The sequence below is a fragment of the Chlorocebus sabaeus genome, chromosome 11 (genome assembly GCF_047675955.1).
Source record: "Chlorocebus sabaeus isolate Y175 chromosome 11, mChlSab1.0.hap1, whole genome shotgun sequence".
In the NCBI taxonomy this organism is placed as follows: domain Eukaryota; kingdom Metazoa; phylum Chordata; class Mammalia; order Primates; family Cercopithecidae; genus Chlorocebus; species Chlorocebus sabaeus.
The window spans coordinates 44,642,147-44,930,504 of NC_132914.1; the positions used below are offsets into that span (position 1 = coordinate 44,642,147).

General features: G+C 40.3%; 3 protein-coding genes and 1 pseudogene across 7 annotated transcripts; 2 read left to right on the plus strand and 2 right to left on the minus strand.

The window, feature by feature from the left end:
* Positions 1-44,323: 44,323 nt before the first annotated feature.
* Positions 44,324-48,796, minus strand: AMIGO2 (adhesion molecule with Ig like domain 2). 3 transcript variants are annotated; one of them, XM_008002988.3, is made up of 3 exons: positions 47,318-48,796; positions 47,016-47,122; positions 44,324-46,939 (listed from the first exon to the last, which is right to left on the minus strand). In XM_008002988.3, the coding sequence occupies exon 3, from the start codon at positions 46,874-46,876 to the stop codon at positions 45,311-45,313; it is 1,566 nt and encodes a 521-aa protein (XP_008001179.1). In that variant the 5' UTR covers positions 46,877-46,939; positions 47,016-47,122; positions 47,318-48,796; the 3' UTR covers positions 44,324-45,310. The 3 variants fall into 3 exon arrangements, with proteins under 3 accessions (XP_008001179.1, XP_072876752.1, XP_008001178.1); XM_073020651.1 differs by lacking the exon at positions 47,016-47,122 and having other exon boundaries at positions 47,318-47,811; positions 48,613-48,795; XM_008002987.3 differs by lacking the exon at positions 47,016-47,122 and having other exon boundaries at positions 47,318-48,795.
* On the plus strand, positions 47,487-213,539 carry PCED1B (PC-esterase domain containing 1B). Of its 3 annotated transcripts, XM_073020652.1 has the most exons (5): positions 71,248-71,509; positions 71,827-71,909; positions 182,347-182,403; positions 186,412-193,220; positions 205,271-213,539. In XM_073020652.1, exon 5 carries the CDS (start codon positions 205,328-205,330, stop codon positions 206,624-206,626), a length of 1,299 nt encoding a protein of 432 aa, XP_072876753.1. In that variant the 5' UTR covers positions 71,248-71,509; positions 71,827-71,909; positions 182,347-182,403; positions 186,412-193,220; positions 205,271-205,327; the 3' UTR covers positions 206,627-213,539. The 3 variants fall into 3 exon arrangements, with proteins under 3 accessions (XP_008001175.3, XP_072876753.1, XP_037853155.2); XM_008002984.3 differs by lacking the exons at positions 71,248-71,509; positions 71,827-71,909 and adding an exon at positions 47,487-47,581 and having other exon boundaries at positions 186,495-193,220; XM_037997227.2 differs by lacking the exons at positions 71,248-71,509; positions 71,827-71,909; positions 182,347-182,403 and having other exon boundaries at positions 186,277-186,615.
* LOC119618197 (interferon-induced transmembrane protein 3 pseudogene) lies at positions 94,152-179,372 on the minus strand (annotated as a pseudogene).
* A 60,620-nt stretch (positions 213,540-274,159) lies between the features above and the next one.
* On the plus strand, positions 274,160-274,761 carry LOC103238201 (small ribosomal subunit protein eS10-like). Its single transcript, XM_037997223.2, has one exon. It carries the CDS (start codon positions 274,207-274,209, stop codon positions 274,720-274,722), a length of 516 nt encoding a protein of 171 aa, XP_037853151.2. The 5' UTR covers positions 274,160-274,206; the 3' UTR covers positions 274,723-274,761.
* The last annotated feature ends 13,597 nt before the right edge of the window (positions 274,762-288,358 follow it).

A 288,358-nucleotide genomic window follows, 5' to 3' on the forward strand; every position in this document is an offset into this window, starting at 1 on the left:
GAGGGAGGAAGTTCATCTTTTTGAGGATTTACCCTGTTAACATTCAGTCTTTCCATGTTGAACTAGAAATTCAAAGAGGAGGAGGCATCATGTCTCCTTACATATATATCCTTCCCCTCTCTGGAGATCAGGATCTGTTTTAGACTGTGGGGAATTCAGTAGCCCCAACACTTGTTTTCAGATGAGGTGACTGAAACCTCCCTGCTTCAGCAGTGGGATTCCCACTACCTGTTTATAGGAGAACTGAATATCCCCTCCCCCAGTGATCCTCTGCTGCAACTCCGATACCCAGTAAGTTGCTGTTAAATCAGTGAATGGCATTCATTAGGCATACATCATGTGATAAGCACTGCGTCAACTGCCTCTGATTCTTCAACAACAACTTTATGTGCGAGGTACTAACGTCATCTATTTACCCATGAGGAAGTCAAAGCACCCAGAAGTCATTTGTCCAAGGTCACATGGCTAGTATGTAGTAAGGCAGGGATTCAAACCCAGGCAGTTGGCTTCTTACAGAGCATTGGGCAAGGGATCTTAGTACTAAATCACCTAACCTCATCTAGTGGAAATGACATTCTCAAGAGCTCTTCAGGCTGCAGATACCAGGCTTCTGTAACCAGCTATAGGTCAGTTTGGAAAGATGTATGGTTAACACTAATAATTCAGGAATATAAGGCAGCTTAAGATTTTAATTCATTCATTCTTCAATAAATATTTGTTGAACCCATGAAATGTCCTATGTACTACTCTATGGCCTGGGGATTCAACTATGGGCAAGAAAGCATGGTCCCTCACCTAAAAGTTTACTGTTTCTAGGGAAGACAAGGGATTAAGTGAAATTTGATGAGTAATATACTGAGAAAAAATCAACATACTATGAAAGTGTATTACAGAGGACATTCCTATTTTGGGGGTGGAGGTGGAGAGCTTATCAGGGAGTGCTTTTTTTTTCTTTTTTTTTTTTTAGGCAGAATCTCACTCTGTCGCCCAGGCTGGAGTACAGTGGTGCGATCTTGGCTCACTGCAGCCTCCATCTCCTTGGTTCAAGCGATTCTCTTGCCTCAGCCTCTGAAGTAGCTGCAATTACAAGCGCGCACCACCATGCCTATTTAATATTTTGTATTTTTAGTAGAGATGGGGTTTCACCATGTTAGCCAGGCTGGTCTCGAATTCCTGACCCCAAGTGATCTGCCCGCTTCGGCCTCCCAAAGTGCTGAGATTACACGCATAAGCCACCGCACAGGACCATCAGGGAGTACTTCTAGGAGGAACTAACATTTAAGTTATCTGATATGTTGAAGTTAGCTAGACAAAGATCCTGACTGGAAAGAATGTTCCAGGTGGAAGAGGTATGTGTGTTGGTGTCGTTCTAGAGCCAGGAAAACCTAGTTTGTTGAACTGGAATTAATTGCATAACCTGAGGCAAAACATACCTGAAGAGGTGGGCAGAAGTGGAGTCATGAAGAGCTCTGTGACCTTCTAAGCCAACTTAAGGTCAAGTATTTTGTTTATGGATTTAATTTTTTTTATATATACGGAGTCTCTCTCTGTCACCCAGGCTGGAGTGCAGTGGCGCGATCTCGGTTCACTGCAAGCTCCGCCCCCCGGTTCACGCCATTCTCCTGCCTCAGCCTCCTGAGTAGCTGGTACTACAGGTGCCCGCCACCATGCCCGGCTAATTTTTTGTAATTTTAGTAGAGACGGGGTTTCACCGTATTAACCATGATGGTCTCGATCTCCTGACCTCATGATCTGCCCGCCTCAGCCTCCCGAAGTGCTGGGATTACAGGTGTAAGCCACTTGTCCTGCATATTTAATTTTTTTTTTGCAGTTAGAATCACAATCTCCCCAGTAAAGAAACCATAATATAGCTCATGTCGTTTTTGTTCTTAATTAGCTTGTTAACTTCATGGTACACTGACCACTTAAAAATGAGATTTATTTTTCTCATTAACTTTAAAATGTTTGGAAATGAATTGCTTAAAATCAGAAAACACTTCTTATGCTTTTTCAGAGAGGAAAATAGACGAGCGTCTATTTATCATCTGGTGATGTCTATGTGCTGGGGTCTTGGTTCTTCCTATTTCATGATTCCTGATTTAGAGACTTTTGCCTCGGTTCTTGTAGCCCATTCAGAGACCAGGTTCAAGAGTGAGTGCCACAAAACAAATTAGAGTTCTTGCCAGTGTATGGAATTCCAAGTCTTATTTTCAGGCCCCTAGGCATCTATGCCAATTGTGTGAGTTGCACCAGAGACTAGCAAGTGAGTGGTCATTTCTCTGCTAAATTTTGGAAATACAAATTTAGGGGGTCTCAACACATGAACAGGGTGGGAAACAGGCAGAGAGGCAAAGCTGTGTTTGTGAGAAACCAAGAGAGGAAAAGGCTTGATTCCTAGTTGTTTAGACACATGCTGTCCATGAAGTGGGGTTAATATAGCACCCCATCCTGAGGAGATGTAGAGTTCTGTGAAGCGAAATGGCCCCATTACAGGTAACTAGAAGCTCAGGGCTCTCTATTCACAGCCAGAATAGAGGCTGTCAAACCCTTGGGAAAATTTGTTTATTTCTTTATTCATTCATCCAATAAATATGCCAGAGCCAGGGCAGTAAAACACACAACAAAACAGACAAAAATCTCTGCCTTCATGAAACTTATACTCTAGTGATGCTGATAGAACCCACTAATATTTAGTGAAAAAAAAAATCCATGATCACATTGGGTTTACTCCAATTTTGTTATTTTGGTCTTACGTGAAAAAATCAGTAAATAGAATGAAAGAGAGTAATTACATGTCAACTCAATAGTTGCACAAAAAATTTTTGGTAAAAGTCAATACCCATGCATGATTTAAAAAACACACTCTTAGCAAACACGATCTATAAGGGAATTTTCTTAACCTAATTAGGAATATTTACAAAAGAACCTTTGATAAATGTCGTGTCAGCAATGGGTGGGTCCTTGGTCTTGCTGGTTTTGCGCACCCTGGCGGTAAGTGTTAGCGCTCATAAAGATGGCACGTCCGGAGTTGTTCCTTCCTTTCAGCGAGTTCGTGGTCTCACTGGCTTCAGAAGGGAAGCTGCAGATCTTTGCGGTGAGTGTTACAGCTCACAAAAATGATGCAAACCCAAACAGTGAGCAATAGCAAAACTCACTGTGAAGACCTAAAGAACGAACCTTGCACATCACACAAAGTGACCCAAGTGGGTTGCCACTGGTGGCTCAGGGCAGCCTGCTTTTATTCCCTTATTTAACCCCACCCACATCCTGCTGATTGGTCCATTTTACAGAGAACTGATTGACCCATTTTACAGAGAGCTGATTGGTCTGTTTTGACAGGGTGCTGATTGGTACGTTTACGAACCTTGAGCTAGACACAGGGTGCTGATTGGTACATTTATAAACGTTTAGCTAGACGTAAAAGTTCTCCACTTACCCACTGGACTCAGGAGTCCAGCTGGTTTAGCTTAGTGGATCTCGCCCTGGGGCCGTGGGCAGAGGTGCCAGCCTGTCAGGCACAGGGTGACCGCACTCCTCAGCCCTTGGACACTGAGCCGCAGGGGAAGGGGCGGCTTGGGCATGGCAGAGTGCTGCAGGCGGGGAGGTGGCTGAGGTCTGGCAAGAATTGGAGCACAGCGTGGCTGGGACAGCAGTGCTGGGGGACCCAGTGCACCCTCCGCAGCTGCTGGCCTGAGGGCTAAACCCCTCACTGCCCGGGGCTGGCAGTGCCGGCCGGCCACTCTGAGTGCGGGGACCTGCCGATCCTGTGCCCACCCTGAACTCCCGCTAGCCTGGGAGCACCTGGGGCAACCCTGGTTCCCGCCCACGCCTCTCCCTCCACACCTCCCGGCAAGCAGAGGGAGCTGGCTCCGGCCTCGGCCAGCCCAGAGAGGGTCTCCCACAGTGCAGCTTTAGAAGGGCTGAAGGGCTCCTCAAGCGCGGCCAGAGTGGATGCAGAGGCCAAGGAGGCACCCAGAGGGAGGGAGGGCTGCTAGCACGTTGTCACCTCTCAATGTCATACTTAATAGTAAAATGTTGAAAGCTTTCTTTTTAGGATTTATAGCAAGACAAGCATTGTCTTTTATTACTACTTTTATTCAATGTGCAACATTGAAGGACACTGAAGGCTCTAGGCAGTGTAGTATGAAAGAAAAATAAATGACAAAGTTATTGGAAATTAAAAAAAAAAAAAAATGTCAAGCTGGTCGCGGTGGCTCAAGTCTGTAATCCCAACACTTTGGGAGGCCAAGGCGGGCGGATCACGAGGTCAGGAGATCCAGACCATCCTGGCTAACATGGTGAAATCCCGTCTCTACTAAAAGTACAAAAAGAATTAGCTGGGCGTCGTGGCGGGCGCCTGTAGTCCCAGCTACTTGGGAGGCTGAGGCAGGAGAATGGTGTGAAGCCGGGAGGCGGAACTTGCAGTGAGCCGAGATGGCGCCACTGCTCTCCAGCCTGGGTGACAGAGCGAGACTCCATCTCAATAAAAATAAAAATTAAAAAAAAGTCATTATTCACAAATATGATTATATCTGTGGGAAATAGTGTGAAAATAAATAAAATTTAAAAGCTCTTAGAACCCTGAGAATATCTTAGGCTTTGAGAGAGATGTGACTGTGATCTGAAACACATGTAGTTACAACTTCTATTCTCAGATTATAGATTAACCTGCTTTCTTGTTTTTCTTGTTCTGTACAATGACTAGAGAAAATTAAACAACGTCAGAGACAAAACCTCCTGCTTTCTTCATTAATGACCCTTGTTATAGATTAACATCCCCATTTTTGTCTTGATTTGCTAGATGACAGAAAACTCATGACTATGACTATTACTCTCCCTGAAAAAAAAAAAAAAAGAAGAAAGAAAAAGTTAAATGTACACTTCCCGAAACAAACACAGCCTATAACCAATCAAATTGCTGTAACTATGCACCAACCTTATATGGAGAAAAGGTTGTAATCCTGCTAAAAACTCCTCTGTCTCTGCCTACATAAATGAAACCTTAAGTTCCCTACTTCGGAATAGTTACTCTATTCCTCTGGAGTTGGTGTTTCCAGGTGGGCTATCTTCAAATGTTGCTCTTGAATCGAGTATCTTTAAATTAGATTCTGACCATTTTATTATTTTAGGCTGACAGTTGAAAAGAACCTACAGCCAAATCAAAAGAATTCATAAGTGAGTTTAGCAAAGTTACTGGAAACAACATTTGAAAATGTATTTGAATTTCTATATACTAGCAATAAAAAATAAAAAGATGTTATTTATAATAGCTTCAAAAATATCAAACACCTAAAAATAAGTCTTAACAAAAGATATGCAAGGTCACCATGCCAAAAACTGTAAGGCACTATTAAATAAAAACAAGACCTAAATACTCTAACTGATAGAAAAGACTATATTCATGGATTGGAAAAATCAAATTATAAAGGATAATTCTTCCCAGGTGGATCTATACATTCAATGCAAACACCTTTGATTGTTTTTTTTTTAAATGAAACTTGACAAGTGAATCTACATTTAACTAGAAATTCCAAGGGTCAATAGCTAAAAAATGTTTTACACGAATAACAATGGATTGTTGATTATCAAGACTACAACACTTCAGTACTAATACACTGGCACAAGTTAAGAGATTGGACGAGGATTATAGGGATAGACAAACCAATGAAATAGAAAGAGAGCCAAAAACAGACTTAATCACACATGGGTGCTTGATTTATGAGAAAGGTGGTATCATAGAACAGTGGGGAGAAAGGGATCTTGTTGATAAATAATATTGGGACAATTAAATATCCATATTAAGAAAAAATTTGACCCCTGCCTGACACAATAGATATTAATTTTAAATTTTTAGGCATAAATACAAAAGAAGAAAGCAAAAAACATTAAGATGTTTTCCTAAGATAGTAGGAGAATAGTTTCATGATTTTACAGTAAGGAAAGAATTAAAATAGGACATAAGAAATGCTAACTATAAAGGAACCAAACCACATATTTAAGTACATTGAAATTATTAACTTCTGTTTGCCAAGACACCTTTAAGAATGAAAAGCAACAGCAGAGTGGAAGAAAATATTAAACACAAACAAAAGTTAGAAGTCTCTTACCTCAAATATGTAAATAACTTCTACAAATTAATAAGAAAAGATAAACAATTCAGTAGAACAATGAGTCAGAGCAAATCACAAAAGTGGCTATTCAAATGGCCAATAAATTCAATGATGTTAAAATTCCTCAAAAACAATCAAAAAGTGAAAAACAACTGAACCCAGAAGAGCAGAAGCCTGTGGTTGAAAGGAAAACAGAGAATAGGGAGAGAAGGAAGCTCAGGACGGCATTGAGAGGGTATATCAGCACTGGGTTAAAACAATCTAGGTGACGTTCAGTAAAGCTCCACTGTTTTTAACTGGGATTGTTGGGACCAGCCACTGAACAGGAAGGTTTATCCCTTTCCTGTGGGTCTTTGGATTTTTATTAAATCTTTCCCTATTCCCTTAAACCAATTTTGCCCTTCTGTCCTCTAGTCCAATTCCTCTCTGTTGGTGGCTAAATGGGACCATCCTGGAGGAAGCTTAAGGCTATTTCATTTCCCATTGTAAGTGCCTTTTGGGGCTGAACAGAGATCTGCAGTTGAATTGTTAGCTGGCAGAAGTGTGGACAGTGAAAATCGCAAATTGATTTTTTCTTGAAGGGTCAGCTATTGGCTCACATCTTCAGGTAATCAGTTATGATGCTATTAAATAAAGCCACTTGCAATAGTGGCCATCTAATAATAGCAAATGTAGATTACCCCACATATTGTTTAACTCTCTAAAACACTAGCTTGTGGCTGCAGGTACAAAACTCCAGTGAAAAAATCTTGCAAAAAGATTTGGTGCAAAATCAATGATAAAATCTTTCACAGCTTTTTAAGAGTAACTGTAAGAAGAAAGAAATTATAGTTATTCATTTAATCACTTTTCTAAATAGAGTCTACACATAAGCTGAACTCTTCATTTGGAATGAAATAATCCATTTGGAAATTTTACTCTGCAATAGATTTTATCCCAAGTATCCCACGAAACACTATCTAATATGACTAGCAACCACACATCTAGAACTAGTACAACTCCAACTATAACTTTGTAGGACCTATTGAAGTGGTTGCCTTATGCCTATTAAAATATTAAATAAGTGTGAAACCAATCATTCTTTGGAAGATTCCAAATAATGTTGTAGAAACTTCTATTCATTTATATATTTCAAGATAGCTTCCATAAAGTGGATAAGATTTTTAAAAAGACGTATAAAGACCAATTTTGAGTGTGGCTCAACTGAACTCAATTCTGGAAATCAATTCTTACACATTATCAATTATTCACATTAATATATCATAATATATATAACTTTTGACACTGATTTATTTTACTTGACACTATAAAATAAAGCAACCTAAAACAAAGTCAGTATTGCCTTGGAGAAATATTCTGTTAATTTTTCCATTTTGAAAATGAATGCCACAGGAGAATGACGAACAATAGAAAATTTATTAGGGTAATGAAAGAAAATTTAAAGTACTCCCCTAAGTGCTTAGAACTAGACTATGCCCTGAAACTGTTTTTGAGTAGACATTTTCTGGATATTGAGTTACAATGGTGCATTTGAGCTAACAAAAAAGAAGAAAATATAAATAATTAATTGTCTCAATTCCAGAGAATATTGTGTATAGTTGTGAATAAAAACACCAACTGGGTAGCACTTTTTTCATATTAGTTCATATTCACAAAGTTCATAACAATACAATATGACTCATAGTCGTTCATGTATGAATAACTTTGCATTAATACATGAATCTTAAGCTTGGAAAGTCAGCTGAGCACAGTGGCTCACACCTGTAATTCCAGTACTTTGAGAAGCAAAAGTGGGCAAATCATCTGAGGTCAGGAGTTCAAGACCAGCCTGGTCAACATGGTGAAACCCCATCTCTACTAAAAATACAAAAATTAGCCAGGCATGATGGTGTGTGCCTATAATCACAGCTATTCAGGAGGCTGAGGCAGGAGAATCACTTGAACCTGGGAGGTGGAAGTTGCAGTGAACCAAGATTGTGCCACTGCACTCTAGCCTGAGTGACAGAGCAAGACCCTGTCTAGAAAGAAAGAAAAAGAAAGAAAGGGAGGGAGGGAAGAAGGAAGGAAGGAAGGAAGGAAGGAAGGAAGGAAGGAAGGAAGGAAGGAAGGAAAAGGAGACCCTGCAGTATGAAAACTAAACTGTGATTTATTCATATGTTATGTCCCTCTATTTCATAAATATTAAGAAAAATCATTTTGACTGTGACTAAATGTATATATACAGAGCCAAATATTTTTCTTTCAACTATTTTCCCTTCCTTCCCCCTTCTTCCTTGGATTTTTTTTCTCCTTAACATTGACTATGGTCTATATATATGTGTGTATGTAGGCCTAGTACTGAGCTCTCTATGATGTTCCATTTACTTTTCCTTGTGCCATATGCAATGTTTTAGTCTCTATAGCTTTATAATATAGTTTGATATTTGATCATACAAATTCCCATCTTGTTCTTTAGAACTGTCTTTGTTATTTTTGGTCCTTTGCTAGTCTATATAAATTTTAAAATCAACTTGCGATGTTGGGATTCTAGGAGTGTTAATCAATTCATGATAATTGACATCAATACAATATTAAATCTGACTATCCATGAATATGGTATATCTCTTCATTTGATTAGAGATGTCTTTTCATAAAGCTTTATAATTTTTACCAGATAGGGGCTTACACATCTCCCACTAGATTTTTTTTCTCTTGGATAAAATATATATTTTTATTGTAATTTAAAATAGTACAAATATTTTTAAACTTTTTTACTTTTTAAATATTTGTTTACAGTTCATTTTTGAGGTGAAATATATATACAGTAAAATAGACAAATACAAGTGCAAAATTTGTTGAATTTTGACAAATGCTAACAACCGTATAGCTCATACCTCTGTAGAGGTAAGAATGTTTTACATAGTATAATTTTTTAATAACATTTTAGCTGATCATTGCTGGTGTATAAAAATGCAATTATCTTTTTATTTTTGTAGACAATTATACTACCCTTAAATAATGACAGTTTATTTTGTTTCATTCTAACTCCTAATTCCTTTTATTTTACTTTTTTTTCACATTACTATACCATCTAGGCCATTTAAAATGTTAAACAAATGTAGTAATAATAAACACCTTTACCTATTTTATATTGAACTTAAAAATTTTCACCACTGAGTATAATATTACTGTGAAGTTTTTTGATAATATTTACATGATTAAGAAATTTTTCTTCCATTATTAGTTTGCTTAAGATTTTCTAAACCATAAACACATATTAAATTTTATCCAATACAGTGTGTCTACTTAGCTCATTATATAGCTTTCATTCTTTAATATGTTAATGGGGTGATGTTGTACAATGGCTCACGCCTGTAAACCCAGCCCTTTGGGAGGCTCAGGTGGGTGGATCACTAGGTCAGGAATTCCAGACCAGCCTGCCCAACATGGTGAAACCCTATCTGTACTAAAAATACAAAAATTAGCAGGCGTCTGCAATCCCAGCTACTCGGGAGGCCAAGACAGGTGAATCACTTGAACCTGGGAGGCAGAGTTTGCAGTGATCCCAGATCGTGCCACTGCACTCTAGCCTGGGCAATGGAGTGAGACTCCATCTAAAAACAAAAAAAAGAAAGAAAGAAAGAAAGAAAGAAAGAAAGAAAGAAAGAAAGAAAGAAAGAAAGAAAGAAAGAAAGAAAGAAAGAAAGAAAGAAAGAAAGAAAGAAAGAAAGAAAGAAAGGAAGGAAGGAAGAGAAATATGTTAATGAAGCATAAGAAGTTTAGCCAACTGCATAGTTTGAGAGGGCATAGTCCATGCAAGACTGTCCTCACTTTTGACAGCAATTGCAAGTTTAGGGGCTTCCTAAAACCACCCTCAGATTAGCTAATCCACAAGGACTCCTGGAACTCACTAAAAGTTGTTATAATACAGGTTAGAGTGTATGACAGGAAAGATGCAGATTAAAGTCAGTCAAGGAAGGGCACCTAGAGCAGAGTCCAGGAAAAGTACCAAACAAGTGTCTTCTGTTTTTCTTTCTCCGTGGAGTCCTGGACACATTACTTCTCAAATATCAATGTATGACAATGTGTACAAAATATTGCTAATGAAGAAAGCTCAGCAGAGCCAGGTGTTCCAACTTTTTATTGGGGTTCCATGATGCAGACAGGGGTGATTGTCCATGAGGCTGATTTCAATCTTCAGCCTCCAACCCCTACAGACATGACACAAATCGCCCATGCTAAATAACATTTCTCATCTTTCTGGTGTAGCCATTCTCCATCTTAAATCATATTTTTTGACAATCTGGTGACCCAAGGCTCACAGCCAAACAAAGACAATCCTATCAACCATGATATTCTAACGATCTACCCATTACCTCTCAGAAGCCAAGGACAAAGACCAGACTTCTTTTTGGACAAAGTTGAATTCTTTACTATGTGTGGGGTGAATAACATAATTTAACTTTCTAATATTAAATCAACTTTGTATTCCTGAAATGAATTCAACTTGATAATAAAATGTTTACTTTTTTATACATTATATAATTTGGTTTTATAAGATTTTGTTTAGGATTTTTATATCTATGTTCATGAATAAGACTGGTCTGTAAGTTTTCTACTTTATGCTGTCCTTGCCTAGTTTTGCTATCAAGATTATGCTAACCTTATAAAATAAGTTTGGGGATGTTTCCTCCTCTTCTATAATCTAAAAGAGTTTTTGTAAAATTGAAATTATTATTTATTAAGTATTTGGTTGAACTTGTCCTTTAGTAATTGGTAGTATATATTAAGGAAACAGGCACGTTAATGGACATGTTCAGGAAAAATTAGTGTTGAATTTTATCTCTATTTTTTTTTACATCTTTTAAGATTACCTTATACTTTTTTTCTTTACAATATTAATGTCATATATTCATAGGTTTTAAATGTTGAACCATGTACTGTTTTTTTGTTTTGTATGTTGCTGGACTTGATTTGCAAATATCTTTATGAAATAATATTTATAAGTATAATTGACCTACTATTTTTATCTTGTATTACTCTTATTTTATCAAAATTATACTAAATGTATAAATAAACTAAATAATTTTTTTCTTTTTTTCTATAGTAGTTCATATAAAATAAAGATTTGTTTCTTAAAGATTTAGTACTGCCATAACCAATTATTACAAACTAGGTGACTTAAAATGCTAGAAATTTATTCTCTCACACATTTGGAGGCCAGACTTCCAAAATCAGGGTGTCAGTAGGGTTAGGTTAATTCCATCTGGAAGCTTTAAGGGAAAAACATTCCATGCTTCTCTACTAGTTTCTGGGGTTGCTGGCATGTCTTGGAGTTTTTTGGCTTGTGGTAGCAGAGTTCCAACCTCTGCCTCCAGTTTCCTATCACCTTCTTTCCTGTGTGTCTCTCCATGTCATCTCTTCTTACAAGGACAACAGTCATTGGATTTAAAATTCAACCTAAATCCAGGATGATTTCTTCTTAAGATCCTTAACAAATTATATCTACAAAAACCTTACTGCCAAAAACATGACATTTTAAAGTTTGGGTGCACATTACTTTTTATGGAATATTATTCAATCCCTTCCAATTGCCTGAAATACAAAAATATGCCAGGTATAATTCCAAAGTATAAAGGAAAAACAGTCTTGCTAAATGAGATTTCTGAATTACTTGATACTTCATCTTGGATCTGAGGAAAGAAGTATATTTGAGGTGTAATTGCTTTAAAAAGTACCCCATTGGATAAAAGTAGATGAATAGAGGAGAAAGAGTGTTAACAGCCATTAGTGGTGGCTTCTGGAAAGGACAATTACTGATCAGACCATCTATTAAGGCTACCAGATAGTTTAATGTGAAATGTAAATAAAACTAATAACATCTCCATGGAACATTAAAAAATGCTTAATCAACATTGATTTGATATTGAGAGTCTTCGTCTGTTTTGTGCTGCTGTAACAGAATACCCAAGACTAGGTAATTTGTACATGACAGAAATTTATTTCTCACAGTTCTGGAGGCTGGAAAGTATAAGATCAAGGTACCAATAGGTTTGGTGTCTGAGGAAGGTCCAGTCTCCACTCCCAAGATGAAGCCTTGAATGCTGCATCCTCCAGAGGGGAGAAACTCTGTTCTTTACGTGACAGAAGAACAGAAGAGAGAGAACCCATTCTTGAAAGTTATTTTGGGAGTTGCATCAATCATTCATAAAGGTAGCGTCCTCACAGCCTAAACAGCTCTCATTAAGCCCCACCTCTCAACACCATTGCATTGGGGATTAAGGTTCCAGTACATGAATTAGGAGAGGCCAAAACATTCAAACAAAAATACTGAATTTCTGCTGGAACTAATAACTTTGTTAGATGAATAATAGAAAGTAAATCAGTACCAATAAGTATTTCACTCAAGTCAGCCCCAACCCCTTTCAGTTGCAAGTAATTTAGAGTGATTTATTGGCATGATTTAACTTTAATCAGAAATTGAGAAGTGAGTAGCTATATTGTAATATTTAATAATATATTTAAAGATATAATTATACCAACCTCCTAGATTATTGTCTCTCATTACTATGTTTCTTTGGAAACAATTTTCTTGGATTTCATAAAAGGTTCTCTAGAAAAGAAAGTAGTCTAGAGAACAAACTTAAAACAATTTGCAATTGTTTAAAAGCAACATTTCACAAATTCTAGTTATAAGAACTTCCAATCAAAATCACTGTCAGAAAAAAATATATGGGCATCCTCTGGGGCCTCTATGGGATGGAGATTGTTGGGATCCCTTTCATCTCTAAAATTCTGTGAAGTCCCTGAGTTATGGAAGAGTGAGCTGAGAATCTCAGCATTCCCAAGTGAAGGGAACTAAGGCAGGTGCTTTAGCAATGTAGAGGGTCATGCTTCAAGATCTTGTTGGAAACCCATATCCCAAGGCAAAAGGTGGCCCAGGTAACAATAACACCAAACGATGCAATAGAAAGGTACCAATTTTGCAGGCAGGTTGATCAGTCTTTGAATCCTAGCTCCTCCATCTCTGTGTCTCTGTTCTGTCATATACCTTAATTAAAATTCAAATGAGATAAAATATGCAAAGTACCTGAACATTAAGTGCACAAAAAATGGTAGGCAGTATTTTTGTGACTAGGAAAGAGAAACAAAATTGCTGCATAAATGGCAAAAATTTTAGTCATCAATTAAAACTACTTACAGAGAATGTATATACCTTTAAGATTTATGATAATTTTTCTCATCATAAAGAGGACTGTATCAGTCTAAAATTATCACAATATGGAAGTTGTTTGCACATGTCAACATGGCAACACCCCTAGCTGTGGGCTGTTCATGAAAATACATGCTGTTCATGCTGCTTCTGAGAAATGGAGTTATTATTGGTCTTTCCCTCTCCATTTCACTTCCCAAACAAAAGAATATTTCACATACATTTGTATTTTTTGTTTTTGTTTTTGTTTGTTTGTTTGTTTTGAGATGGAGTCTCCTTCTGTTGCCCCAGCTGGAGTGCAGTGATGTAATCACAGCTCACTGCAGCTTCGACCTCCCAGGCTTAAGCAATCCTTCCACCTCAGCTTCCCAATTAGCTGGGACCACAGGCACATGCCAACATGCTCAGTTTTTTACTTTTTGTAGGAATGGGGTCTCACTATGTTGCCTCTGGAGCAAAGGACAACCATGTATGCTCTCTAGTATAATAAGTATTTTTCTCATTGGAGCAAAAAATAGCCCATTATAAAATAGGTCAGAGTTCTTCTCCTTTAACATAACCCACTGCTTGTGCAGATATCATCTAGCCTTTTTTCTGATGCCCTCCAGAAGTTGGGACTTGAGGAACTGATACAAAATGCTAATAATCTGGCTACCACTGTTGCTGTGAATAATAAACTATCCTTTGTCTCTGACCCAGGAATCTTCTGCTTTCTACCAGCATCCATGAGACTGTGGCAGAATAACTAGCTTGCAGATAGGGTAAAAATATCAGACGCTTTGAAGTTCTTGACAAATATCTGAACATTTATCTGATCACTGTATTAGTCTGTTCTCATGCTGCTGATAAAGGCATAACCAAGACTGGGTAATTTATAAAGGAAAGAGGTTTAATGGTCTCACATTTCTACATGCGAGGGGAGGCCACACAATCATGGCAGAAGGCAAAGGAGGAGCAAAAGCACATCTTACATGGTGGCAACCAAGACAGCGGGTGTAGGGGAACTCCCATTTGTAAAACCATCAGATCTCATGAGACTTACTACCATGAGAACAGTATGGGGGAAACTGCCTCCATGATTCACTTATCTCCACCTGGCCCCTGCCCTTGGCATACGGGGATTATTACAATTCAAGGTGAGATTTGGGTTGGGACACAGCCAAACCATATCAATCACTAACAAAAGAAACTAAGGGAAGTCTTAAGAAAGTGAGTGAGGACCTTGGGAAGCTCTTTTCTCTATTTCGCTAAGTTCACATTGAAAGAAATGTATCAATTGTTTCCATCTCTTTAATACTGAAAGCCCTGGAAGACGGCTAGGAAGAAAGAAATGTACTGTAAAGTGGGAAAAGCCTTACTATTAAGAAGTCTGCATTAGGATCTAGGAATTTCAGGACCTTGTATCAAATTCTAACTCTATTAGTGGAGCCTTGGCCGAGTCACTTAGCCACTCAGAGGTTGAGTGATGTCATTTTTACGGTCCTTTTCAAGTTCTAAAGTCTATGATTATCTACTCTTGAAGCTGTCATGATTCCCTTAAAAGGAATTTTGGTTACACAATCTCTTTGTGAAAGGTTATGTCTCAATTAGTTACAGTTATAGTACTTAAGTTTTTAGTGTCTATGTTTTATATCAGACTTTGTTACTTAGACAATGCCAATCACTAGGAACCCCTTTGGTGATTTAAAAATAATCCATGCCTTCAGTACAAAGCTATGTACAGATTTAGGTCCAAAACTGTCCAAGCAATCTAGCTGAAATTAAACGTCAAGAAACAGGCCCTGGTACAAAGTAATTTCTGGATCAGTGTTAGTAATTTGCATGAGATCACGTCAGAGAAGATAATTAGTTCTAACTGTTAAAAGAAACAAAGGCACAAAACAATAATTCTGTCATAGTAGACCATTGATCCCCCAATTGCTTCTCAAAAGCTGATTAGCCTAAGATGATGAAGAGACGCTTTCTGCAACTCTGTCTGTAGCTGGGGGGTGGGGTACATGAGACTCTGGTGTGACCCAAGTCTGACCACTTCCTTTCCCACTTTCTCAGCCACCTTAAATAGTAAAGGCAATGTTAAATCTGGGTAATCTTACTAAGTACCCAAAACAAAACCCCTTTAATGAGCTTTGGATGAATCAAGAGATTCAGCAAATGCCTTTCCCTTCCCATCTAAAATATTTATATTTTTTAAGTACAAAAGGTAACAGAACTACTTGAAAAATAATGCACCAATTTCATATTGTTCCAATGAAGTCTTACAGCAAGAAAGCTGATGTTTGACCTACTTGAGCAAAAATAACTCAATATGAATGACAGCATTATAATTTGTAAAAAATAATGGGTCTTACCAGACATGGTGGTTCACGCCTGTAATCCCAGCAATTTGGGAGGCCAAGGTGGGTCACTTGAGGTCAGGAGTTCGAGACCAGTCTGGCAACATGGTGAAACTCCATCTCTACTAAAAATACAAAAATTAACCAAGTATGGTGGTGGGCACCTGTAATCCCAACTACTCAAGAGACTGAGGCAGGAGAATCACTTGAACCTGGGAGGCGAAGGTTGAAGTGAATTGAGATCGCGCCACTGCACTCCAGCCTGGGTGACAAAGCAAGAGTCTGTCTTAAAGAAAAGTTGGGGGAGGGGGAGAGGGGTGCAGTCTACACTTTTCTGAAGGACTTCTTCCAAAACACGATTTTCCAGGGAAGTGGAGTTGGGCTGCTGCCCTCTTGTGGTTCTGATGACCATTATGCCTTAGGATCATGCAGAATAAGGACCCACCTCCCATACCTCACTACGATGTGATAAAAATAACAGCAGTGATAACTAGCATGGCAGTTTGCAAAGCTCTTTCATGTTTCTCATTTGAGTTTCAAAACAACACAGTGAGGACATAAGGTAGGAAGAATACATGATTTAAAATAAGAATTTAATTGTTTGGTAACTTACCAAAAGGGTCCAAAGTTCCCACCATATTCTAGGCACTATAATAGGTGATGGAGGTTCCACGGCAACCAAGACAGACAGTCCTTTCCTTGCCTCTGCAATTTTCTTGCTGTGTGATGTGGGGCTAGGCAACCAAACTCTCTGTGGTCATTACTTATGCACAAGACTAATACAAGCAACAAATGGGAGACAGGAGGTAAAAACTAGTTACAAATCATAAAGCATTAGAAAAATTATGGTTTGTATTAGCTATGGAGGCACAGGATTAAGCACTTTATGTTATTTCATTTAACCCTCACCAAAGTGACTATCATGATTTACATTCTTCAGGAAAAGAATCCTGAGTAACTTGCACATGACTTGCACTGATGTGTGGTATTGCTGAGGCCTGAATCACGTCTTGTGGACTCCACATTCCATGCTCTTCATTACTTCAGGACATTTATACCTTGAGGGACCTCATCAATTGATAAATATCCCTAATGAGGAAATATCCAAGGGAAGAGTGATGTCCCTGTAACTACTTATGGAATATTCAAACCAAGGCCTTTTTATTCAAAAACCCAGATATCCTGGTAGCCTCAGCTTTTTGGCCCTTAGTCAAGCCTCTTTTTTGGCTAAAAACATTGGTTGGGGTAGGTGAGAATTGAATGCCTATAAACACAGTGGGACTGGGGGTTTCTTTGGCATTCTGATTATGATCTTTTCCTTCTGGCCTTTTATATTAGCAGTCTAAGCAGGCAAAAATGCGTAACCCCATGACTAATTCACATTCTAGCATATCTAGAGCAAAGCAGCAAAGGGCAAATGTGACAATTTTTAAAGTTGTAAGTATGTGTGTATGTGTATGTACAGCCAATTGTATACTTTTAGAAGCCAGGAGACTATTTAACACTTCCTAGAATCTGGGATTTTTCTGAAACAAAGAATCAGGTTCATATTTTATATCATCTTTTAAAAATTCAAAGAAATCAAAACCATACTACACAGTATATACACTAATGATAATGAGATTATGCCTAAAAACACATGAGACAAAAATAATTATAAGCAATAAATAATTTTGAGTCATTCTAATATGGAAGATTGGCTATAAAATCAGCTTATAAAGTAAAAATTACATATAGTAAAATAGTATATTGAAAATGCCTTTAATCACCCATAGAGTATACTGACCATACAGATTTTTTAAAACAAATAATGCATTTAATTTCTTTGTCAATGGCTATGAAAACTTTAAAACCATTCACATGTTCTTTCCATAGGTTTTGGAACTTCTGCAGCTGATTTTCTGACTTAACTGTAGCTCCTGCACAAGTCATAGCTTTGGTGGTGCAGAGAAATGTCTACTCAAGATGTATTGTTAATTTAACAAACTTTAAATGTATGCATGACATGACTTCATTTTATCCTTAAATATTTTCATTATTAAACAAGAGAAGATGAAAAATAAGCCAACATATTGAATTTTAAAAACAACCATTAAACAAACTTAACAAGAAACAAACAAAAAAAAAAACAAAACAAAATTAAAGACAGATATTAGTGAATCAGAAAAAAAAAAATGGTTGAATTAACCAACTCAAAAGCAGGTTTCAGAAGATGATAAAACAAAATGGAAAGGTTTTGAAAGCTCACCAAACAACTACAGTATAAGCCCTATGAAGGCACAGTACCTGGCCTATAAGTACACAATAAATATTATTTAAATGAATGAATTTTATGTCCTTCTCACTTTGCAAAATATAATCATGCCTTCCCAACAGTCCCCCAAAGTCTTAACTCATTCCAATATTAACTCAAAAGTTCAAAGTCTCATCTGAGACAAGCCTAGTCCCTTCCACCTATGAGCCTGTAAAATCAAGAACTAATTACTCCCAAGGTCCAATGTGTGGGTGGGTGGAGGGTGTGTATAGGCATTGGGTAAATAGTCCCATTCCAGAAGGGAGAAATTGGACAAAAGAAAGGGGCTACAGTCCCTGTGCAAGTCCAGAACCCAGCAGGGCATTCATTAAATCTTAAAGTTCCAAAATGATCTCCTTTGACTCCATTTCTCACATCCAGGGCACACTGGTGCAAGGGGTGGACTCCTAGAGCCTTGGGCAGCTCTTCCCCTGTGGCTCTGCAGCTGTACCTGTGGGTTTTCCGGGTTCACGATGCAAGTGGTTGGTGGCTCTACCATTCTGGGTTCTGAAGGACAGTGGCCCTCTTCTTACAGCTTCACTAGGTGGTACCCCAGTGGAGACCCTATGTGGTGGCTAAAACCCACATTTTCCCTCCACACTGCCCTAGTAGAGGTTCTCCATGAGGGCTCCACCCCTGTAGCAGGCCTCTGCCTGGACAGCAAGGTTTTTCCATACATCCTCTGAAATCTAGGTGGAGGTTCCCAAGCCTCAACTCTTGCACTCTGTGCACCTGCAGGCTTAACACCATATGGAATCCACCAAGGCTTACAGCTTGCACCTTCTGAAGCAGTGGCCTGAGTACCTGGGTCCCTTTGAGTCATAGCTGGAGCAGGAGAAGATAGGACATAGGAAGCAGTGTCTTGAGGCTGCACAGGTCAGCGGGGCCCTGGGCCTGGCCCACAAAACCATTCTTCACTCCTAGGCCTTTGGGCCTGTGATGAGAGAGGCTGCCATGAAGGTCTCTGAAATCCCTTGGAAGCCTTTTTCGATTGTCTTGGCTATCAGCATTTGGCTCCTTTTTACTTATGCAAATTTCTGCAGCCTGCTTGAATTCCTCCCCTAAAAATGGTCTCTTCTTTTCTATCACATGGCCAGGCTGCAAATTTTCTAAACTTTTATGCTCTGCTGCCCTTTTAAATATAAGTTCCAATTTTGGGTCATTTCTTCCCTCATGCATAGGAACATATGCTGTTAGAAGCAGCCAGGTCAAGCTTGAATGCTTTGCTGCTTAGTAATTTCTTCTACAAGGTTGCAGTGAGGCAAGATTACACCATTGCACTCTGGCCTGGGCAACAAGAGCGAAATTCCATCTCAAAAAAAATAAAAATTTCTTCCACCAGATACCACAAATCATCACTCTCAAGTTCAAAGTTACACAGATTTCTAGAGCAGGGGCACAATGCTGCCAAGTTCTTTGCTAATGCATAACAAAAGTGACCTTTGTTACAGTTCCCAACAAGTTCCTCATCTCCATCTGAGACCTCATCAGCTTGTACTTTATTGTCCCTGTCCCTATCAGCATTTCAGTCACAAGTCAAGCAGTCCCTAAGGAGTTCCGAATTTTCCCTCATTTTCCTGTCTTCTTCTGAGCCCTCCACACTATTCCAACCTCGGCCCATTACCCAGTTCCACAGTCGTTTTCAGATTTTCAGGTATTTTATAGCAATGCCCCACTCTTCAGTACCCATTTTCTGTGCTAGTCCATTCTGTCACTACTATAAAGAAATACCAGAGACTGGGTAACTTATAAAGAAAAGAAGTTTAATTGGCTCAGAGTTCCACAGGCTGTACAGGAAACATTATAGCTTCTAGGGATCTAAACACTCTAAACCTGGATCAGTTTCCCCTCAGGAAACTTTCAATCATGGTAGAAGGTGAAGGAGAAGCAGACACGTCTTACATGGCCAGAGAAGGAGGAAGAGAGAGACAGGAGAGATGCCACACACTTTTAAACAACCTGATCTCAGCAGTATTCACCCACTATCACGAAATCAGCACCAAGTGGGAAACCCACCCCCATGATCCGGTCACTTCCGACCAATCCCCACTGGGGATTACAATTGACATGAGATTGGGGTGAGGACAGATAATTCAAACCACATCATTTCCCTTTCACCTCTAATCGTGTTCCTTGTCTGTAGCGCTGTTAGGTCTTTACCACTTGAGATTGTGTGCATTTTTTCACAGCTTATCTTTCCCAACCAGATGGTAAGGTCCATGAGAAGAGAAATCATGTCATGACCTAAATTTCTTGTCATAAACAACACCCAGCATGGGGCTCTGTGTGCTCAAAAACTGCTCACTCCTACAGAGTGCATTTCAATTTACAGAGTGTCTTCACAGATTTATCTCGTTGTTGATTTCTGAAGTGGAAGACCAGTATTTCTGACTTTATGATATACGAATGTTTGGATGAGCTGCAGAAGGTTGAGCAAAGCAAATGTTTCCATTCCATCTAGTTCAGTCACATAGACATAACATTTTTCTTTCTCTCTAAAATAAACTCAACTGACTCATGCTGCATTTTTCTTTTATTACTGCTGGCATTTTATTTAAATGTTTGCATCCGTATTCCTAAGTGAGATGATATCTCCTTTCTTTGTGCGATATTTTCTATGTTTTGTATCAGAGTTATCTTAGTTAGAAAGTAATAACTCCAAGATGGCAGAGTCATGCACAGAAGGAGCCCCAATCTCTGAGTCTTTTTTATTATTATTATTATACTTTAAATTCTAGGGTACATGTGCACAACGTGCAGGTTTGTTACATATATATACATGTGCCATGTCGGTGTGCTGCACCCATTAATTCGTCATTTACTTTAGGTATATCTCCTGATGCTATCCCTCCCCTCTACCCCCTCCCCATGATAGAACCCTGTGTGTGATGTTCCCCTTCCTGTGTCCAAGTGATCTCATTGTTCAGTTCCCACCTAAGAGTGAGAATATGCGGTATTTGGTTTTCTGTTCTTGGGATAGTTTGCTGAGAATGATGGTTTCCAGCTGCATCCATGTCCCTACAAAGGACATGAACTCATCCTTTTTTATGGTTGCATAGTATTCCATGGTGTATATGTGCCACATTTTCTTAATCCAGTCTGTCACTGATGGACATTTGGGTTGATTCCAAGTCTTTGCTATTGTGAATAGTGCTGCAATAAACATACGTGTGCATGTGTCTTTATAGCAGCATGACTTATAATCCTTTGAGTATATGCCCAGTAATGGGCTGGCTGGGTCAAATGGTATTTCTAGTTCTAGATCCTTGAGGAATCGCCACATTGTTTTCCACAATGGTTGAACTGTTTACAGTCCCACCAACAGTGTAAAAGTGTTCCTATTTCTCCACATCCTCTCCAGCACCTGTTGTTTCCTGAATTTTTTAATGATTGCCATTCTAACTGGTGTGAGATGGTATCTCATTGTGGTTTTGATTTGCATGTCTCTGATGGTGAGTGATGATGAGCATTTTTTCATGTGTCTGTTGGCTATATGAATGTGTTCTTTTGAGAAGTGTCTGTTCATATCCTTTGCCCACTTTTTGATGGGGTTGTTTGTTTTTTTCTTGTAAATTTGTTTGGGTTCTTTGTAGGTTCTGGATATTAGCCCTTTGTCAGATGAGTAGATTGCAAAAATTTTCTCCCATTCTGTAGGTTGCCTGTTCACTCTGATGGTAGTTTCTTTTGCTGTGAAGAAGCCCTTTAGTTTAATTAGATCCCATTTGTCAATTTTGGCTTTTGTTGCCGTTGCTTTTGGTGTTTTAGACATGAAGTCCTTGCTCATGCCTATGTCCTGAATGGTATTATTTAGGTTTTCTTCTAGGGTTTTTATGGTTTTAGGTCTAACATTTAAGCCTCTAATCCATCTTGAATGAATTTTCACATAAGGAGTAAGGAAAGGATCCAATTTCAGCTTTCTACTTATGGCTAGCCAATTTTCCCAGCACCATTTATTAAACAGGGAATCCTTTCCCCATTTCTTGTTTTTCTCAGGTTTGTCAAAGATCAGATAGCTGTAGATGTGTGGTATTTTTTCTGAGGGCTCTGTTCTGTTCCATCGGTCTATATCTCTGTTTTGGTACCAGTACTATGCTGTTTTGGTTACTGTAGCCTTGTAGTATAGTTTGAAGTCAGGTATATGATGCCTCCAGCTTTGCTCTTTTGGCTTAGGATTGTCTTGGCAATGCGGGGTCTTTTTTGCTTCCATATGAACTTTAAAGCAGTTTTTTCCAATTCTGTGAAGAAAGTCATTGGTAGTTTAATGGGGATGGCATTGAATCTATAAATTACCTTGGGCAGTAAGGCCATTTTCACAATATTGATTCTTCCCATCCATGAACATGGTATGTTCTTCCATTTGTTTGTGTCCTCTTTGATTTCACTGAGCAGTGGTTTGTAGTTCTTCTTGAAGAGGTCCTTTACATCCCTTTTAAGTTGGATTCCTGGGTATTTAATTCTCTTTGAAGCTATTGTGAATGGGAGTTCATTCATGATTTGGCTCTCTGTTTGTCTGTTACTGGTGTGTAAGAATGCTTGTGATTTTTACACATTGATTTTATATCCTGAGACTTTGCTGAAGTTGTTTATCAGCTTAAGGAGATTTTGGGCTGAGACAATTGGGTTTTCTAAATATACAATCACGTCATCTGCAAACAGGGACAATTTGACCTCTTCTTTTCCTAACTGAATCCCCTTGATTTCTTTCTCTTGCCTGATTGCCCTAGCCAGAACTTCCAACACTATGTTGAATAGGACTGGTGAGAGAGGGCATCCCTGTCTTGTGCCAGTTTTCAAAGGGAATTTTTCCAGTTTTTGCCCATTCAGTATGATATTGGCTGTGGGTTTGTCATAAATAGCTCTTGTTATTTTGAGATACGTTCCATCAATACCGAATTTATTGAGAGTTTTTAGCATGAAGGCTGTTGAATTTTGTCAAAGGCCTTTTCTGCATCTATTGAGATAATCATGTGGTTTTTGTTTTTGGTTCTGTTTATATGCTGGATTACGTTTATTGATTTGCGTATGTTGAACCAGCCTTGCATCCCAGGGATGAAGCCCACTTGATCATGGTGGATAAGCTTTTTGACGTGCTGCTGGACCCGGTTTGCCAGTATTTTATTGAGGATTTTTGCATCGATGTTCATCAGGGATATTGGTCTAAAATTCTCTTTTTTTGTTGTATCTCTGCCAGGCTTTGGTATCAGGATGATGTTGGCCTCATAAAATGAGTTATGGAGGATTCCCTCTTTTTATATTGATTGGAAAAGTTTCAGAAGGAATGGTACCAACCCCTCCTCGTACCTCTGGTAGAATTCGGCTGTGAATCCGTCTAGTTCTGGCCTTTTTTGGTTGGTGGGCTATTAATTATTACCTCAATTTCAGAGCCTACTATTGGCCTATTCAGGGATTCAACTTCTTCCTGGTTTAGTCTTGGGAGAGTGTAAGTGTCCAGGAAATTATCCATTTCTTCTAGGTTTTCTAGTTTATTTGCATAGAGGTGTTTATAGTATTCTATGATGGTAGTTTGTATTTCTGTGGGGTTGGTGGTGATATCCCCTTTATCATGTTTTATTGTGTCTGTTTGATTCTTCTCTGTTTTCTTCTTTATTAGTCTTGCTAGCAGTCTATCAATTTTGTTGATTTTTTCAAAAAACCAGCTCCTGGATTCACTGATTTTTTGGAGGGTTTTTTGTGTCTCTATCTCCTTCAGTTCTGCTCTGATCTTAATTATTTCTTGCCTTCTGCTAGCTTTTGAATGTGTTTGCTCTTGCTTCTCTAGTTCTTTTAATTGTGATGTTAGGGTGTCAATTTTAGATCTTTCCTGCTTTCTCTTGTGGACATTTAGTGCCCAGAAGAGAAAAAATTTATAATTTCGTAATTTATAATTTAATTACTAAATAATAATTATAGTAAACTTATATTTTAGTAATTATAAAAAAATTTATAATTTAGTAATTATAGATTACCCTCTGCACACTGTTTTAAATGTGTCCCAGAGATCCTGTTATGTTGTATCTTTGTTCTCATTGGTTTCAAAGAACATCTTTATTTCTGCCTTCATTTTGTTATGTACCCAGTAGTCATTCAGGAGCAGGTTGTTCAGTTTCCATGTAGTTGAGCGGTTTTGATTGAGTTTCTTAGTCCTGAGTTCTAGTTTGATTGCACTGTGGTCTGAGAGAGAGTTTGTTATAATTTCTGCTCTTTTACATTTGCCGAGGAGTGCTTTACTTCCAACTATGTGGTCAATTTTGGAATAAGTGCAATATGGTGCTGAGAAGAATGTATATTCTGTTGATTTGGGGTGGAGAGTTCTGTAGATGTCTATTAGGTCCACTTGGTGCAGAGTTGAGTTCAATTCCTGGATATCCTTGTTAACTTTCTGTCTCGTTGATCTGTCTAATGTTGACAGTGGGGTGTTAAAGTCTCTCATTATCATTTTATGGGAATCTAAGTCTCTTTGTATGTCTCTAAGGACTTGCTTTATGAATCTGGGTGCTCCTGTATTGAGTGCATATATATTTAGGATAGTTAGTTATTCCTGATGAATTGATCCCTTTACAATTATGTAATGGCCTGCTTTGTCTCTTTTGATCTTTGATAGTTTAAGGTCTGTTTCATCAGAGACTAGGATTGCAACCCCTGCTTTTTTTGTTTTCCATTTGCTTGGTAGATCTTCCTCCATCCCTTTATTTTGAGCCTATGTATGTCTCTGCATGTGAGATGGGTCTCCTGAATACTGCAAACTGATGGGTCTAGACTCTATCCAATTTGCCAGTCTGTGTCTTTTAATTGGACCATTTAGTCCATTTACATTTAAGGTTAATATTGTTATGTGTGAACTTGATCCCGTCATTATGATATTAGCTGATTATTTTGCTCATTAGTTGATGCAGTTTCTTCCTAGCATCGATGGACTTTACATTTTGGCATGTTTTTGCAATGGCTGGTACCTGTTATTCCTTTCCATGTTTAGTGCTTCCTTCAGGATCTCTTGTAGGGCAGGCCTGGTGGTGACAAAATCTCTCAGCATTTGCTTGTCTGTAAAGGATTTTATTTCTCCTTCACTTATGAAACTTAGTTTGGCTGGATATGAACTTCTGGGTTTAAAATTCTTTTCTTTAAAAATGTTGAATATTGGCCCCTACTCTGGCTGCCCTTAACATTTTTTCCTTCATTTCTACTTTGGTGAATCTGACAATTATGTGTCTTGGAGTTGCTCTTCTCGAGGAGTATCTTTGTGATGTTCTCTGTATTTCCTGAATTTGAATGTTGGCCTGCCTTACTAGGTTGGGGAAGTTCTCCTGAATGATATCCTGAAGAGAGTTTTCCAACTTGGTTCCATTTTCCCTGTCACTTTCAGGCACACCCATCAGACGTAGATTTGGTGTTTTCACATAATCCCATATTTCTTGGAGGCTTTGTTCATTTCTTTTTACTCTTTTTTCTCTACACTTATCTTCTTTCATTTCATTTATTTGATCTTCAATCGCTGATACTCTTTCTTCCAGTTGATTGAGTCGGTTACTGAAGCTTGTGCATTTGTCATGTAGTTTTCATGTTATGGTTTTCATCTCTATCAGTTCTTTTAAGGACTTCTGTACATTGGTTATTCTAGTTAGCCATTCATCAAATCTTTTTTCAAGGTTTTTAGGTTCTTTGCACTGGTTACATAGTTTCTCCTTTAGCTCTGAGAAGTTTGATTGACTGAAGCCTTTCTCTCAACTTGTCAAAGTCATTCTCCATCCAGCTTTGTTCCGTTGCTGGAGATGAAGTGTGTTCTTTTGGAGGGGGAGATGCACTCTGATTTTTTTGAATTTCCAGCTTTTCTGCACTGCTTTTTCCCCATCTTTGTGGTTTTATCTGCCTTTGATCTTTCATGATGGTGACATACTGATGGGGTTTTGGTGTGGGTGTCCTTTCTCTTTGTTAGTTTTCCTTCTATCAGTCAGGACCCTCAGCTGCAAGTATGTTGGAGTTTGCTTGAGGTCCACTCCAGACCCTGTTTGCCTGGGTATCAGCATTGGAGGCTGCAGAAGATAGAATATTGCTGAACAGCGAGTGTTGCTGTCTGATTCTTGCTCTGGAAGCTTCGTCTCAGGGGTGTACCCAGCCACGTGAGGTGTGAGGTGTAGGTCTGCACCTAGTAGGGGATGACTCCCAGTTAGGCTACTCAGGGATCAGGGACCCATTTGAGCAGGCAGTCTGTCCGTTCTCAGATCTCAACCTCCGTGCTGGAAGATCCACTGCTCTCTTCAAAGCTGTCAGACAGGGACATTTACCTCTGCCGAGGTTTCTGCTGCTTTTTGTTTAGCTATGCCCTGTCCCCAGAGGAGGAGTCTACAGAGGCAGGCAGGCCTCCTTGAGCTGTGTTGGGCTCCACCCAATTCGAGCTTCCCAACAGCTTTTTTCACCTACTTAAGCCTCAGCAATGGCGGGTGCCCCTCCCCCAGCCTCACTGCCACCTTGCAGTTAGATCTCAGACTGTTGTGCTAGCAATGAGGGAGGCTCCGTGGGCGTGGGACCCTCTGGGCCAGGTGTGGGATATAATCTCCTGGTGTGCCGTTTGTGAAGACCCCTTGGTAAAGTGCATTATTAGGGTGGGAGTTACCCGATTTTCCAGGTGTTGTGTCTCCAATTTCCTTTGGCCAGGAAAAGGAATTCCCTTCCCCCTTGTGCTTCCCAGGTGAGGAGATGCCTCACCCTACTTCGGCACTCGTTGGTCAGGCTGCACCCATGAACCAGCACCAACTTTCTGACACACCCTAGTGAGGTCAACCCAGTACCTCAGTTGAAAATGCAGAAATCACTGGTCTTCTGTGTCACTCACACTAGGAGCTGGAGGCTGGAGCTGTTCCTATTCAGCCATCTTGGGTGCACCCCCAGCAGTTTTTTGTTTTTTGTTTTTTGTTTTTTTTCCCCTGAGTCTTTTCTTGACAGACAATTGCCAGGAGAGCTGTCTGGCTCAAATTGGATTGTGACAGGAGTGACTTTATTATGATAAGTCATATTGTGGTAAATTTGTCTTGTCATCTCAGGTCCTGCCATCATCATAGGTGACTTCTGTGTCCACATCAATGGCCTTTCCAAAACCTTAGCCATTCCTCTTAACCTCATTAACCTTTGTAACTTCATTTCCTCTACTGCCATTTAGACACCATCCTAGAGCTTGTCATCCCCTAGAGCTTCCCAATCACATCTATTCTTCACCCTCATGTGGTTCTCTTATCTGCTTTTCTGTTAGGCCTTTCCTGCCCTCAATTCCTTCCCACCCATCTTATTCTCAATGGCCATTAGCTCACTTATTCTTGGGCTAATCTATCACTTCCCCTTCCCTCTCATTAAATGACCTTCTCTATTTCACAAAGAAGATGTGATCTTCAGGCAAAGAGTTCCCTCACTCCCTACATAGTCCTCCAAATCTTGTTTGTGTCCACACCGATCCTCTTCTCCATTCCTCTTCTCTGAAAAAAAGAGCTGTTCCTCCTCCCTTCCGATGTACTCACTGCCTTCCTTCCTGCTGTGTCATGACTTTGCTCCACTCTTTGTGCCCTGTCTCAGCTAGATCTTCGTTCTCCCCTCTACTGGCTTCTCCACCCTGGCCTTTAGATATGCGCAAACTTGAACTTCACAGCTCTCTTTTTATTCTGCATCCTTCTGCATAGTCAAGGCTCTACTTTTTGTTTACCATCTTCCTATCCAAACTTCCTGAAAGAGATGCCTGCACTTTCTTATTTTTCATGCATTCCTCAACTCCCCACTGCCATTTGTCTCCCTCCTCCACTTAATGATTTGTGCCATGATCATCTGTTTCTAAATCTAGTGGATATTTACAGGCTTTCTCTCCCTTGACCTCTGAAGTATTTGGCCCTACTGAACACTGTCTCTCTTTCTCCTCATTTGGCTTTAGTGATACTATCTTATCCTCTGGATTTACTCTCATCTCTTTGGTCCCTCCTTTTCTGGCTCCTGCTCTTCCAACTGCTTAAACATTGCTGTCTCCACTATTCCATCCACTTCTGTTCTCTTGTCACATATTCTCTGATTTATTTCATCCACTCCCATGTCTTGAATGCCTAACTAAATGCTGATGACCAGAATCTAAATCTCTGGCTCAGCTTTATCTTCTGAGCTCTAGGCATCTTCATCCATCTTTATATTAATCTTTCTTTTTTGATGCCCTACAGGCTGCTTAAACTCAACATGACCAAAACAAAACAAACTTTCTTCTCCTTCAAACATCTTAGAGAATTGCATCTTTTTCTGAACCACCTAAGCCATGAATCATAAAGTCAGGCTCTATGCTCTCTTTTACCCTCTTCCATCTAATTACTCACTGATCTTGTCCAATCCTAGGGTCGAAATAACTCTCAAATATATCCCCCTCTCCATCTCCATCACTCCTTCTCAATTAGGCCTGCATAATTTTTTCCCAATTAGTTTTGTAATGCCTTAACTCGTCTGCCTCTTCCTCTTTATTGCAGTCAGAAAGCTCTTACTAAATTACAAACCTACTCATATCACTCCAGCTGCTAACATCTGTTCAAAGAAAAATTAGACAAATTTAATTTAATAGAGTCTAACTGAGCAAAGAAGGATTCAAGAATCAGGCAGCCTCCTGAACCAGAATAGGCTGAAAGAGTCTCCAGCACTGCTTTGTGATAGAAAAAGAGAAAGGAAAGTGTTGCACAGAAACAGAAGTGAGGTACGGAAATGGCTGGATTGGTTACAGCTTGACATTTCCCTTATTTGAATATAATTTGAGCAGTTGGCCACCTTTGATTAGCCAAAACTTGGGGATTGGCACAATTATAGGTTACAGCCTGTTTATATATTCGGTTAGGTTACAGCTCACTATGTAGGAGAAATCTTTAGGCTGAACTTAAAATACGCAAGGAGGGAGCTTTAGATGAAGTTTAATTTAACAAACCCTTCACAGGCTGACCCCATAGCTTTCAGAACAAGGTGGAAATGATGGGCATGGCACCTTTCATATTGACATCTGCCTACTTTCCAGGCTTCTCCTCTGCAGAGCCCCTGCCTCTGCCCATCTTCAACTGTGGTCTGGCAAAAGCAAACTATTTTCAATTTCCTGAATGCACTTCATTCTCTCCAGTCCCATAGCCTTTAACCATACCATTCTCTCAGACTGGACTGATATCCCCATCTTCCCATGCCACTTCACATTACAAACTGTTTCTTCAGGGCTTGCCCTGGGATATTATATCCTTAGGAAGGCTTCTCTAGACATTCAGTACCACCACCCTTCTTTGTTCTCCTTTAGCACCTTGCGCATACTTTATTAGTGCAGTCATGTGATTATGAAATGATTTGTCTAATTTCAATCAATTATGAAGTCCTAAAAGTTGTGCCTCTTCAATATCTCCAAAATCCTGCCTTCTTCTTGAAACTGGGCCAGTGTAAAGGTCCTCTACCTGGTTTTCCTGCTTTCATTTCTGTCCCCCAGCCATTTCAAAATTAGCAACAGAAGGGTCTGTTTCAAATGCAAAGCTAATATCCCTTCCTTGCTTCAAAAGGATCCTTTAAGGAGGGTTGAAATCAGAACCAGTAGATATTTGGAAAATGTTGCTTTAACATGTGAATATGTGAATGAGGTCAAAAATGGCTTCATGGAAGTGGAATTTGTTAGGTCTTTTAGGATTAATAAACTATTGGTCAATGGAAAATGCTGAGGAGTACATTCTTTAAGGATTTGGAATAGGAATTAAAACAAATTAAAGAGTGTGTAAGCAGAAACTCAGTTGTATGTTAAGAAAACCCAGTTTCCCCTGAGAAAGAGAAAGAGCTGGAGTCCTTTAAAAATTAACTACCTATTTTTCTGTCCTCCCTTCCCAGGCACTGTGAATATCCTGCTTCTCTAGCTGTGGAGCTGCAAGGTCACTAGACAGATAAACTCAAGTCGCAAAACATGTTTTTCCTTAAAATGTAAGAAGTGATGTAATGCCTGTCTCAACTGAATAACTGCCTTTGTTTCTCACTTCTGTAGTATGCTTCTCCCTGCACAGACCTCTGGCCCCCCAACACCCCTACCCCATGAAATGCTTAAAAGGTCACCTAACTCTTTGTTCAGTCCTTTGGATGTTAATCCAACTGGGTTGGTGCACCAAAATAATTAATAAATATCTTCCTGAAGCCCATCAGTCTCACTGATTCCTTAAAAATCCTGCTACATTTTCTTTAAGGAATCTGAGTAGGCCAGATTAGAATGGGTTGCTTAGATGGAGGAATTATGGGACATAACACTGCAAATGCTGCCCAAAGCTGCAAGGAGAATTTTGATTGCAATCCTGAAGAGTTGCACCATTATAAGTGCTTTATGCAAGACAAAATTTAGTTCTGCATCTAATTTCCCTACTTGGAACTAACATAGCTGAAGAACATTAAATAGGAAATGAATGTTTATTAGGTGGCAGGTCATATTCAGGGTCTCAAAAGACACTCTATGTCACAGCAATGTCAGAAGAATATAGGAGAGCTGTTGGGAGACACCTGAGGGGGCAGAGAGATAAAATTTAAGAGTTACAATTTGAATGTCTTGATGTGAAAATAACTAAGACGTATACTGACCTAGAAAAAAAAATTTCAAAGAAAATTATTACTTACTGTAGTATTTGACCAAAGCCAGTATTTGTTTAAATACTAATACTTAAATCTATATTAATGTTATTTTATTTTTTAAAAAACTTTAGTTAAAACAAATTTAATAGAGTTCATGTGAGCAAAGGACAATTCCCAAATCAAAGCAGCCCTCAGAATCAGAAGAGTTCCTAGAACTCCACTTGGCAACCTGGCAGTATTTCAGACAGAAAAAGGCTGAAGAAAACAGAAAGAAGGAACAAAAAGCAGATAGGTTGTTTCAAAGCTACTTTCCTTGTAAAGGTTAGACCAGAGGGGACTTCCCTATTATGCTGCTAAAACTGGCCTGTTTGGGAATTGGGCTATTATTGCTCTCTCTTGGAAGATCAGAAAAACAACTTAGTTTTTGCTTGGTGGTATGGAACTTTAGCATTAGTGATTCCATTTTGGTTTGGTCTGTTGGGGCCTGGTGAAGAAGCTCAGTCCAAAGCAATGGCTTCCCATTGTTTAATTTAACACATTGTAGGGGATGAAAAATATCTTTTCCTTATCCATCCCTAGGTTCATGGCAGAAGTCCCTAAAACAAAACACAGATTAACAAGAGAAGAGTATATACATTACTTAATATTTTTTTTGTGACACAGGAGCCTTCAGAAATTAAGACAAAAAGAAACAGGTAAACTTGCGTATTTTTACGCTTAGGTTTAATGAAGAGGTAGATAGTCATAGAGAGGTATGATTAGACAAAGAGAGTATGATCTAATGGCAATAAAGGGGGGAATTTGGCAAGGTCTGTTTGTTCACATTCTTTCCTGTGAACCTCTCTTCAGAGATAAGAATGTTCCTTCCCTCCAGGTATAGGAAGGATGCTTCTTGAATGAGGATATTTTCTCAAGAGAGAAGGGTTGGGGAAGGTTGAGCATGGCCTCTGCTTCCTCTGTTTTCTCAAATTCCAAGCTTCCATGTTTTGGGATAGCATGTTCTGAAGCCCATGGCTATTCTAAAATAATCAATTCTTGTGACAACAATCTAATCAGTGAGAATAGGCAACAACTACAATAAAATTAGAAAAAAGGGTGCCATAATTTAAAAAGAAAAAACACTACAAAAATTATTTGTCTCCAGAGAAAGTGATAGGTTGTTTAAGATTATGCTCTGGTGTGTAGAAGCTTGGTTATCAAATTCAAGTGCTCAGAGGAAGATGTTTTATTCTCTGTTTATAAAAAATAAATAGTTCTGCATTAGGAAAAGTTTCTGCTTAATGATATGAGCCATCTTTAACTAGCTAAGAGTGAAACCATTGATTTTTGACCTGTTAATCTGCTTGAAGACTAGGAAAGGGTGAATTAATGTAGTTTCAGTTATTATTATAACTATTATTTTTGTTTTCAGATGAAGTTTCACTCTTGTCCCCCAGGCTGGGGTGCAATGGTGCAATCTCAGCTCACTGCAACCTCGGCCTCCCAGATTCAAGCGATTTTCCTGCCTCAGCCTCCTGAGTAGCTGGGATTACTGACATGAGCCAATACGCCCAGCTAATTTTTGTATTTTTAGTAGAGACAGGGTTTCACCATGTTGGCTAGGCTGGACTCGAACTCCTGACCTCAAGCAATTCACTCGCCTTGGCCTCCCAAACTGCTAGGATTTCAGGTATGAGCCACCGCACCCAGCCTTCTGTTATTATTTTCAAAGGCTTTTAAAAAATAGATTGATAATAGAAACACCTGAATTAAATTATTTGACCTGCAATGATTCTAGAGCTTTATGTTGCCCCATTTTGTCAACAAATTTGCCTTATCATTAAAAAGAAATCTGGACATTAATGAGATACCTATTTTGCAAACTTAAAGTTACGTATTTCTCAGAAACATATTAGTTATCACGATTCAGAATGTCAGTTTTGATAATATTATGGGGTATTTTATGACATCTTAAAGTAACATTTAAGAGTAGGTGAAATGGAGTCATGGTGGATTGCATATGGTTATCCCCCTCCCTCCATTAACCTGGCATTTACTGAAATGGCAACAGCTTTAGGAGTAACACAGAAGGGTAATCTCTCCTGGTTACATACCATTTAAGAAATACTGGTGATAGCAATGATTTAAACCTAATGTTAGAAATTGAGCTGAATGATAAAACATAATGTGTTTTTAGACTGCAAATGGCATATATTAGCAGACTCCAAATTGTGAGATTCTGAAAAATATACTAGCCTGGGAGAGGAGGACTAGACTTTTTTAGACTAGAACTAAATTATTTTGAAACTAGTATTTTAATAAAAAAAGAAAGAAAAGAGAGAGAGGAAAAAGACAGAGAGAGAGAAAGAAACAGAGAGAGGGAGAGAAAGAGAGAGAGAAAGGAAGGGAGGAAGGAGAAAAGAAGGAAGGAAGAGAGGGAGGGAGGGACGGAGGAAGGAAGGAAGGAGGGAAGGAAGGAAGGAAAGAAGGAAGGAAGGAAGGAAGGAAGGAAGGAAGGAAGGAAGGAAGGAAGGAAGGAAGGAAGGAAGGAAGGAAGGAAGGACAGATACAGAAGGAGAAGAGAGAAAATTAAATAGAACAAACAATACTTGGTGCCAAATTCAGTGGACATTTTTCCACGAGAATAAAAACAATCATAAGACTACAAACATGAATAATGCAAAGGAACATAAATTTTGTGGCTGCTGTCAAAATGATAATGCTGCTCCTATTTTTAGAAATATTTTTACTGTATACATTAGTTAATTTTATCCAGCTGTCAGTATGCATTCTGGAAGTTGCCAGAAAGTGAATGAATGTGAACATTTAAAAAAGTGAATAAAATAATCTTAACATGTCTGTGAGTGTAAAATAGAGCTCGTGCACCAAATGGCTTCACTGTCTACTTTTTGGCACAGGTATCAAGGTGGTACACGTAGGATATGCTCTTGGAATTGTTTTTCCAACAGAAATGTTAGATTTGCAATGAGTATTTTCAATCTTAAAGGGTCTTTCTCATGGCCAATAGCAGCATTCTTTCCTGAGATGGCTGGTGGGGACCACAGAACCAGTCTGCTGTGTGTGATAAACTGATTCAGACAAGCTCAGGTAAGGATTTGGCTCTTGAGCTCATATTCAAACGTTCCCCAACACAATGACAAGCATTCTTAATTCCTCCATTGCAAGTTTTTTAATGGAGTGGTTAGGTTTTCTGGCCATCAGCATGTGGCCTTTGCACTGATCACTGGTAAAGAGAGGACTGCGTGGCCATGCAATGATCACAGGCTTTGGGATCGAGAGATGTGGGGTCAGATCCCATCCTGGCTACCCACTAGCTATGTGATATAACTTCTGGCAATTTTCCCATCTGAAAATGGGTCTAATAATGTCTACTTCACAGGGATAGCTTACCTCTTCACAATTATGTAAGCAAAGAATTTAGCACTGTGCCAAACACAGAATACAGTCACCAGGGCCGACAGCAGTCACTTTTGGCAGCTCTAACATGTTGCTGCTCAGATTTTCATGTACTGGTTATTTTTTTTTAAATGAAGCCAAAAATTATAGGATCTTTACCTAACACCCAATGATATCCGAATGCCTTCTTCCCACAAAAGTTCTGGTTATTCCAAAATTAGAATGTTAATAATAAATCAAAAACAGTGGATCTTAACCAAGAAAGACAGCCAAGTGTTTTGAAGCCAGATAAATCAGTTTCTAATCTTAACTTCCTACGTACTAGTCATGTGGCCTTGGGTGAGTAATTCATTTCTTTCAATTTTCTCATATGTAAAATGGGCAACAGTACTTACTTCATGGTGTTGTCGTCTAGATGAAATGAAACAATGTGTATGAATTCTGGCTGTGCCATTTACCAGCTGTGTGATCTTGGGCAAGTTTCTAAATCTCTGGGTGCTGCAGTTTGCTCATAGGTCAGGTGGATTTCACAGTCATCCTAACACAGAGGTTGTTAGGAGGATTACATGGGTTAGCTCAGAGAATGCACCTAAAACAATGACTGGCACATGGTAAGTACTCAATAAATGTTATAACGCTACTCATTTTTCATGGTCTCTTCTTCTTCATTGGTTTTATTGTTAATAGCCAGAAATTAGGTTGATGAGATAACAATGGCATAGAGCTGAAAAAACTGCTTTAACCCTTTAGAGCATAACATGCCAAGAGGATTAACCTACTGGAAATGGTATGCTGCCCGCTGCTCTTTTGGATTTAATATTACATGGACTCTGAATGGAAAACAAAGAGGAGTTGAGGTGGGGCAGAGGAGAAGTAGTTGCTCTGGAAACACTGATGGAAGTAAGAGGGCCACTCAGCTGTGGTGAGCCACTTCTGAGCCACTGAAACTGGCCCAGTGTCATCTTTCATAGTTGTCTTCACCTTGCATTTCACAGTTCACAAAACATTTCATATCCACCATCACACACTTATTCTCCCCATGCTCCCTTTTGCAGTAGCTGGATATGCTGAGTGGCCAGTCCCCATACTGCATACCCCACTCCACTCAGGTTTCTTTTTTGCTTGGTTTTCTCTCTAGTGATGGAGGTTTCCCCTCGTCTCAGGAATTAAAAAAAAAAAAAAAAAAAAAAAAAAAAAAAAACGTTGCCATGGAAGTTGCTGAAAGTTTCTGAGTATCAACAGGAGAACAGTTAATTGGCCTGTCAGACTACACAACCTCCACAGAGGTCATCTCTGGCTGAGTAAACACTGCATCTCTGCCATTTACTCACTAAAGCAGTCAAAATTCCTCTTGACAGAACTGGATTCAAAAAAAAAAAAAACCCACAAAAACCTGCTCCAAAGGTAAGAGACAGCTTATTAAATTTGTGTCAGGCCTACTGCCTGATACCTTTTAAGCCCAGTCTGATTTCTTTTAGGCCCTTGACACGTGCTAATTGGCATTACTGTGTTAGCAGATGCTGAGAGGAGACAGGCATCAGGCTTCCTGCTTCTCTGTACTCAGCATGACATCCTCTCATAAATACCAAACGGGATGCCTCAAACGACTGGGAAATACGTGCTAAATGGGTACTTAGATGTATTTAGACAGCTTATTCATCACTGAATATGGCAAAACTCTTTGTGTGCTCTTTTGGGGAGGTAAAGAATGTCACAAGCGATGGAGCAAAGCAGAAAATGTGCCACATGGAAATCAACAATATTGTAAACAGTACATGCCTATTGTGGCCTTTCCACACCTTAGAGTTTATTACGATGCGAGCTCTTACAGCTCCTTCCTGGGCTTTCATTCTTCTGACAAATATTTATCATTGCTGGGCCAGGTTCTGTTCTGAGCACTGGGAATACACCACCAAACACAACAGATAAAAAATGCCTGTCCTTGTAGAACTTACATAGTAATAAAAGATGTAGGATGTCACATGGAGATGAATGTGATGGAGATGGGATGGGGTGGGGTGGGGTGGGGTGGGCTTGGGACAGAGTTGGGGAATCAACTTTAATTAACCTGGTCAGAGGCTAGGCTGAGCACAGACCTGAAGGAGGCCGAGCCAGTCAGGTCAGAATAAGAGTGTTTTAGAGGAGGGGCAGAAGCCTGAGGGGCAGCCAGCTTGGTGCACACAGAGATTGGCAGAAGAGAGCACAGTGAGGGTGGGACAGAGCGGTGGGAACTGCAGCTAGAGAACTGGCCGGAGGTGGATACAGGCAGACCTTTGGAAGGGCTCAATCACCGCTGCACTTTAGAATTCCCCTGTGGAGCTTTTTTTTTTTTTTTTTTTTTTTTGAGACGGAGTCTCGCTCTGTCGCCCAGGCTGGAGTGCAGTGGCGCGATCTCAGCTTACTGCAAGCTCCCCCTCCCGGGTTCACGCCATTCTCCTGCCTCAGCCTCCCCAGTAGCTGGGACTACAGGCGTCCGCCACCTCGCCCGGCTAGTTTTTTGTGTTTTTTTTAGTAGAGACGGGGTTTCGCCGGGTTAGCCAGGATGGTCTCGATCTCCTGACCTCGTGATCCGCCCGTCTCGGCCTCCCAAGCCTTACAGGCTTGAGCCACCGCGCCCGGCCCCCTGTGGAGCTTTTAAAGCAAGTGAATCAGAATATCCAGAGGTGGAGCCCAGGCCTGGGGATGTTTTTGAAATCTCCACATGTGCCTCCAGTGAGTAGTCAGAGGAAGGACATCAGCTGCCTTCTGCTCAGAGGGATCCTGAGCTTTAAGAACAGACCCCAGGAGGGGACGGGGCGGATGCAGGGAGGCCAGTCAGGTGCTGCAATCATCCAGGGAGGGAGCTGGTGACTAGGATGTGGGATCAAGTGGAGATGATGAGAAGAGCTCAGACTCCAGGTATATTCTGAAGGCAGAGCCAAGAGAATGTTCCTGCAGATCAGGCATAGATGACACCGAGGTTTTGGGGCTGAGCAACCGGAAGAATGGAATTGCCATTTTACTGAAACGAGAAAGGTCATGGGAAGAACCTAGAAGGCATTTCTACATCATATACGAACACTTCGTATGGAAATGCCCATAGATAGTAAAATGCTCAGTACCTGGCACATAAAGGACTCACTATGCTTTTAAAAGACAGTATGTGTGGTGAGGCTGAAGGGCAAGTATCTGCAGCTGAGTATCTTTAAGGTGGTTTGGTAGCAAATAATAAACATGTGTTCCAAGCATTTTTCCAGAGATAAGTAGAGGAGATGAAGATGCAGCCAGGAAAAACTTCCCATAAATGTCTCTGCCTCCATCTCCTCTAAATCTTTAGATAATGTGGGAAGAGGCTTCATTGCCTGGCAGAAATTCTGGCAACTGCCCCTACATTCAAGGAAAGTATGAGATATGCTTAATACTGGTAGATGACACTCCCATCTCCCCCAGTGTGTGGTACTTAAAGCTGAATACCCTGAGTGACAAATAGCAGGGGAATTAGCCAGTCACCTTGCCACTATATGTAGAAAATACCTACAGAGCAGTACCTGCTCCAGTTCTTTAGGAAAACCTCAGCCCTTGTATGGGGCTGTATATAATTTCATTTTCAACAACCTTGCCAAATTCCTAAGATGCTTAATATTGACCAATTAAATGGTCAATATTATTAAAAATTGACCAGAAAAAATGTAATAATATATTTGTCATTCAAATCACTATGTAATAAGGACCTAATTAAGGTCCTTATTACAAATTATATACAATAGTCAATTATATGCTTTTTCAATTGAATCCTTATATAAGTAAGATTTATTAACACAAATAGCTCCTGACAAACTTGGCCCAGGAACAAGCACTATATTTCCTCTGGGTTTTGGGAAAAAGTCAAAGTTATTATAAATGGTTGCTTAAGGGAGATATTTGCTATTTTCTCCGCTGATTTGAAGTAGGTCAGATTGAGAGCTGAATGCTTCCCTAAGGTTGTAATTAAGTATGAATATTAAAAACTGAGAACAAATAAAAAAATACAACTTCTTTAAGCTTTCACATCACAGACCTTGCATTGTGTTTTCACCTCAGGCAAGACACTTTCTTTGGAAAAAGGAATACAGTTAAAAAAATAGATTTTAGAAAAATGCAATAGCTCTACAAGCCTAGACTTTGAGAAAGATTTGTGCAAACAAAAATGCTTTGGAGAAGTATTTAACCAGGTAGAGTCGGGCAAAAATGCACACAAATGCTCAAAAAGCAGCCTGAACTATTGTGATTTAATTCTTCAGGACAGTCTGATGCTTTCCTCCCCTTGAAAATCACATCTTTCTGCCTCTTCCCACCCAAATCATTCACTCTTATAAAACTAGCTTAGTCAGATCAATATCTGAGCTAGCAATGTAAATTTAATTACAGTGAGGCCTGGGTAAACATTAGCTCTAAGACATTTCTTGGTCTATAGAGTGATAACCAAATTAAGTAGGATTATTTCATCATTACAGTATTAAGCCCACAATGTTACACAAGAGAAGCTAATATTTCTAACCCTTTTTAGCTTAGGAAAATATGCTGTAAGCATTTACATGAGCCAATTTAGTATGTTTCCTCCTTGAAGAGTATGAAATAGGAATACATGGCAGGTACATTTTCAGTGTAGACAGAGGAATGTGAAATAAAGAAGCTTCACATTGGACCCCATCCAAAGAGTCCAGTAATCAAACTATTGAAGGGCTTCATTATAAGACAGTTACTGGGATGCTGGCACTCTGGGTCTCCTGACAGTCACTTTAGTTGAATTCCCATGGTCCTGGGAATTCACAGTCTTGCCTTCCATCTCCTGCATTTTCAGCTGTACAGATTCTCTAAACACAGTCTTCCTTGAAGCCTCCACTTGGGCATTATTTGTTCCAGGAATCTTTCCCAGACCTCCCTGTATTTGGGCATTTCTATATCAGGGCACTGGCCTCATGATAAAACTATATTTCTGCCTCTCTTTGAAACCTGGGAGCAGCTTGATCATCATTGATCTCTACGTCAAGCACAGGGACTGGCATATATTAGGTATTCAATATTATTTATGGAATGCATGAATGAATGAACGAATGAATAGAATTAAAAAGCTAAGACATGGAAACACATCCCATGTGCTAGGTACTGGATAAAGAGATAGAAGACTTATCCTCTAGAAGTTGAGGATCTGGGTCAGGAAGAGGGGAATGTAAAGAGAGGTAGAAGAATATAAGCCAGCATTTCTTAAGGACCAAAGCAGTGAGCTGCTAGGACTAAGGGAGCTGCAGCACGAGGGCAGAGTAGAATCCTGGAAACAGCCAGCCCACTGAAGGAAAAGTAGCCTCAAGCCACACAAAAGGAGGCAGGAGGGCAAAGTGGACATGATGAGCAAGGCCCTCTTGTGGAGCTGAGAAGAATTGCAGTTTAATTTATTAGATGATAGACATTAGAAGACTGGGTTCTGAATCCAGACAACTGGCTTTAAATCCTGACTCCTTTACTACATGCTCTTTGGGCAAATCACATAATATTACTAAGCCTCAGTGTCTCCATTAGTAAAATGGACATAAAAAATATCCTCCTCACAGATATGAGATAAAATATAAAAAGCCATTAGCATGGAGCTTACACATAAGAAATGTTATTATCGGTTTTATTCATATTTTGTATGGCATGGCTAGGACACACACATTTAAAAGGCTTCAGCCTAACTGTATGGAGGTGAGGGCTGTGCGTGTAGATAGAGGACCAGTGCAAAATTTTAAGGTCCCTGTCTCCTCTGGATTTGATTAAGAATGATAATGTATAACCCTAAAACATCAGCTAGCTGCAGGTCAAGATCCTAGCTAAGGTAATATTTGCGGCATTTGTGGGATGGTTATGTAGTATGTAAACCTGTACCACATTAGCCCAGTTGGTTAAAACCAGATCTCTGAGCATATTCCCTTCTCACCTCCTACTGGCCATTATAGTTACAAATAGATTAACTCTGATTTCTTAATAGGTTAATTTGTTTACTCTCAGCTGTACTGTAATCTCCTTTAAGAGGAGAAAGTGGTTACTATACATCATTTATGGCAGTGTCTAGCAATGCCCAATAATCTTCTCTGGGTTACTACTAGCCATTCATCACCAAAGTGATCACCCTTGATCCTAGATTCTTGACTCCATGACCCTAAGATCGTGTGGACACAACAAAAATTTTCTACAAATATATTTGACACTCTGCTAATCTCATAGGGAAGTTTAATCAAGTAAGCTAGTGAGGCTACCTTGTGAAATAATTTTAAAATTATCTTGAGAAATCTATTTTTTAAATTAGTTGGAAAAATCTCCCATGGGGTCTGACTTGTCTTTGCCACTTTCCTAGAAATTGAAAACAAATTCTCTGATATTCCCTCAAATAGAACGTTTACCCATAAATTCGGGTCATTTTTGAATTTAAAAATATTGAAATTAAACACTTATTCATTTCAATATTTTGACATATTGTTTATAATGATAAAGCAGATATTTGTTTTGCATATTAGGCAATTTCATATGTGAAGCGCAACTGGACTACAAAGAGCCAATAGGCTGGAGCCAATAGTTTACAAGCTCGTATCTTCTTAGGTAGATTTCAAATTTTGCTACTAGTAACATATTGTATTTTATAGGGGAAAAAAACATGTTCACCTTTATTATGATTTATAATCCCCTGACCTTCCATTTCTGTTCTCCCCAGACTTGCTGCGAACATTAGTTCATTCAACTCTTACATTTATAGAGAACTTGCTTCTCACCCATGCTTTACAAAATCATTCTATTGGTTAAACGTCTATGTGAGTACTATGGAGAGATATTTTTTAAATAATTATCATGATAAAAACAGCTTATTAACTCGGTCACCTGGGAAAACGATTTATCCTTTCTGAGTTGTTTTCTGCCATCTGTAACAGAGTAATATTTCCCATCTTTTAAGGCTACTATAACAAGGAATGGTAATAAATAAAAACTATCTCACACAGTGTCCCTGGTATTTAGTAGGTGCTTAATAAATTAAAACCAGTATAAATGTCATATGCACATTTTACAATTGACAAAATGTCTATTTTTCTATACTCTGGTCCTTATTGTAAAAGAGCTTTTTTCCCTGGCATCTATCCACAAGCAACAATGGCCGCTTAAGCAGTCCTCTAAATTATTCAAGAGGTTATTATAATACTTTTAGTTCTACTTTTTATATATTACCATCCAATAATACTTCCAAGGGCAAATTAATCATCATTTTCCACACTAACTTTCATATTATAGTCATGAATCAGGGGGCTGGCTCTTGGGCAGGGAGGAATGAGAGAATCATGAAAAGAATCTTGTGCTTTCTTTAAAAACTATTCTTCTAATACTTTGGAGAAGCAAAGAGTTTGCTTCTCTGTAGACGAAATCTGCACTCAAACATCCATGGACTATGTCCTCATGTTACTATAATCTAATCAAATTTGAAAGCTCCAAAGCTCATTGTTAGGAACCCAATCTGTTGTAGCTGCTTCAAACTAGAAACAGTTTTAACAGATGAAAGAATCAGGGATATAGTCATCTCAAAGTAATTGTTCCATGTACCCCAGTTTAGAAAAATATAGGTCATAAATTACAACCAGTTTACTCTATGTTTCATTTAGTGTCCATGAATCAAACTCTTCTGTTTTTCTAGTATGTGAGAATATTTTTAGAGGGCTAAGATTCTTCTTTTTATTAATAAATGCATTAGCAAGTAAGAGGAATGTATTTTGACAAAGCCTCAAATACACAATTTGCTATGGTGCCATTTCAGGATGTTTCATCACAATAGGTAGAATCAGAATAGGTAGAATCAGAATGGCACAGTACATTAGAAAAAAAAAAAAAAAAAAAAAAAAAGCAGTTGGACAGACCTTATCCCAAACATCTTGAATCTGAATTTCTGGTTGAGAAGTGTGCAGGGGGTAGCTGCTGGAAACTGCTGCTTCTTTAACTTTCCCCTGAGAGTCTACTGAGAAACCCAGTTTTGAACTTACCGCTAGATCATTTGGTAAACTAGATGCCACTGGAAGGCGACACCAAGCTAGCAGCAGTTATGGCAAGGGAAAAGTGATGATGCTGTAAGATGCTTTGGCTGTATCCTGCTTAAATAGTGCTTTGCAGGATGATCCCAAATCAAATATCTTTTCAGAATTTGAACTGGTAATGTGTCTTCCTGTTCCTCTTATGTTTCCATCCCCATAAGTTTCATCTATGTCCCTTTTGATTAATGTTAGGAAAATGTTTATTTAAAAATATAAAAAACATTTTTCTGTGCAAATAATTCAAGCAATTAAAGCTAAAAAATGAATATATTTTAATGTCTCTAGACTGAACAGTGAGGACTAATGCAGAAATTAATTATAAATAAGAAAATCTTTTAGGTGCTTCTTTCAGATTCTAGATCTTGAAAGTGTCTTTAAAATTTTAACTCACAACTATAGAATATATTATCATATGTGTATAGGGAATAGTGGACCCAATGTCTTTATTATAATAAAAAATACCCTAAGCCTTGGAAAATTTCACTTCTATGAACTTTGATTGATTTACCCAGTGAGTTTCCACCTCTCACAACTATACAATAAAAAATACTAAGTGGCTTTAAAAAAAAAACTCAGTTACATAAATCTAGATTATTACTTGGAAAGAAAATTATATAAAAGGTCTCAGTGAGATAAATTGTAAAAGGATAAATTACTTTTGTTCCTATATTTAAAATATATGTGATCAGGCTCCTATCAAAAAATTGATACATCCAAGAACTTAAAATTCTACATCATAACATTCAGTTTCATACTTTTTTTAATCAACATTCCTTCCTACTTTTGCTCAAAACACAGCTTTGCTTTTCAGTATTTGGGATTTTCTTTCGTTTTTTGTTGGTTTGTTTGTTTTGGTTATAAGTAACTTAGTTTCTATTTCAGCTCATCCTATCCTTTTGCCAGAAAGCCATTCCCTACTCCTAGCACTGTCCATATTTCCCTGCCAAATGCAACACTTACTTTTATTGGATCAAGGATTTGAAGAATGGAAGAACCTTAGAGATCCCTTCCGAAAAAGATTTAATTCAGGGATCCTCTCTCCAACTTCCTTGTCAGAGGATGGTCCCAGCTCTATAAAACATTCCTGGAGTATTCATGGCCCCTTGTGGCAGCCCTTTCCATTGCTGGAGAGCTTTCATGGATCAAGAGGTTTTCCTTGTGTCCAGACTAGCTGTATGATCCTAAACAAATCATAGCATCTCTTGAGTCTATGTTTCTATACAGTAAGAAGAGGTGATGATTTCCAAGGTCACACAAGTCACAGAATTCTTCCTAATTATTTTAATGGCAGTAAGCAGAATAAAATGCTTGCTTGTAACATCTTTGACTCTAAAGGATATTGTCTAAAGGGTGAGGCTGGTATTTAAGGGGCAAGGCCAGTAATTTTTAACACCATCCAATAAGGACTCTTCAATGCTACTGAGCAGCAGGTCTACATACTGTTCCCTAAAAGGACACCTCCTGGCTACTTGTTCCTTAACTTCCCGCTCCCTAGTCTGCCACTGAAAGCCCCAAATGGCACTTAGGGAACCCTCACCATGCATCCATTATTATCGTTATTACTATTATTATTACTGATTTGTTCACAGAAAACCATTACTGCCAAAGTCAGTGGTTGATCTTCCATCCTTATCTACTTATCTGCAATATTTTTCACTGCTGACCATTCCCATCCTTTAAAAATTATCTTCTTTCTTAGCCCCAGGAGAATCAATCTTTGATTCTCCTTTGCCAAGTTTTGATCACTTTTTATGCCCATCCCTTGAAAAGGAGTCGAAAGTTTCTTTGGACCTCTGATCTTCACCAGGGAGAATGCTAAACTCTAGCTCTCCTTCTGTCCCTGCCACTGTTTGACCTTACAAAGTATTCTCTCTGGGCCTCATTTGTCCCCGAGAAAAGAGAAGGAGCTGGAGTGATGATGTGAAACATCCCTTTAAGCTTATACACTGCTGTGCTAGTCATCTTAATCCCATTCCTGCATTCCTTCAGTGTGTGATAGTTTCAGAAAGCAAGTATAGGCCTGTGATGATGCTAAGACCACCAAGAGATCATTCATTCCAGTATGGGGAGTGATGGGGTGTATGGGGAGAAACCTTAAACACCATCTGGTCTGAAACCTTTGTTTTACAGCTGAGGGAACCTAGGTTCAGAAAGGGCACTTGATTGCCTCAAAGCAGAGACAGGATAATAAGGAGGTCCCCTGGGCTCTCACTTGTTGCAAATTAAGAGTTTAAGTGTTTTCTGGATCTGGTTAAAGTGCGTAATGGTATCAGAGTAAAACGTCATACACAAGGTGTAAATTGATCTAGAACACATTCAAGCCTTCCCCTCCCCCTTTAAAAAAATCAACTTTACTATTAGAATTTTGGAGAGATTTGCTATCGGTGGTGCTTTATACAAAATAGCATAATCTGATAACATAAAACACTTTAGATTTGTTTTTAAATAGCCAAATAAAACAAAACATCAAGTCACAGATTACATATATTTACATTAATTCAAATGTCCAAAGCACAGTACAGTAGGGTCTATTTAATAGTTCACATAATTTAAGATTTACATATACACAAGCCACATGAACCAATATTAGTTTGCTAGAACAGGGATTTAAGAAGTCACTCAGACATTTTGGTATTGACACTTACATATTTATGGCAACAAATTATGATGACTTTAAATTTTCAATGAGATCTTTTGTACAAGGATACAGAATGGAAAGAATGTACAAAATGAAAAGACAGGCGAACAAATGTACTTTCCTTGCACTATTTCTATAACATCATATAGGATATGGCATTATCCAGTACATTTTATCAGTGTAGTCTATTCATTGTGGTCTGAAATGGTAATTTTGGCTGAATAATCCCCAAATCTAACTTTGCTTTAGGCTTTATAATTGATGCTTGATGCTTCTTTCTACCTCTTTTAAAAATGAAATTGAACACTAGTGTTTTTCTTTAAAATAACTCAACTTTGGTACTAGTAAGTTAGCAAAGTCTATTTTTAAAGGACACTAATATATAAAGTTTATTTTTTCTTTCAATATCCTAAATAAAGGGACAATGGGAGTCATATCACATCTGGGCCTGCTCTGAAATTATCAATAGTGCTAAAGACTAAGATATTGTTATCTAGAACTTAAACTTTGGAAAACAACCCCATCTTTCTCTGGCACACTGAGGAACTAAAGTGCTTTACCTCATTTCCTACCAGTCATTTTAAGAGACCATTTGGTTGTATTTCAAAGAACAAAACAACACAATTTCTGTCCTGTTGTTTATTTTGCAGACCACACACAAAGTTAAATATGAAGAGATTAAATTATGACATCACACAAATATAGGCACAAATTAAGTGGACGCCACAAAAGGTGTGTCAGAAAACACTGAATTGACTGAATCTGAGTCGGATTTCCCCCTCGTGGACTTTAGGATGCCCTCAGCTATCACTGCCTCGCTGGGAAAGAGCCTGACTTTCCCGTTCTGACCTGCTGCAGTATCCTTCAGGGGTTCCAAAAACACCACTCTTTTACCTGCACCTGCCTTCCGTTCATCAGCGGAGGCATCACTAGCAGGGCCAGGACTGAGAATCGATGAATGGGCATTGCTTTGGTGTAGCATATTTTTCTGTCTCTTGGTTTTACACTTGCAGGGACATGGAGTCAGATAGAGGTACAAAAGTACCAAAACGATACTGGCCACGCAAGCAGCAAGAGTGGTAAAAGCTGTGTTAAATGCCTCATGAGCATGGGATCTGCTTACAGTGAAATTGCTCACATTTATTGTGACGTCCACAGTTTCATTTAACAGGCGTTGCTTATCCATTGCGATACAAGAATACACTCCAGCATCCTCAAAACGAGGGCTTTCTATAACCAGACTTCCATTGTGAAACACGTGAAAGTTTTCCATCTCTTTATCTGGCTCTAGCAGTCTGTTATCTGGACCCACCCAGATGAAATCGGTATTTGCATTACCCGTCTTGCTGTCACAGTGGACAATCAGTCTTTCCCCGACCTGAGCCTCATGAATAAAGCCAAGCGCACGAAAGGAACCATTGATGATGCTGTCAGAGCAATTCATAAAGCTATCCTGGAGCAGAAGTACCTGACGCGAGTGCCTGGAGTCAGACCACAGGCGACAGGTGTAATCGTTCTTAAAATCCATCACTGAGCTAAAGTGCCTACGATACCAAAAGACCAGCAAGGAGTACAGGGAACAGTCACAGACAAATGGGTTTCCATGAAGGTAGATACCTCTCAGTTGTTTTCCTGGCACTAAATTTATATGGTGCATTGGCATGGAAGGAATTCGGTTATAAGAAACATCTAAAAACATCAGTTCTGCCAGCTTGAACCTTCCAACATACAAATCCATTGGAAACTGTGTGAGAAAATTTCCACTTAAGTAGAGTTTCTGCAACTGGGAGAGCCCTCCAAATGCTGAAGGATCGAGATAGGATATGTGATTGTTGTAAAGCAGAAGCACTTCCAGAACCTTCAACTCTTGGAATACAGCATTTTTCACTGTCTTCAGCTTATTGGACGATAAGTCAAGACACTTCAGATTTGGAGTTGTGGAAAAACTGCCCGTGGAAATGCTGGTGATGTTGTTATGACGAAGAATTAGGGTGTTCAGCTTTGCAAATGATACTGGAATCCACTCAGAGTCCAGAAGCCCAATTCTGTTATAACTCAGGTCCAGTCTCTTAATCAGTCTGAAAAGGTTCCCAGGCACCTTGGACAGGTTTTTGTTGGTGCAGCTGACGATATCAGTGGCACAGATGCAAGCGGTGGGGCACACTCCAGAGGTGCCAGGGCCCACAGTCACTGTGATCATCAGCAAACACAGCAGCTCCCTGCAGCCCGGTCTGACGGCTCCAAGCAGGGTGGGCAGTGTGTGTACACGTAACGACATTATGGTCGCCTCTGACTCTCTTCCCGGTGTCTTTTCCACCGGCTCAGACTCCCACCAGTGAACCTGGCAAACAATTAATATTTCAGAGGGGGTAAAAAGCAGAAACTGACTACCACTAGTTAACCCATAAGAGCCATACCTTACTTTCTTTCCAGTAACTTTTGAAATGGATTTTATTTCACAATAGGGAGCTCTGTGTTGCCTCTTCACTGTTAAATGTATTCTTTCCTCTTTCCTGGGTTAGTCCTGCTTATAAAAATTTAGTCACATTCTCTCCATACCACCGTCTCACCCACCATCAGAAACTCAATTTTTTCCTAAGGTGTATCCTGCGTTGTTGTTGTTTTTAACTCCCTCCAACAAACACAACTATACGCAAACGTAGCCTACAAACAATTAAACGGAAATACTTAGCAACCACCCATCCATAAAACAACTTACGGAGCTGGGGAGCCTCGCGGGCTCCGGGGAGGCTGCCTACGCGGTGCCTTCCGAAGGTCTGCGCGTCTGTCTGTCCGTGTCCGTCACTCTTGCACCTTCCGACTTCCTTTCCCTCCGGCTCCCGGCGGGCGGCAGCCTCTCGCCGGCTCTCAACTTTGAGGAGTTTCAAGCAGCCGCAGCGGCAGCAGCAGCCCTGGACGCAGCAGCGAAGCTCTTCGCTGGCTCCCGGGGGCTCTCCCGGGCTCCTCTCATTGCAGGCTGAAGGTACCGCCTCGGCGCTCTGGCCGCCGTGTGCCCGTGCGCGGGGCGCCCCGCTCCCGGAGCCGGGGCCGCGGGAGGGGGCGCAGGCAGCTAGGCGGCAGCGGGCGGCCCCGCCTCTCCGCACTCGGGAGGCTGCAGGACCCGGGATTCCCGCGCGCCCGGGGCCGGGAGAGGGGCTGGGGGGCCGGTCCCACCCCTGCGCGTCCTGCCTCCTGCGGGCAGCAGCTCGGAGCCTGCGGGAGGGAGCTGGCTGGGCGCGTGGTGGGGGGCGCGCGGTGCGGAGGGGGCGGCGGCGCAGCCAATCCGAGAGGCGGCCGGCGCCCCCTCATACCGCCCCGCGGCCCCGCCGCCTACACCCGCCTTCCTCCTGCAGCGCCCACCCGGACCTCTAGAACGGCCGCGCAGAGCGGGAAGGAGGCAGGGGTCCACACCAGAGGCCCAGACTCTCGTCCTAGGGTCAAGACGCCCCAACCCACTCGCCTACCAATTACGTGCCTTCGTCCAGCTCCAAGCCGGGCAGTAACGGGGTCCAGGAAGGCTAAAGGGGACACGCCCAACCACTGAGGGAGGGGTCTCACCTTTGGAGACCCATTTCGCGGCGGCCGCACAGGTCACGTCTCTCTCCCCACCCAGGCCAGAGTCCCCGGACCTCTTAGAGCTTTGCTTTGGGGCGAGGGCCAAGGAGGCTTTCCCGGCGCCCAGTGCAGTTGACTGTCTGGGTTTACAAAATAAACCCAGAAGCAGCCTGACGTCCCCGCTCGCATCTGGGGAGGAGGTCGCGGGGAGGGAAGTCGGGAACGTTTCCTCTCCACAGGGATCTCTGCTGGGAGGAAGTAACCGGAGAAATCGCCTCGGGGACACCCCTCACCTCCCTGGGAAAGTTCTATCCCTTTCCTAACTCAGGAGGCGGCAACAGGGATGGTGTCCAATTCAAGGAGGAGGAGGGCAGGAAAGAAGGCTTGGAGCCGACCTTCCGGCTGGAATGCAAAGATAAGGGTATTAACCCAAATAATAATAATAATCCCAGAGCAGACCTTTTTTTCTTTTTCTTTTTTCTCTCTTCTCCTTTCCCTCTTCTCTCTCTCTCTCTTTTCCTCTGTCTGTCTCCGCCACCTCCGCGTCTTTTGCAAGCGTGCTTGTGGCGCGTGCGGGACAGGGACGTAAGGGGCGTGTGCGCGGAGGCTCTTCATCCCTTCCAGAGATGCTGCAGCCGACCAGGGCGCTTTGATTTGGCAAGCACAGAAGGTGCAAGCCGAACAAGGCCATTCAAAAATGAGGTGGAGGCTATGAGGCTGATGAGCTCTACGATTAAAAATCCATTTTTGTTTAATTCCAAGATAAGTTTTAACGATGGGATTTGAGTGAGCCAAATGGCCCTCTTGACCATTATATCTGGATTAAAAGAAATAAATTACTGCCCTGACAAAAGATGCCAACCACAGTGGAATGAAAAGCAACCAAATTGAGAGAACAGTTGGGGCAGGATAGATAACTTGTAATATTCCTTAAAAATAAAAATGATGAGTACAACCAACTCTTCCTCCCTTCCCCTGCTCACCTTTTCACTTGAGCAATCTTGAATTTAGTGAAAGTTGTTTCCTACACGGCCCATGAGTCATTGTTGTGGTCAGGCAGATCTGTTAGACCAACGCCTAAATTAAATGGAATTGTTCGTGGATTAAAGCCGGGCTAGCACTAATAAATCTAGACATTTTCAGATGAAAACAACTCGATGCAGATTAATTTATTTCATGAAAAGTTGAATTTTATCATAAGAACACGGCCTAAAATGCTTCATGCAAGCCTTTCTCACTGTGCACTTCAAGGGGAGAGGCAGAAGTTGAGATTTTCTAGTATTAGGCCACACTTCCTGGGGTTCTCAAAAAAACTTGGTCTCCAGGCCTTCAATTTTATAGAGTTTGGATAGTTAATACAGAGGAATAGAATTAAAATTGCTCGGAGGAATATTTTTTAAATGACTAATAAATGACCAGGTTTTTGCAGGATTTTACTAATTAATTAACATAGTATTTTAAGGAAACCATGAAGGCAGAAGAAAGACCTGTATTTAATGCAAAAATAGTCTAAAAAGAATAAGTGATTCAAAAAAATTGAAACAAGAAGGTTATATTATAACTACAGGCATACTGTAGAAACATTATGCAGAGATTACACAGCAAAAGTAAACTAAACGCACTCAAAATCCATAGACAAGGCTATTTATCCATTTGAAGACCTGATTGGTGGGGTTTCACATGTTTGTGAGGGGGAAGAAGGTTGTAAAAAGATTGAGTTTACCAACTGGGAGGAAAGAAAGATAATAGTTGATCTTAAGGTATAAGATGTGACCTTATTTTGTGGAGGATAGCATTTTTATCTTTCTAGCATCCCTTCTCCTTCTTCTAACAGATTCCCTCTTTTCACTACAAGGTAAATTCCAAGAGGATAGCAGTTTTATCTGTTTTGGGTATTACTGTATTCTCAGCTCCTAGAACCCTGCTTAACACATTCAATAAATTTTTGATAAATGAACTGATGAACAGGGAACCTATTCAAAGTAGTTAACGGTTTACGCCACCTGAATCTGCTGGTTGCTGTCCTGCCTTTTATGCTTTGAAAGCTTGTCTTAAAAATGAAGGGGAAGAAAGAGAAAGAGGAAGCCTGTAAATGTTATTTGAGTCCTGGATCTGGTAGTACCTGAAGGCCACTGCATACTTTTACTTCCTTTTTCATTATATTTTCCACCCCACCCCCCTTTTTAGCTTAAATTATTTTGACTTGTGAGTATGTCGCTTGTGATGGACAGAGTACTAACACATGTAATGATGGTGATAATAAATATGTACTGAGCCATTATTATATGCCAGACACTGAGCTATGCGTTTTACATGCATTATTTCATTTATTGCTCACCACAGCCCTGTGACATTATATAATCCTATAACCCAGATGGTAAACAACTGTGTTCCAAATTATTTGAAAATGAAATGGGATGCAATTATCTCGAGGTTCTATTTGAAGGATTTAGATTGAACAGAAGAGACACGTTTCTGCCAGGGTGGTTCCAACCTGGAATGGGTTGCCAAGACAGATGGTTGAGTTGCCTTCTTAGGAGTTTAAAATAGGATGCGATAGATATTCCTCTGGCCTCTTCCACATGACATAATACATTGGTAGTTTTGACCATTCAGTAAAGACTCCAAGGGATAGTAGAATGTGGCTTGACCCTTGACATAATTCTGAATCTAGTGTACTGAGAAGGGTGTGTGGTCATGTGAGTGTCTAACTGGGTTTGGAAATACCTTCTGCCTGAGGCAGTAATTCGAGGTGATGAAATCACAGGAGTTCTAGCCCTGTGATTTCCATAATTTCTCGGGTTATAATCAAAGATTTAAGGAATTAGAGATATGAGACAAGAAATTAATAGCACATGTTTGATGATTCTAAGTCATTTTTACTAATAATTAACACTTAATAGCACTTTATGTCCTAAGAAGGACTTTCACATTCTTTATCTCCTTTGATTCTACCCTGCGCCCTGTAATCAGGTGGAATTGATGCACTGGCAGATACCTTGTTGCCTCTGTTTTTGGTGTGAGGCAGGCTGAGTGTTCTTTGGAAATGGAGCTCACTGGGTCACTGATTGCTGCATAAGGAGCTTCCTGTGGCATCTCCTCACTCTGGCGGGCAGCACTCTTAATAGGATTTTTACAGTGTGACTTAGCTTGAACCCACAAGAAAAACATACCTTTGCCCAGCAACTATGGAAGTGCACTCAGCTCCTACAGCATCCTGTTCTCTTGGCCTCCTCCAGTTGGTTTTTGTAAATTGCCTAAGATTTTTTATAGAACCAGATCTCTCACCCAATCCTGTGTCTTTCATTATATGGAGATATACTTTCAGGGAAAACTCAGACTCCAGCTCCTGTGCTTTCTGAACTCCAGGAGGCATGTGTCGGCTTGTGGCATGTTTCTCTGGACGCTCCCTCTACTTGGCTGGAAATGGGGGTATAGAATGGGAGTATTCTGCATGAGGTACTGTGTGTCCTCCCCAGGAAGAGCTCACAATGGGGCTACTCTTTAAGCAATCTCCACTCACCCATCTGGTGGTTCTGTCTCTTATCTTCATTGACATAGGCTGGACAGTTTTTTGTTTTTTAATTCACTTGAGATAAAATCCACATGACATAAAATTCACCATTTTAAAGTGTGCAGTTCAGCAATTGTTTAATCACAATACTGTGCAACCATCACCACTATCTAACTATAGAATACAGATGCTCCTCAATTTACAACGGGATTATATTCAAAAAAAAAAAAAACTCAATAAATAAGTTAAAAATCATTTATTACACCTAATCTACTGAACATCGTAGTTTAGCCTAGCCTACCTTAAATGTGCGTAAAACATTTACATTAGCCTACAGTTGAGCAAAATCGTCTAATACAAAGTCCATTTTTTATTAAAAAAAAGTGTTGAATTGCTCATGGAATTTATTGAATACTGTACTGGATGTGAAAAACAGAGTAATTGCATGGATACTTGAAGTATGGTTTCTACTGAATGTGTATCACTTTCGCACCATTGTAAAGTTGAAACATCCTAAGGCAAACTGAATCATCATAAGTCAGGGACTGTGTATTTTCATCACCCCAAAAAGAAGTCCTATGCCTATTAAGCAGTTACTCCTATTTTCCTTTCTCTCAGCCCCTGGCAACCACTAATGTACATTCTGTTTCTATGGATTTGCCTATTCTGGACATTTTATATAAATGGAATCATTCAATATGTGTTTTTTTGTGTCTGGCTTCTTTCACTTGGCATGTTTTCTAGGTTTGGACGGGGATTTTGAGCTAAAGATTGCAGAATCTGTTAGGAGCACGCTGTTGAAAGACTTGCATAGGTTAGCCGCACTTGAACTTGGAATGTGGTTGTGGGGACCAAAGTTCCATTTATCCAGAGTCTTGAATTATAAAAGTGTTAAACCTCTGTGTGGTTGCAGAAACCTACCAAAATTACAAGGTGAGGAGATTTAAGAGGCCATCTAAAATTTAGCTTCAGCAAAAAACATTTAGATTGGGCTCGGTGGCTCATGCCTGTAATCCCAGCACTTTGGGAGGCCGAGGATAGTGAATCACTTGAGGTCAGGAGTTGGAGACCAGCCTGACCAATATCTCTACTGGAGAATCCCCGTCTCTACTAAAGTTACAAAAATTAGCCAGGCATGGCAGCACACGCCTGTAATCCCAGTTACACAGAAGGCTGAGGCACGAGAATCGCTTGAACCTGGGAGGCAGAGGTTGCAGTGAGCCGAGATCACACCATTGCACTCCAGCCTGGGTGACAGAGCAAGACTCTGTCTCAAAACACAAAACAAAAAACCCATTTAACCTCTCCAGGAACCTTAAGAGTTAGTTGAGGATATAACAATTGCCTATTTCTAAAGTTCTTTTCAGCTTCAAAAAATTAACTTGATTTTCTGATAACAATGTGTCCTCTGTTGCTCAAGTACCGGGAACCCTGGGTTTTGTTTCTTCACCCGCCAGTTAGCACTGCCCTGGGCAGACACAGACTCTTCTCTCTCCAGTGAATGACGGTCAGTCCCATTGCTACTTCAGGAAAAGTAACTTAAGGCAAGTTCTTTATAGTTGAGAGATCACTTTAATCTATTAAGTATTCTATTGTGATGGGTATCACATGTTCATTGCAGTATTTTCTTAACGTGCAACAGGGATGTGAGTAAATAAATTCGTGTACATACATCTGGTATATACATTCTTATTGAAATAATGTGGCAAGGGACTATCTGGTGATAAAGCAAAAAAATTACAAAATGGTATGGTTCCAGTTTTTGTAAAAGAAAAAAAAGTATGTTAATTATATGGTATGCATAGATAATCATGTGAAAAATTATGTACCTGTGCCATAGCAGTGTTTCTTTTAACATATTTCTTCTCTTTCCTTATCTGTACATTCTATTATTCTAGAGTCCTTTGTGAGAAGAAAAAGTACAATGAAAACTTAACAGTTTTTAAAGTCATGTGCATCAATGTTTCTGCTTAATTTGGTTCCTACTTCGGAATCAACTACTGTACTTTCAGAGAGAAAAACCCTCTTCTGGCTTCTCAGGCAGGAAGTGACTCAGACCTCCCCTGTTTTGAGGCATGATCATTGCTGTCCTGCTTTAGCTCTGCATTGTTTATTTGGCGGATATTTACTGAGCACCCACTGTGTGCCAGGCGCTATTCTTTAGACTGAGAATCACAGCCATGCATAAATGCTGCAATAGCCATACAAGTCTGACTAAAATTAGGCACATAATAGACATTTACATATTTCTTATTGCCCAGTTGTCCACATTCCCATGTTTAGGGTTCAACAACCTTGGGTGTGACCAACTTCCAATAGCTATGAGTCCTCTCTGATGGCACATTCTTAGTCCAGCCTTGGTGAAGGTGGCATGGCCCCCTGCCCACACTGCTTTTGGTTTTTCAATGAGAAACAAAAAGAAAAATAACAACTAAAAAATTTTTTTCTAATTCTTAAAGTTCTGTACTATGTGCTTACGGAAAAAAAAAAAAAAAAAAAAAAGGAAGTTATAGGAAAAAGAATCAGAGAATGCTGTTTACAATCTCACTGGTAAGTTACAATTTCTGCTCAAATAATAAACCCGTTGAAGTGAGGAAGCTGAGAAGTTTACAAAAGGATGGTCTTTTTTCTTTGTCATAATTATATAATGAGAGAAACAAGCAGACCTCTTTTTAAATACTTTAATATTCTCAGCTTTAGGAATAAAATAAGCAGATGAAAATTTGCTTTAAAAAACTCAGTGTGTCAAAACTATGCATCTAGCATTACAGTTATCTCTTGAGATTTTGGTCATAAATGGCAGGTGTTCTAGTTTTTATTTTGCTCATTGTTAGCCTGAAGAGATCATCTGATTGAATTCTTAAATGCTATTATATCCCTCAAAACCGGGGTTAATTTTGCCTTTCTGATAAATACGGATAATATTTAACAAACCCAGTTTAGAGAACTATCTGAAGCTATTCAGAGTCCTATTTTATGCCCTTTAAAAAGTTTGATTTCTAGTAGCAGTAATTAATTTATCATAGCTTTATAAAGGGAATCTAATTATTCAAAGTAATATCTAATTTGAAGTAGCCATTATTTACCAACCAACGTTAACACTAAACAAAATAAAATTGAGAAAAGAATCAACTCTCTCCATTATACAGTCAGCACTATTGCAAATACTTATTCAATTATTTTCAGCAAACACAAGGCCCTCTGTGGTGGCTGCTCCAAGGGTAATTTGCTCTGGAACTCTGATCTTTCAGTTTGTGACAGTGAAAAGAAACATCACATTAATATAGGAGAAGACAGAAGGACGTCACGAAAGACCCAAGAAAGTGGTCTTGATAATAAGACCTACCACTTAGTATATTCTCACCATATACAAGGCTTCTCATTTCATTCTTATAAAGGGCTTTAGAGATGGGCATTAGCATCCCCATTTTCTAATGAGGGCCATGGGGCTTAGTTGGTTTATATAACCTGCCCAAGATTAGTGGTAGAAGCAGATTTCTCACAGAAGTCTGCCTTGCTCTGGATTGATGCTTAACAATTAGTTCTAATGCTTCCCATTTAGGGAGTAGCAAGGTCAACCATAATTTAAATTCCATTCAGCAAATATTGTTAGTCCTGGCCACACTCCCAGAGCCATGATATAGTTACTGTCCTCTAGGAATTTGTAGTGTTATTAGAAATAATTATAGGATATAAGGTAGTGTAGAATTCATTTCCAAATTGGATAAAACCATGAGCCAAAGTATTTGCAACAGAAAATATCTACTTTGGGCATTCAAAAATTCCAAATATTCCAATTCAAAATTTTAGATCTTACTCACTTTGTTGGAAAAGTATCTGATTCAACAAAGTAAATTGTATGCAAATAAAAATATAATCTGGGGAAACCCATTAAATGGTCAGAGATGAAAATTATCTCTTAGAATTAAGCAATACTAGCATGAATCCCTATCGGTCATCTTTTCTGTGGCACTCACAATAAACAATTATAAGCAAGGAAAGTAGTGTCTCTCTCCTGCACATACCAAGGAACTGAAACACTTAATTAAATGCCAAATAGAGTATTTAATAAAAAATCAGATTCCTGGATTTTGTTCCAGAACATCCATTTATTATTAACTGTATAACCCTAGGTAAATGACTCAGCCTTTTGGATTCTCAGCTTCCCCATGTGTAAGATGGAAACACAGTACTAATATGTGCACTGTTTAATTTCACAAAGTTGACTGAGATGAAACATGTAAAAAGTGCTTTGGTGAACTATAAAGCTGTAAAAGAGTACTGCCTTATTGCCCTTATGCCTTGGATGTGGTCTGACACAGCACAGATGTTTAACAAATGTTTGTTGAACCTAATGGCTAGGTTTATGTGCAAAATAAACAGAGCTGGAGAGGTGTCTCAACACAATGTTTGTACTAATTATGTGGTTCCCCCGAGCCTGGCTGTACCAGAGTCCAGCAGGTCCTCATTTCGCTCAGCTCTGCCTTGCTCTCCATGGTGCTCTCTCTCAGCTGCTGCAGACTGGAATGAGTTCACGGGTCTGCATGCCTAGGATTCTCAAAACCCCTAGGGCCTTGAAAGTGGCATGTGTTGTGGGGAGCAACCTCAGTGACCTTTAGTAGAGAGTGAGGGTCAGCAATCTCAAAACACACTGGAGAGTACCCAAAGGGGTTTTGAACTACAGGGAAAGCAAAATAAATAAAAAATAATAATAATCACTTCCTCCAGAGAGCAGTTTTGACATGCTGCTACTTGTCTCTTGCATTGTGATGAAAATACATGGTAGGAAATCAATGTAGGTTTCCTTGGCAGCTGTTGTATAGAAGAGGTCAGGTGCAAATCTGAACAAGTTGCTGAAGGATGAGTCTGCTCACAGACATTTCCTGCTTCGTGGAAACAGCCAGATGATAGAAAACATGCTTAACATGACGATTGTCCATGTATATCTCAAAGTAAAATTTTCCATTCACTCAATATTTATTAAAACTCCTGGATGTCTAAATTCCTCTTGTCTCAATTTCCTTTCCTGGAAAGGCTCTGGGAACCTTGGCTCCTTGGCTCCATTTTTAGAAACAGAATATGCATTGCCCCAATGAACATTAATGTGTTTGTTTGTAGGGCATATCTGGGTGAAAGATAGGCAATAGGATCTTCAGACAGGGCCACCTTTATAACATTGACTTAGCCCAGCTTGACAGGTCCAGAAACTTGGTATTTTTGGTGTCCCAGGGCTAATTTTGTAAATGGAGAGGGACTTAAAATATAAACCAAAAGGCCAGGCACGGTGGCTCACGCCTATAATCCCAGCGCTTTGGGAGGCCAAGGTGAGCAGATCATGAGGTCAAGAGATGGAGACCATCCTGGCTAACAAGGTGAAACCCATCTCTACTAAAAATATGAAAACAAAAAATTAGCAGGGCATCATGGCAGGTGCCTGTAGTCCCAGCTACTTGGGAGGCTGAGCCAGAAGAATGGCGTGAACCCGGGTGGCGGGGCTTGCAGTGAGCCAAGATCACGCCACTGAACTCCAGCCTGGGCAACAGAGTGAGACTCTGTCTCAAAAAAAATATATATATATATATACACACACACACACACACACACCCCAAAAACCATACCTACCTATCTGGCATTTATTCTCTGGCTGCAAAAAAGCTTTGGGAAGCCAAGTATGTTTGGTGAATGTGAAATAATACAGAAGAGTAATTCATTTGATGACTTGAATATTTAGTGGTATCAAGCTACTGTGCATGACAAATCCATTGTCACAAAAGAGATATATTTGCCAATAAGACCAAATATTTGGATGGGCTGGATAAGACACTGTCATCCCCAGGCAGAAGGCATGAAGCAGTTGATCAGTGAAGTCTCTCTCTTTTTTTTTTGAGACAGAGTCTTGCTCTGTCACCCAGGTTGGAGTGCAATGGCATGATCTTGGCTCACTGCAACCTCTGCCTCCCGGGTTCAAGTAGTTCTCCCGCCTCAGCCTCCTGAGTAGCTGGGATTACAGGCACACACACCATGCCCAGCTGATTTTTGTATATTTAGTAGAGACAGGGTTTCACCATGTTGGCCAGGCTGGTCTCGAACCCCTGATCTCAAGTGATCCACCTCTGCTTCCCAAAGTGCTGGGATTACAGGTGTGAGCCACAGTGCTGGGCTTGAAGTCTTAATAAACAGGAAATACAATGGCCCCATGATTCTGCCCAAATCAGAAAATTGCCCATTCTATTAAAGATAATCTCTCTCTATTCGTTTATCAGCCCACTAACAGAGAATGCAAAGACAACACATCATAAATATGGTAGAATGGTGATCACACACAAGAGAGGCAAATGGACAAAGAACAGAGAACTCCTATCAGAAAGACATTATCAGACAGCTGAGGAGCCACGTGGAGAAAAAAGCCAGTGCCCAGAAGAATGTCATGAGATGCAGGCATTTTGCAGAGCCTCAATAAAATCAATATAAATATGTATATTGAAAGTGAACTGAACAATTACATAAGCAGAAATTAAGTTCTGTCCAATCTTTCTGATGGAAAAAAAAAAATCCAGCAAAGACAATCATGAGGCAAGAATCATGTACCATGCATAGAAGCGGAGTAGCAGAGCAAAGGCAACCACACCCTTGTAACCATCACCCAAATCAAGAAACAGGACATTACTAGCTCTCCAAAAATTTCCCTCTGTTCCCTTCTAGTCATTCATTTCCCAGTGGTACCCATTCTGCTGACATCTAACAACATAGATTAGCTCACCTATTTTTATACTTTGTATAAATGGAGTATATACTCTTTTGTGTCTGGTTTCTACTGCTCATCTTTATGTTGGAGAGATTCATCCATACTTTCGTATGTAGTTGTAAATCATTCTCACTGCCATTGATACAGCCCAAATTCTGTGACTGTATCACAATTGGTTTAACTATTTTGTTGTTCATGGGCCATTTTGTTGGAACAATATTGGAATATTTGGAACATTGTTCCAACTGTCCAACAAATGGTTGTTCCAATTTTTGTTTACTAACAGATACTTTTGCCGTGAACATTCTAATACATGTCTTTTGGTGAACATATGCATACATTTCTAGGGGGTGTATGCCTTGAAATCTGTTTGCTGGGTTACAGGTTATGCACATGTTCAACTTTAGTAGTTGATACACAGTGGTTGTATCAGTGTATTATCCCACAAGTGGTATATGATAATTCTTACTCCTTCACATCCTTGCCAACACCTATTATTTTCCATCTTTTTCATCTGAGCCATTTTGGTGGATAGCAAGTGTTATTTTATTATGGTTTTAATTTGCATTTCCCTGAGAATTAATAAACAATTTTCTGTATGTTTAGTTACACATCCTCTTTTATGAGACTTTTGCCCATTATGCTGTTGAGTTGTTCAGCTTTTTCTTATTGACTTGTAGGTGTTCTTTATACATTCTAGATTTGTGTTTTTTAATCATATATGTGTGTGTTTGCATTGGATATAAATTAATATATATTAATATTTTTCTCTTATTTTGTGGGTTGCCATTTCACTCAATTTGGGGGAACAGAAGTTTTTAGTTTTAATGTAGCAAGTTATCACATTTTTTTATTTTATGATTAATGCTTTTTAATTTGCTTATTTTCCATTTAATAAAGCATTGCTGACTCCAAGGTCATGAAGATGTTCTACTCCAGAAGTTTTGTTTCATCTTTCAATTTATTTCTGCAGCCCATTTGGTATTGACTCTTGTGTGTAATGTGAAATAAACATTAGAATACCTTTTTTTCCACTTGAATGTTGAATTGACACAGCACAATTTATCTAAAAGATTATCCTTTTCCCTACTGCATTGCAGGATCACCTTTATCATAAATCATGCCATCATATATGTGCAGATCTACTTCAAGATTCCCTGTTGTGTTTCGTTGGACAGTTATCTGTTCTTGCACCAGTACCACACAGTTTTGATTGTCATAACTTTATAATAATAGTTTCTGATATATCATAGTGTAAGTCCTCTATATTTATTCTTCAAGAATGTCTTGGTGATTTCCAGCTTTTACATTTTATATGAATTTTAGGAAAACTTGTCAATTTCTGGAAAAAGAAGAACCTATAGCTTAGACTTGGACCAAAATTGCATGGATGAATGTACTAATTTGGAGAGAACTAACATCTTTACAATATTGAGTCTTCCAATTATAATGATGCATATGCTTCCATTTATTTATCTCTCCTTTAATTTTTCTCAGTACTATATTTTAGTTTTCAGTTGGAGATCTTGCACATCTGTAATTAGATTTATTTCTAGGTGTTTGAGTTTTTTGATGCTATTGTAAATATGTTTTATTTTCTATTTGTTTATTGCCAGTATAGACAAATACAACTAGATTTATATGTTGACTGTATATCCAGTTCCCTTCCTATATTCTCTTATTAATTCTAAGAATTTGTCCTTATATTCTCTAGAAATTTTGAATGTGCATGATCTTATTGTCTGGAAATGACAATTTTATTTCTTGCTCACCAGTCTCCATGACATTTATTTCTTTCTCTGGCCTTTAGCATTGGCTAGACCTCCTTCTACAATGTTGGATTGAAATGATGACAGTGGTCATTCTTGACCCAGTTCCAATCTTAAGGGGAAGTTTTCAATGTGCTACCATTAAGAATGACGTTTGCTGTGGATATTTTGTAGATATTCTTTATGAGATTAAGGAAGTTCTGCTCTTAATTGATTACATGTTTTCATCACAAATGGATATTGAATTTATCAAATGCTTTTTCTGCATTTGAGATGATCATATGATTTTACTCCTTTTTCTGTGAATTACGTTTATGATTTTTGAATGGTAAGCCACACTTGCACACTTGGACTAAACTTGCACTCCACCTAATATTTTGTTAAGAATTTTTAAGTAATGTTTATGAGAAAGATGGGCTTGCAATTTTCTTTCTCACAATGCTTGTCAGGGTTTAAAAATCAAGCTTATGCTATTATAATTTTTTTTAAGTCTGGAAAGCTCACCTTCTGTTTCTGTGTTCTGGAAGAATTATACAAGACAGCTGTTAATTTTTCCTTAAGTGTTTGGAAGAATTCACTGATAAACTCTCTAGGCTCAGGCTTTTATTTTTTAAAATAATGGCTTAATTTAAAAAAAATACATCCTAAATTATTGATATTTTCATCTCTTCTCCTGTCAGTCTTGGTAAATTGTGTTTTCAAAGAGTTCAAAGAGTTTGTTTATTTCATCCAAATTGTCAAATTTATCAGCATAAAGTTATTTTAAGTTTCCTTTTATTGTCCTTTTGATGCTTGTATGATCTATAGTGATATCTCCTTTTTCATTGCTGTTGTTGCAAATTTGTTTTCTGTATTTTTTTTTTATCAGTCTTCTTTAGATTTTGATGTTTTTAAACAACTGACATTGGCTTTATTGTCTTTCTTATATGTTTGATTTTTATTTCCTTGGTTTTTGCTTTTATCTTTACCATTTCTTTTTGTAAGTTTGATTCCTGCTTTCTCTACTTTCTTGAAATTAACACTTAAATCATTGATTTTCAGGCTTTTTCCTTTCTAATATGGAATATAAGACTATATATTTCCTTCTAAGCACCAATTTTAGGTTTTTCACATTATTTTTCCAATGTAATTTTTATTATTTAAGTTTAAAAACTAATTTCTGGTTTTTTTCCTTATCCCATGGATTATTTAGAGTATATTGCTTAATTCTGAGCACTTGGGTTTTTCCTATTGTTGTTACTGATGTTTAACTTAACTTCCATTGTGGTCAGAGAAGATGTTCTGAAAGATTTCAATATTTTGAAATTGTTGAGACTTTTTTCATGTTCTGACATGTTGATTCTAATAAATGTTCTTTGTATACTTGAAGTGAATATGAAGTGGTCATTAGGTGCAATTTGCATACATGGCATTAGATTAGATATGTTAACTATACTGTTTATATTTTCTATATCCTTATGAATTTTTTATTTTTCACTTTTTCTGCTACATGTTTGAAAGAGATGCATTAGTGCCTGCCACTGTGATTGCTGATTTGTACATTTTTTCTCATTCTGTCCATTTTTGTTTAATTTATTTTGAAGCTGTATTATTAGGTGCACAAAGATTTAGGATTGTACTCATTTCCTATTGGACTTATTTATTTATAATTATGAGCTGTCTCACTTTATCTCTAATAATGTTTCTTGCCTTAAAGTTCACATTGTCTGATATTAGTATAGCTAGACAGCTTTAGGAGCAGGAGCAGGTTTGTGTTTGCATGGTATGTTTGGCTTTCCTTTCACATTAAAAATTTCTTTTTATTAGATTTGAAGATTTGGGTTTGTTTTTTATCTAATGTGACAGTATTTTACTTCAAATTTAGCTTATTTACATTCAGTGTAATCACTGACATCACTGGGTTTATAGCTACCATCTTATTTTTCATTTTCTATTGAGCTCTTTTCTTTTATATTCCTTTTGTTGTCATTTCATGCTCTTTTTTTGCCCTCTTTCCTCTACTTTTTTTTATTATTCAATGATTTCATTCTAAAAACTTGCAAGTTTTACTTCTTTAATTCTAATAGTGGCTATCCCAGAGATTGCAATATATGTTCTTGATTTATTACAGAATTATACAAATTATTTTTGCCACTCTTCTGATACTATTAGACCCTTAGACCTTTTAAATGATTTATCCCTCCTGATTTTGTTCTTCTTGCCACATATCTTAGTTCTACATATATTTTATACTACAAAGTACGTTATAATTACTGCCGTTTGTAATCAATAGTAACTTGCAAATATCCATGTTTACCCTCACCAGTGTTTTTTATTCCTTCCTTCATTTCCATATTTTTCTGTCTGAGATTCTCTTTTCTTTCCCTCTTTCTCTCTCTCTCTCTTTGTTTTTTTTTTTTTTTTTTTTTTTTTCTTCTTCTTTTTTTTTTGAGGCAGGTGTCTCACTCTTTGTCACACGGGCTGGAATGGAGTGGCACAATCATGGCTCACTGCAGTCTCAACCTCCTGGGCTCAAGCAATCCTCCCACCTCAGCTTCCTGAGTAGCTGGGACTACTGGTGTGTGCTACTGTGCCCACTTTTTTTTTTTTTTTTAGAGACAAGGTCTTGCTTTGTTGCCTAAGCTGAGATTATTTTCCTTCTGCCTGAAGAACATCCTTTAGTTTTCCTGAAAACATCTTTATTCTACTTTCATATTTGAAGGATATGATTGCAAGATATAATTCTAGGTTAGCAATTATTTTCTTTAAGCACTTAAAGTTGATAGTATTTTCTTCTTACATCTATATGTTGATAAATCAACTGCGAATCTTATTGTTGCTTCTTTGAAGCTAATTTCTTTCTTTTCTTCTGGCTGTTTTTTGATTTTTCTCTTCATCTTTGGTTTTCAACAGTTTGACTACAGTCAACTGTAGTGGTTAGCTACAGTTTTCTTTGTTTATCTTGCTCCTTACATCAATACATAGATAATCTTATGCATCATCTCTTTGAATATTGCTTCTCCTCTATTCTCTCTCTCCTTTTTGGAACTCCAATCATATATATGTGAAAAGTTTCATATATATCTTGTTCTTGCCATTGTTTCCATTCTTTTTTCTCTTCGTGCTTCAGAAGTAGATACTTTCTATTTATCTAGGTTCCAGCTCACTGATCAGGCCCATTATTCACTAATTATGCTGTGTGTCATCTGCTGTAAACTTATCCATTTGAATTCCGAATTTCAAATATTTTTTCAATGTTTAGAGTTCTAAAATATACACGTAATTTTTTCACAGTTTCCAGCTTTCTAGTGAAATTGTCCTTTTTATTCATCATTTCACTATTTATTTTTCGTATTAATCATAAGTATTATAAATTCTTGTTCTGGTAACTCCAATTTTGGGCCCATTTGTGGGTCAGACAGATCTGAGAAGCTTGGTTTTTTCACTCTATCTCAGATACTTTATATTTAGTGCTTACATTCCTAGCCAGAGAAGCATTTATATAAACACTCTCTATATTTAATGATTCAGTTTAAGAAAATGCTTGCAATAATTGAGTTCTCCTTGTTTCTGAACCAAGTTTTATATCAGAAGACCACATCCTCATCTTGGGGAGAAGAGTGAGGAGAGTCAGTGTCTAAGCATTCCTGAGCACTACGCCTGTGCTTCAGTGTTCCAGTCCCATGAAAAACCCATTTCTGTACAGCATCATATCCCATAGTTAGTCATACTTTTAGATTTTTAGGAATATTTTAGTGTCATTGCTATTTAGAGATTATCTGTATCTTATGTTACACATTAGATAAACGTGCTCTGATAATATAAATGTTATTTGAGCTAATTAGATAAACTTTGATTTCAATAATTGTTCATCTTTAAAACTGATGTAGCTTTATCTTAGGACTAAAGGATTACTTATCTTCTTTATATATAATACACGTTATATATTGTATATATTATATATAGATATATAGATATAATAATAATAATGTAATGTGTACAGTTGTTCACATAAATTAATTCAACTATATTTAGCTTCCCCTGTATCCTGTCCTCTTAAGCTCATTGAGGGCAGAGGCAGTTTTCTTGTATCTTGTCACTCTGCAGCACCTAACACAATACCTTTCATAAACATAATCTGGGCTTAGCTTAGCAAGTCTGTGGATTGGATTCACTTGCAAAATCTATCTATTGCTTTAAGAGAAGTCAATATTTAAAAGTAGACTTTTCATTAAAAGGATATTACAGATACTACTTGCTTTGTTTAATAATTACCTGCTTTGGAGATGTGTTTGTATTTTTAACAAATGGAGATGTGAGTGCTTTAATTAGCTTCTATTATATATATTAGAAAACAATCTTGGAATAGTGCCACAATGTAAGTTAACTATGCTGGTTCAAAATATATTTGAGATGGAATTTGATTAAATACTTACCAAAAATAGATATGTAAGACTGTATATTGATTTATTTAGTAGAAAATCAGGCAGCAATATTGATTTTTTCAATTAAGTACTGAATATACCCAGTCGAATTCAAACACTTACTAAATGACATTTTGCAACTTTCAAAAAGCCCTGACATTTAGCCCCTCAGTTGATTCCCTTAATAACTTGGTAAATTAGGCAAAAAAGCAAAGAAAAAGAGGATCATGGGCAGCAAGGGATTTACCCACATTTACATTTATATTGGCAGAGTCAGGACTTGAACTGAAGTCTCCTGAGGCTTAATTTGATTCGCTATCTGTATCAACTAGAAATACCTAAAATAACTCTTATGTCTACAAAGATAAATGTACCTGTAGAAAATACATCCCTCAAAACACACATTTAATTACAACTTCTTAAATGAGCACCCTCTTCCTTTTTCTTATAGCTCCTTATCCCTAGATTTTAAAGAATCAAAACACATACAAACATCTGCCTAGAGCAAACACAGGGAGTTTCCTCATGACTGGAAGCCCACATTAAAGCCACGCCTAAGGGAAGAAGGGAAGGCAGGGCTGATAATATTTTGTTTATTTTAGTCCTTCTGCTTAGTTTTGGTTTGCAGGCACTGGACTGAACTTAGTTTTCAGAGCCAGAAATTGTCATTGTTTGTGTATCTAAATTTGTTAATACTCTGTTTTTAGAAATTTTTATGTACAATGGATTCCAAGAGTATTTTGGGAACTTCTCAGTGGTGAAATCTAAATTGTGGTTCAGTGAAGAGCCAACAAACACAAACTACAAAGAGCAATTGGCACAGTAAACTTTTGGAGGATATACGACTCTTCTGCTCTTCTAGCACAAAGCACAGAGTAGGTGCTTGCTGCAGTTAATCGGATGAATGAATGAAAAGTACCTTAATCCCTAGCATTGTCTCCTCAGTTCACCCAAAGATTCCCTGTGATGGCTGTGCCACCATTAGAGCAGCAGTTTATTTTCTGTGCAATTTGTAGAAGAAAAACCAGAAACCAAATTGTCACCCATGCTCCAAATTGTTATCCATGCTCCAAAGACTATCCTTGGTTTTATGCCATCGCAAATAAGGTATTGCCATTTCCAAGTAAGGCTTGCCCCATACCAGTCTGTGAACAGGAGGCATTTGCTTTTGGGTAGTAGTTGACATGCTTTGGGGAGTTTATGCTGCCTCCCCAGCTCCCATCTCAGAGAATTCCTGCTATTCACAGTCACTGCTGGAAAGGACAGGCCTAAGTGGCCGTGTCCCCACCGGATGTCTGCCTTGCCCACCCCAGTGAGACCAGGGGTAGACTCGTGGACCACAGCAATCAGACTCTCTCTTATGATTCTGAGCCAAGCTACAGAAACCACAGTCAGTGACTGTGGACTGCAGCTGAGAGCTCCCATCCAGCCAGGGCTGAGGTTGGTGCCAATGCAAGCCAATGTCAAGGACAACCAGAGCTACTTAAGAGCAAGATTTTAAATAAACAGACGAAGCCAAAGTCTGTGGACAAAGGAAATTAGACCAGCTTTTAAAAAGCAAAGAGTATGCAACACTCACAGGAAATTAATAATTTTATTTATTTATTTATTTATTTATTTAATTTATTTTTTAATTTTTTTTTTAATTTTTGAGACGGAGGCTCGCTCTGTCGCCCAGGCTGGAGTACAGTGGCGCAATCTCAGCTCACTGCAAGCTCCACGCCCCCAGGTTCACATCATTCTCTTCCCTCAGCCTCCCCAGTTGCTGGGACTACAGGGGCCTGCCACCATGCCCGACTAATTTTTTTGTATTTTTAGTAGAGACAGGGTTTCACCATGTTAGCCAGGATGGTCTCGATTTCCTGACCTCGTGATCCACCCACCCCGGCCTCCCAAAGTGCTGGGATTACAGGCGTCAGCCACCACAGCCGGCCATAATATTTTTTAAAAGCGAAGAGAGTCAAAAGAGAAAGAATCAAAAAACAAAGGAGAGAAAGAAAGAGTCAGAGACTAGAGACCAATCGACTTAAGTTTCTGACTCTCTCTTTCCCAGCTTTGGTCGCTAGGAAGTCTAGCTGGACTTTGTTTCCTACTGGTAGATGTCTGCAAAATTGCTAGCTTAATCTTTCCAGTTAACTCCTGTTTTTAATTTGAGTTAATTTGAGTGAGATTTGATTGCCAGCAACCAATCATCTCTGACCAATGAACTTCCCCGTCCCCTTCTCCCCTGGGAACAAGGTGCTTCAGTTTGGCCCTTCTCTCTCCCATCAAGAAAGAATGGGATCTGAAAAACTTTCACACTGTCAAATACTGAGTTTGCTGACTTTTCCAGTAACACTTTAGAAGAGCACAGCAGTGAGAAGGCCACATAAGACAGTAAGGGATAACAATTCACGATACCATTTTGGGCATCAGTCGTAATCTATTTCAGGAGGAGCACCGGAACATCTGCTATTACCTCAGTAGCAGATCACTTACCATCCCCTTTTTGAGAGCTACTTACTGTCACACATAAAGCTTTTCCTTGCTCTCACACTCCATACACCAGATGCTACATAAGTTCTTCTGTCCATTGTAAATGCCTTGAAAGCGGGGATTGTCTCCACTGTGGTGTTATACTCACTGCTCTCACACTAGCAGTGACAGCATTCATTTGAATGGATACACGTTCTACATATAATTTTAATGGATATTCCTTCTCCCTCAGAATGAATATTTTGAGAACTTGTGGGCCTAATATTCAGATAACACCTCCTCAAAAACCTTCCTTTTTTTTTTTTTGCCACTCCCTCTGCACTTCCGTGTGTCCTTGCACTTCTATGAGATCTCCTAAAACTGAAAAGCATGAGGAAGACAGGAAATTACTATTAGCTTTTCCTTAGTCCAGGAAAAACAGACTTAGAGATGGCTCCATAATATTCATAAAGTGTTGATTAAAGAAGCCAGTATCAGCAATTGAAAAGGACTTTCTAGTTTAGCCCTGCTTCCCATTCCATCTGGGCACCTCCAGCATCAGCCCACAATTTCTCAGGCTCCAATCCATTCCATGCCAGTCATTAAGCTGACTTTCCAATGAAGACACAGAAGGAAGAGAGCACATTTGCATCAATGCAGGTACAGGTGTATAAACTCAGTGGCGCCAAGTGGCTACACTGAGCAATGTTCACTTACTTGGAAAAAGGGTCATTCTCGCAGATTCTATTTAAGGCCAATGAGGATAATAGAAATTCTTGAATCTAGGACTATTCATAAATACTGTTTTAGAAGAATTTATTTTGATTCAGAAAGGACCACAGTTTCTGGCAGACTGTGATTAACGTTTTATTTCCTTTTCCTATATCATTAAAGGCAAGGGTAGTATTCAGAACACTCAAAAGACATATACAGAAAGAAAAGAAAATTATGTTTTTGACATGCTTGGATCTCTATCATATTATGTTCTTGTCTCTTCTGGTACAATTGTAGGATTTATTTTCTAAACATTCCAATTTTACAGCATGAGTCATTGCTAATGTAGAAACCAACTGAATCATCCATCCATCCATCAATGAATATTCTTGTCTTCTGTTTTCTTATATGTGCTTATCATTATACTAAAAAAGATATTAGGAATTCTTGCATTTAAAGCACTTCTTCTCCCTTTCACTTATTTTGCTTGGTTCACAGGTAATATAGTAAAGCTATCATTAACATTGTGTTGGTTCAGATTTCCATTCAAAATATTGAGTCAGAAACTGAAATCAAGTGTACTCTTAAGTGTCTCAAATCTGATGTCTTCCATACAGGAGGTAAACATAAAGTCTAGAAAAAGTAGTATAGAAAAGAAATATTTTCATAGTTTCTGGCCCTAAGAAAGACCGATCAGATTGGATTGTGGTAATAAGTCTATGTCTTCTTCACTTGGCCTTTAAAAGTTGACTTTAAAAGTTATTTGATTGGCCAGGCATGGTGGCTCACGCTTGTCATCCCAGTACTTTGGGAGGCCGAGGTGGGCAGATCATCTGAAGTCAGGATTTTGAGACCAGCCTGGCCAGCATGGTGAAACCCTGTGTCTACTAAAAATAAAAAAAATTAGCCGGGATTGGTGGCACGTGCCTTATAATCCCAGCTATTCAGGAAGTTGAGGCAGGAGAATCGCTTGAACCTGGGAGGTGGAGGTTACAGTGAGCCAAGATCGTGCCACTGCACTCTAGCCTGGGTGACAGAGTGAGATCCATCTCAAAAAAAGAAAAAAAAAAAGTTATTTGATCATCTTGTTTCAAATATGAAGAATCTATTTTATTCCATTCCATCTTAAATATATCACCTAGAATGCTTGGTATTGTAATATAATTATTTGTTAGGCACATCTTTTATTATTATTATCTGTACCAGATGGTTTCAAGGAGAAGACATTTTTACTTGGAACCAACCTATGGTTTGGGGTGGGGCTGGGGGGTGGGTAGGAGCACTGGTCCAGGAGTCAAGAGAACTAAATGCTAGTCACTGTGATACCACCAGTGACTGAAGGTGGCACTTATTGGGCTTTCTTGTTCATTAGTTTCTTTTTCAGTAAAATGAGATTCCTTCAGTGCCTGAAATCTCATTCTAAGACTCAATGACTGAGCCTTTTCCTATTGTTTATCTTTTGCCCCAAAACTTGTAGCACAAAGTCTCCCCAATTTTTATGTACTTAACAACCCACTGTTCAGTAACCATTCTATATTACATACAATTATTATCATGAGCCCCCTTTCCCATTCTGACGATGTGGAGATTATATAGGGAAAACTATAATATGGATCACATGGAAAAAACTGAATTAAAAGGAAGATTTGGTCTGGGCATGGTGGCTCACGCCTGTAATCCCAGCACTTTGGGAGGCCGAGACAGGCAGATAAGTTGAGGCTGGGAGTTCGAGGCCAGCCTGATCAACATGGAGAAACCTCGTCTCTCCTAAAAATACAAAATTAGCTGGGCGTGGCAGTGCATGCCTGTAATCCCAGCTACTCGGGAGGCTGAGGCAGGAGAATCGTTTAGACCCAGGAGGCGGAGGTTGCAGTGAGCCGAGATGGCGCCATTGCATTCCCGCTTGGGCAACAAGAGCGAAACTCCATCTCAAAAAAAAAAAAAAAGAGGAAGATTTGAATTTATTATGTATTATTTCTAAGAGAGAACTCGAAAAATCATTTGTCCTAAACAATAGCTTCTATCTATTGACTCCCAAGTAGTTCCCAAGAAACTAAATTGCTCTTACCAAATTATCCTTTTAATACATCCATGTTATAGACTCATCAACTACTTGTTCATTAAAACACATGGCCTCGCAAAATTATATTTTAACATCATTAGCTTTTAAATACTAGAAGTCATTTCAATGCTTAGAAAAGTCTGGTGAGCATGATTACATGTGGAAACTTTCAGATAGAATGTATCCAAAAAAGGAAGTATATTAAAAATGTAAATATATTTCAGATAGCATGTATCCAAAAATGTAGATATATTGACAGGCTTTGCCACTTTTTTGCAGTTTCACATCATGTCTTTACTTGTAATAATAACAATAATTGCTGCAAAGATAATAAACTACATTCCCATTCTGCTATCCCTCTACCCCCAGCACTGTATCTACAGTTTTCCCTGCAACATGGTGGCAGTCTACAAAGAGTCTTTGTGACATCAGGAGAGTCTAGATTTCCTTCCAGGGCAACACATTTTGGTATTAGGTTGAACCATAAAATTGCCATTTTTGGTCAGGATGATTGACTACTGGTGGTTTCATATGGCACAAGCTAAAGAGCCTTCCTTGGGTTTGGGTTACAGTCCTGAGAGTCACTTGTGTGTCCAATGGGCCAGTCACTTAACTGCTGAGTCTTGGTGTGTGAAATGGTAGCAACACCTAGTGCATAGGATTGATTATTAACTTAACATTGAGGCTTAGCAATGACATACAGGAGCACCATGCCTGAAAATAGTTATTGTTCAAGAAATAGGTAATAATACAATATAATTATCGGTATAAGTAACTTAGAAGAGTTTCCTCACTTTCCCTTTAGCCATTTTTGTGTATATGGTGAAGGTAATGGTTGCTATGGTAGAGAGAAATGGAAAATATTTGTGAAGCAAGCACAGTTTTTAAAACCCCAATAACGTTAAAGGCCTTCCACTCCTGTCTTGTATGCTCTCTTATGTCCTAGTAAGGGCACAGATAAAGTTTGACACATACTCGGTGGAGTATCTAAATAGAAAATGTACTGATGCAAATCAAGCACTAAGCAAACATTCTGAACTTTTGGCAGAGGAATTGGACTGTCTGAATCCCCATGACTCTTTGGAGTTATTAATAGTGACGCATTTTGCCATATTTTGAGCAGATGCATATTTATAGGTCACGCAGTATCTGTGTGGGGAGACTTTCAAGGCTTTATGGCCTTTTAAAAATGTCTTATCTTGGAAGAGAATAGGGCAAGGAGGATGCCATTTTGTCATCTGTGCAGCACCAACCACCCTGTGCTCATTAAATATTACGGGAAAGACGGGCACTGCAGCAGGGCCTGGGATGTGGCTCCCATCTGCTCTGCCAGAAGCCATGATGAAGTCACGAGTTGCACAACAGTAGTAATTCACAGCTATTTATGACCATTTTAATAGCAAAGGTCTAGATCAGAAGGCTGTGTTTACATGCCGTGCAGCAGAATAGTTCATGAATCATTCCCACAGCAGCGTTTGGTCAAACCAATCAACCAAGTAATGAAAAATGAACCAGTTGTTCTTGAGGTTGTGATTAATAGATCTCTATATTAGCCTCTACTTTCCTCATGCTCTTCCATACCTGAGACAGAACTGACTCCTGCCCCATGCCCACAGACTCTCCTCCTCTGTCCTCCCGGCAAGCCACAGCCCTGTTACCCTTTCTCCACCCAAGCTCAAAGCCCTAAGACATCAGGTAAGTTAAAGGAGCTTTGAAAACTCCTGTAGAGCACCTGTGCACATAATTAAGGAAATATTATTTTTAGCACATGTTTATTTTCTCATTGTCATTGCTCCATTATGTGACTTCAGTTAGTGACCCCGATGGCCCCTTTGCATCCAGATCAGTAAAATCCTTTCACTTGTCTGCTTAAACTGAGTGGAGGTTTTAGTGATTATCACTTCCATGCAGCCTGAAGGTCAGACTATTTCCTTTTGTTTCACTAGACAGTTCATCCCCTCATTAAGAGTAATGGAAAATGAATAATTAAACATGCCATTTTCGCATTTCAGGTAATGAGAGGCCCTAAGATCCCAGAGGATGCCGTAAGAGGAAAAGTCAGGGGAGTGTTGAAGACTCTGCCTCCTATAAATATGTGAGTTTGTCTCCCCTGGCTTCATGGTAGAAAAGGTTTGGCGAAAGCTCTTCCTCTAAGTTGAAACAAAAGAAAGTGAAAACCTTAGTTATTGGGCTGTACTCTAACACTTAGTAGCTGTGTGACTTGGGGCAAAGCAGCTAATCTTTTGACACTAAAAGTTTTCTCAATTATATAACTGGAATGATAATGGTAAACATTATATTGAAGGTTTATGAGCTTTAAAAACATGAATGAGTGACAGTACTTACAACAGTGTCTACCAGATGGTAAGAGCTCTGCAATGTGTTAATTATATTATCATTTTCATTATCACCCAGGCAAGTCACCTGAATGCTGTGGGTATCAAGCCTCAGCCAAACAACCACTTGCAGAGTGTCAAAAAGCTCCCTTTTGCCTATTAGAACAAGGATTAAGAGTAAATTATGTTGTACCCTAGATGGAAAAAACCCAAGTAGCCATACCTTTAGGGCCTTAGGGAATTCAACTTTCACCAAACTTCTTCTAATTACTCTAAAAAGATTTTTTGGAGGGTGGAGGTGGTAGAAGGTAGAAAGCCACAAGAGTTGGGACCCAGATGACCACACTTGGTGAGTGAAGGTGAAGCCACCCACAGCAGCCTCCACTGGTGCAATCTGAATTCCTGCCTTCAATCCCAGGCCCCACAGCCTCTGCCCCTTCCTCACGTTCTCCAACTCCCAGGAAGCCGGCTTGCCCTAGGCTTCCCCAGCCCTGTACCGCAGAGACTGGGCAGGGACCTCCTTTTGTACTCTGACTCCTGTCTCCTCTGACCATGTTTTAGGCAGACCTTATGCTCATGCCGACTAAAAATGGACTCACCCTGCTAAGGAAATCCAAGCCCCATTGGGAAAAATCACTGAGTCTAATTTGATCATTTCTTTTGCCGCTTCAGGCTGTGGACCTTACAAAGCAGAGATAGCACCCTTCAAGATGCAGAGTTCAGGGAAAGCTCCTATACAGAGGGGAGTGGGGGTCTCCGCTGAGTTTGGAAAGATGACTAGGGTTTGATTGACAGAGTGAACGGGGGGCGGGGTGGGGGAGATATTTCAAGTAAGTGAGGAGGGTCTGGAATGTGCCTAGAACAGGGAATCTTCTGAGAGGCTGAAACAAGCTGTGTAAGGGAGTGCAGGTTGCTCAAGCTGCTCAGAGAGACACAGACCAGTGTGGAAAGAAAGGTCTGAGGGTTCATCAAGGTATTGGACTTTATTCTGCATAAATACAGATGGTGAAGGGTGGAAGCAGTGTTTTAGAAAAGAAAAAGTGTGTAATGCTGTGCATGCAGCATTGGTAGAAATGGGCTTGATGGGAGGAAAATTACTTAGCGGGCTAAGGCCTGAGGTCATGGAGACCTATGCAAAGGAAAGTAAAATGCACGAGGGTGACTATATGATTATGTGCAGAGGGGGTGGAAACTGTTGCTCTAAACTGAATCTTAAAATTTGTTTTGTCATTGCTTTACCCAAAATAGTCGATCCTAGTTGGATTTTTGTGGAGAAAATATTTTGCCCCTTTTAAAAAGATTCTAGTAAGAAGCAGCTTTAATGCTATTTGTGGAAGGAAAAAGTTACCAGGAGAAAGAGTGAATACAGTGCATGATCAAAGGAGTGATGGAAAGTGACAGTGGCTTTCAAAAGAATGCAAGTGAATTAACATGTATTATGACAAACACAATCTTACAGCCACTTCATTTTGTTGTCAATGTTGGGAAATACTTTCTAGATATTCTAATAATGATGCCATTAGCATTGTACAATTTTTAATTTAAAAACTTATAACACAAATAGAAAGTTAAATCCAGAGGGGAACTTCAATATCCTTTCATCATTTTACAGAGGAGTTCACAAGACCAGAGAGTAAACAGCTCACACACAGTCACCCAGCAGGTGTGTGACAGGTCCATTGCCAGAAGGTAAATGCTTTGCTCCTGGTCCAGTGCGCTTTCTGCTTGGCCACAAGAGTCTACAAAGACCATTTTATTTATTTCTTTTTCAAAATACAAAATTTTATCAAAAAAGGGCCATTTTTATAGCTGAAGTAAGACTTGGTGTTTTCCATTTTCTCTTTTTAAAGTCAAGAGCTGTTTTCTCAGATAGATTATTCACATTTCCCTTTACTACGGTAATTTTCTTGTTTGTAGAATTAAATAATTAACCTTGAGGTAATCTTTGTGTTGAAGACACCTTAGCCTAGCGGTGCAAGTTGCTTAATGGGAAGAAAAGTGGGTGCCTAAGGGAAAGTACAGACTTCTAGGCGTTCCCCGGCTCCCTCGGAACAGCCCTCTGACCTGGTGCTCAAGATAAGGTGAAATCATGGAAAAGCATCAGCAAACGTGCCTCTCAACCTGCCTTGCCCATGATGACCGTCATCCCAGGCCCCAGAGTGGAGGCGTCGAGCCTCCTCACAGGGTCCCTGGGTGCCCATCTCCTCGGAGGGGGCCCCTTCCCACAAGGGACCCATCGGCCTCACTTCTCTGTTCTCCCTCCTCCCCACTTTTCTATCTTTTCTGTAAAATGTTTAAAAGAAAAAATAAATCTCTCCTGTTAGAGCATGTTCCTTTTCTTTTACCTCCAACCTTTTTTTTTTTATTTCTCAGTCTCTGCCTCTCATCCAGGTGAACTTGCTTTCCTCCACCTCCTGCAAACACACGAGGGCTTTGCTTCCTCTGCTTCCGGGGCCCGCAGCCTTCCCTTTGTGGCACCTTCTCCCCAAGACCTGTTCCTTTCTGCCTCCTAGGAGCCCATTCTGGACAGGGGATGCCCCAATAATGTCACAGGGCTCCTGCGGATGGTCTCCTACCCCCATCCCAGTTACCTGGCCGGGGCTCAGGCGTGGGAAGTCCTGAAGTTCTGATTTTCTTGGTTAATCTCCTTGAAGCAATTCTTCATGATACCAAGTGCCCTGATTCTTTGTTCAAAGTTAGGGGTGGGCTAGTATCAACCTTGATATTTTTCACCGTTGATTCATGTTCATGAAAGATTCTCCTGAAGTTTGATTGGTGAATGCCTGGGCCAAGCACCATAAGCCTAGGTGCACTGTGCCACATCCATATCAAGAGACTGGGAATCTTGGTGGGGTCAAAGTCTCTCCTGTATCCATGAACTATTGTATTGCCTGTCCCGGCAAGTCTATGAGAGAAAGGACAGCATAAACTCTGCCATAGGAGGAGGAAAGCTTCTCTCTTCTTCTCCATGGGACACAGGGAACTGAGAGATGGCAGCCCTAAGGGCCCAAATTTAAGAGAGTAAAGTGGGGTGAACATGTTGAAATTGTGACCATTTTCCCAGAAGAAGCAGAGGGTATAATGCATCAAAGTTAGAGCACTAGAAGGGCCTTGGTATGGCCCCCAACACCAACTTGGGCAGAGAGGCCAGACTCCAGCAGGTGGCAGCAGTGGCAGTGGAGGTGGCACAGACACCAACATGCAGAAGCGGCTGGCAGTGACCCTGGCAGGGAAGGATGCAGTGCCTCAGGGATAAGAGGATGCCAGCTGGGGACTCAGGCTCAGGTGCAGGTGTCACTAGACCTGGGCTAGCCTCCCACCCACTAGCCAGTTCCACAAGAATCTGTTCAGATACAATGTCCCCCTAAGGAGGAAAGTGGTAGAAAAGTAAATACGCCTTAATTCCCCAAACTACTCATTTACATCTGGGTAAGACTCCTAAACCAGAAAAATGAGGATCTTTATTGCTAATTACATGCTGGGTGTCCTTAGGAGAGACATTTAAACTTTCTGGACCTCAGTTTTCTCGTATATAAAATAAGGATGTAAACAATTATTATTTTGTAGGATTGTTGGAGGACAAAATGACAATATGAGCAAGTGAAATGCTATACCTAGTACTATGCCCTCAGTAAACAGTAGGCAGCAACCAAGCTGGTGGGAAGTCTGCTATCCAGGAGGGTAGGGCTTGTTGACTTGCAAGATGATGAGGATTTCCAGATAGACCCGGCTGAGTAAGCATTGCTTTTTCCAGTTGGATAACCCTGAGATCTGCTGCTGGAGTGGACTCTGGATGTGAGCAGGAGGCAAAACACAGGGAAAGTAGCCCAAGTGCTGAGCTTCTCAGGTGCTGATTTAGAAAATGTCCATGCTCACTACACAAGGACCTAAATATACTGGCTCAGCTATCTAAATGGCAATGACAGTTGATGACAGATGTTTCCCAACGACTTCCTCTCCCAGAATCTTTTGCACCCTACACGTTCCTGTTGTTCAGATTCTTTCTGGAAGCAACACAGTTCCCAAATGTACATCAGATTGTGTTTTTCCCCACATCTTCGCCAGGCTTGTGTGATCATCTTTTTACTTTTTCTTATTCTTTTTGATTAAATTGCAATTTAATTTTTATTTTTCTGACCACTGGTGAGACCTACCATCTTTTCACATATTTATTGGCCCTTTGTATTTTCTCCTAAGCTTTCATTACTTGAGTTTTACAACAGAAGGGCATCATCTTTAGAATCAGTCCAAGGCCAGCATTCATTACAACCACTCCTATTATTTCACTTTGTTTTCTTCTCTTCTTTAAACTTCATGCCTCTGGTTAATCTGTTTAATTTTAATGGCTAGGCATGGCAGCTTACATCTGTACTCCTAGCACCTTGGGAAACTGAGGCAAGAAGATTGCTTGAGAGCAGTCTGGGCAATATAGTGAGACCCTGTCTCTACAAAAAATAATAATAATAATTTTACAAGTATATAATACTTCAGGGCACACACCGACTTTTGTTTGTCTTCCTTTGGCAGAGTCCTCACCATAGATAGAATTTTTTCATCTTTTGGATTAATCATGATTCAGGTCTTGAAATGAAAACTAAAATAAACTTTCCAGTTGACCTTTAATCCCAATTTGGAATTATTCTAGGTTGAATGAAAATCACCTACTTGATAGTACTCTATTTGTGTTTTTGCACTTTCCAAAGAACAGAATTGGAGGCAGTATACTGTAGAAGAAATTTTCAAGAAGATTCAAGTACTAGATTTAGGATGTGGAAGTCCCTGCTTGCATACTGCTGCCAGTCTCCTTGCAGCTTTCAGCAAATCACTTTCCTTCCTCTCTCTGTAAATGAGGCAGGTAGCAGGTTGAGCTATATCAGTGATTCTCAACCCTGGCTACATAGTACAAGTACTTGAAAAACTTTTTTTTGTTGTTGTTAGTTTTGGTTGGTTTATTATTGTCTTTAAAAGTCTTCACAGGCAAAGCCATCCCTCCTTGTATCTATCTTACACCCTGCCTCATGGTTTTAGTTGAGGATTCTGGGAAAAAGAGACTTAGAGTGATGATGAGGAGATTTGACATTTTAGGAAGAAAATGGGAAGTTTCTGGAATTTCAGAAATTTTCAAACTTCGAAAACTGTCATGGTTGTTTCTGGCTCTTTATTTTATTCCATCTCTATAAAATTCCATATGTGGAAATAATGTATTGCCTCATATTTATCTCTATTCAGTCATGCATTTAATACATATTCATTGAAAACTAATTCTGTGCCAGACCTGTGCAAGGAGAGAAGGGAATGCAATAGAATTACCCGAAAAACTTCTTTAAAGGGTATTTAAGAAATTAAATTAAAAAACTTTTTAATAATGCATCCTAAGGTCAGTTAAATAAGAATCTCTAGGAGTAGGATCTATGCATTAGCACTTTTAAAAAGTGCCTCAGGTGATTTTCATATGACACCAAGAATGGGAATCACTGAACGTGATGATCTCTGATATCCCTTGTAGTAAACACCTCTATGATTCTAAAACATGTTGAAATTTGGGCAATATATCAAACTCTTTGGTGATTTTTAAGTTAGTAAAATGGAGACTCTACTTCATGTTCCCACACACAGCAATGGAGTTTAGAATTGGCCTGAATGGTTGGCTTGGAAGATGTTTGTTAATGGCCAGAATCATTCATGAATCTTCTTGCTTTTTCCTCTCCTCCTATGGTGAACATGTCTCTAAATGAAACAAGATGTGCTTTTTTTGAGCTGAAAACTGGATGAACTGAGGGTGTAAAATGAATGGACAATTAATCCTGTAAATCACTAACCCAGAGGACAGCCAGCAACCACTTCTTCTGTCCCCACTTTGAGGTTAAAAACAAAAATGCTGTGTTTGGAGGCCATAATGTGAGCTTTTGTCAACAAAGAGGAAAGTGCAATACAGTTATAATAAGACCCACTTCAATAAATAATTTTTTACGCAATCTGTAGCTATTCGGCCAATCAATTAATTATGAATTGCAAACACGTTTCACCCAGGAAGTGTTTGCTAACAGTTTGTCGTTGACAAAGACAATGTGTTCAACATAGGATCTAGTCCAAATTTACTAACAAAATATGACATTTTCTACTGCAAAAGTGACTTAGGAGACATTACTAGGGAGACAAAAACCCTTAATACACAAAGATACTCCATGAAACTTTAATTGCATGGTGGAATCCATAAATGCAAGAGAAGCAACCTCATCTAGAATTTCAAGTGAGAAATGTTTTGGGAGCCATCTGTGTCCCTATACAGAAATATAATCAATGAAAGGAGTGAGGTTCCCTGAGAAGCTGCTTTGATCATGCAAACATGAGCTTCATTTTTAGATGTAACTAGTATCTTCTTTCAGGTGGTTATTGATCAGGTTCTTCTCTGCTGAGTCAATGACAAACACACACAAAGCTTGCTCCAACATGAAGTTTGATGTCCCAGGTCACAGTTGCAGGGAAACTTGAGGTCATAGCACCAGAGGTTTGAACTCTTCAGTTCAAAAACCATATGCAGCATGAAAGAATGCTCTGGTGTTCTTTGAAGTTTGATGTATATAACTTCAAATCTCAAAGAGAAATACATTTCTCCTCCCACTGAATTCAATTGCTATGTAAGTGGTCTGATTTCTGAAAAATTGATTTGTGGTGCAACTGAAGAGTCTCTTTAACATTTGGGTTGCCTTAATAATAGAAGCCCAGGGATGCTATGACTCTCATGCTTAAAGGACCTTTGCAAAGCCGCAAGGACATAAAGATCAGGACGACATCACTCTGCCCTAGATGAGCTCACTTTCTAGGGGAACCAACACCTATATTAGAGTGTTGGAAGACTGCCTTTAAATGCTTCAAAATGCATCTGCTATTATTTTATGATGGGAGAAAGATCATCATGGTTTTTACTGATCATCAGAAGAAATAAGTACTTACTAGATTTTTATGTCTATATTGTTTATATATTTTGAAATTGTGGTAGAATACACATAACACAAAATTTACCATCTTAACCATTCTTATATGTACAGTTAGGGGCCTTAAGTACATTCACTTTGCTGTGCCACTATCACCACCATCCACCCACAAGACTCTTTCCATCTTGCAAAACCTAAACTCCAAACACATTAAAAAATAACTCCCCATTCTTGGCAACCTGCCCTCAACCCCTGGCAACCATGTTTCTACTTTCTGTCTGTGAATTTGTCTCCTCTAGATACCCCTTTTAAGTGGAATCATTCTGTATTTGTTCTTTTGGTTGGCTTATTTCACTCAGCATAATGTCTTTGAGGTAAGTTTTTTTTAAAGAGCCAATAAATACTTCCAAGTGTCTCATCAGCAACCAACTGTGCTTGTTCTAGCTGAGGTGCCTCGGTTTATTTACAGATCTTATTAGAAAGTCACTTCTTCTCATGGTAAAGGGAGCCGATGTCATTTTGTACATCTTTGAAGGAATTCAGTATCATTCATGAATTATCCATTCATGGGTTCTCTGAGCGCTCAAAGGCACCGGCACTGCCCCTAGTAAGCTGTTGGTAGGGCTTGTGCAGCCCCTCCACAAGACGTCCAGAGACAAGGCAGCCCACCTGACTCAGAGCTGCCAACCCCCAGCCCACGCGAGCTCTGTGCTTGATTATGGGTGTATATTACCATCTGGTATGTGGGTTTAGCAGTAAGAATGGGAGAATCAATCAGGCTTTCCATGTCATATGTTGCTATTATTTTATTTAACACTTGTTCTATGGCCAATACTGCACCAAGCACAGCATAAAACCTGGGATTACTTGATACACTACCTCTCTATTATCCAAGGGAAATTTCTGCCAAACTTGCTTCAGGGGATTCCTCTCAGTCCACTGAAAAGTGGCTTTATTTCCTAATGCCTTCCAAATACAGAGTCTTGATTGTTTAAAGACTAAAACCTGTGCTTTAGAATTTTAAGTAAGATCCATTTTAATAAGAGTCTCTTAGCAAGTTTCTCTATACTTCATTAAGTTTCTATCCTGGAGGAAAATATATCTCTCCATATTCCATGATGTTAGTGCAGGAAATGAAGCAACCACTTCCACTCACTATTTCCCTGGCTGTTTCTATTTAACAAAACGGTGATTTTAGCTGAAGCTTTATTTGTGATTTTAATCACAATCTATATGTTGGACCTCAGTAATTAGAAATTTGAGTGTTTGTCATAAAAAGCTACTTCCAAGGTACATTACTTTACCATAATGCCTTCCAATGTTGTGGTCTCTTAAAAACTCTGTAAGGTCACATTATTTGCCAGTGTTTGTAATAGACGAGATACCTGGCTTCCTCTTATGCCCTTTGGAAGACTCTCCAGTTCTTCCCTGGGCTCCAGGGAGTACTGGGATTATTCAGGTGCTTCCTCCCTTCAGCTAAGAGACTGAAGTTCCATTTTTACAGTAGAGAGCCTCGACCTGCAGAGAGCAGTAACAGCTTCTTGGGCATGTCAGCCCTCGCACATACGACTACACTATCATTAGTATGGCAGTCTCTGGTTCTAAAGGATATTATAAATGATGACGCTCCTGCCTCAAATCCTATTCCCCTGTTCTATCCTCACCTCCCAAAAGGAGGAGAAAGATTGAGAGGCTGAAGACAATCAGATTTTACCAGATTTGTACTGCCTTTCAGTTTGCATCAGAAATCTGTGGGACCTGTATGCAGAGAAACATATATGTCCAAAGTGTAGCAAAAATGCAATTGTTTTTTTTAAAGGATGTAACTTTAAGAATCGCATGGCCTGGCACGGTGGCTCATGCCTATAATCCCAGCACTTTGGGAGGCCAAGACAGGTGGATCACCTGAGGTCAGGAGTTCGAAATCAGCCTGGCCAACATGATGAAACCCCGTCTCTACTAAAAATACAAAAATTAGCTGGGCATGGTGGCAGGCGGAGTTTGTAGTGAGCCGAGATTGCACCCCTGCACTCCAGCCTGAGTGACAGAGCAAGATTCCATTAAAAAAAAAAAAAAAATCACAAAATTTATTTAGAGGCACGCAGTGGGGAAGCCCTTTGTATGTTTGCATAGTTCTTTCTTCTTCTTGTGATTCCTGTTGGAAATCTAGGACTTAGATAATTGACTTCAGATTTACTGGGGTAGGGGAAAGGTGCAAAGCCATAACACAGGAGCACACTTGTACAGAGAGAGCAGCCATCAGAATTCAGATTCAGCACACCTCCATGAGTATCCACTATGTGCCACTCAGAGGCTTATCTTTTACACTTTTATCTTCACACCAAACCTGCGAGTTGGATGCTAATCTCTCCCATTTGACACATGAGGAAACTGAGCCCATATAGAAAGTAAGTGATGGAGTTTAGATTCAAACTCAGGCCCTCTGCCTCAAGTCCAACTTATGACTTGAAAGCAGAAATATTTGAAGTCTGGAAAGAGGCTTTTCACTTCATTAAAATCTGGCCTGTCAAAGCTGGACATGCAGCTTTCTCCACACTCTGGTCTGTCGCCTTAGCACCCTGCACCAGAGACAGAGAACGTTAACCCTGGGAACAGCCCGGTGTCTGGCTCTTAGCACATATGCACATGCCTCAATTCTAGCTCAAAATTACATTGCCCTGGTTTAGAGGTGGCTGCCTCCCCACTACTTCTGCTACTGCTTGATCTGTAGAGCTTTCTTAATATAAAGCAGATGTTCCTAGCCCAGAAGCCTTAAGGTTGCTGGCACCAAGCCCTCCAGCTGGAGCAGGAATGAAGGTCCCCAACACCAGAGACTGCCAACAAGGTACAGGCCTCAGAGTAAGCCTTGAAGAGTTAGCTCATGGCAGCATCTGGCTTTCCATCCTGATCATCTTACTTCATGACACAGCACATTTTTAGGAAACTACACTTCCATTTTTCCTGCTGTCCGTTAAACAAGGTTTAATAACATAGTCTGGAAATACAGGTGGGAAGTAGATTTGGGAAGTTAGAGTATATGCAAATTAAAACCATAATTAGGTTTTAATTTGTTTGAATTACTCCAAAGTTGGTATCTTTTTCAAAAATAATAAATAACAAATATAGCAAATTATTCAGTATGGTCTGAGTAAAACAGAGTATTACCTGTTTAAGTATATAAAAAGGTATATATTAAAGCCTGGCACACAGGTTATCAGTAAATGCTTATACAAATGAATAAATGTATGGTGATTTTAGGATCTTGCCAAAACCAAGAGTGACAGCCTTCTTTGAGTTAGGCCTAATTTTCAATCCTGGTACTAAGGGTGGGGGAGTTATGGTGGCAAACAGTTGAAAGTGTCTGCTGCTCCTTATTCTCTGCCCAAAGGATATTAAACCACCTTTGCGTGGTATCTTCACTGGGCTCTGCCTTCTGCTAGTGCAGTTTCTTTCCTCCTTGCTCCCCTGCCCCTCCCCCAATGTCTGTGGACTATCTGGACCCTTCATTTTTTTGGTCTTAAGGCTGTAGCCACACTCATGAGGTACAACCGGAAACTGCTTCAATAAAGGAAGGCAGTATGAACACTTTGATACCTTTTCCCCTCCCTCCATTCTCCTTGCCTTCCTCCCTCTTCTCCTTCCCCTCATCTTTTTCTTCTTCCCCTATTTATTCTAGAAATGTTTCAGATTAGAAAATAATTTGTTACTTTGCTATTTTAAAAAGGTGATAATGTAGTCTTCTTATCTTAGAGATTAAGTTCTGTGTTCACCTAATGTACAAACATTTATTCTTTAAGTGAGGTGATGACATGATGATGGTCTACAGCAGATTGGAGGCACCCTGTAAAATTAACATGTCTTACGTCTTCCCATAATTCTTTTATGTGTAAAGCATTTAATATGTACAATGAAAAAGAATTGTATACAACAAAGTCAACTGCTATGCCAGGCTCTGATCCAAAGAAATTGTATGGATTGGTTTTTTGCATCTAAGGGCACTTTAGCCTTTGCTTCATATCAGTGAAACTATGTTCCTTTAAATTAGCTCACTAGAAATCTATACTAATTAGAATAATGAAAACTTGAAATAAATAAGGTATATAGAACAAGAAAATATTCCTGATTCAATTGTTTCATAATTTCTATTAGCACATTACACTGATGTTTTGTTTCAAAATATGATGGTTACTTTCTCAACATGTTTCTATTTTAAAATGACCTTTACTATTAACATATCTACATGGTGTCAAGTAACTGGAAAGCAAAAACAAAATTCATATAAATATTTGCAGAGACACCCTCAGTGTGATGAGCCTTGACTACAAAAAAGATGTTGATAAGCTCTGTCCTCACCAATAATTATTTGTTCCTTTTGGAAAGGTACATAGTCTGTCAAAGCACCTGAATTATTTCTAGTTCACAAATAAATTTAATGGAGCAAATGCTTTCTAGGTCACAGTATGGTAAAGGTGACATTGTTATTATGGAAAGAGTGAAGGTCTGTTTTTTGATCTGCTAAAAAAAATAGATTGGCATAGAGTTGTTTTCTACTCACAAAATTGAATATTTTGTTTTGAGATTTTAATTTTCAAAAATCACCATCAGATAAGAAAATGAGTTTTTGTCATACACATTTTGTCCCAACTTTATAATAATTCATTACTAGTATAGCATAAGGTTTTAATAGGTAGTTAGATCATTTGAGCCAAATTATTTGCCAATCTATTAATTATTCATTTATTGAAAATGTCAAAGTTGTGAGATCCTGGACAGTGTTAATCATGAGTGTTTTTAAAACCTTATTTTTACAAAACAGCAGTATTGGTATTGGCATAAGGATAGTCATATAGATCAGTGGAATAGAGTTGAGAGTCTAGAAATAAACCCACATGTCTATAGCCAGCTGATTTTCAACAGTGTTGCAAAAACATTCAATGAGGGAAGAATAGTCTTTTCAACAAATAGTGCTAGGACAACTGGATAACCACATGCAAAAGAATAAAGTAAATAAATATATTTACCTCGCACCAAATATAAAAATTAAATTTTTATTAAAATTAAATAGATCAAAGGCCTAAACTTAAGAGCTAAAACTATAAAAATCCTAGAAGAAAACAGAGTCATAAATACTTGTGACCTTAGATTTGGTAATAATTTGTTAGGTATGACAACAAGCAACAAAAGAAAAATAGATAAATTGGACCTCATCAAAACTAAAAGCTTTTTGGCTGGGCATGGTGGCTCACACCTATAATCCCAACACTTTGGGAGGCTAAATTGAGAGGATTGCTTGAGCCCAGAAGTTTAAGACCACCCTGGACAACATAGTGAAACCCTATCTCTTAAAAAAAAATAAAAAAGAAAAAGAAAAAACTTTTGCACTTCAAAAAACACTATTAGGAAAGTGAAAAGACAACCCATAAATGGGAGACAATATTTGCAATCTGGCAAGAGACTTGTGTCCAGAATATATATGAACTCCTACAACTCAATAATAAAAAGATTAGGCTGGGCACGGTGGCTCACACCTATAATCCCAGCACTTTGGGAGGCCGAGGCGTGTGGATCATCTGAGGTCAGGAGTTTGAGACCAGCCTGGTCAGTATGACAAAACCCCATCTCTACTAAAAATACAAAAATTAGCCAAGCATGGTGGCAGGCGCCTGTAATCCCAGCTACTCGGGGGAGGCTGAGGCATGAGAATCGCTTGAACCCAGGAGGCAGAGGTTACATGAGCCAAGATCACACCACTGCACTCCAGCCTGGGGGACAGAGTGAGACTCTGTCTCCAAAATAATAATAATAAAATGATTAATTGCCCAATTAAAAAAATAGAAAAAATGATATTAATAGACATTTCTCCAAGGAAGATATACAAATGGTCAATAAGTACATGAAAAGATGCTCAACGTTATTAGTCATCAGAGAAATGCAAATCAAAGCTACAATGAGATACCACTTCACACCCACTAAGATAGCTAAAAACAAAAATTCAGATAACAAATGTTGACATGGGTGTGGAGAAATTGGAATCCTCCTATGCTGCTAGTGGAAATGTAAAATGATGCAGCCACTTTGGAAAATAGTCTGTTTTTCAAGCAGTTAAACAAGGAGTAACCATATGGTCCAGCAATTCTACTTCTAGGTATATACTCAAGAGAAGTGAAAGCATTTGCCCACACAAAATTTTGTATGCAAATGATTATAGCAGCATTATTTATGATAGAAAAAGGTAGAAACAACTCAAATGTCCATCAACTGATGAATGGATTAAGAAACTGTGGTATATCTATATAGTGGAGTATGTTATGACCATAAAAGAAAAGAAGTACAGGCCAGACGCAGTGGCTCATGCCTGTAATCCCAGCACTTTAGGAGGCTGAGGTGGGCGGATCACCTGGGGTCAGGAGTTCAAGACCAGCTTGGCCAACATGGTGAAACCCCGTTTCTACTAAAAATACAAAAATTCACTAGGCATGGTGGCCAGTGCCTGTAATTCCAGCTACTCGAGAGGCTGAGGCAGGAGAATCACTTGAACCCGAGAGGCAGAGGTTGCAGTGAGCAGAGATCATGTCACTGCACTCCAGTCTGGGTGACAGAGTGAAATTCCATCTCAAATAATAATAATAATGATTATGATAATGAAGTACAATACATGCTACAACATAGATTGAAGCTTGAAAACATTATGCTAAGTGGAAGAAGCCAGTCATAAAACATCACACATTATATGATTCAGTTTACGTGAAATGTTCATAACAGGAAAATTTATGAAGACAGAAGGTAGATTTGTGGCTGCCTAGGGGTGGAAAAAATGGGGGTATGGAAAAGAGACATAGCTAAAGGGTATGTGGTTGCTTTCAGAGGTGATGAAAAATGTTCTAAAATTGTGGTGATGGTTCCACATATCTATGAAAATACTAAAAACCATTGAATTGTACATTTTAAATGGATAAATTGTATGTTATGTGAATTATTTCTCCATAAAGCATTAAAAATGAGTGAAAGAAAATCTTATTCTTTAAACACTAGGAAAGAAACAATCCCGGTGATACATTGTCAGGGACGGTTTATAAATGAGACTTTGGCAGAAGGCAAGGGCTTCTCCCTTGTTTTTGCATAGTTCCTTTTATTGCTACAAAGTTATGAATCGTTAGTGGGTACTCATTGCCCTGAAGAAGAGAGTCTGCTCTAAAAACACTGACTCATTCAGAACCAAACCACTTCAGATCTTAAAAAAATGAAAACTAAAATGAAGTCCAAAGCAAACTAAGTATTTTAATTAATTTAAAATGTTGGAGGTTTTTAAAGAAATCTCCTTTGCTATTTTTCTCCAATGCGTAGAAGTGAGAATGCATCTTTAACATGTTCTAATACATTTTTAGTAGAACAATAATTTAATCTAATTAAATGTCCAAAGAGAATCTTCTAGATGTTGACTTAAGTTGGCTACTCTGCCTCAGGAAGCTCCTGCTGATGGGAGTAGTAGAGAAGTGATTAAGAGTACCATGGACTTAAGCTTCTTTCCTGGCTCTATCAAAATAAGTGGCAAAAGATGCTCTGAGCCAGGTGTGGTGGAGCTCACACCTGTAATCCCAGCACTTTGGGAGGCGAGGTGGGCAGATCACTGGAGGTCAGGAGTTCGAGACCAGCCTGGCCAACATGGTGAAACCCCGTCTCTACTAAAAATACAAAAATTTGCCGGGCATGGTGGTGGGCGCCTGTAATCCCAGCTGCTCGAGAGGCTGAGGTAGGACAATCGCTTAAACCCAGGGAGGTTGCAGTGAGCTGAGATCATGCCACTACACTCCAGTCTGGGTGACAGAGTGAGACTCCATCTCAGAAAAAAAAAAAAAAGATGCTCTCAACTTCCCTTTCTTTTTCTCTAAAATTGGTATAATTATAGTTTGGTCCTCATGAAGTTATAAAAAACATTAATTGAAATAATAAAATGGACACATTTAATACACAGTAATCACTCTAAATGCTTACCATTGTTATTTTAAATTAGGCATTCATCTCTTGGCCTAATTACACATTTTGTTGGAGAATGTGTATACAATCTAGTGATTCACTCTGGCTTTTTTTGTTTTGTTTTGTTTTGTTTTGTTTTGTTTTATTAAGCACCACAGTAGATTTACCACTGACATACAGGCTTATACCACAGAAAATTTGCTTCACTCATAATTGCAGCCAGTGTGTCTCCCTAAAGATGGGCAGAAAGCCGACTGGATCCATATACTCCCTTCATCCAGAACTTTGTATTTCACATTGTCTGGATGTGACTTACATCATAATTGCTCAAACTGTATTTTGTTATGTGTGAAAAACAAATGTCTTCTTATGTCCTCAGTAATAGAAAATCATTAAATATCTTGCGGCTGCTTAATCTTTTACTCAAGATATTTAGTATCGAAAACTAGAGTAATGGAGGCTTTCTTCTTTCAACTCTTTACTCTTAGCCATTATCATTCTTTCCTAAAAAATCAGCATTTTCCCAAGGCATTGAGCATCTTTTCTGTAGGCTATAGTTGAGTCTTTCACATCTGGAAAATAAGAAATTGGAGATGGGTACAAACCTTGGCACTGATGCTAGGTGATTTACAAGTGTGTCTCGCTCCCATGTGCAGAGCTTGCCTATACAGTGCAAATCTTGTCAAAAATCTGTTCAATGATTAAAGATTTATTAAGCACTCTGCAATGTCCTATCTATTTTTGAGAACTCATGAAAGAATGTCACCAACCTCCTGGAGATTATAATCCTCTAAATCAAAAACAAAAACCATTATCTCATTTTCTTCTGCTACTTTCTCATTGTAGCGGAGATATCTGAGTTTCATGGGAAGCGTACCATAGGGTAGGAAGCAGAATGCAGAAAATAAGGCTTTTAGGTTAGAATTCAGAATTATTTATCATCTGCTTAATGTAGAAATTCTGCTTTCTAGCATAATTACATGGTTATGTCACAGCTGAGATTATTTGACAAAATAAAATAATGTTAGTTACAAAACAAGGTAATTAATATCTTTGATAGCAGTTATGTTGAAGAGATCCACATTCAGTTACAACTAGTGGTCAAAAAATATTTCTTTCAAATTTTGTTACGTAAAAAAGTGCTTTCACATTACTGAACACTAAAAATTGTTCTGTAAGATGTAACAGACATTACTTGAGCTCTAATTGCCCCTTCTAGCCAGTGTGTGAACATAGTCTCATATAAATCCAACTCTACCCAAGCATAGTTGTCTTTTATCCATGCAGAGTTCAAACAGATGTGCTCAATTTTTTATGACATCAATTATCTATAGAGAATAGAGATTGCACAGACATTTTCCTTTAAAAATGTGATATATGGTTGAGACACATACACTTTCATAAAATCAACAAAACAATGTACCAAAATTCTATAGTAAGTCCACCAGTATACCAAAAAAATTAATAAGAGTTTATTTTCCATTTACTTAATGTATTTTATATTCAAGTAAAAACTCAGTGGATATAAGAAGGCAAGAACAAAAGTTGAATATACATAATTGTTGCAATGAGTGTTCTAAACACAGGTGATAGAGCCAGGGCATCACAAGCCTTAAGTAACTTTTTTCTTCTCTTTTTGTATCTATTATACTTTTATTTTACAAAATCAGTATCATGCTTATCTACAATTTTGATTTCTCTCTTTCATTCAAATTTTCATTGTAACTTGACCCTTCTCTCATGTTACTGAGTATCCTCTGAAAAACCTTTAGTGGCTAATTGATATTTTATGAATGCATCATTATTTACTTATCTACTCCCTATTTTTAGAAATTTTTTTTGTTTCTATTTTGGGCTACTATAAAAACAGTGCAATGAACATTTTTGTACTTACATTTTTAACAACTTCACTGATGCATAATTGACATACAATCAACTGCACGTAAAGTGTGTAACTTGACAAGTTTTCACACATGTGTACCGCCCACAAGGCTATCACTACAATCATGTTAATGCACATATCTATCATCCCAAAAACTTATCTCATGTCCCTAACAGTCCCTCCTTGCTTTTCACCCTCATCTCCAGGAAATCATTAGCTGCTTTTTACCACTATAGATTAGTTTCAAATTTTTATAATTTTACATATTGGAATCATATAATATGTACTCTTTTGTCTATTTTTTTCACTCAACATAATTACTTTGAGATTCATGCATGTTGTTTTATGTATGAGTAGTTATTCCTTTTTATTGCTGACACTATTCCATTGCATGGACATACCAAAATGTGTTTATTCATTCACCTGTTGACAAGCATTTGTGTTTTTCTGGTTTTTTGCTGTTACAAATAAAGTTCCTATGAACATTCATATGCAAGTCTCTGTATATACATGAAGTTTTTTTGGTATACAATTGAGTTTACACTTTTTTCTTGTATCCTGCTTTTATTTATTTGGGGAAGATAACTAGGAGGGGAATGGCTGGGTCATGTGATAGTTGTATGACTTTTTAAGAAACAAATTAGCAGTATATGAGCATTCCAGTTGCTCCACATGCTTACCAACACTTGTTATGATCAGTCTTTAAATTTAGGCATTCTAAACAGAGTGTGGTAATATCATATTGTGTTTTTAATTTGTATTTTACTAATGATTATAAGCAAACTTTCATATCCTTATTTGCCATCTGTATTTGTCTTTGGTGATGTGTCTGTCCAAATCTGTTTCCCTTTTTTAAAAAAATTGAATTGGTTTGTATGATAGAGTTGTGGGAATTCTTTATATATTCTCAATATGGGTTCTTAACAGGTAAGTGATGAGCAAATATTCTCTCCCAATCTGTGCTTGACTTTTCAGTCTCTTAACAGTGACTTCTAAATAGTAGATATTCTTAATTTTGGTGAAGTCCAACATACCAAGTTTTGTTGTGTGGAGGGTATTTTTGGTGTCAAACCTGAGAAATCTTTGCCTAACTCAAGTCCATAAAGCATTTCTCCCATGTTTTCTTTTAGAAGTTTTATCGCCCTGTGTTTTACATTTTGGTCAATGATTCATTTTTTGTTAATTTTCTTACACTGCCCAAGGTATGGAGGTTCCCTTTTTTGTTTGTGTATTGATTGCACACTGTTCCATTACCATTTGTTGAAAAAAACTGCCCTTTGTCTGGTAAATTCCCTTTGTACCCCTACAAAAATCCAATTGACCATATATGTGTGGAGATCTAGACTTTCTGGTGTTACTATTCTGTTCTATTGATTTATTTGTCTATCTGATAGCAATACCATACTATTTTGAGTACTGTTGCTTTTTAATACATCCTAATGTCAAGTAGTATTAGCCCTCCACTTTTGTTCTTTTGCTTTTCTTGACTACTTTAGGTCTTTTGAATTTTCATATGAAGTTTATGATTAGCTTGTCGACTTTGACAAAAGGCCTGCTGGGTACATGATTGAGATTGTGTTCAGTCTATACATCAATTTGAGGATAACTGACATCTTAATAATATTGAGTCTTCTGAGCCATAAACATGGTATATCTTTGCACTTATTTAGATCTCTAACTTTTCTCAGCAGTGTTTTATAGTTTTCAGTGTACAGGTCTTGAATAGTTTTTGTCAGATTCATTCCTAAGTATTTCATATTTTTGATACTATTATAAATGGAATTATGTTTTTTATTTTAATTTCTGATTGTTCACTGCTAGTGCATAGAAATACAATTGAGTTTACATTTTGTTCTTGTATCCCACAATTTTGCTTAACTCATTTACTAGTTCAAGTCATTTTTTAAAATATATTTCAAAGGATTTTCTACTTATAAAGACATCTGCAGATAAAGACAATTTTATTTCTTCCTTTTCAATGATTTCAAAAATTTCTTTCAAAAATGACAATTTTTTTTTCTTATTGCATTGCTTGATACTCTAGTATAATGTTGAATAGAAGTGGTAAGAGTAGACTTTTCTTGCCTTGTCAATCTTACAAATAAAACATTCAGTCTGCCTTTCTTAATTAGGTATGATGGTAACTGTAAGGCTTTTCTATAAAGAAAAAAACATTTTTTCAGGTTGAGGACTTTTCCTTCTATTCCTAGCTTAATGTGAGTTTTTATAAGGAATGCATGTAGGATTTTGCCAAATGCTTTCTTTGTATCTATTTAGAGGATCACATGTTTTTCATTTTAGTCTGTTAATATGAATTATATTGATGGTTTTCTAATGTTAAAACTACCTTGTATTCCTGGGGTAAACCCACTTGTTATGAGCTATTATCCTATTTACGTAATGTTACATTCAATTTGCTAAACTTTTGTTAAGCACTTCTGCATTAAGTTTTGTAAGGGATATTGGTGTGTATGTTTCTTTTCTTGCAGTGTTTTGGTATCAACATAATGCTGGCCTGCTATGAGTTGGGAAGTATTTATTCCTCTGTATTTCCCCTGAAAATTTTTGTAAAATTAGTATTATTTCTTCCTTAAATATTTGGTCAGAGTTGCCGAAGCAGCCACCTGAGCCTGGAATTTTTTTTGTGGAAAGGTTTTAATTTCAAATTTAATTTATTTAATGGATATAGGATTATTTAGGTTGTTTATTTCTTCTTAAATGAGCTTTCATAGTTTGTGTCTTTCAAGGAATTCATCTATGTCATCTAAGTTGTCAAATTTATTTGCATAAAATTCTTCATAATATTCCCTAATTATTCTTTTTACACTCTGTTGAGTCCTTAGTGCTGTTAGCTTTTCCATTCTTGATGCTGGTCACTTGTTTCTTCTCTCACTCTTCTTTTTTGTTGTTTTGGCTAGAGGTTTATTCAATTTAGTTGATTTTTCTCAAAGAAGCAGTTTTTTGTTTCATTTATTTTCTCTGTTTTTTTTTTCAGTTTTCTGTTTCACTCATACTCATTCTGATCTTTATTATTTCATTTCTTCTGCTGATTTTGGGTTATATTTGCTCTTTATTTTCTAATATTTCAGATCCTTCTTCTTTTTGAATATAGTAATTTAACACTATAAACTGTCTTTTATGAACTGCATTGGCTGCATCCCATAAATTTTGATACATATTTACATTCAGACTAAAATATTTTATAATATTTTGTTTACATTTACATACAAATTGAAATATTTTATAATTTCCTTTCGATTTATTCTATTACCCAGGGGATGTTTAGAAGTGTGTTATTTAGTTTCCAAATACTTGAGAACTTTCTAGCTATCATTCTGGTTTTTATTTCCTTTTTTTTTTTTTTTGAGACAAAGTCTCACTCTGTAGCCCAGGCTGGAGTGCAGTGGTACGATCTCAGCTCAGTGCAACCTCTGCCTCCCGGGTTCAAGCAATTCTCCTGCCTCAGCCTCCTGAGCAGCTGGGACTACAGGCATGTGCCCCCATACCCAGCTAATTTTTTGTATGTTTTAGTAGAGATGGTTTCACCGTGTTCGCCAGGATGGTCTCGATCTCCTGACCTTGTGATCCGCCACCTCGACCTCCCAAAGTGCTGGGATTACAGGCATGAGCTACCGCGCCTGGCCTCTGTTTTTCATTTCTAATTTATTTCGATTTTGGTAAAATAGTTTACTTTATAAAACTTAAATTCTTTTACATTTATTTAGATATGTTTTATGGCTTAGAATGTTGTCTATCTTGGTAAATGTTCCATGTGTATTTGAAAGGAATGGGAATTCTGCTGCTGTTGGATGGAGTGTTCTTTAAGTTCCAGTCAGGTCAAATTGATTGATAGTGTTGTTCAAGTCTTCAATATACTCACTGATTTCCTGTCTATATGTTTTGATTGTTGAGAGTGCACATTCATTTTTGCATTACAATACCATTTTTTGCTTCATTAAAGTTTTGTAGGAGAAGAGTGCTGTCATGTGACTCAGCCCAAGTGCAGCATTGGTACTGCAATAAAACCTAAGCCATGACCTTCTGAGGCTGGAGAGTAATATCCCCTTAAATATCAGCATCACTATGAAAGGAGAACCAAAATCTAACTACAAATATCTAGCCAATGTTTGTGGAATTTTTGAACGTTAAAGAGTCTTTTTGTTAAAGATTGTCATTCAAAATATAGTACATTCAAGGGGAGAAAAGGATGATATGGCAATCTCATAACGCTCATACATAGTTCAATATACTATTCTACTTTAATATGCTTAACATTTTTCATATGTAAAGCTTAAAAATATAATATATAAGGTAATTTCCCCCTGTTTCTTACAAAGGGGACTGTGTTTTCTTTACATATAGTTCCATAAAATAATGCAAAGTTATTTTAAATCATGAAAACAAACATTATTTCGTAACTATTTTCGTATATTGGTAAATCTGCGCAAAAAATTTTGGAATTCAACCCTTGACAAGCTAAACTAAAAGAGGCAACATGATGTCTACAAACACATTTTCCAAGTATTTCAAGGTCCATGATTTCTGTGGTAGGGATTGTACTGAGAGACTAAAGACAATTCTATCCCTATCCTAGAAGGATTTGATGTGATGGATCCTCTGATGTGGCATCCCTTGTACAGGGCCCTGAAAAAACAGAAATAAAATCTATACATGTTCGGACCAAAAGTAGTCATGTAATGTTCAGTTCAATAATAATGGTTTAGGTTTAATTATAGGAGTGGAGCAAGGTGGGAATGGTGGGTACATCATGCCCATGAGACTTGAAAGAATGACTGTATGAGATGTGGGTTGAAGCCTGATAATCTCATACTAACTGAAACCTGTTTAGAATGTGCACTAATAAAATCCTGGTGCATATTAAATAAGCCGTAGCTCAAACTGTGTTTAGTATCACAGTATGAGCAAAAATTATACTCAGGTATATTACTTGTCAGGGCAAGGGAAAGACAGGAATCCTAGTGGTGACTTTTAAGATACTATTTCCAGCATCCAAGGTCCTTGTTATGGAATGAATGTTTCTGTCCCCTAAAAAGTTTATATATTGAAATCCTAACCCCTGATATGATGGTATTATGAAGTGGAACCTTTGGGAGGTGATTTAGGCTCTAGCCTCATGAATGGGATTAGTGCCTTTATAAAGGAGACTCCAGGGAGCTCTCTCCCTCTCTTTCTGCCTTGTGAGGATATGAGAAGATGGCAGGTTGCAACCTAGAAGAAAACCCTCACCAGAACCCAACAAGGCTGGCGCCTGATTTTGGGCTTCCGGAACTGTGATAAATGAATTTCTGTTGTTTATAAACCACCCAGTCTATGGCACTTTGTTAAAGTGGCTCGAACGAACTAAGACAGCCTTTGACTGTATTATGATGTGAATAATCAATCCAGATGTGAGAGTATCTTCAGATTCCCAAGGATACATTCCGTGACATGATGGGCATTTTGTGCAACACTCAGAGAATGAAAAGGAGATTTGGAAAGTGCAAGGCCTTTATGAAATTAGTACAGGAGATTTCAAAATTTACTTTGTAGATATAATTGTGTGTTTGTATTCCCTTATCAACATGAAACTTTTTCCTTTCTTCTTTTCTTCCTTTTGTCCTTCCTTCCTTTCTTCCTTCAATTATTTTTCTTCAATTCAGTGAAATGTACAGAAGATATCCCTCGTTAATATTTAAAACAAACAAACAAACACAAAATACATGTATCTGGCTAGAAAATATTAACTTTAAACAGGGCAAAAATATACAAAACAGAAATTGAAACTACCTCTCCCCACCTGAATGACCCTTTCCCATCTAATCTTTCACCTCAAAGAAAATTGCTATTTAACAAAGTCTTAGGCCGGGTGTCATGGCTCATGCCTATAATCCCAGCACTTTGGGAGGCTGAGGCAGGCGGATCATGAGGTCAAGAGATCGAGACCATCCTAGCCGACAAGGTGAAATCCCGTCTCTACTAAAAATACAAAAATTAGCCGGGTGTGGTGACGTGCGCTTGTAGTCCCAGCAACTCGGGAGGCTGAGACAGGAGAAGTGCTTGAACCCGGGAGGCAAAGATTACAGTGAGCCGAGATTGTGCCGCTGTACTCCAGCCTGGTGACAGAGCGAGACTCCATCTCAGAAAGATACATATATGCATATACATGTGTTCAGATATATTTTCAATCTATTTTTCTTCTTTGCTAATCCATAGAACAGAGCTCACACTATACACACCTCTTCACTCATTTTTTTAACTTATTACCAAATACTGAGAATCATTTCATATACGTATATTATTACCTTACCCTTTTTAGGGACCAGTATTTACACCAATGGATTTAACTGTATTTTATTTCACCAATGCCTACTGATAGGAATTGGTCATTTAGTTTGTTGCTATTACAAATAATGCTTTAATTAATGAGTTTGGTATCCATGTCCATAGATCTAGGTCAACTTCCATCACTATATTCCTATAGTAAGTTTCATACAATGGGCTTGCTCCTTCAAAGGATATATGCAATTAAGATTTTTATTCTAAAGTACCAGCTAGTACGTTAAAGAAAGGTAATTCTTTATTTTTTCACCAGGAACACATGCACTTTATTGAATGACATTGTAGAAAATTGTGTGAGGATAAAGGGCTGATACAGGACTGGGTTCTGGGGGCAGGACAAGGAATGGAAGGTGGAGTACATGGGAGACACGTTGTGGACAGAGCTTCTGGCCTGGATGCTGCCTCCTGTTCTATCGATAGACTTGGAAGATCAGCACTGAGATGAGGATGAGCAGAATGGTCAGGAGGATGCCCACAGCCAGGGCTCAGATGTTCAGGCACTTGGCAGTGGAGACACAGGCCTGGGCCCCAGTCAGGTCGCCAACCACCTTCCTGTCCATAGACTTCCTGTCCTAGACTTCACGGAGTGCTATGAAGTCCAGGCAGCAGGAGCTCATGAAGAGATGTTGAATAGGGACCAGATGACATGGTCAGGCACGGAGGTCTCACTGCAGATGTGGATCACGGTGAACATCGGAGAAACAGGGTTGTGGGGCGCCCCCAGCACAGCCACCTCATGCTTCTCCTTGAGCGTCTCATAGTTGGTGGGGTGGCCAGTGTTGGTGGGAATGAAGAGGGTTTGGACAGTGTGGTTCATGGTATCCAGGTAAAACCAGCTGTGTTTGGGTTGCTGGGATGGTTCTCCAAAAAAAAGAAAAAAAAGATTTTTATAGATAAGAACAAATTACTCTCCAGGAAAGCATTCAAAGTTACACTTCCACCAAAAGGGTATAAGAGTGTTTTTTCCTCCATACTTTTGCCAGTACTCACCATTCAATTTCTTTCTTTCTTCTATTTTTTTTTTTTTTTTTGTCAATTTGATAGATATGTTTTGGTATTCATTTCTTTTATTATAATCATCTTTTACATCTTTCTTCCCCATTTGTACTTTTGCTCTGTAAGATGGATGATCTTATCTTTTGCCAATTTTTCTATTGATTTGCTCACCTTTCAGTTCATTTGAATGGGCTCTTTGTAAATCAAGAAAATTAACCTGTCCATCTGTCAAAAGTTTCTAATGATTGAAATAAATTATTTTCTTCCCTTTATCTTAACAGATAGACTTCTTAAGCCCTCTTATACAAATAATTTCAGCCTGATTTCACTTTAAAATGAGATATAGGCAATAACAAAAGCCAAATTGTCACCTACTTTAAAGGATAAGTGAATAATAAGAAGGCAGCATGATGTACCCAAGGGAAATTTGAGTGATCCTAGCTGGGAAAGAAACCAAATATTCATGCCTTTATACTCTGCACAAAACTTGCACACCAGAACTTTAAAAGATGACTCTTTGAAAGTAGTTCCTCAGTGTCTTTCATACTCCTTAATCTTCCAAATTTTAAGTGACGCTGTTGACAAACTTTAATTTTCATTTTAATCATCTTTGCCTCATTATGAAATAGTGTTATGCAAATATTTAAGTATAAATGATATCTACATATGCTAGAAGACAAGTCATAGTTCAGCAAGAGAAGCACAATATAAAAAGGCCATTATGATGAGAGTCAGTGGACTTGGATTCCAGATGTGCCACCATCACTCCTTTGCCATGTAACCTTGGGTAACTCCCTCAAGTTTCTGTGGTTCTGTTTTCTCATCTATAAATTGTAAATAATAATAACTTGTATTCCTAGCCAATACCTTGTTTTGCTAATTAAAAGAACTCATGAATTATTTTGCAAACTATGCAACACTCTCGATTACTGTAATCATTGGGAAGTAACATATCTGTAGATTACTTTCAGCAATGTCTTATTGCCATTCTCCAAGTTGTGAAAGGTTCTGGTACTGATTACAAAATCTATTTTGAAAATTTCCCATGATGAATATAAACAAAGTCTTAATTTCATTTTTTATTTCCTTCACATTTAAATAATTAATGGCATATTTTGATTAAACTTGTTAGCTTCTTATTTCATCATGTCCAATATATGTCTTCAAATATAGAGGTGATTAGAGTTGGAATCATCAACAAATCCAAGGCAATCCTTTACAAAAATAATTTATCTGTTATGGGAGACAAAATATTTAAGCTATATAACGTAAGACCTAAAAGAATGCTATTAAATTATTGCATAAGTGTTTCTAAGATGTTTCTATCCTAATTTCTAAACATTTAGGGAAAGCTATTCTGTCTTTCAAAAAAGGAATCATTTCAGCCTGGGCAGCATGGCAAAATCCCATCTCTATGACAAACACAAAAATTAGCTGGGCACGGTGGTGCACTCCTGTAGTCCCAGCTACTTGGGAAGCTGAGATGGGAGGATCACTTGAGCCTGGAGGTTGAGGCTGCATTGAGCCGAGATCACGCCACTGCACTCCAGCCTGGGTGACAGGGTGAGTGAGGCCCTGTCAGGAAAAAAAAAAAAAAAAAAAACACCAAAAAAAACAAACAAAAAAGATATAATTTAAATACTTAAAGTTTACAAGGCTTAGGTAGTCCCAAAATATACATGACTTCCAGAGATGTTTACACTGAAGCTAAGAGATGTGAGCCATTTTAGTGATTTGAAACTTTATTCAGAATAACTTCTTGTCATTGAAAAGGACATTATGAGTTAAGTGCAAATGGTCAACATTTTTGAAATTGCATATGAACAGTTCAAATAATCTGAGAAGCAGCCCTCATTCTGGAGTTTCACATAGCATACAAACTCAGGTTACTATTTCTTAAAAAATTTTCCTTAAAAAGATGATGAGTTGGGATAATTGTACCAGACATGGTAAACAGGACATACTGTTCAATAGGTAGCAATGCCTCCAAAAGATGTCTGTTCTTTCCTCTTTTACACACACATGCATACAAACACACATACACATACTCAGATATTTCCATTTGGTGCCTGCTTCCTGAATAGGACCTCAAACATGAGAAGACAGAGGGAGTTTCTGAGATGCTGGTAGGTTATTTTCTTAGGAGCCATTGCTTCTTGGTCTCTTTTTTTCCCAGATCAGATCTGCCCTTCTTAGCCTTTGTTTTGCTTGGCCTCTTCTCATGATGGCAGTAGAAGACTTTGATCTTTCCAGAATAAGTATACAACTGGACATTATTAGGCAAGTAATCTGATTTTGGTCTCGCCTTATGCATGACCGCTTTTGACTTCCTAACTTTCAGTAGCCTGGCTCATGTTTTTAGACTATTAATTATTTTCTTAGAAGATTCTATATGTTCCTGGCTTTCAGATTAGCTCTATCCACTATCAGTACCTGACATTAACAGGAGTATCTAAACTCTATGATGCCTCATTGTATACAATGCTTTGTATGGATCCAGTGTGTATTTCACCATTATCTTAACTGCAGTTATTGTCACTGTGAATGTCATTATAACATATAAAGGTCTACACCATCCTTGCCTTGAGCCAAGACTCAGAAACCATGCCTCCTTTTCAAGTCCAAATGACCCCCTAGCTAAGCCTTCTGCATTTGCAAACCAGGATGCCACTTGTTTACCATCTTGAATAAACAGATGCTTTAACATCTGAAGAATTTCCAATAGACTGTATGTCCTTGTGCCTTTTGGACAATGTTTTTCAACTATTCTTGGATCTTTCTTACTTCTACCTCCTTTTCCCTCCTTGTTTTTTTTCTTTAAGCATTAATCATTACCTGACATTATTTTATATATTTGTTTGTTTATTATCTATCTCCCTAAATAGACTGTAAGTTTCATGAGTTCAAAGTCCTTGCCCTTTTTGTACCCCTCTGATACCTAGTACCAAGAATAGTGACATAATAGATGTTTACTCAATATTTGCTGAATGGATGAATGAATGATTTTTGTAACCTTGGACAAGTTACTTCTCTTTTTGAAGCTTCCCTCTTGTTGTTTGCGAAAGAGGGCGTTAGACTAAATTAGATGATTTCTAAGAACCGCTTACATTTTATGGTTGGAATTCAGAATACAGGTAGCTAAGTCCAGTCAGGACAGTAATGGAGAGCAGCAGACAGTTGCAGAGAACAAGTGATCTGGGTGCTATCCTGCACTGGGGGAGGGTCAGGGAAAGGATCTCTAAGGAAAAGGGAATATATCATGTGCACATTCAAGAAAAGAGAAGTTCGGGCAGAGGGAACAGCAAATGCCAATGGGCTAAGACAGAAGTGTGTTTGGTGTGCTCAAGACAAGGCAAAGAGGAAGGTGTAGCTCAAGTACAGTGAAAAGGGGAGAGTTGGAAATAAGGTCAGGAAGGCAGCCAATGGCCAGATTATGTGGGATGTATGTGTATGTGTGCTGGGTATGAAAGGGAATGTAGGTGTGATGTGGTATGGGTAGTGCATGTGTGGCAAAGTCTTGTGTTTGTGTGGTATATGTGCACATAGTATGTATATGTGTGTGGTATGGTATGTGTGTACATGGGTTTGATGTGAGAGGTATGTGTGTATATGCTATTGTGTGTGTGCTATGATGGCATGTGTATAGCATATTTTTCTGTGCTTGATGGAGAGGAGAATATACATATGCAGCACGGTATTTATGTATGTATCTGTGTGGTGTGGCATGTGTATGGTATATAGTGTGTGTATGTGTGTTTGGTGTGGATAGGGAATAAAAATATTAGATGATGTGTGTGTGTGGTATACATTGAAGTTACTGCTCATGTTACAACAAAAGCTGATTAAAACTCATCCTGCCAGGGTAATTGAAAAACCCAGCTTGAAAATAAAATAAGCATTCCATTTTTTGGTGCTTCCTTCTGAACAAGCTTCCAGGATTAAAAGACTACCTTGCGTATGTTACTGCACATTAATGAGGAATTTTGCTTATCAGATAGTCTAGATTTTTAATAATGGATTGATGCTTTCTGAAAAAGAACATTGTTTTGCTTTTGCTACATCATCCTGATCATTGAAATCTAATCTTTTTCAACATTGTAAATATATAATGCAGCAAAGCACAGATTCTAAAATAAACCCATAATTTAAATAAGTACAGAGTTTTAAGATTCATTTGGTTATAGTTTTGATGTAAAATGTGGGTTTGAAAACCCAGGGATTCTTGACCTATATTATTTAGACTTTTACGCCCCTGGCATCTTGAACTGCCAAGAAATATATATATCAAAGTGTCAGGGACACCAAAATATGTTGTCACTTTCAACTCTGTTTTATGCATTAATATTGGTACCTAAAATCTCTCTTCTCATTCGATCAATGGAATGAGATGATATACTGTCTCCATTCTGACCCACATAGAAAACACAACCAAGATTGAAATACTAATGATTTGCTTCACTGCTGAGATTTCAGTTATCTCAGACGACAGTGAAAATGCCTCACGTCTTGACAAAAGATAGGACAGAATTTTCCTCTAATCATAATTGTAGTGGTTGCATGCAAAAAAAGAAAATATATCCAAAATACAATGAATAAACAGGGAAAGATGCAAAGGAAGTGAATCTCCCTTCTCTATTTAATACAGTTGACTAGTTTGTCCCTATGTGTACCAAAATATGTTTACCTACTGAATATCCTGAGCAAAACAAAACAAAACCTTCTTAGGTAAGATGAGTGTATTCACTAAAGTGGCCTTCAACTAGGGATCATTTCTAAAACATTCTATGTGCCTTTAAGCTGTTTCATACTTAAGAAACTGAATTCACTGGAGGTACTTAAAAGGATGAGGCTGTATAATGGTTGATCACTTCAGCTGGGCAAGCAGAAGATCATGATTTGAGTCCTGGCTTTGCTCTTTACTAGTTATAGAGCCTTGAGAAGGCTGCTTAATTTCTTCCTCACTAAGTGTCTGTTTAAGATATAACAGGGAGGAAAAAATGATGGAATACGAGGTCGCTTGATCATATTTCCCCAGAGCAACAAGAATTTGGTAGCCATCCATGGACAAAAGTGCCTTTGTGGGAGCTGTGGACCCCAGTTTGCAAAACCCAAGCACAGCCTAAGACCAAAGATGGCTCCTTTGAAAGGGCAGACTCACACCTAGGTGGTACGCTCACCAACTATGGTCCTGTGACAGAATCAGATACATTCTGTTCCTCTGTGGACTCAGCTACAGCCCCATTTGACTTTGGTCCTGCCACCAGAGCCATCTACCAGGGGATCTGGGAGGACTCACACCCACCTGTGCTTCAGGTGACAGGCCTGCTGACCTGGCTGTGGATCCTGAAGCAGCTTGGGACCCAGCTCCAAGCTCTCTTGGCCGTGGTCTGAGAGCAGTCCTGCTGACACAGGAACCTGCTGGGAAACATGCCCATCCATGCCTTGAGAGGCCCACCTGTTTGCCTGCATTCCACAGCAGACCTTCAAAGAGCCCTAAAACTTGCTTCCAGGCCCTCTCAGCTGCAATCTGACTGCAGTCCTCCCATCCCAGGGATGTGCCAGAAGACATACCCATTTATGTCACTAGAGGCAGACTCACTGACCTAAGTAAATCTTAGGCCAGATCTTGAAGCAGCCCTGTGACCCAGCTTCAGCACCACTCAGCTGCAGTCCCAGGGCAGTCCTTCCCAACAAAGGACCCAGGAGGAGGCACCTTCATCCGTGACCCAGGAGGCAGGCCTTGAGCTTGTGTGTGGACCCTGAAGCAGTCCTGTGACTCAGTTTTAGTCCCTCTCTTCTGCCCAGTGAACCAATGGGAACCCTCCCTGAGACCCTGGGAGAACTATACCCATACATGCATCTGGCAACAGGCCTGCCAGCTGTAGACCAAACTTTGAACCCTGAAGTGGACCCTTGTCCCAGAACCAGACCTACTGACCAAAGACTTAGAGACAGTTGATTTCACTCAAGGACCAGAGAGGATCCATGCTCACTTGAGCCTCTGGTAACAGGCCCACCAACTTCAGACCCCACACTGGAGCCAGCAGCAGTCACATTGCCCAACTCCAACCCCATTCAATTTCAATCCTGGTGGCAATTCCATCAGCCCATGGACCTAATAAGAGGTCCTTACCTGCTGAAATCAATCTATAAAGACTGGAAAAGGTGTTTGCTCCTTCAAATGCACAGACACCAATGCAAAGCTACACAGATCAAGAAGAATCAGGCAAACATGACACCAAAAGAAACTAATAAAGTTCCAGTAACCAACCCCCAAGAAATGGATATGTATGAATTGCCTGACAAATGATTCCAAATACTTCCTGACTGTATCTTTAGAAAACTCAACGAGATGCAAGAGAACAAAAACAGATGCAATCATGTAGACAATCCATAAACAAAATGAGAAGTTTAATAAAGAAATAAAAACCATAGAAAAGAACCAAACAAAAATCTTAGGGCTGAGGAATATAATGACAGAACTGAAAAAAAAAATTCAATAGAGAGCTTCGACAACAGAGTTGATCCTGCAGAAGAAAAAAATCAGCAAATCAAAAATAGATTATTGGAAATTAGCCAATTAGAGGAACAAAAACAAAAGAAGAAATTAAAAGAATTAAGAAAGCATAAAGAAGCCATGAGACACTATCAAGCAAATGAATTTACAAATTGTGGGAACAGAAGCAAAAGAGAGAAAGAGGCAAAACACTAATTTTAAGAAATTCATACACAAATCAATACATGTGATACACTATATTAACAAAAATAAAAATAACTGTATGATCATTTCGATAGAAGCAGAAATGCATTGACAAAATTCAACTTCCTTTTATGATGAAAACTCTCCACTTATTAGGTATAGAAACAATTTACCTCAACATAATAGAGGTCATATATAGTAAGCCCACAGCTAACATCGTACCCAACTGTGAAACACTGAAAGCTTTACCTCTAAGATCAGGAACAAAGCAAGGATGGATACCCATTCTTGCCGATTCTATTCAGTATAGCATTGGAAGTCCTAGCCAGAGCAGTTAGGCAAGAAAAAGAAATAAAATGCATCTAAATTGGAAAGGTAAAAGGTAAATTGTTTCTCTTTACAGATGACATGATCTTGTACATAGCCAGTCCTAAATATTTGACCACCAAACTATTACGGCTAATAAATGAATTTAGTAAAGTTACAAGACACAAAATTAACATACAAAACTCAGCTGTGTTACTATACATGAATGACAAGCTTACATGAATAAAAAACTATTCATAAAAGAAACTTAGAAAACAATTCCATTTATAATAGCATCAAAAAATAAAATATTTAGAAATAAATTTAACCAAGGGGGTGAAAGATCTGTACACAGAAAACTATAAGACATTGATGAAAGAAATAAAGAAGACACAAACAAATGGAAAGATATCCCATGGTCATGGAATCAGAAAAATCATATTGCCAAAATTTCCATTTTATTTGAAGCAAGCTACAAGTTCAGTGTAATCCCTATCAAAATTCCCATGGCATTTTTCACTGAAAAAGAAAAAATCCTAAAATTTACTTGTAAACACAAAAGACCCTGAATAGTTACAACAATCTTGAACAGGAAGAACAAAGCTAGAGGATCATACTTCCTGACTTCAAATTATGTTACAAAGCTGTAGTAATCAAAAGAGTATGGTACTGGTGTAAAAATAGGCACATAGGTAAACAGAACAGAATAGAGAGCCCAGAAATAAACTTTACTAGTAATTGCCCTAGTGGAAACTCTCTATGGCAGCTCTGACCCTACATTTCCACTTAGCATTGCCCTAGTTGGGGCTCTCTGTAGTTACTCCACCCCTGCAAAAATATTTTATCAGGGACCCCAGGCTGTTTATGACATCCTTTGAAATCTAGGTAAAAGAAACCATGCCCCCACAGTTCTTGCTGTGGGGCACTAAAAAACTAGCACCACATGAATGCCACCAAGATTTATGGCTTATACCTTGTAGAGTGGTGGGTTGAGCCACACCTGGTCCCACTTGAGCCATAGCTTAGGCAGCTGAGGAGCACTGCACTGAAATGTGGGAAGGAGACACCTAGGAGGCTCTGGGTAGAGAGCCCACAGAGGGTTCTCAGGATCATCCTTTGAAACTATTCTGCCCTCCTAGAGCTCTGGTCCTGTAACAGGAGACACAGCCTCAAGGATCTCTACATGACTTTGAGGTCATTCTCCTATTGTCTTGATGATCCTTTCTGTTCATACTAATCTCCTTAACAGTCTCTTGGTCGCACACTTGGTTTGCTCTCCTGAATAGGCTTTTTTATTCTTCACATGGCCACCTTGAAAATTTTCAAAATTTTTCCGTTCTGCTTCTCCTTTATAGTCATACATTGTGTTTCTAAAAAGGGCATTGTCAGGCAATTTTGTCATCATCTGAACATCACAGAGTGTACTTACACAAACCTATGTGATATAGCCTACTACACAGCTAGGCTACATGATGGACCCAAGGGAACACAATGGTAACTATTTGTGTATCTAAACATATCTAAAGAGAAAAGAAGTAAGGTGAAAATATGGTATTATCATCTTACAGGACCACCAACAGCAAACTTAATCAACAAACGTTGTGTGTTCTGTCTGCTCCACCAAGTGGCCATTCCACTGTCTCAAAATCCCTTGGGCCTTCCTATTCCCTGAGACAACAATATTGAAATTAGGTCAATTAATATTTCTACAATGGCCTCTAAGTGAAAGAAAAAGTCACAAGTCTCTTACTTTAAACCAAAAGCTAGGAATGATTAAGCTTACTGAGGAACCCATGTCAAAAGCTGAGATAGGCTGAAAGTTAGACCTCTTGTGCCAAATAGTTAACCAAGTTGTAAATGCGAAAGAAAAATTCTTGAAGCAAATTAAAAGTGCTACTTCAGTGAACATACAAATGATAAGAAAGTAAAACAGCCTTATTTCTGATATGGAAACTATTTTAGAGGTCTGGATAGATGACCAAACCAACCACAGCGTTCCCTCAAGCCAAAGCCTAATCCAGAGCAAGACCCTAAATTTCTTCAATTCTATGAAGACTGAAAAAAAGGTGAGGAAGCTGCAGAAGAAAAGGTTGAAGCCAGCTGAGAGACTGGTTCATGAGGTTTAAGGAAAGAAACCATTTCCATTACATAAAAGTGCAAGGTAGAGCAACAAGTGCTGATGTAGAAGCTGCAGAATGTTATTTAGAAGATCTTGCTAAGGTAATGGATGAAGGCAGCTACACTAAACAAGATTTTCAATGTAGATAAAACAGCCTTCAATTGGAAGAAAATCCCGCCTAGGACTTGCATAGCTAGAGAGAAGTCAGTGTCTAACTTCAAAGCTTCAAAGGACAGGCTGACTGTCTTGTTAGGTACCGATGCAACTGGTGACTTTAAGTTGAAGCTAATGCTCATTTATCATTCTGAAAATCCTGGGGCTCTTAGGAATAATGCTAAATCAATTCTGCCTGTGCTGTAGAAATGGAACAAACCCTGGATAATAACACATCTATTTACAGCAAGGTTTACTGAATATTTTCAAGTCCACTATTGAGACCTATTACTCGGAAAGTTAAATTCCTTTTACAATATTACTGCTTATTGACAATTCACCTATTCACTCAAGAGTTCTGATGAAGATGTACAAGGAGATAAATGTTGTTTTTGTGCCTGCTAATACAACATTCATTCTGCAGCCCGTGGATCAAGGAGTAATTTCAACTTTCAAGTCTTGTCATTTAAGAAATACATTTCATAAGGCTACAGCTGCTATAGACAGTGATTCCTCTGATTGATCTGGACAAAGAAAATTGAAAACTGTCTGGAAAAAAATTTACCATTCTAGATGCCAGTGAGAACATTCATGATTCATAGGAGGAAGTCAAAATACCAACATTAACAGAGTTTGGAAGGAACTGATTCCAGTTCTCATGGGTGACTTTAAGGATTCAAGACTTCAGTGGAGGAAGTAACTGCAGATGTGGCGCAAATAGCAATAGAACTAGAAATAGAAGTGGAGACTGAAGAGGTGATTGAATTACTGCAACATCATGATAAAACTTGAACAAATAAGGAGTTGCTTCTTATGGATAACCAAAGAAAGTGGTTTCTTGAGATGGAATCTACTCCTGGTGAAGATGCTGTGAATGTTGTTGAAATGACAACAAAGGATTTAGAATATTTAGTAAACTTAGCTGATAAAGCAGTGGCAGGTTTTGAGAGGATTGACTCCAGTTTTGAAAGAAGTCCTACTGTGGGTAAAATGCTATCAAACAGCATCTCATGCTACAGAAAAAAATTTTTCATGAAAGGAAGAGTTAATTGATGAGGCAAACTTCATTGTTGTCTTATTTTAAGAAATTGCCACAGCCACCCCAATCTTCAACAACTACCACCCTGATCAGATTAAGGCAAGACCCTATACCAGCAAAAAGATTACAGCTTGCCGATGGCTCAGATCATTATTAGCATTTTTAGCAATAAAGTGTTTTTAATTAAGATATGTACTTTTTTTGGATACAATGGTATTGCACACTTAATAGACTAAAGTATAGTGTAAACATAACTTTTATATGTGCTGGCAAACCCAAAAATTCATACGATTTACTTTATTGTGATACTTGTTTTATTGCAGTGGTCAGAAACCAAAGCCACAATACTTCTCAGATATACCTGTATGTGATTCATTGTTGACTAAAACATGACTGTAATTATAAATTCCATCTTTGAGTCATTCCTTTCCTCTTGCATCTTACTGTATGCAGTTTAAAGTAGCCTAATAGCTTCTACAATATTTTGTTTAGAAATGTATTTAGATATCCTAGTTCATTGCTCTTTCTTTTTTTGAAATGGAGTCTTGGGGGGGCAGAGCAAGATGGCCGAATAGGAACAGCTCCAGTCTCCAACTCCCAGCGCAAGCAACACAGAAGACCGGTGATTTCTGCATTTTCAACTGAGGTACTGGGTTCATCTCACTGGGGAGTGCCGGACTATCGGTGCTGGTCAGCTGCTGCAGCCCGACCAGCGAGAGCTGAAGCAGGGCGAGGCATTGCCTCACCTGGGAAGTGCAAGGGGGAAGGGAATCCCTTTTCCTAGCCAGGGGAACTGAGACACACAACACCTGGAAAATCAGGTAACTCCCACCCCAATACTGCGCTTTAAGCAAACAGGCACACCAGGAGATCATATCCCACACCTGGCCGGGAGGGTCCCACACCCACGGCGCCTCCCTCATTGCTAGCACAGCAGTCTGTGATCTACCAACACGGCAGCAGCGAGGCTGGGGGAGGGGCGCCCGCCATTGCTGAGGCTTAAGTAGGTAAACAAAGCTGCTGGGAAGCTCGAACTGGGTGGAGCTCACAGCAGCTCAAGGAAACCTGCCTGTCTCTGTAGACTCCACCTCTGGGGACAGGGCACAGTAAACAATAACAAACGAAGCAGAAACCTCTGCAGACGCAAACGACTCTGTCTGACAGCTTTGAAGAGAGCAGTGGATCTCCCAACACGGAGGTTGAGATCTCAGAAGGGACAGACTCCCTGCTAAAGTGGGTCCCTGACCCCTGAGTAGCCTAACAGGGAGACATCCCCCACTAGGGGCAGTCTGATACCCCACACCTCACAGGGTGGAGTACACCCCTGAGAGGAAGCTTCCAAAGCAAGAATCAGACAGGTACACTCGCTGTTCAGAAATATTCTATCTTCTGCAGCCTCTGCTGCTGATACCCAGGCAAACAGGGTCTGGAGTGGACCTCAAGCAATCTCCAACAGACCTACAGCTGAGGGTCCTGACTGTTAGAAGGAAAACTATCAAACAGGAAGGACACCTACACCAAAACCCCATCAGTACATCACCATTTTCAAAGACCAGAGGCAGATAAAACCACAAAGATGGGGAAAAAGCAGGGCAGAAAAGCTGGAAATTCAAAAAATAAGAGCGCATCTCCCCCAGCAAAGGAGCGCAGCTCATCGCCAGCAACGGATCAAAGCTGGACAGAGAATGACTTTGACGAGATGAGAGAAGAAGGCTTCAGTCCATCAAATTTCTCAGAGCTAAAGGAGGAATTACGTACCCAGCGCAAAGAAACTAAAAATCTTGAAAAAAAAAAGTGGAAGATTAATGGCTAGAGTAATTAATGCAGAGAAGGTCATAAACGAAATGAAAGAGATGAAAACCATGACACGAGAAATACGTGACAAATGCACAAGCTTCAGTAACTGACTCGATCAACTGGAAGAAAGAGTATCAGCGATTGAGGATCAAATGAATGAAATGAAGCGAGAAGAGAAACCAAAAGAAAAAAGAAGAAAAAGAAATGAACAAAGCCTGCAAGAAGTATGGGATTATGTAAAAAGACCAAATCTACGTCTGATTGGGGTGCCTGAAAGTGAGGGGGAAAATGGAACCAAGTTGGAAAACACTCTTCAGGATATCATCCAGGAGAACTTCCCCAACCTAGTAGGGCAGGCTAACATTCAAATCCAGGATATACAGAGAACGCCACAAAGATACTCCTCGAGAAGAGCAACTCCAAGACACATAATTGCCAGATTCACCAAAGTTGAAATGAAGGAAAAAATCTTAAGGGCAGCCAGAGAGAAAGGTCGGGTTACCCACAAAGGGAAGCCCATCAGACTAACAGCAGATCTCTCGGCAGAAACTCTTCAAGCCAGAAGAGAGTGGGGGCCAATATTCAACATTCTTAAAGAAAAGAATTTTAAACCCAGAATTTCATATCCAGCCAAACTAAGTTTCATAAGTGAAGGAGAAATAAAATCCTTTACAGATAAGCAAATGCTTAGAGATTTTGTCACCACTAGGCCTGCCTTACAAGAGACCCTGAAGGAAGCACTAAACATGGAAAGGAACAACCGGTACCAGCCATTGCAAAAGCATGCCAAAATGTAAAGACCATCGAGGCTAGGAAGAAACTGCATCAACTAACGAGCAAAATAACCAGTTAATATCATAATGGCAGGATCAAGTTCACACATAACAATCTTAACCTTAAATGTAAATGGACTAAATGCTCCAATTAAAAGACACAGACTGGCAAACTGGATAAAGAGTCAAGACCCATCAGTCTGCTGTATTCAGGAGACCCATCTCACACGCAGAGACATACATAGGCTCAAAATAAAGGGATGGAGGAAGATTTACCAAGCAAATGGAGAACAAAAAAAAGCAGGGGTTGCAATACTAGTCTCTGATAAAACAGACTTTAAACCATCAAAGATCAAAAGAGACAAAGAACGCCATTACATAATGGTAAAGGGATCAATTCAACAGGAAGAGATAACTATCCTAAATATATATGCACCCAATACAGGAGCACCCAGATTCATAAAGCAAATCCTTAGAGACTTACAAAGAGACTTAGACTCCCATACAATAATAATGGGAGACTTCAACACTCCACTGTCAACATTAGACAGATCAACGAGACAGAAACTTAACAAGGATATCCAGGAATTGAACTCATCTCTGCAGCAAGCAGACCTAATAGACATCTATAGAACTCTCCACCCCAAATCAACAGAATATACATTCTTCTCAGCACCACATCGTACTTACTCCAGAATTGACCACGTAATTGGAAGTAAAGCACTCCTCAGCAAATGTACAAGAACAGAAATTATAACAAACTGTCTCCCAGACCACAGTGCAATCAAACTAGAACTCAGGACTAAGAAACTCAATCAAAACCGCTCAACTACATGGAAACTGAACAACCTGCTCCTGAATGACTACTGGGTACATAACGAAATGAAGGCAGAAATAAAGATGTTCTTTGAAACCAATGAGAACAAAGATACAACATACCAGAATCTCTGGGACACATTTAAAGCAGTGTGTAGAGGGAAATTTATAGCACTAAATGCCCACAAGAGAAAGCAGGAAAGATCTAAAATTGACACTCTAACATCACAATTAAAAGAATTAGAGAAGCAAGAGCAAACACATTCGAAAGCTAGCAGAAGGCAAGAAATAACTAAGATCAGAGCAGAACTGAAGGAGATAGAGGCACAAGAAACCCTCCAAAAAATCAATGAATCCAGGAGTTGGTTTTTTGAAAAGATCAACAAAATTGACAGACTGCTAGCAAGACTAATAAAGAAGAAAAGAGAGAAGAATCAAATCGACGCAATTAAAAATGATAAAGGGGATATCACCACTGACCCCACAGAAATACAAACTACCATCAGAGAATACTATAAACACCTCTACGCAAATAAACTGGAAAATCTAGAAGAAATGGATAATTTCCTGGACACTTATACTTCCAAGACTAAACCAGGAAGAAGTGAATCCCTGAATAGACCAATAGCAGGCTCTGAAATTGAGGCAATAATTAATAGCCTACCAACCAAAAAAAGTCCAGGACCAGATGGATTCACAGCTGAATTCTACCAGAGGTACAAGGAGGAGTTGGTACCATTCCTTCTGAAACTATTCCAATCAATAGAAAAAGAGGGAATCCTCCCTAACTCATTTTATGAGGCCAACATCATCCTGATACCAAAGCCTGGCAGAGACACAACAAAAAAAGAGAATTTTAGACCAATATCCCTGATGAACATCGATGCAAAAATCCTCAATAAAATACTGGCAAACCGGATTCAGCAACACATCAAAAAGCTTATCCACCATGATCAAGTGGGCTTCATCCCTGGGATGCAAGGCTGGTTCAACATTCGCAAATCAATAAACATAATCCAGCATATAAACAGAACCAAAGACAAGAACCACATCATTATCTCAATAGATGCAGAAAAGGCTTTTGACAAAATTCAACAGCCCTTCATGCTAAAAACGCTCAATAAATTCGGTATTAATGGAATGTACCTCAAAATAATAAGAGCTATTTATGACAAACCCACAGCCAATATCATACTGAATGGGCAAAAACTGGAAAAATTCCCTTTGAAAACTGGCACAAGACAGGGATGCCCTCTCTCACCACTCCTATTCAACATAGTGTTGGAAGTTCTGGCTAGGGCAATTAGGCAAGAGAAAGAAATCAAGGGGATTCAGTTAGGAAAAGAAGAAGTCAAATTGTCCCTGTTTGCAGATGACATGATTGTATATTTAGAAAACCCCATTGTCTCAGCCCAAAATCTCCTTCAGCTGATAAGCAACTTCAGCAAAGTCTCAGGATACAAAATTAATGTGCAAAAATCACAAGCATTCTTATACACCAGTAACAGACAAACAGAGAGCCAAATCAGGAATGAACTTCCATTCACAATTGCTTCAAAGAGAATAAAATACCTAGGAATCCAACTTACAAGGGATGTAAAGGACCTCTTCAAGGAGAACTACAAACCACTGCTCAGTGAAATAAAAGAGGACACAAACAAATGGAAGAACATACCATGCTCATGGATAGGAAGAATCAATATCGTGAAAATGGCCATACTGCCCAAGGTAATTTATAGATTCAATGCCATCCCCATCAAGCTACCAATGAGTTTCTTCACAGAATTGGAAAAAACTGCTTTGAAGTTCATATGGAACCAAAAAAGAGCCCGCATCTCCAAGACAATCCTAAGTCAAAAGAACAAAGCTGGAGGCATCACGCTACCTGACTTCAAACTATACTACAAGGCTACAGTAACCAAAACAGCATGGTACTGGTACCAAAACAGAGATATAGACCAATGGAACAGAATAGAGTCCTCAGAAATAATACCACACATCTACAGCCATCTGATCTTTGACAAACCTGAGAGAAACAAGAAATGGGGAAAGGATTCCCTATTTAATAAATGGTGCTGGGAAAATTGGCTAGCCGTAAGTAGAAAGCTGAAACTGGATCCTTTCCTTACTCCTTATACGAAAATTAATTCAAGATGGATTAGAGACTTAAATGTTAGACCTAATACCATAAAAATCCTAGAGGAAAACCTAGGTAGTACCATTCAGGACATAGGCATGGGCAAAGACTTCATGTCTAAAACACCAAAAGCAACAGCAGCAAAAGCCAAAATTGACAAATGGGATTTCATTAAACTAAAGAGCTTCTGCACAGCAAAAGAAACTACCATCAGAGTGAACAGGCAACCTACAGAATGGGAGAAAATTTTTGCAATCTACTCATCTGACAAAGGGCTAATATCCAGAACCTACAAAGAACTCAAACAAATTTACAAGAAAAAAACAAACAACCCCATCAAAAAGTGGGCAAAGGATATGAACAGACAGTTCTCAAAAGAAGACATTCATACAGCCAACAGACACATGAAAAAATGCTCATCATCACTGGCCATCAGAGAAATGCAAATCAAAACCACAATGAGATACCATCTCACACCAGTTAGAATGGCGATCATTCAAAAGTCAGGAAACAACAGGTGCTGGAGAGGATGTGGAGAAATAGGAACACTTTTACACTGTTGGTGGGATTGTAAACTAGTTCAACCATTATGGAAAACAGTATGGCGATTCCTCAAGGATCTAGAACTAGATGTACCATATGACCCAGCCATCCCATTACTGGGTATATACCCAAAGGATTATAAATTATGCTGCTATAAAGACACATGCACACGTATGTTTATTGCAGCACTATTCACAATAGCAAAGACTTGGAATCAACCCAAATGTCCATCAGTGACAGATTGGATTAAGAAAATGTGGCACATATACACCATGGAATACTATGCAGCCATAAAAAAGGATGAGTTTGTGTCCTTTGTAGGGACATGGATGCAGCTGGAAACCATCATTCTTAGCAAACTATCACAAGAACAGAAAACCAAACACCGCATGTTCTCACTCATAGGTGGGAACTGAACAATGAGATCACTTGGACTCGGGAAGGGGAACATCACACACCGGGGCCTATCATGGGGAGGGGGGAGGGGGGAAGGATTGCATTGGGAGTTATACCTGATGTAAATGACGAGTTGATGGGTGCAGCACACCAACATGGCACAAGTATACATATGTAACAAACCTGCATGTTATGCACATGTACCCTACAACTTAAAGTATAATAATAATAAATTAATTAAAAAAAAAAAAAAAAAGAAATGGAGTCTTGCTGTGGTGCCCAGGCAGGAGTGCAGTGGTGCAATCTCAGCTCACTGCAATTTCCACCTCCTGGGCTCAAGCAATTCTCCTTTCTCAGCCTCCTAAGTAGCTGAGACTATAGGCATGTGTCACCATGCCCAGCTTATTTTTGTTTTTTGTTTTTTAGTAGAGACAGGGTTTCACCATATTGGCCAGGCTCGTCTCAAACTTCTGACCTCAAGTGATCTGCTCGCCTCGGCCTCCCAAAGTACTGGGATTACAGGTGTGAGCCACTGTGCCTGGCCTCATTACTCTTAAATGTCACCTTCCATAAAGCCCTCAGCCATAAACGCAATTCAGTCATATTCTTTGCAGTTATATAACAATCATGGGCTTTACTTCAGTTTCCAATTCGTTGTTCCTCAATTCCATCTGAGATTTCCTCAGAATGGCCTTTACCATCCGTATTTCCATTGATATCTGTTTACCATCCATATTCTATTTCTATTGATATCTATTTACTATCCATATTTCTGTCGATATCTATTTACCATCCATGTTCTATTTCTATTTTTCTATCCATTTTCTATTTGTCTATCCATATTCTATTTACCATCCATATTCTATTTCTATCTGTCTACCATCCATATCCTATTTCTATTGATATCTATTTACTATTTACTATCACTATTCTATTGATATGTATTTACCCATCCATATTTCTATTGATATATTGTATTCTATTGATATTCTATCACTTAAGTAATCCCTAAGAAGACTTAGGCTCTCCCTAGTTCTGGAGTCTTCTAAGCCCTCACCAGAATTGCCTTTACTGCTTTATTCATGCCAAATTAGGCTTTTTCTGGCCTGCCCTTCCAAATTCTTACAACCTTTACTCATTATTCAGTTCCAAAACCACATCCATGTTACCCATTATTTGTTATAATAACAGCCCCACTTCTGGATACCAATTTTCTTCATTCCTTTTGTGCTGCTATAACAGAATAACACAGGCCCAGTAATTTATAAATAAAGGAAACTTATTTCTCATAGTTCTGGAGGCTGGAAAGTTTGATGTTAAGTTGCTGGCATGTTGTGAGGGTCTTCATGCTATGCCATCGCATGGTGGAAGACAGAAGAGGAAATGAGGACAAGAGCAACAAACAGACAGCACCAAACTTACTTTTATAACAACCCATTTTCACAATAATGAACCCACTTCCACAATAATGACATTAACCTATTCATGAGGGAGCCTTCATAGCCTAATAACCTTTTAATGGTCCCATTTCTTAATACCATCCCATTGATAATTAAATTGTATCATGATTTTAGAGGGGACATTAAATCCACAGCAGTTAGTATAATCAAATTATAACACTTGGAAATGAGAATGGGACCAGCTATTCCTAATGCCCATGGTTTCTTGAAAACGTGTGGATACTAGAAAAAATTTAGAGTTCTGTCAGAAGAGAGTGAGTACGGACTAGCTATAGGGCAGGCAACCAAAGGTATCTGCTATAGCAAATTTACAGGCAGAGTGGCACAACATGAGAAGCAATTCACCACAGCCCCTGAAACTCTCAGTCTTAATCCAGGGTTTATTTGTGTCGCCTCAGTTTTCTAGAGTTAAATGACTCCTAGGAGAAAAAAACAAAGACCCAAAGAGCCAAGTTTGATGTTCATACAGGCTTTATTTTTCAATACTTTGTCCAGTTGTTCACCACAAAGGAAAGCCTTCTCTACTCTAGGAAGGAAATGCACCCTTAGTTTTACAAATTTCTTCATCATTATTTCAGATGTGCCTACTCCATCTTCCAGATTTTGGTGCTGCTGACTAGAGTCTCTTAAATTGTTTGAGTATCTCTGTTACCAGAGGGATCATAGCTCTTTTCAGCATTTGTCACCCTTAAGAATCTTTTCTCTATTTCATGGGATTTTACAAAATTAGCACCTTTTGTCCCCTTTTTTTCTCCTTTCCCATCCCCATTTCATTTTCCACTGTCCTCACTCCTTTAGGCTTGGTAACATTCTAAGGGAAATGGCACTGCTGAGAATCTTCCCCAGGAAGCTCAGTGGAGGATACCATTAGTCTAACAATCCTTTTGGCTATTTCCAGTCTTTTCAATTTACAGAAATAAATCTGTGCTCTCAGCAAATGGGAACGACTTTCTAGCTGTTATTTCTCAGTTTAGACATCACTCAATTACTTTCATAATTTGGTATTTTGTATCTAGCTTCCAAATACTCTAACCCAGAGCTGACAATACACTTCACTTACCTTAAGTGCTTTTCCTCCAGAGTTATCCCCACTTCATTGTGTGTAAACTGCAGGAAGAAACATTGACATCCTCACCCCAATTATGGCTCCATTCTCTCTCCCTTTGTCTAATTCCCTGAGAAGCAGCACAATAGTTGCCTCACACTTTCTGCTACCTGTTATTAGTTCCTTATTCTGCCTGTCCCTGTTAAGTGATTTGAGATAACTGTCTTTTTCAGGCTGGCTTACACATTAGTAAATGGCCTACCTACAGGTGCACTTATGTTTCAGGGTAATTTTTTCAGACAGGTCTTTAAAAGTTGACTCTGAAGCCTGTCAACTTGAAGGGTGAAGAGTTAGGAGTATCACAATCATTTTATGGCAAAGATTTATGCTTTAACATGTGAGCTTTTTGTTTTAATAGCTTTTTCTTTTTCTCTGATAATAGATTTTCTTTTTCTCTGACAAAAATAATACTTATTCATTGTGGAGAATTTGGGAGAAAACATGTTTCATTTATATAAGGACTGGCAGCTGTTAGAAGAGATGCAGAGGAGTATATTGAAGGCAAACATTCTAATGAATAGACTAAATCACATTCTGTACTCACACAGTTACTGTAATATGGATTCAAGGCAGAAATACAGATTGTCAGTCCTTATGCTGGCAGTTTATCAGTTGACACTTATTATTAACAGCTAAAACATCTTAAGATATTTCCTTTTTTAACCCATCCCCTCAAGCATTTATAAGATATTTCTTAATGAAATATGAATTTTGTTAATTCAACAAATGTTCAGTATTAATTAGCTTGATTGTAATAATAATTTCACAATATATATATCAAATCATCATATTGTACATCTTAAATGTGTACTATTTTCATTTGTCAATCATATTTTAACAAAGTTGGAGGGGGCAAATGTTCAATAACAAATATATACATATGTATTTAGTTTCTGCTACTAGAATAGTTCCAGGCACTGGAACTGTTACTTCAGGGAGTATGACAGTAAATAAAACAAAGCCCTCATGGAGCTCATATTCGTGTAACTAAGGCAGCCAAAGAAATAGGCCGGGCACAGTGGCTCAAACCTGTAATCCCAGCACTTTGGGAGGTCGAGGCAGGAGGATCATGAGGTCAGGAGTTCAAGACTAGCCTAGCCAACATGGTGAAATCCCGTCTCTACTAAAAAAAAAAAAAACAAACAAAAATTAGCTGGGCACAATGGTGGGTGCCTGTAGTCCCAGCTACTAGGGAGGCTGAGGCAGGAGAACTGCTTGGACCCGGGAAGCAGAGGTTGCAGTGAGCCGAGATCGTGCCACTGCACTCCAGTCTGGGCAACAGAGTGAGACTCTGTCTCAAAAAAAAAAAAAAAAGAAAGAAAAGGAAAAAAGAAATAACTCTCTAAGATGCCTCTTGAACAGAAGCCTGAAGGAAGTGAGGGACTCACCTATGTTGATACATGGGGGAGAGCATTTCAAGCAGAGAGAAGAGCAAGTAGAAAAGCACTGAGGTAGGAGCTCGTGGGGGGTGTTGAGCAACGAGGAGCTCATGAAGCAGCACGGAGGCCAGTGTGACCTGACTGGGGTTAGGAAGAGTCTGGTAAGGAGATGGGGTTAGAGAGGCATAAGAGGGTCAGATCATGTAGGCTTAGGCCATGTGGAAAGGACTTCTAATTTGACTCTGAGTGAGGTAGAAAGTCCTGGAGAATTTTGTGCAGATAGGATAGGACTTAATTTTTAAAATTAATATAAATGGTAATAAGCGAACAATTACAAATGAACAACATGACATAAAGGGAGCACAGAGGAAAAGAACTAACATAAGTAACTTTGGAAGATAGTATATTGACTGTATACTGTGTTTTATTCTGAGTTCTCCAGAAAAGCAAAACCAATAGGATATTATTATTATACATATATACTCTCTCTATATATATATGTAATATATACACACATACATATGCATATATTTATAAATATACAGTCATAGGCTGCATAACAACATTTTAGTCAACTATGGACTGCATATACAACAACAATCCCATAAGATTAAATTGTATTTTTACTGTACCTTTTCTACATTTAAATATGTTTAGATACACAAGTACTTACCATTGTATTACAATTGCCTACAGTATTCAGAACAGTCACATGCTGTACAGGTTTGTAGCCTAGGAGCAAAAGGTTGTACCATATAGCCGAGGTGTGTAGTAGGCTATACCGTCTAGATTGTGTATGTGTAGTCTACGATGTTCACACTAAGACAAAATCACCTAATGACACATTTCTCAAAGCTTATCCTGTCATCAAGCAATGTGTGACTGTATATATAAAGAGATGTATTATAAGGAGTTAGCTCATGTGGTTATGGAGGCCAGGAAGTTACAAGATTTACCACTGACAAGCTGGAGTCTCAGGAGAGCGAATGGTATAATTCTAGTCAGAGTTTGAAGGCCTGAGAAGCAGGAAAGCTGACAGTATAAATTCCAGTCTAAATTCAAGTCTGAAGGCCAGAGAGGACCAAGGTCCCAGCTAGAGGACCATCACATAGAGAGAAAGAATTCTTTCTTACTTAGTCTTTTATTCTATTCAGGCCTTCACCCAAATGAGATGAGACCCAACCACACTGAAGAGGGTTATCTGCTTCACTCAGTCTGTCCACTCAAATGTTAATCCCATCCAGAAACACTCTTACAGACACACCGGAAGTAAGGCTTAATTGAATATCTGGGAACCCTGTGGCCCAGTCAAGTTGACAAGTAAAATCAACGTCATATACTGTAAAACAAAGACAACTGATATACATAGATAACTGAATAAGTTATTTATTCAAGTCTTCTTTACAGTAGAATTCCAATTTATAAATGCAGACAGATGGTAGAAATAGAAAATCATTCTTTGGTAAACACTATAGTAATAACTGTTACAGGCTAGCAATGTTGATGGATGTTTACAATTAGTAAACAAAAATGTGATGAGAAATAGGATATTTGCAGAGTCTCAGATTATCTCCCCACAAGATACTTTTTAGTTACAACAGGGAAAAAATCATAAATTCCAGGTGGAGAAACTTGGTCAAGACCACATAATCAAAGTCAATATTGCTATTTGTAATATGAGGTTTATTGAAATCATGCACCTCCTGAGATGTACACTGAGAAGGGCACAATATTGCTTCTGGAGTCTTCTTGCCAAAAATTGATAACCTCTGTTGAATCATGAGAAAACATCAAACAAACCCAAACTGAAAGACTCTTCAAAATATTAAGGTCATAGAGAGTAAAGATGAAGAAACTGATCCAGATGAAGGAGAATAAGGAGACAGGAAAATTACACACAATGTGGGATCCTGAATTAAATTTTAGAGCAGAAAAAGGATAATTGGAGAAATTTGATTAAGTTCTACAGATTAGGTAATAGTATTGTATCAATGTTATCTTATAAAATAACATTAGGGCTGGGCACAGTGGCTCAGGCCTGTAATCCCAGCACTTTGGGAGGCCGAGGCAGTTGGATCACCTGAGGTCAGGAGTTCGAGACTAGCCTGGCCAACATGGCAAAACCCCGTCTCTACTAAAAATACACAAAAAATTAGCCAGGTGTGGTGGCGCACACCTGTAGTCCCAGCTACTCGGAAGGCTGAGGCAGAAGAATTGCTTAAACCTGGGAGGTAGAGGTTGCAGTAAGCCTAGGTCGTGCCACTCCACTGCAGCCTGGGCAATAGAGTGAGACTCTGTATCAAAGAAATAAAATAAAATAACATTAGGCTGCCAGTTAGTAAAAGTTATTTAGAAAATGATTATTACATAGAAGACTATAATGAAATGTAATGATTCTAGGAAAAGAAGAACATGTTTAGAATATAAAAATTTAGAAATTCAAGTTGTAATGAATTACACAGTTTAAAATCATACAAAATGTTCCAATCGATTTGATATGCATATTTAAAATAATTCAAGTTCCATACATCTTAAATCTGGCAACTTTATCTCCCAATTCAAGTCCTTTAAATATAAGGACAAAGAACTGTGCACTGTTAGATATCATCAAAGGAAAGGAAAAGTCATCTATACAGAAAGAGGAAAAAAATTAGCTCTCCATAACTAAACTTTGAACCTATTAGCTCTCTATAACTAAACTTTGAACCTATTAGCTCTCCATAACTAAACTTTGAACCTTTGCATTGCCTTTAGGGAAAGACTTTTCCAATTACTACACTTTTAAATAATCTGTTTTATTCTTTCCTCTGAATTATGAAATACATAATATGTATGTCTCTGAACAAAGAATAAAGAACAATTCTGTTTCCTTTGTCCTATTTCCTTCTCCATGAATTGACCTTTTCATTCACGTTCATTTCCATGAGAAGACTAGACCTGCTGTGCTCCAGGCTAGAGCTGGATGGACCATGTGGACTTTCTAGATAGTCTACAGTCTGTGCCCCTTTATACCAATATTCTTTCTCTATGTGTTTCAATATGTGTTTGTTTAGTGAGGTGGGACCTACTATGCTATATTCCACTATGTCACATGCATTTAACATATTACATCATTGATGGGAGACAGTTCTCCAGGGTCTCTACACATCTTGCAAGCAAGGCTCTGACTGCCCTTTGTTCCAAACCATTTGACCCAGGAGACTCGTATCTTCTACCAGCCTCCATGAAACAGTAGCAGGCTAATTTGTTAGCTTGCAAGGAGAGTGACATGGTAGGTCCTTGGCAGTTTCTGGTAGTCCTGTTAACTTACTACAAGTATTCATTTCAGGCACAGAATTTCAGGATTGGTGGCTCATCCCATAAGTGTACCATATGACTTCCTTATGATCACTACGAAAACACTCATTTGAATCATGCTTAGCACCTGAAGGAGATGGGTTTTTGTTTTGTTTTGTTTTGTTTTTAACCATTTTTCCTAGAGGTCAGTGTCTCCTTTCCAGGTAAAGGACCAACTTTATGTTTCAGCCACCATGTACAGTCACTTTCAAAAACCTCACCGGTTTTTGCTTTTAAAAATCTTAGTTGGTATCATAGTCCTAATTTACGCCAATGATATTTTAACACATTTATTAGAATAAATCTAATAACATAGATTTATTCCCCAGTCAAGTGCCTCCTAACCTACTTATAATCTAGTTCTGCTACCTAAAAGAGTAAATGTATGTGTGTGGGCCTCCTGTTTCCAAGCAGGTGACAACAGCAACTCTGGGGTCTCAACTACTCATATTCCCTTAGAGCCCTAGTTCTGGGGATTGTCACGTGAGGTCTCAAGGCAGAAATATGTAGTGTAGGACAGAGGGGTGTGTGTGTGTATGTGTGTGTGTGTGTGTGTGCGCGCGCATCTTCCTACTGCCTCCCCCAACAATAAGACTGTGAGTAGCCTGTTTCTGCAAGCCTGTAAAATTATATTCATTACATTCTTGCCTGGTTCCATTTTAGAAACAACTTTGAGAATCTCAAACTAAGTATTTTTCGTTTTGTTTTGTTTTAGCAGGAATCCATGGGGTGTGGAGAAGAAGGGTGAGGAGATGCAGAAAGAGGGCACCAGATGGTATGGATCACATAGGAGACTGAGTGGATGGATGATTCTGACATGTCTTCTCTTAGGAACAGATGTGTTGCCAGGTTGCAGTAGTTCAGAAAGATGAGATGAGTACTTGCCATGAATCTTATCTTTTCTGTCAGAGATTTATTGCATAGAAATTGGATTTGGCTCCTTCTTTTATTTGTTGGCTTATAACCAAAGCAAAATGCTCCATATGCTGAAAGGAGCTACCCTATTTCATCTAATCTAAGGTTTCCTCCATTGTAAGACACTCTATTATTTTATGATCAACTCAGAAAGAAAACTCACTGCCAATTACCTATGACACATCATATGTTGTGAGAGACATCCCAGTTTTAGAGATGTGAAAACATGAAGTACCTTGCATTGTAGAATTGATGAAATATGATATGTAAATCAAGGGTTCCAAACTTTTTGCCGAAGCCATTTCATGGTGTTTTATGATCTGAATTATCATGAGTCTGTGACCCTGAATAAATAACAATAGCTCTGACCAATTATTGAACAAATAATACGTTGCTTGTCACATTTACATTCATTATTTCCAGTCCTTTCAACTACATTGCAAGGAAGAAAGTATAAATTCCATTTTACAAGGCAGGAAGTTGAGCTCCTAGAGGTTAGATAAAGTATGAAGGTGAAGCTGCCAGGAGTGAGAGCTGAGATTGGAACCCAGCTAGGTCTCCCTTCAAAGCTGAGATGCCTTCAGTTACTCTACGGAATTGCTCTTTTTGACAAAGCTGCCTGATTTGGGAATGCCTTTGAGAATGGTACTGTTATCTAAATATTTGTGGATTGTTTTAGAAACAAGTTCCCACCCATCGCACAGTTGTCACCCAGCAATAATAGTGAGACTGGCTCCTCTGTTTCAGCTAGAGTTAAAAGTGAAAGGAGGGGAGAAGGGGTAGCTATTCACCCCCAAAGAAATCATGACAGACATAATGGGGCTAATGTTTTGTGAAACTGCAAAGTGCTACATCATTGTTTACCTTCTGCCAAGTCCTTATTCATAGCAGGGAGAAAGCCCCTTCAGAACTCCTGAAACGTTAGGGCTTCAAGTTCTTAAAGCACATGCATAAAGTATTTCTAGTACATTATTCAAAATATACTTTTTTTTTTTTTTTTGGTTTTTTTCTGTAATTTGAAAAAGTCTTCACCATAGCCAAGAACAAAATTTTAACTGATGGCAAGAATATAAAGCCTTGAGGTAATGTTTAATCGCTATTTATTATTGTATCCAAAGAAGAGGCCTTGACAATATTGGCTGCTGCTGAGTTGCCATGGCAGTAATCAGTCAAACAGGAATGGGATTTTGCAAGCCTATTTAACCCTTTTTCTTACCCAGCAGTGCAAAGCTGATAGAAATATTTTCATTTTGCACAATACAAATCGTGCAAATCGGATGAGGCAAATATGTCCCTTTCTAACAAGGTTCCAGTCTTGCTCCCTGCTTCCCAAGCCATCACATTCCCTTGCACCTTTGCTTGCTCCATCCACACTGAACCACTTGCATTCTTGAGTGTGCCACAGTCTATGCCTTTGGGCTCAGGGCACACAGGGCTGCTTCTGCTTGGAACACCCTTTAGAACCTATTCTAGCCCCAGCTCCTACTTCTATTCTGTTCTGTGACCATACCACCTCCTCCAGGAAGCCTTAAGCATCCTTTCCTCGATTCAGTATGAGTTAGACACATATTCTGAGTGCTCTGATAACACTCTATCTTAGCACATGTCACCTTGATCACAGTTGCCTGTGGCAATCTTGGTAAAGAACATCTGGAGCTGGTCTGCCTGAGTCTGAAGCTCTCCTTCGTTACTTACCAGCTGTGATCTTGGCCAAGTCATTTGACCTCTCTAAGTCTCAACTTCCCCCTATGTAAAAGGACAAAAATAATATCTACTTCACAGAATTACCGTGAAGATTAAGTGAGATGATCTTAAGTAAAATGCTTAATGCTAATGAGTTCTCAATAAACATTATAGTAAAACTTGTCTCCTTCTAGAGTCTAAGCTCCATGAGGACAGAGACCATGTCTTTTATTTTTGAATATTCAGGACCTCACAAACATCAGGCACACGGAGAGCATTTCCTCATTGTCTAACACAATATGGTTAGACTGTGTTAGGAATGGGTTTCTCTATATAATTTTTCCTGTAGGTGGAGCTTACCCCTGAACACACAAAAAAATATCATCTTGTTAATTATATTAATTACAAAATTAATTCATTGGTGAATTATAAAGACAAAAACCATCTGTGGCTGGGTGGGATGGCTACACCTGTGATCTCAGTACTTTGGGAGACCAAGGCAGGAAGATGGCTTTAGGCTAAGAGGTCAAGACTAGTCTGGTCAACATAATGAGACCCTGTCTCTATGAGAAATTTTAAAAATTGGCCAGGCATGGGGTGTGCCTGCAATCCTACCTACTGGGGAGGCTGAGGCAGGAAGATCACATGAGCCCAAGAATTCAAGGCTGCAGTGAGCCATGATAAAGCCACTGCACTTCAGCCTAGGCGACAGAGCAAGGCCTTGTCTCTTAACAATATTATATTGAAATATTCCAATTTAAATTTTTTTCTAATGTTTTTCATTGTAAAAGTATATATAACATAAAATTTATCATCTTAACCATTTTTTAATGTATAGATCAGTGTAAAGGTGTGTTAAACACACCCATAATGTGCTACTATCACCAGGATCCAGCTCTATAACTATTTTAATCTTGTAAAACTGAAACTCTGTACCTGTTACAGAATAACTCTCCATTCCCCCACTTCTTCTAGTCCCTGGCAACCACCATACCACTTTCTGTCTCTATGATTTTTGACTTATAAGTACCTCAAATAAATGGAATCATATGATATTTGTCTTTTGGTAACTGGCTTGTTTTACTTAACACAGAGTCCTCAAAGTTCATCCATGTTGTAGCATGTGTTAGGATTTCCTTCCTTTAAAGGTTGAATAATCTTCAATCATATATATGTACCACATTTGACTTATCTATTCATTTGTTGATGAACATATTTGTTGATGAATAATAGGGTTACTTCCACGTTTTACCTGTTATGAATAATGCTGCTATGAATGTGGCTATACAAACATTTCTTTGAATCCCTGCTTTCAATTCTTTTGTCTGTGTTCCCAGAACTGGAATTTCCAGATCATGGTAATTCTGTCTTCAGTCTGTGAGTGTTTTCCACAGCAACCATATCATTTTACATTTCCACCAACAATGCACAAGGGTTCCAATTTCTCCATATCCTTGCTTAACATTTGTTATTTTCTGGAAATTTTTGTTTTGTTTTTTACAGTAGCCATCCTAATGGGTGCGAGGTATTCTCCCTTTGCGGTTTTTGATTTGCATCTCCCTGATGATTAGTGAGGTTGAGCATCTTTTTATGTCCTTACTGACCATTTGCATATTTTTGAAGAAATGCCTATAAAGTCTTCTGCCCATTTTTGAATTGGGTTGTTTGCTATTTTGTTGTTCAGTTTTATGAGTTCCATTTATATTTTGGATATCAATCCCTTATCAGATGTATCATTTGCAAATATTTTCTTCCATTCTGTGGGTTGCATTTTACTCTGTTGATATTGTCTTTTGATGCACAATTTTTATTGATACACAATATTGGTACATATTTATGAGGTACAGGTGATATTTTGTTACATGCGTAGACTGTAGTAATCAAGTCAGGGTATTGGGGTGTCCATCACCTCAAGTATTTATCACTTCTATGTGTTGGGAACATTTCAAGTCTTCTAGCTATTTTGAAATATGCAATACACTGTTATTAACTATAGTAACCCTACTCTGCTATTGAACATTAAAACTTATTCCTTCTGACTGTGTGTGTACCCATTAGCCAACCTCTTTTTATCTCCTGCCCCCACCCACACGTAGCCTCTGTTATCTTTCTACTCTCTACCTCCATGAAATCAACTTTTTTAGCTCTCATGTATGAGTAAGAGCATGCAGTATTTGTCTTTCTGAACCTGGTTTATCTCACTTAACATCATGTCCCATTCCATTCATGTTGCTGCAAATGACATGATTTTATTATTATTATTTTTTTTTTAAGACAGAATCGCACTCAGTCACCCAGGCTGGAGTGCAGTGGTGCAATCTGGGCTCACTGCAAGCTCCACCTCCCGGATTCACGCCATTCTCCTGCCTCAGCCTCTTGAGTATCTGGGACTACAGGTGCCCGCTACTACGCCCTGCTAATTTTTTGTATTTTTAGTAGAGACACGCTTTCACTGTGTTAGCCAGGATAGTCTCCATCTCCTGACCTCGTGGTCCACCCGCCTCGGCCTCCCAAAGTGCTGGGATTATAGGCGTGAGCCACCACACCCGGCCCCGATTTTATTATTTTTTTACAGCTGAATAGTATTCCATTATGTATATATACACCACACTTTCTTTATCCATTTATCCATTGATGGACACTTAGGTTGATTCCACATCCTTGCTGTTGTGAATACTGCAATAAACATGGGAGTGCAGATATCCCTTTAATACACTGATTTATTTTCCTCGGGATAAATACCAAGTAGTGGGATTGCTGGATTGTATGGTAGTTGTTCTATTTCTAGTTTTTTTGAGAAATCTCCCTACTGTTTTCCATAATGGCTGTACTAATTGATATTCCCACCTACAGTATATAAGAGTTCCCTTTTTTCTTCATCCTTGCCAGCATTAGTTATTTTTTTGTCTTTTGATAATAGCTATTCTAATTGGGGTGAGATGATATCTCCTTGTGGTTTTTATTTGCATTTCTCTGATGATTAGTGATGTAGAGCATTTCGTTGGCCATTTGTATGTCTTCTTTTGATAAATGTCTATTCATGGTTTTTGCCCACTTTTTAATGGTAATTTTGTTTGTTTGTTTTTGTTTTTACTGTTGAGCTCTTGGATTTCTTTGTATATTCTGGATATTAGTCCTTTAATGAATGAATATTTTGTAAATATTTTCTCCCATTCTGCGGATTGTCTCTTCACTCTGTAGATTGTTTCCTTTGCTGTACAGAAGCTATTTAGTTTAGTAGAGTTACATTTGTCTATTTTTGGTTTCATTGCCTGTGCTTTTGAGGTCTTAATCATAAAATATTTGTCAGAACCAAAGTCCTAAAATGTTTCTCTTATATTTTCTTCTAGTAGTTTTATAGTTTCGGATCTTATGTTTAAGTCTACAATCCATCTTGAGTTGATTTTTGTATGTGGTGAGAGATAGGGGTCTAGTTTCATTCTTCTGCATAGAGATATCAAATTTTTCTAGCACCACTTATTGAAGACAGTGTCCTTTCCTCAGTGTATGTTTTTGGCACCTTTGTCAAAAATCAGTTGGCTGTAAATACGTGGATTTATTTCTGGGTTCTCTATTCTGTTCCATTGGCCTATGTGTCTGTTTCTATACCAATATCATGATATTTTGGTTACTATAGCCTTGCAATATATTTTGAAGTCAGGTAGTGTGATGCCTCTAGCATTGTTCTTTTTGCTTGCAAAATTTTTAAATGTTCATGAAGTCTAATTTTTTTTATTTTGTTGTTGTTGGCGGCTATGTTTTCCTTTACTTTTCTTTTCTTTTTTTTTTTTTAATTTTGAGATAGGATCACTCACTGTCACCCAGGTTGGAGTGCAGTGGTGCAATCACAGCTCACTGAAGCCTCAAACACTTGGCCTCAAGAGCAATCCTCTTGTCTCAGCCTCCTGAGTAGCTAGGATTATAGGAATGCACCATGTCCAGCTAATATTTTAAATAAATATTTTTGTGGAGATTGGGTCTTACTCATTGCCCAGGCTGGTTTGAACTCCTGGGCTCAAGTAATCTTCAATGTTTCAGCCTCCCAAAGTGCTGAGATTATATGTGTGAGCCACAGTACCCAGCCAGCATCTTTCATGTCTTATCCAAGAAATCAGTGGCAAATCCAAAGTTTTGATGCTATTTTCATGTTTTCTTCTAAGACTTTTACAGTTTTAGATTTTACATTTAGTTATGTGGTATGTTTGAATATGGTTTTTCCCTGCTAAAACTCGTATTGAAACCTTGATTTCCTGTGTGGCAATGTTAGCAAGCGAAACCTCTAAGAGGTGGAGCCTAATGGGAGGTATTTGGGTCATGATGACTCTGCCCTTGTGTGTGGTTCGGTGCTGTTCTTGCAGTAGTGAGTGCACTCTCATTCTGACAAAACTGAATTGCTTATAGCAGGAATGGATTAGTTCCTTCAGGAGTGAGTTGTTATAAAGTCAGAATGCCCCTCAGGTTTTGCCTCTTGACATGTTTTCACTTCCCCTTTGACCTTCCACCATGTGGCGTTGCGACACAAAAGCCTTCACCAGAAGCCAAATGAATGCTGGTGCTATCTTTCTCGAAGTTACCAGCTTGCAGAACCATGAGCTAAGTAAACTTTTCTTTATAAATCACTCAGTCTCAGTTATTCTGTTATAGCAACACAAAGAAGTCAAAGACAATCTTTGATCCATTTTTAGTGTTTTTTGTTTTTTGTTTTTTGAGACAGAGTTTCGCTCTGTCGCCCAGGCTGGAGTGCAGTGACGTGATCTCAGCTCACTACAAGCTCCGCCTCCCGGGTTCATGCCATTCTCCTGCCTCAGCCTCCCAAGTAGCTGGGACTACAGGTGACTCCCACCACGCCCAGCTAATTTTTTGTATTTTTAGTAGAGGTGGGGTTTCACCATGTTAGCCAGGATGGTCTCAATCTCCTGACCTCTTGATCTGCCCATCTATCTTTGGAATTTTAATAGGGATTGAATTGAATCTGTTGATGACTTGGGGAAGCACTGACATCTCAACAATATTAAATCTTTCCATCCATGAACATAGGATGTCTTTCTATTTGTTTATGTCTTCTTTAATTTCTTTTAGCAATGTTTTGTAGTTTTCAATATTTACATTTTTATTTTCTCACTTAAGTTAGTATCTAAGTATTTAATTCTTTTGATGCTATAGATGAGATTGTTTTTATAATTTTCTTTTCAGTTGGTTCATTTTTAGTGTATAGAAATGCAACTGAATTTTGTGCATTGACTTTGTATCCTGCTACTTTGCTGAATTTATTTATTACTTCTAACAGTTTTTTGATGAATTAGGGTTTTCAACATATAAGATTATATCATCTGCAAACAGAGACAATTCTACTTTTTTCTTTCTAATTCATTTCTTTCTAATTCTTTCAAAGACATTTGATTTGAATGTCTTTTACGTCTTTTTCTTCCCTGAATATTGTGTTTACAACTTCCAGTTCTATGTTGAATAGAAGTAGCAAAAGTAGGCATCATTGCCTTGTGCCTGATTTTAGAGAAAAAGCTTTCAGTCTTTCACCATTGAGTTTTATGTTCATAGTGAGTTTTTTCACACATGGCTTTTATTATACTGAGGCAGTTTCCTTCTATTCCTAATTTGTTGATTTTTTTTTTTAATTATGAAAGGCTGTTGAATTTTGTCAAATGCTTTTTCTACATCAATTGAGATAATCATGTGTTTTTTTTCCCCTTGTCTTGTCTCAGTCCATTTGGTGTTGCTATACCAGAATACCCATGGCTGGATAGTTTATAAAGAAAAGAGGTTTATTTAGCTCACAATTATGTAAGTTGGGAGGTTCAATAACATAGCACCCAACTTCTGGCGAGGCTACAGTCTGGCTAAAAACATGGTGGAGAGGCCGAAAAGTCAGCAGGCATGTGCAAAGAGATCACATGATGAGGGAGGAAACAAGAGTGTCTAGGAAGCAAAAAACTCGCCGCTGCAACAACATGCTTTCTGGTAAATAATTCCATTCTGTGAGAGCAACAACTCACTCACTCCTATGGAAGGGGATTAATCTACTTATGAGGGATTAATCCTTATGACCCAAGCACCTCCCACTAGGCCCCTCCTCCCTACAGTGCCAAACTGGGGATCAAATTTCAACATCAGTTTTGAGAGTAATAAACCACATCTAAACCATAGCATTTTGTCCCAGGCACCAAAAGTCATGTTCTTCTCACATACAAAATGGAAACATTTGTTCCCAATAGTTTCAAAAGTCTTAACGTGCTCCATCACCAAATCAAAAGTCCAAAGTCTCATCTGAGAGCCTGTGAAAATGTTTTTAAAACTTACTTTCAAGATACAATGGTGGGACAGACATTGGGTAAACATTCCCACTCCAAAAGGGAAAAATAGGCCAAGAGAAGCGAGGAACAGGCCCCATACAAATCTAAAACCAGCAGGGCATACAATTAAATCTTAACACTCCAAAATAATCTTTCACTCCATGTGCTGCCTCCTGGACACACTGGTATGGGGATTGGGTCCCCAAGGCCTCAGAAAGCCCCACCCCAATGGCCTTGTTGCATGGGTTGGAGGCTAGTGCCTGTAGCTTTCCCAGGTAAGTGTTTCACACTGCCAGTAGCTATACAATTCTGTGGTCTTGACAGTGGCCATGTTCCCACAGATCCACTAGGCATCACCCCTGTGGGAGCTTCTCTGGTGGTTCCACCCTTGTGGCAGGTTTCTGCCTGGGCTCCCAGGTTTTCCATTACATCCTCTGAAATCTAGGTGGAAACCTCCACACCTCCATCACTCTGGCATTTTGCATGCCTGCAGAATTAGTGCCATGTGGACCCGGATGCTGCCAAGGCTTATGGCTTGTACCCTTTGGAGCAGCAGCCCAAGCTGTATATGTGGCTAGTTGAGTCACAACAGATTGGCTGAAACAGCAGGATGTAGTGAGCAGTGTCCTGAGGCAACCCTGGGCAGTGTGCCTATGGGGAATAGTTGAAACTGTCCCCTGAAACCATTCTGATCTCCTAGACGTCCTCTGGCCTCCTCTGGTAGCTGGTCAAGCTGGGCCTTAGGAGAGCAATGTTGGCCTGCCCAGGTACTGCTCGAGAGTTTTACTCTGGAGGGGCTCCTTTGAGCTCGGGTTTGCAAATTCCCAACTGGGATTGTTTTGCTCAGTTTTCATCTTAGATGATTTATCGTCATCTTCTAAGTCCAAACTGTGGTTTGTAATAAGACAACATTTTTTTTTCCTTTTAGACTTTCAGCGTACAGTATAGAACAAACCCCACCAGAGACATATCTGAGTTAGCAAAACATTTACTCCATTTCCCTATAGCAAATTATTCCACATAGTACTGCTTATGATTGCAAAGATACCACTGTTTTACAGCCAATAATGAATGAATGATGGGCAATTTTACTAGAATTGCTTTTTATTTTTGTCAGCTGTCTAAAAGTTTTCACATTTTCACGTATATGTTTCCAAAGAGTGAATGTGCATGGGGAAAGATTCTGAGAATTAATTTCGCACATATTTTAACAACTAGAGAGAGAACATATATCATTTATTGTCAGTTGTTTCAATAATGTTTCTACAATGAAAGAATTCACAAGGCTAAAAAGTTATATTCTGTATTTAATTTACTTGTGCAAATGTCTATATAGGCTTTTATTACTAACTCCATGATTTTCTATCATCACTTAAAGCTAATGGACAAATGTTGACTATTTGACACAAAACCTTGTTCTTTCATTTTAAAAAGATTTTCCAAATGGTGGATTTAAGGGTCTCTTTGGAGCCGATTTTATTATTCTGTTACATAAGAATGTGTTCAGGGACAACGAAGGTATAATGTGCAAATTAGTCCTCTATTCAATTAAAAGTTCAATACACAGTATTAATTTGACCTTATATTAGTAGGCAAAATTATAAATTTAGTGACCAAGCAGAATCATATGTCAACAGCTATAATATTAAAATCATTACTGTAGCATGATTTCTTTAGGCTACATCTGAGAACTGTTCTTTCCTGTCATCACAAATGATTTTGTCAATCCCACTTCCCCACCAGGAGACTTGATTAAACACTAGCATAGCTCAAGGCCCTGACCTGGGATCAACCCAGCCCTCCTCAAGTTCCTGTCTGGGAAATCTCAAGGTTGTTGAAAAATTTACTGTTTGCTCTAGCCAACATCTGAAGACTTGGCCCCTGTCTCCCAGGCTCTGTGGGAGGGTAAGAGCCTAACTTCAATAAGCACTAGTTAACAAACCCAGATGGTCTAATCACATTGGCCAACCCCTTTTACCCAATTATTGTAATTTTTCACTTCCGTGACTTTGGTTGAGACAGGCTGTTTCTGTCTCTTCACTCTCTCATTTTCCCTTTAAAATGCCTGGTTGTCTCTATATGGATTGGAGTTGAGCTCATTTCCATACTGGTTTGTCTTCATAATCTTTAACTAGTATCTGGCTTTGTTTTTCTTTAACACATTTAGTCAAAACTTGAGCTAAACCAATTAAAATACAGAGGCATAGAAACTTTTCACTCACCTGAGAAACATGTCAATAGCAATAGTGTATGAATTAAGTATAGTTGAATGGCAGCTGGCCACAGTCATGACAGTAAGTGATTTGCAATCCAGTTTTGTGAGAGAATTTGAAATAATGCTCTGCTCATCTCAATCATTCCCACTATAAAACAAAAGAATCAAAGAGGGCAGTCTTTCTACAAACAAGTAACAAATCAAGATGAGGTGTAGTAAAAATAATAATAATAATAAAAGCATCTCCTGTGTCAAAGTATTAATTTTTCTATTGGTTATCAGAGTAGAAAAAAATACATTTTTTTATTTACCCCTTTTAGGTTTATTGGCTTGGAGTCCATGAATCAAACAAATAACAAACAGATTAACAAGAGAAAAAAAACAGTTTTAATTATGTACATAGCTATGTACGTAAACACCAGAGTTTATAAAGAAAAATGTTCCTCAAGGAGGTAGCCAGATGGTTAAGGCTTTTACAGTATTCCATTTTTAGCTAAACAAAGGAAAAGGAATTTGGGACTTCTAGGTCAGCAGGCAAGTTATAGGAAGGTGACCAAGAAAAGTATGGTAAACAAGGATTGTTTAGTGCTTTCTCCACTGATAAGAGTTATTGAGTCCTCTTCTCCGTAAGGGAAAAGGAGACACCTTTAAAGATGGAAATTTTCTAAATTTCCTTTATTAAAGGAAAATTTGTGCCCTGCTTTTAGAGCTTTTTCTGTGTCTGTTGGTCTTGATGGCCTTTAGCTAAAATATTCAACATAACAAAAAGGCATATTTTGGGGGGTATAGCATATCTTGGTACCCTTCGTGGTGACAAATTCCATTTCTGTTGGGCATTCCTAGGGGTTAGTGCTAGATTTCCCTGCTGACCAACTGGGAAAATGAGGTGGGAACAGAAAAGGGCATTGTGGCTGTCTCTCTAACAGTCTTTCCTCAGATGATCACTCAAAGCCAAAGCCAACTGTCCCCTACCTGTGACTGGGCTAAAGAAATGTGAGATGTTTTCACCAGAGTTGTCAGGGGAAAGAGCCAGTTGTCTTTGAATCCTGCACATGGACAAGGACACACGTGTACCCAGTTTTGCTGGTAGCCATATTATGACAATGAGGAAAAGCAACCCTACAATGAAGTGAGTGTCATAAATAGCAGCACGGAGAAGGAAGCTGGATTCTAGATGATATTGCTGAACCATGGAATCGATTGAATTACTTAAGATAATAAATTCCCTTACGGTTTAGGACATTTTGAGTTCGTATTCTGTTACTGGAAGCTTAAAAACAACAGAGCCCACGGAAGGAGGCAGTGTTCTCCATGGAGGGAAGATGGGCCTTCTAACTCAAAGGAGCACCTCTGGAGTAAAACTCTCAAGCAGTACCTGGGCAGGCCAACATTGCTCTCCTAAGTCCCAGCTTGACCAGCTGCCAGAGGAGGCAGATATTTTGATGAGGGAAGGTGGTCAGGAAGGGGGCAAGGAGCAGTGATGTTGAAACCAGCAAGTCTGTGAAGTCAGTTAAATGTGCCAAAATATTTGGGTGAGGCAGATGGGGAGACAAACATTAAAGAGAGGAAAAATGAAGAGAAAAAAGGAGAGGCCAGAGATTGCTTTTTCTATACTCTGGAAAAGTACCAGTTCCATATGAATTACCTGGTTTACTTGTTTGTTTTTAAAGATCAGCTAGAACTTACCTCTGAATCTATCTGATTCTGGTGATTTTTTAGATAGTAGGTCTTTTAAGCTTCCTTCTGTCTCTTCTGTAGCATTTGATCTATTCAAGTTTTGTGTTTCTTCTTAGGTCAATTGTGTTAGTTTATATTTTGCAGGAACATCATTTATTCCCTCTAGGTTTTTTGAAATCTTGCCATTGAATCTAATACTCTCTTAGAATGTTTTCAGTGTCTTATCTTTGATTGTCTCTCATTTCTTATCTTGTGTATGTTTCTCTTAGTCAGGCTTCTATTGACTTTCCTTTTTAGGTTTATTTATCCTTTCTACTATTTTACTTATTATTTTGCTTTCCTGTTCATTATTTTCCTTCTTCACTACTTTAATCTTTCCACTTTTGTTTGGTTTTGTTTTCTTTTTCGAATTTCTTAAAGATGAGTATTGTTCTTTACTTTTCAGCTCTTAATCTTTAATGGCAAAGGCACTTAAAGCTACAAATATTCCTCTCATAGATTTCCATATGTCTTATTGGTTTGACATAAATAGTAGCTCTTGCCATTGCTTTGAAATAATTTTTAATTTTGGTTTTTATTTTCTTTTTGACCCAGAGCTATTAAAGTGTTTTTACTTTATTAAAGTGTTGTTGTTAATTCATAAGTGTTTAGAATTTTTGTCATTCTTTATTTCTTATTTCTGAGTTTTATTAGAGAATATGACCTGTAAAATTGACCTTTAAAAAAAAGTTACGTTTTTTCAACCAAGAGTATGACCAAATGTCATAAATACTCCATGAACATGCAAAACTATGAATATTTTCTACTTAATACTTTCTACTCAAAGGATATATGGTTTAATATTGTAAGGTAGCAAAAATATCTTCTCACTTCTAAGTTGTTTGCTGAGGCTGTAAGATACAGGTTAACAAGAGAAAAGTATACAAATTTATTTAAAATCTGTTTTACATAACACAGAAGTGGAAATGAAGACCCAAAGAAACATTTAACCCTGAGTATTTTTATACTAGGTTTGACAAAGAGTAGAAAGTTGTCGAAAAATATGATGGGGCAGAGAGGGTTTGAGCTAGGATAGCAAACTGGAGGAAACTCAGCAAGGCTTATTGGTTTAAATTACTTTCAACATCCCTCCATCTTCCCATCTTTGGTGTTAAAGGTGTGCTTCTCTCTGAGTATCGGGAAGGTACCTCTCATGTGAGGGTCTTATGTCGTATTTCAGGGAGAAGAAAGAGTCAGAGTGTCCTTCCTCTATCTGCTGTTTTTCAGATTCCTTCAGCTTAAAATATTCAATATGGCAAGCTGCCATATTTTGGGGTAGTATATCCTGTACCCCATCATTTCAATAGTTTTACTATTTAATTTCTGCTTGTCATTATTACTATTTTTTGCCCCATTGGATTTGGATGATTCTGAAAGACGTACACATTTCTAAATGAAGTTATCCTTGCATTTCTAACACTTTATATATTTAGCTGCTGTAGCTAATACATACACAGTAATGACTAGTATATCTTTTACCTAAATTGTACTTTTTAGCCCAGGATGGTGACTGATGCCTGTAATCCTAGTGTTTTGGGAGGCCAAGGTAGGAAGATCTCTTGAGCCCAGTAGTTCAAGGTTGCAGTGAACTATTATCATGCCACTGTATTTCAGCTTGGTCAACAAAGTGAGACCCTGTCTCAAAAAAAAAAAAAAAAAAAAGAAAAAAAAATTCTTTTTATCATTATGTATTATTCATCTTTAATTTCATTGGTGGTTTTAAGCTTAAATTCTGCCCATCTGGTATTAACGTGAATTTCTGCTTTCTCTTTGTGATATCTTTTTGTCCATTTCATTTTTCAGTCTTTAAAAAACTCACTGTTTTAAGCATTAAAAAACAATAAACAGTGTATTGCTTGATGTTGTTATTTAACCCAACCCGCCAGTCTCTGTCTAAAAATACAAAAAATTAGCCGGGCGAGGTGGCGGGCGCCTGTAGTTCCAGCTACTCGGAGGCTGAGGCAGGAGAATGGCGTGAACCCGGGAGGCGGCGCTTGCAGTGAGCTGAGATCCGGCCACTGCACTCCAGCCTGGGCGATAGAGCGAGACTCCGTCTCAAAAAAAAAAAAAAAAAAAAAAAAAAAAGTTTAGCCCATTCATGTTAAGTATAAAACTATTTTATTCATTCTATTTTATTTAATATTTATCTTTGGTCTTACTTTGCATTTCCTCTTTTTTCTTTCTTCATTTTTGCTGATTTGTTCAGGTTGCTCTACATTCTCATTTTCTTATTAATTACCTTCCCTTTATCATCACACACAAGTGTCTGGACTATCGTATGAAATCCTCATGCTTTTTCCTTTCAACCAAATCACTCCATTTCTCACTGTTCCCACCAATAAATGAGACCTTTGAATACCTTTACTTCTCCATTCTTCCTGCCAGGTTACCTTTAAACTTTTACTCTACAGAACAGAATCTATTTGTACTTTCTTTTTTATTTTATTTTATTTTTTTCTTGAGATGGAGTTTCGCTCTTGTTGCCCAGGCTGGAGTGCAATGGTGCCATCTCAACTCACTGCAATCTCTGCCTCCCGGGTTCAAGCGATTCCCCTGCCTTAGCCTCCCGAATATCTGGGATTATAGGCGCACATCACCACGCCCAGCTGATTTTGTATTTTTAGTAGAGATGGGGTTTCTCCATGTTAGTCAGGCTGGTCTAGAACTCCAAACCTCAGGTGATCCGCTCACCTCGCCCTCCCAAAGTGCTGGGATTACAGGCGTGAGCCACCGCACCCAGCCCTACTCTACTTTCAAATACCTTTTTTGCTGATACGGCTTAATACTTTGGATTCTAGGCTATTATTAGATTTCTCTTGCAGTAAATTCTTCTTTTTAAGATTGCTTATTTAGCTATTATATTAATCTCACTCTGTTAACACCTATTTGCATCTAACTTTACTTACTGCAAGCTATACTGCTTACCATTCTTGTTTCCTCTCTTCATCTTCTACTCTGACCTGGTTTCCCTCAGATGGAATAGGAGGATGGTATTTTCTATGAATTCCTGCATAGCCACAAATACATTTTTTCTACTGATAAAAGAATGATAATATCTTGCCTCAGATATAAAATTCTTAGATTGTAGTTCTTTTCTGTCTGATATCAATAATTTTTATTAGCTCCTGAGTTGTAGATGACACAGTCCTGTATCAGTCTAATGTTTCTCCTCCTTCTTCTTCTTCTTCCTCTTCTTCTTCTTTTACTTCCTCTTCCTCTCCTTCTCCTTCTCCTCCTCCGCCGCCTCCTCCTCCTCCTCTTCCTCCTCCTCCTCCTCTTCCTCCTCCTTCTTCTTCCTCTTCTATATATGTATATATATATGTGTCTATAGATAGATATTTGCATACTTGATCTTTCTGTCTCTGTATTTATAAGATTTATCTTAATCCTTGGAGTTCAGAAATCTTACCAGAATATGTCTAAGTGTGTGGATCTTGGTAGTACATTTCCATCTGCTGACTTGAATAAATCTAATTTTAACTAATTTTGCCTCTCCTCAATCTGTGCTCTTATGTTTTTCTAATGTTTACATGTAGGTCTCCTGGATCTTTCTTCCAACTCTGCTATCTTTTTGCTCATGATTTCTACCTCTTTGAATTATTGCTCCTTATTTTGATATACTTCTTCCAGTTGTTCTTTCAGGCTACTAATTTGAACCCAACATAAATCATCTTCTTCAGTTCACCCACTTGCTTGTTCAGTTAAAAAGTCATGGGTTGCTCTTTTTTTTTTTTTTTTTTTTTTTTTTCCGGTCATTGTTCAGTTATTTTGTTATTGTTGTTTGGGTTTTCATTTTTTATATTTTTGAATATTATAAGTAATACCCTTAAGTTCACTTTTAATTTTTTCTAGATCAAGTCGTTGCCTCTCTCCTCTAGCAGTTCTGTTTTGCATGGAACTCCTGCTATGAAGGTTATGCTATTGTAGCCTTAGAGCATTTATTCTCTAAATCAGTCCTTCTCAAACTTTAATGTGTATATGAATCACTCAGGAATCTTCTTAAACTGTTGATTCAAATTCAGAATATCTGGAGTGTGATCTGAGTGTCTGCATATCTAACAAGTTATGCCAATATTTCTACACCTATTTCTAACAGGTGATGCCAGTGCTACTGGTCTATGGACTACACTTCCAGTAACACAGCACTCAAACATTAGTATACATCAGAACTACCTAAAGGGTTTATTAAAATGGGATCATTGGTTCTACTCCCAGCGTTTCTGATTCAGTGGGTCTGAGATAGTGCCTGAACATTTGCATTTCCTTTTCATGTGTGTGTGCTGTGTGTGTTTGTGCGTGTGTGTGTAGATAGTAGGTATATATATTTATGAGACACATGAGATATTTTGATACAGGCATACCATGTGTGATAATTACATCAGGGTAAATGGGGTATCCATCATCTCAAGCATTTATCCTTTCTTTGTGTTGCAAACAATCCAATTCTACTCTTTTAGTTAATTTAAAATGTACAATAAATTATTGTTCACTGTAGTCACCCTATTGTGCTATCAAATACTAGATCTTATTCATTCTATATATATAACTATATATAGATATTTGCATACTTGATCTTTCTCTCTCCGTATTTATAAGATTTGTCTTAATCCTTGGAGTTCAGAAATCTTACCATATTTTTGTACCCATTAACCATCACCACTTTCTCCCCCACCTCCCCCAACTATCCTTTCCAGCCTCTAGTAACCATCATTTTACTCTCTATCTTTATGAGTTCAATTGTTTTAATTTTTAGCACCCACAAATAAGTGAGTGCTAAATGTGAAATTTGTCTTTCTGTGCCTAGCTTATTTCACTTAACGTAATGCCTCCAGTTCCACCTATGTTGTTGCAAATGACAGGATATTATTCTTTTTTGTGGTTGAATAATACTCAGTTGTGTATATATACTACATTTTCTGTATCCATATGTCTGTTGATGGACACTTTGGTTGCTTACAAATCTTGGCTATTGTGGGTAGTGCTGTAATAAACATGGGAGTGAAGATATCTCTTCGATATTGCTTTGATGTGCTTACTTTTGGGTATATATCTAGCAGTGGGATTGCTGGATCACATGGCAGTTCTATTTTTTATTTTTTGAGGAAACTCCAAACTGTTCTCCATAGTGGTTGTACTAATATACATTCCCACCAACAGTGTATGGAGGTTCCCTTTTCTTCACATTCTCACCAGCATTTGTTATTGCCTCTCTTTTGGATAAAAACCATTTTAACAGGGGTGAGATGATACCTCACTGTAGTTTGTATTTGCATGTCTCTGATGGTCAATGATGTTGAGCACCTTTTCATATACTTGTTTGCCATTTGTACGTTTTCTTTTGAGAAATATCTATTCAGATTTTTTGCCCATTTTTTAATCAAATTATTACATTTTTTCCTCTGCAGTTGTTTAAGCCCCTTATATGTTCTGGTTATTATTCCTTTGTCAGATGAATAGTTGGCAGATATTTTGTCCCATTCTGTGGATTGTCTCTTCACTTTGTTGATTGTTGCCTTTGCTGTGAAAAATTTTAACTTGATGCGATACTATTTTTCCATTTTTGCTTTGGTTGCCTGTGCTTGTGTGGTATCACTCAAGGAATCTTTGCCCAGATGTTTTAGAGAGTTTCTTCAATGCTTTCTTTTAACAGTTTCATAGTTTGAGGCCTTAGATTTAAGTATTCAATCCATTTTGATTTGATTTTTCTATATTGCTAGAGATAGCGGTCTAGTTTCATTCTTCTGCATATTGATATCTAGTTTTCCCAGCACCATTTATTAAAGAGACTGTCCTTTCCCCAATGTATGTTCTTGGCACCTTTGTAGAAGATGAGTTCACTGTAGATATATGGATTTATTTCTGGGTTTGCTATTCTGTTCCATTAGTCTATGTGTCTGTTTTTATGCTAGTATCAGGCTGCTTTGATTACTGTAGCTCTGTAGTATAAGTGGAAGTGAAGTAATGTGATTCTTCTAGTTTTGTTCTTTTTGCTCAAGATAGCTTTGGCTATTCTGGGTCTTTTGTGGCTCCATATAAATTTCAAAATTATTATTTCTATGTTTGTGAAGAATGTCATTGGTATTTTGATAGGGATTGCATTAAATCTGTAGATTGCTTTGGGTAGTATGGATATTTTAACCATATTGATTCCTCTAGTCTATGAACATGAAATATTTTCCAGGCCGGGCGCGGTGGCTCATGCTGTAATCCCAGCACTTTGGGAGGCCAAGATGGGCGGATCATGAGGTCAGGAGATCGAGACCATCCTGGCTAACACGGTGAAACCCCGTCTCTACTAAAAACACAAAAAATTAGCCGGGCATGGTGGCGGGCGCCTGTAGTCCCAGCTGCATGGGAGGCTGAGGCAGGAGAATGGCGTGAACCCAGGAGGCGGAGCTTGCAGTGAGCTGAGATGGCACCACTGCACTCCAGCCTGGGCGACAGAGCAAGACTCTGACTCAAAAAAAAAAAAAGAAAGAAATATTTTCCATTTTATAGTGTCCTATTCAATTTGAAACATCAATGTTTTATAGTTTTTATTATAGAGAGCTTTCACTTCTTTGATTAAGTTGATTATCCTTGTTTGCAGATGATATAATCTTATATTTGGAAAAATCTAAAGACTCCACCAAAAAATCTGCTATGTATTTTATTAATAAAATCCTATGTATTTTATTTTATTTTATTTGTAGCTATTATGAATGAAATTATTTTCTTGATTTATTTTTCAGATTGTTTGCTATGGCAAATAGACAGGCTATTGACTTTTGTAGGTTGATTTTGTATCCTGTAACTTTACTGAATTTGTTATCAGTTCGAGCAGATTTTTTGGTGGAGTCTTTAGATTTTTCCAAATATAAGATTATATCATCTGCAAACAAGGATAATTTGATTGCTTCCTTTCCAATTTGGATGCTGATATGGTTTGAATCTGTGTCTCTGCCCAAATCTTATGTTGAATTGTAATCCCCAATGATAGAGGTAGGGCGTGGTGGGAGGTGATTGGATCATGGGGGTAGAGTTCTCATGAAAGGTTTAATGCCATCCCTGTTGGTGCTGTTCTCATAATAGTGAGGAAGTTCTTGTGAGATATGCTTGTTTAAACGTATGTAGCAGCTCCCCACTCTCTTTCTTGCTCCTACTCTGACCATGTAAGATGAGCCTGCTTCCCCTTTGCCTTCTGCCATGATTGTAACTTTCCTGAGGCTTCCCCTGAAGCTGAGCAGACGGCCAGCATCATGCTTCCTGTACAGCCTGCAGAAACGTGAGCCAATTAAATCTCTTTTCTTTATAAATTACCCAGTCTCAGGCATTCCTTTATAGTAATGCAAGAATGGACTAATACAGATACCCTTTATTTCTTTCTCTTGTCTTATTGCTCTAGCTAGGACTTCCAATACTATGTCAAATAATAGCAGTGAAAGTGGGCATCCTTGTCTTGTTCCAGACCTTTGAGAAAATGCTTTCAGTTTTTCCTCATTTAACATAATACTAGCTGTGGGTAGTCTGTCATATGTGGCTTTTATTGCGTTGGGGTATGTTCCTTCTATAAACAGTTTTGTGAAGGTTTTTATCATGAAGGGATGTTGAATTTTATCATATGCTCATTCAGCATCAATTGAAATGATCATATGTTTTTTGTCCTTCATTCTGTTGATATGATGTATCACACTGACTGATTTGCATATGCTGAACCTTCTATGCATCCTTGGGATAAACCCCACTTGGTCATGATAAATTATCTGTCTAATGTATTGTTGAATTGAGTTTGGTAGTATTTTGTTGAGTATTTCTGCATCAATGTTCATCAGGGATATCGGCCTGTAGTTTTCTTTTTTTGTTGTGTCTCTGTCTGATTTTGGTATCAGGATAATACTGGCCTCATAGACTGAGTTTGGAAGTATTCCCTCCTCTTCTACTTTTTGGAATAGTTTGAGTAGGATTAATATTCGTTATTCTTTACATGTTTGATAAAATTCAGCAGTGAAGCCATTAGGTCATGGGCTTTTCTTTGCCAGAAGACTTCTTATTATGGCTTTGATCTCATTACTTGTTACTGGTCTGTTCAGGTTTTGGATTTCTTCATGATTCAATCTTTGTAGTTTGTCTGTGTCTAGGAATTTATCCATTTCTTCTAGGATTTCGCTTTTCTAACACATTCCCAGGTGATGCTGATGCTACTGGTCTGTGATGCACACTTTGAGATCCACTACTCCAGATGGAACTCAGGTCCAGCTGCTGGGGCACCTTATGTGTACACACTCAAGCCAAAGGTAAGAGCCACAATTGGCTCTACCAGGGAGGTAGGTGATATACAGCAAGTTCAGCAAGTTGCTGGCTCTTTTTCAGAGCACTGGAAGAACATCCTGGTGGTCTTCTTGGCTGCAAAGATCAGTGGCCTTTAAGCCTCGGAGAAGGAGTAGATTTGGCCCATTTGTTTAACTCTCCTGCCAAAGAGACCAGCAGGCTTTTCAGGAACACCCACCTGTGCTAGTGCCATCTGTCTCCCCACAGAGAGCTACAAATCTCCTCAGAGCCAATCTGATACTGGCCTCCAGGCTCTGATTCCAACTACAGGGCAAAATTCCTGCCCCAGCTACCAGATTTCTCCATCCATCACTACTTAGATTAAGGCCATGCTTCACTCCTCCAGGCTCAGCCTGTCTTCCAACTGCAAGAACCACTGAGCTCATAAAGGAGTGCAATTGGATTGGTGCGATAGAGGAGGAACAAGGAACACTATCTTCCAAACTTCTCAAGTGTTTAGTAGGAGAAAAGCTGGAACTAGAAGAGTCAGAAAGGTCCTATGGAAGATGGACATGTTGAGCCTTAAAGAATGGGTGGACTTAGGACTGGGAAAGGAAGAGGTAAAGTAGATACAGCCTATTTTAAGACATAAAATCAGGAAACCGTGTGTGATGATTACCCTGAATGGAATTTCTGGGAGTCATGGCACATAAAATTGGTTGAATAAAATTTGATTCTGGCAGGGATCGATGACTCACATCTGTAATCACAGCACTTTGGAAGGCAAAAGCAGGTGAATCACTTGAGGTCAGGAGTCCAGGACCAGCCTGGCCAACACAGTGAAACCCCATCTGTACTAAAAATTCCAAAATAATTAACTGGGCTTGGGAGTGCATGCCTGTAATCCCAGCTACTCAGGAGACTGAGGCAGGAGAATTGCTTAAACCCAGGAAGCAGAGGCTGCACTGAGCTGAGATTGCACCATAGCACTCCAGCCTGGGTGAAAGGGTGAGACCCTATCTCAAAAAGAAAAGAAAACTTGATTCTGATCAAGGAAATCTATGATTGCTAGACTGATAAATTTTGAGTTTCATTTTGAATATGGTAGAAAGCAAGATGACATAGTGAAATAGCATGAATTTTTTGGCTCAAAGTGAATTAGCATGAACTAATGCCAACTGGGCATTTCCTAGCTTTATGAACTTGGGCAAACTGCTTAATTCTCTGACCTTGATCCTGTAAAATGGAGATAGCTATGCCTTCGTCCAGATCTCTTATTAGGTGATCATATGTGTAAAAGATAAAGACTGGCACAGGACTGAACCTCTCTTCCTTTCCTGGTGGTATTGAGTTGGGGAGGAACTGTCTCCTGAGATCCTGCTCAGATCAGCTGCCTAGAGGAAACAGCAATGTTGTTGAGGGAAAGAGGTTAAGAATGTGACAAGGAGAAATCATTCTGAAACAGACAAGGCTGAGAAGGTACCAAAATGTATTTGTGTGTTTGTGAGGGCAGTTTTTTGAGAGACAAGTTGTTGAAAAAAGCAGTGAGGAAGACAGGACAATAAAGAGGAGAAAATCAACTGAGACAGTGAAGTAAGAAGAAACTCAAGATTTCCTTCACATTTTTGACTCAAAGCAGCCATGTAGTAGACATAGAAAGTGTCACAGAATGACCTATCGGGCATTAAATCGGATGGTTAAACTATGGCGGGTAGTAGAAGGAAGAAACCAACCACCAAAAAAGTTGTAGATTCCTTCAGAAGCTGATATGTAACTTAAAGTAACTTTTTCGAAATTCAGAATTATTTATCTCCTGTTTGTTTGTTTTGACAGAGTCTCCCTCTATCGCCAGGCTGGAGTGCAGTGGCACACTCTTGGCTCACTACAACCTCCGCCTCCTGGTTTCAAGCAATTCTCCTGCCTCAATCTCCTGAGTAACTGGGATTACAAGTGCCCGCCACCACGCCCAGCTAATTTCTGTATTTTTAGTAGAGACAGGGTTTCACTGTGTTAGCCAGGATGGTCTCAATCTCTTGACCTTGTGATCTGCCCGCCTTAGCCTCCCAAAGTGCTGGGATTACAGGTATGAGCCACCGTGCCCAGTCTTTTAGCTCCTTAACTCTGTACATATACACATACTTTTTTTTTTTTCTTAAACATAAAAAAGCGAAATGTCTATGATATTTATAATGGAAGTTGGGCCATCCTGCCAAAGAAGATTCATAGTCACTAATTTTAAGATGAATATGATTAATCTCTGAAGTACCAGAAGAAAAATGTAATGCCCAAATAAGAGATACTATCTTCATCAATTGTTTAAGTATTAATCTAAAAGGAGAGATTTCAGATCTTTAAAAAAATGATTATACGAAGCTCACAAATATTTCTCAAGTGTATCGTATGTTTTAAAAGCCCGAAGAAAATGTCTATGGTAAATGCTGCAGATGCTTTGAAGACTATTCTTATTCAGATCAATTAAAATAAATATGTATGCAAAAGTGTCTAGCATGATGGCCAGCAAACAACAAGTTTAATAAATGTTAGGGAGGGGCCAGGCATGGTGGCTCACACCTGTAATCCCAGCACTTTGGAAAGCTGAGGCAGGCCCATCACTTGAGACCAGGAGTTTGAGATCAGCCTGGGAAACATAGTGAGACTCTGTCTCTATAAAAAAATATATATATGGCCTGGTGAGGTGGCTCACACCCATAATCCCAGCACTTTGGAAGGCTGAGGAGGGTGGATTACTTGAGGCCAAGAATTCAAGACCAGCCTGGCCAACATGGAGAAACTCCAGCTCTAGGAAAAAATACAAAAATTAGCCAGGCATGGTGGCCTACGCTTGTAATTCCAGCTGCTCGGGAGGCTGAGGCAGAAGAATCGCTTGAACCCGGGAGGTGGAGGTTGCAGTTAGCAGAGACTGTGCCACCGCACTCCAACCTAGGCTACAGAGTGAGACTCAATCCCAAAAACAAACAAACAAAGCAAACAAACAAAATAAACAAATAAATAAATAAATACAATGTTAGGGAAATCAAATTAAGCTCTTTAACTCAAATTTAATCTGAAGTACCATCAAGACTTCCGCTTCCTTTGGCTGTGCTTTGGCATACTCTACCTACTGGTCCTGGTATGCCTCAGTTCCTCTTGCTGTTAGTGCCTCATCTATTCCAACATTTACCTTTTTTAGATCCATGCCTAAAAGGAATGAATATGACAGTTCTGTAAAAGGATACAAAAGTAATTTATATACACTTTTGCACATCTGGAATTTAATTTTTTTAAGTGGTTCTCTGCCTTTTCTACCTCAGAGCATAGAGATTAAGTGCATAGCCCCTGGGGTCAGAGAGATGCAAGTTCAAATCCTGGGCCTCCCACTTAGACTATTAACTTGAGCAAGTTACTTAGCATCACTGAGCATTAGTTTCCTCATCTGTAAAATGGGAGTTAAAACTCTGTACTTCAAATGAGATAATGTAGGTAAAGATGTGGCAACGTGTCAGATGCGTAGTAAGCCTTGATAAGCAATGCTGGGTATTGTGACTTATAGCGTGTATAACTGTAATAACTATATACCATATATATCTAGATAATATACATCTATAATTATTTTTAAACACCCTTATAATATCCCTCCTTAAATTCCTATAATTCTGCAGTTTGATATTTAGAATAGGAAAAGTGAATCACAAATTGTAAAAGAAATATAATTGCTAGTTGAGTAGAATATTTACAGTTAATATATGGTGCTGGCTTTATCTTAGAACTATAATCTAGAGATGTATATTGACTTTGAAAAAGATTACATTATCCTAGATACAAAGTGGAAAAGTGCTCATAATATCTGGGCAACAAAAACAAGTTGAATGTAAAAGTATTTATTCACTTTTGGACTCTCATATTAATTTGAACTGGCAAATTGATATTAACTTGCACAGTATCTTTATATCCATGAATTAAATTAATTCAGAGCTTTTTTCCAAAGGAGCCAAGCCTCATTAATAATTTTATTTGGTTGTTATCTAGAATGTTGTAACAATTTCTAAATGTCAGGTTATAGAAATTTCTAGTATACAGAAATCTCATTTCAGAATTCAGAAACCTTTTTGTTTACTTCTTTCAGTGTGTATGTATGTATGTATGTATTTTGAGATGGAGTTTCACTCTTGTTGTCCAGGCTACAGTGTAATGGTGCAATCTCGGCTCACCGCAACCTCTGCCTCCCAGGTTCAAGCAATTCCTCCTGCCTCAGCCTCCCAGGTAGCTGGGATTACAGGCACCCACCACCATGCCCAGCTGATTTTGTGTATTAGTAGAGACAGAGTTTCACCTTGTTGGTCAAGCTGATCTCGAACTCCTGACCTCAGGTGATCTGCCCACCTCGGCCTCCCAAACTGCTGGGATTACAGGCGTGAGTCACCGTGCCTGGCCTATTTATTCATTTTTAATTTCATTTCTTTTTTTTTTTTTTTTAGAGACAGGGTGTTGCTACATTGCTCAGGCTGGTCTTGAATTCCTGGGCTTAAGCCATCCTCCCACCTCTGCCTCCCCAGTTAATGAGATTATAAGCAGGAGGCATCACACCCAGCCTGCTCCTTTTAATACTGGTATGCCCTAGCCAATGGTTCTTTAAATAATATTACTGCTCAATATCATCCTTATTAAAAAGTGGCTGGATTTCATACTAAAATCAGGAAAACATAAGGAAGAGAAGTACAACATTGTGATTTATAATAAGGAATACATATTTTGGTCTTTATCCTCAATTCCTGGCACAGAGCTCCTAAAACCCTTGTAATTTCCTAAGCAATAGGGGTGCTAGGTGCGTCTTTGTTCCCAATATTTTTTTCCCCAGTTCCTGATGCAGAGCTCCTAATCCCTTGGAAACCCCTGGGTGACAACAGTGTCTTTTTTTCTAATGAGGCAACCCTCAGTAGGTTCTTGGATGAAGGCTGGACACCAGAAAAACCAAGCCATGATTAGAAGCTTGGAAACTTCAGACCCATTCTCCATCCTCTGGGTTTCAGAGACCTTCTGGATTGCTGAACACCTGGAGGTGCTGGGAGGGTGGCATGACCATGCCCCTTGCCCCATACCTTGTCCTATGCATCTCTTCCATCTGGCTGTTCATTTGTGTCTCTTAAAATATTTTTTCTAATAAGCTGGCAATAACAAGTAAACTGTTCTCCTGGGTTCTATAAGCCATTCTCATAAATTATTGAACCTGAGACGGAGTCATGGGAACCTCCAATTTGTAGCCAAGTCCAGTAGAAGTTATGGTAACCTGAGGATCTACTACTTGCAGTTGGCGTCTGAAGTGGTGGATAGCCTCATGGGACTGAGCCCTTCGCCTGTGGGATCTGACGCTATTTCTAGTGTCAACTGGTGTCGGAATATGGGTCAGTGTGGGAAAAAAAAATCCACACATCTGTTCACAGAAGCATTGAATGTTGAGAGTAGGGTAGGAAGAAAATCCAGATTTTTCACTAAACCGGAAGTCAAAGCTATCTCCAATGAGGATGGCAGGAAGATACAGTTGTGACTGAGTAAAGAAAGAAGTAGCGGAGAGAAAGCAAAAGGACTGTCTCCTTGGAATAAACTGAGCAGTCCCACATGAAACACCAGCTGTGAACTCTGAGATGCCTCAGAGCAGGAGTAAGTAGCCTAGGCTGTGTTAATCGAGGCTCTGGAGGACAGGAAAGGGAATGCTATCCAGTTATACAGTGCCCAATCAACACAAATACTCATCTGGGGGCATATGAGGAAATGCTGCAAAGGGATGACTAACCCTCGGCACTGGAAGGACTGGCAGTGCCTACCTAAATGATTTACTGAGGGAAATTACCTTGTGTATTGAGATTAAGATTGTCAGGTTTTATTTAATCATTGGAGAAATTGGAGAGAAATATCTCCTCATATAAGAGAGCATTTTGGCTGACTGACTGCTAATGTCGTGACTGACACGGTCACCCCATTCCTCACTGTGTTTCCAATCACCCTCACACTAAACCCGTATGGAGCCTTTGATGTATATGGAGTCTTCTGCTTCGTGACTGATTAGAGGACACGAGTTTTGTTGAGAGAATGTCTCAAAAGACAGGGGAGAGATGATGATTATAGCACCTATGTTGTACTGATGCCTTAGTCCAACCTGGTGGTGGGGTGGGGGGGGGGGGGACTAGAAACTGGAGGAATGTCCCCAAAAGAATGTTTGAGGTTCTGGGTCAGTCGCGGTAGCTCATACCTGTAATCCCAGCACTTTGGGAGGCCAACGCGGGCAGACCACCTGAAGTCAGGAGTTTGAGACAAGCCTGGCCAACATGATGAAACCCCGTCTCTACTAAAAATACAAAAATTAGCCCTGTATGGTGGCACACACCTGTACTACTCAGGAAACTGAGGCAGGAGAATCGCTTGAACCCGGGAGGTGGGGGTTGCAGTGAGCCAAGATTGCGTCACTGCACTCCAGCCTGGGTGACAGAGTGAGACCCTGTCTCAAAAAAAAAGAATGTTTGAGGTTCTGGCCATCGAATTAGTGCCAGATGCTGACAGATCTATTTTCTTGGGAGACTTTAAGGTTCTGGGAGAGGGTAAAGGCCAGAAGCTGGAAGAATAGAAAGGACTCTAAATGTAATCAGATCTGCTTAAGGGCCCACATGACCAAGGGTAGCAGAGAATTAGAAAGAGGGCCTTTCTCCCTTCCTCTGTACAAAATCCCACACCACACTCATACCCGAGAATACAGGACCTTTGGCATAGACACCAGCATCCTCACCTCAGACAGTGGTGGCTGGCTGTGGTGGTTGGCTGTGGTAGGGACTAGATGGCGGACAGGCATCAGGAAGTGCAGCTGGAGGAGGACCCAGTGGATGCCATGTGCTGACTGCATTTGACAGACTGGTATGTGGACAGGTGCAAAGCACCCACTTGTAAAAAGTCTCCAGCATAAGTAGGGACACATTGTTGGGAGGCAGTGCTAAGTTACTACTTAAGCAGGTGGAGTGCTGCCTCAGGAAATTTCATGGGCTGGTGAGGACAGATAACATCAGGCTTATGCTTTCAAACAATGGAATGGCAACAGGCCAGGTAGCCTTTGTAGCTCTTGCCTCCATCTCAAAAAATAAAGGGAAAAAAAAGCAAAGAAAATTGGGACGAGACCCCAAATGTACCAGTGTCATGAACGTAGATTGATTCTCTTCATGCTGAATGTATAAAAATGCATTACCATTGTTTACAACAGGCCCTGAGGCAATTGTCTGTCATTTTTAACTTTGAAAAGTAATTACATAAATTTGTGTCTAGATCATACAAATTGCAAATTGGAGCATTACCATAATTTGCCTTAATTTGCTTTGTAAAATGCCCAATTATCTACTCTGAGGTTGCAACCACAATTTAGAACCTAACAACTAATCTCTACCTTCCCCTTCTCTGTTTCTGATCTTCTACATCTCTGAAGGCTCATACAAGACCTTCTGTGCCAATGTTATTTAGTTTGAATTAAGAAAACTAACATGGAGCTTAAACTAGGGAGGTCTGTTCTCAAAGACGACACAAGGGAACATCAAAGCTCATCAGAACATCTGGACATACTAGCCGAGGGGGAGATTTTCATAAAGCTTCATTATCAAATGCAAAATTTGCACCAATATAATAATTCATCCTCTCAGAGTCTGCATCTTTCTTCTTTAAATTTTTAAGCCTCAATTAATTGCAAATGTGGACCATTCTGGCGAAATAATATTTCCGGTTAATCAACTTTCTTTTTAAAAAGCAGTATTTTGTCAGCATATTTCATTGGGACATGACTAATATTATGTTGATGATTACAGACCTCACAATGCCTCTGCTTCATAATTCTGAACATCACTTCTCATTTTTCCAGTACCAAACACAGTATTTTCATTCATTCATTTATTCATCAATCCATTTAACAAAGCTTGACTGAATGCCTACTCTGTGCCAGGTACTCTTCTAGAGACTGAGGGTACAGCAGAGGCAAAACAGACAATAATCTCTTCTTCTATTGAGATTAAATTTTGGGTCAATATTGTATATATGTTGACATGTATATATCAATATGTCAGTGTCATATATATATATGAAATAAGACATTGGATTGACTTATTGAGAAGTGTCTGTTCATGTCCTTTGCCCACGTTTAAATGGTTTTTTTTTGAGTTAATTTTTTTCTTCAATTTGTATTTTAAGCTCTTGTTGCCCAGGCTGGAGTGCAATGGTGCAATCTCAGCTCACTGCAGGATGTGGAGGTTTGTTACATAGGCAAACATGTACCATGGTGGTTTGCTACACAGATCAACCCATTACCCAGATATTAAGCCCAACACTTATTAGCTATTCTTCCTGATGCTCTCTCTCCCCACACCCCCAACAGGCCCCAGTGTGTGGTGTTCCCCGCTATGTGTCTATGTGTTCTCATCGTTCAGCTCCCACTTACAAGTGAGAACATGCAGTGTTTGGTTTTCTGTTCCTGCATTAGCTTGCTGAGGATAATGGCTTCTAGCTCCATCCATGCCCCTGCAAAGGACATGATCTCATTCCTTTTTATGACTGCATAGTATTCCATGGTGTATATGCCTGCACACCTACAACCATCTGATCTTTGACAAACCTGACAGAAACAAGCAATGGGGAAAGGATTCCCTATTTACTAAATAGTGTTGGGAGAGCTGGCTAGCTATGTGCAGAAAATTGAAACTGGACCCCTTCCTTACACCTTACACAAAAATTAGCTCAAGATGGATTAAAGACTTTAATATAAAACCCAAAACTATAAAAACTCTAGAAGAAACTCTAGGCAATACCATTTGGGACATAGGCATGAGCAAAGATTTTATGACAAAAACGCCAAAAGCAAGAGCAACAAAAACAAAAATAGACAAATGGAATCTAATTAAACTAAAGAGCTTCTGCACAGCAAAAGAGACCATCATTAGAGTGAACAGACAACCTATAGAATGGGAGAACATTTTTGCAATCTGTCCATCTGACAAATGTCTGATATCCAGAGTCTACAAGGAACTTAAACAAATTTATGAGAAAAAAAAAAAATTTAATGTGGGCAAAGAACATGAACAGACACTTCTCAAAAGAAGACATTCGTGCAGCCAACAAACATATGGGGAAAAAAGCAGTTGATTATTTTTTAACCACCGAGGTCAACTAGTTTTTTATTCAATACTTTCAGGAGACGGTATACATATACATACATACATATATGTATATACTGCTTCCAGGGAGTTAGTTTCCAATTAGTTAAGGTATTTTCAACTATATTCTCTTTTTCTTGCTTGCTTGCTTTTTTTTCTTTTCTTTCTTCCTTTTTTTTTTTTTTTTTTTTTTAGATAGGGTCTCACTCTGTAAGTGCAGTGGCACAGTCATGGCTCACTATAGCCTCAACCTCCTGGACCTCAGCCTCCTGGGTAGCTGGGACTACAGGCACCTGCTGCCACGCGTGGCTAATTATTTGTATTTTTTGTAGAGATGGGTTTCTGCCATGTTGCCCAGGCTGGTCTTGAACTCCTGGCCTCAAGCAATCCTCTCACCTCATCTCTCAAAGTGCGGAGACTATGCACATTAACCCCTGCACTTGGCCTCAACAATATTTTCTTGATATATATTTCAGTGCAGTATTTTCGAATGTATATTAGAAAGAACATTAGAATGAGATAAATTCTTTCATTAATTTTTTTTTTTTTTTTTTTTTTTTTGAGACGGAGCCTCGCTCTTGTTGCCCAGGCTGGAGTGCAATGGTGCAATCTCAGCTCATTGCAACCTCCCAGGTTCAAGTGATTCTCCTGCCTCAGCCTCCTGAGTAGCTGGGATTACAGGCGTGTGCCACCACGCCCAGCTAATTTTCTTTGTATTTGTAGTAGAGACAGAGTTTCACCATGTTGGCTAGGCTGGTCTTGAACTCCCGACCTCAGGTGATCCGCCTGCCTTGGCCTCCCAAAGTGCTGGAATTACAGGCATGAACCACCCCACCTGGCTGAGATAGATTCTTTCTAATACTGGCTTTCGAAATTCTTTTACATTCAGAACATTTTTCTTCTCAGTCTAATTTAAAAAAAAATGTAAAACAATTCAACTTTTTGTCAGTACTAAACAGAGGACAACACATCATTACCAACCATCACAACCTTCTGTGATTCCAATCCTGTCAAAAGAAACATCCTGTAATTTCCCCCTTCAAAATCAGAAAAATCCAACAAGATCAGTGCAGAAGTGCATTCTAATAATAGCCCGCTCCTAGTACTAATGGAAAGGCTGAAGGCTTCACAAACCTTTTCAAAGAACACTTTGATGTAATTTTGAAGTCACGAACAGTTCTGTTTCTCTAAGCAGGCATTTTTCAGAGGACTGCGTCCAGTTAGAAATCCTAAAACTGAAGAGCGCCAGTGAAACTTGAAGATGATTCAGAAAAGAACAGCTGAAATGACTGAAAGCCTGGGAGATCCTTCTAGTGGGGGGATGCTTGAGGAACCAAATGTATTTACCTGATTTGGTTGGATGAGAGAGGACTTAGAATTCACTGTGAGTCACTGTAAGCAATAGACCTACAGTATTGAGAGAGCTAGAGTGATAAGAATACTACTGGCCTGGCACGGTTGCTCACGCCTGTAATCCCAGCACTTTGGGAGGCCGAGGCAGGCGGATCACAAGGTCAGGCGTTTGAGACCAGCCTGACGAACATGGTGAAACATCATGTCTACTAAAAATACAAAAATTAGCCGGGCGTGGTGCTGCGTGCCTGTAATCCTAGCTACTCGGGAGGCTGAGGCAGGAGAATCACTTGAACCTGGGAGGCGGAGATTGCAGTGAGCCGAGATCACGCCACTACACTCCAGCCTGGGTGACAGAATGAGACTCCGTCTCAAAAAAAGAAAAAAAAAGAAGACTACTATGTTCAGTGCTTTATACCTATTATCTTTTTAACACCCTTTCAGTAACTCAGGAGGCAGATTATTAGTGCTATTACTCCCATTGCACAGTTGATGAAAACTGAGGCTTAAGTAACTTACACAAGGCCACATGGCTAGTAACAGTTGAGCTGCAACTTGAACTCAGACTGGCTCCAGAATCCCAGCTCTCACTTGCCACACCATACTGCCTTAAGAGTAGAAACATCCAACTGCCCATAAGGATATGCAAAAACGAGGACACATAAACAGACAAGATTTTGAAACTCATCACTCCAGAGAGTATAAATGCAAATGGAGTGTCTTACGGGGATAGACAGTGTTTAGTTCTGCCCAACAGGTAAAAACTAGATTAGAATGACTTCAGGGGTCTCTCTTGTTTTTGGCAATGATTAAAAGGATGATTTTTATTCTTTATGCCATTTGGAAAACAGGTGACATAAAGAGGATTAACATCCTGATCAAATAACATATCTGATATCTTGGGAGTGTTAGCTACCCAATTAGGGAATGAACTTTTGCCAGTTAGGGAAAAATAGAGTGCTACAATTCAGGTACTCACAAATTCTAATAGTCAGGTAAATATGTATGTCATAGTGATTGTATATAGGTAAAGAAGTGGGCAGAATGTACATAGAAAACTTCCGAACTGTCTATCTCTTGCTGTCTAGGGATGGAATTTCTAAATATATTTTACTCTAGTGCCTGATAGAAAATTACCTCAAGGAAGTAGAGACCTTTTGAGAAATCTAAGATGGCAATGTGCTGGTGTTTCCTAAAATGTGCTCTGTGAGACACTTAAATAGGCAATGCATCTCAAAATTGGATTCCATGTTCAAAATAGAGTCCCACATATCAACATCATATTAAAGGCTCAGAGAAGTTTAACAATAAAGAAATCGATTTAACTTGGGTTAACCAACACTTCCCAAATATACTGGCTACAGAACCATTTCTTTTTTTTGAACACCTATATATCACCCCTTGAACCAGTATTTTACTGAACACATTACAGTAGACTGTTTAAAACTCACATCCTCGTAACTTTCACTACTTGAAATTACAAAGTGCTTTTGTTAATTGCATATTTTTGCTCAGCCATCTTAGAATTGTGTGCCATATGAGGACAGGGACTCATCTGTCTACAGACTCCCACACTCATAAATTTTTTGTGTGTGTTTTAATAGACTTTGATTCCCTCAGTGTTCTGATAACTATGGAATCTCTGACCATGACTCCAAGGAAGACAAGGGTCCCTGCACCCAGTTGGTGCTATGCTAGGCAGTAGGGATATTGCATTAACAGAACAAATATGGTTCCTGCTGAGGCAGAGCTGACATTTTATCGAGGAAAATAGACCATTAGGTACTTAAACCAGCAATGAGAGAAACTGTTTTTCTTTTTCTTTTTTTCTTTTTCTTTTTTGCAGAGAAAGGGTCTCCCTGTGTTGCCCAGGCTGGTCTTGAACTCCTGGGCTAAAGCGATTCTCCCACCTTGGCCCTCCCAAAGTGCTGGGATTGCACCACACTCGGCCAAGAATATTTTCCATTGTAAATGTATAAATTAGTAAATGAAGTGTACCTCAATTCTATGTGTGTTTTAGTTGGTGTGAGCTGTACCTTGCATGCTTACCCTCTGGCTACTTGCAAGTCGCAGGCTGGAGACAGTGTTGTGCTGGTAAACGACCACCGGGGGAAGGGGAGGTGGTTTGATTTATAACATTTGCAGATTTCCATGATGCAAATACTCCTGCCACATTGGATTTCAAACCATCCGGGTGATGCCAAGTAGCTTCCTGGAAATTTAACCATCTGCTCTCGGTAGCTGCTGCCAGCGGCTCCAGCACACACCACTGGTCCTAGCCCTTCAAAGCAAGTTTAACCAGCATTCTTCTCATCACAGACTTTTGAGTTTCACAAGCTAAGTAAAAGAATTTTTAAAAATTAGAGAAAGACTAACTTTCTGAAATCTTTTTTCTTCTCTTCCTTCATTTTTCCCTTCCCTTTTTCCTTCCTTCCTTTACCAAAGACACTAAAAAATAACAATTACAATCTACAAATACCATCATTTCATAAAATAAAAAATATTTTAATTTTTAAAAAATGGGAACAACATAATTTCAGAATAAAGATTAGTCCTTTAAATTTAATGAATCCAGATCTATGAAAATTTTATTACCTTACTTATTTTTCTAATTTTATTATGAAGTAAGGAAAGTTTTGTGTATGCATTGCAATGTTTTTGGCTATAAGTGAAAGAAACCTGGCGGTGGGTTAAGTAACCTGGAGTTATTTTTCTTACCTAGTAAGAGGTCTAGAGGTGAGTGGTTGCTGGGCAGTAGTTCAACTGTGCAGTGATGCTATCAGACTCCTACCTTTTCCTTAGCTTTCCTTTCCAGCAGCTTTAGCTTGTAAACTTGTTTCCTCATGTTTGTAGCTTCATAGTCACAAGATGTTGCTGCATCTCCAGACAAATGAAAGGCAGGAGCAAAAGGCCTTTATATGGATTGAATTGTGTCCCCAAAAAAGATATGTTGATATCCTAACCCAGACACCTGTGAATGTAGCCTTAGTTGGAATGCAAATGTAATTAGTTAAGATGAGGTCATATTGAACCAGGGTAGGCCCTAATTCAATAACTGATGTCCTTACAAAAAGAAAAAACAGAGAGAAACACAAGAGGAGAATGCTATGTGAAGGCACAGACACACACAGAGGGAAGACAGTCCTGTGAAGAAGGAGGCAGAAGTTGAAGTATTGAAACTGCAAGCCGAGGAATGCCAAGTATTGCTGGTGTAGGAGAGGAAAATAATTATCTTTTCTGTACCCATCTTAGGTTCTCCAGCTAGGAAGAATTAGACTGTATATTAGAGTGGCCAGACACAGTGGCTCAGGCCTATAATCCCAGCAGTTTGGGAGGCTAAAGTGGGTGAATCACTTGAGGCCAGGAGTTCGAGACCAGCCTGGCCAACATGTTGAAACCCCATCTCTACTAAAAATCCAAAGATTAGCTGGGCTTGGTGGCAGGCTCCTGTAATCCCAACTATTCAGGAGGCTGAGGCAGGAGAACTGCTTGAACCCAGGAGGTGGAGGTTGCAGTGAGCTGAAATCGTGGTATTACACTCCAGCCTAGGCAACAACAGAGCTAGATTCAGTCTCAAAAAAAAAAAAAAAAAAAAGATTATATATTAGACTGACAAAAGACAGATTAACAAGAGAAAAACAAGTTTATTGAAATATGCATTGCACATACACACAGGAGTATTCAGTAATGAGTAATTCAGAGGAGTGGTTAGAACTTGAACTTAGCCTGGCGCAGTGGCTCATACCTGTAATCCCAGCACTTTGGGAGGCCAAGGTAGGCGGATCACGAGGTCAGGAGTTCAAGACTAGCCTGACCAACATGGTGAAACCCTGTCTCTACTAAAAATACAAAAATTAGCTGGGTGTGGTGGTGGGCTCCTGTAATCCCAGCTACTCAGGAGACTGAGGCAGGAGAACTGCTTGAACCCAGGAGGCGGAGGTTGCAGTAAGCCAAGATCACAGCCCAGAACAATAATTTTGTAGAGAACTGGCAAGACAAAGGAAAATTACTTTGAGCTTCTAGGGGCAGCAAATTGTGGGAAGGCAAATATATGGGGAAACTTATGGTAGATGAGGGCTAGTTAATACGTTTTGTTTTTGTAGATTCCTCTGGATGACATCTTGTCTCCAGTGATAAGGTGTTTTCCCTTTACGTTATCCCTTTACATTATCCCTTTACTGGTAGGGGGGTGGAGGGCGACACTTTCACAAGGGGAGCTTATGTTCTGCTTTCAGGCAGATAGGGAGGTGGACAGGGACCTCATCCTGTGTCTGCTTTTTCTCAGTTGCCTTCAGGTCAAAATAATCCATATGCCAGAGTGGCATATTGTGGGGTGGCATAATCCAAACCCCTTCATTGGCAAGTGTCAAAAGCCAAGAAGAGATAAGAAAGAGTTTTTTTCCTCTACAGCTTTCAGAAGGAGCATGGGCCTCCTGACACCTTATTTCAGTCTGAGGGCCTTCAGAACTGTGAGACACTACATTTCTATTGTAACCTACCCAGTTTGTGATACTTCGTGATGGCAGCCCAAGGAAATTAACACAACACAAAATCTTGTCTTTACTTAGGTTATCTCCAGCTGATTTCTTTTTATAACCTATTGGCCAGAACAAGGTCAAATGCCCAAACCAAGAACAACCAATAGACAAGGGGAGAGAGATTTCCATGACCAGTTAGGCCCATCCTGGAGTCAGGGACCACTCTCCTTGGAAGCAAAATCTCTCCTCACCACCTGAACATACTGAAAGAAGGGAAAATGGCTCTTGGGGAGGTAATGGGTAGTGACTATCACACTTGAAAGTGGACCTTTGTGCTGTTCTGTGGACTTTAGAAATGCTACCCTACTTAACAGTGTTTGAGATTCATCTCAAAACGGATCTTTACATTCTCTCAGGAGTTTAGGTAAGGGATCCAGGTGGATAGCTCCAGGGTAAGAAGTTAGAAATGCTGACAGTATCTGAGAGGTAGTGTTCACAGGGAGAGACCATGGGATCTCATCTAAAAGCAAGAAATGGATGGTAAATGTAGTGAAAAGAAAGTGTCAGGAAATTGGAAATCTCAGGCAGGAGAAAAGGCAGGTGAAATGATCTGGTACTGATGAAAATCCCCCATCTCTACATCAAGGGGATTATTAACTCAGTTTCAAAAATAGAGAACAAGAGAGAAAAAGAGAAACAGGAATGCTCTTTTAACTACAGGTAGCAGCGTATAGTAAGACATATTTTTAATCTTTTATCAGTGAAAGTGTAAACAGTTAAATCCAGCACTAAATAATAAATGTGTTAATGTTTTAAAGTATATTTTTTCACAGCTAAAATTAGAACTAAACATGCGAATGAACTCAGCACCAAGGGCCAGAGGTGATGGAGAGAACATTTCATCTCCCAGGCAACTCCCAGCTCTGCAAGTTCTAGAATTCGTAAACATTAAATTTTCTTCATTGAAGACATATGTGGGAACTATACAGCTTCATCGTAAGGCAACCAAGTCTTGTGATTTATGGGTTAAAGGAAAGTTATGCTTCTCCTGGGGTCTTCCTCTACGTTTCAACCCAGACGGGCCTGGGTTGTGTCCCCAAAAAAGATGTGTTGATATCCTAACCCAGATACCTGTGAATGTAGCCTTATTTGGAATGCAAATGTAATGAGTTAAGACGAGGTCATATTTTTGCTCCGAGGAGGAGCAAAACTTTCACCTGGGCCTCTTCCACCTGGACCTATCCTTTATCCTACCAGCTCCAAGAACAAGATTTTAATTGGTCAACTGATCTACCTGCATCTTCCAGACTGCAACACGTTCTTTGCCCCATAGCTGCTTTATTTCCACAGTTTGTCTTACCTGGAATCACCTCTTCCTTCTTGGAGTCCCTTCTGTCCCCCAGATATACTTTTGTCATGGCACCATGGCATTTTGTGGCTTTTAAAAATTACATGTCTTATCTCCCCTTACTAAGGACTTTGGGGACAGAGATCATGCCTTAGTTATCTTTGGGTTCCCAGCATCTAACACTGTTGGGGTCTCTTAAATGTTGGATGAATAAATGAATTATTAAAAGCTAATCTCAAGGGGGAATAGAATATGTCACAAATTCCTCAGCTGGAACTCATAGGGATCAATGATGTCCCACACGAAAGCCCTATAGGGACAAGAATTCAGGAAGGGTGTTAGCTGCAAATCTTCCTGGCCTATGGAAAAGCATGGAATATACTGTGAGCCATATATGTCCTTGAAGCTAATCTAATCTATCTCAATGAAATTCTATGGTTAGGTATTGTCATCTCACTTTCTAATGTGTAAATTTTGCTTTCCTTGGAAATTGAAAGGAATTGAGCCATTTCTTAGGTAGTTTCAGGACCATACTGCTTCTCAGAGTTAAGGACTTCCTTTCTTCAATGTGTACCTGAACATCCAGAAGTTAAAAACAAGAGTAGCAGAGTCTTGCAGATGCAAATATAGTACAGAAGTTCTCATCCATTGCCCAAATTGAAATGTGAAATGTAAACTGTAGCCATCCAGTTCCACTGCAGTGCTGGAGCAGAGGAGAAAGGGAGTTGGGATGAATGTGAAGAACTCAGAGGACCATTAGGAGCATATTCATTTTACTCATTCTCCATAAAAAGCAGTCATGTTGCTGGTAACCTGGAGGTGCCAGACTCATGTTGCTTCTGCGTGCAAAATGTCCCCACATGGCATTTTGCCCCATTTTCATTTCTGCTCTTGATTAGGTCACTGTGAACTTTCTCTCCATGTTTACTCGAAGTACCAGAAATATGTAGGGACAGCTTCCACTTATCTCAAGACTTCCTACTGTTCATGATTCAGCTCACTTTGCTGTTCTTTTTCATTTCCTCTACTTTACGTTCTGATTGTTTTTTATTTCTTTTTCTTCAACTTTATTGCTTGTTTCATTGGTTCTTAGCCCAGAGTCTGGAAGTGACCCTGAGAAGTTGTCTAAGCAGAAATGCATGCATTGTGTTTTTAGATTGTTCAAGACAGGGCCGCCATTACCCCATTGGATGCCTTTGTGCAAAGTGGAAAAAATGTGTCCCTTTTTCTGAGGAGATGCAGCCCTACACTGGGGTGCATGGCTTGGTTAGCAGAAGGCAGACTGATTTCAAAACCAAGTCTATTGTGCATTCTTGTGCCATGAATGGAGAGGTACAGCTCTGTTTAGAGAAGAGCCCGTAATCTTGCTTAAATAAGTCACTACAGCAACTATTATCTCACAGTGAAAATGTTCCTCTTTAAAGGCCGCTTAGTAAATGAATGACCTTGGACACACATTTATTTCCTCACTTTTCAGTAGTTTACAAGATCCCTGAACACCGTTCAAGGCTTATATTAGCGGCTTTCTGCTGCCACTAACACCAAATCCAAAACACCATGGACTTACTTGCAAGGTCTTATTCGCACTTTCAGCATAGCACCATGGACTTATTGGCCTGCTTTAGTGTTATGTTACCATCTCACACTTGTCTTCATTTCAGCAAACAATTCATAAACATGGACTAGGAGCCAAACTCTTGAAGCACAACTTTTGTTTATCTCCAGCTTGGCATTTTCACTTCATCTAACACTATTTACAAAATGCGTATCCTTGAAACTTCCAAACAGAAGACTCTGGGGATGTTTGGCAAACCCTCAGCATAACTTCTGCTGTTCCAGGCTTGGGATCCACAAAAGAGCTGCCTCTTGGGTCAGCTCCTCCAGCCCTGCTTGGCTCCTCCCTTGGCCACTCCCAGTCCCACAGACCCTCCTCGATGCACTGTGCTCGGACACCTGCTTGAAGTGCACAGACTAGTTTAGTATCACTTGAGGGAATCTTTAGGTATAAATTCTACACAGAAGAAAAATGTTAATACTCTATTTGCATAGCGTTTTGCTCTTTAGGAAATGCTTTCACATGCATTAGCTCGTGTAATCTTGAATTGGAATAATCAGCCAAAAAGTGAAACTGCATACAATTCAGTCATCTTTCAGTCTATCCCACCCCGTTCTTTCCACGGTGCTGGTTGGTTCATACAAGGGAGCAAGTGAAAGCCTGCCCCACCGTGGCCCCAGTTCTGGGCTTCAGTTTCCAAAATAGATACAGACCTTGCCCAAGTTCCATCTGTTCTGACCCACTTCCTCCTTGCCCTGGTCTCCAACCTTTGGCCCCCATGCATTCACTTTGGTCGCCTCTTTGAGGCCTTTCTTCCTCCAACTCCCTGCAGGCTAAGTAAGGATGAAGTGGTTTCTCTCAATTCCCTTTGTACGAGAAACACAAGGTTCTTTATGCCTACACCAGTTTCAGTGGCAAGCCCTCTTTATAGCAGCTACACAAATCCTGCGTCTGGGATACCTGTGACTCATTCACACAGAATCCTGATCCCTTCAAACAACAACAGTAATATTAACTCATGCTTACTGCTTTCTGTGTGGCAGGCATGGCGCTCTGTGCTCTCTGCATGTTATCTCATACTGTTGTAGATTTAGGTTGAGTACCTGATGCCAGTAAGCCAAACACTGACACATCAGTGCTTAGGAGCACAGAAAGGTTATTCAAATTGGCTACAGCATGAGGGTGCGAGAGGCACCTCTCAAACCCTATCTGCCTTTGAACATAACTGGGGGGCTTTTACCAGTAAGGTAGATATGTAGGAGTTGAGATTCTCTGATGATGAAAGCTGCTTGTGTCCCTCGGTCAATTGAACTTCTGGATGCCATCAAGGAGGTCTCCATGACCTGAGGATCATTGTTCTTTAAAAGAAAAACCAGTTCTTTAATCTTGCAGGCAGCTCCCGGGGGTTAGGACATGAAGTTAATCACTTATTAATGACTACCCGCTACCGAAATGACTATGTGCAAGCAAGCATGCATGGAAGAAGAAAAGGACAAAGAAAGAGAAAGAAGTAAAATGAACATCTTATGATTTTTGTAATATACGCTTGGGGCCTCACTTTCCCAATAGACACACAGGGCTGCTATGAGTATGCTCATTTACAAATGAGGTTGAATTGAAGCAGTTTTCACAAAGTGACACCACTTACCCTAAAGCCCTGAGCTGTCTGTTTCCAGACTTTTTTCACTCCTTTACCTTTTGCCGGCTTTACAACTTCATACATTTAATTCCTCAGAGACCACAATTTTTGTTTAAAATCTCTAAGTTTCTTCCTAATTCTATACCCCAGCGTCAGCATTCAGCAGTTCTGTAAGATCTCAAAAGATTATTTCTCCCAAATCCTCACTTTGTCCTTCCCCAGGCAAACATTCACATATTCACAACCCAATGCATTCACTTTACTCTCATCCTAGGCAAATTGGGGGAAGTCAAGTTTCCATGGCAATCCGGAAGAAGAAATATTCACCGCAGGCCTGCCTCTGTCCACCCAGGACTTGGGCATAGTCATCATTCAGTCTTTGCTCTAAAGCAGAGGTTTTCAGTCCAGGTTGCACAATAGATTCCCCCGGGAACTTTCATAAAGCTGGACACCTGGGCTGCTCACCTTGAGGAACTGAGGCAGAATCGCTGAGGGTGCAGCCTGGACACAAAAGTTTTGGGGATTTTTTGTTTTTTTTTTGTTTTGTTGTGTTGTGTTTTTTTAGAACCTGGTGATTCTAATGAGAACCACTTGCCTGCCTTTCTCTTTGCCAATCTGAGTCCATTACCATTTTCTTGGGCTAATTCAGACATCATTTTCTCCAGATACTCTACGGGAGCACCTAACACAGCGCTTGCCACATAAATGATTGATTGTTTTCTCTCTGTACATCCTCATTAGCTCCAAATCAGTAGAACACCAATTTAATTTGCCTTCTTTGTAAAAATGTATTCAATCCACCCCATATCACTGTAGAATATCTATACATTGTTCTAGAATTACTGTTTTCTTATTTCATATGGATCTGGTTTGCTTTAACTATTTCAGATATGGAGGCTACGTTTGTTTTTGTTTGTTTGTTTTTTGTCTCTTTCCATAGTGCCAACAAAGAGCTTCTAAATCACAACAGACAGTAAATGCATGTTGCTCACAAGTAAAACCTATTTTTGCTTTCACTTTCCTTTGATATGAAAGTCAATGAAATAGGCTGCAGAGAATGGGAGTTTAAAAGGCTGAAATAGGAGAAATACGTAGCCTGGAAAAAACTGGAGATGCCCTCCCCCCTCAAAAAAAAAAAAAAAAGAGATACCCAGTAAGCAAAGTGAAATTGTATACTGCAGACGCAGACTGACCAGCTCTATCCAAGTGGGTGCTCATTTTGGATATGAGCTCATACAAATGGTAAATGATTTCATTCAAAACTTTCCTTGGGGAAAAGTCACTTGGGAGTGTTCACTTTACATAAAAGAATCCAATTTAATCTTCAGTGGAAAAAGTGGAATTGGATGAGGGCAGAGCTCTCCTTTCATTTTAGAGCATAAAATTGGCAGCTTGGATACTGGTCGAGTCTCTGGTACTAACTAGCTGTGAGTTTGAGACATCACTGAGTCCATCAGAGCTGACTGACTCCCAGGCCTCTCCAAAGTAATAATGGTAATAAAAATAGCGAACATTCATGGAGTTCTTGCTGTGTAACAGGCACTGTGCTGAGCATTTTTCATGCATTATTTCATTTAACCATCTTTCCTTGGGACAAGTACTATCATTAACCCCAAATGAGGAAACTAAGGCTCGGAGAGATTAATTTGTCTAAGATCACAAAGAAAATTTATTTTGGTGAAACTATTCATTCAAGCCTAGCTCCAATGTCCATTCTTCTTTCCTCACACCTACATGAGACCTTCCTTATCCCTACATTTGCAAGCAGAGTACATTATTCAGGGCTCACTGAATGCTTTATGCACACAGATATTTTAGCGCTTCTCCCACTGTGTCTTGTGAATTGTTTTTGCATGTCTCTCCTAGCTGACTGCAAACAATGAATTCAAGAGCTGTATTCTATTTGTCTTATTACTCTCAGCACTTACCGTAGGGCTTAACAATTAGTAGACTCTCATATGTACCAAAACATGAACTCTCAAATTTGTTATATCCTCGGAGAGGTTAAGTAATTGACTCATGTACACACAGGAAGTACAAAGTGAGACTGGATTTTGCATTCAGGCATCTGACCATCCCAGCTCCCTATGAGCATAACTGTCCACTCAGTTGTTCAAGCCAATGCAGAAACCAGGAAACCATTCCTTATAATAATTCCCTGCTCACAATTCCTGCCCCCTTCCCCCTTTCCACTCCAATCATTGTTTCAACCCATCACCTTCTTCCCAACCTTCAATCGCCATGGTAATTCAGATTACTGCCTTAACTCACCTGGATTGCAACAATAGTTAGGGTATAGGATTTTGGCTGACCCCCAAAACAAAAGATTAAAAATTATGGATGACTTTTATAAACTACAAGCATGTCTTACAATTCCCCTTAGAGACAAAGATATACTTCTGCACACTCAGCCCTGAGTAGCTTCAATCATGGTTCTCCAGTAAGTTAGAATTGTATTTTCTCCCTGTGACATAAATTTCAGTATGAGGATCAGCAACATTGCTCCAGTCCTATAAATCATATGAGGCAACCAAATAGTCTCCAAGATTCTAGCTCATTTTTTGTTCATCTGTTTTAAGATTGCATTTCACCAGTTTATTTCAGGGTGTCTGCCATTTTGGCCCCAATTTTGATAACTGCAGATTGTTGTTATTTTAAAGCCATTTCATTGCTCAGTCTTGCTGGGACTGGGGCCCTGCCTTGCTCTTGCCCTCACTAAGCTGCATTCTGGTTTCCTGCCTGCCTCCCTTGATTTTGAATAAATATCACATGCTCTTGCTGTGCTTTTGCTGTGCTCTGCCACCTAGAGGGCCCTTGGTCATACTGTGTTGAGACCTCCCTGCAGGACTGGCTGCTTGCCCTTTGCAGCCAGCATTTTTCAGATAACTTCCCTCCATGCTCCCGAAACACATCTGTCTCCCCACTGCCTGCCTCCTCTCAGGGATAGGTTTTTTTGTTTGTTTGTTTGTTTGTTTTTTAGATGAAGTCTCGCTCTGTCGCCCAGGCTGGGGTAGAGTGGCATAATCTCAGCTCACTGCAACCTCTACCTGCTGGGTTCAAGCGATTCTCCTGCCTCGGCCTCCTGAGTAGCTGGGATTACAGGTGTGTGGCACCACGCCCAGCTAATTCACCATGTTGGTCAGGCTGGTCTTGAACTCCTGACCTCATGATCCGCCCGCCTAGGACTTCCAAAGTGCTGGGATTACAGGTGTGAGTCACCGTGCCTGGCTGGGATGGGTCTCTTTACAGGTACTGAAACTAATTTAGAACCATAAATGTCCCTTTGATAGCTACTTATTGCAAACACAAGAGAAATTTCCTTAGTTTAAAGAAAATCAGTCATTTTTGGCAAACTGCTTAGGCTTTCAACAGTGAAGCTTCTCAGAATATTGAGGTCTCCTGCTCTTCTGGGAACTGTGGGAGAAAGTACTCCAGTTAATATTCTCGGATGACCTGCCAAGAAGAAAGGTCACACCAGTAGGAGTTCCATGTGCTATTTAAAGAACAGACCTTAGATGGGAGAAACAGCAATATGTGGCCAGGGTTTTAATGAGGAATAGAAAGGTACCATGTGGCTAAATTAGATAATAAATGAAATTGTTGTGTTCAGAAACAACACTGGCCACTCATCCTGTTTCATAATTCCTCTGCTTTAAAGTTATTATCTTCATTTTGAGTATTGTGAATTATTTATTAGTATTATATATTTAACTTGTTAAATGAAGAAATGTGTTCTTGTATGAGAGGGGGGAAGTAAAGCCTGTTTTAGTCTTTTGGAATTCATCTTTAGAAATATTTCTAAAAGTAAGCCAGGCGTGGTGGCTCACGCCTGTAATCCCAGCATTTGGGAGGCTGAGGTGGGTGGGTCATGAGGTCAGGAGTTCGAGACCAGCCTTACCAGCAAGGTGAAATCCCGTCTCTACTAAAAATACAAAAATCAGCCGGATGTGGTGGTGCGCGCCTGTAGTCCCAGCTACTCCAGAGACTGAGACAGGAGAATCACTTGAACCCAGAAGACAAAGGCTGCAGTGAGCTGAGATCGTGCCACTACACTCCAGCCTGGGCAATGCAGCAAGACTCCATCTCAAAAAAAAAGAAAAAGAAAAAAAGAAATATTTCTAGAAGTGACAGCTATGTCTCAAGGGAAAAAATGAGGATCATGAGAAAACGAAACAGTTTTTCTCCATATTAATTATATGTACAATCCAAATCTATCTAATACTTGGTGACTATAAATTTATTCATTATCCCTCTACCCACCCTCCTTCCTCTGATTATCTTTCTAAATTCACTTACAGGCAGCAACTACCCAAAAAAACCCCACCATAGTAGAGTAGAGGAGTGATGGGTAATGTGTTAGGGAAGGTATAGTCCCTGTAAGTAACATGCTGCAGTAAGGGCCAGAAATAAGAAGATTGCTCACAGCAGCCCCAGTAGACTTTAATATCAGACATTGAGGTGAGTAAGGAAGATCTAAGAAAATCAAACCTGAGTCTACCAGAGTTGTCTGTTCCCACTTTTTCATTCTTCATTTCCTCACCCTCTATTCACTTTTTATGTATAGTTAAATATTCATTATTCATTTTATTATGCCCATGCAGATAGCAGTCAGAACTTAATGTTACAGTATACTGGTTATGGTTATGTTTTATTAACCATTTGCTTTTTTCTTGAACTTAATTATTGCATTTTTTAAAAACTGCTTAGTTTTCTGGTCTCTATTACAGTTCTTCCCACACCTTCCAATATTCTATTAGCCGAATTTTCCAAAGATTAGTCAAACCAGGTGATGTATTAATTTCAGTTCCAAAATAAATGAATTCCTTTAACTTTGCAAAGACTATTACATATAACACTGTGTTACGAAATTTGAATATATAGACATTTTTAAAGTAGAGTGTTTATGTGTGTAACTTTTTAAAAATATGTAACCATAAAAAAGTAGGTAAATAATATCATTTTCAACTTAGAGTGCTTTTCTAGGAGGCAGTAGAACTTTGTAGTTAAGTGTCTGGCATTAGAGTAACTAGCTTCAAATCCCAGCCTTGCCACTTACTAGATGTGCCTACCAGAAACAAGATACTCAACCTATTTGCGCCTCAGTTTTCTGATCCATAAAATGGAGATAATAGTACCTAACTCAAGGATCGTTCAAGCTGAACTTACATAATACATACAAATCATTATGTTGCCTGACATACAGTAAATGCTCAGTAAATGTTAGGTATTATTTAGCACAGTAGCAAAGGAAGAAACAATTTAAAAACACTGAAAAACTTCATCTAAAGTATATATATATGGGCCGGGCGCCATGACTCACGCCTGTAATCCCAGCACTTTGGGAGACTGAGGCAGGTGGATCACCTGAGGCCAGGAGTTAGAGACCAGCCTGGCCAACATGGTGAAACCTCGTCTCTACTAAAATTGCAAAAATTAGCTGGGCATGGTGGCAGGTGCCTGTAATCCCAGCTACTCAGGAGTCTGAGATAGGGGAATTGCTTGAACCCAGGAGACAGAGGTTGCAGTGAGCCAAGATCACGCCTCTGCACTCCAGCCTGGGCGACAGAGCAAGACTCCATCTCAAAAATAAATAAATAAATAAGTTTATATATGAAAATATATGAACATAAAATTAACAGAAAAATAATAAGCTGAAATAAAAACATTTGCAGCATGGATGGCAGGTCAAAATGTTAATACACTTAATTATGTAATACTCCTTAGATAAAATAGAAAAGTAGGCAAAGTACACAAATTGACAGTTTATTTAAAAAAAAAAAAAACAGATGATAGACCAGTGTGGCCAATATGGTGAAACCCCATCTCTACTAAAAATACAAAAATTAGCCGGACATGGTGGCAGGCACCTGTAATCCCAGCTACTCAGGAGGCTGAAGCAGTAGAATCACCTGAACTTGGGAGGCGGAGGATGCAGTGAGCCGAGGTTGCACCACTGCACTCCAGCCTGGGTGACAGAGTAAGACTCTGTCTCAAAAAAAAAAAAAAAAAAAAGCATATTAAAATACAATGATAGCCAGGCGCAGTGACTCACGCCTATAATCCCAACACTTTGGGAGGCCGAGGCAGGTGGATCACCTGAGGTCAGGAGTTTGAGACGAGCCTGCCAACATGGTGAAACCCCATCTCTACTAAAAATACAAAAAATTAGCTGAGCATTGTGGTGGACGCCTGTAATCCCAGCTACTCAGGAGGCTAAGGCAGGAGGATCGCTTAAACCCAAAAGGTAGAGGTTGTAGTGAGTCGAGATCACACCATTGCACTCCAGCCTGGGCAACAAGAGTGAAACTCCGTCTCAAAAAAAGTAAATAAATAAATAAATAATAAAATAAAATACAATTACATACAAAAAAAGGGAAAAGACGTAAATTACTAATATCAGAAATGAAAAAGGGGCCATTGTTACTGATCCATGGACATTAAAAGAATATTAAAGGAATATTAGTCACAACTCTATGCCCACAAATATGATCATTTATATGAAAATAGAACATTTTCTAGAAAGACACAGTCTACTGAAACCCACACAAAGAGAAACAGATAATCTGAATTAGCCAAAATATATAAAAGAAATTTAACTGATAATTAATAACCATCTAAAACAGAAAGTACAAGGCCCAGATAGGTTCACTGGCTAATTCTACTGAATATTTAAGGCAGAAATAATACCAATTCTCTACTGTTTCTTCCAGAAAATAGAAGTGAAGGAAACACTTAACTCATTCTGTGAGGCTAGCATTAATCCTATACCAAAATCAGACAAAGACGTTAAAAGAAAGGAAAACTACAGACTCATATCTTTCACAATCATAAATCCAGAAATTCTCAACAAAATATTAACAAATGAAATCTGACAATGTATAAGAATTGTCCACCACAACCAAATGTATTTTATTCCAGGTATACAGAGTGGTTCAATTGATTTGAAAATCAATTAATGTAATTTATCATATCAATAGGCTAAGGAAGAAAAATTTATATGCTTATATCAACAGATGCAGAAAAGCACTTGACAAAATCCAGCACTCATTCATAGTTTAGAGAAAAAAAACTCTCAACAAACTAGGAGCAGAGGGAAACTGGATCTCAACTTCATAAAGGATAACTGCAAACTAACTACACCTAACATCATGCTTAATGTTAGGAAACTAGATTCTTTCTCCCTATGATCAAAAACAAGGCAAGGGTGTCCCCTCCCTCTCACTACTTCTATTCAGCATTGTGCTGGAAGTCCTAACTAATGCAATAAGACCAAAAAACAAACAAACAAACAAACAAAAAGCAAGGTAAACAGATTGAGAAGGAAGAAAGAAATAAAACTTTGTTCACAGATGATGTGATTATGTTGAAAATCCCAAAGAAGCCAGGCGCAGTGGCTCACGCCTGTAATTCCAGCACTTTGGGAGGCCGAGCCAGGCGGATCACCTGAGGTCAGGAGTTTGAGACCAGCCCGGCCAACATGGTGAAAACCTGTCTCTGCTAAAAATACAAAAAATTAGCCAGACATGGTGGTGCATGCCTGTAATCCCAGCTACTCGGGAGACCCAAACAGTATAATCTCTTGAACCCAAGGGGCAGAGGTTGCAGTGAGTTGAGATTGTGCCATTGCACTCCAGCCTGGGCAACAAGAGCTAAACTCCATCTCAAAAAAAAAGAAAAGGAAAAGAAAAAAGAAAAGAAATGAAAGGAAAAGAAAAGAAAAGAAGGAAAATCCCAAAGAATCAACAACAGCAAAAAACCATCCTGAAACTATTATAGTAAGTAATTATAGCAAGATCACATAACACAAAGTTAGTATACAAATGTAATTGCTTTCCTATATATAAGCAATGAACAACTGGAATTTGAAATCAAAAATAGACCATTCATATTTGCACCAAAAAATTACTTAGGTATAAATCTTAGGACCTATATAAGGAAAACTACAAAACTGTGAGGAAAAATATCAAATCACTAAATAAATGAAGAGCTATTTCATGCTTATGGATAGGAAGACTCAAATTCCTCATGCTACCAGTTCTTCCTGATAACTTGATCTATAGATTCAACACAATCCACATTCAAATACCAGTGAGTTATTTTATGAATATTAATAATTTTATTCTAAAGTTTATAAGAAAACGCAAAAGACCCAGACTAGCCAGCATAATATTGTAGAAGAACAGAGGTGAAAGACTGATGCTATCTGCCATCAAGCGTTACTATAAAGCTATAATGATCAAGACAGTGTGGCATTTGTGAAGGAAAAGACAAATAAAACAATAAACCTATATAAATACAGTCAATTGATCTTTGACAAAGGAGCAAAGGCAATTCAATAGAGAAAGACTAATCTTTTCAACAAATGGTTCTAGAACAACAGGACATCCACATGCAAAATAAGAAAAAAAATTAATCTAACATAGACTTTGCACCTTTCACAAAAATTAACTCAAAGTGGATTATAGACTTAAATGTAAAATATAAAACTACAAAACTCCTAAAAGATAACAGGAGAAACTCTAGGTGACCTTGTGTTTAGTTGTGAATTTGTAGATTCAACACCAAAAGCACAATCCATGAAAGAAAAATTGATAAGTGAGACTTCAATAAAACTAAGAATTTCAGCTTGACAAAAGATACTGTTAGGAAAATAAAAGGGCAAGCCATAGACAGGGAGAAAATATTTGCAAATACATCTGATTAAGAAGTATTATCTAAAATATCAGCCTGGGCAACATGGTGAAACCGCATCACTACAATACAAAAAAATATGAAAATTAGCCAGGCATGGTGGCACAAGCCTATAGTCCCAGCTACTCAGAAGGCTGAGGTGGGAGGATGACTTGAGCCCTGGAAGGTTGCAGTGAACCAAGTTCACACCACTGCACTCCAGCCTGGGCTATAGAGACAGATCTTGCCTCAAAAAAAAAAAAAAAAAAAAAAAAAAAGTTTATCCAAAATATGTAAAGTGTTAATATTCAACAATATGAAAGCAAACAACCCAAGTTAAAAAAATGGTCAAAAGACCTGAATAGACACCTCACCAAAAGACAGACGGATGGCAAATAAGCACATGAAAAAATACTCAATATCATATGTCATTAGGGAATTACAAACTAAAACAATGAGGTACTGTTACACCCCTATTAGAATGGTTAGAAAATCAGGAACACTGACAACACCAAATACTGGTGAGGATGTGGAGCAACAAGAACTCTCATTTGTTGCTGGTAGAAATGAAAAATGCCACAGCCACTTCAAAAGACAGATTGGCAGCTTCTTACAACATGAAACTTAGTCTTAACATAGAATCCAGCAATCGTACTCCCATTTACCCAAGTGAGTTGGCGTTTATCCAAATGAGCTAAAGACTTAACGACCACCCCAAATCCTGCATTTGAATATTTGTAGCAGCTCTATCTTAATTCCCAAAACTTGGCAGCAAATGCCCTCACCAAATGCCTTGCTGATATTAGTGCAGTGTGCTTACAGAATTCCACTGCTTTGCTGGACCAGTAACACTAGGCCATGTCAGTTCAGATCACTGCAGAGTAAATGGAAAAAGTAATAATGAGACTTAAATAATAACAGACGTATGCAAGGTGGATTAAAAGACACAGTTGTCCATTTAAATTCTATTTCCCCAGTGTTCTAAAAAACAATATAGACGTTTGTTTGAAGTTATTTGAAAGGCTTTTAAAAAGTTACAGATAGTATGGTTATTGACACTACCCAGCAGTATTTGATTGTTATTCCTTAACAAAGGAAGAATTTTTTTTTCTTTTTTTCTTTTTTTTTTTAAGACAAGGTCTCACTGTATCATTCAGGCTGGAATGCAGTGGTGCGATCTTGGCTCGCTGCAGCCTCAACCTCCCAGGGTTAGGTGATCCTACCACCTCAGCCTCCTGAGTAGCTGAGACTACAGGTGTGCGCAACCACACAGAGCTAATTTTTTGTATTTTTGTAGAGATGGGGGTCTCACCATGTTGCCCAGGCTGGTCTTGAACTTCTGAGCTCAAGTGATCTGCCCGTCTTGGCCTCCCAAAGTGCTGTAATTACAGGTGTGAGCCAATGCACCAGGCCTGGAAGCAAATATTTTTAAGTCTGTCTTTGAGGAGTCGTGTGTGTAAACCTGAGCATCTATCTGAAAACAGGCCACTAAGCTCTGCCCAATTACGAAGAAATATTTAAAGCCATTTAGGTCAAGTACCACATTAGTTAGTATATTGATGTTACAAATATACAATTATCTATATTCATTGTAAGCACCACAAATAAAATATAAATATCACCTAGAGAATACTTATGAAGCATTCAGGCTTTGAGAACCTGATTCTAATGTGCTACTAAGATAATGAGAATTCATTAAGAGCTCTTTGCACATAACAGAAGGGTTAATATTTGCCACGACAGGGAGTTGGTACTCAGTAGAACATTCTAAGCTTCCATTCCTGGATTGGTTAAAAGTCTGGAAAATTATGTCAAAATTTGCCCATCAAGAGATGATACTGCATTGCAGAAACACATGAACTTCCAGGTTATGCCAGACTGGATGTTGCCTGGGAAACCATTACTGGTTTTTGCTACAGCTAGAAGAAAAAGTCTGTTCCTAAGGCGAAGATAGTTTCAGAACTTTCTGTCTCTAGTTCTTCCATAGCTTCTGCAGTCCTCACTACTCACATGTCTTCTACACACAGCCCCAGTTTGATCTGATTCTGTGTGGTCCCTGATTCCCAGATATTTGCCTGAATTTGACTCCTTCGGGTCTAGACATAAGTTTAAAAAAAGGAAAAAAGAAAAAAATTGCAAAGCTGCAAAACTGTTTGGTTTTACCTATGCAGTACCTTTTTATTTGAGGAAATGTTTAAAAAGCGGGATGCAGCTCATATATATATATGTATGTATGTATGTATGTATGTATATGTGCATATATATACTTTTTTTTTTTTTTGAGACTGAGTCTCGCTTTGTTACCCAGGCTGGAGTGCAGTGGTGCGATCTCGGCTCACTGCAACCTCCACCTCCCGAGTTCAAGCAATTCTCCTGCCTCAGCCTCCCGAGTAGCTGGGATTATAGGCACCCGCCATCATGCCTGACTTACTGTTTTAGTAGATACGGGGTTTCACCATGTTGGCCAGGCTGGTCTTGAACTCCTGACCTCGTGATCCGCCTGCTGTGGCCTCCCAAAGTGCTGAGATTACAGGCGTGAACCACCGCGCCTGACCAAAAATATATATTCACAGTTTTTTTATTTTTGAAAAATTGGAATTTTGGCAATTTAAAGCCATATTCCCTCATGAAGTAATCTGCTAAAGCAGAGTGACCACTGTGCTCTTAAATGATACATGTGGTCTCCAGTTTGCCACAATCCTCACTAATCCCAATTGTTCCCAACACTGAGGTTATTAATTTTCATTTGCCACCATACTTTCACCTCTGTATATTCTTTGTGATAAAGAAGTACTTCTCTGTTCTTTCTTTCTTTCCTTTTTTTTTTTTTTTTTTTTCCTGAGGCAGAGTCCAGCTCTGTTGCCCGGGCTGGAGTGAAGTGGCATGATCTCGGCTCACTGCAACCTCTGTCTCTTGGATTCAAAAGATTCTCCTGCCTCACCCGCCAAGTAACTAGGACTACAGGCACCAGCCACCACGTCCTGCTAATTTTTGTATTTTTAGTAGAGACGGAGTTTCACCATGTTGGCCAGGCTGGTCTCAAACTCCTGACCTCAGATGATCCATCTGCCTCGGCCTCCCAAAGTGCTGGGATTACAGGCATGAGCCACCGTGCCCAGTCTTCTCTTTTCTTTTTTTAATTTTTTAAAATATTTTATTTCCAACTTTTAAGTTCAGGGGTACATATGCAGGATGTGCAGTTTCGTTGCATAGGTAAACATGGGCCATTGTCATTTGCTGCACAGATCATCCCATCACCCAGGTATTAAGCCCAGCATCCACTAGAAATTCTTCCTGATACTCTCCATCCTCCCACCTCTCACCCTCCGACAGGCCGCAGTGTGTGTTGTTCCCTACCCTTGGTATCCATGGGTTCTTAACATTTAGCTCCCACTTATAAGTGAGAACATGCAATATTTGGTTTTCTGTTCCTGCATTAGTTTGCTAAGAATAATGGCCTCCAACTCCATCTCTGTCCTTGCAAAAGACATTATCTCATTCCTTTTTATGGCTGCATAGTATTCCACAGTGTATATGTACCATATTTTCTTTATCCAGTCTATTACTGATGGGCATTTAGGTGGATTTCATTTATTTGCTATTGTTAATAGTGCCGCAATGAAGATACATATGCATGTGTCTTTATAATAGAATGATTTATATTCCTTTGAGTATATACCCGGTAATGGGATTACTGGGTCTAATGGTATTTCTGCCTCTAGGTCTTTGAGGAATCACCACACTCTCTTCCACAATGGTTGAACTAATTTATACTCCCACCAACAGTGTAAAAGCATTTCTTTTTCCCCGCAACCTCACCAGTATCTGTTGTTTTTTGACTTTTTAAAAGTAGCCTCCGCCTCCCAGGCTCAAACGATCCTCCACCTCAGCCTCCCAAGTAGCTGAGACTACAGGCATGTGCCATCATGCCTGGCTAATTTTTGTATTCTTAGTAGAGACAGGGTTTAGCCATGTTGGTCAAGCTGGTCTCGAACTCCTGACTTTTAAATGATCTGCCTGCTTCGGCCTCCCAAAGTGCTGGAATTACAAGTGTGAGCCACCATGCCCAACCCCCATATGAATTTTAATTTTTTTTTTCTAATTCTATGAAGAATGTCAATGGTAGTTTAATGGGAATAGCATTGAATCTATAAATTGCTTTGGGCAGTATGGTCATTTTCATGATATTGATTCTTCCTATCCATGAGCATGGAATGCTTTTCCATTTGTTTGTGTCCTCTCTAATTTCTTTGAGCAGTGGTTTATAGTTCTTCTTGAAGAGGTCCTTCACTTCCTGATACTTGCATATTAAACATGGAAGCATATTAAGCTTCCATTCACCATGCAAAGTGAATCTATGTACAAAGAACAAACACTGCTCATTTACTTGTTTATGTCTCATGTCTGGTCCCTACAGCCATTTAACTTTGCAACTCCTGGTCTCACTCACAGACCTCTGGGTGTTCTTGAAGTGTGTATTATGCTGTTAATTTACTCCCAGGGCTACCTTGTGCCTTGTTTCCTTAATCCTCCACTGCCTACAGACCAGGGGAGGCAGGTCATGCATCTAAAAGTAAAGGTTCTGGGTGGCTCTTAATTGCTCCTCTGAATTTGCCTTATTGTCTACAGATGGGCCATAACATTTCTTTCTAATTTAGCAATAAATACTATATACTCAGTGACTCTTAGTATAAGAGAATCTGGATACTCTAGCTCAGTTGCCTCCATAATCATTTAATTTTCCTTGTAATTGAGGTTATATGTAAATACTGTAACCATAAACTAATTTAGCCACTAGTGTAATCACCTAACAGGTTCTTCTTGCCCACTGCCTAAACAGAGGCAGTTTATTAAGACAGGGGAATTGCAACAGAGAAAGTGTAATTCATGGAGAGCCACAGTATGGGAGACTGAAGTTTTATTATTATTCAAATCAGCCTCTCCAGAGTTCAGGGATCAGAGATTTTAAGGATAATTTGATGGGTAGGGGGTTGGAAAGTGGGGAGCGCTAATGGATCAGTTCAGAGATGAAATCATGAAAAGTCTAAGCTGTCCTCATGCGCTGAATCAGTTCATGGATGGAGGCCACAAGATCAGATGAGCCAGTTTATGGATCTGGGTGGTGCCAGCTGATCCATGGAGTACAGGGTCTACAAAATACTTCAAGCACTGATCTTAGGTTTTATTATAGTGACGTTATCCCCAGGAGCAATTTGGAAAGGTTCAGAATCCTGCAGCCTCCAGCTGCATGACTCCTAAACCATAATTTATAATCTGGTAGCTAATGTGGTGGTCCTGCAAAGGCAGTCTAGTATTCAGGTAGGAAGGTGGTTTGTTTTGGCAAAGCGCTGTTATCGTCTTTGTTTCAAAGTTATACTATAAACTAAGTTCCTCCCAAAGTTAGTTTAGCCTATACCCAGGAATGGTGTAACAACTTGGAAATTAGAAGCAAGGTCGAGTCAGTTAGGTCACATTTCTTTCACTGACATAATTTTCTTAGTTGTAATTTTTGCAAAGGCAGTTTCAATAGTTTTTTATGAATAGGAGGAAAGAAATAAAGAGAGGGAAGGAGGGAGAAGAGGAGAGAGGAAAAGAGAGAGAGAGAGAGGAAGGAAGGAAGGAAAAAGAAGGGTCAATAACCATGTGACCGCCTAAGGGGTTCACCTTGCCCACTGCCTAGACAGAGCCAATTCACCAAAGTAAGGGAATTGGAATAGAGAAAGAGTAATTCACGAAGAGCCAACTGTGTGGGAGACCAGAGTTTTATTATTACGAAAATCAGTCTCCCCCAGCATTTGGAGAGCAGAGTTTTTAAGGACAATTTGGTGGGTTGGAGGAAGCCAGTGAGCTAGGAGTGCTGATTGGTTAGGGATGAAATCAGAAGGAGTCAAAGCTGTCTTCTTGCGCTGAGTCAGTTCCTGGGTGCAGGGCACAAGATCAGATGAACCAGTTTACCGAACTGGATGATGTCAGCTGATCCATCACATGCAGGGTCTGCAAAATATCTCAAGCATTGATCGTAGGAGCAGTTTAGGGAGGGTCAGAATCTTGGAGCCTCCAGCTGCATGACTCCTATCCATAATTTCTAATCTGTGGTTCATGTTAATCCTACAAAGGCCATCTAGTCCCCAGACAAGAAGGAGGTCTGCTTTGGGAAAGGGCTGTTATCATCTTTGTTTTACTATAAACTAAATTTCTCCCAAAGTTAGTTCAGCCTACACCCAGGAATGAACAAGGACAGCTTGGAGGTTAGAGGCAAGATAGCGTTGGTTAAGTTAGATCTCTCACTGTCTCAGTCATAATTTTGCAAGGGCAGTTTCAACCATAGTCAGCACTCAGTAAGTACTAACCATAATATTGTCAATGATTGGTATCAGGCTTGGTGTGTTTTGCTCCACCCCCTGCCTCCTTGGTAATTCCTCAGCCTGCTGGGGACAAGGCAAAAGTTCACTTCCATTTTTTTCAGTCTCTCTTTATATGAATTGATCATTTTTTAAATCCTAGATTTTCTTTGGGGGACTGAGGCAGGAGGATCACTTGAGACCAGCCTCGTCAATATAGCGAAACCCCATCTCTACATTCCCTTGCCTCTGAAAAAAAAAAAAATCCAAGGTTATTTTAAGGACCTTGTGTGTTAAAAAGGAAAGTGAGGAAGTAGACCTGACAGTAGTTACAGACACTACCCTGTTTCTACCTTCCACTCTGTGCTCTCAAATCCCAACACTACCAACATAAATAAATGGTGATTAGATGGTTTAGCCAGCATTTGCTCTTGCCTTAGGTAAAGGCTATTCAAATGGCCAGGGACTTTGACATATGCATCCAACTGAAGCTGAACTCAACTTGGCTGGCTCTGCCCAGGTAGAAGGGGCTTTGAAGGGGATTTTAGCAAACAATCAGATGTTACCAAAATCTTATTAGGAGAAGAGAATTATCCTGTGGTCTCTAGCTCAGGGCCTTGAGGGAATATCCTTTCAGGACCTAGATGGAGCCCCATGGTCAATGCACCAAGAAAATAAAGGACTTTAGCCTGAAGGTGACAGATGGAGGACTACATTACTTTAAATGTTTGTCCAAAATATGTAAAACAAATTGCTGGGATAATATCAGTGTTGGTTTGAATAGCCTGTTGGATTGGTTGAGATGAAGCAAGGAGCTGGCAGCTGGGCTCATCTGGTAGCACAGATAAGAACCTAATTAGCTCTATGAAAGAGGAAGCCCTGTGCCACCTCCCCTGAGCTGTCTGAGGCCCAGGGGCACACCTTCCAGCTACCTAAGGCTGCTGCCTCCTCCCAGTCCCACTGAGGAAAGGAAGTGCTGTTTCTCTCCTGATAGGACAAGGATGACCCAGCAGATGGGCCTGTGGGCAAGCAGAGCTCTCAACTACCTTTTCTCTTAGCATGGGTGACAGTGTGTATGCCCACTGACCTCCCTTCCTTCCTCTTTGCTTTTGTGGACCAAGCAGGAAGGGGCTTAGATGGGATTTTAGCAAACAATCAGATGTTACCAAAATCTTATTAGGAGAAGAGCATGTAGACTTACCCTGTGGTCTCTAGCTCAGAGCCTTGAGGGAATATCCTTTCAGGACCTATTGTCATGGAAGGAAATGACAATAAGGAAATCTTCCTTACACAAATATGTAAGTATGCATTCCTCTTTGTCAGATACAATCACAACTTAAAGAACTTGCACCAGCCTTGTGATCTGGGTCTTGGCCCCTAAGACCTGACTAGAATCAATTATTCTTAAGATACCTGCTGAGAGAACTTATTCAGATAAAACATTTCAGGGCTTTTTTGATTTAAAGCTTTTCTATTTAAAGAATAACAAGCTCCTTCTCTAGTTTTCTTTAACAAACTAAGCATATGACAGGCAAAGGATACAGATTTTTCATAGCTTACTTCCTCCTGAAATTTAAGTCTGGTTAATCAAGCTCTGTGAATGACAGTTTCTCCTTTGAACTTTGTGGGCTAACACAGCTCTCTGAACACCCATAGTTTGTTCGGTTTTGGGTTTTTTTTTTTTTTTTTTTTTTTTTTTTGAGACGGAGTCTTGCTCTGTCGCCCGGGCTGGAGTGCAGTGGCCGGATCTCAGCTCACTGCAAGCTCCGCCTCCCGGGTTTACGCCATTCTCCTGCCTCAGCCTCCCGAGTAGCTGGGACTACAGGCGCCCGCCACCTCGCCCGGCTAGTTTTTTGTGTTTTTAGTAGAGACGGGGTTTCACCGTGTTAGCCAGGATGGTCTCGATCTCCTGACCTCGTGATCCGCCCGTCTCGGCCTCCCAAAGTGCTGGGATTACAGGCTTGAGCCACCGCGCCCGGCCGTTTTTTTTTTTTTTTTCTCTTATTTTCCTGAGCAGTGTAAACAATTGTAAAGCTTTAAATAAATGAGCTATAAGAAATTTTCCCAGGGTCTTCATTCTGTGACTCCACCAGGTGTCAAGGTCTCTGAACCAGCTGCCTTAGACACATGCCTGAACTCAAAGCAGCCATACTGTTAAGGGACAGACTTGGTGCTGGGGGATAAACTTAGTGATTTCGGTTTTTGTTTGTTCGTTTGTTTTGAGACAGGGTCTCCTCTCCCAGGCTGGAGTGCAGTGGCACAATCATAGCTCACTGCAGACTTGACTTCCTGGGCTCAGGTGATCCTCCCACCTCAGCCTCCTGAGTAGCTGAGTATAGCACACACCACCACCCTCGGCTACTTTTTTATTTTTATTTTATTTTTTTGAGACGGAGTCTCACTCTGTCACCCGGGCTGGAGTGCAGTATCACAATCTCGGCTCACAGCAACCTCCACCTCCCAGGTTCAAGCGATTCTCCTGTCTCAGCCTCCCGAGTAACTGGGACTACAGGCATGCACCACCACACTTGGCTAATTTCTGTATTTTTAGTAGAGACAGGGTTTCTCCATGTTAGCCAGGTTGGTCTGGAACTCCTGACCTCAGGTGATGCACCCCCCTCAGCCTCCCAAAGTACTGGGATTATAAGCATGAGTCACCCTGCCCAGCCTATTTTTATTTTTGTATAGACGGGGTCTCGCTATGTTGCCTAGACTGGTTTCAAACTCCTGGGCTCAAGCAATCCTTCCACCTTGGGCCCCTAAACTGCTGGGTTTACAGGCGTGAGCCACCCGGTGGAACCCAGCTTGCTGGCTGTTTTGATTTGACTTGTAGGGAACAAAGCCTGACACTGGCCGGGTGCAGTGGTTCATGGCTGTAATCCCAACATTTTGAGAGGCTGAGGCAGGCAGATTGCTTAAGCCCAGGAGTTCGAGACCAGCCTAGCCTGGTCAACATAGTGAGACCCTGTCTCTACCAAAAATAACAACAACAACAAAAACAAATGCCCTCCTTGACTTTGTCACAGTGTTTTAATTTTCATTTACATCACCCTTCTCTATGTGACACTGTGGGTGTGGCATCTGTGCTGCTCAGGACACAGTGAGGTGTCTGGTGTCAGGGTGAGCAAAGACCAGGGCAGGCAGAGAGACCTTAGATTCTGGCTTCACTGCTTAGTGTCAGCTGATTGGCTTCAGGCAGAACCAGCCCTCCAGGAAGTCCTTTCCCTTTTCCAGTATTCCTCACAGAGACAGTAAGAGCTACCCTTCGGGGTGGTTTTAAAGGTAACAATAGGCTCACCTGTAACCCCGAAGGCAGAAGGAACACCTGAGGAACACCTGAGACCAGCCTGGCCAACGTAGCAAAACCCCTCCTCCACTAAAAATATAAAAATTACTGGGGCGTGGTGGCACATCCCTGTAATCCCGGCTACTCGGGAGGCTGAGGCAGGAGAATCACTTGAACCCGGGAGGTGGAGGTTACAGTGAGCCAAGATCATGCCATCGCACTCCAGCCTGCACAACAGAGAAAGATTTCGTCTCAAAAAGAAAAGGTAACAATAATGAATAAATGAATATGTGACACCTGGTAAAGCAGGCTCTCAATAAATGGTAGCAATAATGATTATTGTTGATTTCGTAAAAAGAGTTAATACACTTTAAATGCTTGGAATAGTATACTCAGTAGGTGTTCATTGTTATTGAATACTGTTATCAAAGGGAATCCAGATGCCTTATCAATTTGGGATCTTCAGGCTTTATCCCAGTAATGCTATGGATTTGGCTAACGTGTTTGATTAAGGCAGAAAGGCTGGTATCTTCAGAAAAATTTTGACATGATTTAGCAGGTTAAATTCAGCCTATGAAGGGAAGTAAAATTATAAGATCTGCGTCTCAGAAAGAGCAAGACTGTGGTTTAGAGAATGGATTGGAGGAAGAAAGGAACATTAGTGGGAAGATAAACTTGGAAGCCACCGCACCACCACAGCAGGATTCTAGATTTGAACTAAAGCAGAGGCTATAGTTAGAGGCTATAGGAAGAGGACTGATCAAAGATTGGCTTTGGAGATAGAAGCTACTCTACTTGTGGCAGATGAAGAGGAAGGAGTCACAGATGATCTTGAGATTTCTGTGTTGGGGCAACCGGGTAGATATTGATTTCATCTTCTGAGAGGAGGAGCAGTTTTGGAAAATAACATGATTCGTTTAGAATTTATTTTAAATTGGAACCTTGCGTAGTCATTTTATTCAACCGGAAACAAAGACATTTCTTTACTCTTAGCTATTTTTGTCATGTATTTTAAAACTATCCCATAATTTAACCAGCATATATCACTAAGAATAAATGCATAGGTAGAAAATAACCACAATCAGTCTTTTGTCATGATACCAAAATATAAAGTGGCTGGGGCCACAGTTATGTAACACTTAGAAATCATGACTAACAAAATAGAATACTGACATATGATTCTAAGATTTACAATTAAACTGCACCAGATTCAGATAAATGAAACCAATGTCTGATTCTCCATCTTCATTTATTTAAATGTATTTCAGGCCGGGCTTGGTGGCTCATGCCTGTAATCCCAGCACTCTGAGAGGCCGAGGCAGGCAGATCACCTGAGGTCAGGAGTTCAAGACCAGCCTAGCCAACATGGTGAAACCCTACCTCTACTGAAAATACAAAAATTGACTGGGTGTGGTGGTGCATACCTTTAATCCTAGCTACTTGGGAGACCGAGGCACAAGAATCGCTTGAACCCAGGAGGTGGAGGCTGCAGTGAGCCAAGATCACACCATTGCACTCCAGTCTTTCAACACTCCGTCTGAAAAAAGTAATAATAATAAAAAATAAATAAATAAATGTATTTCAGAGAAGCAACAACAAACTATGTTAAGGAAAAGAGCACCCTAAAAGAAAAAGGAAGAGCAAAAAAAGTAAGCTGTAACAATATTTTTGTAAGTGATAATTGGGAAAAATACTTAAAAGCCTACTATTTTACCAATAAAATAGAATAGTGATATATGATTAATTTATAAAACAAAGGATGCAATGTGGGCCAATCGTATGTACACAGTAAATACTCATCAGAAAAGAATATGACTAGGAGCTATTTTTTATGGTGCTGTTTTCAGTCATTTTCACATTTTCAGTGGAATTTTAAAAGTCCCTTTTCAGTATTAGAAGTGATACTCTAACATAAAGCCATAAATGCACTCCCAACATTGAATTCTAATTATCTGCTTCTGTGTTTTTCCCTCCCTGCACTGCGAGCTACAGGACATAGAGAAGACCATGTCCTACTCAACCTCATATCTCAGGTGCTAAGCACTGTGCCTGACCGAGGGAACACTTGATGAATGTTAATCTAATAAAGTAAGAAAGGAAGAATAACACACATCCAAAAATATTAAGTTATTTCCATCTTCCTTGACAAAACAACCTTATGGCCGGGCGCGGTGGCTCACGCATGTAATCCCAGCACTTTGGGAGGCTGAGGTGTGTGAATCACTTGAGACCAGGAGTTCAAGACCAGCCTCGCCAACATGGTGAACCCCCAACTCTACTTAAAAAAAAAAATAAGTAGCCAGGTGTAGTGGCACATGCCTATAATAACAGCTACTCAGGAGGCTGAGGCAGGAGAATTGCTTAAGCCTAGGAGGCAGAGGTTGCAATGAGCCAAGATCGCACCACTGCACTCTAGTGTGGGAGACAGAGTGAGGCGCTGTCTCAAAAAAAATAAATAAATAAATAAAAGAGAACTGAGCATAGTGGCTCAGGTCTGTAATCCCAGCACTTTGGGAGGCTGAAGCGGGCGGATCACTTGAGCCCAGGAGTTCGAAGCCAGCCCGGGCAACACGGCGAAACCCCATCTCTACCAAAAATACAAAAAACTAGCAGGGCGTGGTGGCTCACTCCTGTGGTCCCAGCTACTGGGGTTCGGTGGGGGACTGAGGTGTGAGGATCACTTGAGCCTGGAGGTGGAGGTTGCAGTGAGCTGAGATCATAGCAGTGCACTCCAGCATAGGTGACAGAGAAAGACTCTGTCTCAAAAAAACAAAAAGAAAAAAGGAGAGAGAACTGGAATTAGAAAACTAAACTGTGGTTTAAAGGTAAGGGGCATTGCTAAATAATGTAAGACCCAATTCTTGTAGGGTATTAAATTATTCTCTGTGAAAGAGCTTACAGTCTTTTCTCTTACAGAGAAAAAAATTCATGAACTATGGCTCTGGAACTATGAGTCCGGTACCCAGGAAGCCTGGTCTTTAGTCCAAGCTCAGTAGTTAACCTGTGTGATTGAGGCAGCTGCTCAATCTCCCCGAGCTTCAACTTGACCTAACGATGATTTCTGTCATCTCCCTTCCACTTGCGCAGTCTCTTCCTGCAGTGATGGTGTCATACCAGCCCACGGAACAGTGCCCATCAAACAAGGTACTTGTCAGTATTTACATTTTTTTCTAGTGGCTAGTCATTTAAAGAACTATTTGGCATTACTAAAGCATGGATGCATGTATACCAATCCCTGGAATAAAATGAGCATTTACTAAGTGCCAAGCAGTCTGCTTAGCACTTTGCATGTTTAAACTTCACAAGTAGAAGTGGGCCAGAGGGGTTGAGTATCTTTCCCAAAGTCACACAGCTTGTGGGTTATTAATTTGGGACTCTGAACTCCAGCTTTTCTGCCTGCAAAGGCCATGTTCTGAACCACTAAGCTACACTGGAACAGAATACGGAACTTGCATAAAACATAAGAATTCTAAGAATTTTGTGGAAACATTTAAGAAATCCTGACAGAATGGGATCTTTTATAAATTCACATTTCTCATTCCATCCATCCCGAATAGTGAAATCACTGATTTGGCTCTTCTCAATCTGCAACATCTCAAATCCCAACAACTATTGCCTTGTTCATCAGCACAAAGTTTGCACGTACTTAGTGCAAAATTTAGTTCTGTTACTAAATCGAACTCATGAGAAGTTTTAATCCAGAATCTCAAAGTTCCTAATATGCTATCAGAGAAGATTTTGTACCCTAATAGAAACAAATTATTCATTATTCATATGTGCTTGAAAATACTAAATGTGAGTGCTTGGAAGAGGACTTATCAAAAATATGTGTACTGTTTAAGTCAGACAAGCAAAGCAAAAGCATAGTTTTGTTATTTGCCAAATTTGGCCCATTTGTTTAAGGCAGCCCAGGAATAGATTTAAGCACATACACACACCAGCCAACTGAAATTAATGTATATATGTATATATTTAATGGGCTGATTTCTGGCCCACTTATAGGATTCCCAAGAAGATAAGAAAAATAATTGCATTCCTTAAGTTAGAAAATGTGGATAAAACGATAATGGCTTGCATAAAGAAAAGTTTAAATTTCTCTGTGGCTATAACCACTAACGAGCTGCTAATATTAAAGGATATCTGTGTGAAAGCACATTCACAGGGTAAAACATTATATGTGCATAAGTTGTCATTACTGTTTAAGAAAAAGCCAAGTTTGGTGGGTAAAAAAAAAGAGATGGCTCACTGAGCTTTGAAACATGAAATAGGGCCAGAATAGCACTAGTAGCCAGAATAGCAATAGTAGCTGTCTACATAGAGCATAATAAGTTCTTGGAAGCCAGAAAATCAGTTGAAAATCTGTTGATCTCAAACAACTTTAAGTTTAAAGAGTATAAGTGGAATTATCATTTTCATTATTACAGCTCCTCCGTTCTCTGGTCTTGGGATGATTACAAAGATTGTTCTTCTATTCTCACAGTGCACAGACCAGCTGAAATCTACAGAACTAGAAAGATTTGCAATTCATTTATAGAATTGCTAGAACTAAATAATGGCAGATTTTCAAAGATATGTAATAGATTACTCTGAATTATAAAATATTAAGGCTATCAGTTGGGTTCTGCCTTGATTGTATTAAATTTCATGGTAATGACTGTACTAAAATTCATGGGGAAATGCAAGATAACATTATTGATGGCCATAGAGAAGAGGATGAAAACAATGCACAATGTATGGAATTAATTTTAAGCCACACACTGAGTAGACAGTGATGTAAAGTAAAATGATATTTTTCAAGGAAAGACAATTATGTCACATTATAATCCAGTTTACATAAATAGCATACCATTAAAAAAAAAACTAAGTCTTCAGAGCATGTAATTCAGGACTGTTTTGAAATCTCTTACTCTTGTTGGTTAGTTATTTTGTACTGTAAGGGAGGGAAAATGGCTTCTTCCATACTTCTAGGTTCTTTGGCTGGGATACAAATTAAATTGACACAAAACAGATTAACAGAAGAAAAAACATTTTTGGCCAGGCTCAGTGGCTCATGCCTGTGATCCCAGCACTTTGGGAAGTTGAGGATCAAGGGAGGATCAAGGGAGGATCACTTGATCCCACGAGTTCAAGACCAGCCTGGGCGACATAATGAGACCAAATCTCAATTAAAAAAAAGAAAAGGAGAAAACATTTTTAATTATATGCACACACACTGGAATCCCACAAAACATGAGACTCAAAGAAAGGCCAGATGATGGAAGCTTATCCTGAGCTACAGGAAGGAATAGGGACTTGGGGCTTGCAGAGAACTAGTGACAAGTTATAGGAGGGTGATGAGAAGAAATGTATAGTGAATAAAGGTTGTCTTGTTATGTAAATGAAAAGTCTCCCAGGTAATAAAAGTTGTCTGAGAGCAGGACTCTTCCTGATACAGATACTTTGACTAATGTAGATTTCTTTTATAAATATAAATTTATTTTACAAAAGGACAGCTTTTCAGAGATACCCCTGTGTCTGCAGTTGCTCAGAATAATCAGCTCGAAATACGCCAAATAACTATATTTTGGGGTGGCATATTTTTTATTTTTAAGATGGAGTCCTGCTGTCGCCTTGGCTGAGGTGCAATGGTGCAATCTCAGCTCACTGCAACCTGCGCCTCCTGGGTTGAAGCGATTCTCCTGCCTCAGCCTCCCAAGCAGCTGGGATTACGGGAACCTGGGGGTGGCATATTCTGATCTTCTGTAGTCATGCATTGGGATCTTCTGTAATCATGCATTTTCTCTCTTTTTTTCTTTCTTTTTTTTCTGATTCATTATTTCCTTTTCTTTTTCATCTTGGTATTTGTAGGGAAAGTGATATTCCCCTCCCCGAAATCATATTATTCCAGACAAAAGAAAACAAATGCCTACGCTTATCTAATCGATCAGAAGACCACCTCCTCACCCCCTCTTTTTTTTTTTTTAAAAGATGGAGTCTTGCTCTTGTCGCCCTGACTGGAGTGCAGTGGGGTGATTTCGGCTCACTGTAACCTCCGCCTCCCGAGTAGCTGGGATTACAGGCACCCGCCACCACGCCCAGCTAATTTTTGTATTTTTAGTAGAGACAGGGTTTCACCATGTTGGCCAGCTGGTCTCGAACTCCTCACCTCAGGTGATCCACCTGCCTCGGCCTCCCAAAGTGCTGGGATTACAAGCGTGAGCCACGGCGCCAGGCGAACAGTCTCCCTTTTAAGCACACTGTCCCCTTGAGTTACCTGCTGGTTTCAAGTGGAACACTAGGGGAGGAAGCAGAAAGTTCTTGTCTTGCTCTGCCACATACTGGATCTAGCTGAGGCCAGGGCTCAGGCCTGTGGTTTCCTGTAGTGTGGACTGAGCTATTTTTCCATCAAGAGGGCAGTGGAGAGATGAAGTGAAAGGATTTAAAAGCGGTTTGTGGCCTGGCGCGGTGGCTTACCCCTATAATCCCAGCACTTTGGGAGGCTGAGGCGGGTGGATCACCTGAGGTCAGGAGTTCACGACAAGAACATGGCAAAACATAGCCAACATGGCAAAACCCCGTCTCTACTAAAAATACAAAAATCAGCCCGGTGTGGTGATGGGTGCCTGTAGTCCCAGCTTCTTGGAGCCTGAAGCAGCATTGCTTGAACCTGGGAGGCAGAAGTTACAATGAGCCGAGACCACGCCACTGCACTGCAGCCTGGGCAACAAGACCGAAACTCCATCTCAAAAAAAATAAATAAATAAAAATAAAAGTGGTTTGTAAACTGTAACACATTGCACAGAAACACAAGATTACTACTACGAAATATTAGTTAGAAAAGTAGAGTTCTTCTTACCATTTCCGTGTTTCTTCTCACTTCCTCCTTTCCTCTTCTGACCACCTCCTCAGCCGTGAACGCACCACACCAGCAAGAACAATAAGAGCCGAGGGTCTGAATTGTTGAATCAAAAGAAGAGTCAAAATAAGCTACACCCAGATTACTGAGAAAAGTGAAATGAAAACAGGCTCAAAACCAAATTCCAGGAAGATGCTGTCTTTGTATTGACTTAACATTTCATGTTTTCATACATGTCAAAGTCTTGAAGCTTCGGTCATTAGTCTTCTGCTTCCTAAAGCAAGAAAGTAAATGCTGACTCGTGTCATTTGCCCCAGATGCCACCGGAAATGTCATCTTCTCCCCAGACGCTGGCTTGCAAGCATAGCAGCACCCAAAGGCTAACCTATTTCCCCTATAGCCCAAGCTCAGAGATCTCCCGTCTGGCCACAATGATCTGCAGGAGAGGAAGAAAGCTATCTAGGGACGAGATCTAGAATCAACTGAGAGAGATGCTTAAACATCACCAGTTACTTTAATGAGTAAGTACTTTTCAGTTTTTCCATTTTATTTGAAACATTAAGTTGGCATTTCTGACCAGCCTTTCTTGAGACTGTCATTTTTGGGGCACTTACTGTAGAGAGGAATCAGTACCCTAGCCTCCTCCAGCCCACCCCATGTAACGCTAAAGAGACAACTGGTGCTTGGCAATAACAAAAAATTAGTGATTGATAAACTAGTAAATTTATTAAAATGGACAGTGAAAGGAAACAACCAATTTAGTTGTGAACTGCAGAAGGGACGTGAGGCATTTGTTGTCTGCAATCTTGTATGTTGTGGTTGACCACAAAGGCTTGGCATCAGTTTTTACTTCCAACACTGCTTCTTATGAAATGGATGACCTTGGGCAGATTACTCGATCTTTTAGCCTTAATTTTTAAATGTATAAAATGGAGAAAATTAAGAGTATGTAGTCCAGGTGCAGTGGCCCACACCTGTCATCCAAGCACTTTGGAAGGCTGAGGCAGGTGGATTATTTGAGTCTAAGTTCAAGACCAGCCTGGACAATATGATGAAACCCTGTCTCTAAAAAAACCTATAAAAATTAGCCGGGCATGGTGGCACAGGCCTGTAGTCCCAGCTACTAGGAAGGTTGAAGTGGGAGGATTGATTGAGTCTGCAGAGTTACTGCAGTGAGCCATGATCTCACCACTGAATTCCAACCTGGGCAACAGAGCGAGATGAAAGAAAGAAAAAAAGAAAAGAAAAGAAAGAATTTCTTAGGGGGTGTGTGTGTGTGTGTGTGTGTGTGTGTGTGACGGAGTCTCACTCTGTTGCTCAGACTGGAGTGCGGTGGCGCTATCTCAGCTCACCGCAACCTCCGCCTCCCAAGTTAAAGCGATTCTCGTGTCTCAGCCTCCCAAGTAGCTAGGATTACAGGCACACGACACCACGCCCAGCTAATTTTTATATTTTTAGTAGAGACAGGGTTTCACCATGTTGGCCAGGCTGGTATTGAACTCCAGACCTCAAGTGATCTGACCCCTTGGCCTCCCAAAGTGTTGGGATTACAGGCGTGAGTCACTGCGGCCTTCTTAGAGTTCTTAAGAAGAATAAAGAGATAAACTGGTAAAACATGTAAACACATTTTGGAGGGTATACTAAATAATGCCACTAAATAATTAATATTGCTAAATAATAAGTTAAATGCTTCATTTAACTAGAAATCTCCCTTAACCACTAAGCCCACTTTCCAGATATGTTAAGGTGGCTCCGAATAACAATAGCAGTGAACATTTGTAGAGTTTACACAGCATTTCATTTGATTTCCACAGTTAACTCTAAGGTAGGCAGTGCAGAGCTGTTGACTTATTTTTGGAGCTGGAGGAGAAGAGAGAAGGGGGAGCTCGGCTGGACATGGCAGCAGGGAGAAAAGCCCCTAGGTCAGTGTTGGCACTGAAGTGGGGAAAACCATGGCCTAGGGAAAGGCCTAATGTGAGAAGTTAATCGGTGTGCCTGGGAAATAGGACATTCATTTCACTAGCACAGATTCTTGGTCCTCAGCTTCCTTAGTCCCTGGACCTTGCTTGTTCTTTCTTCCACTCCAAACCGTGGAGCTTGAAACTGGCAAGTCCTCAGTTGCACTGCCAACAGGCAAAGCAGTGGGAACTCAAGTTTCCAGAATCCTCTACAACATAGTGTGAGTAAAAGCCAAGGCAGAGACAGTGTCTTGCTCTGTCATCCAGGCTGGAGTGCAGTGGTGTCATCACAACTCACTGCAGCCACAAACACCTGGGTTCAAGATATCCTTCCACCTCAGCCTCCTCCTGAGTAGCTGGGACTACAGGCGTGTGCCACCACATCATGCTAATTTTTAATTTTTAATTGTTTTTGTTTTTGTTCTTTTGTAGAGACATGGATGTAGCTTTGTTGTCCAGGCTTGGCCTGAATTCCTGGTCTCAAGCAATCCTTCCTCCGTGGCCTTCCCAAAGTGTTGGGATTTCAGATGTGAGCCACTCTGCCTGGCTGAGACTTGCTCTTATAATCTCACTTTTAAATTCAAAAAATGTTTTCCATAGGTGGGCTATCTATGGAAAAAGGTGGCTCAGGCCTGTAATCGCAGCACTTTGAGAGGCCTAGGTGGGTGGATCACCTGAGGTCAGGAGTTCGAGACCAGCCTGGCCAATACAGTGAAACTCCATCTCTACTAAAAATAGAACAATTATCTGGGCATGGTGGCAAATGCCTGTGATCCCAGCTATTCCGGAGATTGAGGTAGGAGAATCATTTTAGCCCGTGAGACAGGAGGGGATGCAGTGAGCCAAGATCACATCACTGCACTCTAGCCTGGGCAACAGAGTGAGACTCTATCTCAAAAAACAAAAAAAAAAAATTCTTTTTCCATAGAAACACTATTACACATAGAATTTAAATACTACAAAAATGGTAACAAAAATGATAGCAACAATAATAAAACAATATCCATTTCTAAAACTCTTTTGTGTAATCCCTTCAGAGGAGCATAGGTGTTATTTCCCCTATTTAATAAGTGAAAAACTAAGCAGCACAAAGATAAAGTAAGCATTAGAGGTGGAAGAAATCCAGGCCTGCTGACTCAACCCCGGGTTCTTGTTCCTGAGTAAATGGACTTTTGTAGCTAGTCCTGGAGCAGAATTGTCACAATCCAACCTGTTCATCAGTTGAAAGCACTCGTCATTATTAGCTCTCCAATTGCCCTTGTGTTTTATCCATGGGAACTTTTAATTCAGCCACTGGTTAGAATCTAGAGTAGTCAGCATAAGCCTAAACATTTGAAACACAAATATAGCTTTAGTGCAGCACTGGGTTTTCCATTGGCTTTTAAGAAGACTAGCTAACAGAGTGATGAAAATTGAACTAAGTTATTTCACACCTGCTTTGTTTTCTCACAGAAAATTTTAAAGCTGTGCACAAAATATTATTTTGTTTTTCAACAGAGAATAACAAGGAAAGCTACATGCAAATATTTTTATCTAGATAAGATTTTTTTTTTCTCTTAATTTAAACAAATATTTATAGCTGAGATTAAAAGCTCAGGCTTTGGAGCCATACTTACTCCTAAAGAAACAAAAGGAAACCTTAAGCTTATCTAATTATTCGGAAGATTCACTGTCATTAATGACTCTGGTGGCATGAGCCTAAAGTCCCACCTACCCAGGAGGCTGAGGTTGGAGGATTAATTGATCGAGCCTGGGACGTTGAAGCTGCAGTAGCGGTGATCATGCCACTGTACTCCCGGGTGACCAAGTGAGACCCTGCCTCAAAAAAAAAAAAAAAAAAAAAAGAACAAGGAGAAGAAGATACATTGTCAAAAGAATAGTTCTGCCATTTACTAGCTGGGCAACCTTGGGCAATTTATTTATTTATTTTTAATTTATTTTTTGAGACAGTCTCCTGTTGTCCAAGCTGGAGTGCAGTGGCGCGATCTTGGCTCACTGCAACCTCTGCCTCCTGGGTTCAAGCAACTCTCTTGCCTCAGCCTCCTGAGTAGCTGGGATTACAGGTGTGTGCCACGACGCCGGGCTAATTTTTGTATTTTTAGTAGAGACCGGGTTTCACCATGTTGGTCAGGCTGGTCTCAAACTCCTGACCTCAGGTGATCCACCCACCTCGGCCTCCCAAAGCACTGGGAATACAGGCGTGAGCCACCATGCCCAGCCAACCTTAGGCAATTTATGTTACCTCTCCATGCCTCAGTTTACTCATCTATAAAATGGAGATAATAATAGTTCCTCCCTCACCGGGTTGTGAGAATGGAGTAGGCCTGTCACAAAGTGAGTGCTCAGTGAGTGCAGATGATTATTAGGCACAGGCACTGGGCCCTGAGGGGTACAAAGATGGGTAAGACCCACTTCTGCCATCCAGAACTAGCATAGAGTGGGATAGAATGGCACATGGGCAGTTAATTATAGAACAAAGCAGAACCAAAGGTTAAGTAGAGGCATCCCTCAGAGGAAGGAGAGAGTTTTCTACTTGGGAGAGTAGGGAAGGCTCTCTGACAAAATTGTCTTTTAACTTGAGTCTTACTGAAAGAACAGAATTTTAGTAAGAGGAAAGTGTTGGGGAACATTCAAAGGTGAGTCATAGAAACAAAGATAAAGACATGAGAAAAAGGCCTCTGGGCTTTCACAAACCCTATCGTTCCCCGCAGTCTTTCAGAAGATCCCAAGAAGAAAGGATCATATCCCAAAATATAAAAAGTTTACAGAATGCAAAATGTTGGAATTATGCTAACATATTAAATGAATTTGAAATTTTAAAACTTAGATGATGAAGTTTTATGTAAGAAAACATATAAAACTAAAACTATACCATTTAAAAAATAATGTTTTAATCAAAGACAAACTTTTTAAAGACGAAGAAAAATTGGGGGAACGTAAAATATTTAACCATAAAGCCAAAAACAAATGTGACATTGATCACTGTGCTCAGCTTCCCAAAATATATTGCAACATTCCCCTCCTCCCTAAACTGTATCTTGAAAATATATATATTGTTTCCAATATTCATTAGACATCAAAAAAAAAATTTTTTTTTTTTTGAGAAAGGGATATCACCATGTTGCCCAGGCTGGTCTCGAATTCCTGGGTCAAGTGATCCTCCCGCCTCAGCTTCCCAGAGTGCTGGAATTACAGGTGGTGAGCCATCACGCCCGGCCAACATAAAAAATTTTAAATGATTGCCTGGATACAGATCAGCTTAAGGATTTCTTCACAATTAAAACAAAACCAGTCATCAAAAATAAAAATGACTTTATCCACACATTTCAGAAGTAAAGTTTATTTCCACCCAATTATGTATTCCCAGCCAGTGCTTCAAGCAAAATTATACAGCAGCTCTCTGAAACTGCATGGTGAGAATGTGCTGCCATCATTCCCATTGTTGGTCAATGCAATATTTACCTTTAGGGAGACTGTTCAAAGGTCACGAGACAATTATTTGAGGAATTCAGCCATAGTTTGATGGGAAGATAAATGAGTGTCTAGAGAATTGGGAGACTGGGCGAGACAATTATTTGAGGAATTCAGCCATAGTTTGATGGGAAGATAAATGAGTGTTTAGAGAATTGGGAGACTGGGCGCGGTGGCTTATGGCTGTAATCCCAGCACTTTGGGAGGCCAAGGCAGGAGGATTACTTGAAACCAGGAGTTCAAGACCAGACTGGGCCACAAAGCAAGAGCCTGTCTCCACAAAAAAATAAAAAAATAAATTAGCCGGGCATGGGATGCACACTTGTGGTCCCAACTACTCAGCAGGCTGAGGCAGGAGGATCGCTTGAACCCGGGAGATAAAGGCTGCAGTGAGCCGTAATCGCACCATGGCACTCCAGCCTGGGTGACAGAGTGAGACTCTATCTCTTAAAAAAAAATTAAAAAAAAAAAAAGAAAGAATTGGGAAGTGATAGGGTCCTGCATAGACTGCTTTTCCTACCTCCTACCCCTCAACCCCAGAGAACTTTTTATTCTCTCCACCTGAATATGTATGAAACTCAGGAGACAGGTCTGGGCTAGAGACAAAGATAATAGCTACATTCACTGAGTACTTAGAAATGTGGTGGTGTCACGCCAATAACTTTACATGTGTTCATTTAACCCCCACTTGTTAGGAAAACTGCAGTTATATTGTTCCCATTTTATTGACGAGGTTTCTTCAGGGCAGAGAGGTTGCTTAATAGGCTCAGGGACTCAAGGGCTAGTAAGCAGTGGAGCAGGATCTAAACCCAAGGGGCCAACCCCAGAACCCCTCCCTCTCAGCCAATGTGCTTTATTGCCCCAATTCTCAGTCATCTGCATACAAATAGGAATTGATAAGGGGATGGTCCGTTGTTACCATCCAAACCAGGACTCTTAAGGGTTTGGGGTGCTACTAATCATTCTGGGAAAACAGGCGGAAACCAGAACTGTTTGGGGCAAATAGGGACATATGGTTACCTCATTTCCTGATACTCTGAAAATGGGTGGACACACGAAGATAAGAATGTTGAAGAAGAGAAGAAAGGACCCCTTCAGTGGCCTTGAGAAAGACCGGGAAAGGAGGGAGAAATAAGAAAAAGAGAGAGAGAGAGAAAGACCAACATTTGGGGAACTGCAAGAGAAAGATAAACCCTCAAAAGATACTAGGGAAGGACAAGATGCAAGGGTGTCACAAATACGTGGACTTGAGGGCTGGGTTTCTCAGAGGGAGCAGTCAGTCATGCCCCCACCCCTCATACTGTAAGAACCAAAAAGTGACCACTGAAAGGAGCAACAAGGAAATCATCGGCGATTTACTAACAAACATTCCTTTGCTTTGATGCAGTCAGAGCCAAATTGAAGTAAACGGAGGAGTGAGTGGGAGGTGGGGCCCAGACCTAGACCCAGTCGGTGCAAGCAAGTTTTGTTTTTAAATGTGGCCTTGGAGCGGAGGCAAAAGATAGGACTGTCCTGGAGGTGGAGTCAAAGATGTTTCCTTTGTTTTTCAAAGCAAGAAGCTAGAATGTGTTTAATGCTAAAAAGAAGGATCCAAGCCAAGTAGGGTAAAGAAAATGCAGAATGCAAATAATCCCCTCACTGGGGGATATCCGGGAGCAAAGTCCCTGAGCTGCTGAGGAAGCTTTACGCCTAAGAAGGTACCTCTCTGCCTTTGCAGGAGTGGGAAGCGGGGTGAGGATTTGAAGGTTTGAGGAGGGAGTCGAGGCAGGGTTCTGTCTGCAGGCCTGTGTTTTCTCTGGAATCATTGTGGGAGGGCTTGCTGAGTCAAAGGATTAGAAGGGCCTACTGTCTGGCAGGTCTTGTATTAGGCTCTTGATGTATGGGATCTCTTTTCATCTTCACTATTATTCAACAAGGTAGGTAATGTTGTTCCCTTTTTACAGAAGAGGAAACTGGTTCAAAACTGTGGGCAACCGGCCCAAGAGCACGCAGCTGTCCAGGGACAGAGTCCCTGTCTGGCTTCTTTGCCTGGAGTTGAAAGCCAGATCACCACCTTCGGTATCTTTCATTTGTGTTAAAGGGGTAATAGGTAGGAAGTTAGCAAATATACTTTGAATAATGGACGCAAGACCATCATGTAGATGTTTACTATAGACTGTACTTGATTGAAATCGTACTTTTGTGTCTATGAAATGCTTTGATTATTTATTTTAGGGAATATTTACAAAAGGCTATAAAACAAAAGCTTAAAAAAGTGAGGTCACTAGAATTAATGGTCCATAGTTTTATCTTTTGTTTTTATAGAAGTTACCTGTATATCACTTATTAAGAACCTCCACTTCATTCATAAAAATGCCCTCTGCATTTCTTTCTGTAATCCATAGGAGTTGTTTATATTAGACTATTATTATGGGAAAATATGCTGCTTTAAGAATTTTTAAACTTGGTAATTTTCAGACTCAAAGTGTTTGGGATTCTTCTGTTGGTAATTTATTTTAAAAGAATTACAAATTTCAGATTGTGGCCTGGTAGGGATGATATAAATACAAACTGAATATACCCACAGTGATTCCTGCCTCCACAAAGTAAACCTGTGATTACATGGAGCCCAGTTTGAAGATCTTTATTCTAGTTTCCGTTTTTCACTTATCTTGCATGATTTTAGATGTGTTTAAGGACTACCTGGATAACGAACTTAGAAATACAGGCCTTATGGTGTGGTTTCATGATGCAGGGATTCATAGGGGAATCATGATCGATGTTGAGGGGTGTGAGCCAAATGTGCAGTAACAGCTGTCATAGCTGTAGATAGACACAGGTGCTCTCTACATTTTTACTCAATTAATTAATGGACTGCAGATCTGAGACCTACATAGCAAGTGAGGTCAATGTAGAAAGGGGATTCACATCAGTTAACAATCTTTCCAGTGGTTATTTGGCAATTCTTTTTCTGTTTCTTTCTTTTTTTTTTTTTTTCTTTTTCTGACAGTCTCACACTGTCACCCAGGCTAGAGTGCAGTAGCACAATCTTGGCTCACTGCAACCTCCACCTCCCAGGTTCAAACGATTCTGCTGCCTCAGCCTCCCAAGAAGCTGGGATTACAGGCGCGTGCCACCGTGCCTAGCTAATTTTTGTATTTTTAGTAGAGACAGGGTTTTGCCATGTTGGCCACGCTGGTGTCGAACTCCTGATCTCAAGTGATCCACCCACCTTGGCCTCCCAAAGTGCTGGGATTACAGAATTGAACCACTGCACCTGGCCTGGCAATTATTTTTCTATTGCATTACTTACCACAGCATAGCATCTCTCAGTACTTTTCTGTATGTTTCCTTTGCTCCTAAAGCCGCTTTTGAAAATAGGCCTGCATTACTTCTTCCACTTTGGTGTTGTGTGGGTCGATGGATGTTCACTGACTGGCCTCAAATCAAAATATGAGTCTCTAGAGAATCCCCAGTCCACATAAGTTTTCCTAAAGAAAAGTTCGAATTGTTTGCTTTTCTTTTTTCTCTCAGAACTGTATATGGCATGTAATTTAATTTTTGGCAAGTTTAAATTCACTTAGAAAACTAAGCAAATGCCAAGACATAGATAAATTATACAGGTGAGCTCATTAAAAATAATTCCTTATCTGTACCATCCAGTCCACTAAAATTTAACAGAATTTTGGAAAGTTCAAACTATTGGTTAGATCCCCCAATATTCCCAGTACGGTATTGTATTAAGATAGTCATATGCAAGAAACTTATAGTTACAAGTACTTCCCACAATGAATCAAAACATCTTGATTGTTAGTAACTGTCTCTGTGATTTAAAACTTCTCTGCAGGATCTCTAAAGCAACTGGCTTATTTCAATGTACCTCTTCTTGTAACTAAAGATCAATCAGAAAAGAAAAAAATCAGCATAATTATTACAAAACTTCAATGAAAGATAAATGCTACGTGTTTGGTTTGTGATCATTGTAAAGCAATAGTCAATGAGTTGTAATTCATAGCTTATGAAGCTGTTAAAAAATTAATTATCCCCAAACAGGGAAATATAAACAAGATGCCATAATTTATTGTGGTAGTAGACATTATTAATGCATATTTCTGTGACAGCGCTAGCCTCAGCCCAAAGTTTACTTTGAAAACAGAAAGAAACATGGAACTGTTTATAACTATGATTTTTTTTTTTTTTTTTTTTTTTTTTTTTTGAGAGGGAGTCTCGCACTGTCGCCCAGGCTGGAGTGCAGTGGCCGGATCGCAGCTCACTGCAAGCTCCGCCTCCCGGGTTTGTGCCATTCTCCTGCCTCAGCCTCCCTATAGATGGGACTACAGGCGCCCGCCACCTCACCCGGCTATTTTTTTTTTGTATTTTTTAGTAGAGACGGGGTTTCACTGTATTAGCCAGGATGGTCTCGATCTCCTGACCTCGTGATCCGCCCGTCTCAGCCTCCCAAAGTGCTGGGATTACAGGCTTGAGCCACCGCGCCCGGCCTTTTTTTTTTTTTTTTTTTTTGAGACAGAGTCTCTCTCTGTAGCCCGGGCTGGAGTGCAGTGGCGCGATCTCGGCTCACTGCAAGCTCCGAATTCCGGGTTCACGCCATTCTCCTGCCTCAGCCTCCCGAGCAGCTGGGACTACAGGCGACCACCACCACGCCCGGCTAATTTTTTTGGTATTTTTTTAGTAGAGACGGGGTTTCACCATGTTAGCCAGGATGGTCTTGATCTCCTGACCTTGTGATCCGCCCGCCTGGGCCTCCCAAAGTGCTAGGATTACAGGCGTGAGCCACCGTGCCCGGCCATAACTATGATTTTTAAAATTATCTCGAAACTTTAAAAAAAAATTGTGTTTTAATTCGAGGTTGGAATCAGGTTGCAATGATTGTTCATAAACCTCCCTCCTCTGGCTTAGACTCTTCCAACACTCTCAGGTACTTCATTTACATACATCAATTTTAGCAGCCAGCTCTTTAAGTGCCGATTTTCCCACCCCTCCTCTTGAGAGAAGAGATTGCCACTCTCTTTTTTTTTTTTTTTTCTGAGAATCGCTCTGTCCCGCAGGCTGTAGTGCAGTGACACGATCTCGGCTTACTACAAACTCCGCCTCCCGGGTTCACACCATTCTCCTGCCTCAGCCTCCCAAGTACAGTAGCTGGGACTACAGGCGCCCGCCACCACACCCGGCTAATTTTTAAAATATTTTTAGTAGAGACGGGGTTTCACCATGTTAGCGAGGATGGTCTCAATCTCCTGACTTCGTGATCCACCCACCTCGGCCTCCCAAAGTACTGGGATTACAGGCCTGTGCCACAGCACCGGGCCGAGATTGCCTCTGTTTTTGATACTTGTCTGGCTTTGTTGTCTAGCCTGGAGTGCGTTGGTGCGATCTCCGCTCACTGCAACCTCCGCCTCCCGGATTCAAGCGATTCTCCTGCCTCAGCCTCTTGAGTAGCAGGGATTACAGGCGCGCCACCACACCCAGCTAATTTTTTATATTTTTGGTAGACACGGGGGTTTCAACATGTTGGCCAGGCTGGTCTTGAACTCGTGATCTCAAGTTATCCGCCCACCTTGGCCTCCTAAAGTGCTGAGATTACAGGTGGGAGCCTGGCCGAAATTGCCTTTTCATACCTACTCCTTGCACCCAGTGCACTATTTGGCTCTCTGTGATCTTTATTAAGTGAATGAGTGAATCTATAAAATAGCTACCAAAATGAGTACGTGTGCTTATCAAATCTGAAGCAAAGAAAGATGCCTAGGCTATAAAGATCACTGATCTGGCCATTTCAAATCCTTTTTTTGTTTTATTTTTTATAAATAAAAAGAGCTCTGAAAATGGATGCTATCGACCTTTTTTTAAAATCAGAACAGGTTTATGTCTCCAAATTATTCTTCTCTACTCACTCCCCTGAAAGTGTCATTTTGGTTTTGTTAAGTTTTATTTTTAATGCTTGGTCTCTTAGCTTAAACGATTCTTTCCCAAAATGATAGTCTTGAGGGTGTCAGATTTCATTAATCCTGTTACAGTTACAGTGCTCCTCTTTATCAAGAATTTCATTTCCATTTCAGGTTTGTTTGTTTGTTTTTGTGTTTTTGTTTTTGTTTTTGAGGCAGAGTCTCTATGTCACCCAGTCTGGAGTGCAGCAGCAAGATGGTAAGATCTCAGCTCACTGCAATCTCTGCCTCCAGGGTTCAAGCAATTCTCCCGCCTCAGCCTCACGAGTAGCTGGGATTAGAGGCACCTGCCATGATGCCCACCTAATGTTTGTATTTTTGTAGAGGGGGGCTTTCAGCATGTTGGCCAGGTTGGTCTTGAACTTCTGACCCCAGGTGATCTACCCACCTTGGCCTCCCAAAGTGCTGGGCTTACAAGCAAGAGCCACCGTGCCTGGCCCCATTTTGCATTCTAACTGGAATACTTCTTCCCAATCATTTTCCTCTCTCTTTCCTTCTCACCATCATAGCTGCATGTTCCATTAGAGAAGAATAATAAGGCCAGGCACGGTGGTTCACATGTGTAATCCCCAGCACTTTGGGAGGGTGAAGTGACTGAATCGCTTGAGACCAAGAGTTCAAGACCAGCCTGGCCAACATGGTGAAACCCCGTCTCTACTAAAAATACAAAAATCAGCTGGGCATGGTGGCAAGTGCCTGTAATTACAAGTATCTGGAGGCCAAGGCACGAGAATTGCTTGAACCTCAGAGGCAAAAGTTTCAGTGAGTTGAGATCTCACCACTGCACTCCAGCCTGGGTGACAGAGCAAGACTCTGACTCAGAAAAGAAGACATTCTCAGATAAATGTTTTTGTCAGATATTGGCCCTGAGCTCTTGTAGCAACATTTGGGTGGGTTAAGTTAACTGGTTAGGATATAGTACCTCCAGAAGTCCTCAGACACTATGAGGTTGTCAGTCTATAGAACTGTGTTTTGGTTCTTCTTCGTTTTTTCTTTCCTTTTTTTCTTTGAGACAAAGTCACACTCCGTTGCCCAGGCTGGAGTTCAGTAGTGCAATCTCAGCTTGCTGCAACCTCCACCTCCTGGACTCAGGCAATTCTCATGCCTCAGCCTCCTGAGTAGCTGGGATTACAGGCGTGTGCCACTACACCCAGCTCATTTTTAGTATTTTTAGTAGAGATAGGGTTTCACCAAGTTGCCCAGGCTGGTCCTGACCTCAGGTGATCTGTCCTTCTCGGCCTCCCAAAGTGTTGGGATTACAGGCGTGAGCCACCGCACCCTGCCTGGGTTCTTCTGAATTCAAAGTCTTTATGTGCTTTTATGTCTCCTGCTTGAGCTTAGGATATGGGATTATACTCATTCACCACCCATCCCCTCCCTTCGTGACCACCTCTCCTGGGCAAAGGAGAGGGTTGCCTGACTATGAATAAGAAAAAGATAGGAAAAGATCCTTCTTCTATTAGAGATAGACTTTGGACTAAATCTTAGCTCTATCACATCAATATCTTTCCCTGTAAAATGGGAATAGGAGTTATCTCATAAAGGGCTGGGTGTGGTGGCTCACGCTTGTAATCCCAGCACTTTGGGAGGCCAAGGCGGGCAGATCATCTGAGGTCAGGAGTTCGAGACCAGCCTGGCCAAAATGGTGAAACCCTGTCTCTACTAAAAAAACTACAAAAATTAGCCAGGCGTGGTGATGCGCACCTGTAATCCCAGCTACCCAGGAGGCTGAGGCAGGAGAATTGCTTGAACCTGGGAGGCGGAGGTTGCAGTGAGCCGAGATTGTGCCACTGCACTCCAGCCTGGGCAACAAGAGTGAAACTCCGTCTCAAAAAAACAAAGGTAATGTTGGTAAAGCACCTGGGATCTAGTAGCTGTTCAGTAAACATTAATTTTGTTTTAGCCAAAATATTTCACTTGCATCATCTAATTTGATCTTCATAGAACCCTGACAAACAAGCAGAACAAATATTGTAATCTCTCCTTTATTGATTATTAACCTGGTATTCTCAAACTTCCTAAGTACGGGTTGAACATCCTTCATCCAAAATGCTTGGAATAAAAAGTGGCTAACACCTGTCATCCCAGCACTGTGGGAGGCTGAGGATGGCGGATCACCTGAGGTCAGGAGTTCGAGACCAGCTGGCCAACATGGTGAAACCCCATTTCTACTAAAAATATAAAAAATTAGTTAGGCGTGGTGGGCGCATGCCTGTAGTCCCAGCTACTCGGGAGGCTAAGACAGGAGAATCGCTTGAACCCAAGAGGCAGAAGTTGCAGTGAGCTGAGATTGCACCACTGTACTCCAGCCTGGGCACCAAGAGTGAAACTCCTCAAAAAAAAAAAAAAAAAAAAAAAAGGAAAAAAGAAAAAGAAAAATCAAAACAAAAGTGTTTTGGATTTCAAATTTTTGGGTGATTTCAGAATATTTGCATGTATGTGGGGATGCCCATACATAGGCTGGGATGGGACCCAAGTGGAAACAAAATTCGTTTATGTTTCATATGCAGCATATACACATAGCCTGAAGGTAATTTTATACAATACTTTAAATTTTGTGCAGGAAACAAAGTCTGTGTGCATTGAACCATCAGAAAGCAAAAGTGTCACAATCTTAACCACTCATGTGGACTGTGGTTGTTTGACGTCACCATCATTTCTGACTCAGTTTATATGTTTAGAGGCAACCAACAAGTAATCATTTTCTTTTCTCTCTTTTTTTTTTTTGAGATGAAGTCTCTCTCTGTCACCCAGGCTGGAGTGCAGTGGCACCATCGTGGCTCACTGCACACTCCGCCTCCCAGGTTCACGCCATTCTCCTGCCTCAGCTGCCCGAGTAGCTGGGACTGCAGGCACCCGCCACCACACCCAGCTAATTTTTTTTTTTGTACTTTTAGTAGAGACGGGGTTTCACCATGTTAGCCAGGATGGTCTCAATCTCCTGACCTCATGATCTGCCCACCTCAGCCTCCCAAAGTGCTGAGATTATAGGCGTGAGCCACCGCACCCAGCAAATAATCATTTTCTTACACTTATTAACACGTAAGCACTTAATAGTAGAAAATATGACATACTTTTCTCTCTTTTTTTGAGACAGAGACTCACTCTGTCGCTCAGGCTGGAATGTAGTGGTACGATCTTAGCTCACTGCAACCTCCGCCTCCCAGGTTCAAGGGGTCTCCTGCCTCAGCCTCCGAGTAGCTGGGATTACAGGCATGTGCCACCATGCCTGGCTAATTTTTGTATTTTTTGTAGAGACAGGATTTCACCATGTTGACCAGACTGGTCTTGAACTCCTGGTCTCAAGTGATCCACCTGCCTCGACCTCTCAAAGTGCTGCGATTACAGGCGTGAGCCTCCTCACCTGGCCAACATACCATTAATATAGTGAAAAAGTAATGTGTTCAGTGTAACTTGGAGCATCATGTTGGCTCTCAAAAAGTTTTGGGTTTGGAAGAACTTTGGAAGTTTGAATTAGGGATGCTCAACTTTTAATAATAATAACTAACTCTTATCAGCACTTACTACTCGTTAGGCATTATTATTATTATTATTATTATTTTTTGAGACAGAGTCTCGCTCTGTCGCCCAGGCTGGAGTGCAGTAGCCGGATCTCAGTTCACTGCAAGCTCCACCTCCCGGGTTTATGCCATTCTCCTGCCTCAGCCTCCCGAGTAACTGGGACTACAGGCGCCTGCCACCTCACCCCGCTAGTTTTTTGTATTTTTTAGTAGAGATGGGGTTTCACGGTGTTAGCCAGGATGGTCTCGATCTCCTGACCTCGTGATCTGCCCATCTCGGCCTCCCAAAGTGCTGGGATTACAGTCTTGAGCCACCGTGCCCGGCCTCGTTAGGTATTATTATAAACAGTTTACATTTAATCCTTACATCAGATGTATGAAGTCTACTAATAGGTCCATTTTACAGATCTGGAAAATTAGGGCAGAGAAAGGCTAAATAACTTGCCCAAGTTCAAAATGCTAGCAAATAAAAGAGTTAGGATTCAAACCCAGGTAGTATGATTCCAAACGCAATGCTCTTTACTAGTACTCTGTAGACGGGGCTATGGATAGCCTCTAGCTATCTTCTTAAGTGGATCTTCTTAAGTGGGATCTTCGGGTGGGCTTGGAACCAAATTAATGCAAGACAGATAAACAGAAGAAAAGCATGTATGTTTTATTAATTTTTTACATGAACATGGGGACCTTCATAAGACTGTGAAGACCCCAAGAAATGGCCAAAGCAGAAAGCTTTTATACCTTTTAGACAAAGAACTACACAATTTGTGAAGAAATGACAGGACAAAGGGGTATATGCTAGGGGTAGTAAATTCCAGGGGAGTCGCTAGGAGATAAATGGAAGGGGAGTATAAAGCTAGTGGAGGATAAGGGCTTTTTTTGGTCAGTTTATTTATACAGCTCCATTGCAGCGGTCACTTCTTAAATCACTGGAAACAAGGGTTATCTTCTCCCGCTGGTGCAGAGAAGGCCAGAGAAGGCCGCCTTTTCACAGGAATTTTTATGGCTTGATAAGAAAGGGCAGATCTGGAGGCCCTTTCTGCCACCACTGATTCTCAAGCATCTTCGCTCAAAAATATTTATATCAGAGAGGCATATTTTGGGGTGACATACGCTGGTTTCCTTCAACTCTTAAGTGCCTCCGACAGTCTTTAAGTAGTGGACTTGAACTTAATATCTTTCCAAGTCTAGGGCACTTGGCTGGCAGAGAAGGAGCGCATTAGGGAATTCCATAAGCAACACTGTGGCAGAGACAGCACTGAATAATTATCAGATCTGCCAGCTTCCGGACAGAACTGTGTTAATGGGGAGGCGCATTAGGGCACAGATTATGGCCAGAGTGCCGGCCCAGAGAAGGCACAGAGAGCTGGGTTGGCACAGGAGCCCTGAAAACACAAAAGGAAAGGGTTTCCGTCTTCACATTTTGCACTTTGGAGACTTGAGTCTAGAGTGGGAAGGAATACTTTTCCCAAAGACCCCTAGACTTTCACAGTTCTTGGCCCTTACCACTTTCTACATGATAATACAGTTATCAACCAGTATTTCTGGTCTGCTTTTTGAGGGCAAGATCATATTTTACTGATTTTTATGCTCCCTATGTGGAGCATATGGTAGGCACTTATTAAGTGTGAGTTGGAGGAATAAACGAATCTAAACAAATGAACATGCTTGAGTCCCAAAGGGATTTGGAGTTTGCTTCAGTTTTGTTTCATTTTTCTTTGTTTGCTTTTTTTTTTGGAGATGAAGGTCTTGCTATGTCGCCCAGGCTGGTTTCAAACTCCTGGTCTCAAGCAATCCTCCTGCCTCAGTCTCCCAAAGTGCTGAGATTACAAACATAAGCCACCGCACCCAGCCAAAACTTTTATTCTGATAGCAAAAATATTTTATATTTTAATGAAGATTCTTTGTGGGGAAGATGTCAATATTTTCAACTGTTCTCTTATGAAACAATATTCTACCTATTTTAATATTTTCATTTTTGTATTTATATCCATTTAAAACTAAAATAGGATATATAGCTTTTAAAACTTGAATGTGTAGTTTAATAATAGCTATCCAGCCACACCTATTAAAATGTTTACTAATGCATAAAATCTTACAAGTTTCAAGCTGCACCGGATTTTCATGGCTTTGTGTAAGTAGATGAAATGGATGCCATGTTCCTCCCATTTGCAGTCTCTAGCAGTATTTTAGTGTTTCTACTATTTAGTCATCTGTGGATATGAGTTGTAAATGGCAGCTTGAAATAATCTGAAGTTTTGAGGATGAGTTTCACAGCTTTTAACATTGCATCCAATGTGCTGGAGAGAAAAAACTTTTTCTCTACTCTTTTAGCTTCAGTACCTGGGGGCATAGAGATTAAACTAACAAAAGACAGATTAATGGGAGAAAAGGCATACAATTTTATTTATTTTGTGTGTGTTGCCAAGATACAGATCTAGACATTTTATTTGTTTATGTATTCATTTATTTAGAGATAGGTTCTCACTTTGTGGCCCAGGCGGGAGTGAAGTGGCTGGAACACTGCTTACTGCAGCCTCAACCTCCTGAGCCCAAGCCATCCTCCCGCCTCAGCCGTGCGCCACCATGAGTGGTTAATTTTTGTATACAGATGGCGTTTTGTCATGTTGCCCAGGCTGGTCTCGAACTCCTGAGCTGAAGTGATCCCGCCCACCTTGGCCTTCCAAAGTGCTGGGTTTGCAGGCGTGAGCCACCGCACCAGCCACAGTTTTTAAATTAATATTGGCAGGCAGGGAGTGCACCGGAAAACAGTGAAACTTAGGGCTTTGGGCTTTAAGGGATGATGAATTGTGGGGAAGTGACTGGGAAATAAATGGGGGGAGCTCATGGAAGATAAGGGCTGTTATAGTAAGGTCTATTATGAAAAATCATCTTGGTGTCTATTCCCTGTGTTCGGTGAAAAGGATGATAACCTGTCTGATTGATAAGAGTTGCTCTTGTTTCCCTGGTTGGGGGAAGGGTGTTTACCTTCCTCAAAGGGAAATATATGCCCTGATTCTAGGGCAGATAAAAGGAGGGCAGATAACTTCCTGCATCTGTCAATTTTCAGTTGCTTTCTGCTCAAAACAATCCTCATGCTAAAGTGCACATTTTGGAGTGGCATATTCCGATTCTTTTCAAATGTAAAGCAAATAATATTACAGCTGAAACGTATTCAAATTATTTCCAGTTTTATCCTGATTTTTTTCAGTCCTATTGATGAGAAACAGCTACTTCCTTATAAAATAAGTCTGTTTTTACGGGTTTGTTTTGTTTTTTTGTTTTTGTTTGTTTTCTGAGACGGAGTTTTACTCTTGCCCAGGCTAAAGTGCAATGGCGCGATCTCGGCTCACTGGCAACTTTTGCCTCCCGGGTTCAAGCAACTCTCCTGCCTCAGCCTCCCAAATAGCTGGGATTACAGGCATGTGACACCACGCCCGGCTAATTTTGTATTTTTAAAAGAGATGGGGTTTCTCCGTGTTGGTCAGGCTGGTCTCGAACTCCCGACCTCAGGTGATCCGCCCGCCTTGGCCTCCCAAAATGCTGGGATTACAGGCATAATCCCACTGTGGCCGGCCTGTTTTTATGTTCTTGACCTAGCACAGGTACTCTTTCCTTGTGTTACCTGTTGCATTTCATTTAATTCTTTTAAAGCTATAGCAAGCAATTTAAGACTATAAAGGATACTTACAAAAGTAAAAGGGAAGGGAAGTCAACCATAATCCTATTCTATGAAGATACATTTTTACATATTTCCTTTCAATGTTATCTATGCATATCTCTTTTATATAGTTTAAGTGATGGAGCATTCAGTATGGGATGTAACTTCTTCCACTTAACATTACATCACAAACATTCTCCATGTTCTTGCATACTTGGGGTCCTCATTATCTAACAGTGGCATAGTGCTAACCATCTCCACTTAGGCTTCTGGGCTGCTTCCAGGCTCTTGTTTAGGCATCCTGCTAGCACTCTCAGCCCTAGGAAGGGTGGATCCATACTTGGCTCCTCCCCACCAGGTGGAACCTGAGCCTCCAACAGCAGCCTCAGGCCATTCAGAGGTCAAGCCCCAGGCCTAAACTGCGACTAGATAAAGAAGGCTTTTGGCTTTCTCGCCCATCTCCTAGGTCCAGGCTTGGTGGAGCCTGCTATGCGGGCACTCCAGGTCCACTCCCTCGGGGCAGAGGCCACTGCGCCATCCCCTTCCCCATGGTCTCCCTACCCCCGACCTGCACTGGGCGCTCCGCCCAGAGGTGAGTCCCTCCCAGCCGTTCTCTCCTTCTGTCCTAGCCATCCGCAGACCCACCCTGTGCAAGGGAAGGAGCTAGGCCGTGCGCCCTGGGCGTCATGATCCTCCTGCGGGCCTCCGAAGTGCGGCAGCTGCTCCACAATAAGTTCGTGGTCATCCTGGGGGACTCTGTGCATAGGGCGGTATACAAGGACCTGGTACTTCTGCTGCAGAAGGACTGCCTGCTCACTCCCCAGCAGCTCAAAGCAAAGGGGGAGCTGAACTTCGAACAAGATGAGCTGGTGGACGGAGGCCAGCGGGGCCACATGCACAACGGCTGTCACTACCGTGAGGTCCGCGAGTTCCGCTCCGACCACCATCTGGTGCGTTTTTACTTCCTCACCCGTGTGTACTCCGACTACCTCCAGACCATCTTGAAAGAGCTGCAGTCCGGCGAGCATGCCCCCGACCTGGTCATCATGAATTCCTGCCTCTGGGACATCTCCAGGTATGGTGCGAACTCCTGGTGGAGCTACCTGAAGAACCTGGAGAACCTGTTCCGGTGCCTGGGGCAGGTGCTGCCCGAGTCTTGCCTCCTGGTGTGGAACACGGCCATGCCTGTGGGCGAGGAAGTCAACGCGAGTTTTCTTCCGCCCGAGCTCCGGCAGCAGAAGGCCACCTTCCTGAAAAACAGAGTGGTCGAAGCCAACTTCTATAGCGCCACCGAGGCACGTAAACATAACTTCGATGTACTGGACTTGCATTTTTACTTCCGCCACGCGAGGGAGAACCTGCACTTCGACGGGGTGCACTGGAATGGACGCGTGCACCGCTGCCTCTCCCAGCTGCTGCTGGCCCATGTGGCTGACGCCTGGGGTGTGGAGTTGCCCCAGCGCCATCCTGTGGGCAGGTGGATCAAGAAGAAAACACCTGGCCCGAGAGTTGAAGGGCCGCCCCAGGCCAACAGAAATCACCCGGCCTTACCCCTGTCCCCACCCTTACCTTCCCCCACATACTGCCCCCTGCTTGGGTTCCCACCCCAGCGACTGCCGCCGCTCCCGCTCCTGCCCCCACAGCCTCCTCCTCCCATTCCCCTTCACCAGGGAATGTCCCGGTTCCCACAGGGTCCCCCAGATGCCTGTTTTTCATCAGACCATACTTTCCAGTCAGATCAATTCTATTGCCATTCAGATGTCCCCTCATCAGCCCATACAGGTTTCTTCTTCCAAGACAACTTTGCGATTGGTCCCCAGCTGCCTATGCCCTTCTTCCCCACACCCCGTTATCAGCGGCCTGCCCCTGTGGTCCATAGGGGTTTTGGCAGGTATCGTCCCCGTGGCCCCTATGTGCCCTGGGGACAGCGGCCTCGACCTTCAAAGAGAAGGGCCCTAGCCAACCCAGAGCCAAGGCCTCAATAGATGGACCTAGGCCTTATTTCCTCTTTATGAACATGGATTGGACAGATCTGACACTTCCTTTTCATTGCTTGGCCTGAACAGACTGACCTTGTTAACTTAAGCCTGGAGTCCATGCCTGGTCTTCTTTTTGTTCATTGCTGTTACCAAGAAAGCCAAGGAGGAGCAGTCTGACTCATTCTTCTTGGCTGCAGCCTCTTCCCCACTTCCTGGGGGTGACCCAGCATTGTTCCTGCCCCCCCCCCACTCCCTATTCTCTTTGCCTTTGTGTAAAACTAAAATTGAAATAAAGAAGTTGCACAAAAGTAGTTGTGGGTTTTGCATGTCTATATTTAATGGATGCCTCTCCATTAAACAATTAGTTCTTAGTATGTTTTGGCTCTGTGTCCCCACCCAAATCTCATTTTGAATTGTAATAATCCCCATGTGTCAAGGGCGGAACCATGTGCAGGTAATTGAATCGTGGGGGTGGTTTCCCCTATGCTGTTCCCATTATAATGAGTGAGTCTCACCAGATCTGATGGGTTGTTGTTGTTGTTGTTTAGACAGAATTTTGTTCTTGTTGCTCTGGCTGGAGTGCAATGGCGTGATCTCAGCTCACCGCAACCTCCTCCTCCCAGGTTCAAGCAATTCCCTTGCCTCAGCCTCCCAAGTAGCTGTGATTACAGGCATGCAGCACCACTCCTGGCTAATTTTGTATTTTTAGTACAGACGAGGTTTCTCTGTTGGTCAGGCTGGTCTCAAACTCCCAACCTCCCACCTTGGCCTCCCAAAGTGCTGGGACTGAGCCACCGGGCCCAGCCACCACTTCTCTGTTTTTAAGAATGTTAACATAACTAAGACTGTTTAAATGCTAGACTCACTGTATCACTCAACTAGTGAAATGTTAATACTTAGATAAAATAGTCAAAATCAGATGTGATTAAAATTGTTCAAATAATAGGATTTTTCATTGCATTGATTTGACTGGTTTGTAGCTCCCCAATACCACCATCCCTAAATTTGACAAGAATTAGGACATGCTGTCTTGCAAAAATTAGGTTCATGAAGTCAAAAGAAATTGGTGAAATTATATATATCTACAGAAGGAATACATTAGCAGCTTTTAATCCATTAAAAAAACAAGATTCTTGGAGAATGGGACCTTTATCTTATCTCTGTGTCTCAAATCTTAGCACAACGCCTGGCACTTAATAAATACTGAATAGCATTTCTGGATGAATCAATGAGTGAATAAAGAGATGGCTTATAAATAAATGTTTCTGATGAGACTACAGTCTAAATCTCTAGAGTTACCATAAATCAACATTTAATCTTTGTAACACATCTGAAGGAATATTATTGAAATAGCATGATGATGGTCTTTAAGGATTCTAGAAAGGGAGTGATGAGTCAGAATTTGCCAGAATGCCCCAGCATCGTCAGGTGAAAGAGAACCTGTCTAGTCAATGTAAAGGTTCTAATCCCATGGAGATTAGGGCAGCAGACTATGAGATTTGGTAACATTTGCCATCCAGACGAGCTAGCTGCCTTCATTCTGCCTTTATGTTTCCCAGTCAACACCAAACAGTGTTTAGCTGCTGATCTGAGTAAGCTGACACATTTAGTGTTTCTATTTCCATGAACAAGGTAATACATTGGTGTTCTGGTTTATAACTCTCTCTTGTGAGTTAGGTCAGTACGTCTGAATCCTTAATCTGATGATGCCTGATGAACCAAGGAGAATGACTTATTAGATATACAGTGCTGAGGATCAGATGCTGAATCAATGGTGAATCCACAATATTGTGGATGAAATTGCATCAACTACTCAACAGAGAAAGTTCTGTTTCTCTCCGATGGGTAGGAGTGCAGGGAGACTCGAACAGGGGAAATCTTTTCCTTCAAAGGTGTATTAATTTCCTGTGGCTGCTGTAATAAAAAAAACACCACAGACTTGGTGACTTAAAATAGCACATTTATCTCCTAATTCTGGAAGTCAGAAGCCTGAAATCCATCACTCCAAAATAAAACCCTTACTATGTCCTCACCTGTATAACATGATCAGGCTTCTACCTGCCCTGGCAATGTCATCTTCTGGAACTCTCTTTGTTGCTCTTTATTCTTTGAACCACACAGGACTTCTTTCCATTCATACAGCACAACAAGCTCTTTTATAACTTGGGTCTTTGCACTTGCTGTTTCCTTTACCGCATTGTTCTATATCCCGTACTTCCTAGGTCTTTTAATTCCTAACTCATCCTTCCATTCTCACTTTGCAAGTTCCCTCCTAAAAGGCCTTTCAGGACCATTGCATCTGAAAGTACCATGATGTTCTGTCATAGCACTCTTCACTTTCTTTGTATGGCTTACCTCACTCTGCAATGGCTTCAGTAGTTACTTGTTAGCCTCCCTACTAGAATGAAAGTTCCATGAGTCTTGTTTACTCTGGACTTCCCAAGGCCTACTAGCACAGTGCCTGATAAAGAGGTTTTCAAGTATTTATGCTTTAGTTAAATATTCAAGCACATAATTCACTCACATTCAGTAATCAACTAAGAATGCAATTTGTATTAAGATTGAGCAACATCAGCCCAAACAGCTATTGTGAAAAAATCATAATTGAGCAGCATTTGATTACTTAGAAAATGTCTACAGAACATTCCCACAACTTTACCTAAATTATGCTGGCTAGCTAGCCCTCTTCCTCTCACCCCACCCCTCCACCCACTGGGAGTAAGACTCAGACAGCACATTCAGTGAATGCTTGCCTTTAATTTCATACATATCCTGGCTTTTATCTTCCAGCCTAGGGCTTTCTTCTTTGCCCATATTTGCTATTTTCACCTTGCTCCTTAAATGAGGAAACCTAGCAAAGCAATCAAGCTCTTGTCTGGTAAAAAGAACCAAAACTATTCAGCATCCGTGAGAGAAATTATTGCTCCACTGTTGAGGTTTAGAATGCAGGGTTCATTTGGCCTATTTTCCATCCTCAAGAAACAACAGCACTCACAGATACTTGAGTCTCGTCTTAAACTTCCTGGAAAAGTAAAATTAATGATTACATTGACATCATCGAAGCAGCATGTTTCTCACAGGATTCTATACTAATATATTATACCAAAGGCCAGATTTTAAAGCTGTAACAATATTTTTCCATATGTACAAAGAAAGCAAGGTCCAGCATTTGAAAACAAAACAAACCTTCCCTCCCAGAGTAGGATTAACAACAGCCCTTCACGGTCAGCCACAGAGCTCTTGCTCTCGCTGCCAGGAGGCAACATTCACGGCTAAATCTGGAGTTGTACAAAGCGGCAGCCCCTCTCTTCGACAATTTTATGTTCACGACTTCTGCAAAGGTAAGTTGTTTCAAAAACTTAGATCATTAAGATGCATGTGAGGCCAGGCGCGGTGTCTCACGCCTGTAATCCCAGCACTTTGGGAGGCCGAGGCGGGCAGATCACGAGGTCAGGAGATGAGATCATCCTAGCTAACACGGTGAAACCCCGTCTCTACTAAAAATACAAAAACTTAGCTGGGCGTGGTGGCGGGCTCTTGTAGTCCCAGCTACTCGGGAGGCTGCGGCAGGAGAATGGCGTGAACGCGGGAGGCGGAGCTTGCAGTGAGCTGAGATCGCACCACCACACTCCAGCCTGGGCGACAGAGCAAGACTCCGTCTCAAAAAATAAAAAATAAAAAAAGGTGAATGTGAGAGAAAGAAATTACCGTTGTTTTAAACTATTGTATGTTTGTTTCCATAAACTCCAGGAATAATATTCTCATTCTCATAACTCAAGAAAGAGCTCTACCATGGCATGCTTAATTTTATAGATATACAAACAGTCTCTGACTTACGAACTTTCAATGTACGATTCTTCAAATTTACGATGGCGGGAAAGCAATATGCATTCATTAAAGAGTGGTCTAAAGGCCAAGTGTGGTGGCTCACGTCCGTAATCCCAGCACTTTGGCAGGCTTGATCCCAGGTTTGAGACCAGCTTGATCAACATAGTGAGACCCCCATCTCTATACAAAAAATTTTAAACAATTAGCCAGGCATGGTGTCAAGTAACTGTAGTACCAGCTACTCAGGAGGCTGAGTTAGGAGCTGAGGTTTGAGCCCAGGAGTTGGAGACTGCAGTGAGCTATGATCATACCACTGTACTCCAGACTGGGCAACAGAGTGAGACCCTCTCTGGAAAAAAACAAAACAAAAAGCCCAATGATCTCTCTCAATGCTGAGCAGCATAGCCACAGCAGCTCCCAGTCAGCCATGCCATCACTAAGGTAACAACTGATAGATACCCTACAGTGTCCTGTGTTGCCAGATGATTTTGCCCAGTTGTAGGCTAATACAATTGTTCTGACCACATTTAAGGTAGGGTAGACTAAGCTATGATGCTCAGAAGTTTAGGGGAACTAAGTGCATTTTTGATTTACAATATTTTCAGCTTATGATGGATCATAAACTCTTTGTAAGTTGAGGAGCATCTGTAGTTTTTATTGGAAGATTTAACCCCTTTGTAAGTTGAGGAACATCTGTAGTTTTTGTCACAAGACTTTACCCATTTAACTTTAAAGAAACATTTCCTAAAACATATCACTTTGCCCCTTGGTTTTACTCCATATGCATTCTATAGGTGAGGATGTTTGTAAAAGGATTCTTTCTATAATTGCTTTACATGGAAATTCACAATGACCTTTAATAGATTAGAGGCTCTGAGAAGTTCAAAATAAACTTGACTAAGTGTGTTTAACTTAGTATTCCCAAGATGTATTTAACCCAGAACCATTTTCATACATTGTGTCTTTATTTATTTATTATTTTTAGAGATAGGATCTCACTTGTCACCAGGCTGGAGTGCAGTGGCATGATCATGGCTAACTGTAGCCACGAATTCCTAGCTCAAGTGATCCTCCTGCCTTAGCCTCCCAAGTAACTGAGACTACAGGCGCCACTCCCAACTATTTTTTTGTTTATTTTAATTTTTCTTTTCTTTTTTTTTTTTTTTTGAGACTGAGTCTTGCTCTGTCGCCCAGGCTAGAGTGCAGTGGTGTTATCTCGACTCTCTGCAATCTTCACCTCCCGGGTTCAAGTGATTATCCTTCCTCAGCCTCCGGAGTAGCTGGGATTACAGGCGCCTGCCACCAGGCCTGGCTAATTTTTGTATTTTTAGTTGAGACAGGGTTTCACCATGTTGGTCAGGCTGGTCTCAATCTACTGACCTTGTGATCCACCCGCCTTGGCCTCCCAAAGTGCTGGGATTACAGGCGTGAGCCACTGTGCCCGGCTTGTTTTAATTTTTCTAGAAATGGGGTCTCATTGTGTTACCCAAGCTGGTCTCGAACTCCTGGCCTTAAGTGATCTTCCCTTTTTGGCTTCCCAAAGTGCTAGGATTATGGGTATAAGCCACCGTGCCCAGCCTTAGCATCTTGTTAAAAATGTATTTTGGGAAATAGTAGTCTAGAGAATGCCAAATAAAATGGTTAGGGTAAGTGAAGAGAAAAGAAGGTTTGTGAGTGATATTTTATATATGAAGCCCTTTTCTGATGTAGCAGTGCCCAAACAGGAGCTAATATTTGTTAGGTAAGCCTGGGACAAGTGTGGAAATGGCTGATTAAGTGAAGTACGATAAACTGGACCAAAAATGATTGCCCTCATCTTCCTCTAAAATGGGAGACTGAGACAGCCAATCTTAATAATAAGTTCTGGGCCATGCCCAGTCCAGCCTGTGGAGTGTGGTGTGCAGCAGAAGTGTTCCAGCCCAGGTATTCAATGCTTGGCACAGGGTCACAGAATGTCCCAAGACATATCCCAGTGGAACATGGTAATTGGGAAGTAGAGAATAAACAGTGTTCCGAGGCTGAGCAGAGAGTCATTCAACAGCAGCACACTCTATCAACACTTAACAACGTTGTTAGGAGCAGACTCCAGTCCCTAGGAAAGGGCCTATTTTAGAAAAAGGAGAGCACCAGCAGGAGCTCCTGTAGATAAGCTAGACATCCTTGGAAGAAAAGACATAACCAGCCCATGTGACCTGACAAGTCTCATCTAGGCTCTGGGCAAAGTACCCTCTTGTGCCCTGTAATCATGATACCTCTTTGTCTTGACCATTTGCTGGCTTCTTGAGCTGGACTTGTCTTTACTTCTTACTCCCATGTCTACGTAGCATGGGCTAATTTTTGGCAAGTAGTCTTTGATTTTGTATTTCCTCTGGATAATGATGTCTCACCACCAGATTGATTCTTTCCCTACCATCCACTCTTCCCTACCTGCACCAGCCCTAAGGCGGTGGCTCTCAAACTCTATTGTGCATCAGAATCTCCGGGTGGACTTGTTAGGACACTGCTGCTGTCCTCCAACCACCCCACTTCCCAAGTTTCTGACTCAGTCTAGAGTAGAGTGCTAGAAGTTGCATTTCCAGTAAGTTCTCAGATGAGGAGGACCACACTTTGAAAACCACCACTTTTTTTTATTCTTCCAAAGAAACAAAACATAGAATCGTGTAGCCATAACCCAGATTTAACCATTGTTAACATTTTGCCAGTTCATCTTTTTTCTGAAGTATTTTAAAGTAAATTAGTTCATAATATTTCATCTATAAATATTTCATATGTTGGAAATAAAGACATTTTCCCACATAACTGCAGGATTAGTATCATATCTAACAAAATTGACATAAGTTGCTGATATTATCTGATACTCAGTCCCAGAAATGTTTTCAGCATCTATTCAAACTGGGATCCACTAAAGAATCACTCATTGCATTGGCTTTTATGTCTCTCAAATCTCTTTTAAGCTAGAATAGAATCCAACACCACTGTGTCTTTTTTTTCTTTTTTCCAAGACATTAACTTGTTGAAAAGACTTATCCTGTAGAATATTCCACTTTCTGGGTTTGTCTAATGATTTCTTCATGGTGTTATCTAAATTTTATTTTATCCCCTGTATTTCTTCTTCTTCTTCTTTTTTTTTTTTTTTTTTTTTTTTTTTTTTTTTGAGATGCAGTCTTACTCTGTTGCCCAGGCTGGAATGCAGTGGTGCAATCTTGGCTCCCTGCAACCTCCGCCTCCTGGGTTCAAGCAATTCTCTGCCTCAGTCTCCCAAGTAGCTGATATTACAGGCTCCTGCCACCATACCCGGCTAATTTTTGTATTTTTAGTAGAGACAGAGTTTCACCATCTTGGCCAGGCTGGTCTTGAACTCCCGACCTCGTGATCCACCCGCCTCAGCCTCCCAAAGTGTTGGGATTACAGGTGTGAGCCACCACACGTGGCCTATCCTCTGTATTTCTTATAAAGTGAATGTTAGATCTTAAGTTTTGATTAGATTCAAGTGAAACATTTTTGCTAGGATATTTCATAGAAAAGACAGTGTACTTCGCATTGCACCACAACCAGAGGCACATGAATGGTTTTCCCAGAATTAGATGCTAAGATTGATCACCAAGTGAAAAGGAAAACAGCCAGAAGCCTCTACTTAAAAGTTTTGTTCAGGGGAGGGCGTGGTGGCTCACGCCTGTAATCCCAGCACTTTGGGAGGCCGAGGCAGGCAGATCACAAGATCAGGTGATCGAGACCATCCTGGCCAACATGGTGAAACCCCGTCTCTACTAAAAATACAAAAAATTTGTCGGGGGTGGTGGCATACACCTGTAGTCCCAGCTACTCAGGAGACTGAGGCAAGAGAATGGTGTGAACCTGGGAGGCGGAGCTTGCAGTGAGCCGAGATCCCACCACTGCACTCCAGCCTGGGCAACAAAGCGGGACTCTGTCTCAAAAAAAAAAAAAGAAAAGTTTCATTTGTCCAGTTGCAACCACCAAGCATCTTGTGGGGTGATACATTGGTACCATATACATATTTCAATTCTTCGTCAATCTTTAAAAAAAAAATAAAAGTAGAGATGGGGTCTTGCCATGTTGCCCAGGCTAATCTTAAATACCTGGACTCAAGTGATCCTCCCATCTCAGCCTCCTGAGGAGCTGGAATTGTGGGTATGAGCTAACACGCCTGGCTTCCTATTCTTTCACGTAACTGTTTTAGCACCGATTGATCATTCTTGTTTGAAACAATGACTTCATTGGGGTGGGAAAATGTTCATTTTTCTCATTTTACCATTCGTTATACATTTCTTAGCTGGCATTCTCTTGTAAAGAGATTTTTTGCCAGGCGCAGTGGCTCACGCCTGTAATCCCAGCATTTTGGGAGGCGGAGGCAGTCAGATAACCTGAGGCCAGGAGTTCAAGTCCAGCCTGACTGACATGGCAAAATCCTATCCCTACTAAACATACAAAAATTAGCCGGGCATGGTAATGGGCGCCTGTAATCCCAGCTACTCAAGAGGCTGAGGCACAAGAATCCCTTGAACCCAGGAGGCGGAGTTTGCAGTGATTGGAGATCACACCATTGCGCTGCAACCTGGGCGGCAAAGTGAGACTCTATCTTGGAAAAAAAAAAAAAGAGAGAGATTATTTTTGTCATCAACTGGGGCTATTTGTTTACCCCAAGATACACTTCTTACAGAAAGCCTGGCTACCATGAAGTATGACAGTGGGCATAACAGGACTGTACCCTCAGACTGCCCCTCCCAGTTAGTTGGGGCTCTATTGACTATGACCCAGGCAGGGGAAAAAGACATGACACTCATCTGAAATGAGGTTTTATTTAAAAGTTGGTCTTTGAAACAACCCAAAAGCCCACTATCAGCATGGGGAAATAAGCTCACAACTGGACAGACAGCAGAGATGTACATCAATGGCGGAGATGAATCTGCACATAGAAGATAACTGGTCTTGGTTTCAAGGATGGAAAGAAGTCAAAGATTGGGAATTAGGTATGGCATTTGAAGGAGTTAAGGATGATCCACTCCCAACATATGCCAATTTGATACATTGATTATTTCAAGCTACAAGCACTTGAGAAACTGTAATTGCAGAAAGAATTATTTGATCTGTCTTTTCCTTCATGTGGCAAGCCATAAAAATTCCTTTGAGGAGGTTGCCTTCCTCACACTGTGGCAAGAAAATAACCCTTACCTCCAAAGACTAGGATTTGCTGCTGCAATAGATCTGTACAAATTAACTTATTGAAGAAACCCTTATCTTCCACTAGCTTTACACACTCCCGTAGGTCTCCTAATGACTCCCCTTGAATTTACTGCCCCTGGCCCATCTCTTCACAAATTTATGATTCTTTTTCTAAAACATATAAAAGCTCTCTGCTTTGGCCATTTCTTCAGATCTTCACTCTCGTGAGGGTCCCCAAGTACACATGTAAAAATAATAAAACTGGGCCAGGCGCAGTGGCTCATGCCTGTAGTCCCAGAACTTTGGGAGGCAGAGATGAGTGAATCACCTGAGGTAAGGAGTTCGAGACCAGCCTGGCCAACATGGTGAAACCCCGTCTCTATTAAAAAAATACGAAGAATTAGCTGGGCTGGTGGCACATACCTGTACTCCCAGCTACTCGGGAGGCTGAGACAAGAATGAATGGCTTGAACGCGGGAGGCAGAGGTTGCGGTGAGCAGAGATCGCGCCATTGCCCTCCAGCCTGGGTGACACATCAAGACTCTGTCTCAAAATAATGATAATAAGAAGAATAAAACTTGTATGTCTTTGTTCTGTTAATCTGCCTTGTGTCAATTTGATTCCTAGATGCAGCTGAAGATCCTTCTTAAGAACTAAGACAGGTAGAGGTGATCTTTAGCCTCCCCATACTTTATAAACCTAGCCCGTTGGGCCAGTTAGTAAAGGCAAAAGGTAAAAACACTCGTTTGCATGCTGAGTCATCTTCACTTTGGGATTGTGTCTTTTATAATCAACCAATAAATAAATGTTTATACATCAAGGTGAAGTTATTTGTGTATCTTTGAGTTGACAGATGATATACTGGTCTCTTATTTGTTTATTGGCAAGTACATATTTGTTAACTCAACAAAAAATGTTGATTTTGTATGGGGAACTTCATAAAATGTTCATGGCTAGATAAAAAGATTTAATAAGAAAACCATTATTATAAGAGTATTCAAGAAAATTGCTGTCAGAGTGTATTTTTCTTATTTTTTCTTTTTGAGATGGGAGTCTTGCTCTGTCACCCAGGCTGGAGGGCAATGGCACGATCTCGGCTCACTGCAACCTCCACCTCCCAGGTTCACGCATTCCCCTGCCTCAGCATTCCAAGTAGCTGGGACTACAGGCTCCCGCTACCACAGCTGGCTAATTTTTGTATTTGTAGTAGAGACAGGATTTTGCCATGTTTCCCAGGCTGGTCTCGAACTCCTGACCTCAGGTGATCCGCCCGCCTTGGCTTCCCAAAGTACTGTGATTACAGGCGTGAGCCACCACACCAGGCCTTATCGGAGGGTATCAAATTAAAAGTGCTTTATTGAGTAATTCCTTAATACCAGGTTCTCAAACAATTCCACTGAAATACCTGTAATGGTGGAAATGAAATCCATATATATAGGAGGTCTGCCTGCTGCAGCCACTCCAAGGATTAAATTAATTTCAAGCCTCACATAAAATATTAACTGAAATTCTCTGTTTACTTCATGCAGCATCCTTTGTTTTATAAATAATAATAATCATAATGTCCTTCAAAACATTGAGTAAAATCAGTGCAAAACATTGAGCAAAAATGCAGTGGGATTTAGAGTCCTAATCCATAAAATAGAGGGATGATAGCATCTCTTATAGGATTATTATGGACAACTAAATTAATATTTATAAAGCCCTTAGAATTGTGACTGGCACATAGTTACTGCTATAAAAATATTTGTCCATCAGGTGCAATGGCTCACACTGTTCATCTGAGCACTTTGGGAGGCCCAGGTGGGAGGATTGATTGAGCCCAGGAGTACGAGACCAATCTGGGCAACACAGGGAGATCCCATCTCTACAAAAGATTATTTTTTAATTAGGATCCCTTGAGCCCAAGAGATAGAGGCCACAGTGAACTGTGATTACATCACTGCATTCCAAAGTGGACAAAAGAGACTCTCTCAAAAAATAGGGCTGGGCACGGTGGCTCACACCTGTAATCCCAGCACTTTGGGAGGCTGAGGTGGGCGAATCACCTAAGGTCAGGAGCTCGAGACCAGCCTGACCAACATGGAGAAACCCCGTCTCTACTAAAAATACAAAATTAGCCGGGCGTGGTGGCGCATGCCTGTAATCCCAGCTACTCAGGAGCCTGAGGCGAGAGAATCACTTGAACCCAGGAGGCAGAGGTTGCGATGAGCTGAGATCACACCATTGCTCTCCAGCATGGGCAACGAGCAAAACTCCATCTCAAAAACTAAAATAAAAAAAAAAAAATTTGTCAAATAAGATTAAAGATTGTTCCAAGTTCATGCTATTGTTTTAGCTACTACCATGTAATTGCCTCTCAGAGTATTAGCAATCCTGTTTGAATGTGATTTTAATATTTAAGGACATAATTATGAATTGAGCAGGAGAGAGGGGAGATTGTGATTCTTTATTTGAGCTAAGGTAGAAAAGGGATCAAAGAATGGATGGAAATGGCACGAAGCCCAGGGTGTTGGCAGAGGGCTGCCAGAGTGACCAGGCTGGTTGGTGCAGTCACTTAACACACATTTCAGAGCACTGACCACAGGCCCAGTGCCAGGCACTACAGACTGTGGAAACTATAAGCAGTTGCTGAGATGATGTGATGCAGTATTTCTTAGATCACTTCCATCAGAATCACTAAGATGTTTGTTAAAAAAAAACAGTACCAGTGCACAGGCCCCACCCTAAAAACATTAAATCAGAATCAGAATCAGAAATTCTGAGGGCAAAAACCTGGAGACAAGTGTATCTAAAAGTTATCCAGGTATTTCTAATGTGCAACCAGGATTAAGAATCACTAATGCCAGGCGCAGTGACTCATGCCTATAATCCCAGAACTTTGGGAGGCCAAGGCAGGTGGATCACGAGGTCAGGAGTGCAAGACCAGCCTGGCCAATATTGTGAAACCCCGTCTCTACTAAAAATACAAAAACTAGCCAGGCGTGGTGGCACATGCCTGCAGTCCCAGCTACTCGGGAGGCTGAGGCAGGAGAATCACTTGAACCCAGGAGGCGGAGGTTGCAGTGAGCCAAGATTTCACCACTGCACTGCAGCCCAGGCAATAGAGGGAGACTTCGTCTCAAAAAAAAAAAAAAAAAAAAAAAAATCACTACTCTGGTTCGGCCTTTTCATTTGGGAGATGAGAAAACTGAGGACTCAGAAATTAAATAGCTTGCCTACGATGGTAGAGCTCTCTTAAAACAGGTAACTATAAGATAGACTGGCTATGCACTAGTACAGTAGTTTTCAAAATTAAAGTAATGCTTCATTAGTAAATTGTAAAAATAAATTTAGTGCATCCTGACCAGAATTTCTTTGGAACAGAATAAAAATATCAGAGTACAAATCAAGTAATAATGATACTGTTCCATGGCATGTGTGTGTGTTTGTGTGTGTGTGTGTGTTTATGTGTGTATTCTGTGACTAGAAATAAAATGTCATTATTATTATGAGTTGTTGTTGAAAAAATTGAAAAGTCCTGCTCTGGAGTTTTCTTAACATTTGCATATCTGAGGTTAGAAGGTGATGTCTGCATATAGGAGTGATACAACTGCCTCTGCTATCTGGTATGTTGCCCACAGAGAGGGTATGGATGGTATCGAGGTTAACATGGGCTTGGGGATGCACATATCTTGGAGAAAATTGAGTCTATGCCCTTTATTGGCAATGGGAGCTTTGCAAGAACCTCAAACTCTTTATGGCTCGGATACCTAAACTTTAAAATGAAAATAAAAACGCACACCTCACAGGATTGTTAGTTTTAAATGCCATAATATCTGTAAGGCACTTGGCATAATCTTTGGCACATAGTAAATAGTCAATAAATACAAACAATTAAAAATGCATCCATGATCTATCATTTCCTGACTCAGAGAGGAAAGGAACTAAAAATGTACTAGGATCAAAATGGTTTCTGGAAGGATGTATATTCTTGGGACTAATGTTTATTTTAGAAAGACAAAAGTGAAAAAATAGCTGAATAATTGCTTTAATGGGCAACATATTTACAAAACCTTTTTTTTTTTTAATTTTCACAGAACCAGAAATTATGGTGCTACAAAAATACCGCTTATCTTAGAGCCAAAACATTTCAATTTTTTAAAAATGGTCTTGTATTGCAGATACATAAGTCAGGTATGCCACCCCTGGGATCATATCAGATGGGAGGCAGGACTAGATTACAGCTCCAGACAGGGCAGCATGCAGAGGCTTGCATTGTGAATTTTAGCTCCAGATCGACTGCAAGAACAAACTAGCAATCCTGAGAGGATCCACAGACTCTCTGAAGGAAGCAGCCTGCTCCTGCAGGACCCAGGAGACCCCCAAATCCTGTGAGTGCCCCAACTGCAGAAGTGGGAAAGGGAGAGCCTCCTCTCCCGGAACACACACCCACTGGAGAAGCTGAAGGTCTGTTTGCGGGAGAAGTTCCCGACTTTGCCTGAAGCTGAGTCAAGTTAGAGAGCTAAGTGAAAAACAGGGGTAGAGGAAGCAGCAGAAAGGCCCTGGGAGCTCGCTGGGTGCCCATGTAGCCCATTCCTGCCTGGCACCACAGGAATCCATTGGGAGGGTGGCCAGAGATGCAGGGGGTAAAACTCCACAGGGAGAAGGAATGCTCTGGCCAAAATTTCTACCAATTTAAACAGGGTAAGAAGCCTCCTGGCCAGAACTCAGGGGAGAACATGAATCCAGTGTGCAGACTTCACACACAGGGGAAGAACTAAAGCCCTTTTCTTTCACAGCTGAGGCAGATATCCTTGGGCAAGTTTTAAAGCCCATCGTGCCCTCTGCCTGGAAACAGACTCAGAGCTGTTGGTGGGAACATGGTGGGAGTGAGACCAGCCCTTCGGTTTGCATGAGAGCTGGGTTAGGGCTGTGACTACCAGCTTCCCCCACTTCCCTGATAACCTGCATGACTCAACAGAGGCAGCCCTAATCCTCCTAGGTACACAACTCCAGTGACCTGGGAATCTCATTCCCATCCCCCACAGCAGCCACAGCAAGACCTGCCCAAGGAGAGTCTGAGCCTCCTGAACAGAGTCTGAACATGTGCCTAGCCCTGCCCCCACCTGATGGTTCTTCCCTATCCATGCTGGTAGTGGAAGATAAAGGGCATATAATCTTGGGAGTTCTAGGGTCCCACCCACTACTGGTCCCTCTCCACACTACTACAGCTGATGTTTTCTAGAAAGTGCCACCTCCTGGCAGGAGGCCAACCAGCACAAAAACAGAGCATTAAACCACCAAAGCTAAAGACCCTCAGAAAGTCTATTGCACCCTTTGCCACCTCCACCAGAACAAGTGCTGGTATCCACGGCTGAGAGACCCTTAGACAGTTCACATCACAGGACTCTGTGCGGACAACCTCCAGTACCAGGCCAGAGCTGGGTAGACTTTCTGGGTGGCTAGACACAGAAGACAGACAACAATCACTGCAGTTCAGCTCATAGGAAGCCACATCCGTAGCAAAAGGGGGAGAGTACTGCATCAAGGAAACACCCTGTGGGACAAAAGAATCTGAACAACAGCCTTCAGCCCTAGACCTTCCCTCTGACAGAGCCTACCCAAATGAGAAAGAGCCAGAAAACCAATCCTTGTAATATGACAAAACAAGGCCCTTCAACACCCCCCAAAAATCACACTAGTTAACCAACAATGGATCCAAACCAAGAGGAAATCCCTAATTTACCTGAAAAAGAATTTAGGAGGTTAGTTATTAAGCTAATCTGGGAGAGACCAGAGACAGTTGAAGCCCAATGCAGGGAAATCCAAAAAATGATACAAGAAGTGAAGGGAGAAATATTCAAGGAAATAGACAGCTTAGAGAAAAAACAATACAAAATTCAAGAAACTTTGGACACACTTTTAGAAATGTGAAATGCTCTGGAAAGTCTCTGCAATAGAATTGAACAAGTAGAAGAAAGAAATTCAGAGTTCAAAGACAAGGTTTTTTTTTTTTTTTTTGAGACGGAGTTTTGCTCTTTCCCTCTTGCTGCCCAGGCTAGAGTGCAACGGTGCTATCTCCACTCACCACAACCTCCACCTCCCGGGTTCAAGCGATTCACCTGCCTCAGCCTCCCAAGTAGCTGGGATTACACCATGCCCAGCTAATTTTATATTTTTAGTAGAGATGGGGTTTCTCCATGTTGGACATGCTGGTTTCAAACTCCTGACCTCGGGTGATCCGCCCGCCTCAGCCTCCCAAAGTGTTGGGCCATGCCCGACGACAAGGTCTTCAAATTAAACCAATCCAAAAAAGACAAAGAAAAAAGAATAAGAAAATATGAACAAAGCCTCCAAGAAGTCTGGGATTATGTTAAACGACCAAACCTAAGAATAATCAGTGTTCCTGAGGAAGAAGAGAATTCTAAAAGCTTGGAAAATATATTTGGGGGAATAATTGAGGAAAACTTCCCCAGCCTTGCTAGAGACCTAGACATCCAAATACAAGAAGCACAAAGAACACATCGGAAATTCATCACAAAAAGATCTTCGCCTAGGCACCTTGTCATCAGGTTATCCAAAGTTAAGATGAAGGAAATAATTTTAAGAGTTGTAAGACAGAAGCACTAGATAACCTAGAAAGGAAAACCTATCAGATTAACAGCTGATTTCTCAGCAGAAACCCTGAGATATATAGATATAGATATAGATATATAGATATATAGCTATGTATAGATATATAGATATAGATATCTGTATATCTATATCTATAGATATATACAGATTCCAAGGAATGGAATCTGGGGTCATGCGGTGAGTGTTATAGCTCTATTAGAAGCTGTGGGTCATGGAAGAGAACCGTGGAACCCAGTGACTAGCGTTCAGCTCGGTTAGGACGAACCCTGGCACTTAGCCCTGCAGGAACAATGGCAAGCCTTTAGCCCGATCAGGAGTGGCAGTGGGCGTCTTGCTGGATCAGGAGCACAGTGGACACCCTGCTGGATCCGGAGGGATGGAAGTCAGCGGCAGGTCTGCGACGGCTGCAAACAGCAGTGGTGGATGGTGAGAGAAAGCTCAGCTCCAGCCGTAACAGTATAGACCAGAAGAGAGTGCAGTTTCAAGATTTAATAGAGTGAAAACAGAGCTCCCATACAAAGGGAGGGGACCTAAAGAGGGTAGCTGTTGCTGGCTCAAATGCCTGGGTTTATATCCCCATCGTTGTCCCTCCTGCTGTGCTCTCAGGCAGTAGATGATTGGCTATTTCTTTACCTCCTGTTTTTGCCTAATTAGCATTTTAGTGAGCTCTCTCTATTATCTGATTGGTTGGGTGTGAGCTAAGTTGCAAGCCCTGTGTTTAAAGGTGGCGATGGTCACCTTCCCAGCTAGGCTTAGAGATTCTTAGTCGGCCTAGGAAATCCAGCTAGTCCTGTCTCTCAAAACGAGCCTCAATAAATTTAAGAAAATTGAAACTATATCAAGCATTCTCTCAGACCACAGTGGAAAAAAACTGGAAATCAACTCCAAAGGGAACCTTCAAAACCATGCAAATACATGGAAATTAAATAACCTGCTCCTGAATGTACATTGTGTCAAAAACAAAATCAAGGTGGAAATTTAAAAAGTCTTGAACTGAATGACAATAATGGCACAACCTATCAAAACCTCTGGGATACAGCAAAGGTGGTGCTAAGAGGAAAGTTCATAGCCCTAAACGCCTACATCAAAAAGGATGAAAGAGCATGAACAGACAATCTAAGGTCGCACCTCAAGGAACTAGAGAAACAAGAACAAACCAAACCCAAACCCAACAGAAGAAAGGAAATAACCAAGTTCAAAGCAAAACTAAATGAAATTGAAACAAAACGAAACAATACAAAAGATAAATGAAACAGAAAGCTGATTCTTTGAAAAGATAAATAAAATCAATAGACCATTAGCAAGATTAACCAAGAAAAGAAGAGAGAAAATCCAAATAACCTCACTAAGAAATGATACAGGAGATTTCACAACTGACCCCACTGAAATGCAAAAGATCATTCGAGGCTACTATGAACACCTTTACGCACATAAACTAGTAAATCTAGAAGAGATTGATAAATTCCTGGAAAAATACAACTCTCCTGGCTTAAATCAGAAAGAATTAGATACCCTGAACAGACCTCTACAAGCAGTGAGATTGAAATGGTGATTTTAAAATTACCAACAAAAAATGTCCAGGACTAGATGGATTCACAGCAGAATTCTACCAGACACTCAAAGAAGAATTGGTATCAATCCTTTTGACACTATTCTACAAGATAGGAAAGAAGGAACCTTCCCTAATTCATTTTATGAAGCCAGCATCACCCTAATACCAAAACCAGAAAAGGATATAATCAAAAAAGAAAACTATGGACCAATATTCTTGATGAACATAGTGCTAAACTCCTGAACAAAATACTAGCTAATCAAATCCAACAACATATCAAAAAGATAATCCACCATGATCAAGTGGGTTTCATACCAGGGATGCAGGGATGGTTTAACATATGCAAGTCAATAAATGTGATACGCCACATAAACAGAATTAAAAACAAAAACCTATAATCATTTTAATAGATGCAGAAAAAGCATTTGACAAAATCCATCATCCTTTTTTTTCCTTTGAGACAGAGTCTCGCTCTGTCTCCCAGGCTGGAGTGCAGTGGCACAATCTCAGCTCACTGAAATCTCTGCCTCCTGGGTTCAAGCGATTCTTGTGCCTAAGCCTCTCAAGTAACTGGGATTACAGATGTGTGCCACCATGCCTAGCTAATTTTTGAATTTTAATACAGATGGGGTTTCACCATGTTGGCCAGGCTGGTCTCAAACTTCTGACCTCAGGTGACCTGCCCGCCTCAGTGCTGGGATTACATGCATGAGCCACTGCGCCCGGCCCTATCATCCCTTTATGATTAAAACTCTCAGCAAAATCGGCATACAAGGGACATACCTTAATGTAATAAAAGCCGTCTGTGACAAACCCACAGCCAACATAATACTGAATGGGGAAAAGTTGAAAGCATTTCCTCTGAAATTGGGAACAAGATAAGGATGCCCACTCTCACCACTCTTCTTCAACACAGTCCTGGAAGTCCTAGCCAGAGCAATCAGACGAGAGAAAGAAATAAAGGGCATCCAGATCGGTAAAGAGGAAGTCAGAATGTCACTGTTTGCTGATGATATGATCATTTACTTTGAAAACCCTAAGTACTCCTCCAGAAAGCTCCTAGAATAAAAGAATTCAGCAGAGTTTCTGGATACAAGATTAATGTACACAAATCAGTAGCTCTTGTATACACCAAGAGCAACCAAATGGAGAATCAAATCAAGAACTCAACCCTTTTTGCAATAGCTGCACTAAATAAATAAATAAATAAATAAATAAAATACTTAGGAATATACCTAACAAAGGAGTCAAAAGACTTCTACAAGCAAAACTATAAAACACTGCTCAAAGAAATTATAGATGGCACCAACAAATTGAAACACATCCCATTCTCATGGATGGGTAGAATCAACATTGTGAAAATGACCATACTGCCAAAAGCAATCTACAAATTCAACACAGTCCCCATCAAAATACCACTATCATTTTTCACAGAATTAGAAAAAACAATTCTAAAATTCATATGGAACCAAAAGTCTTGCATAGCCAAAGCAAGACTAAGCAAAAGGAACAAATCTGGGGGCATCACACCACCTGATTTCAAACCATACTCTAATGCTTTAGTCACTAAAACAGTGCAGTACTGGTATAAAAATAGGCATATAAACCAATGAAACAGAATAGAGAACACAGAAATAAACCCAAATACTTACAGCCAACTGATCATTGACAAAGCAAACAAAAACTTAAAGTGGGGAAAGGACACCCTATTCAACAAGTGGTGCTGGGATAATTAGCTAGCCACCTGTAGGAGAATGAAACTGGATCCTCATCTCTCACCTTATACAAAAATCAACTCAAGATGGATTAAGGACTTAAACCTAAGACCTGAAATTATAAAAATTCTAGAAGATAACATTGGAAAAACCCTCTAGACATTGGCTTAGGCAAGAATTTCATGACCCAGAACCCAAAAGCAAATGCAACAAAAACAAAGATAAATAGCTGGGACCTAATTAAATTAAAGAGCTTTTGCATGGCAAAAGGAACAGTCAGCAGAGTAAACAGACAACCCACAGAGTGGAAGAAAATCTTCACAATCTATACATCTGGCAAAGGACTAATTTCCAGAATCTACAACAAACTTGAACAAATCAGTAAGAAAAAAACAAACAATCCCATCAAAAAGTGGGTTAAGGACATGAATGGACAATTATTAAAAGAAGATATACAAATGGACAACAAACATGAAAAAATGCTCAACATCGCTAATGATCAGGGAAATGCAAATCAAAACCACATGCAATGCCACCTTACTCCTGCAAGAAGGGACATAATCTAAAAACAGTAGATGTTCGCATGGATGCAGTGAACAGGGAACACTTCTACACTGCTGGTGGGAATGTAAACTAGTACAGCTGCTATGGAAAACTGTAAAAATTTCTTAAAGAACCAAAAGTAGAACTACCATTTGATCCAGCTATACACTGCTAGGTATCTACCCAGAGGAAAAAAAGTCATTATTCGAAAAAGGTACTTGCATACTCATGTTTATAGCAGCACAATTCACAATTGCAAAATCACGGAACCAACCCAAATGCCCATCAGTCAATGAGTGGATAAAGAAACGGTGGTGTGTATATATATATATGATGGAATACTACGCAGCTCTAAAAAGGAATGAATTACAGCATTTGCAGTGACTTGGATGAAATTGGAGAATATTATTCTAAGTGAAGTAACTCAGGAACGGAAAACCAAACATCGTATGCTCTCACTGACATGTGGGAGCTAAGCTATGAGGACACAAAGGCATAAGAATGATAAAATAGACTTTGGGGATTTGTGGGGAAGAGTGGGAGGGGCGAGGGATAGAAGACTAAAAATATGGTGCAGTGTATACTGCTAGGGTGTTGGGTGCACCAAAATCTCACAGATCACCACTAAAGAACTTACTCATGTAACCAAATACCACCTGTACCCCAATAACTTATGAAAAAAATTTTTAAAAATCTTAACAGAAAAGTAAAGAGTAAAATAAAATAATTTAAAAAAAAAAGAAACATGAAAAAAAAAGTCAGGTATGCCATCAGTCATTTGGATGTTGTCGCTTGTTTAGTTTCTTTCGAAAAAGAAAGATTTTAAACACCCACATTAAAAAAATGTTTCACATTCATTTTTGGTGGCTGGATCTCAAACAAAATGAAAACTTAGACCCAAGAACCCCTTCCTGTTTCTCATATACTTCAATTTCTCTCTTTGCTCAGATCCTGTGCATGTCCACAGAGCGTTTCTGATCCAGCTCCCCGTTTTTAAAATGGAACTCTTCAACAAGGAATAAACTCCCTCTACTTATTCATTGTTCCACCACAGTTTTATGAACAGACAACTGCACAAGCTGGTCTGAAACAATGATGCGCCTATGCTTAACATTTGTGTGGCAGCTGGTGGAAAACCTTAGGGTTTTTTTTCCTTCTATTCCTTCCTGCGAAGGCATATGCTTGTTCTAGAACGTCATTTGCATATAGGCATATACTTATATACATACACACATATATGTACATATGAACACTTATAAAGGACTCAGATTATATGCTAAGTCCATAGGACATAATGTATTAAGCTTAGCTTTATAGAAGATTTAGAGATGAATCAAACACTAGGTTTATTATCAAGGAGCTTAAATCTGATAGAGAAGATAGAGCATGTTCACAAATAACTCTAATCCAGGAGAAAATGTATTAAGTGCCAGGACAAAGAGACAGCTACAGCACTACAGGAGTTTCAAAGGAGGGAGAGATTGCATGCATGCCTCCGATAGATGCAGAAACAGTAGAGACAGTGGCAGAGGAGGCATCTGAGCTGCATCGTGAAAGATGGACCAAATTCGCCTCTGCCGACATGAGGAGGCGGGATAGCCAAATGAAGGAGGGCACACACAAGGATCTAGAACTAGGTAGAAAGGCATGTCTAGGGACCACTGAAGACGTTAGTTGGGCCAGAGCAAAGGGCCCGTGGAGGGGAGTAAAGGTCAACTCATTTGGGGAAAGAGGGTATGTATTCGTTTTCTTGGTTGCTGTGACAAATTGCTGGCTGGGTGTGGTGGCTCATGTCTGTAATCCCAGCACTTTGGGAGGCCGAGGCGTGCAGATTGCTTGAGCCCAGGAGTTCAAGATCAGCCTGGGCAACATAGGGAAACCCCATTTCTACAAAAATTTTAAAAAGTAGCCAAGCATTGTGGCGCATACTTGTGGTCCCAGCTACTTGAGAGGCTGAGACCAGAAGATCACTTGGGCCTGGGAGGTTGAGGCTGCAGTGAGCTATGATGCACCACTGCACTCCAGCCTGGATGACACAGCAAGACCATCTCAAAAAAAAAAAGGCTGGGGGCAGTGGCTCACGCCTGTAATCCCAGCACTTTGGGAGGCCAAGCTGGGTGGATCACTTGAGGTTAGGAGTTTGAGACTAGCCTGGCCAACATGGGGAAACCCCATCTCTACAAAAAATACAAAAAATTAGCTGGGCGTGATGGTGGCCACCTGTAATCCCAGCTACTTGGGAAGCTGAGGTAGGAGAATCGCTTGAACCTGGAAGGCAGAGGTTGCAGTGAGCCAAGATTGCACCAATGCACTCCAGCCTGGGCAACAAGAATGAACTCCGTCTAAATAAATAAATAAATAAATAAATAAATAAATAAAACAATAAATAAAACAACCAAATCGCCACAAGCTGAGTGACTTAAGACAACACACATTTATTATTTTACAGTTCTGGAGGTCAGAACTCTAATGGCCTCCCTGGGCTAAATTCAAGGCATCAGCAGAGCTGTGTTCCTTCCCGCAGGCCCTACAGGAGAATTCATTGTTCTGCCTTTTGCAGGCAGAAGCTGCTCACATTCCTTGGCTTGTAACTCCCTTTCATTTTCAAAGCCAGCAATGGCTGGTGGAGTCTTTCTCACATCACATCACATCACATCTTCTGCCTCCTGCTTCCACGTTTAAGGACACTTGTAATTACATTGGGTCCACCAATGATCCAGGGTAATCTCACTTTACATTAGCAATCCTAATTCCACCTGCAAACTTTATTCCCTTTTGCCAGGAAACAACATATTCATAGGCTCCTGAGATTACGACATGGACATCTTTGGGGAGCCATTATTCTGCTACCAAAATTTTTGTTCCAATTTTAGATTGGAACCAAAAAATGGAAAGGCCCTGAATGTCAGGATTGTCATCCACATTTTTAATGCCAGGAGAGAAAATACAATGTCTATTTTCAGATTAAAGATGGTTTGAGTTCAAATATTTTCTTGCTTTTAGCTAGAATTATAGCGATTCAATCTAGTAGCCCAGATTGTCTCATACTGATTGGGTGTTCTGCTTGACAGTTCCAGATGCCTTTGATTAATAAAACATGGGGAAAGAAATTAAATATTGATAAATGTAGTCCGGTGCATTCAGCTTTTCAAAACACAGAGCCCTTTGGGAGGGGAAACCATAAAAGGGGATCTCAGTGCTGGAAAGATTGGGAACCACTGCCTTAAAAAAAATATGGCCTCTGATTATTCCAGTTGGTCCTACTTGTACATATGGTATTTTTCTCTATTACTGTTAGATCTCCAGGGTTGGAGTGTGAAAGCTTCGGAAAAAGACTTTTTAAAATTGCTTTGTCTGATGTGTTTTATCTTTCAACTTGTTTATGGTGTGATCAATAATTCATTCCTTAGCATCTGTGTCTTAAAGACTATCTTGTCTGTTGTCTTTATGAATGATGAATTAGGATATTGGGAAAACAAAATACCTTCTTTTTAAAGCACAGCATCTCGAATGAAATGCCCGGAATTTACAGTGTGTAGAGAACAACAAAAGAAATGACTTAAAGCTGTGAAACAGGAAGAGGGATGAAACATTTGATAAAGAAGGAAGTACAAATAAGATAACCGAAAATCCATCTGGAGTTGGTCACTGAGCTGTTCAGGTGGCCTTTATTTATTTGCTTAGCCAATTTGAAGATTCTCCCTTTAAAATACCATTTAAATTAAAATGTTCTACCATGAACTACTGTTAACACCCAGCTGTTAATCACACCCAGCACAGATACCTTTCCATTTTATGTGTTTGTGTAGAATATATTTTTCTCAAATTCCTAGTGCTTACCTTTCTGTTTTAAATAAAGAAAGGGTGAAAAGGCAGAACACACTAGTTATATGGAGAGAAAAATTTAGGCACAGAGAGAAGTGTCGTTTGGACACAGACTCTGGCCTGTGCTGCAGTTTTTCAACACATTGCAGCTAACACTTACTGAGCACTGACTCTGTGGCAGGCATTGTGCAGAACTGATAATCCTCGCAGCCGCTCTATGAGCTGTGCACTATTAGACTTATTTCTGATGGAGAAACTGAGGCTTAGAGAGGTTAATTCACTTGCAGAAGCTCACACTATTAGTGAGTGAAAGAGCAGAGAGTCAATCTCCATGCTGGGTTTAAAAAAACACAACTAGAGTCATCTCATTCTCCTGCTTTGTAAATATTATTTTTTTAAACCTCACAATATTGTGATTGTCCACTCTGGCTTCATGGTAGAATCACTTGGGGTCTTTTCACAAAATACCATTGCCTAGAATCCACCCAAAACTACTTAAAAAGAACAATAATAACAACGCTAATGACAGCCAATATTACATTGGGCTTACTATGTGCTCAATATAAGTGTTACTATGTGCCAAGGCTTTCTTTAACATATATAGACACACACATGCACACATATATTCTCTCTAATATACATAACACTAACATACACTTATATTCAAATGAGGCTCTCTCTCCCTATATTCTCATTTAATCCTCAAAATAAACCTTGGATGAAGATACCATTGAGTTCACCAATTTACAAATGGGGAAGGTGACACTCAGAAGATTTAAAAGCCTAGCTCACATGATTCAAGAGACATGAAAAAAAAAAAAAAAAAAAAAAAAAAGCCTGTCTCTCAATTATCTGGCTAGCAACTGGCCAAATTGGGATTCAGATCCTAGGAAGTTTGGCTGTGTACAGAATCTGTACTTGTTGCTGGTAACCTCTGGAAGATGCTAGAGAACCAACCTACTCAAAAAAAAAAAAAAGTTAAAAAGAAAGAGTAAAACATTTGTCCTGTGTTTACATATATAAACTATACCTCAGGGTAACTAGTAGATGAGAAGACTCTCTCTCTTAAAGAGAGTTTTAGCTAATAAATGAATGAGTGATAGAGTATTATCATTTTGCAGCCTCTGATGAAATAATAAACCTAGACCGTGACCATCAGTGGATGCCAATTTCTCAAAAAAGAGATGTCCAGGCTTTATGTTCTTCCTGATAGAAGCATACATTACCTCTTATGAGGGATTTTTCTTTCTTTCTTTTTTTTTTTTTTTTTGGTGAGATGGAGATTTGCTCTGTCACCCAGGCTGGAGTGCAGTGGCGTGATCTCGGTTCACTGCAACCTCCACCTCCCAGGTGCAAGTGATTCTCCTACCTCAGCCTCACAAGTAGCTGGGATTGCTGGCACCTGCCACTATGCCCAGCTAATTTTTGTATCTTTAGTAGAGACAGGGTTTCACCATGTTGATCAGGCTGGTCTTGAACTCCTAACCTCAAGTAATCCGCCTACCTCTACCTCCCAAAGTGCTGTAACTACAGGCGTGAGCCACCGTGCCTGGAGCTTATGAAGGTTTCTTGCTAGAAAAGTCAAATCTCTTCAAGTTTTTAGATTCAAATTCTGTTTTCAGGTAACACAAGAGACCAGAGGAACATGTTACATGACACCTGGGGATGCAATCAGCAAACTACAGACTGGGGAACTCAACAGATGGAAGACTTCATTTGTATCACACATAAATAGAGACAATGAGAGAGAGGACTTATAGATAAAAAGATTCATATAAACTAATTACATTGTATGTGTACATCATACTTGGATTCTGATTTGATAGAATATCTGTTAAAAAATAAACATTGGGAAAATTTGAGCATTGACTGGATGTTTGATGTCATTAAAGTCATTTTAATTTCTTGTTTCTTTGGGTTTTTTGTTTGTTTGTTCATTTGCTTTTAGAGACAGGGTCTCATTCCATTGTCCAGGCTGGAGTGCAGAGACACAATCATAGCTCACTGCAGCCCCAAATTCCTGGGTTCAAGCAATCCTCCCATCTCAGTCTCCTGAGTAGCTGGGACCACAAGAACACACCACCATACCTGGCTAATTTTTAAAAACTTTTTGTCAAGACACAGTCTCACCATCTTGCCCAGGCTGATCTTGAACTCCTGGGCTCACGTGATCCTCCCACCTCAGCCTCCCAAGTCATTGGGATTACAGGTGTGAGCCACCGTGCCCGGCCTTAATTTCTTTTTGGTGTGAAAATTATACAGTGGTTATGTTTTTAAAAAGAGTCTGTACCATTTATAGACATATACTGAAATATTTATGAGTGAAATTGAAACTATATATAGCAATAATTATTATTTAAATAGACATTTAAAGATGTGCATTTAAAGCACACCTAATTTGACTCCTGTTACTCTGGGGCACCACTTGTGAGTTTCTTCAACCACTTAACTGAGACTGTAATCTCAAATCCTCATTTTATAAAATATGTTGCATTATGTTGCATGTGACAGGTTTGTTGTTGTTGTTGTTGTTTTGAGACAGGGTCTTGCTGTGTTACCCAAGCTGATTGCAGTGGCATGATCTCGGCTCAGTGCAATCTCTGCTTCCCGGGTTCAAGCAATTCTCCTACCTCAGCCTCCCAAGTAGCTGGGATTACAGGTGCGTACCACCACACCTGGCTAATTTTTGTATTTTTAGTAGAGACGGGGTTTGGCCAGGCTGGTCTTGAACCCCTGACCTCAGGTGATCCACCCACCTCAGCCTCCCAAAGGGCTAGGATTACAGGCCTGAGCCACTGTGCCCAGCCATGACAGATTTTTAATTAGTGGGTTTAAAAAAAAATTAGTGGTAGTTCGGGCCTGGCGCAGTAGCTCACGCCTATAATCCCAGCACTTTGGGAGGCCAGGGCAGGCGAATCACCTGAGGTCAGAGGTTTGAGACCTGCCTGGCCAACATGGCACAACCCTATCTCTACTAAAAATACAAAAATTAGCCGGGCGTGGTGGCTGGAGCCTGTAATCCCAGCTACTCAGGAGGCTGAGGCAGGAGGCTGTAGTGAGCCGCTATTGTGTCACTGCACTCCAGCATGGGCAACAGAGTGAGACTCCATCTCAAAAAAAAAAAAGAAAGAAAGAAAGAATGGTAGAAGGAGGGTGAGGCAGGAGAATCACTTGAGCCTGGGAGGTGCAGGTTGAGGTGAGCCGACACCATGTCACTGCACTCCAGTCTGGGCGACAGAGTGAGAGACCCGGTCTCAAAAAAAAAAAAAAAAAAAAAATTAATGGTAGTGATAACTGATTATTACATGAAATAGAAAGAAACTCTAAATCCCTTTCTATAGCCCCCTGACCAAGAGACAAATAATTGACAAATTCATGCAAACTTCCAGAGGGTTATTGTCACCGATCAGCTCTTCCAGCTTTCATCTTTAGTTGACTTCTCTATTGCATTCCCCAAATGGCTTTTCAGAATCTTACCTACTTTTTTTCACCCCTTCATATCTCTGCTAAAGACATGCAACATACAAAATCAACCCAAACTTTCTCATTTTCTCTTCTCTACCCTTCAAAAAGTCTCTGTGACAATGTATTTATGTTTTCCTTCACTTATTTACTCACTCAACGAATGTTTATCGGACACTTAAATTTTGTCAGGACTGGACTGGGTGCTGAGGATATGACAGTGAGAATACAGACTCAGCTCCTTCCCTCTGGAGGCCTGGAGGCCATTAGAACATGTCTGGGAGTCCTCGTCATCTTGTCATTCTTTTCTCCTCTTTCTTCTTTTCAAAGATTGGTGGCTCCCACCTTCCCTTGGAACTTAGAAACATCAGTCTAGCTAAGCAAAAAACAAAAACAGTTAAATTTGTCTGGGCTCATCATGGTTCTGCCATTTAGTAGTTTTATGACTTTGGGCAAGTTAACAACCCTGTCTCAACCTATGCCCTGATCTGCAAAGAATCGTAACACCTAACGCATAGTACAGTGGGAAGATGAGAGACGAATGTAGTACAAAGCTGAGTAAAGCGCCTGGCATTTGGTAGCCAATAGATAAATAGTAGCTGTCATTATCATTATCACACCATCAATTTCCCCACTCTCACATATATCTTTAATATTTCTTTCCCAGTCGTTCTTATCCTCCTTACTATAAGGACGAGGCCACATCACACAAACCTGCCCAAAAGATCTTGGAGTCACACAGGAACCTCTCTCCTCAGCTCCCAGGTAACCTCAATTTACATCCAAAGAAAGGTGTTTCCTTCCTGAACCATTATCAGAATCACACATTTTTCATCTCTATTTCTCTCTTGAATATGTTTTTCTGTGTCTCTCATTCAAAGGAGAAGATTCTGATGAGCAAGATATACACACAGGAACTGTGGGGGCCTATGGACCTCAAAGAAGAAAACTATACTATATCTGGCTCTCACTGTACTGGTGATCACACTTGGCCCTTTGTGGTTACACTGGTGATAATGATCTATGTATAAAATACAGGACTTTTAACTTTCTTTTCCCTTTCTTTTTGTTTTGTTTTAGAGACAGGGTCTCCCTCTGTTGCCCAAGCTGAAGTGCAGTGTTGCAATCCTAGCTCACTGCAGCCTCAAACTCCTGAGCTCAAATGACCCTCCTGCCTCAGCCTCCTGAGTAGCTAGGACTACACAGACACACCACCACACTGTGCTGACTTTATTTTGTAGAGATGGAGCCACTTTCTATGTTTTCCAGGCTGGTCTGGGACTCCTGGCCTCAAGCCATCTCCCCGCCTCCACTTCCCAAAGTTCTGGGATCACAAGTGTGAGCCTCTGCACCTGGCTTAACTTTCAAGAAAGTGTTTTGTTTCCTTCCTTCCTTCCTTCCTTCCTTCCTTCCTTCCTTCCTTCCTTCCTTCCTTCCTTCCTTCCTTCCTTCCTTCCTCCCTCCCTCCCTCCCTCCCTCCCTTCTTTCTGATCTCACTCTGTTGCCCAGGCTAGAGTGCAGTGGCACTACTATAGCTCACTGAAGCCTCAACTTCCCAGGCTCAAGCAATCCTTCCACCTCAGCCCCCGGAGTAAGTAGCTGAGACTGTAGGTGTGCATCACCACAACCAGGTAATAAGAAAGTTTCCAACTGTTTTTTTTTAAATCTTCCACTCATGCCTTGCAGGAGATCCATAGAATTCCTCTTACTAATGTCACTTAAGAGTGAGAAATATAAGTCCTGGAGAGGTTAAACAACTTGCTTAAGAACAGGGAGGTTGGTAGTAGCAGGAGGAGTTGCTCCATTCTTTTTGGAATCCATTAATCAAAAGAAAATCCATCTTCTTTAATCATGTCACATAACAAGGAGTTTGTTGTCCATAGATAAGAGGGAGAAAGGTGGTAAACATAAAAGGACAAAGATTTAAAAGGGTAGAAGAAAAATTAGGGTTTTAGAAATAAGAAGAAAAGGGCTAAATCGGCATTTTAAAAATAAGTGGTCTTAAACTGCTGCACCAAATGTGGTTGTCTTCTTTATGAGAGCAATGTGATCTGCTTGGAAATTCCCTAAAACTTCATTGATTCCTTCGTCACTGGTTACTCCCATATTGGATGCCACGCACTGGTGCTCCACAAGGATAAAATAAAGAAAGAAGAAAGAGTCCACCACATGCTCAGTGGTTCCCTATCACTGAAATTTCATTAGAAATGCAAATGGCTCTAAGTCAACCTGCAGTGGTTCTGTGTAGAATTGTTATAAATGACCTCAATTCCATTGACTCCATCAGGCTTGGGGCTGAAGTACACCCTCTGCAGCAGGGTCCTAATCTATTTCTCAGTTTGGCTACTTCTTGTCCCAGAATCCTGACCCCATCATGGTATTCAAATACAGCTGAAGAAATATGCCCTTCTTTTTTTTTGAGACAGTTTCCCTCTTGTTGTCCAGGCTGGAGTGCAGTGGCGCGATCTAGGCTCACCGCAACCTCCGCCTCCTGGGTTCAAGCAACTCTCCTGCTTCAGCCTCCCAAGTAGCTGGGATTACAGGCATGCACAACCACGCCTGGCAAATTTTGTATTTTTTAGTAGAGAGGGAGTTTCTCCATATTTGTCAGACTGGTCTTGAACTCCTCACCTCAGGTGATCTTGGCCTCCCAAAGTGTTGGGATTACAGGCGTGAGCCACCACACCCAGTCAGAAATGTGCTCTTTTGTAAGGCATTCTTGTCTAACTATTGCAATAACTCACATTTTCTCCACTACATTTATGGGAATTAGTCAAAGAGAATAGAAAATGGAGAAAATAGTGTCTAGAAGGCAGGATTCTTTACCTTGGGCTCAACCTTTAAAATATATGTTGACTGTTGGGCACAATGGCTCACGCCTATAATCCCAGTACTTTGGGAGGCTGAGGCAGGCAGATCACCTGAGGTCAGGGGTTCGACATCAGCCTGGCTAATATGGTGAAACCCCGTTTCTACTAAAAATACAAAAAAATTAGCTGGGCATGGTGGCACGTGCCTGTAATCCCAGCTACTTGGCAGGCTGATGCAGGAGAATCGCTTGAACCTGGGAGGTGGAGGTTGCAGTGAGCTGAGATTGTGCCATTGCACTCCAGCTTGGGCAACAAGAGCAAAACTCCATCTAAAAAAAAAAATACGTGTATATATATATATGTGTGTGTGTGTGTGTATATATAGGCACAAGGTCATAGCTGAGACTTAGATGCTTCTGGAGAGTGCAGTGTAGGGATAACCCTCCCCTGGTATATACGTTGAACCCCTGAGTTATATAGAATCTGAGGAGCCTCCTAGGGAGAAAAAAATCTGAGCCACATATATCTGAGGGGACTAGACATATATACATGTGTTCAAATCATGTCAGGTGGTTCCAAAGCAGACAGATTACAGAAAGAATGATGGGGATGACCATGGAAGAATTCTGCATGAGGGAGGAAGGTCTTGCCTTGGGAGCTAGGGATGACAGTGTTTCCAGAAATCATAAGGAAATACACTGGAAATCAACCTTACTGACACTGAAGTACAGTAGGCCTTTACTTCCAACAGCAACATCATAAGGTAGGGTTCCAACTGCATGAGCAGATGTTAATTTTGGTCAAAGCATCTGGCCATTGAGAATAATATTCTAGCTCAATGGCACCAATGTAGTCCTGTTGGGTGAGGGCGTGCAGTTGGGAAGTAAGCAATAAGCAGGGCTGATCCTTAGACACATGTGGGTTCAACTGGTGAGTCCCAGAAATTGCTAAGGAGGGAAGCATTGTCTCATCAGCTCAGTCCAGCCCCTCCTACCTTCAGGCCTTCTCTGTTACTGTAGCATATTTAAAAAATCAGAAATCCAGTTCCAAAAGAATTGATGAATAATGTTAAAGTCTGAAGAAGGGAGCTGCAATAAATGGTGCTCTTTTTGCTCACTTGCATCCTGAACAAGTTGAAGAAATAAAGGTAGAGCAAATGGGGATCACCTTTGTTACCAGCAGAGGCCAGGCTGGAAGACTAGGTTTTAGGTCTGGTGGTCAAGTGGGCTAAAATTAGACAGACTTGCCCATAGTCAGGCATTTGCTAGGCTAGAGCAGGCCTGCCCAGGCAAGACTTGCAATACAGAGAGACACTGTGCATTCTTGGAATGCCCACTCTCAGTAGGAAGCAGCAAAGTTGATCCAACATGCTCAGCGATTCTTCCAAAATTACCGTCCAATTGCTCACTCCAGAGCCCAAGGGGTGAGATGAATAAAAGGGCTAAGGGAAATAAAACATGTGCATGGAGAATTCCCTCGTTATAGAAACCAGGAGAGGAAAAAAAGTACCTCTCCTCTGTATTGATCAGGGTCCCATCAGGTTATTAAATAGAAGGCATTAAATATGGAGAATGAATTACAAAGGTGTTAGAGGAGCTAAACTAGTCACTAGGGTAGATGAGGCATCCCAAAGCTTAGCAAGTGGGAAGCCACCACCCACCCTTAAGACTGAAGAGACAAAGGATCTGGGGGTCCCTTGATAGACACTAGCATTATAACAGAAATATTCAGGCAAGAGCCGGAGCCACAGAGGAGGGCAGCTGCTGCCAGATATGCTCCCATGGCAGAAAAAGAGGACAAGAAATACCTGGGCTTCCCCTTTCCTCCCAACCTCCAATCTCCAACAGTACCTCTCGCTGGTTAAGTGAGACTAAAACAGGTGGTCAAGAGAGCCTGGGTATCATAGCTTGCAACAGTCATATATCCGGAGCAGACACAAAGGATGGATCTGGAGGCAAACAGTCAAATAACCAGCACAACATTTAATCAGGCAGAGTTTCGTTGTAATTTTGTTTGTAGACTAAAGAGAAATTTACATATCATACACCCTTTCTAAATGTCTCATCACCACTTTTTGAAATTTCACTCCTGCAGCAGCTGCTATGTTGTTTTTTCTGTTTGTTTGTTTTATTTATTTATTTTTTTTGCGAAGGAGTTTCACGCTTATCACCCAGGCTGGAATGCAGTGGTGCAATCTTGGCTCACTGCAACCTCCGCCTCCTGGGTTCAAGCAATTCTCCTGCCTCAGTCTCCCAAGTAATTGGGTTTACAGGCGCTCGCTGCCACGCCCAGCTAATTTTTTTGAATTTTTAGTAGATACGGGGTTTCACCATGTTAGCAAGGCTTGTCTCGAACTCCTGATCTCAGGTGATCCACCTGCCTTGGCCTCCCAAAGTGCTGGGATTACAGGCACGAGCCACAGCGCCTGGACAGCAACTGCTATGTCTTGCTCCATCTTTTCTTCCCACCTCAGCTCTGTCTCTATTCTACTGGCTCTCTTGTGCTCCTCACCATTCTCTGAATCACCTCAACAAAAGCCGTGTCCAAAAGCCTGGGGAACTACAGTTTACGCCCTCCTCACCCTCTCTATCAACAATGACTCTCCTAGGGACTCCCTCAGTGACCACTCAGAGCTTTGAGATGAGGTAAACAGTGTTAATCTGACCAACTTGGAACTTGCAGCTTAGTCAAGCCTGAGACAGTCAGGTTACCCAGATAAGGATAGAGCATGCACCGACTTAAAATAACAGCATCAACAGGAGCTCTTCTGCTTCCCTTCCTCTTTCAAATTATAGCAATTGACCACTGACTTACATCGGTTAATGCCCAAGACAAAAATGCAGCCCCTCTCTTCCCCACCTGGCCTGCATATGCGTTCATTTTGCATTTAGCAGAACTGAAAGGACTTTCTGTTTTATTTTCTTGTAACCACAGAATGTAAATATCTACTGTTTTGTTTGTGGGCTGACAAAGAGGGTGAAAATCATTGCTATTTTATTTCAAACAAAGTAAAAGATTACAGTCTTCCAATTAGAATGGGGCTTAAAACATAGGAATTTAAAAGCCATGTGCCGATTCATGGGAAAACATTAGGACATAGATAGGTTACACAATTTACTCAAGGTCATATCACTAATGCAATGACTTTATTATCAGAACTACAAAGAACAACACAAATATTTACATGATTAATATTTTGTTGATAGTAGTGGGGCCAGAATTAGAATAAGGATTTTCTGCTGCCCCAATCCCTGTCTGCTAACTCTGTTAGATTGTGTTTCCTACACACTGGAATTACAGGACAGTTGCTAGATGTTCAGGCTGTGTGGTCGTTTAGGCAGGGGTAAAAATCCCAGCTCTGCCACCTGTTAGCTACGTGACCTTAGACCAGCTCCTTAACATCTCTTAGTTTCGTTTTTGGATCTAGAAAATGGGGTATGTACCTTAGTCACTAAGAGGGATAAGGGTTCAGTGAGATGATGTACGTTGTTGGGGAGGAAAAATTTTTCCTCTACTCTCTTAAATTCTTTTCCTGGGAGCATGCAAATTAAACTAACAAAAGACAGACTAACAAAAGAGCAGACACAGAACTTTTATTAATATTTACATGCTCAGGAGTTCACAAAAAAGGGAGTGAAACTCGAAGAAGTGGTTAGACTGTGGCGATGGGTTGTTCTTCCCTTACTGGCACAGCGGAAACACCATCACGAAGGCAAATTTGTGCCCTGCTTTTAGTCAGATAAGGGGAGAGGAAATAACTCTTTCTGCATCTGTTGATTCTCAGTTGCTCTCATCTGAAAATAATCCTCACACTAAAGTGGCATATTCTGGGGTGGCATATTCTGATCCCCTTCAATGCAGAGTGCCTCAGCACCAGGTCTGATTAAAGTAAGTGATAAATAGCCAGCTATCATTAGAAGAGTCTATGTCCCCACCTTGTAGTATTAAAGCTCAGACACAAAAGAATGTCATAGGAAGGGAATGAGTCATGTTTTCTTTCCTCCAGTTTTTCTGCCTGGGCTTTCCTGCAAGTAAGATTATCTACATTTAAAACATTGGATCAGCCAGGCGCGGTGGCTCACGCCTGTAATCCCAGCACTTTGAGAGGCCGAGGTGGGCGAATGACGAGGTCAGGAGATCAGACCATCCTGGCTAATACGGTGAAACCCCATCTCTACTAAAAATACAAAAACAAAATTAGCTGGGCGTGCTGGTGGGCGCCTGTAGTCCCAGCTACTCCAGAGGTTGAAGCGGGAGAATGGCGTGAACCTGGGAGGAGGAGCTGGCAGTGAGCCGAGATAGCGCACTGCGCCCCAGCCTGGGCGACAGAGTGAGACACCGTCTCAAGCAAACAAACAAAACAAAACGTATTTGATCCACCTTAAATGGCCACTCAAATCTGTCCTTGATGCTGGTCTAGGTTTATCTGGCATAGACTGCCCTCTGTCCAGCTCCTGTCTACCCTCCTGGATCACAAACCAGAGAAAATGCAAAATCTTTCTTGGGCTGCCTACTGCCTTCAGTATAAAGCTCAGTGCAAAGCCCAGCACCATCTATTCTGTACCTAACATTTTAGTCTGAATCTCTTCACCTCTTTTCCCTAACCCCGAACTGATGACTACCACTGACTCAGGGGAGCCTTCTCCTGCCTTCATGCCTTTGAATGGGGGGTGTCGCTGCATGAAGCTCCTCTCTCCCCTTTACCCACTCAAGAGTCACTTGCTCTTGGTAATATTTCCAGTTGCCCTGCTTCACCCCTGTTCTCTCATTCTGGCCAAGTTAGATGCCCTTCTGAGTCCCCTCTTCTCTACAGAATTTTAATTGTGCATTTTCTTCTTTGTCTCTGCCTTTAAGTCATGAACTGTTTGAAGAAAGGACCATATTTAGTTCATCTCAAAATCCCAGTGCCCAGCACAGACCTGGCATAGGGTAGGCACTCCTTAAATACTTACTGAATGAATTATGCCATTTAGTCTGTCTGTGGTGGCACTGGAAACCCACAAGAATTTAACAGCCTCATCTCTGCCTGAAGTTCAGGGCTTCTGTAAAGAATATGTGATGGAAGGAGGAGGTGATTGATAGTGATTCTGCAAAAATACATAGGTGAAAGGAATGGCTGTAAATTAATGATGAAATAACCTTCCTGAGTTTCCTTGTGGAAGATATATGTTAATTCCCCAAATGTATGAGCATCTGTGTATTTTTGTGGGGAGTATGCAGTGTCTTTTCTAACACTGAGATGCTTGAAATGGGGTTATTTCCCTTCCAAATGAAAACCAATTAAATAAATTATATTTTTTCTGTGGTGCTTACAAAGTGTGGGAGTTGTCACCAAACATTACTAAATGTTCTAATTTAGTCATAAATGGGCTGAAAGATGTAGCATAATTATAAGTCCAAAGTAAGTTGCTCTAAATATTTTACCATGTTCAGCATATGCTGTTAAAAAAAACCTCAGACTATAATTGTCAACATTCAATTCACAAAAAGTAAACAACAGCTGAGTATAATGGGATGATAAAGAATCTCTCCATAATTCCCAACATATGGCAAAGAGTATGTCCATTTTGAAGTGGAAGATGGTCATGTTTATCAACTGAGCCATTTTCTTTGTTTGAATCCTTCTAATCAGAAAAGTTCCCTAGAATCACTAGGAACATTTTCCTGAAGCAGATGAGGGAAATGAAAAAAAGCTGTACGGCACAGTTAGGTCTCAGGCAGGCGGAACTTAGAACTCACAATGGCAATCGAAAGAGGCCAGGTAAAGAAGGTCATACATTTCTGTAAAAGCAGTCATTTCAGGGTTAGTATACATGAAAAAAAAAAAGTGTATGCTTAGTGGGAAATGTATGGACAAATTTCCATGTATCAGTCTGTTTCTGTGAACAAGCTCTGATGGACCCAGCCAGTGTCACATCCTGCCATCATGTATATTCATTTTAAATGCACGGACACTTAACTGTTTCTAGGGAAAGCCAGTGGGGAGCTGCTTGAAATTTCTTTTTCTTTATAAGATGTTTTGCACATGGGGGTTTTCAGCTCAAAGGAGATACTTATAAACCATTTATCTTCAGAGGGAAGCAGTACAAGGGGGAGAGGCGTCCAGGCACTGTTCTAACCAGATACTTCAAAGCCACCCAGAAGAGAAAGGCAAAGGCAATTGGCAAAGAACTGGCTCTGCTCTTTGGCTGGGAGAGATAAGGAGCAGATACCCAGCACTGAGACAGAGGATTCTGTGAAGAAAATGCTGAGTAACAAGATTGTCCTTTGTTTTCCTTCATGAAAAATAACATTCCACCCTAAATCCTTTTGGGAATGAACAGGGGGCTTTAGGAGCTGGTATTGAATGAATAAATTAGGAAATCATTGAACTAATTAATTAATTAATAACCACACCTAGGCAGAGAGAAATAAACAAGAGCGCTCACTGAGAACTCTTTGAGGAGGAAAGGACCTCTCTATGGTCGAATGTAGTGAAAAATCTAGCAATTTGGAGATAGGACTGCTTTCTGAGCTTCAGTTTCCTGGGAGTGTTGTGAATATGTTTTGCAACTCTAAAATGCCATCAAACTTACATCATTCTGCTTGTCTCCTTGATGAGCTGTTTTTAAATATAATAGCATTAGAATTAATCAGATTAATCTCACTGAACAAAAATAAAGGCTGCTTTTCACAGAGCTCTTCGTCGTGCCAGCCAGTGTATCTTTCTGTGCACAGTGATTCTTTCTATGTAGAGACTCTCTGTTAAGCTCGAAAGGAGCTCCAAGGAGAAGTCCCATAGAGATAGCACAATCAACAGGCACACACGCTGCTGTTATTCGAGGCTACTCAAAAGAACATAAAACAATTCTGAGAAAAAAAAAGACTTCAGGGAAAAATGCAAGGTTCAGTGCATGACTTCTTGGTGGAAAAGATGGCATCACTGTTGCCTGAGACACAGCAAAGTAAGAGTGAGGATTCTGGAGGGAAAACATCCCCAATAATGAGAGGAGAGCCTAGGTGGCTGAGCTGTTTGATTGACATCTGTCTGTCAAAAGCCATAACATGCTCAGGCTGTCCTCGAGGAGCTAAGAAAAGTGGGGAAGAAAGTGTAAAACTGATCTGCCCTCTGGAATCGCTTTAAACAGGCCGGAGTCCCAGAAAGCATGCCAAACCTAAGACAGTGCAGGAACGATTGCCAAAGGAAACAGAACAGGTCTTTTTTCGAAGAAAAGAAAAGAACAATAGCAGCCGAACTAGAAGGAAAAAGCCTCAGTGTGCCAGCAGGTAGACATTCTGACCTCTCTTATTGTGAAACACGCAATAATTTCTTAAATGTTTAACGATGATGGAAAAAAATTGTGTCTTAAAACGAAATGAAGTTGGAGAAAGTAGTATGTCTGGGTCCCCACCCCAAGTCCTTTAATCATGAGAAGTAACTGGATTTCATTATAATGTGCACTATGATGCCAACTGATTCGTGGTGTGGATCCTAAAGGATGATTCTAGTCCTTCTCTTTCTTGAACAATTTTTGGTAATTTTGATTCTTTCCCTTTATGATGTTCCTTTTCATCCATTATCTTCTCTTATGGTACTTACCTAACGATTAAGTGTTGAGTTAGGAGACGGTAATTAGATTCCATGTCCTATTTTCCTGGTTTAACTTGATCTTTTCCTTGATGAGATATTTTCTTTCATTAGGTACTGGCATTTCGATGCCACCTAGGCAGCAGATTTCTCCTTGCTGCAGAACTTGAAGGGTTTCAATGTGAAAAATAGGTCTGCCTTTTTTTTTGAGATGGAGTTTTGTTCTTGTTGCCCAGGCTGGAGTACAATGGTGTGATCTCGGCTCACTGCAACCTCCACCTCCTCGGTTCAAGCAATTCTCCTGCCTCAGCCTCCCGAGTAGCTGGGATTATAGGCGTGCGTCACCATGCCTGGCTAATTTTGTATTTTTAGTAGAGACTGGGTTTCTCCATGTTGGTCAGGCTGGTCTCAATCACCCGACCTCAGGTGATCTCCCTGCCTTGGCCTCCCAAAGTGCCAGGATTACAGGCGTGAGCCACCACCCCCAGTCTGTCATTTTATTTTTTAAACCAACAACATTTTTGCTGATTTAAATGGGTTCTGGCCAACTTTCTAGACAAAGGTACGGAAATATTTTGTATATCATATCACAGATGACAAGTGCTTCCAAAGAATATAAATGCTATTTTAGGCTTAGGTTTCTACATTGTCTAAGTTTCCATTACTTAAATGAGAGACTTTCTTGCAGGTCTCTTGATACACAAATTGGGATTTATACTGACTTTTCTAACATACGTATCTAGGAGAAACATTTGTGTATGGTAGAAATGAAACCAGCCCAATTTTCCCATAGAGCTGATGTTTTCAGTCTTTTAAAATAAACATAGAAATTGACCCTCCTGGTCTTAAAGCTTGAAACTTACAATCTGAGTTCCTTTCTCAGAAAATCATCATCAGGCTTTCTCAGATAGTATCAAGGAACTGAAACTCACCAGATCACTGCATCCAGACAATGAGATGCCAGACCCCTCACCCATCATGATTCCCTAACTGACCACATGCTTCCTGTTGACCATCACCTCTTCCTTACTCCTCCCTGATTTCTGTTTTCCTGCTCATAGTTACATTCCTTCCCTGATATATGAATCCCCGATTTTAGTCAGTTGGAGAGACGGATTTGAGACTTATTTCCCATCTCCCTGGCTCACGTCACCCAAATAAAGCATTTCTTCCCTGGCAATACTTATTGTATCAGTGATTGGCTTTCTGTGTAGCGAGCAATGGGACATAGACTATACCCCTGACATTTTGGTGGCAGAAAGAGTTAATTACCAATTAAGTTTTTTCTCATTGATTTTTAATAATTTTTTTACTTTTTTTTTTTTTTGAGATGGAGTCTCACTCTGTTGCCTAGTACGATCTCAGCTCACTGTAACCTCTGCTTCCTAGGTTAAAGCAATTCTTCTGCTCAGCCTCCCTGAGTAGCTAGGATTACAGGTGCCCACTATCACACCTGGCTAATTTTTGTATTTTTAGTGGGCATGGGGTTCCACCATGTTGGATAGGCTGGTCTCGAACACTTGAGCTCAAGTGATCCACCCTTCTCAACCTCCCAAAGTGCTAGGATTACAGGTACAATACAGAGTTCTTGATGGTGTAGTTTGTATTTTTCCAAGGTAGATCTTAAACTGGCAACATAATTACACTTACACTTGTCTTTTAGGCCTAAAAAATAATTGTCAGTGCTTGTGGAATGTCAATATTTCTGTGTTGCTTGATTAGATGATAGAGGATGCTCAGTTTCCTGCAGTATGTTTTCTTTTTGTTTGTTTTGTTTTGAGAGAAGGAGATTAGCAGGGTATAGAAAGTCAGTTCTCTGAGATTACTGGAAAATAAAGCATTTACATAAATAGTTCCAGAAAGATTTATACGGATCTATTTTCAAAAATTATAGTCTGTAGTCTTGCAGGTAAGCAGGGGAAATAGGCAGAATTAGTTTCTCAGGAGGAACATGTGTTTGGATGCCTCTTAAATTTATGATTTTAGGATAACATAATACCACTATAATTATAATGCTACTATGTATTTTTCTATATAATACTCCGGTTTAGCTCAGCAAGAGTTACAGATGTTTGCTAATTCCTGAAGCATCTGAAACAGCTATTAAGTCCTTCATCTACCGATATTTAATGAGCCCTGTCTAGGAGCAAGACATTATGGCAATATGCAGGAGGCATTTTTTTTTTTTTTGAGACAGGGTCTAATTGTGTGACTTAGGCTGAAGTGCAGCGATGCCATCTTGGCTCACTGCAACCTCCACCTCCCAGTCTCAAGCAATCTTCCCATCTCAGCCTCCTGAGTAGCTGGGACTACAGGTGTGCACCACCATGCCCAGCTAATTTTTGTATTTTTAGTAGACACAGGGTTTTGTCAGGCTGCCCAGGCTGGTCACAAACTCCTGGGCTCAAGTGACCCCACCAGTGTTGGCCTCCCAAAGTGCTGGAATTATAGGCATGAGCCACCATACTCGGCCTGCAAGAGACTTTTAGATGAAATCCTAGTTAGTCCTAGTTAAGATCCAGTTAATAGAGTTAAGCACTACTACACAATGTTTACTACATTTTTCAAATGTACAACACACATTTGCAAATCTTAAATAAGTGAAACCGGAAATAAACTTACCGTGGGTCCCTATGTATCCCAGTTTCGTTGTGTGTAATGCTGTGATCCTCCTATCTTTATAGTACCTTTACACACTATAGTGACTCAATAAATGTTTGTTGATGGCAGGCTGAATGAGTGTAGATATGAAGAAAGTAATCCCCACCAGCACCCTGCCCTGAACAACTGATTGCATTATGGGGCTTCTAATTAACTTTTGGTAGATACGAAATGAAAGGGGACCAAACTCTGACCCAAAGTTCATGTTTACAGCTTTGAACAGATTGAGTTTCACTCTTGAAGTGTGTGAACACAAAACAGCAGAACCCAGTGAGACAGGAAGCAGACGATCTTAACCATAGCTGCTGCCACTGGAGGGGTGGGGTAGTTTGGGCTTTATTGTGCAAGACAGGAAGTATCCAGAGAGAAGAAGGAAGGGTATGAACTTGTATTGAGTGTTAAGTCTGTGTCAGGCATCAGGCCAGCTGCTTACGTAAACCATTGTTGGATCACTCTGCGATCCTGAGCTGGAGCCATTTAAAGATAAAAAGGACAAGTCTTAAAAGTATTATAGTCAGGTAACTTGCCCCAAAAGTCTCACAGCTCACATTTGGCATGTCCTGTATTGAAACTCAGACCAGTCCACTTTGAAGGCCACAGCTTTCCTACTCTGCTCAAATGTTTCCGTTCTGCCTTTTATAGTAAGGGGACTGACCATTTGAATTAGGTTCTTTTGGTTTTAAGAATAAAACTTAGGTCACCTCAAGTAATGAAGAGCATGCTATATCCATTCCTTTAGAAAAGAGGAGCCAGTGATCTCAGTCTCATGAAAAAGTCTCAGGAAGCCCAGGAAAAACAGAACCACCAGCTTTCAGAAAGGGTAGGAATGTTGTCAGAGCCAGGTCTCAAGGAGATTGGAATGAGAAAGTTGTTTAGATGCCAAGACAATTCTGGGAGTGCAAGTGTAGGATCTTCTGGGACTTCTGGAAGGCCACTCACCATCAACATGACCCACTGACCCTCTGTAAGTTTGTTTTTTGGGCATCTCTGGTTCTTTTTCATTACTGACTGGCTTTCCCGCCTTTTTCTCACAATCTTTCTCTTAACGCCTGTCCGCCCCCTGATTGTGCTCCCTTTCTACTTTAACTTACTTATGACCCTTCATGGTCCCTGCTCTACTTCAAGGCTTCTTTCTTTTGCAGTATCTCAACAACAACTCTCAGTATATACTGCTCAATTTTCTCAGTGTTTCTTAATTCTAATTCCTGAGAATTAGACTGCTGAAGCCAACTTTACCTTGTTTGGAAAGGCTTTTCATGCTGGAATATCTCATGGGCTTCTAACAAGCATAGAGGTCTGGACTACCCTCGAGTTAGGGGTCCAGCCAGCTTTAGTCACCCCAGGAAAGCTGTGGGTACACCTAGTTCCTTTAGAAGTGGCTAGGGACTGGGAAGGCACAGTGACTGACATACTGGTAGCGATGGATGAGAATGAAAATTGATCTCCCATCAACATCAGGTCAACAGCAGAAAGGCGAGGTCACAAAATGGCAGTGGCACAAGCTGGCACTGCACAGAGTGGGAGGAAGATGGCACTAAGAAGAAATGCAAAGATAATTAGTCAAGAATTTTAGTCAAGAGTGACTGGGGAAGGAGCTACAGACCATGAGTCATTCATGAGTCATTCCTTTATAAGAATAGACGGTTTCTTCACCAGAGACCTCTAGGAATGCTTCCTGTCTCTCCTCTGGTTGTTTCATTAAAATGTGTGCAATCTTACTGAGAATAGGGATTTTTCTCTTATTTCCAGCCTTGATATAGAATTGAGACTATGACATTAATTATGTATTTTTGTCTCTCAACTAAACTTATTTTTTAAAGATACTTTAATTATATAAATAACATACAAATATATTCTCACTATGAAAAATTCAAATAGTAGAGATAAGTCAAAGTCTACCTTGACTCTGTTTCGCAAAGCCTACCTCTTCTTCCCCAGAGGGTAGTCTATGTATATACAAGGTTCTATTATATTTTTTATATAAGTAAACAGCCATATTCAGTACTTTGCAATCTAGAACCACTTCAACCAAAGTAGGTGGATAAGGGTTTTCACATCTCAGAAATACCAGCAATCAGTTTCCACCCACAGATCCTGAATGCCAATAAAGGCTAGCCAATTTAAGCAGCAGATTCCAGATAAGTCAAAAGCCAAAGGGATCATTTGGTCAAAGTAAAGTACAAAGAGGCACTAAGATGATAATGGCCACTTATCTCTGAGTAAAGACAGATAGTCTGTGGCTTGACTCCTACCTAAACCAGGGTGCTGTGAGCTCTATCCATTTACCTGAATTGGACCAGTGTAGAAGTCCAGTTCCACTAATGAAAATGGGAGTTCTCTTACCACAAATAGCTATAAAAAGTCCCATAAGATGACAATGGGTAAGGGAGGACCTAAGCAGACAAAGGAAAGTTTATTCAACATTCCTCCCTCCCCACAAAATTGTTCTTTCCATTGCAGCCTCATCATCTAAAGCTCTTCAGAAAGGCTTGAATCAGAAACTCAATTCTGCATAAAGTCCTCGCCAATTTATAATTTCAAAACTTTATGAATTTGAAATACTTTGGGAAAAATTTCTGTTTTTAAAAATTCTCTTTCCCGAAGTACAGTGTAATTGCTAATTCTGTATGGCAACTTGAATTAGTCTAATTAGGGTTACTAGATCTTTTCAAGGGATTGGCAATCAGGGCATCAGTTAGTACTATTTGTATGTGAGGCCATGTTTTTAATCTGTTAAAACCTATTTGCTTAATCCAAAATCATTTAAGCACTGATTAAACTTGGATTATAAACCATATATGAGGCCAGGATTCTGCTATTCTATTCCAACATCCCTCCTCTGTCCCCCAACACATGCACTGAGAGAATTAACTATATCTCATACATGTATATCTCATACACTTAGTACATCTTATATCATTGCAATAACTGCATATTGGCTATTGAAAACATAAACACAACAAAGCCTTGGAGATGCAGGGGCAGAAAAGACAGACAAACACTTGCCTGTGACACAGAAGTAACACTGGGGTGCTGGTAGAGACAGAGAAATAGCACGTAAACAGCCTGGGTGTGGTGGCTCATGCCTGTAATTCTAGCACTTTGGGAAGCCGAGGTGGGAGGATCACTTGAGGTCAGGAGCTCGAGACCAGCCTGGCCAACATAGCAAAACTCTGTCTCTACTAAAAATACAAAAATTAGCCAGGCCTGGTGGCACATACCCATAATCCCAGCTATTCAGGAGGCTAAGGCATGAGAATCACTTGAGATTGGGAGGCGGAGGTTGCAGTGAACTGAGATCGCACCACTGCACTCTATCCTGGGTGACAGAGTGAGACTCTGTCTCAAAAAAGAGAAAGAAAGAAATGAAATAACATATTAAACAAATAAAAATTGTTCAGATAGTTATCAATGGGTGAAAAAAATAAAACAAGGTAAAGAGAGAGAATGACTGAGGGTGGGTGTCCAGTATTTTAGTTATGGTGTGCTGGGAAGTCCTATCTCAGGGGCACATTTAATACATGTGAATGTTGAAATAGAACCAGCCAGGCTAAGATCTATAGAGTTGGATAAACTCACTTCTTTTTTTAGAGGCTTTTTTTTTTTTTTTTTGAGACAGAGTCTTGCTCTGTTGCCCAGGCTGGAGTGCAGTGGCACAATCTTGGCTCACTGCAACCTCCACCTGTTGGGTTCAAGCGATTCTCCTGCCTCAGCCTCCCAAGTATCTGGGACTACAGGACGTGCCACCAGGCCTGACTAGTTTTGTATTTTTAGTAGAGACAGGGTTTCACCTGTTGCTCAGGCTGGTCTCGAACTCCTGACCTCAGGTGATCCACCCACCTTGGCCTCCCAAAGTGCTGAGATTACAGGCATGAGCCAGCATGCCCGACCTGAACCTCACTTCTTATGGTGATCACAAGAGCAGCATTTCCAGTAAGAGAAGGGAAAGCCGTGTCTGATCTTGTGAGGAAGTTGGGTAGGATTCAGGGTGAGAGAATGAAGAACGAAGGGCAGAGACCAGACTAAAGTATTGTGTAGAGTGGGACAGAGGATGAGGCAAGCGAAGGGAGTCATGCACAAAACTTATAGAGCCACTCCCTCTCAGGGCAATGCCTGCACAGAGCTGGTGCCCAAGCGTGCATTCTTCCCAAGTGTTTTGCCCTACTTACCTCACCTAGTCCTGGCTTTGAGGATTGGCGTGAGGTAGCATGGTCAGAAGACACCAAGGAGACCCTCTCTGATAAGGAGAAAAGTGGGCCTGACATCCAGGAGCTGGCCTGGTACTATCAGTAGCCCTTAGTGTTGCCCTGAGCTGGCCTGGAACCAACAGCTAGGCTTTCGTGTTCTCTGTGGAAGGGAAACAATTCACAGAACATCAATATCAGACAAGCCCACACGGTGACTACGATGGATCAAGACAAAGGCAAGACCGCTTGGTGTTCCTGCCTGAACCTGACAAAACTTGAGCCTTGTCCAAGCCACAAAATACTAAACATTCTCCTTTCCAGCTAATACGAATGATAGCTGCTTATTTACTAATTGTAGCTTTAGCTTCCCTCTAGTCTGCCCTCCCTACAAATAACATACTGATTATAGAATTACCCCAGCTTCCTAATAATAGTCAATGTAGAGCAAAGCCTGGCTTCCTTGGACTCTCCCTCAAATCCTTTCTAGACCCAGCATAGTGGCCCAGCACTGTGGGAGGCCAAGGCGAGTGGATCGCTTCAGCCCAGGAATTTGAGACCATCCTAGGCAACATGGTGAAACCCCATCTCTACAAAAGATACAAAAATTAGCTGAGTGTCGTGGTATGTACCTTGTAATCTCAGCTACTTGGGAGGCTGAGGTGGGAGGATCACTTGAGCCTAGGAGGGTAAGGCTGCAGTGAGCCATGATTGTGCCACTGCACTCCACCCTGGGCAACAGAGCAAGACCCTGTCTCAAAAAAAAAAAAAAAACACACACACACACACACAAAAACTTTTTTTTTTAATGCCCTTTTGCTGAAACACCCCAGGGCTCCCCATGGTGTGTGTTTGTCCTGGCTGTGAGTAGTAAACTCAACCTATACAGTGTTCCTGGTGGCCTCCAGTCAGAGAGCATTACCATAGGTGAGAATTCATCCTGGCAACGGGTGGAGAGAAATGGGGTTGGGTGGTAAGACTGAGTCAATTTATGAGCTTGAGCAAATCATCTAAATGCTACACTGAGGCTATGGAAGGAAATGTGTTGTCAGCTGTTTAGGAGCAAAAACTGATTGGGAGGGAAATTACAGTATTGGAAAATGGTTCTAGCAGTGTTCACAGTTAATGTGTGCATGGGGTGGGTGCCCTGGGCGCTTAGCTGCTTTTTTACAGATGAAAAAACTGAAATAGTAGCTCAGTGACTGCCAAGATCTGCATATTGACTAAGATAGGGCTTCTGAGACTCTCATTTCTAACGTAGTAACTCCTAGTCAACCTCCTCCCCCTCCCGCCCTAACCACATGTACTACCAGAAAAATAAAGCCATTTATTGGCTTTAAAAAAATCATTAAATATGAAAATTCCCATGAGAAATTTAATAAATAAAACGATTCACTCTACTTTTGAATTGAATTTTATCATCCATTAAATTAGCAGAGAATGTAGTGTCTTTGCTAAGTCTTCAGTGCTCAGTCTTGTTTTCCCAGGAACATGAACTCCTCTGTCCTTCACAATTCCCCAGAGTTCCCACAGAAAGCTCCATGACTCAATTCAATTCCTGCTGCATTTCTGCACATAGCCGCCCACTGCAGGCACTGTTGAAACTCCAAGATGTGCAGAGGAAGGAATGGCTAAGAAAAACCGACCCTGATGGAAATGCATTCCAATGAGTAGAATCGATTCACATTGGATCACTGGACTTTGGGTTGGGATGTCCAAAAGAAGGACTGATTTCAAAGTAAAATAAATGTTCCAGGACTAGGTCACAAAGAAAAACTTCTCAGCCTTGGAGAAGACAAGGCATGGGCCACGTCCCAGCCTCTGAGAGAGATGTCTCATTTCCTTTGCCTGTAAGTCTGTGTGCCATCTCTCGCCCTCTGCCCTTGCATTATCTGTGTGTGTATTTTCTTCACCCTTCTACACTTCTAGCTCCCTGAATGGAGATCACATTGTTGCCTTTGCATTCCTCACAATTTTAGTCCAGTGCCTGCCATTAACCAGGTCTTCCCTGCTTATTAATTGACTGACAGACTTTGTGTTGAAAACACACTGAAAAAGCATTTCAAATATAGTTGACTTTCTCTGACGGGAGTTTTGCTAACTGGGAAGGTGATGTAGGGTAACTTCTCAGCAGGGTGTAAATTTTGAGTGCTAGGGAAAGAGCAGCATGATTGGAAGAGAGGCACATTTCACTAGGATACACTCTGTTATCTTTGTTTTACATTTAAATGAAACATTTGGGTCTACATGAAATTTGGATGACACATTAAGGGTAATTTCCCCAGCGTGATTTGGATTGCTGATTAGAGAATCAAGGCCTCCTGGAGTATTCTGTTTGTGTTACTGATTGGTTAAGGGTTGTTTCGCAACTGTGGGGTGAGTTCCATATTCCCTTGGAGAACTGAAGAGCAGTGCCCATCAGTCACAGCCAAAGTGAACTCTCTTCAAAAAGTCTAAGCCTGGCCAGGTGCGGTGGCTCATGCCTGTAATCCCAGCACTTTGGGAGGCCGAGGCGGGCAGACCACCTGAGGTTAGGAGTTCGAGATCAGCCTGGCCAACATGGTGAAACCCCATCTCTATTAAAAATACAAAAATTAGCCAGGCTTGGTGGTGGGTGCCTGTAATCCCAGCTACTCGGGAGGTTGAGGCAGGAGAGTAACTTGAACCTGGGAGGCAGACAGAGTTTGCAGTGAGCCAAGATTGCGCCACTGCACTCCAGCCTGAGCGACACGATGAGACTCAGTCTCAAAAAAAAGTCTCTGAACTGAAGCCCTTTTCTCTTTCTAATTATGCAGGAGGCAAAGAAATGTTAGTATGTGGTGAAGAATTAACCTTCTTCAAAATAAATCTGCCTTTTGTCCTTGGCTTCTGGAAGGTAATCTCTACTGTCTTTGCCTGTGGGATGGGGGTCACAGTGGATTGTCAGTGCAGTTTAAGATGGGGACTGGACACTCCCATGTAGCCATAGGGCTGAAGCTGAAAGATCAACAATGTGACTTTGGGTCACCCAGTATCAGTGGCCTGGAGACCAAGATCAACCATGTGGCCAATCAATCACTTATGCCCATGAAATGGAGCTCCAACAAAAACTGAACCCGGAGGCTTAGGTGAGCTCTCCTGGTTGGTGATTCTCTCTTGGTTGGTGTATTGTCACACATGGATGCCACAGTGTATCCTTACTTTGTGGAGAAAAGACAACAGAAGCTCTGCATTTGGAACCCTTCTGGATTCTGCCCTATGTGTTTCTTTTTGGCTAAGCTTAACCTGTACCCTTTCCTTATAATAAACCATAAATGTGACTATAACAGCTTTTGGTGACTCCCATGTTTCTAGGGAATACCAAATCAAAGAGTGATTTTGGGAACCCTCTAAAATTGCAGTTGGTCAGAAGTGAGGGCAGGTTTGGGGACTGTGCCCTCTAACTTTATATTTGGCCCTATACTCCTCACATACACCCTCCTAGAAAAACCAGTCCCTAGACCCTGGGAATAAGGAAAAATTCACTCTTTCAGAGAGGATCAATACTAGAAACTGGGAGTACCCCGGTTTTGGGTGCTGATGGTGGAGGATCAGGAAGAATGTTCTCATGTTCCCCTGTAAGCCTGACAAAATTTATCAACAGTAGATTTGCCCACTAACTAGTAATGTCTAGGGGAAATTGCACTGATGGATTTTAAGGGATAAAGAGCACAGTAGAGGAAAGAGTAGTGAACTAGAAAATACCAGACCAAGATTGTAGCTCAGGCTCAATCTCTAGAAACTCCTGTGGGTCTGTACAACCTAGTCTCCTGGGCTTCATTATTCTCTATCTGTAAAGTAGAAATGATAAGCCCTGGCCTGATCACTTCAAAAGGTTAGGAGAAGGAACAAATGAAATAATGAGTGGAAAGCAGTTTGAAGATGTCTCGAAGAACTTAAAACAAAACTATGATTCGACACCGCAATCCCATTACTGGGTATGTATCTGTAAATCAAAAATAAAATCTTAAGCCTCCCAACCATCTGCTTGGATCCCTCCTCTCGGCCAATGGCATTCCAAAGTTAACCTGAAAACCTAGTTCAGGCCATGATGAAAAGTGGGATTGGACATGCCTCATTATGCCCTGGTCCCTTTTGGAATTCAGGCACAGCTGACCAGCATTAACTTTAAAACAATTCTTTTTTTTTTTTTTTTTTTTTTTGAATTGGAGTCTTGCTCTGTCTGGAGTGCAGTGGCACAATCTTGTCTCACTGCAAGCTCTGCCTCCCAGGTTCACGCCATTCTCCTGCTTCAGCCTCCCAAGTAGCTGGGACTATAGGGGCCTGCCACCACACCTGGCTAATTTCTTTGTATTTTTAGTAGAGACGGGGTTTCACCATGTTAGCCAGGATGGTCTCTATCTCCTGGCCTCGTGATCCGCCCGCCATGGCCTCCCAAAGTGCTGGGATTACAGGTGTGAGCCACCGCACCCGGCCCAAAACAATTCTTAAGACTGACAAAGCAGATTCTAGAAATAAGACACCAAATTCTAGCCTGACTCTAGTATAGTATGACAGATAGCAGGCCCTGAAATAAATTGAAGTATTTTACCCCAAATTATATTTCTTCAACATATTTTGAAACAGCCTTGCAAAGCTGTTTCTTGTGACAAAAATCTGCCTTCTGTAGAGAATCCTTCTGTAGAGAATTCCTTTTCAGGCCTTTTTCCTAATTCAGGAGAGAATGAACTCTGAGAATAAACATTTACAATCTATTCTCTCTAAAGCCTGGTACCTGGACACTGCTTCTGTATAATGGAAACCCTGGTCTCCACAACCCCTTATCTTAACCCAGACCTTCCCTTTTATTTATTCTAATTCTTTAGACAATAACTTAATGCTTTCAAGCAATCGCCAATCAGAAAAATCTTTGACTCTACCTATGACTTGGAAGCCCCTGCTTCGAATTGTCCTGTGTTTATGGATGGAATCAATATATATCTTACATATATTGATTAAAGTCTTATGTCTCCTTGAAATGTGTAAAACCAAGTTGTAACCCAGTCACTTTGGGCACATGGAGGGCTGTGCCATGGGCCATTGGTCACTTATATGTGGCTCAGAATAAATCTCTTCAACTATTTTATGGAGTTTCACTCTTTTCATCAACATCCAAAAGAAAATACATTGTTCTATCAAAAAGATACATGCATGCATATGTTAATCGCAGCACTATTCACAATAACAAAGACATGGAATCAACCTAGGGGCCCATCAACTGGACTGGATAAAGAAAATGTGGTACATGTATACCGTCAAATACTATGCAGCCACAAAAAGAACAAAATTATATTCTTTTGTTGCAGCTAGAGGCCATTATCCTAAACAAAGTAACACAGAAACAGAAAACCAAATACTACATGTTCTATAAGTGGGAGCTAAACATTAAGTACTCATGGGCATAAAGATGGCAGCAGTAGACACTAGGGACTATTAGAGGGGATAGAGAGGGAGGGGGCAAGGGGGAAGGCTTGAGAAACTATTGGATAATATGCTTACTACCTGGCTTCTGGGATCAATAGCACCCCAAAAGCCTTAGCATTATGCAACAAATCTGCACATGTACCCTCTGAATCTAAAATAATGTATCTATATCTATATCTAATATATGTAATATATCTATCTTAAACTTTTAAAACTTGGCAAAATATTTCAAAATTTTGTCTGTGCTCCTATCGAGCAAATATCTGGGAAGTATCAGGGAAAGGGAAGGAATGGTAGGGATGGTCTAATGCACACAGCGTATTATACAGCTGCAATAATTAAATCAACAAGGGGCAAGTGCAAGCCTAGTCACATAGATGGAGCAGACAGCTCAGAAACAGATCACAGAATTTGTGTTAGGAAAAAGGAGGCATCACACATTAAAAGGGGAGAAACCTTACTCAATAAATGGTGCTGGGATAAATGGTAAATTATTGGGGGAAAAATATTTAGATCCTTACCTTATGCTCTGCACCAAAATAAGTTCTACATAAATGAATTTAATTCAACTTATGGAAAACCTTACTTCCTCATTCACTGAGAAAACTGAAGGAATTTTCAAACACCCACCACCTTCTCTACTTACTAAACAGCATTTATGCCCCTATATTCTGCCTTCCTTTTTATTATTTTAGGCAAACTGTTTTGCTCCTATCTAAGGCCTCAAGCACCTCTGCCCAGTAGAAACAGAATGTGAGTCACAAATGAAGCCTTACATTTTCTAGTACCCAGCAGTGGCTCACACCTGTAATCTTAGCACTTTGGGAGGCCACAGTGGGCAGACTGCTTGAGCCAAGAGTTCAAGGCCAGCATGGGCAACATGGTGAAACTCCTTGTCTCTACAAAAAAAATATATATATATTATCCAAGCATAGAAGCACCTGCCTGTACTCCCAACTACTATGGAGGCTGAGGTGGGAAGATCAGGTGGGAGGAAAGCTTGATCCCAGGAGGCAGAGGTTGCAGTGAGCAGAGATAGTGCCACTGTACCATAGCCTGGGCGGCAAAGTGAGATTCTGCCTCAAAAAAAAAAAAAAAAAAAAAAAAAATTGGCTGGGCACGGTGGCTCATGCCCGTAATCCCAGCACTTTAGGAGGTCAAGGAGGGCAGATCACCTGAGGTCAGGAGTTCAAGACCAGCCTGGCCAACATGATGAAACCCCATCTCTACTAAAAATACGAAACTTAGCTGGGCGTGGTGGTGCTCACCTGTAATCCCAGCTACTTGGGGAGGCTGAAGCACAAGAATCAGTTGAACCTGGGAGGTGGAGGTTGCAGTGAGCTGAGGTTGCACCACTGCACTCCAGCCTGGGTGACAGAGCAGACTCTGTCTTAAAAAAAAAGAAAGAAAAAAAGAAAAAATAATAATAATTATAGTACCCATATTAAAAAAAAAGGTAAAAAGAAACAGTTGAAAATAATTTTAGTATCTTTTGTTTAACTCAACGTATCCAAAATATTATCATTTCAACCTGTAATTAACAAATATTATTCATATTTTACACACTTTTTTTCCCTCCTACTAAGTTTTTGAAATCTGGTATGTGTTTTATACTTGCAGCACGTCTCAGTTTGGACTCACCACATTTCAAGGCTCAGAACCCATACATGATTCCTCGCTTCCATATTGGACAGCGCAGCCCCAGATCCCATGCCTTCTTTCCTATATGGGATATCACTTATTTCCTGAACCTTCTACAGGGATCAATTTTCACCTCTCTCTTGACTCAGCCCCTTTTTCACAAAAATATGCTGTTATTTTTTCCATTTTAAAATCCTCACCCTCTCTTGACTCCACTAATTCCTCTAGAAACTCTAGTTTGCTCCTTTTCAAAGCAAATGACATTGTTTTGCCACACTCACTGTTTACAATTTCTTTCTTCATGGGGCAGGAGAATAGGGAATTAGGGTAACCAAGGTTAAGAAATAATCAAAAGAACAGCAGGTGCAGCCAGTTCTAGGCAAGATTAAGCAGCATAGAGGCCACATTTTCACTCCTGTGATAACAAGACAGAAGTTTCCTCTTCAGCCTTTGATTGGTAATGGACTAATCCTTCATGGCATGTATCCAATTGAAGGCCTCTAAAGGGCACCTAGGGGTGTTACCAAATTCTTTTAGCTTAATAAAAACACTAAAGAACATTGCAATTGGGGCTCTTGAACTGCCTGCTTGAGCCCACTCCCATTCTGTGAAGTGTACTTTCGCTTCAGTAAATCTGCGCTTTTGTTGCTTCTTTTGTTGCTTCATTCTTTAGTTGCTTTATTTGTGCATTTTGTTCAGTTCTTTGTTCAATGCACCAAGAACCTGGACAACTCACAGTCAAGACTTCCCATCCGGTAACATTCACATTCTCCCTTAAATCCACCCCAAACAGGCTTTCCCTCCCAGCACCCCAGCACTCCAGCAAAATGCTATTTGTCAAATGCATCAAATTACCATCATATTCATTAATTCAGTGCTAAATTCTGATTTCTCATTTTGCTTGATGGTTTAGCTGACCACTCTGTCTAAAAAGACTTTCTTCATTTGACTTCTAGGATATCAATTCTTGTGCTTTATCCTCCTGCCTCATTGGTGACTCTTCTTACTGGTTCCTCCTTATCTTCCCAAACTTTTTTTTTTTTTTTTTTTTTAAGAAGAAGTCTTTATCTGTCACCCAGGCTGGAGTGCAATGGCAAGATCTTGGCTCACTACAAGCTCTGTGCCCCGGGTTCATGCCATTCTCCTGCCTCAGCCTCCCGAGTAGTTGGGACTACAGGCACCCGCCACTATGCCTGGCTAATTTTTGTGTATTTTTAGTAGAGATGGGGTTTCACCATGATAGCCAGGATGGCCTCGATCTCCTGACCTCGTGATTCGCCCACTTCAGCCTCCCAAAGTGCTGGGATTACAGGCGTGAGCCACCGCACCCGGCCCTTCCCAAACACTTAGTACAGAGGGCTCTAGGGTTCATTCTTGGTTCTCTTCCCTTCCCTAATTCTCTTCTTCCAAATTTTAAAAATTTGCTTGAGATTTAATTTCATGACTTTAAATACTATTTATAAGGTTCCAATTCACAAATTTATATCTCCAATCCAGCCAGACCTTTTACCTAAACCTCATCCTCATGTTTTCTATTGTTTACTTATGTCAGTTTCCTAGGGCCACCATAACAAATTACCAGACTTGGTGGCTTAAAACAGAGATTTACTCTTTTACAGTGCAGAAGTCCAGAAATTCAAAAATCAGGCTGTCATCAGGGCTGGTTATTTACAGAGGCTCTGAGAGAGAAGCTATCCCACGTCTCCCCTCTAGTTTCTGGTGGTTGCTAGCAATCTTTGGCATTACTTGATGAGTAAACGTATTGACTCCAATTTCCGCCTTCATCCTTACATGGAGTTCTCCCCTGTGTGTCTCTGTGGATTCACATAGTCTTCTTATAAGGACACAAATGGGCTGAGCGCAGTGGCTCACGCCTGTATTCCCAGCACTTTGGGAGACCAAGGCAGGTGAATCACCTGAGGTCAGGAGTTCGAGACCAGCCTGACCAACATGGTGAACTAAAAATACGAAAAATTCGCTGGCATGGTGGCAGATGCCTGTAATCCCAGGTACTTGGGAGGCTGAGGCAGGAGAATCACTTGAATCCAGGAGGCAGAGGTTGCAGTGAGCCAAGATCGCGCCACTGTACTCCAGCCTGGGCGACAAGAGCAAAACTCCATCTCCAAAAAACAAAAAAAAGGACACAAATCATTCATTGGATTTAGGGACTAATCTGGTATGACTTCTTATTTTAACCTATTACATCTGCAAAGACCTTAGTGGACATAAATTTTGGGAGAACACTATGTAACTTAGTACACTACTCAGCGCTGCCAGTTAATTGTCAAATAGGTATCTCAACTTAACAGGTCAAAAACTGACCTAATCTGATTCATCTCCTCTGTACTCATAGTCTTCTTCATTTCGGTATTTAGTTGATAACAACTTCATCCTTCCATCAGGAAATTCTGTTGTCTCTCCCTTCAACATATATGTGAAATCTGACCACTTCCCACTACCTCGACAGTTGCACAGTTGTACCCACCATCATATCTCACATGGTTTATTGTAATAGCCTCTTAAAAGATCACTCTACCCCTGTTTCCTACATTTTCCTTCACTGCAGCCTCGAACTCCAGGGCTCAAGTGATCCTCCTGCCTCAGCCTCCTGAATAGCTAGGGCTACAGGTACTTGCCACCAGGCCTGGTCAATTTTAAAAATAGTTTTGTAGAGATGAGGACTCTACAAAATCCGTGGCCTCAAATTCCTGGCCTCAAGCGATCCTCCTGCCTTGGCCTCCCAAAGTGCTGGAATTATTGGTGTGAGCCACCTTGCCCACCTTGTCCAACGCTATATTGTATCTTTAACAGAGTAGCCAGAGTGATCCTGTCAAAATCTGGGTGATATCATGAGCACTGCAGTGGCTCTCATTTTATTCAGAGTAAATGTCAGACTCCTTACAATGTAATACCAAAGACCTGTCTTGTCTTTCTGACCACATCTCTGATTACTCTCCCCTTTGTTGGCTCTGCTCCAGAAATAGGGGATTCCATGCTTTTCCTTGAACATTTCAAAGATACTCTCTGTACTCAAAGGCTTTGTACATACTGTTCCCTTTTCCTAGAATGCTCTTCCCCAAAGTTATTATGTGGTTTACTCTCTCGTCTCCTTTAAATCTTCTTCAAATGCCATCTCCTCAAATTAGGTAAATGAGGTTGACTCTTGCCCTTTTTTTCTTTATATAATGAACCCCATATTGGAGTACCACTTTGTTCATAATTGCAACAAGCCACCACCTCTCCACTCCTGTCCTGGTACTGGTGATGTCCATAACCCTGCACTAGTTTTTTTTGGGGGGGTTGTTTCTTTTGAGATGGAGTCTCACTCTGTCACCCAGTTTGGGTACAGTGGCTCAATCTCAACTCACTGCAACCTCTGCCTGCTGGGTTCAAGCGGTCCTCACACTTCAACCTCCCAAGTAGCTGGGACCACAGGCATGCACCTCCACAGCAGGCTAATTTTTATATGTTTTTGTAGAGACGGGGTTTTGCCATGTTGCCCAGGCTGGTCTTGAACTCCTGGACTCAAGTGATGCACACACTTTGGCCCCCCAAAGTACTGGGATTACAGGCATGAGCCACTGTGTCCAGCCCTCCTGTGCTAGATTTTGCACATAGCCCTTATTACCTTTTAATATATGATATAATATAGGTGTAAGTATTATGTTTTCTGTCTCTTTCCTCTAGAAATAAGTTCCACAAAGGCAGGATATTTTGTCTGTTTTGTTTTCTGATATGTATCTAGAACAGTGTCTGCACATAGTAGATGTTCTCTCTATATATACACATATATACACACTCTATGTATACATAGTCTCCATATATTCACAATGTATATATAGTTTTAAATGTATATATACACACATATTTTAAATATATAGAGAGTGTATGTGTGTGTGTATATATATATAGAGAGAGAGTGTATCCACACACACACACACACACACACACTTTTTTTCTTTTAAGAGACAGGATCTTGCTCTGTTGCCCAGTCTGGAGTGTGGTGGCATGATCATGGTTCACTGCAGGCTTAACCTCCTGGGCTAAAGCAGTCCTCCCACTTCAGCCTCCTGAATAGCTAGGACTACAGGCATGTGCCACAATGCTTAGCTAATTTTTAAATGTTTTGTAGAGATAGGGTCTTGCTATAATAGCCCAGGCTCGTCTTCAACTCCTGGCCTCAATTGATCCTCCTGCCTCTGCTCCCCAAAGTAGATGCTTAATATTCATTAAGTAAATGAATGAGATTAATTCAATGAATGAAATGTGTATGGGGAACTACTTTCTAGGCATAGAAAAGATTTTTAAAAATCACAAAGAAGGGAATTGTTGTTGTTGTTGTTGTTGTTGTTTCTTGAGCCGGAGTCTCGCTCTGTCACCCAGGTTGGAGTGCAGTGATGCAATCTCAGCTCACTGTAAGCTCTCCCACCCGGGTTCAGGCCATTCTCCTGCCTCAGCCTCCCGAGTAGCTGGGACTACAGGCCCACCACCACGCCTGGCTAATTTTTTGTATTTTTAGTAGAGACGGGGTTTCACCATGTTAGCCAGGATGGCCTCAATCTCCTGACTTCGTGATCCACCTGTCTCAGCTTCCCAAAGTGCTGGGATTACAGGCGTGAGCCACCGCGCCCGGCCGGGAATTGTAGATGTTTAAAAAGTGGAACCCAATTTATTGCACGCTTAAAAAATTTTGTGGGTATTTCTCAAAAAAAGTTGAAGAAAAAGTGAATTTTGAAAAAAGGTTTAATGTTAGTTTTATTGGGAAGAATAATTTAGCACCTTATTCCTCATAACATATATATATATATATATATATAAAAAATTTTTTTTTTCTTTTTTTGAGACAGAGTCTCTGTCTGTTGCCCAGGCTGGAGTGCAGTGGTGCGATCTTGGCTTGCTGCAACCTCCACCTCCCAGGCTCAAGTGATTCTCAGCCTCCCGAGTAGCTGGGACTACAGGCGCGTGCCACCACACCTGGCTAATTTTTTTGTATTTTTAATAAAGACAGGTTTTCATTGCTTTAGCCAGGATGGTCTCGATCTCCTGACCTTGTGATCTGCCCACCTCAGCTTTCCAAAGTGCTGGAATTACAGGCGTGAGGCACTGTGCCTGGCCCCTATATTTTTAATATTAACACAATTAGTAAAAAGTTGTCGTAATGAATGCCCTCAAGAGCTTTCATTTTATTCAAATCAAGATCATGGTTTAGTTACTCAGCATGAAAGAGGAGTCTCGGTTTCCTTGTCTGCACAGTGAGGGGCAGGCTAGAAAGTGATGCTGCCTGGCTGAGTGGGGTGACAGCACACTGAACACATAGACTCCCAGTCAGGAAGCTCAGTCTGTTTTCTGCTTCAATCAAAACCCTTTCTGATTAAAGAAAAAGTGTCAAAAATTGGCTTTAATTACCTAAAAGCTTTTTATATAAGTTCTTTAGAAGATTATTTATAGCAAAGCCATTTAATATCATTAAGATAATTCCATGTGCATTTTTAAAAAGTATTTTAAATTCCAGTGATGGCTCAAATTCTCTTTCCTAATTTTTAAGGAAATTGCTTAAAATGGTGCTTAAAACAAAAATTTGTATTAAGGGGCTAATAGGAATTTTGAAAGGCAAGAATGGATAACAAACTAAGAGTGGCAAAAAATCCCACAATTAATCCTAATTTACATTGATACTGTGCAGAAAATACAAAACCATGTAGGCGGGCTTCAGCAGAAGTGCTCCTAATAACACTCTTTTCTTTCACTGTTGGAAAAATGACTTAAAATTTGAGTTTTTGTTATAAATAATTGTTCATTTTAAATTTTTCAAAAGGCCTTATTTTGGGGGAGAGTTCAGGGCTTTCTAAAATACACAGTATAGTAGACTATCTTTGTGTTTTGTTACGCATGCTCAAGTTTTAAATTTGTATGTAGTAAAATCCAGAATTTGGGGGATGTGGGGAGGGTGACATGGGTACAAAAACATAGAAAGAATGAATAAGACCTAGTATTTGCTGGCACAACAGAGTGACTACAGCCAAAAATAATTTAATTGTACACTTTAAAATAACTAAAAAAGTGTAATTGCATTGTTTGTAACACAAAGTATAAATGCTTGAAGTGATGGATATCCCATTTACCCTGATGTGACTATTACACATTGCATGCCTGTGTCAAAATATCTCATGGAACCCATAAATATTAAATGTAAATTAGCCAGGTGTGGTGGCACGCGCCTGTAGTCCCAGCTACTCGGGAGGCTGAGAATCACTTGAGCCCGGGAGGTGGAGGTTGCACAAGCCGAGATCGCACCACTGCACTCCAGCCTGGGCAACAGACACTCTGTCTCAAAAAAAGAAAAAATATATATATATACATATATATATATATATATGAATGTTATGAGGAATAAGGTGCTAAATTATTCTTCCTAATAAAACTAACATTAAACCTTTTTTCAAAATTCACTTTTTCTTCAACTTTTTTTGAGAAATACAATTCAAATACAGAAAAATGCATAAATGTACAACTTAACAAATTGCTGTGATATGGGCACCTAGGAAGCCACCATTAGGTAAAGAAATAAGTTATTTTTAGCACCCCAGAAGTTCTCCCTTCCTTAACCTTTCCTAGAGGTAACAGCTATCCTGGCTTGGATAATAACCAACTGTAGCTTTGCTTTAGAGTTTTACCACCTAAATATGTACTCCTAAAGAATATGCTTGTGGGCTGGGAGCGGTGGCACACGCCTGTAATCCCAGCACTTTGGGAGGCCGAGGTGGGAGGATCACGAGGTCAGGAGATCGAGACCATCCTGGCTAACATGGTGAAACCCCGTCGCTACTAAAAATAAAAAAATAAAATAAAAATTAGCCGGGCGTGGTGGTGGGCGCCTGTAGTCCCAGCTACTCCGGAGGCTGAGGCGGGAGAATGGCGTGAACCCGGGAGGAGGAGTTTTCAGTTACACTTTAGTCTGGGCCACAAAGCAAAACTCCGTCTCAAAAAAAAAAAAATGATTTTCTTAGTCGTGACCTTAGGAAAAAAAATTCAGTATTTTCCACCAAATTTCCTGAGTCTTCAGATCACAGGTAGCAGATTGTGGTACTTCTCAACCTCTATAATTGCATGAGCCAATTTCTCGTAATAAATATAAACTTACTATATTTTATTATATATTAATATATTTATGACAACTTATATATACGAGAATTTATGTTATAATTTCATCTTGAGTAAGTTTTGGTAGTCTGTGATCTTCAAGGAATTGGTCCTTTTTATTTAAAGGGCTGCATATATGTATACAGAGTGTTTCAGGTATTTCCTGATTATCCTTTTAATGTCTGTGAGGCCTGTAATGATCTTCTTTGTTTCATTCTTGCCATTGGTAATGTGTGTCTTCTCTCTTTCTCCTTCTCTTTTTGTCAATATTGGTAGTTATTTATTAATTTTATTGATCTTTCCAAAGAGACAGTTCTATGTTTTTTTTCTGTTTTCTGTTTCAATTTTATTGATTTCTGTGTTCATCTTCATTATTTCCTTTCTTTCACTTGCTTTGGGTTTATCTTGCTCTTTTTGTGTTTAGTTTCTTAGGTGGAAGCTTACATGACTGATTTAAGATCTTTTTCTTTTTTCAGTGACAACCACTGTTAACATGATGGCTTGTTCCATTTACTCAGTGTGTGTACGTGTATGTTTGCATGTAAATATTTTATAAAATTGAGATCATAAAAATATTCTGGGTTTTTGCTTTTTAAACAATTTCTTTTTAAAATTATTTTTTCTAAATGTTGGATTCAAGGGGTACATGTGCATGTTTGTTACATGTTTACATGATGTTGAGGTTTGGGGTACCAATAGTCCCATCCCTCAGGTACTGAATATAGGGCCCAACAGGCAGTTTTTTAGCCCATGCCTCCCTCCTTTCCCCTGCTAATAATCCCAGTGTCTACTGTCCCAGTGTATTGAATGTTCAGCTCCTACTTATAACTGAGAACATGCAGTATTTGGTTTTCTGTTCCTACATTGTTAATTCACTTAAGATAATGGCCTCCTGCTGCAACCACGTTGCTGCAAAGGACATGATTTTGTTCTTTTTAATGGCCACATTCTTTTTGAATGTAAGAATTTAATGACATAATTTCACTCTAAGCACTGCTTGACCTGCATCCCACCATTGTTTCCTTTTAAATAGTCTTTATCTTTGAGTCTTATAAATTTTAATGTTATATTTATTTCTTTGTTCCATTTAAGATCTTTTCTAATTTTCCTCAAGATTTTCTTTTGACTGCTGGGCTACTTAGAAGTTTTTTTATTTCCAAGTGTTTGAAGATTTTCCTGTTATCTATTTCTAGTTCTGTTCCATTGTGTTCACAGAACATACTTTTTGTTATTTCAATTCTTTTAAAGTTGTTAAGGTTTGTTTTATCACCTAGGATATGGTCCATCTTGGTTATTGTTCCATATGCAGTTGAAAAAAATGTAATATGGTAGAGTATATTGATTGAATTATGAATATTGAACCAGCTTTGGATTCCTGGGATAAAATTCACTTGGTCATGAAGTATTATTCTTAGTATTGTCAATCCCCCAAATTTGAGACAGGTCTCAGTTAATTTAGAAAGTTTATTTTGCCAAGGTTGAGGATACATGCTCGCGACACAGCCTGATGAAGTCCAGACAAAAACATGTGTCTAAGGTGGATGGGGCACAGCTTGGTTTTACACGTTTTAGGGAGACAGGAAACATTAATCAATATATGTAAGAAGTACACTGGTTCCCTCCAGAAAGTCCAGGACAACTCAAAGCAGGGAGGTCATAGGCAGGTGAGAGTCAAATTGTTGCATTCTTTCGAGTTTCTGATAAGCTTTCTGAAGGAGGCAATCAGGATATGCATCTATCTTAGTGAGCAAAGGGATGACCTTGAAAGAATTTGAGGCAGGTTTGCCCTGAGCAGTTTTCAGCTTGAATTTCCCTTTTAGCTTAGTGATTTTGGGGGCCCAAGATGTATTCCTTTCACAATATCTATTGCTGAATTCAATTTTCTGATTTTACTAATATTTGTTGTTGGGTAGTTTCCATAAATGTCAAAAGGATTCAGTTTGTTGGTAATGTTGTTTAGCTCTTCTATAATTTTGCTAATTTTCTCTATATTGTTAAAGAACCATTTAAGTCTCTAAATATAATTGTGTATTTATATATTTGTCCTTTCAGTTCTTTCTGTTTTTGCTTAATGTATTTTGAAACTCTGTTGTTAGGTGCATACACGTTTAAGATTATGTCTTCTTGGTGAATTGATCCTTTTATCATTATACAATATTCTTATATATTATTTGTAATATTTTGCTCTGAAGTTTGCTTTGTCTGATACTAATATATCCACACGAACTTTCTTTTTTTCTCTTCCAGCTTTCTTTTGATTAATATTTTCATGGTATTTGTCAGGCCTCTAAGTCCAAGCTAAGCCATCATATCCCCTGTGACCTGCACTATACATCCAGATGGCCTGAAGTAACTGAAGAATCACAAAAGAAGTGAAAATGGCCTGTTCCTGCCTTAACTGATGACATTACCTTGTGAAATTCCTTCTCCTGGCTCATCCTGGCTCAAAAGCTCCCCCACCGGGCACCTTGTGACCCCCACCCCTGCCAGCCAGAGAACCACCCTTTGACTGTAATTTTCCTTTTACGAATCTTATAAAACAGCGCCATCCCTATCTCCCTTCGCTGACTCTCTTCAGACTCAGCCCGCCTGCACCCAGGTGAAATTAATAGCTTTGTTGCTCACACAAAGCCTGTTTAGTGGTCTCTTCACATGGACACGAGTGAAAGTATATCTTTTCCCATCCTTTTACTTTTAGCCTACCTATGGCATTATATTTGAAGTGAGTTTTTTGTACACAGCATACAGTTTATGGTTATTCATATATTCTGGCAATCTCTGTCTTTTAATTGGTACGTTTAGACAGAGGTCAGCAAGCTACAGCTATAAGCCAAATCCAGTCCATTACCTCTTTTTGTAAATAAGGTTTTCTTGCAGCACAGCTGCACTCATTCACTTATGCATTATAGCCAATGGCTGCTTTTGTGCTATAGTGGCAGAGTTGAATGGTTGTGAAAGCCTGTATACTCACAAAGCCTAAAGTATTTACTCTTTAACCTTTTACAGAAAAAATTTGCCAAGCCTTTGTGTAGACCATTTACATTTCATGTAACTATTGATACATTTTGGTTTAGAGCTAGCATTTAATTTATTTACTGTTCATTCCTTCTGTTTTTGAGTCTTTCTTCTGCCTTCTTTTGGGTCGTTTGAACATTTTATAATATTACATTTTAATTTATCTACTGCTTTTTTTCCCTACATTTCTTTGTATAGCTTTTAAAGCAGTTGTCCTAGGGCTTACATATAAATAATTAACTTTCAACAGTCTTCTTACTGTTTTTAAATTATTTATTTATTATTTTTTGAGACAGGGTCTCACTCTGTCACCCAGGCTGGAGTGCAGTGGCGCGATCTCAACTCACTGCAACCTCTGCCTCCCAATTTGAAGTGATTCTCCTGCCTCAGCCTCCTGAGTAGCTGGAATTACAGGCACCTGCCACTACACCCAGCTAATTTTTTGTATTTTTAGTAGAGACGGGGTTTCACCATTTTGGCCAAGCTGGTTTCAAACTGCTGGCCTCATGATTCACCTGCCTTAGCCTCCCAAAGTGCTGGGATTACAGCATGAGCCATCATGCCTGACCTTATTTATTTTTGAGACAGAGTCTCACTTTGTCACCCAGGCTGGAGTGCAAGTGGCGTGATCCTGGCTCACTGCAACCTCTGCCTCTCAGCTTCAAGCAATTCTCCTGCCTCAGTCTCCCAAGTAACTGAGATTACAGGCAAGCACCACCACACCCAGCTAATTGTTGTATTTTTAGTAGAGACAGGGTTTTACCATGTTGGCCAAGCTGGTCTCAAACTCCTGACCTCAAGTGATCCACCTGCCTTGGCCTCCCAAAGTGCTGGGATTACAGGCATGAGCCACTGCACCCAGCCTCAACAGTCTTTTTAAAATTATATTTTATCACTTCATGTAGAATGTAGAAATTTTATCACTTTATTTTTTTATGTTCCTTCTTCATGTGGCAGCTGTTTTATGAATTATATCCATATATGCTTAAGACCAATTAGATAATTTTTTAATCTTTGTTTTCAACTATCAAACATATTTTAAAGAACTCAAGTCTATTATATTTACCCAGATATTTACCATTTATGTTACTCTTGTTTTTAGTCCTGATGTTCTAAACTTCTTTCAGGTATCATTTCCTTCCTGATTTCAGAGTAGGTCTGCCAGCCATAAATTCTTAGTTTTCTTTCATCTGAGAATGTCTTTATTTCATCTTCATTTGCAGAGACTACTTTCTCTGTATATAGAATTCTAGGTTCTTTATTTTTTCTTCAACATTTAAAAAATGTTCTACTACTTCCTTTTGGCTTCAGTGGTTTCAGATAAAAAATGTGTTATTCAAATTATTGTTTCTCTATAAATCATGTATCATTTTTCTATGTCCACTTTCAAGCCTTTTTTTTTTTATCATCTTTAATTTTTAGCAGTTTGATATGCTCTGTCTGAGCATAGATTTCTTTGGATTTATCTTGTTTCAGATTCACTGAGCTTCCTGCATCTGTAGGTTTACATCTTTTGCCAAATTTGGGGAGTTTTCAGCCATTAATTCTTCAAATTTTTTTGCACTATACTCTTTCTCCTCTTTTTCTGAAACTCCAATGATATAAATGTATGCCTTTTAGTATTGGCTCTGAGGACAAGAAGTACCTAGACTCTGTTCTTTTGTTTGTTTGCTTCCATTTTTTTTCTCTGTTGTTCATATAGAATAATTTCTATCGATCCAATTTCAAGTTTATTTGACTCTTTCCTCTTTCATCTCTGTTCTGTTAAAGTCCATTCACTGCAACTTTTTCCCCAGCTATTGTCTTTTTTCAGTCTCATAATTTCCATTTGGTTTTTAAAAATATTTTCTAATCCTTTGGTGAGATTTTCTACTGTTCCATTCGTTTCAAGAGTATTTTCCTTTACTTCTTAGAACATTTTAAAATATCTGCTTTAAAGTTTTTGTTAGAAAATTTCAACATCTGTGTTATCTTGGCTTTGATGTCTGCTGACTGTTTTCTCCCATGTGGGTCGAGATTTTCCTAGTTCTTCGTATGCTAAGTGATTCTGTATTTATGCTGGAAATTTTGCGTGTTGACTATGGGACTATGGGTCTTTTTAAAATCTTATGGATAATTGACTTGAATGGGTTAAGGTTGCAAGTTTTGTTGTTTACAGTTTCAGAGTCAGTTCTCTTTCCAGACCCTTTGCTGTGTTATTCAGATATGTCCTGTGTATGCACTGTCTAGTGGCCTCTCTGGGACCTGGATAGTGGTATCTCACTTAATTCCATTCCCAAAGACTGATACAATGCTTAGAATCAGATCCATGTTCAGGAGTGAACCTAGGAATTCATGAGGAATTTTTATGGGGTTATGTTCTAAACCTCTTGTCTCTATGTCATCTGTCTGCTACTTTTAAGCTCCCTGGACTTCACTCTTTCAGTCTTTAGGTCAGAAACCTGGAACTTCAGTTACTCCTGTCTTCTGTGCACTTCTCATAACTGCTCCTGCATTTGGTGCAGATGGGAGGGTAGTGGTAAGGGAGAAAAAGGGAAAAACAACAGGGGTTTGTCTCCTTCTCTTGAGATCTTAGCTCTTTCAACTGGAGGAAAACTTTTCCCCTTCTTCAGAGTTTTAGGCCCCTCTCCCCATCACTGCTGCAGCAATACTGGGGGTCTGGGAAGAAAAACAAAAAGAAAGAGAGAAGAAGAAGAGGAAGAGGAGGCGGAAGAAGATGAAGAGGTGGAAGGAAGAAAGAAGGAGGAAAAAGAGAGAGGAAAAAGGAAGAGGAAAGAAACACAAAACACAGAGATTTCCCCTCCTCTCTGAGCATTAGAAATTCTTATTATTGCTCTTCAAGCAGAGCTAGAAGTCTTCTAGCACTCTTTCTGTTTATGCCCTTCCAGGCTTGTTTGAGTTCAAGGGATATCAGGGTTAAATGGGAACCTTATTGCTTATTTCGTGGCTCTTTGAATTCTTGTCTTTTCAGATCCTCCTGCCAGTGTTTACTTTTCAGTTATCACATACCTACATCATGCATTCTGTCTAGGTTTTACAGCTGCATTTAGTGAAGACACAGGACAGAGTATGCTCATTCCATCTTACCCAGAACCAGAATAAAACATTTTATTTAAAAAGTACAAAATCAGGCTAAGTGTGGTGGCTCATGCCTGTAATCCCAGCACTTGGGAGGCTGAGGCAGGTGGATCACCTGAGGTCAGGAGTTCCAAGACCAGCCTGGCTCAATATAGTGAAATCCCATCTCTACTTAAAACAAAAAAAAAGTACAACAATTAGCCAGGTGTAGTGGCAGGCACCTGTAATCCCAACTACTGGGAAGGCCGAGGCAGGAGAATCACTTGAACCCTGAGGACAGAGGCCGAGATCATGCCACTGCACTCCAACCTGGGCAACAGAGTGAGATTGTCTCAAAAAAAAAATTACAAAATTAGAAAATTTATTTAATCAAAAAATAGATTAGAAAGAATGTTGGAAATTCACTACCCTAGAACCACTGTGAAGTGTTTTGTTTTTTTTTTAAGAAGTGCAGTCTTATTATATTGCCCAGGCTGGACTCAAACTCCTGGGGGCTCAAGTGGTCCTCTCAGTTCAGCCTCCTGAGTAGCTGAGACTACAAGTGTGTGCTACCACACCCAGATCCACTGTGGACATTTGGCATCTACAACCTGACAGGTATCTTCTACGAAAATACATTGATTTTGGCTAGGCCCAGTGGCTCATGCCTGTAATCCCAGCACTTTGGGAGGCCAAGGCGGGTGGATCACGAGATCAGGAGATCGAGATCATCCTGGCTAACATGGTGAAACCCCGTCTTTACTGAAAATACAAAAAAATTAGCTGGGTGTGGTGGTGGGTGCCTGTAGTCCCAGCTACTTGGGAGGCTGAGGCAGGAGAATGGCATGAATTCAGGAGGTGGAGCTTGCAGTGAGCCAAGATTGCACCACTGCACTCCATCCTGGGTGACAGAGCAAGACTCTGTCTCAAAAGAAAAAAAAAAAAAAATTAAATTAAAAAAAAGAAAATATATTGATTTTACTAAATAAAAATGGAATTGGTATGGATTTGTGGTAAAAGCATGAATTCCACCTAGCTTGGATTTCATCTCTACCATTTACAATTTGTATGATTTTAGGCAAACTACTAATTCTCTCTCTCTTTTTTTTTTTTTTTTTTTTTTTTTGAGATGGAGTTTCACTCTTGTTGCCCAGGCTAGAGTGCAATGGCATGAACTCAGCTCACGACAACCTCTACCTCCTGGGTTCAAGCGATTCTCCTGCCTCAGCCTGGCAAGTAGCTGGGATTACAGGTATTTGCCACCACGCCCGGCTAATTTTGTATTTTTAGTAGAGACAGGATTTTTCCATGTTGGTCCAGCTGGTGTCGAACTTCTGAACTCAGATGATCCGCCTTCCTTGGCCTCCCAAAGTGCTGGGATTACAAGTGTGAGCCACCGTGCCTGGCCAGGAGTTTTAGTATTACTCAAACCAGTCTCCCAGAGCTTTAGAAGATCAGGGTTTTTAAACATAATTTGGTGGGTAGGGGCTTGGGAAGTGCAGAATGTTGATTGGTCAGATTGAAGATGGAATCATAGGAGTCGAAGTGAGTTTTTCTTTCTGTCTTCTGTTCCTGGATGGGATGGCAGAACTATTTGAGCCAGATTACCAGTCTGGGTGGTGTCAGCTGATCCAGCAAGTGCAAGGTCTGCAAAATATCTCAAGCACTGAGCTTAGGTTCTACAATAGTGATACTATCTCTAGGAGAAATTTGGGGAGGTTCAGACTCTTGGAGTCAGAGGCTTCATGACCCCTAAACCATAATTTCTAATTTTGTAGCTAATTTGTTAGTCCTGCAAAGGCAGACTGGTTCCCAGGCAAGAAGGGGGTCTTTTGGGGGAAGGGCTCTTATCAATTTTGTCTCAGAGTCAAACCATGAAGTGAATTCCTTCCCAACTTCTTATTCCCACATTTGTTCCTTCCATCTCCGTCCTCCCAACTTGATTTATATCAGGGAGTATTTCTTCAGGCACAGAACACATCCTCCTGCCCTATGAAAGAGAAAAAGAACGGAACGACAGCTCATGTTTTTTCAGGGGTTAGTAGACGTTTTTCCAAAGACCTTTATCAGTAGTTTCAACACATAATGTCATGGTAACCTCGTTTGGTATGTGGCGGAAGCTCAGATGCATCCATGTGTCGTGACTGCTCAGAGTACTCTGCCTCTACCTCTGCTCTCTGAAGCGATTCTTCCTTTGTGTGTGTGCTGGTGTCATGCAAAGCTGTGGTATCTGACACTGTCATTTTACAGATGTACTGTATTTTCCAGCTGCTAATCTTAGATGTGGAAATAATGATCTTGAGCTTCATTTGCCCCCTCTATTAGAGTTAAAGCCTGTAATTTTGCTCATTAGATTTGCAAATGAAGGTTATCTTATACTGTTTAGCTTGGTTAACCCTTAACTGTGGGTGGTGATGCACCTCTTGTCACGCTGATGAGAAGCAGCCCCTGCCTGCCAGACTTCACCAAGGCCTCGTGCTGAAGGAGAGGTTGTGTGGGACAGGAACTGGAGATCAACAGGAAGAGGGCTGCAGGATCCAGGGCACTCCTCTTGAATGTCTCAGGTTTTCCTGATTCTTGAGCACTTAAACGTCAACCTCTCATAATAATGAAGGAATTCAGAATATGCCACCCCAAAATATGCTGCTTTGGCATATGGATTATTTTGAGGTAAAGGAAATTGAGAAACAGCAGATGCAGAAAAGGATCTCTGCCCTCCTTTCCACCTAAAAGCAGGGGATCAAATTTGTCAGAGACTTAGAATCAACACAGAAATGGACATGCACAAACAAACTTACTAAAATAATCCGTAGCTTGCATTAGTTGCTCCCATACATTTCCTAGTCCCTGTCCCACAATTTACTGCCCCATGTTCAAGCCCCTTGCCTTGTCATATCCCCACAATTTGTCATTCTTTGTGTAAAAAGGTATATGAGCTTTTGGGCCTAACAGCTTCTTTGGGCTATTATTTTCTTTTTAAAGACTCCTGTGTAAATGTGAAAATATGAAGCCTGTATGCTTTTCTCCTGTTAATCTGTCTTATGTCAGTTTCGTTCTTAGGCCAGCCACAGATCTAAGAGGGTAGAAGACTGTTTTTCCTCACCTACAATAGCAACAATAATAAGAGTACCCCTTAACGGGAGTTCGAGTTCCATCGGCTCCCATCCTGGCCATCCTGCCGCCTTAGCGGCTGCTGCTCCCCAGGATACTGGCAGGGGGGCTCTCTCCCACTCCCCACACACCCATTTCTGAGTAGCGACAGGGGCTGGAGGCTAATTTTATGGGGTAGGGGGCCGCTGGTAGGTGAAGATTGTCTGAGGGAGAGGGGGAGGATGAAGCCAGTGCATGGCGGAGACCTGCCAGATGTTGATGCCTAAGAAGAACCGGATTGCCATTTATGAACTCCTTTTTAAGGGGGGAGTCATGGTGGCCAAGAAGGATGTCCACATGCCTAAGCACCCAGAGCTGGCAGACAAGAATGTGCCCAATCGTCATGTCATGAAGGCCATGCAGTCGCTCAACTCCGGAAGCTACGTGAAGGAACAGTTTGCCTGGAGACATTTCTACTGGTACCTTACCAATGAGGGTATCCAGTATCTCCGTGATTACCTTCATCTGCCCCTGGAGATTGTGCCTGCCACCCTACGCTGTAGCCATCCAGAGGCTGACAGGCCTTGCCCTAAAGGTCTGGAGGGTGAGCAACCTGCCAGACTCACAAGAGGGGAAGCCGACAGAGATACCTACAAACAGAGTGCTGTGCCACCTGGTGCCAACAAGAAGGCCGAGGCTGGGGCTGGGTCAGCAACCGAATTCCAGTTTAGAGATGGATTTGGTCGTGGACGTGGTCAGCCACCTCAGTAAAATTGGAGAGGATTCTTTTGCATTGAATAAACTTACAGCCAAAAAAAAAAAAAAAAGAGTACGCCTTAACAGGATGCTTCACAGATTACAAAGCACTCCCATAAACATTATCTCATTTAATAAGCATGATAGCCCCGTGAGATAAGTTATATTATCCTCATTTTCCACGTTGGAGAATGAAGTCTATTAAGTAGGAAATACTTGGCTTAAACAAGGTTTTCCAACTAGACATCCAATGTAACTTCACCAGGCCAGAGCCTGCATCACCCAGCGTGAAGGAATGTGATGGGAACAGGTGCCACATGGCTCAGACATTCATGTCTTCCCACTCCATCTATGGGCACATGCCACTATACCCGGCCAACATTATCTTTTTCTCTTTTTGTAAAGACAAGGTCTTGCTTCATTACCCAAGTTGGTCTCAAACTCCTGGCCTCAAGTGGTTCTCCTGCCATGGCCTCCCAACATGCTGGAATTACAGACATGAGCCACCATCCCTGATCTAACTTGTTACTTCTCTAACCTACTCCTATATCCTTCTCAGTCCTACTCCAGTCACAGGGATTCTTGCTGTTCCTCAAACACACGACCCACATTCTGGAGGCAGAACCTTTGTGCTTGCTGGAATCATTCTCTCCAGGTAGATTCATGGTTCCTTCCCTCTATCCCTTCAGGTCTCAGTTCAAACATTACCTCATCAGAGACACCGTGTCTGGACACCCTGCATGCATAGCACCCCTCATTACTCTGTCTCTTTCACCACAGTGCACCAAGGATTCGTGGAATGTGCCCCAGGTACAGACCAACAATAATAAAACATTCAGACTAATATTCAGGCTGCATTTTATTATCACTATGCAGCAGGAATTCTGAACAACATCAGTGATGGAATACTCTTCCCCAAGGAAAAAAACAAAAACAAATTTTCTATTGGTCTAAGTTCCAAACAGTTGCCACAGTCATGTTTGAGCTTTAAACATGTATGTGAACACTTTTAATTAGCACATTTTATTGCTTAACCCTTAAGAAAAATGATAGCATTCTACTTGGAAGTTAATTCAGGGAAGTTTAAGCTCTACAGCTGGCCCTGACATAAGCGGACATGACTATACATGATTGTTTCAAAAGTAAATTTGTTATAGTTGAAAGTCATTCAAGTTTTGGGTACAGTTGGCAGGCTCAAGTCCCATGGTGTGACATATCCCTATATAAGGATCAACTGTGGGCAAATATAAATTGACAAATCTTGCTATGCTCTGAATTTAACATGAACACGCAAGAAGGAACAAGCCATTGATAAAGGCAATGACAAATTTGAAGAAGGCTTAAAAACAGACACTACACAGCCATCTGATCTTTGGCAAACTTGAGAAAAACAAGAAATGAGGAAAGGATTCCCTATTTAATAAATGGTGCTGGGAAAATTGGCTAGCCATAAGTAGAAAGCTGAAACTGGATCCTTTCCTTACTCCTTATATGAAAATTAATTCAAGATGGATTAGAGACTTAAATGTTAGACCTAAGAAAACCTAGGTAATACCATTCAGGACATAGGCATGGGCAAGGACTTCATGTCTAAAACACCAAAAGCAACGGCAACAAAAGCCAAAATTGACAAATGGGATCTAATTAAACTAAAGAGGTGCTGCACAGCAAAAGAAACTATCATCAGAGTGAACAGGCAACCTACAGAATGGGAGAAAATTTTTGTAGTCTACTCATCTGACAAAGGGCTAATATCCAGAACCTACAAAGAACTCAAACAAATTTACAAGAAAAAAACAAACAACCCCATCAAAAAGTGGGCAAAGGACATGAACAGACACTTCTCAAAAGAACACATTTATACAGCCAACAGACACATGAAAAAATGCTCATCATCACTCGCCATCGGAGAAAGGCAAATCAAAACCACAATGAGATATCATCTCACACCAGTTAGAATGGCGATCATTAAAAAGTCAGGAAACAACAGGTGCTAGAGAGGATGTGGAGAAATAGGAACACTTTTACACTGTTGGTGGGACTGTAAACTAGTTCAACCATTGTGGAAAACAGTGTGGTGATCCCTCAAGGATCTAGAACTAGAAATACCATTTGACCCAGCCATCCCATTACTGGGTATATACCCAAAGGATTGTAAATCATGCTGCTATAAAGACACATGCACACGTATGTTTATTGTGGCACTATTCACAATAGCAAAGACTTGGAATCAACCCAAATGTCCATCAGTGACAGACTGGATTAAGAAAATGTGGCACATATACACCATGGAATACTATGCAGACATAAAAAAGGATGAGTTTGTGTCCTTTGTAGGGACATGGATGCAGCTGGAAACCATCATTCTCAGCAAACTATCGCAAGAACAGAAAACCAAACACCGCATGTTCTCACTCATAGGTGGGAACTGAACAATGAGATCACTTGGATACAGGAAGGGGAACATCACACACCAGGGCCTATTGTGGGGAGGGGGGAGGGGGGAGGGATAACATTAGGAGATATACCTAATGTAAATGACGAGTTAATGGGTGCAGCACACCAATATGGCACATGTATACATATGTAACAAACCTGCACGTTGTGCACATGTACCCTAGAACTTAAAGTATAAAAAAAAAAAAACCCAGAAGCTACAGTATTATTCATGCTTGTGACAGACCAATATATAGATATGCTTTTCTATTTTTCAAAAAAAAGTTTTAAAAATTTAATCATTTTTTCCCTTTTTTATCTATTTATTTATTTATTTTTTGACATGGAGTTTTGCTCTTGTTGCCCAGGCTGGAGTGAAATGGCGCGATCTCGGCTCACTGCAACCTCTGCCTCCCGGGTTCAAGCCATTCTCCTGCGTCAGCCTCCTGAGTAGCTAAGATTACAGGTGCATGCCACCAGGCCTGGCTAATTTTTTTTGTATTTTTAGCAGAGACAGGATTTCACCATGTTGGCCAGGCTGGTCTCAAACTCCTGACCTCAGGTGACCTCGGCTCACTGCAACCTCCGCCTCCTGGGTTCAAGCAGTTCCCTCTTGTGTACTTGGGATTACAGGCACGCGCCACCATGCCCACCTAATTTCTTATTTTAAGTAGAGACAAGGTTTCTCCACATTGGTCAGGCTGGTCTCGAACTCCCGATCTCAGGTGATCCGCCGGCGTTGGCCTCCCAGAGTGCTGGGATTATAGGCATGAGCCACGGCGTCTGGCCTGACAGAGGGATTTCTGTATCCCGGGGTTTCTTGCCTTGGTGCATCAGAAGAATCGGATCACACGTGGGCTTGGAGAATGAGTGCAAGGTTCTACTGAGTGGAAGTAGCTCTCAGCAAATGGGTGTTTCAGAAGGGAGATGGTTTTCCCCTGGAGTCAGGCAGCTCATCGCCCAGGCTCTCCTCCAACTGCCCCAGCCAAACTCTGTGTTGTTCTGCAGATTGGGGGGCCTGCCGGCTTGCCCTTGCTGGTGCATTCCTCTTGACATCCAGCCACCTGTGTGTGCCTCCGCCCATGTGCTCCTATGGAAGTCCAGCCGCTTCTGCTATGTCTCAGAGGTTTTTATAGGCACAGGATGCGGTGTGCAGGCCAGGGTAGTCATGGGAAATGAAACATTTGAACACCAAGGCAGGAGTGCCATCCTCACCTAAGTTCTTGGGGGTAGACCCCAGCCAGGGACCACCCTCTTCCCTTCCCAGCACTCCCATATTATTACTTATCTATGTAATAATAGTGCTACAAACTTACTAGCCTGAAGGAACACACATTTATTATCTCTGTTTCTGTGGGTCAGGAGGACTTCCAGTTCCAAAATGGCAGCATAGAAGCATGCTGGCTTCACTCCCTCCACAATAAACCAAAAACAAATGTACAGTGTCAAGATTATCACCAGAAATATTCCAGAACTCATATATGAAAATGAGTTCCCAGGGTCACAAAGAAGTGAAAAACTCTAAGCAGATGGTAAGAGAATTGGACTTCCACATTTGTGACGTTTCTCCACTCATTCTGACTGGCATCAAGCACAAGAAATAATTTCCCCCAACTCACAGTTTCTACACTGGAAAAAGTGAGGTTGAGGTGGATAACCAACTTCTCCATCATCCTGGGTTCCATGGCAGGAGACCCATCACTACCTTAAAGCCACAGGAAGCACTGTGAGTGCCTGAAAGGAGAAATATCCCGGAGAACAGTCAGACGCGGCAGGGAGGGAAGACTACCATCCCCTGCCCTAGGAACTGCTTTGTAAATCAGCCAAAGACGACACCAAACCAGAGTGGCTGTTCAGCAGCACCACACTGCAGAAGGTTTGTTCCACAGGTCTTGTGGGGACTTTCACTCGCATCCGTGTGAAGAGACCACCAAACAGGCTTTGTGTGAGCAACAAAGTTGTTTATTTCACCTGGATGCAGGCGGGCTGAGTCCGAAAAAAGAGTCAGCGAAGGGAGACGGGGGTGGGGCCATTTTATAAGATTTGGGTAGGTAGTGGAAAATTACAGTCAAAGGGGGTTCTTCTCTGGCTGGCAGGCGTGGGGGTCACAGATTGCTCAGTGGGGGAGCTTTTGAGCCAGGATGAGCCAGGAGAAGGAATTTCACAAGGTAATGTCATCAGTTAAGGCAGGAACAGACCATTTTCACTTCTTTTGTGATTCTTCAGTTACTTTGTATACGTGCAGATCACAAGGGATATGATGGCTTAGCTTGGGCTCAGAGGCCTGACATTCCTGTCTTCTTATATTAATAAGAAAAATGAAACAAAATAGTGTTGAAGTGTTAGGGTGGTGAAAATTTTGGGGGGGTGGTATGGAGAGAGAATGGGCGATGTTTCTCAGGGCTGCTTCAAGCGGGATTAGGGGCAGTGTGGGAACCTAGAGTGGGAGAGATTAAGCTGAAGGAAGATTTTGTGGTAAGGGGTGATATTGTGGGGTTGTTAGAAAAAACATCTGTTGTGTAGAATTATTGGTGATGGCCTGGATGTGGTTTTGTATGAATTGAAAAACTAAACGGAATAAGAGAAGAGAAAAACAGGTACTAAAGGACTAAGAATTGGGAGGACCTAGGACATATAATTAGAGAGTGCCCAAGGAGGTTCAGCATAGCCCTGCCAGCAAAGATTATTTATTTACTTTAAGAGGGAGTTTAGAGTGGCGGTTTGGGGTAGCACCAGGAGATATCAGCCGTGATGGCTTGGAGAAACAGTGTAAACTGGCAGTGCAAACAAGAGCAGGGCATTTAAGAGTAGTTGAGAATGGTGAATAGGAGTATGACTAGACAGAAGATAGTAGGGATGATAAGTTTTTTGGAGTACAGTCCAAGTTGGTCTGGTGTCTGGAATGAGACTGGGGCCTAATAAAAAGGAGCATCTATACAAGAGCTCAAATGGGCTGTATCCTGTAGCATTCCAAGGACAGGCCCAAATTCTGAGAAGGGCAAGTGGTAAAAGTATTGTCCAGTCCTTTTTAACTTGGTGGTTGAGCTTGGTGAGGTGTGTTTTTAAAAGACCATTAGTCAGTTCTACCTTTCCTGAAGATTGAGGACCGTAAGGAATATGAAGTTTCCATTGAATACCAAGAGTCTGGGTGATTTGACTAATAAAGGCCAGTCCATTATCGGACTGTATAGAGGTGGGAAGGCCAAACCGAGGAATTGTGTCTGACAGAAGGGAAGAAATGACCTCAGTGGCCTTCTTAGACCCTGTGGGAAAGGCCTCTACCCATCCAGTGAAAGTGTCTACCCAGACCAAGAGGTATTTTAGTTTCCTGACTTGAGGCATGTGAGTAAAGTCAATTTGCCAGTCCTGGGCGGGGGCAAATCCCTAAGCTTGATGTGTAGGGAAGGGGTTGAAGGCCTGAACAATCCCTAAGTAGTAGTAGAATAGCAGATGGAATGCTGAGAAGTGATTTCCTAAAGATAGATTTCCACGATGGAAAGGAAATGAGAGGTTCTAAGAGGTGGGCTAGCATCTTGTAACCTAGCCACTGGAAGAGGTTATGAAATGATGACAGAATAGAATGGGCCTGTGAGGCTGGAAGGAGATATTTGCCTTGGTCCAAGAACCATTTGCTTTGTGTGGGAAGAGATTGATAGGTGGAAGTTTCAGTGCAGGAGTAGGTGGGAATGGCCAGATGAGAAGGAGAAAAACTGCCGTGAGGGATAGAAGTTGGAACGCTAGTTGCTTTTTTAGCTACCTTATCAGTATAAGCATTGTCCTGAGCGATGTGATCTGATGCTTTTTGATGGCTGCTTTTTTAGCTGCCTTATCAGCATAAGTGTTGTCCTGAGCAATGGGATCTGATGCCTTTTGATGGCCCTTGCAGTGAATAACTCCAGCTTCCTTTGGAAGTAAAGCAGTTATGAGAAGAGTTTTTTTTTAAAGAGGCATTAATGATGGAGGACCCTTGCATAGTGAGGAAATCTCTTTCTGCCCATATAACAGCATGGTGGTGCAGGATATGGAAGGCATATTTAGAGTCAGTATAAATATTGACATGTAGTCTTTTTGCAAGAGTGAGGGCCCGAGTTAAGGCAATGAGTTCAGCTTGCTGAGAGGTAGTGGAGGGGGGCAGAAAGTACATGCATCAGGTGTGAGGAAGAAAATAGATTTTGGAAGTTATGAGAACTGTAGAGAGTGAGTTGAGCATAGTTTGTGATTTTGAGAGCCTCTAAAAGTATCAAGGCAGCAACAGTTGCCACACGCAGACATGAGGGCTAGGCTAAAAGAGTAAGGTCAAGTTGTTTGGATAAAAAGGCTACAGGGTGCGATCCCAGCTCTTGTGTAAGAAGTCTGGCTTGACTGATGTAATGGGGGCTGTCTGTGAAGCCTTGTGGCAGTACAGCCCAGGTAATTTGCTGAGCCTGATGGGTGTCAGGTTCAGTCCAAGTGAAAGTGAAGAGAGTCTGGGATAAAGGGTGCAAAGGAGTAGTAAAGAAAGCATGTTTGAGATCCAGAACAGAATAGTGGGTTGTGGAGGAAGGTATTGAGGATAGGAGAGTATATGGGTTTGGCACCACAAGGTGGATAGGCAAAATGATCCTGAACTAATCTGTAAGACTTGTCTGGTTTTTGGACAGGTAAAATGGAGGAATTGTAGGAAGACTTTATAGGCTTTAAAAGGCCATGCTGTAACAGGCGAGTGATAACAGGCTTTAATCCTTTTAAAGCGTGCTGTGGGATGAGATATTGGCATTGATTGGGGTAAGGGTGATTTGGTTTTAATGAGATGGTAAGGGGTGCATGATCAGTCGCCAAGGAGGGAGTAGAGGCGTCCTATACTTATGGTTTAAGGTGGGGAGACACAAGGAGAGGATGTGAAGGAGGCTTTGAACTGGGGGAAAAGGTGGCAATGAGGTATGGTTGTAGCCTAGGAATAGTCAGGGAAGCAGATAATTTAGTTACAGTGTCTCAACCTAAGAAGAGAGCTGGGCAGGTGGGGAAACTAAAAAGGAGTGCATAAAAGAATATTGTTCAAGTTGACACCAGAGTTGGGGAGTTTTAAGAGGTTTAGAAGCCTGGCCATCAATACCCACAATAGTTATGGAGGCAAGGGAAACAAGCCCTTGAAAAGAAGGTAATGTGGAGTGGGTAGCTCCGTATTGATTAAGAAGGGGACAAACTTACCCTCCACTGCAAGAGTTACCCAAAGAGTCTGTGATGGTCTAGAAAGCTTCTGAGGTGATTGAGCAGCATCAGTCTTCAGCCACTAAATCGAGAAGATCTGGGAAGGAGTCAGTCAGAGAGCCTTGGGTCAGAGTTCCAGGGGCTCTGGGAGTGGCTGCCAGGTGAATTGGACTGTCCAGTTTCCAGTGGGGTCCCGTACAGGTGGGACACGGCTTAGGAGGAATCCCAGGCTGCGAACATTCCTTGGCCCAGTGGCCAGATTTCTGGCACTTGAAGCAAACTCCTGGGCAGGCAGTTCTGGAGGAATGCCTGGCTCCTGCAGTTCAGGCGTTTAGGAGTTCGTGTGTGCTGGAGATGTGGCTAAGGTTTCTCTCACAATGAAGGCAAGGAATTGCAACTCAGAAATATGTTGCTACTTGGCTGCCACTATTCTATTATTGTACACCTTGAAGGCGAGGTTAATTAAGTCCTGTTGTGGACTTTAAGGGCTGGAATTTAATTTTTGGAATTTTATTTAATGTTGGGAGCGGATTGGGTAATAAAATGTATATTGAGAATAAGACGGCCTTTTACCTTTTAGGGTCTAGGGCTGTAAAACGTCTCAGGGTTGCTGCCAAACGAGCCGTAAACTGGGCTGGGTTTTCATATTTGATGAAAAAGAGCCTAAACCCTCTCTGATTTGAGATAAAGAAAAAGGAGCATTAACCTTGACTATGCCTTTAGCTCCAGCCACCTTTTTAAGATGAAATTACTGGGCAGGTGGGGGAGGGCTAGTCCTGGAAAGAAACTCTAAGCCAGACTGTGTGTGAGGACGGGAGGTGATAAAAGGATTATAGGGTCGGGGAGGTTGAGGAAGAATTGGGACCCGGCTTGGCCTGGTGAGGAGCAGCCTGGGGAGGAAGGGAGAGGTCAGATGGGTCCGTAGAAAAGGAAGGCCGGAAAGACTCAGTGATGCTTGGGGTTGGGACTGAGGGGACAGGCAGGAGGGAAAGAAGCAAGATTTGGGACGAGTTGCGTTGGGAACAGAGACTAGGGAGGGACTGATATGTAAAAAAAAATGCCTGGACATCACGCACCTCAGACCGTTTGCCCATTTTATGACAAGAATTATTTAGATCTTGTAAGATGGAAAAATCAAAAGTGCCATTTTCTGGCTATTTGGCACCACTGTTGAGTTTGTATTGGTGTCAGGCAGGATTGCAGAAGAAAATAAGGCTTTTACGTTTTAGATCAGGTGTGAGTTGAAGAGGTTTTAAGTTCTTGAGAACACAGGTTAAGGGAGAAGAAGGAGGAATGGAGGGTGGAAGGTTGCCTATAGCGAAGGAGGCAAGTCCAGAGAAAAGAGAAGGTAGAGACACGGAGAGAAGGGGTAGGGGGTGCTTGCCCCCCAGGAAAGTGGAAAAGGGGTGGCAGGTGCTTGCCCCCCAAGAAAGTGGAAAAGGGGTGGAGTAAGCAGCCCTGGGCTGCAATGTGAGCAGCTAAAGCAGGCGTCCCCACAATTGACTTGCCACCAAGGGAATGTAGGTGAGTGACCAAGGCAGATGTCCCCGAGGTGATCAGATACCAGTGAAATGTGGGTGAATAATCAGGCAGGCATCCCCGCATGATTAAACACCAAGGGAAGACTGTCTTCCCGACTCCATGACTGGTGCCGGAGTTTTGGGTCCACAGATAAAATGCACTTCATTTGTCTCTACCAGGAAAGGAAAGGAACTGAAATTAAGAGAAGGGAGAGATTGAAGTGTGGCGCCAAGATTGAAAGGAGAAAAAGGTTGAGGGATAGTGAGCGAAGTTGGAGAAAAGAGGCTACTTACCGGATTTAAAATTGGTGAGATGTTCCTTGGGCTGGTTCGTCTGAGGACCCGAGGTAGTAGGTGGATCTTTCTCAAGGAGCAAAGAGCAGGAGGATAGGGGATTGATCTCCCAAGGGAGGTCCCCCGATCTGAGTCACGGCACCAAATTTCACTCATGTCCATGTGAAGAGACCACCAAACAGGCTTTGTGTGAGCAATAAGGCTGTTTATTTCACCTGGCTGCAGGCGGGCTGAGTCTGAAAACAGTCAGCAAGGGAGATAGGGGTGGGCTGTTTTACAGGATTTGGGTGGGTAAAGGAAAATTACAGTCAAAGGGGGGTTGTTCTTTGGATGGCAGGGGTGGGGATCACAAGGTGCTCAGTGGGGGAACTTTTGAGCCCGGATGAGCCAGGAGAAGGAATTTCACAAGGTAATGTCATCAGTTAAGGCAGGAACAGGCCATTTTCACTTCTTTTGTGAATCTTCAGTTACCTTAGGCCATCTGGATGTATAGTGCAGGTCACAGGGGATGTGGCTTAGCTTGGGCTCAGAGGCCTGACAGGGACGAACCTCTAGGCAACCTTCCTACGCTGCCAGGACCTTAGGGACCTCCCCCACTCAGAAAGGGCATGCTCTGATCATTTACTAGAGCTGAGGTGAACTTGGCCTAAAGATGCCACCTAGAGCTGAAAAGAAGACAGTCCACAGCAATAAAAAACCTCTAAGCAAATGTAGCCAATAAAATCCAAAACAAGCCAGACAGAGAAGACTGGAATAAATAATTAATCCTTCAATGCAAAGACATAGACATACATCCACAAGAAACAATAGCACACAGGAAACCAAGGTCTCCCCAAATGGACAAAACGAGAAACCAGTGACTGACCCTAAACTGCAGTTTTAAGGAAACTCAGTGATCGCCAAGATAACACAGAAAACAAATTCAGAAATTTATCAGAGAAATTTAACAAAGAAATCTAAGTAATTTAGAAAAACAAAAATTTTGGAACTTAGGAAAATATTTCCTGAACTGAAAAGTTTGTTAGAGGCTCTCAGTAGCAGAGAAGATAGGCTATCTGAAAATATATAGTAAGAGGAGAAAAAAAGAAAAAAAATGAAAAGGAATGATGATTGCCTATAAAATTAACTCAAAAGGCCACATCTAAAAATTATTGGTGTTAAAGAGAAAGTCGAGCAAGGGAAAAGGGTAGAAAGTTTAATCAAAGAAATAACATAAAACTTTCTAAAACTTGAGAAAAACATAAATATCCAGGTACTGGAAGGTCAGAGAACACAAAACAGATTTGACCCAAATAAGACTGCTCCAGGGTATATAATAATCAAACTCTCAAAGGTGAAGGACAAAGAGGATCCTAAAGGCAGCAAGAGAAAAGAAACAAATAACATATAAAGGATTTCCAATTCATCTGGCAATAAACTTCTCAATGGAAACCCTACAGGCCAGGAGGGAATAGGATGACATTTTCAAAGAAGTACTGAAAGAAAAAAGCTACCATTCAAGAATAGTGTCCAGCAAGGTATTCTTCACCTGTGAAGGAGAGATAAAGTCATTCCCAGATAAGCAAAAGGGAAGATAATTCACCACCACTAGACCTGTCTTACAAGAAATGCTAAAGGGAATTCTTCAGTCAATCTAAAAGCAAAATGTGTGACAAAAAGAAAAAAAAGAAAAGGAAAAAAAGAAAGAAAAATAAAAGAAAGAAAAAAAGAAGAAATAAAATATTTGAAGGCATAAAACCCACTGGTAAAATTAATTAAGAATACTCTTATGCTGAAATTGTGGAGTGCAATCCACTCATAACTCTAGTATGAAGTCCAAAAGATGCATCCATCAAAACAATAATAGCTACATTAACCTGTTAAAATATAGGCAATATAAACATAGGCAAATTAAGACAAAAGTCAAAATGTGGGAGTAAGGAAGTTGAAGTGTAGATTTGTTTTTTTGTTTGTTTGTTTGTTTGCTTTTTCTTTGTGTGTTTCCATTCTTTTCTTTGTGATCTAAGATAAGTTGTTATCTCCTTAAAATAACTTATTTTATCTATAAAATATCTTTCATAAGCCTCATGGTAACCCCAATGCAAAAACCTATAATAGATTCACTAAAGGTAAAAGCAACAAATTAAAACTTACTACCAGAGAAAGTCACTTAACCACAGAGAGAGACAGTAAAAAAGGAAGAAGGAAGAGAGGAATTACAAAATAATCAGAAAACCACAAAATGGCAGCAGCTAGTCCTTACTTATCAATAACATGGAATGTAAATAGACTAAATTCTCCAATTAAAAGGCATAGAGTGGATGAACGAATAAAGAAACAAGACTCAACTATATAATGCCTACAGGAAACCCTTTCCACCTAAAAAGACATACAGACTGGCTGGGCATGACGGCTCACACCTGTAATCCCCGCACTTTGGGAGGCCGAGGTGGGTAGATCCCTTAAGGTCAGGAGTTTGAGACCAGCATGGCCAACATGGTGAATCCCTGTCTCTACTAAAAAAAAAAAAAATTACAAAATTAGCCAGGTGTGGTGGCAGGTGCCTGTAATCCCAGCTACTAGGAAGGCTGAGGCAGGAGAATCACTTGAACCTGGGGGGCGGAGGTTTCAGTGAGTCAAGATCATGCCACTGTACTCCAGCCTGGACAACATCCATCTCAAAACAAAAACAAAAACATACAGACTGAAAGTGAAGGGGTGAAAAGATATTTCATACAACTGGAAGCCAAAACAAAGCAGGAGCAGCTGTACTTAGATAAAATAGACTACAAATCAAAGACTGCAAAAAGAGACAAAGAAGGTCACCAAATAACAACAAAGGAGTGAATTCAGCAAGAAGGACACTTATAAATAACCTATGCACTCAACACTAGGGCCCCTAAGTATATAAAGCAAACATTAATAGATCTAAAGGAAAAGATGGACTGCAATACACTAATAGCAAGGGACTTCAACACTGTACTCTCAGGAAACCGACAGATTATCCTGACAGAAAATTAACAAAGAAACGTTGGAGTTAAACTACACAGTTGACCAAATAAGTATGACAATTACAGAACATTTCACTCAAATGCTGCAGAATACACATTCTTTTCATTAGTATATGGAACATTCTCCTGAATAGATTACGTCATGCGCGTCCGTGTGAAGAGACCACCAAACAGGCTTTGTGTGAGCAATAAAGCTTTTTAATCACCTGGGTGCAGGCGGGCTGAGTCCAAAAAGAGAGTCAGCGAAGGGAGATAAGGGTGGCGCCGTTTTATAGGATTTGGGTAGGTAAAGGAAAATTCCAGTCAAAGGGGGGTTGTTCTCTGGCGGGCAGGAGTGGGGGTTACACGGTGCTCAGTGGGGGAGGCTTTTGAACCAGGATGAGCCAGGAAAAGGAATTTCACAAGATAATGTCATCGCTTAAGGCAGGGAACGGCCATTTTCACTTCTTTTGTGGTGGAATGTCATCGGTTAAGGCGTGGCAAGGCATTTGCACTTCTTTTGTGATTCTTCAGTTACTTCAGGCCATCTGGGCAGATACGTGCAAGTCACAGGGGATGCGATGGCTTGGCTTGGGCTCAGAGGCCTGACAGATTATATCTTAGGCCACAAAACAAGTCTGAATACATTCAAAAAAGCAAAAATTATATCATATGTCAAATTTTTTTTTCTGACCAAAATGGAATAAACCTAGAGATCAATAACAAGAGGAACCTCTGAATCTTCCCAAACACATGGAAATTAAACAACATGCTCCTGAACAACCAATGAGTCAATGAAGAAATTAAGAAGAAAATTTTAAAATTTCTTGAAAATAATAAAAATGGAAATACAATATACCAAAATCTATGGGATACAGCAAAAGCAGTAGTAAGAGGGAAATTTATAGCAATAAATGCCTATATCAAAAAGCAGAAAGAAATATAAAATTAAATATAAATAATTTTTATTCAAAAAAGTAGAAATACTTCAAATAAACATAAAGGAATTAGGAAAGCAAAACCAAAACAAACCCAAAATACATAGAAGGAAAGTAAAAAAGATCAGAGCAGAAATAAATGAACTTGAGACTGAAAAATACAGAATATCTAAGGAATAAAAAGTTGGTTTTTGGAAAAGATAAACAAAATCACAGTTTTAGTGGGTCAGGAAGCAGGGCATGGCTTAACTGGGTCTTCCACTTCAGGGTCTCACAAGGATGCAATCAAGGTGTCAGCCGAGGTTAG

Coding starts and splice junctions, on each gene's coding strand:
- AMIGO2 (XM_008002988.3), bottom strand. CDS start 46,876: ATGTCGTTACGTGTACACACACTGCCCACCCTGCTTGGAGCCGTCAGA.
- PCED1B (XM_008002984.3), top strand. CDS start 205,328: ATGATCCTCCTGCGGGCCTCCGAAGTGCGGCAGCTGCTCCACAATAAG.
- LOC103238201 (XM_037997223.2), top strand. CDS start 274,207: ATGGCGGAGACCTGCCAGATGTTGATGCCTAAGAAGAACCGGATTGCC.